A 239867-nucleotide genomic window follows, 5' to 3' on the forward strand; every position below is an offset into this window, starting at 1 on the left:
CTTCCTCTATCACCATCCAGTACTAAAGGGCTTCTCTCACTTCTGTCCCTGGTCCAGGCACCAGAAGTGGCCTCCCCATCTCCCCTCCCTTCCTCTAGGGGCACATGTGACATCCTTAAGATCTCAAGTCTGACTCCCGCCAGGGTGTCTTGATGGCGGAGGCGGCCACTTTAATACATTAATCTACTTTCATCCCATCTTTATCTGAAACCTGCAGACAGATCGTGTTCGCAGATATACTCTGTCAGACTGGAGATCTTCATGAAATCCTCACCCGCTGGGCTGAGGGTAGCAGCTGTTCCTGGGTGTGGACGGTAACACGAGGCAGGTCTGAGATAAAATCAGGAGAAAAGTGACTGAAGGAAGACACCAGGGTCAGTGGCAAACCCTGGCTTTGAGGAGCCCAAAACTTACACAATTTCAAGGATCTGCATTAAATAAAAAACACAAATTTCTTGTATTCTTAAAATAGACAAAAATATGACCTTCTGAACACTTTAAGGAGCCTGTGTGAGTGAGGGAGCTTCATGTAGCACAGGGGCCCCAGACCAGCAGCATCTGGGACCTTGTTAGAAATGCCAGTTCTTGGGCCCCACTCCAAAACTACTTAATCAGAAACCCTAGGGTGGGGCCCAGATACCTAGATGAGCACTTCGCAAGCCTTCCAGGTGATTTTAATGCCCACTCATGTTTGAGAACCACTGACATGGTGATTAAAAGCTTGGATTCTGGGATAAGGCTACCTGAGCCCAATTTGGCTGTTCATTGTCTGGGTGACCTCGCCAAGGTACTCAGTCACTCTAAGCCTCAGTTTCGCCATCTGTAAAATGGTGGAGTAATAGAACAGATCTCAAAAGTTTGTTGTGTGAATTCAGTGAGATGAGGTACGTAGTGCTAAGCAGTGCCTGCCGTGTGATATATTATTATTCTGCGGCGAGTGTCCATGTGTTTGTTGGAGGGAAGGTGAGGAGAAGAGAGACGTGGATGTAAGAGGTCATCTTTGGACATAATCACAAAGAAGTTCAAATGTCACCATGACCCCCTTTCCCCAGGGTCTGCCGTGTGTGGTCCTCCAACTGGTCTGCCCTTCCAGGCAGTCCCTTTCCAGGTTACCTGGCCATTGTCCCTCTTTTTTAGGATTCTGGGCTAGCCTTCTCAAATGGTCAAATGAATACCACAAAGTTATTAAGTCTTACCCTTTGGAGAATCAAGGACCTCCTTGAAAATACAATGGGAGCTGGAGACCTCTCTAGAGGTCTGTGTGCACATAACACGTGCACTAAAGTGACAGACCATGTCAGGCAACCACTGAAGGGCAGGCCTGGAACCTTAGTCCTTAAGGTAATGATGGTCACCCAAAAATATTTAAGAAAGAAGGGGAAGGAGAGCTGGAGAGAGGGCTGTGTGCTAATAGGTCTACCTGTTTTGCGTAATGGAATTGACTTTCAGCAGATGCCTTCAGAATTCAATGTCATGTCCCAAATCAGTGCCTTAAATTGTGGGAATTTCAAGCACTGTGGCGAGGAAGATGGTCTAGGACAGGGGGTGCCTTTAACACCTTTCAAATCACATCTTGAAGCACCTTTAAACTCTTCTGTTACAGGAGGGGAATTCTATGTGGAAATATTCACTTCAAAAGCATTTATAATCCCAAAAGCACCATTTAGTGGCTGAAGATTATCTAGTGCTGATAAGAACATCAATGTGGATAAATCAGAAAACAGACAAGGCAGAGATGTGTGCGTGTGACATACTAATTTTTCAGCCTGTTTTTATCATTCTCGCTGAGCTTGTAAGTTTTGTGACATGTTTGTGTTTTATTTAGCTGTCACCCAGCTGTAATTTACAATGTTCCTTGAAATCACACTTTGGGTTGTTGGGACAAAGAGAGGTTCGCAGTGGCAGCCTGTGTGGCTTTGGGCACTTCAGGTTCCACTGATGATGATGACACTTGGTTTGAAATCAGATTGGAAAGAGAATGACACACCTTGCCCCAAACAGAAAGGCAGTTGGTCAGGACATACGGGCAGGACATATCCTCGGGAACTTGGAAACTTTATCAGGATCTCCTCAATATTCCAACTGTCTACCCCCTCTAGGTGCACCAAGCAAAGATGGGGAATGGAGAGGGGGCCTGGGAGCAGAGGGACCTGGCCTGTCTGACCTCCAGCCCACTGTGCACCGGAGCTGCCCTTGGGCCACTTCCCAGGAGGAGAGGTCAAATGCCAGGTCGTCCTGGGGCCAAGTAGTTGTGAGACAGGTGGAGGTGAGGACTGAAGCTGGGGAGGGGGGCAAACCAGGAGGGTCCGGAAGAGTCCTTGATGGAGTAGGCTGGCCTGGATGTAGGAAGGTTCTAGATGCTGCTGCCACCTCCCTGCCCATCACACACCCACCCACCCCTTAATGGGGCTGGCTTCCATAGCTGAGGCAGTGGAACTCGCCTGAGAAAGCCACTCTGGCCTCCCTGGCCCCACAGTTACCACCCGACCCCTGTCTCCTAATGCAGAGGGTGGGCCTCTGCAAGGCTTCCTGGGCTGAGTCAGTGCCCTCAGGCCAGCCCTGTGCCCTCTGTTCCACGACCTCTTTTTGAACTCGGCCTGCCATGCAGGGCCAGCTCAGGGACGGGCCAGCTCAGGGACAGGCCCACCCTGTACTTGTCCCCTTTGCCTCTTTGGAGTGATCCTGAAGAAGTGTTGTCTTGGGAAGTCCCAACACCCTCTCTAATGGAGGGTGACCCTCAGCCAGCCTTCTGCCAGGCCCCTTCCCAGGAAGAGCCCTTGAACGTCAACCTTGACTCTTGGCTCTGGAAAAAGAGAGAAAGGGAAGGGGGGGGGGGGTCCAAGCTGGGGTGGGGCCGCAGAGGGTGCCTTGGCTTCCTGATACTGGGGGGTCACCAGACCTTTCTGAACCTCAGGTTTCTGCATCTGAGAGGCCTGACGCGGAGGGGTAGGGGAAGACCACGCCAGTCAGCAGGTGTGGCGGCGCCTAGGGATGCCCTGTCATGATTGCAGCCACTTCCCTCTTCTTCCCGTTCCCTGGGGGTGGGAAGGCAGCAACTTAACCGTCAGTGGGCAGTTGATGAGTAGGAAGGAGAGTGGTGGCCGGGGCAGCCCAAGCCACCGTGCAGGCAAACCCAAAGAGTCCCTGCCCACCCCCTTGGCCCTGCCTGTCTGCTCTCCTCCCTGCCTCTTCTTCCTTCTCCTTTTTTTTTTTTTTTTTTTTTTGAGTTATAGTCAGTTTACAATGTTGTGTCAATTTCTGGTGTAGAGCACAGTTTTTCAGTCATACATGAATATACATATATTCGTTTTCATATTCTTTTTCACCATGAGCTACTACAAGATCTTGAATATATTTCCCTGTGCTATACAGTATAAACTTGTTTATCTATTCTATATATACCTGTCAGTATCTATAAATCTCAAACTCCCAGTCTGTCCCTACCCACCCCGCTCCCCCTTGGCAACCACAAGTTTGTATTCTATGTCCCTGAGTCTGTTTCTATTTTATATTTAAGTTCCTTTGTCTTCTTTTGTGTGTGTGTGTGTGTGTGTGTTTTAGAGTCCACATATGAGTAATATCATATGGTATCTTTCTTTTTCTGGCTAACTTCACTTAGAATGGTATTCTCCAGGGACATCGGTGTTGCTGCAATGGCATTATGTTGTCATTTTTATGGCTGAATAGTATTCCATTGTATAAATATACCACAGCTTCTTTATCCAGTCATCTGTTGATAGACATTTAGGTTGTTTCCATGTCTTGGCTATTGTAAATAGTGCTGCTATGAATGTTGGGGTGCAGGTGTCTTTGAATTAGGGTTCCTTCTGGATATATGCCCAGGGGCGGGTTGCTGGGTCATATGGTAAGTCCATTCCTAGTCTTTTGTTCCTTCTCCATTTTTAAATGAGGTAGACGTAGGCAAGGAGTTGCTTACTGCATTCTAGGGGTTGAGATCTATATGTATTATTAACTAATTTAATCCATGTCCAAACACAGTTTTGTAGCTGATGAAACAGATGCAGAGTTTGAATACCTTGCTCCAGATCACAGAGGCAGTGAGGGCGGGACTGGGACATGCACATGGGCAGTCTGGCTCCAAAGTCTATGCTGTTAAACTGACTAGTCTGTCATCCAGTAGTTCCCAAAGTGTGGTTCCTGGAGCATCGGCCTGGGACTTCAATAGATATGCAAATTCTTGGGCCCCACTCACAGAACTACTGAAACTCAGAGTTTGGGGCCCATCTTCAGTGTGTTACCAATCTCTCCAGGGCATCCTGAGCACACAAAAGTTCGAGAACCACTGCCCTCATAACTTCCAGCAAGCCCAGTGTTTAATTTCCTTAACTTGGCTACAGCTGATAACATCTTGTTTTTAAGGGTTTGGAAGGAAATTGATGGAAATTATTGATGTGGAGGTAAGAGTAGGGCTGGCTGGAGAAACACAGGCTTGTGTCCAGGTTCTGGTTGAGAGAAGAGGAACCACCAGTGCCAGGAAGAACCCTGGCTCTCAAATTAGCCTTTTCTGGCTCCTCACCTTTGACCTGCTCATGCAAAATGATGCCTTCCAATCTCTTTTAGTTTGCTGTCTCCCAGGCAAGACCTTGATCATTAGTAATGCAGCTCAGTACAAAGAGCCTGGAGGTACTCATGTTTTAATTGTTTCTTTCATGCTTACTTACACATAAAAGATCCACGTGTATGTATGTGTATGCAGGCATACACACACACACAGACACACACACACAGTCTCTCTTTCTCTCCTTACATTTCCAAAATCTATTTCTAGAAGTTTTTGAGCCAAGCTGGTTCTTCTCAGAGCTGCCGTGTATGGTAGCACAGGCTGTGCACTGCACAATTTAGGAGGTGTCATTTATAGATGCCACCACTTACCTGTCCTAGGAGGGTTGACTCCTGTTGGCTGGCTGCCTCCTCTCCTCCCTTCCTGGTTGGCCTCACCCTTTAGCCTAGGTCTTGCTTTCCTTTTTTTCTTCTGAGGCATTCCTGTTAAATGTTTGCACCAGCCGTGGGGGCTGCCTTCTCTTCCAAGATCCGTCCATATACACAGTGTTGGGTTTGCCTACTCAGAGTTCCACCAGATCCTTGGTTTCTAGGACTGAGAACAAAGTCTCCCTGGGCTCTCCTGTCTTTCACTGTCTATTCCCAAACTATTCTGAACTCCCCAGGGTGACCAGGGAGAGTGACACTGTCCTAGGTAAAGCCACAAGGAGATGGCATTTGGCTGCTACTAAGTACTGCCAGGAAATGCTGAGTTATTAGAAACCAAAGCCTCCAAGTCTCTGTGCTTTAGGCATGAATCAGTACAAGAAGAGCCCATAAGAAGCATCCCTGGTCCTAGACAGCGCGGGGAAGTGATGACTCTGATCGTGGCTGCCTCTGCGCCTCTGATTCTGCGCACAGTGCGCGGTGGGGCCAGACGTGGGAGAGACTCTTACACGAAAAAAGCCATTTGCTGGAAGTTTTCCTCCCTGGCAACACCGGAAGAGTTCCTGATGACTTCCTTCCCCGTGTGTTCCTTTTTCACGTGTGCGTCTTGCATACGTCTGTTTGTAAGGGCTTTGTTTGCTTTTTGAATTGGAAGATAAAAGTTAGTAAAATATCAGCTCTGAATATTGCAGACCCTTTTGGCTGGTGGTTCGATCCCTGCAACCTCAGACTCAAGGCTGGTTCTAAACAGCCATAGGCTGGGTTTTGACTGTCCGATGTGTTATAAAGAGCAGAAACTTGCCTCTCTCTCTCTCTTTTTTTCCCTCCAAGACAACAAAGTCACTTGGCCTGAAAGGCATCCTCAAAGACTCTCCCTCTGGCACCAAGCCTTGCCCACGTCCGGCTCTCTTCAGGGTGAATCCTCACATGGAGGAAAAGCATTTGGCTTTCGGTTCGGCTCTGCCAACCAGTCCTGTGTCCTTAAGAACACATTTCTGAGCCAGTTGGTTTCATTGCAGGTTTTTTTCACCTGTCACTTGGAAATGGTAGTTGTTGCATTTGCCTTCTGGGGCTGTTTAGAGCAGGGCTGGCAGACATTTTCTGCAAAGGGCCCCGCAGTAAGTACTCCAAGCTTTGCAGGCCATCATGGTCTCTGCTGCAACTTCTCAACTGTGTCATTTTGGGGAAAGCCGCCAGAGACAACACACGAAGGAACAGGGCTGGGTGTGTTCCCAGTAACAAAAACACAGCGAGCAGGATTCGGCACACTGGCCATACTTTGCCAACTCCTGATTTAGCAGATGAGGCAAGAAAGGGATGTGAAAGTAAACTGTAAAGTGCCACTGAAAAGTAAGGGATGGTGAGGTATAGAGGCCACACTGTGGGCTCAGTGCACACCAGGAGGCCTCACTGGTACCGACTGGAACCGCCAGTGGAAGGGTTGCCGGGGCCGCGGTGAGCAGGCTTCCTGGCCAACAGAGAAACTGCCCCCATGAACACACTCCCTTTCCAAGGACTAAGCCTGAGAGTGGACTTTGGGAAGCTCAGGACAGAAACAATCTGGGCACCAAATGATCTGACCAGCTCTTGACAGCCCTGGTTGGGAAAGTCAGTTGCCCACATCTAGAGACCTTGGGGGAGCTTGGCTCCATCCATCTGCTGGGGGCAGAGGAGCGTCTAGTACCTGCTGGCTCATTGCAGGCCACATGGGGAGCGTGCTCAGACCCTGCTTGTTTCTACAGATGACGAGGACAATTGTGCCACCTCCAGGGGGGGCAGCGTGGAGTCCTGGAGAGACTAGGAGCCACAGAACCACGTAAAACTGGATTCAAGTCCCATCCCCACCATATAATAGACAGTCAGAATTTGGTGCCACTTAACTGTAAGTAACTTCTCTGAAACTCTTCATCTGTCAGAGTAAAGAGTACTACTTATGGCTGTCATGGTGATTAAATTAGGTAATTATATGTGTGGCACATAGTTATCCTTCAGGAAATCTTTGTGCCCTTCTTGGAGTAAATGCGTTCATCAGATGACTTTCCACTACGAGGAAGGGGCAGTGATTTTGGCTGCACCAGGGGAGGCTGAATGGGGAAGGTGGTCCTACTTTGCTTGAGGTGATTTTGTTATAATTAATCCTAGGGAACTGCTCTCTCACCTCCACTAAGGATTATACATGATTTAATGCGCTTACATTTCAGCATGAATGGTTCAAGGGTACCTGTCAGACCTAAGAATTAGTGACTTTCGGATGAAGGAAGAATGTGAAATTGGGTATCAGTGGGGAGGTAGCATTTTCTCACCTAGAAATGTGAGTCCTGTGATCAGGGCCAGAACCACTGTCCATGTAGTCAGTGAACGGCACTGCCTGGGCTGCACCCTGAGCCCTAGCCCTGGTTCTCAAAGCACTCAGTTTAGTGGGGACACATGGAAATTGTGATGGTTGGTTCTCTGTGTCAACTTGCCTGGGCCTCAGAGTGCCCAGGTACTTGTCAAATGTTATTCTGGGTGGTTCCTGCGAGGGTGTTTTTGGATGGGGTGACCATTTTTTAGTCAACTGATCATTATTATTTTTTTCCTAAAACCATGTTATTGAGGTATGGTTTTGATATCCCCAAAGCTGCACAAATTTAACGTATACAACTTGATGAGTTTGGAGATGAGTGTGTACCCATGAAGCTGTCACACAATCTATGCCATAACTACATCTATCACTCCCAAAACTTTCCTCCCATCCCATGATTATTATTACTATTATTATGGTCATGATTATGTGTGATAAGAACACCTAAGACCACCCTCTTACCAAATATTTGAATATACAGTACATCGTTAGCTATAAGCACTGTAGGTAGAGTAGATCTCTAAGACTTGTTCATCTGGCATAAGTGAAATTTGGTACCCTTTGACTAATACCGCTCCATTTCCCCCTCCCTCCAGCCCCTAGCAACCACCATTTTTCTCTACTTCTGTGAGTTTTAACTATTTAGATTCTTTATACTAGTGGTATCATGTAATATTTATCCTTTGTGTCTGATTTATTTCACTTAGCATATTATCCTCCAGGCTCATCTATGTTGTTGCAAGTGGCGGAATTTTCTTATTCATGGCTGAATAATATTCCATTGTATGTATAGACCATGTTTTCTTTATCCAGTCATCCATCAGTAGACATTTAATTTGCTTATGTGTCTCAAGTATTGTGAATAATGCTTCAGTGAATATGGGAGTGCAGGTATCTCTTTAAGATCTTGATTTCAATTCCTTTGAGTGTATATCCAGAAACGGGATTGCCGGGTCATACGGTAGTTATACAGACAGACCTCGTTTTATTGGGTTTTCCTTTATCGCACTTTGCAGATACTGCATTTTTCCCAAATTGAAGGTTTGTGGTAACCCTGCATGGAGCAAGTCTTATCAGCACCATTTTCCCAACATCATTTGCTCACTTCCTCTCTCTGTGTCACATTTTGGTAATCCTCGCAATATTTCAAACTTTTCTATTATATTTGTATGGTGATCAGTGATCTTTGTTATCATTCCAAAAAGATTATGACTTGCTGAAGACTCAGATGATGGTTAGCTTGTTTTAGCAACAAAGTATTTTTAAATTAAGGTATACTGTATTTTTAGACATAATGCTGTTGTACACTTAATAGACTACAGTATAGTATAAACATAACTTTTATACTTACTGGGAAACAAAAAAAATCTGTGACCCACTTTATTGCAATATCTGCTTTATTAAGGTAGTCTGGAACTGAACTTGCAGTATTTCCAAGGTATCCCTGTATTTCTCATTTTTTGAGGAACCTCATTCTGTTCTACATAAAGGCTCTCTCAGTTTACATTACCACCAACATCGTACAAGAATCCTCTATTTTCCACATCCCCAACAAACTTGTTATCATATATGTTTATATATGTGTGTTTATGTATAGAATCTTCATCCTAACTTGTTGAGAAAATCTCAGTGTGATTTTGATTTACATTTCCCTAGTGATGTTGAGCACCTTTTCATGTACTTGTTGGTCATTTGTATGTCCTCTTTGGAGAAATATCAGTTCAGTTCCCTTGCCCACCTTAAAATCAGATCATTTGTTCTTTTGGCTTTTTGCTGTTGAATCATAGGCATCCCTTACAGGGGGTGGGCAGTGACACTGGGACAATCAGGACTTCTGTTAGAGCCACATCCAGCCTCTGTGAAAGAGTTTTAATAACATTTATTGAGTTCTTACTATTTGTCAGATAGTGATAAGTGCTTTTCAGTTAAGTCCCCCAACAAATGAGGAACGTACCCCTTTTACTACCTCAGGAAGGTCACCAAACCTTCCTAAGATGACCAAGGTAGTAAGGCAGAACTGGGACTCAAATCCAAAGCCCTCTTGGAGCCCACGGTCCAGGGAGGAAGATAATTGCACAGGAGGTACTGTCCATGTGATGAAGGATGGAGTGATGGGAAGAATAGTGCAGGGAGGCCAGAGTGGGTGACATCTTGGCTATTTGGAGGAAGGACCACTGCATCTGAAACCCAAAGGATGAGAAGGTGTTTAAGAGGCCAAGACTAAACTCTCCTGAGTCAGCTGAGGGCATGAATAGGTTTGAGTGCTGGTTTGTAATACTATCAGATACAACATGACATTTTCTATTTGAAGAAAATATTTTTTGAGACCCCTTTTAGTAGTATAATTTACCTATACACATAATTTTTAAAAATCAATATGAAGTCCTAATTGTAACAGAAGAAACCAAGGGAAAGCAGTTTAAATAAAATGAAATGCATTTCCATTTCTAAATACCCAAGCACAACGACACTGGAAGACGGAGTGAAGTAGGCACAAAATTACACCTCTTGAAGGCGTGACAGTGTGTGGAGATGCCCGGTGGTGTTAGGCTGGCAACTCAAACACCGTGAGCAGCACTGCCAACAGCGCTGGGAATTTCTAAAATGATGAACGGCGTTTGGTAATGTTCCAGATAAAACAAAGTACAGTCTTTCTTTGATTTACATAGTAGCTGCGTCCTTGGAAATTTTGTTTTGTGCAAAAAAGAAACACCCCACTGTGTTTATATGTAAAATGGAGTTTGGTCTAGGCTCAGATCATTATAACCAGTGTTTCATCTATCTCCTGTCTGGTGGGACATTCAAAATGATGCGGGTCATGGATAACTCATTTTTTTTGCATCAAACTGCTATGATAACTGGGACTTACCACACCCCTCATCCCAATACTTATGTCAGTCGCGCATCCCCAGTATGACACCAAAGAGCCCTCCCAAGTTTCTAAAAGGCCTCCTGGGGATGATGACAGCCCCCCACCACCCAAAAAACACCAAGCTACAGAAACTCCAGAGCAGTAGTGACTTACAGAAGTGTGTAAGCCACATATGTAATTGTTGTGACTATATTGAAAGAAGTTGAATGAAACAATTGAAATTGACTTTAATACTTTCTTTAACCTCATTTAGCCACAATATTTCACCAACATAGACATTAAAAATTAGGTTTTTTCATACTAAGTCTTTGAAATCCAGTATGTCTTTTACACTTACAGCACATCTCAGTTCAGACTGGTCGCATTGTACATGCTTAACAGCCTTGTGGGACTAGTGGCTGTCTGATTGGCTAGTGCAGCCTGGAAAACGTAAAGTTCCCCTCTTTGGTGGAAGGACTTCTATTTTGAATCCTCTGTTTGCAGAACTCTGACACTTGAGGAAATACAGGCTCGAGTTTTTCAGACGGATGTGTAGAATCCTTACAGCAGGCTGGGACCTGAACTGCAGTGGACATGCTGCTCGGGGCCAGCCACACCGTCCACTCCCAGCTCCTGGACACAGAGCGGTGTGAAGTCACAGGCAACTGCTAACCACATGGCTCAGTGCTGCCTGCAAATTAAAGGCCCCCTTGAAAATGCTGGAAACAGATGTTCAGAAATCTCTGACCTCTCATCGTTAATTTCAGAATTTAAATGCCTGTTAATTTCCCCTTTTTATTGCTGAACTCCACACAGCGGCATGCTCAATGTCAATGCAATCTCCTTGGGAGACGTTCAATATATCAAATCTGAAGGTTGCTGGAAATCCGGACACTTGGAGGAGAGGACTGGGAGAGAAGGGACAGGGCATTGAGGGGACACAGAGCAAGGTTGAGAGGAGGCTTCTCTGGCTGGAATCGTGGCCCAAGCAGAAGATCTAAACGCTAGCTGCCTGCCCTTGGCCTGGGCACACAGCAAGAAGGGCTTCAGGGAGGAACGTACATGAGCCTCATTCCCTCCCTGTGCCTGACGCCAGCCTCTCCCATCTGATGACCTAAAGTGGCTTCGCAGGAGCTGTGTCCCAGCAGTGGACAGCAGGCAGATCTGGAGTCAGGCCAACCCAGGTTCAAGTTCTGTTTCCTTTGCTTTCTAGCTGGGAGATCTTGGGCACGTACCTTCACCTCCATTTGCTTGGCAGAAAATGAGAGTAAGAGCCCGCACTGCAGCTGTGAAATAAAATTCACATTTTATGGCAAGACAAGAAAAATTTAAACATTTCTCCACCCTTCGGCCTCCTCTCTCCCCGACCGTGCATCGTGTATCTGCGTTATGCATCAACCAAACCTCCCCATCGGCGGAAATACCTGCTCAGACATAAAAAGCAGCAGTCTCTTAGCACCAACAAGACAACACCTTAAAAGATAAGCTTTCTTCTTCATCTCGTAATGGGCCACGATGACCCACAACCCACTGCTGGCCAGATTGTATAAACTGTCAATAATACATCATTTAATGTCCAGCCCTTTATCTTCAAAACCTTATGTAACTGTGCTTTGACCTTGAACAGCTGGAACAGTTCTTGGAAATTTCTGAGGGGCTGTTCCCAGGTTGTAATTCTCAATTTGGCTCAAGTAAAAATTTTCCATTCTTGTCTTCGATCGACTGGTTAATTTTTTTTGTCAACACAGCTTTGAGAATTTCACGCTATAAGAGATACAGCACCTGGCCTGGTGCCTGGCACACAGTGAGGGCTTAGCAAGTGTCCACTCCTTCCCCTGTGCATCTCCTAGTCTCAGAGCCTTGGTTGGGGCACTGATGGCATTTACAGTGGCGTGACGATGCCTTCGGAGAGCTGAAGTCTTAACCATCCAGGGCGTCTCCCGGTGCCGTGCTCTGGGACATGAAGGTGTTTTGAGCCAGAACCTCTGGGAGAAGAACCAAGGTGGCTTCCTGCTCAGACCAGAGGCCTTAGAAAAGCGCTGTGGCTGAAGCACCTGACCGTTACCCAGTGTGTCCACATGATAAGCCCCTGAGCCCTTGGCTGACCTGACGCAGACCCCACACTTCCTCAGAGTGAGGGGAGGATGGTCGACAGAGAATGAGAGCGCACCCCATCATTGCCAACGGGAAGACCCCACGAGACCTCCCTGGGCCACCTCATCGCGTCTGCCTGACCAGTGTGTTCGGGATTGGACATGGCCACACCTTAGGATGGGCCCTGGGGGGAGCGGTGACCTTGACCACGCCCGTTCTTCCAAGATCCTTGGTCGTGAGCTCTCCCTTCCCCCATGAAATCTCCTCATCGAAGGCCTCCTGGGCTTTCTTTAAACATTTCTCTGCAGTGCCCTAGCTTTGCCTTGAGTTTTCAGCCAATTTTTGTGAAGGAAAGTGATTACACTTTGTCAGTACTTTGGAGAAAATACAATTTCCTTCACAAAAGAAAGGCCTCTAGGGCTTTTAACGTCCCTTCTGTAAGAAAAGAGGGGAGAAGCCCTCAGCAACCGAAGAACGCCCCAACTTTCACTTCCACATCGTCTTCACCCTTGTAATTCAGCCCACTCCCTGGGGGGACGATGGTGGGGAAAGGATACAGACCCTGACGGGGCCTCCCTAGCGCCCCGAGAGTCCCTTCTGCGCGCAGGCGGGGAGCGGGTGGGCTGACTTCCAGCAGCTCCCTGGTGGTCGCTGTGCCCTCCGGGCGCAGGGCCTGCTGGTGGGACGACCCCATCAGGTGGGCCTGGGCCAGCTTCCCAGCTTTCTCCAGTGTTGGTGCGATCACTTTCCTCTATTGAACAGGAGCCAGAGGAGCAGTAGTTACCAAACTCCCCAAATTGGGACCTTGCTTATAGTGTTTGCACCCCTGTTTTACAGCCACCTGGAGCCCAGACAGGGGCAGGGAGGCCACTGCCTCCCCGTATTTGCAGTATACGCAGACCTCTGCGGTGGCGTTGACTGCGTAGTTGCATAGGAAAACCAGGGGCCTCCTCAGATTCAAGTGACAGTCAGTCCCCAACCTCCTCTTTCTGAGGCTTGAAGTTAGGAAGCCCTGCGGGCGTAACCACAGCAATCCTGACCATGCTCTGTGGATGGCATTGCCTGACTCGGAGGGTGCCAGGCCTGCATGCTAAGAAAGGACAGCCTCCACTGCACCAGAAGCAAAACCTTAAAAACCCAGAAGCTTCCATTGTGTTTTTTAGGCTTATTAATTAGGGTCATAAAAGGTGACTCACTGTCTCCACCTCCAGACATAAAGAGAAGCCAGTTTATCTGAAAATTTCTACCCTAGCAGGCGCCCCAGGAGACTTTTGAGCAGCTTTGGCAGTCTTGGGTTAGAGAGCCCCTCCTGACCCCACCACAGATAGGAAGCCTGGATTCCAGAGTCCCTTCTTCAAACACAATTTAATACATTAACTTACAATTCGGGCTTGGTTTTCACTCTGCAATGGAATTAAATAGCTCTGCTGACTTAGATCAGGCAGGACACATTGCTTTCCAAAGGCTACCTTGTCTCACCTCTTTTTGCCCTCAGCCCACATGGTGTCTCCGCCTTCCTGTCTTCCTTACTTTTGATTCTTTGTTACTCGTAGTCTCCTCACCTCCTAGCCAGTTTCTTCAGTTTCTTCTCTTCCCAGTTCCCCCCAGAAGCCCACACCCACTCCATTTTCTTCTCTCATTTTTCATCTTAGAAAAAGTCAAGCACCCAGGGTTTTCACAGACCTATCTCCCTTGGGTACAAAGACAATGCAAACGGCAATGAAAGACTAGCTCTCCTGAGTCTGCCAGTGGTGCTGGGGGAAGGGCCGGGCCTGGGAAGTCGGAGGAGACGAGGTGTCCCAGGTCTGCCGCACGGCCAATCAGGAGCAGGGTTCTGTTCTGTTGACACTGAAGATGTTCAGGAATGTCGCAAATATGAGGCAGTCCATCAGCCTGAGGGTCAATGCTAAAGAATTCCACGAAGAATTAGGCAAACGCGAGAGATGAAGGAGAATGCCAGAATCACATATCCTGGCCTTTCTGGAGGTGAAGGAGCCTAAGGGCTAACCCGGAGGGAGAGAGTGATGCTGACAGATGTTGCGTCCTCAGGTGCATCCCATTCATGACAAAGTTCCTTTACTGGGGTCACTTGACGTCAGAGACCCCAAGTGACCAGCAAAGAAACCACACATAGAACATCTCTTTAACTTTTAGGTGTGCATGTAAAACACAAGGCAACAGGTGTTTGAAGAAGGAGCAGTAAACCCAGTGGTGCTCCTTGGATAAAGAGGAAGCAAAGTTTTCGTTCATGATAACCAGGTCCGCCCCCATGTATACTGGACTCACATACATACGAGCAGGGCAGATGTGGGTTTATTTATTCCTGTATGAAAAAGGCAATTGGCAGAGTCCGAAACCCCTGTGCCCAGTCAGTGCCCTGCTTGTTTGAAGGATTAGGTCCAGTGAGAACTTCTAAAGGGTCATCTGGGGCGAGCAAGAAAAACGGAGCAAGGGAGAGACTGCCTCATCCGTCCGGGATTAATGATTTCCCTTTCTCCTTTTCCTGCTTTGGCCTCAGGAAAGACCAAAACTGTTCGCCAGGCTGTTTCATGCAGAAGCTCCAAAGCTATGTCAAGCCGTCAGTGACACTATCAGTTCCAAGATGCTTGTCATTTTGTGTCATCCCAAGCAATGCCAGAAACACATTTTGAGATTATGCTTGTTTGGAATGATAGCACTCCATCCTTAGGGACCAGGCAGCAGAGCGCTTTGTTGATTGGAAATTTAGATAACTGCTAAGAAATGGTGGGGGAGAGATAGAATCTAGCAAACGAATTTCTTGTGGCTGCCGGGCTACTCTTCATGCTAACAGGATGTTTTCATTAGTTAATGGGTCAGTCCAAAGAACTGATAAATCTGGTTGAATATTGATCATTTGATCAGCGTTATTTAGAGAACTCAAGGGACTGCACTAATTGAGATGTCTTTCCTGAGTATGGGGAAGAGCAAGAACTGAAAACAGCAACGCCAAAAAAGAAAAGAAAAAAGAAATCCTAGTGAAAAACAGGGACTATTAAAAAGAATTTTTTGTCATTGTTCCTCAGTATTAAACTAGCTGCTCTTGAGTTTCCAGTCACAAAATCATTTTATAAAGTTACTGATGTGAGTCACCATTGACTGTCATTTATCTGTGGCTCTGAAAATTTCAGCCTTAACTTTTTAAACTTCAGAAAAAAAAAAAAAAACACTATTCAAAGGAAACCTGTTGATACAGCTGGCTTCCTGGAAAGACTGGGGTCCTTTACAAACATTACCTAATCCAGTCCTTAGAATCATCTTATTGCCATTTCTCTCCCCACTTTGCAGCTGAGACATAAAAAGACTCAGTGTCTTAGCTGAGGTCACAAGGCTGTAATTCAGAGCAAGAAGGACTTAACCCAGTTCTCAAGCTTGCCAAGACAAAGGGTTATTTTCAAAATTATACATTGACCAGAGACTGGCAGTCAGGTCACTTTTAAAGGACAGAACATAACACTAATATCAGATTTTTGAACTATAATTTTTTATACCAGAAGGTAAGGGGTAGGAAATTTAAAACATCCAAGGAAAGAATATGTAAGCCAAGGACCATATATTGAAACAAACTGACCTTCAAGTATAATAACATCCACAGACAGATTGTCATGAACACAATAAAATTTAAGGAATATTATACCCAGGAGGAATCTTTTGGAGAACCAGCTTGAACCAACCAAAATGATGGGTGAGACCCAGGCATAAGGACTGATGGTTAGTATTAAATATTTGTTTAGAGCTAATAATGTTAAGTGATGGAAATCGGGGAGGTAATATAGGAAGAACTGTGATGTGACAATATTTATGTAGCTCAACCATCGAAGTATAAACAGACAAGATGGAAGGTATGTGGAAAGTAGAAAAGCTAATTGGCAGCTTTATAATGTTTACTGTGAGTAAAAGTAATATTAATTCAAGTTAAATGCTGGATGACACAGAAAGGAGGCAAGAGAAGAGGTCCCTTGCTACTGGCAAGATTGCTTAATGTATAGAATAGATGGTATCCAAAAAGTGGAATAAGAGTATTAAAAGGAAGTGTTCACTTAATGAGCAAACATACAAAACCTTCCTAAACACAAAGATACATCAGAGAGAGTGGCCGTATAACCACAGAATACGAGGCAAAGTATATTAATCATACCAGTAAAAGTGAATGAGCTTAATTTACCTATAAAAATAAAAAGATCTTCAGACTGACTAATAAAGCAAAATAAAAAATACGCTGTATTAAAAAAAAACTCATTTAAAACAGATTCAGATAGGTTAAAAATAAAAGGGTGAAAACTAGAAAACATGGCAAAGCTATTTTAGTTATGTTGTTGGTAGTAATGTTCGCATCATTATTCTGAGGTTATTACGTGAGCTGTTGGGGTCAGAAAATAACTAATTATGCTGATGTGAGTCGTTATGCTGCTGTTGGGAAGCAGAACTTTTTTTAATTGAGATATAATTGACGTTTAACATTGCATTAGTTTCAGGTGTTCAACACCATGATTTGATATATGTATCTATTGTAAAATGATTACTACACTAAGTTTAGTTAACATTCCTCATCACACATAGTTATTTTTTGCATGTGTGATGAGAACTTTCAAGATCTACTCTATAGCAACTTTCAAATACACACAACAGTACTGTTAGTCACCATGCTGTGCATTAGGTCCTCAGGACTTACTCATCTTAAAACTGAAAGTTTATGCTTTTCAACCACCTTCACCCAATTTGCCTCTGGCAAACCACCAGTCTGTTCTCTGTATCTATGAATTTTTGTTTGTTTTAATGAGTTGGGGTTTTTTGATTCCACATATAAGTGAGATCATATAGTATTGTCTTTGTCTGACTTAACTCAGTAGTATAATGGTCCTCAGTGTGCATCCATGTTTTTGCAAATGACAGGATTTCCTTCTTTTTATGGTTGAATAACATTCAGTTGTATTATATATACCACACCTTCTTTGTCCATTTTTCCACTGATGGACACTTTGGTGGTTTCCATGTCTTGGCTGTGGTAAATAATGCTGCAGTGAACATGGAGGGGCAGATATCTTTCCAAGATTGTGATTCCATTTCCTTGGTATAAATACCCAGAACATTGCTGGATCATGTGATATTTATATTTAATATTCTGAGGAACCTCCACCCTGTTTTCTATAGTGGCTGCACCAACTTACATTCCCACCAACAGTGCAAAAGAGTTCCCTTTTCACCACATCCTTGCCCACACTTGTTATTTCTGGTTTTTCTGATCATAGCGATCCTAACAGGTGTGAGGTTTAGCTCATGATTTTGGTTTGCATTTTTCTGATTATTACTGATGTTGAGCACCTTTTCATGTATCTGTTGGCTATTTGCATACCTTCTTTGGAAAAAAAAAGTCTATTCAGATCTTCTGCCCATTTTAAAATCTGATTATTGAGCTCTCTTGCTATTAGGTTATATTTTTTCGGATCTGAATCTCTTATCAGATATGCGATTTGCAAATATTTTCTCCCAATTGGTGGGTTGCCTTTTTGTTTTGTCGATGGTTTCCTTTGCTGCACAGAAGCTTTTTGGTTTGATGTAGCCCCACTTCTTTAATTTTGCTTTTGTTGCCTTTGTTTTTGGTGTCAAATCCAGAAGGTCATTGCCAAGACTGACGTCAAGCAGGTTAGTCTCTATATTTTCTTCTGTGAGTTTTATGGTTTCGGGTTTCACATTCAAGTCTTTAATCCATTTTGAGTTGATTAATTGTGCATGGTGTAGGATAGTGGTCCAGTTTCATTCTTTTAAGGGTGGCTATCCAGTTTTTCCAACACCATTTATTGAAATTACCCTTTTTTCCTTGCATAATCTTGGCTCATTTTCTGTAATTGAAATATATTTGCACAATATATCTGACAAAAATTAATGCATGACATATATATTGCATATATGACCATATGTTTATTTCTGGGCTCTCTGTTCTGTCCCATTGATCTATGGGTCTGTTTTTATGCTAAAACCATACTGTTGTGATTACTATAGCTTTGTGTATGGTTTAAAATCAGAGAATGTGATGCCTCCAGCTTTGTTCTTCTTTCTCAAGATTGCTTTTTATTCAGGGTCTCTTGTAATGTCATACAAATTTTAGGATTGTTTCTTCCATTTCTTCAAAAAATGCAATTGGTATTTTCATAGGAATTGCATTGAATATGTAGATCACTTTGGGTAGCATGGACAGTTTAACAATACTCTTCCAATCCATGAGCATTGAATATCCTTCCATTTATTTGTATCTTCAGTTTCTTTCATTGATATCTTACAGTTTTCAGTGTATATGCCTCTTACTTCCTTGGTCAAATTTATTTGTATGTATCTTATTCTTTTTGATGCATTTATAAGTGGGATTGTTTTTCAAAAATCTCTTTGATAGTTTATTATTAGTGTATAAAAATGCAGCTGACTTCTGTGCATTGATTTTGTATCCTGAAATTTTATTGAATCTATTGGTTGTAGTAGGTCTTGTGTGGCATCTTTAGTGTTTTCTAGATACAATTTCATGTCATCTGCAAATAGCGACAGTTTTACTTTTTCCATTCTGATTTGGATGCCTTCTATTTCTTTTCTTTCCTAATTGTTCTTAGAACTTAAAATACTGTGTTGAATAAAAGTGGCTATAGTGGGAGGAAGCAGAATTTTTAATGTGAAAAAAGGAAGACGATACTGATATAACAGAAAAGATTAAGTGAAAACTTTATAGTTCTGAATTGAATTGTAAGCATCAGTTGTATCAGTATGAACTCATAATTTGTTTTATCTTTCTAAACAAAGATACATATTTCCTAGATCTGTCCATTGAAAGGGCTCAGAGAGAGGATCTTGGTCATTAAATACCATCCCCTACTAAAAGAAACAGGGATATTTGGAGAAATGGCTGATTCCAAGTCTTGACAAGAAATGTACAAAATAATTGAGAAACATACAAGAAAAGAGGGAAACTTTAAAAAAAAAAAAAAAAAGAGTTGTATCAAAAAGAGTTTAAGAGCCAATTCAAAAAGGTTCCTGTTGGCCAGAGATGATTTAACTTCAGCATCAATAAGAATAATAAATGCATTGGATTGAAGCAGATCAAATATGTGTAAATGCATGAGTATTTGATTATATTTGAAAAGCCCTCAGTTACCTTTGTGGGGGTGTCTGGTAAATAGAGGGCAAGAGTAAGTGCTTATCGTGTTTCTTCCTGCATGAATTGTACCTTACAGTAACCAAATAATTGATGAGGAAAGTCTCTCCTTATAAAAGGCTTCCAGTTTATAAATGGAGAAAGAAGGATAGAATCAGACTATTACCATTTTGCAACATATAATGAAGTCATGGATTGAGGCGATAATTGTCTTTGGCTGGTATCATCACAAAAAGAGAGACAGCCAGATAGCACATGCTTCCTATTGGAAGTACACTCCACTACCCATGAAATATTTTTGCCACAGTAACGCAGTCTCATTGTATTCAAGCCTCTGTTCCTCAGAGAGGTTCCCACTTTATCTAAGAATGGCACTCTTGCTCTATACCCAGCTTCAGTTACCATCATAGTACTTATTATGTAAAAATGTATTTGATGATTATTGGATTGACTTGTTCATTGTCAGTTGACACTACTGGATTATAAGCTTTCAGGGACGGGGAGTTCGTCTTTCTCCTTCAACATTCTGTTCTCAGCATCTTGAATACTGCTTGATACTTAATAGGCACTAAGTAAATATTTGGATCAATGACTCCATGACTCCCAAAGGATCAGTCTATCATCAGCTAATACCTTATTGATGATTAGTGGTAAGCAGTTGAGGGTAAAATTCTGCAAGTGTGGAAAAGGGAACACAGCTGGAAGTTTGGAGTCAAGTAGAGAACCTGTAGAGGGTGGGTGAGGAAAAATGGAGGTTTGCGGGGGAAAGAGAAGGAAGACAAGCCTAAGTTCAGAATTTGAATGACAACTTCACAACAACGAATCCTTTTAAAATGTGGATTCCTCTTTGCAACCCTGGTTTTGCTTTGATGGGAGCATGTTTCTTGCATGAAAGCTTCTTGGTGCACTGGTGGAAACTATGCTTTGAAGTCTGGTAGTTGTAGCTGTTTGACCTTGAGCCATCACCTAATTTTTTTGAACCTCCCATTCTTCATAAGAAAACTGGTGTTGATAATATCTTTCTTTCAGGTTTATAAGAATTCGATGAGACGCAGAATGGGGAAGGGCCTGCCACATAGCAGTCACTCAGCCCGTGTTAGTTTCTGTGCCCGTTGCTCTGGGGGAGGAGGGTAGTCGGTGCTCACTGAGGACAACACCACACGCAGTTCATGGAGTGCTTTAGAGAGCAGTTCGCAGTTAGTGAAATTGAATCTTGACTGTTGTGGACACTTGTCATTCTTTTGGCTCAGCATCTTTGAACGTCTGTCCTGTGTCTGGGGAATTCTCTGCCCAGTTAATCTCTGTTTCCCCCCAAAATAGAGGAAAGAAACTCTTCCCCAGCCTCCTGCTGTGGCTGGTGCCAGGCTCCTGACGAGGTTCCAACATGAGACTCGTTCAGAAGCCAGAGAAGGAAGAAGCAGCTGCCACACAGTCTGCATTCTCCTTCTGGGAGTGCCCTGGGCTCCGTATGTGCAGGGCAAGCCATGGGTTCCACACCCAGAGACACAGGCGTGACAGCTGCATGGGAGTGGCCCTGCAGTGTGATTTGGGCTTGACTATTGGTTGTATAAACTTCAAGCTTGTTTGTTGACCCTTCACAGCCTTTCATAAATTCTTTTTAGCTTAAACTGGAAAGAGTAGTATGTTGACCCATATATAAACCTTCTGTATTAGTCAAGATGGGTCCACTGCTGTAACAACCCACATCTCAGCAGACTGACACACTGGTGTCTCTCCTCCAAACAATGACTTGGGGACCTAGGCTCTTCCTTGCTTGTGATGCCGTGGCTCTGTAGTTCTCAGGATCTCCTGCTGGATTCTCTGTTGGGTCTAGACAGCTGCTGAGCAAACAGAGTAGAGGCTCTCATGGGAGTTTGTAGGTTCTAGGTCCATCCAAGTGACAGTGACATCCATCACTTCTGCCTGGTAAGATGGTTGGATAAAGTAGGAGAGCTGTGTGCCCAAGAGAATGTGGCTTCTTCCACCGTTGACCTTGGGCAAGTGAGCATCCCTTTTCTCAGAGCCAGAATGCCTCCCTCATTGGTCACTCCAGTCCATCAGGTGGATGGGAAATGTGATAATGTAGGCAAAGGGGCTGTATAAACTGTAACAGGACTATTGCAATAAGAGGAGAGGGGCTATTGCAGTGGGGAGAACTGCTCAACCGTAAGATCAGCAAACATCTCAATGGTTAGGCAGAAGAGGGCTTCTCTTTTATAGGGAGGAACAAACAGGGCTGGAAAGGACAAGAGTGGGCACTTGGGATGAACAAGGGTGTGACTGGAGAGTTAATTAGGGAATGTTTTTCCCTCCAGCGGGCTGAGCCTCAGGAGGCATGTAAGGAGTGATGGCTCCTTGCTCTTGAAGATGAAGGGTGGGTCAAGATCCAGGGGTTTGTGGAAAGGGGAGAAGAAGCCTGGCCAGATTCAATCAAGTTAAATTAGTGGGTACGTAGTGCAGATTGGCCAGTGGGAGCCAACAGTTCAGCTAATCATTTATGAAATGAAGAATGGGGATTTGGAGGGTCCAGCTCTAGACTAGTCATAGATATCCAGGGGGTCCTCCCTGTGGGGAAGGTGGGTCTTTGCAGTAACGCCATTTCTGGGACATAACAGGGTGAGGCTCCAGTAAAGTCCAACATTGTCAACTGAATACCAAGAATTATCTAAAATGACTATAATAATAGGAATGTGAGAAAGAGTAACAGTTGACACTGGTAGTCAACATTCACTTCTCTGATCTATTTTAATACATCATAAAGCCAAGTACAAGAAAGGGTGTGCATCCAAGACAAACTGCATCGTGTTTAGGAAAATAAAAGCTGAGCTATGAAATAATACTGAGTTACATCTCAAGGTTATCCACAGAGCCCCTGGCATTTGGGATTTTCTCTCAAATAAAAATAGAATTTCAGCCTACTTGTGGTTAAGATTAGGTTGAAGTCTTTTTGATTCAATATAGATGTTTATAGTTCCCAATTTTCAATGTTTTAAAACTGTTTCCAACTGAATGTCTTAAACCCAGCTTAAGTTATTTACAGCTTAAAGTCTGCATGTACTTAGATTTCAGAGAGTTCATTATCTAAACTTGAATTGTACTTTATGAACTCACTGTTAGTCATTAAAGTCAGTTATTACTTATGCTCAGCAAGTTCATTTCAATTCTCAGTATTTTAAGCTGTTCTCACAGTTAAAAATACCAAAAAGTCTTACTCTACATTATGTACCAACAGCAGGAAAAAAAACATTTTCATAATTGAAGTAACTTTCAATTTATGTATACAAAACACGTTCAAGGTCAAGGAAGTGCCTCCCACCCATCCTATGTGTCATGAACAGGAATTTTCTCTTCTCACATAAAGAGGAAAGAAATTTCCACACAGATGGTTTTTGGAGTGTGGGCGGGGGAAAATGAGAACGGTGTCAATGGCCAGCAGTTATCGGCCACTTCAAAAACAGGCATCTCTACCTTACCTGTGCTTATAAATCTCCTTCCTGTCGTGGGATCCGGCGGGCCAGTGCAAGGTAAAAGAATTTACCAAAGACAAAGGGTGAAAATAGAAAAGGAGTTTATTAGGTACGCTATCACAGACACCAGCGGGCCACACGGATGCGAGGTGCCTGTGTGAGCACCGATGGTGAAAGCTTAGAGTCTTTTGTGGGGAAGGGGTTTGTGAACACAGTGGGTTGGGGTCTGTGTGATCAGCTCGTGCACAAGTTTTTAATTGGTTGGGGGCCAGTGAGGAAGTTAGGGTCCGTGAAGGGGCGGTGGAATTTATGACTCCAATAAGGAGGAGACATGGGTTGAAACAAACCAGCCTGAGCTGTTGCGAGAGTAGCCATCTCCTAAGGCTGTTAGTTCTGCTAAGGCAAACGCACGTCAGCAAAGAATGTACTTTATCTTTTGAGAGATTGTAGGCAGACATTTGGGAGCCCAGGAGTGGGGGTCATTGGACTTTGAGGGGCGCCAGTTGGCCTCACTTCCCTGCATATATCTGACCCTAGTATGAAGGGTCCTTCCATGTTTCCATGGATAATTCTATTTCACATTTCCCTGGGAAAGGAAGCCAACGCTGAGGTCCTGGGACACACGCTAGGGAGTAACTTGTTACCAGTGTGCATGGAGTGCCAGTATAAGCCGTGACCCACGTGGTGGCTCCTGCCCACATGTGAACCCCATGTGACAGGCCAGTGCAAACAGGACTCCCCCAATTAAAAAAACCTATCCAATATGATCTTCCTCTGGTTTAATTACATAAAGTTTTGGAAAGAATTTTTTCCAACCTAATGGATCCTTGATTGAACAATGACACCACTGGTGTGTGCAGCTTCCCATCCCTGCCAAAGTCTGCTCGTTAAAGATAAGTGCTCCAGGTTTAATTTATGCCGTATCCTGTGGAGTCTGATTGAAAATAAAACCACTATTCATTTAAGAATTGTAATATGAGATTCTTTTCCAAAGGAACAGGCCAAGATCTTCAGGAGGGATGGTAATAACATCTCTCATGTAGCCACTAGAAATGTCATCGACTTACTATGAAATTATCTACTAGCTCTTTTAATTCTAAATGACTAAAAGAGCTTCTTGGTTGGATGGCTAACTTTAATGGGAAACCTGTCCACATTTGCCCTTTAGGGAATTCACATTCTCTGTGAACCATCAAATTCAAGGATGAACCTATTTAACTTTTTCATTAGCACAATACAAAGATTAATTAAGCAAGAATCTCTTCTTGGCTGCTCACCAGTGGTTGTTACCAGGTTTGCTAGTTAACTTCTGGAAGTTAAATCCATGGTGGTGAACGTTCTAGGCAGCTGGCTAACCACAGTAACAGTTTTGACAAAGCTTATTGCTGCCTTCAATTGCTCTTGATGGTTTGAAGCCGTTGTAATGAATTTATAAATATTACACATGAGACAGCAGTGCAGATGGAAGGAATTGGCATTTATCCATGGGAGGCCTGAGACAGAGCAAGAATGAAGATAATAACTGACAGGAGTACTGCCACAAATGTAAAAACTGTATTCTAGTTTTCATTTTAAAATAATTTTATTGGGTGGGGTAGAGCTCAGTGGTAGAGCATATGCTTAGCATGCACAAAGTCCTGGGTTCAGTCCCCAGTACCTCCACTAAAAAAAAAAAAACAACTCAAAAAACACTTAAAATAATCTTATTGTTATTTTTAATCATTTTGTTCCCCCCACCCCACCCCATCACTCACCAATGAAACTTAATTGACTTGGAAATTTAATGCAGAGAACTGAAATCTGGGAACTAAAGAGTAAAAATTAATGAGGCCTGAGAAATCTCCATGACCCATATTTGCATGTTAATATGAAAAAAAAAAAGCGCTATACTCAAAGGATGAAAATTTAAGTGGACTCAACTAGAACCTGGCCAGTTATAATGGTTCTATCACAGAACTCTTGTCCTTCCTTAAAGGGATAAATCCAAACGAAAAAATGATCAGACTATACTTCAATTTAAAAAAGAAAACAAGAAAAAATATCCACACATTGTATAACAGACAAGTTTTACCTACTACACCACTGGATTCAGTAAATGTTTGGAGGTTCACACTGTTAAAGGATAAATGGAAGCATGTTAAAAATCTTGAGAGATTGACAAAAAAAAAAAAAAAAGTTTCATGTGAGGCGGCGCTAAACGGGCGGTGGTTAGGGGCCCCAGAGGGCTCTGCCAGCAGGAGCTGGGACATGACTTCTATGGGGAAGGCGGAGGCGCAGCAAGGAGATGCTTTGATTGGCTGTAGCCTCGTTTGGGAAAGCTTGGTTGGCTGTTTGTGATTGGTTGTCCTTAGGTTTTGACCTCTTTGGAGCACTTCCGGCTTAGGTGCGGGTTTGCTCCGCCTAACAGCCGCCTTGTTTGATTTAACACTAGGTTCAAGTGAAAAAGCGTTCGCAGCACAGGAACCAAGTGGGAACGGGGACTAAGAAGTTCAGTTAAAAACAGTCGCTCAGTCCAAGTTGTTCATAATCTGGAAAACCACTGGACACCTGTCTGACCAAATAGAATGTAACTGTTGGAGAAGTGACATAATAGGGACACTAATAATTGCAGTAGAGACGTACTGTTGTCACTAAACACAAGTTCATGCGCCGAACACACAGTGAGGCCAAACAAACCAAAACGTTGGAGTTTGGAGCAGAGGAAGGTTTACTGCGGGGCCAAGCAAGAACGGGTGGCTACTGCCCCAAAACCCAAGCTCCCCAGTGGTTTTCTGGGGGTTTTTAATAGGTAAAATTTGGCATGTGGGCTGCTGGGTGTGTGACTTTCTTCTGTTGGTGGGGAGGTCGCAGGGCGGTGCTCCAGGACTCTTGTGATCAGCCTGCAGTTACCGTCCTCCACCTGGGTGGGGGCCTTAGTTCCTGCGGAAGAATTCAAAGAAATTGTTACGTACATCCCTTGAGCAAGAACCAGGACCTTGCTTTAATAGCTGCAGTATTGTTTCTTGATTGCTCCTCCTTTGTTTCTGCATTCCCTCACTTCCCTGATTAGCAACTGTTTGAATCTGCTCTTGGGAACTTGGGGAGGTCAAGGAGGTGAGTGAAGCCTTTATCCTGCAAATAAAAAGTGGGGACACAGAAAGGTTTTGTGCCCAGGAGGGCCCCACTCGATTAAGGATCCTGCTCAGTTTCACTATGATAAACAAAAACAAAGTGCACAGAGGCGGGACTGTTTAACTTGGAAGAGAAAAAGAAAAAAATTCACTGAAAACGTGGCATTTGAACTGTGTTTGAAGGATAAATACAAGTTTAATAAATAATAAAGGTGGCACGGGAGTGATGAAGGGCAGGTGGTATTCTGGGCAGAACAAGTAACTTCCAACATTTATTAAGAAACTACTATTGTTAAGCACCAAACAGCTGTTACCTAATACATTAAAACAATTTTTCGGATCCTTTAAAAAAAAACAAACAAACTACTTATGTGTCTGGCACTGTGCTGTAGGGGAGGAAAAAGTTTTCCTCAACCCTCTTTGGCTCCCTGGCTGGGTCTGAAAATTAAACTGATAGATTAACAGGAGAGAAAAGTATTCCAGTTATTTAATATAAATTTTATGTGACACAGGAGCTTTCATAAGAAAATGAAGACTTGAAGCAGTAGTTAAACTTGAGCGTTTTTATGCTGGCTTTGATGAAGAGTGGAAAGTTGTGGAGAAATAAGAGAGGAAGAAGTGGGGAGGAGATAACTGTAATAAACTGGGGGAAACTTTGCAAGACCTGCTTGTTTGGATGCTTCTTGGCATCCCAACGTCTTGGAGATAAAGGAGGGTGCCTCTCCCATCTGAGGGTCTTGTGACCTCTTTCAAGGGAAAAGGGTTGGGGGAGGTCAGAGATCTTCTTGCGTCTGTTGTTTCTCAGATTCCTTCAGCTTAACATAGTCAGTACACCACAGTGCCACATTTGGGGGTAGCGTGTTCTGAACCCTGTCAGTGTCCTATACTGGCCGCACAAAGGTGGACAAGACACATTATCCAGGATGCTCACAGTCTCACAGAGGAAGAACAAGCACATGGAGCAGTGGAGGTCTATTGGGTGTAAAAGATGAATCGTGATGGGAGGGAGCTGCAGCTAGAAGGAAGACTGGGGCGAGATTGTGAAGAGCCTTCACAGACCAAGCCATGTGTTTGGACTTTGTTCCATGGAGAACAGGCAGTGCTCATGGATTTTTAAGCGGAGTGACAGAGAAAGTTCTGGAAGCTTAAAATTGCCTACAACCCAACTCGCTTACTTTATAGATTGAGAAAGTAACACTCAGAGAGATTAAGTGGTTTCCTTAAGCTTATTACTTGGCTGTGGCAGGACCCCAGCTGGAAACAGGTCAATCACATCTGTATTTTAGGATAACATAGATTATTCTGGTGGCAGTGTGGAGAATGGATTAGGAAGATGGGGCGGAGGTAGGGCGTCTGAATAATAAGCAGCATGGTCCAAATCCAGAAATGGGATCTAGGATTTAGTATTAATTTTTTTTTTTTTGGTGTTCTGATGTTTTTGTTTAGTTTTTAAACTTAATGTGCTATAAAATCAGAATCATTCTTCGTATTCATTTTCACGTAATTCTCCTGATGTTTTTATCACTTGTTACAGATCAGAAACAAGGTGTAATTCCCCATTCCCTGCCTGCATGTGCTAGGCGGCATCTTGTATAAATTAGTGTTTTGCTTTAACCTGTTTGTTCTGCAACAATGAACTACTGTTGGGCTTAATTGTAGATAGTTTGCTGTGTGGTATATTTAAAGGTTATTGAATGCAATTTGCAGTGCTTAATAAGAAAGTTTATTCTTTGAGTATTATAAAAATAGCAAACCTATGCTTGAACTGTGGCTGGAAACGTGTGCAGGATGGAAAAATGACAGCACTGAACGCCAGCTGTATCCATTTGCTAAGGCTGCCGTAATGAGACACCACAGACTGAGTGGCTTAAAAACAGAGATTTACTTTCTCATAGTTCTGGAGGCTGGAAGATCAAGATCAATGTGCCAGCAGGGTTGACTTCCTCTCTCCTTGCTGTGCAGATGGTTGTCCTCCTTGCTGCCTCTTCACACGGTCGTTCGTCGGTACATCACACCCCTGGTGTCTCTTCCTCTTCTTATAAGGGCACCGATCATATTGCATTAGGATCCCATCCTGTTTCATTATAACTTAATCAGCTCTTTGAAGACCTCATCTCCATATATGTTGCATTCTGACGTATTAGGGGTTGGGATTTCAATATATGAATTTGGTGGTGGGGACACAGTTTAGCTCATAACATCACTGGAAAAAACTGGTTAGGTGAAAATTAGATAGCTGTAGGCATCTTGTATTTGTGTAGTAAATTACAGTTTACATAGCAATTTTACATGCTTATCTCATTTAATTTGAATAGGCATTTATTATTTGGTCCAAAGTTTTCCTGGCTCTAGTTGCACCTACAGAAGAATTCTTGCTGCTGATTAGAGTTTATCCAGAATGATTAATGGATGCAGGTTGAAAGATGTGCAAATTATATTCCAGTAATCTTTAAATCCTAGCTCTCTCTAGGTACAGCTTATTCTGAAGATAATACGTAAACAGACAAATGTAAAAAGTGTGATTTGAATGCTATGTCTTTTACCTCTTCTGATAAAGGAACAAATCCAGTTTAAACTAAACTAAATTAGCCTAAAGAGTTAGAAGACTTGAAGGCTTTGCTGGGGCTGGAAGATCTGTTTCCAAGATGGTGCACTCAAATGGCTATTGACAGAAAACGTTGGTTTTTCACCACATTTCGTAGAGTGGTTTGAAATGTTCTCATGACATGGCAGCTGGCTTCCCCAAAGCAAGTCATCCAGGAGAACAAAACACGAAGCCTCTTATGGACGTAGGCTTGGAGTCACTCACCTTCACCCTTCCTGCATTCACACTTCCCCATTCGTTAGAAGTGAGTCATCAAGTCCAGCCCACATTCAAGGAGAGGTCCCTTCATTACTACTTGGAGAGGTAGGTAGGTAGGTAAATAAGTAGGTGGGGAGATAGATAGACAGTTAGATTTAATCTATATTAATGGCAGGAGAAAAATCTGACCCAGAAGCCATCTGAATTAAAGTTTGTGATGTAGGAAGAAGACTGAGAAGCGCTGAAAGATTTTTGTAAACAAAATCCTGTCCTGTTGCTCACTGACGGCTGAGCAGTGAGCCCTTTCCTATCCTGAGCTCTCTGCTTCTGACAAGCAGACTGACATACCTTTGGCATATCTCTGAGTCATCATATAGTACGTTTCTGTCTAACTCTTATAATTCTCTGCCACCTGCTTGTTTGATAGATGAGGAAGCCAAGGACAATGGGGACAGTGGCTTGCTCAAGGTCACACTGCCACAGCAGTGCAAAAAGGCTCCCTTTTCTCCACATCTTCACCAACACTCGTTGTTTCTTGTCTTTTTGAAAATAGCCATTCAAACAAATGTGAGGTGATATTGTGGTTTTGACTTCCATTTCCCTTATAATTAGTCATGTTGAACACCTTTTCATGTACCTGTTGGCCATCTGTGGATCATCTTTAGAAAAATGTCTATTCAAATCCTCTGCCCATTTTTTAATGGGGTTGTTTGGGGTTTTTATTGGGGGGTGGTCTATTGAGTTGTGTGAGTTTTTTTTTTTTTTAACATTTTTTATTGATTTATAATCATTTTACAATGTTGTGTCAAATTCCAGTGTTCAGCACAATTTTTCAGTTATTCATGGACATATACACACTCATTGTCACATTTTTTTCTCTGTGAGTTATCATAACATTTTGTGTATATTTCCCTGTGCTATACAGTGTAGTCTATTCTACAATTGAGTTGTGTGAGTTTTTAAAAAAATATGTTTGAATGTTAATCCCTTTTCAGATATATGATTTGCAAATATTTTCTCAGTTTGGTAGGTTTCCTTTTCATGTTGTTGATGGTTTTCTTTGCTGTGCAGAAACTTTTTGGTTTGATATAGTTCCACTTGTTTATTTTTGCTTTTTTTGTCTTTGCTTTTGAAGTCAGTTCCAGAAAATCACTGCCAACTCATGTCAAGGAGCTTAGTGCCTATGTTTTCCTCTGAGTTTTATGGTTTCATGTTTCGCTTTGAAGTCTTTAATCCATTTTGAGTTAGATTTCTTTATGATGTAAGATAGTGGTCCAGTTTTATTCTTTTGCATGGGGCTGTCTGGTTTTCTCAGCCCCGTTTATTGAGGAGATTGTCCTTTCCCCATTGTAGATTCTTGACTCCTTTGTCATAAATTAATTGACCATATATGCATGGGTCCATTGATCTGTTTTTATACCAATACCATACTGTTTTAATTACTCCAGCTTTGTAATATAGTTTGAAATCAGGGAGTGTGATATCTATAGCTTAATTCTTTTTCTCAATATTGCTTTGGTTATTCAGGGTCATTTGTGGTTCCATACATACTTTAGGATTGTTTGTTCTATTTCTGTGAAAAGTGCCATTGGAATTTGGTAGGGATTGCATCGAATCTGTTTTATTGGTTTGGGTAGTATGGACATTTTTACAACATTAATTTGTCCAATTCATGGATTATCTTTCTATTTATTTATATCTTCAGTTTCTTTTTCTATCTTTATAGTTTTCAGTGTACAGAATTTTCACCTCCGTGATTAAATTTATTCCTAAGTGTTTTATTCTTTTTGATGCAATTATAAATGAGATAGCTTTCTTAATTTCTCTTTCTGATAGTCTGTTGTTAGTGTATATAAACAGCAGATTATTGCATATAGATTTTGTATCTTGTAACTTTACTGAATTCATTTATTAGTTCTAATAGTTTTTGATGGAATTTAGGATTTTCTCTATATAATATCATGCCATCTGCAAATAGTGAGTTTTACTTCTTTACAATTTGGGTGAGTTTTCTTTCTTTTTTTTGACTAATTGATCTAATTGTCTTGTTCCCGATCTTAGAGGAAAAGCTTTCAGCTTTTCACCATTGAGGATGGTAACTGTGGGCTTGTCATATATGGTCTTTAGTATGTTAAGGTATGTTCCTTCTATACCAACTTTAAGAGTTTTTTTTTATCGTGAATGGATGTTTCATTTTGTCAAATGCTTTTTCTGCATCTATTGATAGAATCATGTAATTTTTTATCCTTCATTTGGTTAGTGAGATGTATCACATTGATTAATTTGCTGATGTTGAACCACCCTTGCATCCATAGAATAAATCTGACTTGGTCAAGATGCATGATCCTTTTGATGTATTGTTGAATTTGGTTTCCTAATATTTTGCTGAGGACTTTTGCATCTATCTTCATCAGGGATATTGGCTTGTAGTTTTCTTTTCTGGTAATGTCCTAGTGTGGTTTTGGTATCAGGGTAATGCTGGACTCATAAAATGCATTTGAATGTGTTACGTCCTCTTATATTTTTTTGGAAGAGTTTGAGAAAGATTGGTAGTAATTCTTTAAATGTTTGGTAGAATTTATCAGTGAAGACATCTGGTCCTGGACTTTTGTTCATTGGGAGGGGTTTGATCAATGATTCAGTCTCCTTACTGGTAATCATTCTGTACAGATTTTCTGTTTCTTAATGATTCAGTCTTGGAAAATTGTATGTTTCTAGAACTCTATCCATTTCCTGTAGGTTCTCCAATTTGTTGGTGAATAAACACAGTAGTCTCTTATGATCCTTGGTATTTCTGTGGTATCAGTTGTAAGATCTCCTTTTTCATTTTTTATAATATTTATTAGAGTCTTCTCTTTTTTCTTGGTGTGTCTAGCTAAAGATTTGTTAATTTTGTTTATCTTTTCAAAATAAACAGCTCTTAGTTTTACTTATCTTTTCTGTTGACCTTTAAATTTATTTAGATTCATTTATTTCTGCTATGATTTTTCTTTCTTCTTCTTGTCTGGATGATCTATCCACTGATGAAAGTGGGGTAGTAAAGTCCCCTTCTATTATTGTACTAATGTCAGTTCTCTCTTGTAGGTTTGTTAATATTTGCTTTATTAGGTGCTCCTATGTCAGGTACACAAATATTATAAAGTGTTGTATTTTCTTGTTGGATTGACCCTTTTATCATTATATAATGACCTTCTTTGTTTCTTACTACAGTTTTTATCTTAAAATCTATTTTGTTTGAGATAAGTATAACTATTCCAACTTTCTTTTGGTTTCCATTTGCATGGAATACCATTTGCTGTTCCTTCATTTTCAGTGTGTGTGTCCATACATCTGAAGTGAATCTCTTCTAGGCAGAATATAGATAGGTCTTGTTTTTGTTGTTGTTGTTGTTGTTTTAATCCATTTAGCTCCTCAATGTCTTTGGATTTGAGAATTTAACCTATTTACATTTAAACTAATTATTGATAGGTATGTACTTATTACCATTTTAATTGTTATCTGACTGTTTTGTAATTCCTTTGTTTTTTTTTTTTTTTCCCCCTCTTCCCTTGCTCTCTTCCTTTGTGATTTGATGATTTTCTGTAGTGGTATGCTTAGATTTCTCATTATCTTTTGTGACTCTATTACAGGTTTTTGCTTTGTGGTTACCATAAGGCTTATATAAAACAACTTACTTATCACAGGCCTTTGTTTGTTTGTTTTAAAGGGAGATTAATATTATTGAATTTATCAAATCTTGGATTTTACCTTCAGGAATATTTGTTAGTTATTTGCAAATAAATTTGAAATCAGTCTCTGTGTGTCTTAGTTCAAATCCTCAAGAGACAGTATGATTGGCAGCTGGCAGGTCAAATCTGCTGCAGCAGGAAGGAGGTCCATGTGGTAGAGCCTGGCCGCCCTGCTCAAGGCTGTGAATGGGATGTGAACTAGAAGCACAGCAAATACAGTTGATTGACAGCTCTGCTTTGGGGGCACACCACGTACCACAGGCCATTTTCAGTTGATAACAACTTAAGTATGAACTCAACCTAAAGCTCTACATTTTAATCCCCACCATTTTAGTGTTATAGTGTGTATCTCTCTATCTTGTATATCTATTAACAAATCATTATGGTTATACTATTTTTACTAATTTTGTCTTTTAACCTTTATACTAGCTTTATAAGTAAGTAACCCATCACTGTTACATTAGATTGTTCTGAATTTTACTGTACAGTTACCTTTACCAGGGAGATGTACACTCTCATATGTTTTCCTGTTAGGAATTAACACCCTTTCATTTCAGTTTAAAGAAGTCCTTTTAACATTTCTTGTAAGGCCAGTCCAGTGGTGATTAACAACATTAACTTTTCTTGTTGAGGAAATGCTTTATCTCTCCTTTAATTAAGAGGGACAACTTTGTCAGGCAGAGAATTCTTGGTTGGCAGTTTTTTTTGTTTTTTGTTTTTTCTTTTCAGCACTTTGAGTATATTTATGTCACTCTCTTCTGGCCTGCAAAGTTTCTGTTGACAAAATCTGATATTCATAGGAGGGTTCCCTTATAGTATCAAGTTATGTTTTTTCTTGCTGCTTTTAAGATACTCTCCTGGTCTTTAACTTGAACTTTGTAGTGTGCCTCCGTGTGGGTCTCTTTATGTTCATGTTGTTTGGAACTCTCTAGGCTTTCTGGATTTGGATGTCTGTTTCCTTCTCCAAGTTAGGGAAGTTCAGCCATTTCTTCAAATTAGTTTCCTACTCATTTTTCTCTCTCTTCTCCTTCTGGGATCCCTATAATGTGAGTGTTGGTCTACTTGATGTTGTCTCATTAGTCCCTAAAGCTATCTTCACTCTTTCATTCTTTTTTCTTTTTGCTGCTCTGTTGGGGGAGTTCCATTGCTCCAACTTCCAAGTTCACTAATGCTTCCTTCCGCTTCATCTATTCTGCTGTTAAACCCTTCTATTGGATTTTTCAGTTCCTATTCTATTCTTCAGCGTTGTGATTTCTGTATGGTACTCTTTTACATTATTCATTTCTTTGTTGAGATTCTCACTTTGTTCATGGATTATTCCCCTGACCTCAGAGAGCACTTTGACCACCATTTTTAACTCTTTATCAGATAAATCACTTATCTCCATTTCATTTAAGTCTTTTTTTTTTTTTTTTTGAGGTTTTATCTACTTCTTTCACTTGGAACATATCCCTCTGTTTCTTCATTTTTCTTGACTCTGTCTTGGTTTCCATTAGAAACAACAGCAATCCCTCCTACAGTTGACGGAGCGGCTTTGTGTAGGAGATGAACTTTAATGTTCAAACCCTGCCCTAATTCTTATTTGCCTGTCAAACCTCTGTGATTGTCCAAGTAGCCTACTTTCTTTCTAGTGGCTCCCAGTAGTTATGGGTGGGTGTTCCAAAACCTGTCAGTGTCCCAAATAGGATCTCTTTCAGCAACCTAGACTCAGTGATTGCAAGACAGGCCCTCAGGCAGCAGCTTTTAAAGTATGTAAATATACCTTTATCCGGGCAAGATTGGGAAATGGATGTTGCTGTCTGCTCCTTCTCCACTGGAGCCCTCAAAGAGAACCATTTCTTTCTTTGCTACTGTCCCACTGAATCTGTGGACACAAACCCTGCCATAAGGGGATGTGTCCTCTGGGTGGCAGCCACAAAAGTTGGGGTGCCAGACATACACACAGTTTCTTTCTCAGGGACACCAACAACCTGGAGCTAGGCAGAGGGAGAGCGCATAGATGGCACCTACACCAGTCTCCATCCCTAGAATCGGCCCCTAGAGGTGAGCCAAACCAGAAGCCTGCCCTTCAGGCTGAAACTCCAAGACAAGCAAATAAGCCTTTTTCACAGAAAGACTTGGAGATTGTTTCAGTCTGCTGTCTCTGTGCTGTGCCCTGAAGGTGACAGCCAGCCAAGAACTAGTCTGTGTGTTACAGACCCATTGGGTCCATGAATGCAAGCCCCACAGGCCACCAGAGCCAGTCAGTCAAGGGGTGTCTCCAGGGCAGCAGCCAAAACTGTGGCACCAGACACATGTACAAGCTTCCCTCTGGGAGATACTGGTGGTCTGAGCACAGCAGAAGGGAGTATGTGAAGACGGGGCCTGCCCTCCAATGTCTCTGGAGAGGATTCCAGTTGGCCCTTAGTGTGTGTTTAATTAGAAGCCTGTCCCTCAAGCCACAGCTATGAAGGTAAGCTACTAGGCCTCTTTTGCAAAAAGACTGGGCGCTCAGTCTGTTGCCTCTCTGTGGTGCCCTGGCGGTGGTCCCTGGCTGAGAACTTTCCCCATTTGTTACAGTCCTGTGGGACCCACAGGCACAGGCCCTACTGGCCATCACACCCAGGCAATGTAGAGGTGTTAACTGGGCAGCAGCTGCAAAAATTGGGGCATAGTTAAGTGTACAGGATCCATCTAGAGGGATACCAGTGAGCTGGAGCAAGGCGGAGGGCAAGTGCGAGGCTGGTGCCTGCTGGTCTCGGTCTCTGCAGTGTCAGGACGCTGCTAGACGTGTTTTACATTAGAGACTGCCCCTCAGGCTCATGTGCTAAGCAAATAAGCTGCTTTCACAGGACTGGTGCTGGGCCCTGGGGTAGGTGGATACACAAGCACCCTTTAAGATCTGTTTCTCAGCTCTGGGTCTCATGGACAAAAGCTCCCTTGACTTGCAAAGCTAGTTGTTTTGGGGAGCTTGTCTCAGGGGCAGGTCTTAAAAACAGGCGTGCAAGATGTGGGGTTCCAACCCTTTGCTCCTTAGGGAGAACCTCAGGGTTGTGAGTTCCCTCCTGATTGTGGGTTTCCACACTGAGAGCAGAACTTATGGTGAGATTGTGTCTCAGCCTCTGCTACCAGCTTCAGTGTGGGTTTTTACTTCCAGGAGTCGTTCAGCTAGTTTGGATTTTTTTCCCAGAGGACACTGTTCTGCATGTAGCTATAGGTTCAGTGTGTCTGCGGGGGGAGGTGCTCCTCCTGTGCTGCCATCTTGAACTGGAACCCATACGCCTTTTAAAATAAGTTGAGGTTCAGATGCTGGCTCTTCTTTCTGAGATTTAAAAGCATTATTAACAGTATAGAAACTATATACTTTTATCTTTACCCAATTAAAGAGTAAAGAATAAGGTGGGGTATTCTGATGCCACAAGCTGTCAAGTTAATAAAGGTAAGTCCTAAGTAGTCACGGGGAAGGATGGGGAAGACAACCTGCTGTTACTGATCAGAATAAAGAGAAGTAACAGGTCAGATTCTTCAGCATGTATTAAGTCACTAGCTGAGTATAGTTACAAATTTTTGTGACAGTTACCAGCTATTGTAAGTTACTACAAGACTTTACTGAATAGTGAGGATATCTGTCCCCCCAAAATCAAACTAACTCAACAAAATAAGTATCTGTTAACTCTCCTGCTACTTATTTTGCACTGCAGACATCCTCCTGCCTCCCTTCCATCTAGACCACTCCTTACCACTAGCAGCTGGAGTCCAGCTGTGCAGTGAAGGCAGTGGACAAATGTGATCCATCAATTATGATGACCTTTAACTTTACCAACAAATAATTTATAGATTTGGAAGGTGTTTTCAGGAATGCTGGTTTCATTGAGACTTTTAAGAGCTTTTATGGAAAATTCAACACAAAAATTTGCTTTAGAAGAACTTTATGGGTATATGATTAGCAGTATATAGAATGTTTGAATTTAAAAAAATTATGATTTAACAGTACATTCCATCATAAAGCTCTGAATACTGTGACTAAGCAAAGGAACAGTTTTTAAAATTTCTTTCACTAAAAAACAAAAAGATATTCAAAATTAAAAAGGCAACATATTTTGACTGTACAGCAAATTTACCTAGTTTTCATTCTATAAATAAATAACTTGTGAAATACTCTAAAGTCAGTGGACAAAACAGAAAACCGTTATTTTTTGTTACATCCCACAATTCTTAGAACTAAGACTAGAGGTTCCTGGACTTTGAATCTTTATGCTATATAGCATATACAGTGGGCATTCTCCACTGTATCAGGAAATGGTTTCCTAAAGGGGTATTCATTCTCCAGGCCATTAAATAATTTTATCTTTTTTTCTTTATTCAAAACATTTACCAATTAGAAGAAGAAAGAGACCTGAAAAATCTACTTTTTTGTGGGTTGTTTTTTTTTTTTTTTTTTTTTTTTTTTTTGCTACTTGCAATTTTCTTTTACATGCTTTCATAGTCATTTGAAAATAAGATCATTTCCTTTGGGTATTATGTACAAATTAAATGCACAATGAATGTTTCTTCAAATGAACATAAACTTTCAATCAGTAAGATGTCACCTGTAGCAAAGAGGATACCAAACTATTGTGACAGGTAACAAAGGATTACAGTTTTTAACAAAAACCTGTCAGAGGCAATCATCCAATTACAATTTTGATGGGGTTCCTTCATTATTATTATTGTCTGTCCATAAATCCTGCAGCTTGGAGTCCATTTCAAATCCTTCTAAGAGTCCACTTCATGAGTTAAATATGTACATACAAAATAAAGCAGATATACTGTCATTTTTAAAAAGTAAATTATTTTACATATTCTAGGCTGGAGGCAGGTTAATGTAATCGAAGGTTATCGCTCTGAAAAGTATGATGGTAGGATTTTACAGCTCAGGTTACACAGGTTAACTCTTGGTTTATGTCAAGTATCACTGAGCTATGTGTGAAGGACGTCCTCACTCCTGTCACATTTATTTACAGCTGTCCAATAATAAGCACTTGAGCGGTAAAAATATTTCCAGTATGAAATGTGTGATGTTGAAGACAAATGTTTCAGAGCATCAGGAATTAGATTAACAAAAGAGCAAAGTAAACCTAGAACAAGGAAAGGGAAGTTACATTTATTAAAAATAAAAATAGTAGAATCTCTGATAACAAAACCATTTAGAATCCAAACATCTCCAACGTGCACTTAAGAATGCACATGTATTTAAAAAACCCACAGAGCCGTTAAGTAGTTTTTTTGTTTGTTTGTTTGTTTGTTTTGTTTTTAGAATTTTAGAAGCAAAAAAGAGCTGGGGCCGGCGCCTGCGGGAGGCCGGCCCGCAAACAGCGGGCCCAGCGCCCCTCCCCATGTCCAGTCGGCGCGGAGGGTCATTGAGTGAACGCGCCGCTGCAGGTGGAGACGGCAGTTCTGGAGGGCTGATCCGGTACGTAAGTCAGTGGCTCCATTTCATAAAAAATCTGCAGAGGCTGGAAGAGCAGGGACGACCGTTTTCAAAATCTTCAGCTTTAACAGAAGGTACAGAATAAACTACTAAATCTAGAGGCTTTCACATTATTTTGCCCGAGTATCAAGTACTGTGTAAAAATTCCTGTAAAATCTTAAGTTAGACAAAACTAGTCTCTTTAAGCTTTAGATCAAAGCTCTTCACTCTGTCAGCATGGCTGATCAATCTTTTCTGCCTCTGTCACTAATAATGCTTGTCAAAGCAAGGAACTTTGAGAAAGAATGTGCACGGCTGAAGGAAAACAGTACCAAAAATGCCACTGGACGCCGTCCTAAGACACACACAGCTCCTGCTGGATACCGGGCTGTGAGAGTTTATTGTCTTCAGTCTTTTCCTGTCCTGGGGCTTGGCAATTAGTCTTCCGCTTAAATAATCGAAGGCTCAATCGTAACAATTCATTGTCCACCACAGGAGCATTCGTATAAGCTTGTTTTATGGTGCCCTGTTTGGAGAAAACAAAAACAAAGGAAAAAAACAGTGTACATGTTAGCTGAACAGTAGATAACAGCAGTAGAAAAGACAGGTTACCTGCTAACAAAAGTATCCGTTATAAGAAAAATTAATTTGGGATGGATATTAAATTAGCTGTATTAGATATTTAAAAGCAAAATTAGGAAAAGTTTTAAGACTCAAGGAATCTTAGAAAAGAAAGCAATCTTTAAAGGGTACCCAGTCTAACTTCTTGCTTAAAGTAGGAATCTTCTCAACAATCCCTCATAGGTCATCACGTTTTTACTTCATCATTGCTAATGATAAAACAAAATGACAAAAAACACACTACACATCCTACTGTTGAATGGTACTTTATTTCTTTTCAAAGAGTCCAGCTCTTTGGGATGAAATAAAATCTCTTCCCAGGAGCTACACACTAATTTGATTTTAGTTTCACATGACAACCTTTCAGTTCTCTGAAAAGAAGCACCAAACATTCCACACCTTACTATCTCCTTTGTTCTAAGATGTATGTCTCTCTCTACTGGAACTCAAAGCTACATTAGCATTTTTAAAAGGTATTGTCAGGAAATTTTGTTAAATGTTCTCCAACCATGTGTATGATGAAATAAGGTAAGATTGGATTATTTCCGGCATTCCGTTGTTTCTCTTCTAGACTCCTTAAAAGGAGCAGTAATTCCTTGATCACATCTGCACTACAAAAAATATTTTATAAGTTGTGACACAGTAAAATTGACTTATGTGTAGTTCTGTGAGTTTTTACTGATGTATACATTTAAGTAACCAAGTCCACAATCAGGATAGAGAAGATTCATCATTTTAAAAACTTCATTTATTATCCCTTCATATTCATACTTCTTCCCAACTCTAACCCCTTGTAAACAATGATAACTTTTATAATGTGCTATGCTAATGGTCTGTGCCGTGAATTAGGATTATAAGGTTGCAAACAAGGGTTCTCAACGAGGGGTATATTAGGGTGTCACAATTTTTGAACGGTACTAAATGGCATATCAGAACACTAACCAGGAAATCCTACAAAATATTTTTTATAAAAAGGGGGCATGATTCTCATACCACTGCAAACCACAGTCTTTGCCAACTGGGGTTCCTTACCTGAGATAAACAGAAGTTAATCTGAGTTTCAGTTTCCTTTATTCTTAAGTAAATACTTACATAAATAATCACTGGCTTTTCCTTTCTTTGATTTGCTCTATTCACATAAACACTGTTCTTGCATATATATAAAATTTATATGCACACACACACCTCCTCAGAGATAGAAGGTAGCTAGAGGTCTGTCTGTCTATGAGAAGAGTCAGAGATCTGTCTATGTATGAGGAGAGAGAGGTTTATCTCTCCTCATAGATAGGTAAGTAGACAGACCTCTCTCTCCTCAAAGACAGGTGATAGGTAGACAGATGGACAGACAGACCCCTGTCTCTCCTCAAAGGGAGATATTAAATGGACAGACTACTTTCCTTATACTTAGAGAGATAGATAGACCTCTCTCTCCCCCCTCACAGTAGGTAGATAGATGATATAGATACGGAGACAGACAAAGATAGACAGATCGATAGGCAGACATCTCTCTCTGCTCTCAGAGAGGCTGACCCCTCTCTCTCCTCAGAGATGACAGAAAGAAACAGAGACAGACAGAAGTATAGACAGACCTTTCTCTCTCCTCACAGATAGATCTCTCTCTGCATAACAGGTAGGTAGGTAGACACAGACAGACAGATACAGAGACCTTTCTCATAGACACACAGACAGAAAGAACTCTCCTCAAAGAGAGACGATAGAAAGATAGACTTCTCTCTTTCTTCATACTTTTAGACAGACAAAAAGATAGAACTTTCTCTCTCCTCATAGATGAATAGGCAGAACTCTCAAAGAGAGATGATATAGACAGATCTCTCTCTCTCTCCTCATAGATAGGATAGAGCGATAGACAGACTTCTCTTTGCTCCTAGAGAGATAGGGACGGACAGAAAAATACAGACCTTTCTCTCAAAGACAGATAGACCTTTCTCCTCATACACAGAGAGATAGACCTGTCTCTCCCCTCAAAGATAGACAGACACAAACAGAAAGATAGACCTTTCTCCTCTCCTTATATATATGTATATAGATATATAACATAAGGAGATAGATAACCCTCTCTGTCCTCATAGACATCTCTCTTCCCCCTCATATATTTCTCTCTCCTCTTATCTAGCTGTATGTCTGGCTATCCATCAGTTTTTCTCCGTGTGTGTGTAGATATATATATATTTCTCCTCACCACTCTGGGAATTTTTTCCCATTGATTTTCATTTTAAATAAATTTCTAGCATATTATCTAAAGAAATTTTCTAAATTAAAAATATTTCTCAATAGAGGATTTTAAATTTTCTTTATGTACAAAATTTTGACTAACAATTTGTTATTCAACATTAAATGTCCTTCAATTACTATTAAAAGTAAAGTATTATAAATTCTGATAGAATTCCTTCTTTTGCATGTAAAAGACTGAAAAACCAATCTCAAAAACAGTTAAGACCTTACTTAATCTCACTTCAAGCAAATGAAAAATGTGTCATCCATACTATGCAACAAACACTTAGCAACTTTTCTCAGCAAACGACAGTACCTTCTCATTTTTAACAAGCTGCTTTCGGATTGCAGAATCCCTTCTGAAGCATAATGCTTTACAACATGGGCCAAGATCACTAAGAAGACTCGCTCTTTCCTCTTTTCGTAGTAATGCAGCCATGTTGAGAGCTCCCAATTCATGTTCAAAAAGACTGTCTGCATCTTCAATAAAAAACAAGCATGCATTAATTTTCTGTAAAATAGAAGTGTTAACCGATTGCTTACATGAATATTCCTCAAAGAATACTTTATCAAAGTTAACCAGTATTGGTGGAAATTAAAGTCAATATACTCTCTGCAATGAAACTTCAACATGTAGTTTTGCTGCTAGTCTCAAAAAGAAATACTCTGATAACCACTTGAAGACAGACACTGACTGCTAACTGGGAAGAAAAGTTCAAGCTAAGAATTAAGTCAAATTCAGTACACTACTTACCATTCACTACTAAATTCTAGATTCAGAATTTTATTATAGCAAGATTCAAGTGGGACTATATTCTGTGACCTCTAAAGAACTTAGGAAAGTGATTAGGTATTAATTACCTAATCTGCAAATTTTATCCAATATTTGGTCACTGTAAAAACCTGGGACAATGTATGAAATTAAAATCCAGTTAAGTTACAACATGCAAGGTAGGGAGAAAACACTTACAACTTTATGAAAATAGAATTAAGGAAACGTTTGATTAAAAATAAAGAGACTGAGTTAAAAATAGACAAAAAGGAAGTCACAATAACAGAACAGGGCCAAATAACAGAAAGAGTAGTAACTTCAAAGCTAACATTTTAAGAGCTGGTCCAGTACCAATGGTACCAGGGTACTGTTTCTGTATTAAGCAGATTGTTACTCCTTTCCTTTGTGAGCTCTAGTAACTAACACCTAGGTAGAAGCAAAACAGACACTTTGACTGAGAATTAGTGGCATTACACTACATATTTCATTTCCTAAACTTGCAAAGCATAAATAATGAGATTAGACAATTAACAAGAAACTTGTCTCATGTAATAGATACCTAGTGAATAGGTTTATAACATAAAAGCATAAATGTAAATAAAAACTCAAAATTAGTAAACTGATGTCTAAGAATCATCTGAGGAGCTTTTTAAAATACAGTACAGCAGGGCTCTCGCACCAGAGCCACAGACTTCCCACAGCTGGAACCAGTACACCTGAGGCGGGAGAAGGCTGTTCCTCAGGTGATTCACACATAACGGCATTCGAGCCAACCAATGACACAGTCATATAATGCACACTATTAAAACGGAAAACAATCCCCAACATTACCAGTTTACTACAGATACAAATAAGTCTGCACTGAGTCCATGTACTTCCTTGAAAATTGCTCGACAGGACAAATTTTTTATTTAAATCCTTATCTGCTGCCTTCACAACAGTAGAATATGAAACACACACTTGGCAAACCTCCCTATAAAGCGTAACGTGGCTAAACCTACAGTCTCTCTATGGTTTTGAATTGACCAGTACTAAGTTACTCAACAGACAGGTTAAACACATATGTAAGTACAAGTAAACCAAAGGAACTCAAGTAACTGGGAAAGTTTAGCTCAAAAGAACTTAATCATACTACACTCATGAAAACCCAGACAAAAGCACTTAAAATTTCAGTACACATGCAACTTTTCTGTTTTTAAACCTTAGAATTAAAAAACTACATATGGAGTGGGGATATACTTCAGCACTGTGGCACAGTAATAGACCAGCTGGATTAGAAAAAAAATTACCAGTTATTTCACAAATGTTTATTGAATGCCTACTATGCGTCAGGTACTGTTCTAGGCAGAAGCATAATTAGTAAGAATAGATTGTTTTGTTACTGCTGTATCCAATGTCTAAACAAAAAATGTCTTATTCTTTAGGGAACTTACATTCAATATCATATATTAATTCTCTAATGAAACTATCATAGCACCAAAACACAGGACTACTTGATAAGGAACAATCAAATCCCTCCTTAAAGTGTTTATTTTCATTTAGATTAAAGTGATCATTAGGGACACACTATAGTCTGATTCTGCTAACTATGCAATAGATTTTAACTTGAAATGCCATTAGCAAAAGCCAGAGGAGCAAATAGCTTTAGGGGTAGATAAGATCTTACGGGTTTCATTACATCATTTTATGCCCACAGGAGTTAAGATCACAGGCAAACAAGGTAAAAAGAGTAGGGCAAGAACTCAAGACATTGGTCATTTGTCAGGCTAACACACACTCACTATTATACTTTAAGTTTCTTACACGTACATTCTATGTATATTGGGCCATCTTAAGATCAAGAGTCTTACTGCTTATGCTAACAGTTAAAGTAAGAACATGAATTTATGAAACAAAATTTCTTTCAATTTTTTTCAACTTTATATTAGTAAAAAGTCAATTCATTTAACTAAACTTTTTTATTCCCATGACATAATATGGAATAATCTTATTGCTTTCACCTTTTTACCTCCTTTCCTTCTTTTTACACTCCTCCTCTCCATTAATAAAGCATTAATAGGCTTCCAAAACAGAAAAAAACAATCTATAAATTAAATAAAGTGTTCTGGAATAATGAAAAGCCGTAGTAGTGAGGTATAAAACCCATGTGATAAAATATTTTCAAACTAAATAGTAGCAGTTAATATTTAATGAGCATCATTATATGTCAGAAAGTAAAGTGTTCTACTTGTAATAACTCATTTGCTCCTTCTAACAATCATATGAATTTAGTGATGCAATGATTCTTAGCTTGTAGGTGATGACAGTATCACGTAGATTAAATAGCTAGTGGTATGCCTACTGGAATCCAGGCCATCTGGCCCAGAGACTAAGCTCTTAACTACTTTGTTAAAGGCTCAACCTAAACACCTGCATTTGAGTAGAATCCCCCAGTTCCCAGGGGAAAGGGTTGCCAAGATACCCAATTTGCTTAGATATGAAAAATACCTAGTTCACTTTCCCAGGCTCTGCTTCATTTAGCCCTGGTTAAACTACTGAGCATTCTGACATTAGACCTAACCTGTTAAAAAGTAATTCTGATACAGAAAGATCATTCTGCTGTTTTTACAACTTTTCTGCAGGCTTAAATTTTTCTCAAATTAAACTCTGACCATGAGAATTAAATAATGAATATAAGCGATTCCTCAAAAACAAACAAAATTTTTAAAAAGTTCCTATAGTATAACCGCTATGTGAGGACAGAATAGAATCCTTTTCAAAATCCTTAATAGTTATGTGAGACATTATATAGTTAAAGTGGGATAGAATTACCTTTGGGTTTTTCCAAAAGTCTCTGACACGTTTCTTTGACTTTGGTAAAGAGTTCAGAACCAGCCAACTTTTTAGAAATCCCAACTCTCAGCATAACAGCTCCAGGTGTGAATTTTAGGAGTGCAGCCCCAGGCTCTCGTGGTTCTTTTGGATGCTTTGGCATAAGACCAGACCAATCCACATCTATCACATCTAACGGATCTATAAAAAGTTAAAGAACAGAGTTTTATTACACCAAGAAATACCATTCTTGTTATCTATGGACAAATATATAGATTGCAAGACACCAAAAGCGTTAAGTAACAAGTAATTTAAATTAAAAAAGCATATTCTTAAAAGCTTTTCTATAAAAACTAATATTTAAAAACCTCACCAAAAGAAAATAGACAAAGAGGTGGCAGGTAAGCCATGCCCCTGCCACCCCCTACTCCCCACCATACTGTTGCTGTTTTCCTGACCACCTGCGAGCTCCCATGGCCAGCCCACACAGGGGATGCCCCTTGAAACTGGGCTCCAGTTGCCAGGGGTGATTGTGTTTCTGGGCCCAATGGGTCTAAAACAATCAGAGATAGTCAAGAGGCAAGCAAGAACTTGGGCATGGTTAAACAATAAGTTACATCATCTACAGTCTCTTCAAGACTGAGAGCAATACCTGTTTTGCCTAACACATAGAAACAAACAAACAAGTCAAGCAAAATGAAGAAAGAGGAGTATGTTCTTAATAAAAGAATAACACAAAGATCTTCCTCCCCTCCAAAAAGCTTAATGAAATGGAGATAATTTATCTGATAAAGAATTCAAAGTAATGGTCTTAAAGATGCTCACCAAACTCAGAAGATGGATAAATAGAGAAAGAACTTCAACAAAGAGGTAGAAAATATATAACAGTACCAAACAGAAGCCACAGAGCTAAGGAATACAATAATTGATCTGAAAAATACAACAGAGGAATTCAATAGCAGACTAGATAAAGCAAAAGAGAAGAATTAGTGATCAGGAAGATAGGGCAGTAGAACTTACCCACAAAGAGCAGCAAAAAGAAATAAGAATTTAAAAAACTGAAGACAGCCTATAGGACCATGGGGCATCATCAAGCAAAATAACATGCACATTACAGGGGTCCAAGAGGAGAAAGAGAGAAGGAGAAAGGGACAGAAAAATTATCTGAAGAAATAATGGCTGAAAACTTCCCTAAACTGGGGAAGCAAGGAGACATTCAGACCCAGACTGTTCAAAATAAGATGAATCCAAAAAGACCAATAACAAGGCATAATATAATAAAAATGTAAAGAATAAGAGAATCTTAAAAGCAGCATGAGAAAAACAACTTACTATGTGCAAGGGAATCCCCAATAAGACTAATTTCTCGTGGAAATTTACAAGCCAGAAAGGAGTGGCATGATATATTCAAAGTGCTGAAAAGAAAAAAACCACTAACCAAGAATACTCTACCCAGCAAGGTTATCACTGAGAATTGAAGGAGAGATAAAGGGTTCTCCAGACAAGCAAAAGCTAAAGGAGTTCATCAGCACAAAACTGGCTCTACAAGACTTGTTAAAGGGACATCTTTAAGCTGAAAAGAAAGAGCAACAATTAGTAACAAGAAAACATATGAACTTAAAAATCTCATTGGTAAAGGTGAATATACAGTAAAAGTAGATTAATCACTTATAAAGCTAATATGAAGGTTAAAAGACGTAAGTAGAATAACTATAACTACAATAATTAGTTGAGGGATACACAAAATAAAAAGATGCAAAATGTGACATCAGAACATAAAATGTGAGTGTAAGGGGAAAGTAAAAAGGCAGAGTTTTAGACTATGTTCAAACTTAACCTGTTATCAATGTAAATAGATACAGGCTGCTCTATATGAGCATCCTGGTAACCATAAAGCAAAAACCTAAACAGATACACAAAAGATAATGAGAAAAGAATCCAAGCATAATACTGTAGAAGTCATCAAACCACAAGGGAAGAAAGCAAGAGAAGAAACACAGAGCAACCACAAACCAGCCAGAAAACAATTAACAAAATGGCAATAGTAACTCCATACCTATCAATAATTACTGTAAATGTAAATGAGCTAAATTCACCAAAGACAGAGTGGCTGAATGGATACACTAATAAGACCCAATTATATGCTGCTTACAAGAGACTTACCTCAGATGGAAAGACATACATACATAGAAAGTGAAGCGATGAAAAAAGACATTTCATGCAAACAGAAACCAAAAAAAAAAAGCAAAAAAAAAAGCTAGGGTAGCTATACTTACACTTGTATCACACAAAATAGACTTAAAGAATGTTATAGAACACAAAGATAGGCATTACATAAAGGGGTCAATCCAACAAGAGATAATATTTGTAAATTTGCACTCAACATAGCACCTAAATATATAAAGCAAATATTAACAAACTAAAGTGAGAAATTGACAATAGTACAGTAATAGTAGGGGACTGTAATACCCAACTCAAATCAATGGCTAGATCATCCAGAGAGAAAATCAACAAGCCTTGAATGACACATAACACCAGATAGACTTAAAAGATATCTGTCTATCCACATAACATTCTATTCAAAAGGAGCAAAATACACATTCTTCTCAAGGGCCCAAGGAACATTCTCCAATACAGATCATATGCTAGGCTGTAAAACAAGTTCCAATAAATTTAAGACTGAAATCACTAAGCATCTTTTCTGACAGCAGTGGTATGAAATTAGCAATCAATTACAAAAATAAAACTGGAAAAATCACAAATATGTGGAGATTAAACAACATGCTACAGAACAACCAATGAGTCAAAAGAGAAATCAACGGAGATGTAAAAAAAACCTTCTGATATTTATACTGCAGAAATACAAAGAATCATAAGAGATTACTATGAATAACTATATACCAATAAAATGGAAAACCTAGAAGAAATGGACAAATTCCTAGAAATGTATAATCTCCCAAGACTGAAACAGGAAAAAAATCAAGAATATCAACAGACCAATTACCAGTAATGAAACATCATCAGTAATAAAGACTCTGCAACAGAAGTCCAGGACCAGATAGCTTCACAGGTAAATTCTACCAAACATTTAGAGAAGAGTTAATGCCTATCATTCTCAAACTATTTGAAAAAATTGCAGAGGAAGGAATACCTCTCCAAATTCATTCTATGAGGCCAGGATCACATTGATACCAAAAACCAACAAAGATACCACAAAAAAACTATAGGCTATTATCACTGATGAACATAGATGCAGAAATCCTTAAGAAAATATCAGTAAACTGCATTCAACTATACACTAAAAGGATCAAACACTATGATCAAATGTATTTACTCTAGGGATGCAAGGACAGTTCAATAGCCACAAATCAATCAATGTGATATACTATGTCAACAAACTGAAGAATAAAATCATATGATCGTCTCAATACCAGAAAAAGCTTTTGCCAAAATTCAATATCCATTTATAATGAAAACTCTACAGAAAGTCAATATATAGGGGGCATATATCAACATAATTAGAGACCATATATGACAAATCCACAGCTAACATCACACTCAATGGTGACAAACTGAGAGCATTTCCTCTAAGATTAGGAACAGGACAAGGATGCCCACTCCTGCCACTTTTATTCAACACAGTATTGGAAGGTCTAACCACAGGAATCAGACAAGAAAAAGAAATAAAAGGCATCCAAATTGGAAAGAAAGAAATTTAACTATCATTACTTGTGGACAAAATGATTATATATATAGAAAATCCTAAAGACTCCACCAAAAACTATTAGAACTAATAAATGAATTCAGTAAAGTTGCAGGGTGTAAAATTAATATACAGAAATTGACTGTATTTCTATACACAAACAACAAACTATCAGAAAGAGAAATTAAGAAATTCTCATTTACAATCACATCAAAAAGAATATAAAATACCTAGAAATAAATTTAACCAAGGAAGTGAAAGATCTATACACTGAAAACTGTAAGACATTGACAAAAGAAACTGAAGAGGACTAATAAATGGAAAGATATTTCATGTTCATGAATTGGAACACTTAATATTAGGATCATGCTCCCTGATTCAAACTATACTACAAAGCTATAATAATCAAAGCAGTATAATACTGGCATAAAAACAGACACATAAAATGACTATAACTCAACAAAAAATGTTAAATAAAAAAAAAGAAATGCTGGCATTCTTTAGAGACGTGAAGGGCAGAAAGCACAGTGGATTCAGGATTAGGGAATCCTGCCATGGCATGCCTTCTGAAACACAGCTAAATGGCAAAACCACCAGTTGGATGGAAACAAAAAGAGGAAACTAAGGTGGACAAAAGTCACATTGGCTGTGTCATTTTGGGATACCATTTAGGGCGTGCTATCTCGGGCAGCCAGGTGAACAGGGGCAGAAGCTAGTTGACACCTTGACCATATTTTATGAACCAAAAATCAGAACACATGATCTGACAGATAAAAATTTACTCGTGGGATAGAATATTTTAAACTAAAACTGATCAGAAAACTCCAGAATGTGTGGTGACAAAAGAATAGAGCAACAAGACAAACTAAGTTGTATCTACTCAGCGAACTCCACAAAAAGGCTAACTGAAACTGGCTCACACACTCCAACTCTGTTACATGTTTGTTTACACCCACAAAAAGAGTGAAAAAAAAATGAAATTTAAGATGCTTATTTTAAGATTTCCTTAGTGGGGAGGGTATAGCTCAGTGGTAGAGTGCCCACTTGGCGTGCACAAGGTCCTGGGTTCAATCCCCAGCACCTCCATTAAAATGAATAAACCTAATGACCTCTCCCCCCTAAAAAATAAATAAATAAAAATAATTTAAAAAACAAAAACAAAACAGACACATAGATCAATGGAACAGAATAGAGAGCCCAGAAATAAATCCATACATATATGGTCAATTAATTTATGATAAAGAAGCCAAGAATATACATTGAGGAAAGAAAGCAGTCTCTTCAATAACTGGTCTTGGGAAAAGCAGATAGCCATATGCAAAATAATAAAACTGGACCATTATCTTATACCATACAAATTAACTCAAAATGGATTAAAGATTTGAATGCAAGACCTGAATCCACAAAAATCCTACAAGAAAAAAGAAGCATTAAGCTCTTTGATATCACTCTTGCTGATATTATTTTGGAACTGACTCCAAATACAACAGCAACCAAAGCAAAAATAAAGAAGTGGGACTACATCAAAAAAGCTTCTGCACAGCAAATGAAACCATCAACAAAATAAAAAGGCAACATACTGAATGGGAGAAGATATCTGCAACTAAAATATCCATTAAGGGGTTAATATCTAAAATATATTAAGAACTCATACAGCTCAATACCCAAAAAAAAAAACAAGCAATCTCGTAAAAAATGGGCAGAGGATCTGAATAGACATTTTCCCAAAGAAGGTATATAGATGGCCAATAGGCATATGAAAAGAGGCTCAACATCACTAATCATCAGGAAAATACAAACTGAAACCACAATATTATCATCTCACACCTGTCAGAACAGCTATTATCAAGAAGACCAGAAATAATAAGGATGACAAGGATGAGGAGAAAAGGATACTCTTGTGCACTGCTGATGGAAATGTGAATTGGTACAACCAGTATGGAAAACAATATGGAGGTTCCTTAAAAAACTAAAAATAGAACTACCATATGATTCAACAATTCCACTTCTGGGTATTTATCTAAGGAAAATACGAACACTAATTTGAAGAGACATATGCACCCGTCTGTTCACTGTAGCATTATTTACAATAGCCAAAGTACAGAAACAACCTAAGTGTCCATCAACAGATGAATGGGTAAAGAAGGTACACACACACACACACACACACACACAATGGAATGCTACTCAGCCATAAGAATGAAATCTTGCCATTTGAGGCACATGGATGGACCTCATCCCACTAACTGAAATAAGTCAGAGAAAGGTAAGTATGATTTCACTCATATGTGGAATCTAAAAAAAAACCAAAAGAATCAAACAAAACAAAAAGAAAACCAAACTCACAGATACAGAGAATAGACTGGTGGTTTCCAGAGGGGAATGGATTTGAAGGTTAGATAAAATAGGTGAAGGGTATCAAGAGGTGGAAACTTCCATAAAATAAAATAAACAAACTTCTATAAAGTAAATAAATCACGGGGGTGTAAAGTACAACATGGTAACTATAGTCAATAACACTGTATTTCAACATTAAAAGTTCCTAGAGAGTAAAAGTGGAAAGTTCTCATCACAAGAAAAAAAATTTTGTGACTGCATGGTGGCAGATGGTAACTAGACTTAATGTGATCATTCTGCAATGTATACAAATGTTGAATCATTACACTGCATACCTAAAATTAATATAATGTATGTCAATTATACTTCAATAAAGATCCCCAAAACCAAAAAAACGGGCAAGCAAACAAAAGCCTAAGCAAACCCACTGCTACAAATAAACTGCTTGAGAGATCCTCAATGAAAGAACTCCATTATTTCACTAAGATAAGGTCTGACATTTTGCAACTTGGTACTAGAATTCTTTCAAGGTTTAAATCTAGGAATATATTTACTTTGTATGTGTGCATGCATACACAAACACACACAGGCATACAAATAATTCATTATGAAATTACTTTAAGAAACATGCAGTGGCTATGATTAAAACAGAACAAATGGCCTATCCATTGATAAGGAACAGTTTAGGAAATTAATAAAACAATATTCTATTTAGAAATACCCAATAGCTGATGATAATAAAAATAACACTCACATATGTTATACATTAGTAGAAAAATTATAGAATATAAGAACAAATTTAAGTCAAAATAAAAATTTAATATTCTACATACCCAAAGAAAGCAAAGACCCTCACTATGATAAAAACGAAAAAACCCCCAAAAGAACATTAAAGATTGTTGCTTCTTAGTGTAGTCACTGGAGTACATTCTGGGAATAAATAAAATACTATAAGTCAAAATAATGACTGGATTCAGAATATTGATAGAAAGAAGTATATAAACAGTGTTCAAATATAATTTCAACCTTTGTAAATTTCTGAATGGTTGTTTCAAAAGTTGGTTTGTGGCAGCACAGTTGTGAAGCTCTGTATCATACACCGATCATCTAGAACACTGCTAGACAAGCAGGGTTTGGTTAGATTCCAGGTCATATAAAATGAATCTTAAACTCTGGAAAGGAAATCTTACAATTTTAATATTTTAAATAATGCCCTTTCAAATCTACAGGCAATGTCTACTTAAAAATGAGCAGAGCATATTAATTTTCATTTTATTGGCCTTTCAAAGTTAATTAAAACATAAATGGGAAAATTCTAACTGAAAGGAAACAAAGAATACATCAGTACCATAATTAATTCTTATGTTCAGCTACCTCTACAAATGATTACCTGGCATCTTCTCTTCATCCTGTTGGTCCTCCCTCTTTTCAGCATCACCTGCCAGAATTTCATCTAGTTCATCATCACTGATTGGCTCATATCCTTCTCCAGCACCAGATCCTAATGAATGCACATCATCTAACTTGGATTCATCATCTCCTACTAAATAGAAAAATTAATTTCAGCTCAAAGAGAGTGTTAAGGAAAAGGCACAGCTAAGTGAATCCAAAGAGGAGAGGCTGTGCACACTAAAAAAAATTTGAAAAGCATTTTTTTATTTGAAAACTGTATTTCCTAATTATTCAAAACACTTGCTAATTACAAAAGAAAACTTAAAGATTAGTTTAGTTTTAATGGCAAGAACACAATATGAACAGCAATATCAAACTAGGTTATAAGATTACAATTAAAATATGAGAAATAAAATCTACCACTAACATGTTAATGTTGATTATGTTGTATTAATTTTTTATAATAAATCTTCAAGTAAATCCAGAGAAATCTACTTATTTCAAAAGGATGCATCAATTTCTTTACTGAAATAAACTCATTAAAGAACTTATAAGCGAATTAGTAAAATTTATTTGAAACTTTTAAATCTTAGTTCATTAATACTTCATTCATGATATGAAGAACTCCATAATGAAGTAAAAATGTAGAAATGCCATTTATTTCCCCCATCTCCCAATTTATCTTTCCTATTCCAATGTTTTCTTTTAATTAATGAATGGAAGTTTTAAAAGAATGTTGTCAAAAAAAAAAGTTGTCATACAATTTTAAAGTATTTCTGTTAGTAACCACTAGTGTACCTTCCATTTCTTACTTTACTGGTTTTTCTCAACTACCTCGGCTAAAGCTTTGTTTCCTTGTGAATTAGTTTTGAATCTGAACTATCATAAAACCACATACTACACTATTTCTAATCAGGTGTTATCCACACACTTTTCTGAGTTTGTAACACTAGTTTTCAAAATGCAACATATGCTCTATACATATAAATTGTAGCAAATAAAATACAATAAACTATGAGATATTTTTAGTCATTCAAATAATTTTCTACTCTATTAAATTCTGTAATAATCTCATACCACCAATTCACCTCTAAGGTAAACAATTTTAATAACTTCATTATATAAATATACATCTAAACATAAATACAAACAATAGGATTTTTAATTTTTCAACCTTATCAAACTAATTTTCCTACTTTTATGAATAAGATTTTTCACTTCACAATAGGTAAATTCACCCATAAATTTCTACGCTATGTTATCTGTGATCACAACCAATGAACAGTATGTTTTAGGGATGAAGGGCACAGACTCTAATCATGAGAGAATCATTATAATGATCAGTTCCATTATATTCAACTATACCCCAAGACTGTACTGCCATTAGTACTATGGCTCACAAATTGATGCTATTTAAATTCAAAATTGAGATTAAAATGAATGTGAAGAAATGTTTGGGTAGAAATGTTTTTGTCAAGTAGAAAAAATATGTAACAATTGGCATACTAGAATATATCTAATCAAATAACCAAAAGATACAAAGATGCTTATAGTTTTAAAAGAATGTGAATTTTATTCTGGGACCAGAGCTATAATATATCAAATGAAAAGAATAATTAAATATTACCGCTTATGTACGTAATATCCCAGAAGTTTCTTGGGGGTTATGTCAGAACAACAGTGGTATCAGAATTGGACAGTTTATGGAGGCAGAATTTCCAGGAGAATTCTCAGGGGGGCCATTACTATTGTTAACCTGGGCTATAATTCACCAAAGAATAAGGTATGGTGCACGTATAGACAGGCAGAACATACCTCCTTCCATCAGCCATTACTGTGCCCCTGCTATAGTCTCCATGGTAAAGAAATGAAAAGCTATGATGCCTAACAAAGAAGTACAGTACAGTGGGGAGAAAACCATGGGAAAATAATTACAATACAGTGCAAGGATGCTATTAAAGATGTATAAACAAGCCGCTATGGCAATCTGAGAGTAAGCACCTTTAGCAAAGGCGGCTCATAGAGGAAATAATAACGGCACTCGCAGTTTGAGTAAGAGAAGACAAAGGGAAAAGTCTATCAGGCAATGGGAAGAGAGGGCACGGAGAAGGCTGGAGAACGTAGCCCATTCAGAGAATGCAGGGGCACGAGTCAGTCTGCAGAGCATATCGGGGTGAAGAGTGGAGAGCAGATGTTCCACACAGCTGAGGCTGGCTCTGAGCGGGCAAAAGGGTTGATGTGGAATTCTCAGGATCCCCTTCTAGGAGCAGGGAGTCATTTAATAAGGGACCTGGCACCCTCAGGTTTTAGTATCTGTGGAGGGCTCTGGAATCCATTCCCCACAGATACTGAGGGACCGAGGGATGACTGTAATCTTTTATTCCACTTAGGCACATTTGAACCAAGTCTATCTTAATAGTACCAATGAGGGGAGCACACTTCTAAAGTATCATAGGGCTTTTCCTTATAAAATCTAGTTTCCCTAAAAAACAATAGAGTCAATACGCGTATCAGATGACCTTTCAAACAGAAATACTTGTTACCTGTGAAACCTGAAAAGGAACGGAGTAGTGTAACAGACAAAAAGCATGATACTCACCTTCCACACTCTCAGTTCTTTCAGCTTTATTGGTATCTTCAAATCCCTGCACAGATCCTAAATCTTTATCCATTCTCTCCTTGTCCAAAGCTACAGAGTCTCGGGAAGTGCCTTCTAGGTCTCTTTCATGTTCATTCTCCAGTTTTGCTTCACTGCGTTTTACAGACTCAATTTGAGAACTCTCAAAAGTTCGGTCTCTGTCCCTGTCCCTTTCCATGGAGTCAGAGATCAGTCTCTCTCTTTCCCTGTCCAAGTCTCTTCTTTTGTCTCGTTCTCTCTCGCGTTCCCGTAGTCGGTCTCGGTCCCTGTTCCGTGGCCAGTCTTTATCGGCATCTCGCTCCCACTCCCTCTGCCTTGCATCTCTCCTCTCTCTCTCCCGCTCTCTATCATGCTCATAACGTTCACGCTCCTGAAGCCTATCTCTGCTATCAAACGACCCTGACCTTGAATGGACCTGTCGATCTGACTCAGGAGAACTTCTTCTTGAACTATGGCTTCTTGAATCCTGGCGATCTAAAATAAATATACCATATTTATACTAAAGAGTTAACATGTGATAAAATAAATAAAATGCTTCATTTTAAGGTCCTTTAAAACTTACAATTTATCAATCCCTTTCTCAATTAAAGTGCTAATTAAAACATGTAAAAAGCATGTTTCCTTGTTTATTTCCACTATAACCACAAAATATCTTCAAAGAAATAAGTACATAAAATGGTTAAGCAGTAACAGAAAATTGATCATTTCGTTATCTGATCTCTTCCTGTCCCCCTACCTTATTTTCTGTGGTCAAAAGACAAAGCATCAGCTGCAGGAAGAACAGCTGGAAGGTTAAAATTTCAGGCATCAATAGAGGACTTGAATACATAAATGTTTCCACCAAGCATTCCAAGTGTTTCTACTAAAATCTTGATATTAAACCAATTGACATCAGGGTTTCTACTAAAATCAGCATTTCTACTAAAATCCTAATATTAAACTGACTGACATCATTGAATGTACTTCTACTATAACACTGATATTAATGTAACACGTAACACTTTGGTGGGATGGTTAAGCTTTTACTTCAAGTTCCTTGAAATTTAAGGCAGTGTATAAAGTAACCAATTTAGCATTTACTTTAAAATTATAATTTATATAAAACAGTAAACTATAAAATACACTAACATAGGAAACACTGGTTAGATTATAATTCATTTTATTACCTGAAGAAGTACTTCGACTGGGTTCTCCACGCTTTAGCTGGTCAATCCTAGATTTCCTCTCTCCTGTGACTTCCAGACTTTTCGTTTTTTCTCTGTCTCTTGAGCCACTATGCAGTACTCGCTTTCGACCGCTTTGGTCATCTCCACTCCGATGTGCAGAATCATTGGATGGGGAGCGTAGGCGGCCGGATGTATGGCTACGATTACTCCGATTGCTGCCAAGGCTGCTACTCCTCTTTTGATCCACTGGCTTGCGATGTGGCGCATCGTCTATAGTAACATGAGGTGCCTCTACTTTTTCTACTCGTGTTCTGTGGCATTTCCTATGTGAATCTTCACTGGTTGGATTGGTGGTGTTGGTAGAGGTGGCAGAGCTGGAAATGGTGGTGGCAGAGGTGAAGCTGGTGGAAGCAATAGCAGCAGAAGTCAAAGCAGAAGCTGGAGGAGGAGGAGGAGGAAGCGAAGATGGAGAAGGAGTCCTTCCAGGAGTAGCAGTTGTGGCAGCATGCTCTGGTTCTGTCACCTCTGCACGGTCGGGCACGTCCTCATCAGACCAGTCACTGAATGCTGTGTCTTCCTTTTTCTGAAGATCCTCTAGAGTGCCATCCTTATCATTGGAAATTTCAACCAGTTCCTCTTTGGTTGTTATAGGGGGAGTCCGTGGGCCTCTTTTCTTCTTACTCTGCTGGACTGCTTCTTCATCAGAAATATCAGAATCCCCTCTGGATCTCTTACGCTTTTTTTCAACACTTTTCTTCTTTTGTCCTTTTTTTGGTGAAAATACTTGACCATCTTCAGATGCTGTCTCTGTGTTACCCCTCTCTATTCCAATATCATCCTCTTTCTTTTTCTTAATAGGTTTCTTTTGAATTTTTGCTTTTTTCTTGTTTTCATCGTGGGCTCGATCAGATGTGTCTCGGTCTTCAGACAGGTGGTGTCCGATCATGTCTTGTACACGAGATCTTGAGCTCTCTGGGATTTCTGCCTGGTCTCTCTGCTTGTCTACAGAAGAAACTTTCTCTTTGAACTCCTGCTCTTCATAGCGCCTTGAACTTTCTTTTCTTTCTGGTTTACGATCTTCTTCTTTCCATCTTCCCTGCCTGTCTTCTGTAAGGTGTGATGGACTAAGAGAACGAGATTCGTGAGGTCGAACAACCTGGCTCAAGAGTCTGTGTTTTTCATCTATTCAAAAAGATAAAAGTAATCACACTTTCACCATGCTAACATATTGCATGTTACATATAAATAATAATAAACCAGTCTCTCACTTTTCATTTTAAAACTTTAAAAGTAACAGTAATTTCAGTAAAAATTAAAATATGGCTTTACTACAAATAGCAGGAAATAGTGCCATTATGATAAAATGGCTGTATTTTCAATATACACTTTAGTGACAATGGGAAGTATTCAAAGGCAGTGGAGCAAGAAAAAATTTTAAACCTTAACTCATCATTTCCTACTGATGTCAAAGAATGGTGTCATGGCTACAAATGAGTATGACTATGGAAACACAGAAAACAGATTCTGCTTACTTTTGTCATCTCCACTGTTGTAAGTGTCACTGTCAGGGGAATGTTCCCGCCGGCGCTTAGGTGACTGACGAGGGCTAGGACTCCCTTCATTTCTATAGCGCTTCCTAAATCAGACAAACGTAATTTATAAAATTCCAGGGGATGAAAAATAGATTTCTTTACTACATTTTTACTATTACTTCTTTACTTATAGTAACTAGAATATATAATTGTAGGATAGCAATACTGTCAGCACTATTTATATCATACAAAGGGTATTCAGCATCTTTAATAAAATTCTTCATTTGTTAAGACTAACAGCTGTGGACTTAAAATACATGGCAATAGTTCTTTTTTTCATTATACATGTAGAAATACTCAACTGAGATTTGCCAGATTTAATTACTGCAAAGTGGTAACATACAGCTGAGGAATCAATGCACCCTCTACCGAAACTCACTCATTAGTTTTACCTTTTTATGGTACAGAAATACCTTATGCTGGAAAGCCAAATGAGAAAATCTAGTACTGGCTCTGGAGTCAAAAAAAGACTTGAGCTGAATTTATAGTCATGTTACTTATTACGCAATCTTAGGTAAGTTCCTAGAAGTCACTGAACCTTACCTTTTCCATCTGAAAATAAGGGAAAAAATGAGAGTCCATCACATAAAACTGCAGTGAGGAATAAACTAGTTATGCCATAAGCCCAGGGCCAGTCACGCTGTGGGTACACTGTAAAAACTGGTTCCTTCTTACCTCTTAGAACTAACACACCTGTTTGGTGACAAAATAATTCATACGTTCACTTTATTTCTTGTTCTTCAGTTAAACTTTAAATGACTAACGTATATCTCTAGGTAGTTAAGTTATTCTAGTGTTTTCTTATATATTTTCATTAAATCTTGACCACTTTTTTTTTTTTTAAACTCACGTTGGAGTTTGCTGAATACTACGGCCAAAAGCTGAGAAACACTGCAGCACAGGAGCACAAGAATTTCTTTGACCACTCTTTTATGTAGATGAGCAACCAGGTGGAAAAGAAGGAGGCCCCAGGTGTAGTATGACAACTCACAGGCCCAAGCTTGTGCAATTCCTTATCCAAAGCTCCTGCCATCATTAGGCCATATGTTTCCCCACTCTCTGAATCTGGGTTGGCCCAGTGACTTGACAAGAGGATGTGGTGAAAATGACACTGTCTAAGTCTAGAGATTTAGGACTCAAGAAGCCTTAAAGTTTCTGCTTTTGCCTTCTTGGTGTGTTTCTACTATTATACACAAAAGCAGAATTTATACTACTGGAGGATGTGAAGTCAAGTGGAAGAGAAAATAAGAAGTCCTAAGCAACAGCCAGCACCAATTGCCAGACATGTGAGTGAGGCTATTTTGGGTCATTCAGACCCAGCTGAACTGCCAGATTGACTGGAGGAGCAAAAGTGATGCCAAGTGAGACCAGGAGAAGACCCACTCTGCTGAGCCCAGCCAAAATGCTAACCCACAGAATCATGATCAAATAAATGGTGGTGGTTTTAAATTTCTAACTTCTTGTGCGGTTTGATACACAGCAAGAGATAACTGATAACACAAGAAAATTTAAAACATGCAAAGAAGAAATTTAATTTCAAGGAAGTATCTTCAGAAACAAAATTACAGTAAAATAAATACTATGGCAATTCAGCAAACCTTCTACGTAACAGTGGTTAAAAACAAAAGTACTGTATAAATCCGGCTACTAAGATGACAATACGATTGATAAAAACATCAAGATATTAATCTCATATAATTAATCTCAAACAACTGGTTATTTTATAGAACTGTTGACTTTTAAGTTTCTTGGGCCCTTGTCAATGCTTGGAATGTCTAGCTGTGAAAAAACCAAAAAAACTTTGGCTATGGTAAACTGAGATCAGATGCATAGAAAATATAAAAGCACAGGACTGAATAGTAAATAAATAACAAAGATTTAAGACTTTTAATCTTAGAAGACAGCTAAAGAGGTCACACAAGGAAAGAGAAATAGTATGTATTATGTGCCTATATGTGTTAAAGGTAATATCTGAATTTTATGTTAATGTAAGATTTTTTTTTTTTTTAAACGTGGGGAGAGGGAAGCCAGAGAGTGAACTACAGAAAACCTTGGCTTCAGACTGACGGGAAGGCAAGACCTGATGAAAGAAGCCTCCACTTCTATGCTAGGTTGTTTGTCTATAACCATAATCCATAATAGAAATGATGAAAAAAGCCTAAAGCAGAGAGGCTGTATTCATCATGAGGCAAATGAGCTGGAGGTAAGGGCAAAGAAATTAAAAGATAAATAAATTATTTCCAGTTTGTTTTAATAAACTTAACTATACACTTTATTCCAGTTGGTTTTTTTTTTTTAAAAAAAGCACTTAATTCCAATAAGTTTGGGTTTGTGTCTATAAAACCTCAAGATGACCAGTCAGAGCCCAGAATTCTCATGGCTAAGGTGACTGGCTTTGCTCCCTTGTCTATTTCTCAACAAGAGTGCCAGCACAAGGAGGGATGCTGAGCTGATACGTTTAACTCTGGGGTCATCTTAGCCATCATTTGGAGAAAACCTTCCTGAGTCTAAAACTAATACAGAAGAAAATAGTGGAGAGATATCATTCTTGATGCTTTGTTTGAGAAGCTGGATACAGTCGCATCAGAACAAATAAAAACTAATCATGACTGCGACATTAAGCTGTACACCAGAAGTTGACACATTGTAACTGACTATACTTCAATAAAACAAACAAACAAAAAACTAACCCTGGACTTCACAGATACCTGAACAAATATATTTTGGGGGGTATTTTAAAAAAGGGGAGGTGAGAGAGAAAAGAAAAGAGAAAACACCCTTATATATATCGGATAGTAAAAACACATCTTTTGATTCCAGTAACCTACTACAACTCTACCACCCAAGAGATGCTTCCTCTCTCTCTCATCTTCTTCTGGCTAGGCAGTGGTTACAGGAATTTCCTCAGTTCTAAGACACTGTGAATGCTTCTGCAGCCTGGGGGTAGTCACCTCAGACTTCTAAGTACACAAAACTCATGAAGGATTATCAAGAATAGCACAAGCATTATCTCCTGGTGATAAGCCAACTCTATTAACTAGTTATAAAATGGATATGATGGGATATAAATCCAATGATTCCACCACTTTTAGGTTGGACTCTTGTTAAAAAGAAGTCTATAGTAGGCAAATGAACCAGTGTGCCATCAAAAATGACTGTAATAAAACAATGAACAAGAATTATTAACTTTATCCCTTGGATACAGAAAGTAGAATGAGAAAACTTATTTTTTTTTCCTAGACAATTCAAAAGAGTTTAAACACATAAGACTGAAACACAGGAAACTACAGAGGAACAAGAATTAGCAGGCTATCAGGGGCACGCTGAGAAGCATTAAATGGAACTGTCTGAATTCCTCACTGAAGTATCTGTAAAAACCTGGTTCAGCATCACTCTTACTTTGACTTCCTCTCCTCGTGTCCATCTCTTGGATTCCGGTCTTCTCGGATATCTTCCCGCTTTTCTCTGCGGTCATCTCGTCCCTTGTCTTTGTCTTCCCAGTCCCTCTGGCGCTCGCGTTCTTTATCCCTTTCTCTTGCCCTTTCTCGTTCCCGCTCTCGCTCCCGCTCCCGCTCCCGCTCTTCTCGCTCTCGCTCCCGCTCTTTTTCCCTGTCTCGCTCCCTCTCTCTTTCCCTCTCTCGATCGTGGTCGCGATCTCTCTCCCTCTCCCGGTCTCTCTCTTTCTCTCTCTCCCGCTCTCTCTCCCGCTCCCTGGCGCGCTCTCTCTCCAGCTCTCTCTCCTTCTCTCTCTCCCGCTCGCGTTCCCTCTCTCGCTCTCGCTCCCGTTCCCGCTCCCGATCTCTCTCCCGCGCCCTTTCGTCTCTCCTGTCCTCCACTCTGTCTACTCTTCGTTCCTCTCTTCTTTCATCACGCTCAAGCTCGTCATTCCTCCCCTGATGTCGAATTGGTGAGCTTGGTCTTTGATCTACAATGAAAATCAAGTTTTGTCAGTGATTAATTTGATAGATAACCTATTGGTAAGACAGTATGGCAAATCTTAAATGTTATCTGTGTATAGGGTCACACTAGCAACAAATATAAATCAGGTACTGTATTTACTTTTACTTTATAATCATCCAAATAATCACCACTAGATGTTTAATAGTATTTTTTTCTTAAAGGTAATTTTGATTTGCCCTCTAACTACTATGTTTTCTGCTTCCCATCAACCCCACCTCCCACCTCCCGCTGATCCACCTTTGATCTTTCTCTGCATGCTCCCTACCCTACCTCCAGCCCACTGCTCCAACCCCACTTTCTGCCATCTCTACCCTTCACCTCTGATCTTCTCTGTCCCCCCAGCAGGACCTGAGAACACTGGTGGCAAAGGATAGGGGCAGCAGGAGGTGTAGAACATAGGAGCTGAAGGAAAAAAAAAATTTCCCTCGTAAGTCACACCTCTAGTTTCAGGCCGCAATATATACACATCAAAGTGCAGCTACTATGTGAGGAATATATAGTAGAACAAAACATCTATTAATATTTGTTGCTGCAATATCAATGTATCATAAACTAGAATACTGAGGGTACTGATGATTAGCAATCTTGAAATAATCAAATGTAAAGTGTTTCCTATTAGTGGTATGTATTTATAACTAACAACTAATAAATTAAAATTTTTATGTAATTATATATAGCTGATTATCAGAAGAAGAGCTGTTTTCTTAAAATGTTAAATGATAATCTCATCATATATATGTATATATTTTTTTAAATACATGAATCATATAAACAGAAACTGCATGCTGCCCAATATGCCCAGTTGAGCAAGAAATTAGCCTGGGATCAAAAAATGTCTAAGAAAATGGCATGAACTTTTCCACAGACATAGCCATTTCTAAAAGTAGCTCATGGTGCTAGGATCTAGGCTACTATGATCTTTTTATTTTCATACTACATAGTAATGTTTATTGGTTAGTCATAAAAGTCAGACTACAATATGGCCAACAGGTTTGTAAGTGGAATCTCTAACTTATTCAGCAGAATAATTTTAAGGATATTTCCAGGGAAGGATTCAATACAGCAATTTGAGTTACCTTTCTTATCACAGAAGAAAAAGATAATTATCCACATTTACTCTGTAGAGGTTATAGATCAAGATACAAAAGTTCATAGAATTTTAAAGCTAAAATAAAACTAAACATTGCAAGCCCCATGTCCCCTTTTCTTCTTAAAAACACAGAATTTATGGTCCAGAAGCTGACTTGTCAAAGTCACAGAGTTGGTAGACACATCAGGACATCAGGACTAGAAGTCAGTTCTTGTAAACTCTATTTTACTTTTGCTGAAACCAACCTAAGTTTAAAATGGTTCTATGGTACTATTCTTTGGATTCCTGGAATGCTATAAACTCATGTCTTACACTGTCTGAATTCCTGGCTTGGGGGTCATACTAATGTCATAACAATTACAAAACAACCTGAAGCAAATTCAATACTGCAACCATAGCAATTTATACTTGAAATTTCTGATTACAGCAATGTCCGGGAAGAGACTACTGAGGCACTCTTTCTTTGTGTGTGACAAATAAAAACTACTTTCCCAATGTCAAGGTTGGGACTGGGTTCCTACTTTAAAGAAAATGGAAAGGATATAAGAATACTACCTTAATACATCTAAAATATCTTCCCTTTCTTTCCCTTAAAATGTGTTCTTCAAAGATACGCTTCTTTTCATGTATTTCCTTGTTTTAATGAATGACATACCCATTCATGAAAGCTGGAAATCTGAGTTATCCAAGTCTCATCATATTCAAGTACCATCAATTTCACTCTCAAAGTATTTCATTATTCCATTTCTTCTCTCAATCCCTACTGTTAACATGATTAACTCAGACTTTGATGAGCTCTTCTTAAATGCCCAAATCAACAGTCTGACTGGTTGGTATCCTTGTCTTCAATCTTTACCCAGACTCTCTGCTTTTTTTTTTTTTTTTTTTGATGGAAACTCTATTTTTATCCAGCTGCTTAAAAAAAGCTCATTAAAAGCAGTTATCTTATGGGAAGTGAAAAGGCAATTAAATCCAAAAATTTTAGCCTGACTTCTTAGGCCATTTACAACCTGGCCTTCAGTCTCTTGCCCATGCTTTTCCCTAGCTTCTTTCCTTCCCTACCAATTATAGCATACTCTATTCCAACCTCGTAATTCTTTACTACTCCAAAACATGTTTCTTTCAGTCCTGTGTGTCTGCACATGCTGCACCCTCTCCCTGCAAAGTGTTTCTTCCATGGTTCTTTCTAGCCAACCCCTATTTATCCTTCAGACCCTAATTCAGATGTCTCTTCTTTAAGAAGCTTTTGTTGACTACCTCAGAATTCTGTTTGCTCTTTATCTTCTCACAGAACTTTACCTATTAGTAGTATTTATACCTCAATTGCCTATTTGTACCCTAATTAGCCTGTAAGAACCAAAGGGAAGATTTAAATTCTTGAGTGCAAAAACAAGGTCCTAAGCACATCTCCACCTTCAGTCTCTATTTCCCTATGCTCAGCATACTCTAGTCGTCCTGATCTTCTTTCAAACTCTAGGCTATTTCCCATCTCGTGGAATTGGCACATACTCTTTCTTCTGCATGGAATATTTTTACCCTCAATACTTGCAAACTTCTTCCCCTGCATTTATGCCTCTGCATAGATGAGGTAGGTCCTTTTCTTGTCCTTTATTTCTAGTTGGATCCCTTGTATGTTTACTTGATAGCACCCAATAACCATTTCGTTTTTGAGGGGGTATATCTCCCCCTTTATAAAGTTCTACAAGCACAAGAACAGTCATACTCCAAAAAAACTTACAAAGTGCATGGGTACTCGATAAACATTTTTAGAATACATCATTATCAAAAATGTTTTTCTATTTCAATCATACAACTGATGTTTACTTAAGTAGTTATAGTAAAATAAAATAGAAAGAGAATAGGACTTGTAGTCAGAGGAACTGAGCTTGAATTTTAGCTTTAGAACTTAATTCTCTGTAATATTGGAAAAATCATTACTCTTCTCTTAGCCCAAATCTCTTAAAATATGAAACATGGATTCTTTTATCATATCTATACTCACAGGGATATTGAAAGATAAAAAGATTTAAAAAATACGTATCTTCTGACTTAATATTCTTTACAATATTAACTCCAAGAATATAAAGCAACTATCAAAGTTCTTCTTAGTAACTCAATACCTGGTTGAACTTAAGTAAAACTGAAACCAAATGTTACACTGAATTCAGGCATGAGGTGAGAAAAACCTGAGCTAGGATATGAAACTAAGAAACTAAGTGGAAAAAAATAAATTAAAAAATGCATTACCAGGACAGTGTTAGATTAGAGAGAGTAAAGATTGGTGAATCAGGGTTAGGGAAGAATAATTTCAGATATCATCACAGAACACATCAACTCCAGCATCATTTGTAACTAAGGAAACCATACACATCTTCCAACTCAAATGCATTACACTTACCCTAACAAACTGAACTCAGCCAACTCTTATCTATGTCTCTGATCCCATCTACATGCCCAAAAGCACATCATGTCTTAGAGATTTTGTTCTCCTCTCATTACTACCCGTATTAAGGTAAATTTTACCTCTTTGATTCAATTCAGCCTACTGTGAAGCATCAATATTCAATTCCTTACTCCATTTAAGTTTCATACTGTATTAACCTCAGCATTATAGCAAACCTTACTTTAGTAACTAGCAAAAGTAAGTAAGACTTTTATAAGGTCATGAATATGTACAGACACATAAGCTTGTTAAAGAAAGCTTATAATCCTTCTTAAATGCCTTCTAGTAATCCTGCTTCAAAACTGCTTTAAGAGATCATCTAGTAGAGTAACAAAATTTTTAGCTTAAGATATTCAAGAATATAAAACTAGCAAAACCAAGTGTTACATATTCTCAGGAAGAAGCATGAATAAAATATTTCACCAAACAACCCCCAGCCCTATCATCATCAGTTTTTTCTTGTTCTACCCTGGCAGTCCTTACAAGACTTTATCACAGCTAGCGAGCCAGTGGCCAGGACACTCAAATGAGAAACTTTAAGTATCTCCTGAATCAGAAGTACTTGAAATGTCACCCAAGCATCTATATTCTTTGAAAGGTTGTCAGCTACTTGGTTAAGGTGAGAGACATACCGCAGGCACCTCAATTCTTGGAGTATGCAAGTACCTACTAAATCAGCACCTGCTCTGTTGCTAAGTAGATACCGGTAGCTAGCTATTTACATAATCTCTCCTAAGCTAAGTTGAATAGGAAGATTATATGAATAAACATAATATTTTAAATGGATCAGAAAGTAAAATATTTTAAAAGATATTTTATATTAAAAAGTAAATCGATACTGGTTTAAAAAAAAAAAAACCTCTCCCAATCAATGTTGGTCATTATTTAATAATACTCCATTTGACAAACCTCTCTCTCTGTTGTCACGACGGTCTCTCTCTCCATGTCTTCTCTCAAAAGAAGAATCTCTTGCTTGATCTCTGTTGTCTCTTTCAGGATATCTGTCTCTTTCAGGATAGCTACTTCGAGTTTCCCAGCTGTCATGATAGTTGCCACTACTACCGTGACTATCAATTTGAGAACCTCTTGTGCCTCGACTTCCTAAACAAAGGATATTCACACAAATATTTAACACATACACTTTATTCAGCAAGTTTTGTCAGTCACAATCTTTCCTCCCAAAAAATATATAAAGATGTGTGGGGTTTCTTTGGTTTTGGGTTTTGGTTTTGGTTTTTTTGGTATTTGAAAGTGCAGTAATCACTGTTGAAAAGAGTAAGTACTGGATCCAAACACCCAGTGTTTGATGACTGACTCAGGTAAGTAAGCTAAGTCCCAGTTTCCCTATCTATAAAAAAGGACATATAATGGGATCACAAAGCAAACAGACTCATTTTAATTAATACAAAAAACAAAAAAACAAAAAAATTAAAACTATTGATTCTTATCTAAACCAAAGAAATATAAAAATAATATAACATATGTATATGGATATATTGCATTGACTTCAGTCTATAGTAAAAACATTCCAAAACTGGACTAAGGTACTGTGTTTACATGAGGTGGTACCTGAAAATTTTCATTAGAAAATTGGGAAATGAATGTTTATAGTAGCTTTATTTGTTATAGCTGAAAACTGGAAAGTGCCCAAATGTTCTTCAGTGGGTGAATGGCTAAACAGTTTATCTTGCCCACAGAATAGCACAAGGAACAAAGTACTGAGATGCGACAACTTGGATGAATCTCAAGGAAATTATGCTGAGTGAATCTCAACAGGATACATATAGCAGGATTCCATTTATGTAACATTTATGAGATAACAATTATAAGATGAAGGACATATTAGTGGTCGCCAGGGATCAAGAATGGGGAGAGGATTTAGAGGGAAAAAAAAATGGGGAGAGGATTTAGGAGTGGCCGTAACTTTACACAGGGAGTCCTGTGATGGTAGAACTGAGTATCCTGATTGTGGTGATGGTAACACAAGACTACACAGCCACTATGGAAAACAGCACGGAGGTTCCTCAAAAAATTAAAATTAGAACTACTGTATGATCCAGCAATCTTACTTCTGGGTATATAGCCAGAGGAATTGAAATCAAGATCTGAAAGAGATATCTGCACTCCTATGTTCACTGCAGCATTATTCATAATAGCTAAGACACAGAAGCAACATACTGCCCAATGATAGATGAGTGGGGGAAAAGCGTGATTAAAAAATGTGTGTGTGTGTGTGTGTAATGGATTATTCAGCCTTTAAAAAGAAGGAAATCCTGCCATTTTCAACAACATGTGTGAAACTGGAAGACACTATGCTAAATGAATGAGAAAAGTCAGACACAGAAGACAAATACTACAGGATACCACTTACATGTGCAATCTAAAATAGTCAAACTTATAGAAGCAGAGAGTAGAATGGTGTTGCCAAGGGGTCAAGGAAAGAGGGAAACAGGGAGGTGTTAGTCAAAGAGTACACAGTTTCAGTTGCACAAGATGAGTTCAGTCCTAGAGATCTACTGTACAACACAGTGTCTATACTTAAAAATACTGTATTGGAAACTAAAAAATTTGGTAAGAGGGTAGATCTTATGTTAAAAGCATTCTTATCACCGACAACATAATGCCATTTGCAGCAACATGGATGCTCCTGGAGAATGTCATTCTATGTGAAGTAAGCCAGAAAGAGAAAGAAAAATACAATGTGAGATTGCTCATATGTGGAATCTAAAAAACAAAAACAAACAAACAAACAAAAACAAAGCGTAAATAAAGGACAGAAATAGACTCACAGACAGAGAATACAGACTTGTGGTTACCAGGTGGGTGGAGGGTGGGAAGGGATAGACTGGGATTTCAAAATTGTAGAATAGACTACACTGTATAGCACAGGGAAATATACACAAAATGTTATGATAACTCACAGAGAAAAAAATGTGACAATGAGTGTGTATATGTCCATGAATAACTGAAAAATTGTGCTGAACACTGGAATTTGACACAACATTGTAAAATGATTATAAATCAATGAAAAAGTTAAAAAAAAAGCATTCTTATCACATACACACGGATAAATAATAAAGAGAGTGAGAGGAAACTTTTGCATGTTAATGGCATAGACTGTGGTGGTAGTTTCAAGGGTGTATACTAATCTCTCAGCTCAAGTTAAATACATCAACTGTGTGCAGTTTTGTGTGTCAACCATACCTCAATAAAGTGGTTTAAAAAATGCACAGAGCTACACACATACATATACACATAAATGTGCCTTACACATACTAGACTAAGCCCTGAAAGAATTATAGCATAATTCTAAACTTTAACAGGGGCATTTTAATAATCAAAATGCCTGTAAAGAATTATTTTAATAATTAAAGATCAAAAAGAAGAAATTTAAAACTCTTTTAAAAAGACCACAAATGGGCAACATATTACATCTAGGAATGAAAAGTGTAAATGTCAGAATAGATGCTGCCAAGAGAAAATTAGTAAAAAATTACATCTAAGGCTACAACTCAGGAAATGAAAGAGATGAAGAGAGGAAAATCTGAATGAAAAGTTTAAATGTCAGAATAGATGCTGCCAAGAGAAAATCAGTAAAAAATTACATCTAAGGCTACAACTCAGGAAATGAAAGAGATAAAGAGAGGAAAATCTGAAAGGAAAGTTAAAAATCAAGGAAGATTCAATGAGAAGATTCAACATATGTCTACATATGTCTAACTATATGCTCTTTAGAGTCACATTTAAAACAAAAAGATGTAGAAAGGTTGAAAGGATGGAAAAAGATACATTGTACAATACTAACCAAAAGAAATCTGTGAGTGGGATCATTTTTTTAGTCAAAAAGACACCATTTGGAGGTAAAGAGGCTCATTCTGTAATGACAAAAGGAGTAATTTGTCTTATATGTATCTACTAGAAGAGCCTCAAAATATTCAAAGTAAAAATTTGATCAAATTACACAAAAATCAATAAATTCAAGATGACAGTGGAAGATTTAACTCGCATCTCTGTTATGATAGAAAAAGCAGACCAGAAAAAAAATTAAATGTAGATTTGAAAGCATGGCTAACAGACTTGACCTTAGACATACTATATACATGTTGCAACCATAAAAAGCATAGGCAGAACACATGAAAACTGACTGATGAACCACAAAATAAGTCTTAACAAATACAAATGCCAAAAAACTGACCTCAGTCTTCTCTGACAACAATTAAAATTGGGGGAGGGGAGTTATTTTAAAAAGCATGATTGGAAAATTAAAATCCTATTTCTATACAACTCATGAATCAAAGAAGAAATCATATTAAAATTCAGAAAGTGTTTAGAACAGACAAATATTATCAAATTGTCAAAGAACAGATAACTAATCATATATACATAAATTGTTCCAGAGAAGAGGAAAAAAGAAGCAACACTTTCCAACACATTTTATATGGCTAGTATAACTTAGGTCCCCAAACCAAACAAAGACAATATAAAACAATAAAAGCTACGCAGTGGTATGCTGGACTGACTCACACTGGCTCCAAAGAGCCAACTGTGCCCATCTCTCCCATCTCCACACTGAGTGATGTTGTTTAGTAGCTCAAAATCTGTTATGGCAGGAGGAATTTATACCATGGAAATTGGTATTAGCTACAAGCCGGGGCTTTTTTTTTTTTTTTTTTTTACCCTCTGAAGAGGTAGTTGTTAAATATCTACCATCATACCACTGATTATATGCCAATTACACTTAAAAACAAATGCTTAATTCAAAATTAAATTTTAACAAATCTATTCTAGAACTTAAAAGGTGCATTTATCTTAGAAATGCAAGGATAGTTCTAAATTTTAAAAAGTATTTTAACTTAAGTAGCAAAGTAAAAGAGACTGACTAGATGACTATATGATCTTCTCAAGATACAGACAAACAGGCATGATAGAAGCTGTCAGCTAAGTTTGGAAAATTAAAAGACATCCTTAACATAATAAAAAGCATCTGCTAAAAATCTACAAACACCATGTTCAATGGTGAAATGCCAGCAATAACTCTTTAAAATCTGAAACAAAACAAAGAAGCCCATTACATCACTTGTAGTCAACAGGATACTGAAGAGATGCTCAACAGACTATTGACCAGAAAATAAATTATATTCAGAAAGGAAGAGCCAAATCTGTTTCCAGACATAAATGTTTGAAAGAATCTCATTAGATTTACTAAGAAAATACAGCAACAGCACAGTGTAAGATTAATATAAAAATATCAACTACCATTTCCATACACCAGCACTAGCATCAGAAAATAAAAGGTTTTAAACTATATCATGTAGTGCACCTGTACACAGTTACTCATTTAAGCGCTATTCAAAAGCAAAAAAAAAAAAAAAAAAAAAAAGATTGGAACACTTAAACATTCATCAATGTAGTATATGGTATATCCTATAATAGACACTACATGCGGAAAGAAGGAACTGGCTGTTTACCAAGCTGATTGATACGGAACGATCTCCAAGATACTTTTTAAGTGAAAACAGCAGGGTATAGAGTATACAGTTCTTTTCTTAAATAAAAAATAATTCTAAATTATACTTGTAAAACAGAGGAGAAAATATATAGACATACACATCTGATTGTGTAGAGTATTTTTCAGATGGATATATACAAAATTGGCAAAAGAGAGAACCTGGCCAAGGTAGGGAGGAAGGTTTTCACCATACAAACTTTTGTAGCTTTGAATTTTGAATCATGAGAATGCATTATTAAAGAAAGAGAAATCTTTTTAAAGTACCATTTACAATGGCAACAAAAATAGAGGATACCCAGGAATAAAACATGTATAAGACCTTAGTAGAAAAAATTATAAATCAATAAATTTAATGTATTTGAAATAAAAATCCAACAGTTTTTCATGAAATTAAAAAGAAACACCCTCATTTAAAAAATATATATGAGAAAGGAAAGGGCCAAGAAAAGCCAAGACAATTAGAAGTAGAAGATGAGAGGCCTTCATCTTACTGTGAAAGTGTAATACTGACCAGGATAAACCAAAAGGCCTATGGAAGGAGTAAGAGTGATCAGAATTCTGCAGCAGTGTTTTGGGGGAGGGGAACGAGGTGGGTAGAAGAAAAGAGAGGTCAAAGCCAATTCAGTCCAGGCAGTTTGGAGACAGTCAAGTACATTTAGGCAGGTAGTTATTGATGATGGTGATGGCAAGTGCTCTTTAGGGGAAGAAAAACAGCTCAAGATCCTGATATGTGATGTTTTGAGGTGGTTCTGAAGCAAGCACAAATACTGAAGGATACACAAATCAGTCATTTCTGACACTACCAATTTTGAAAGGCCACCATCTTAACCCCATTTTAATGATAATTTTATCATAGGTATGTATCTGTTTATTAGAAATTACTTCTTTTTGATGCTCCTTTTTTGCCTGATAGCATTTTCTTAGTGTTCCACATTAATCAAGATGGTAGGCATGACTGGACATAATTAAACCAGGGGGTCTACGTCAGGCCCCATTTATCTTCTGCTACTTAAGCTATTAATTCCTATTCAGAATTTATAGGGAAGATCACAAATTCAATTAATTGAAAATTACTTTGACAAAATGATAATGAATGTGAGAAATAATATTTTTGGAAAATAAATCTTAGGAGATTTAATAATTTCTATATGAACATACAAGATGCAGTTCACTGTCAAGTCAAAAACCTTACCCTTTTCAGGCAACTCTGGACCTCTCCCCCTACTTCGGCCCATCCGGTCATTCCTAATTTCACTTCGAGACTCATTTCTGGAATCATTCCTCATTTCAGTGCGAGAACTTTCTTCTCGCAAATGGTTTCTGCCATAACTTCGGGATTCTTCCTGATAGGCATCCTCCTTTCGATGAGCATCTCGGCTCTCACGCTCCCTGTAGTCATGAGCATCACGAGCAGACCGAGAATCTCTGGGATCACGGCTCTCTTTGTTTTCTCTGCTGTAGTCTCTCACCTCCCTGGAGTCCCGAATGTCTCTGGAGTCTCTCAGTTCCCGTCGGTCTCTAGTATCTCTAGCGTCTCTCCGATCCCGCCCATCTCGAGGTTCTCTGTCATCTCTGTGGTCTCTAGAAGAGCTCTGATCCTGTTCATACTCTCGTTCTTCTCTTGTGTCCTTTTCTCTATCCCTTTTGCCTCTAGTCTCTGTAATGCAATTTTAGAAATACACCGAAATTCCTTTCACAAAATTTTAGGAAACTAGGCAATGTATTTAGTACGGAGCTTTAAAATTTTTATTACGATGGTAATTCGTGTTCTTTGCAAAAAATAAAAGGAGAAAACATGAACAAGTAAGAAAATTAAAACCATCCATAAGCTAAAATTCCAAAGGTAATTTTATTAACACCTGGACAACTATGTTCTTGGTTGAATAAACTTCTGAACATGTCTTCCCCACCACAACTTACCCATACTTATAGATCTTAAATAACTGAAACAAGTACATTGATTTCCTATCAATGATGGCTTACTTTTTAGAGATCACTTTTACACCCAGAGGCACACAGTGACTTTAGTCATCTCTACCACGTATCGGCCACCCATGACCACTTCAAATGTACTTAAGCACTTGGGAGTAGCCTACAGTTAGTAAGATGGCTGACAAAGAGATGCTGTTATACACTCTCTTTTTTTTTTTTTTGAGCTGTTTAATAGAATCATACTGACTCTAAAGTTTTTCTCTACGTAATGCATTTTCTAATCTGTCATAGAAAAATAAAATAATTTCAGTTTTTAAAAAGCTGGAATGACCCTCAATGATTATTTAATACAATTCTGTCATTGTATAAATGAAGAAACAGAAACCCAGAGCTTAAATGGTTTAGTCAGCCCCATACATCATGGAAATTTGCAAAGATTACAACTTATTCTTTAGATACACCTAGAAGAGTACAGATTGATTACAGCATAATCTGATATGAAGTCAAAGAATTAACAAGAGACCCTCAAAGAGCAAATCATCTACTTTTTATCAGACTCCTTCATAATTTGCTCTTACACTCTGGAATTGCCCTGAGGTCTGAAGCCATTTTAGCAACTGCATTATAAACTTACCCCCTTTTCTCTTTGTCCCCAGTGGCTAGGTCCACAGACTTTCTCTATATAGTATCCACAAGACCCCCTAGATTCTCATCAATAATTTATCTCCCCTGCCAATAACCTTGCCTATAGCACTAGGCAGGAATGTGACAAGTCTCCATCTCTTTTTGTGCATATCTATCACTTCTAGTCCTCCTCCAATGTCAACTGTGCCTAGAAATTTGTTCACTTAGTGCCAGACTCTTTTTTTATGATGCTCCCTGCTACCTTTACAAATACATCTAGTTACTATACCTTCTTCTTTACCTACCTTCCCATCCTTCCACTAAAATTATTCTTATTTCAAAAAAAAGACATCGAAATAGAGAGGAATAAACACCTACTGCATGTCTTGTATGATTAAAGAAACATCTTCCTTACAAAGAACCTAAACACAGTAAATAAATAATATCCAGGAAGGAAGAGCCAAATCTGTTTATTATTAAAAGGATTCTTCCTATAACATAAGCCCCTCTTACCACAAAAAAGAATTCCTACAAGACTTGACTGCATACTAAATTTCCCCATCATTAATAATTATGTTCTGAAATAGTAAAGAGTATTCATTCAATAAGTAGTCACTAAATGTATACTATAATCCTAGTCAATTCTAGTTAATAAATAGTTGAGAGAATTTTCCCATCTTACCAATGTTCCATAATTACTGCTGTGCTGATCTGATTCCGAAATCATGTACATAAAATAATTCTCTAAAACAGGTGCTCTCTCCAGTCCCTACCTATGCATCCATCATTTCTTGAATAAAATAACTTGATTAATTACTGCTTGCACTATTGATTGGAAGAGAATAACTAAGTTCAACATGTTTCATAAGAGATGGCTGTACTATACCCACAGAGGCTTTAAAAATGCATATTAAACAGAAGTGTTGTTGCAAATAAGTATTTCCTGAGTACTCATTATGTTCAAAAGCTAACTCAGGAGGAGTTAGGAAAAAAACTTGTTAACTTATATAAACAAGAGCAAGAAGCTTAGAGAAGTACAGAAAGAGATGAGAACTATTAGATGGTATCTCCAAGTAATAATAGCATCTCAGGTTGAACAGGGAGTAGCAATTCCAGAGTTCCCTTAATTCTCAGGGAGCTAGGAAGAAACACTGCTTTACTTACTTCTTTACTGAGTTACACCTGGAAAACTGATCACTTAGTTCGTACTGACCTTCTGAAGATTACCCCAGCCCTCACCTCTTGTCGAAACATTTCTGACGCACTCACACTCTGCCCCCATGGTTTGCTGCTCTTCTTTCCTGCATCTCTATTGTTTTCAAAGAATGAGCTAAGCAATTAGCGTGACTCTAAGAATCAGACAGCCCCAAATTTCTAGGACTTGAGAGTACTCAAGTAAAACATCATAACTAAAGAAAGCACCAACATAGTATACAAATACTTACATATATTTAGCAGCTTACATTTCCATGTTAAGCACCTCCTATTGCCCTCAAGAAATCTCATACACATGATACAGAAGACTTAATATAACACAGTTCTCTTCTACCCTTATTCTAACAATAAACCTCAATGTCCAATTTTTTAATAAAGAAAATACCCACTTAAAGAATTCTAAAAAAAGTCACAATAAAGTACAGTACTTACCCTCCCTCCTTTCATGGCGCCGATCATGAGACTGTGAAGTCCGTTCGTGATCGTGCCTCCCTTTCTCTCTCATTGGAGAGCGATGTCTTGGGGGACTTTGCTTTCTCTGAGGAGAAGACAGAGAATGTGAAGGGTAGGGAGAAGCAGAGCGGCGTAAAGGTGGAGTTATCGTCCTTTGGTAAGACGGTGAAGGAGTTCTTTTTCGGCGAGGAGAAGGAGAATGTCTCTGAATGGATGATCCTGATTGTGAGGAAGATGAGTGATGTCTAGAAGATATAGGAGAATGGTGCGGTCCTGCTGGGGAAGTAGACCTATGAAGAAAAACAACAATTTAAACAAAGGTGTTCAAGAACCTTCATTTCTAGCCAAACGAAAACCTCCTTTAAAAACAAAACAAAAAAAATGAATGTAAAAGTTAATGCTAAAAGTGTGAATAATAATTCCAGGATAAGTTTTAATTCGCAATGATGTAAAATCTTTTATACGTTGATTTTTAAGTTAGCTTGACGCACCAGTTCTGGATGAGACATGAGACATACCTTGCCCTTCTCCTGAGCTTTGGCTCCAAGGCACGCTTCCTTTTCCAGGTGACCTTCTCCCTGAGCACAAATGGTCTTACTCTCATATAAAGTCAGGAACTCACTCTTACCAGAGATCATGGCTGACAGTGTGAATAGGTACTTGGGGAAGGGAACACACAAAGAGCTAACAAGAAAGTACTTCCAGTCCACTCTAAATAGAAAGTGGCTATAATGAACCTTGTAAATCAGGGCTGTGGGAGAAGGGAAAAGCAATCACCAGTTAAGCCGAACCTAAAGTCTGCACTGCCTGGGTCGAAATTTAGGATGGGGGAAGAACGCTAGGGCTAAGAAAAGGACATACTGTCTATACTGTGTTTATCTTAAATAAACTGCCTTTACTCTTGCTTGGGCAGCACAAACTGAGATTTAGTTCATAAGCTTTGGTTTCACTAAGGCTTCCTCTACTCTCTTAAAATCACCTTCTTTCACTGCTGCCAAATAACTGACAACCTCATGAAGCACATCTGAATCACTCCTACAATCTGTTATATCCTGGCTCTGTCTATAGTGAACATGCAAAAGGTGTGTGTGATGGAGAGCTAGAATACACACATTTGTGCAATAACTAAAAAGAAACAGGACTATTGTTTAAAAAACATTCCAGACATCACACTCAGGTAAGTATCGTATTTCTCAAAGCAATCATTTCGAGGGCTAGATGTTCAAAAAAAATTCTGAGTTCCTGTCAAAGTATTTTAGAATTGTCTTCAGTGCCTCTGATAAATGTCTTTTAAGATCTGCAATTTTGGCAAAATCATTATTAATCCCAAGCCAGGATTTCTCAGTCTTGGCACTACTGACATTTTGTATTCATGAATCTTTTGTGGTGGGGGCGGCCCTGCACATTGTAGGGTGTTAAGCAGCACTCCTGGCCTCTCCCCACTAGCAGCTAGTACCATCTCCCTCCCGCCCCCATTCATGACAATAAAAAATTACTCTAGGTATTTCCAAATGTCCCCAGGGAGGTGAAATCAAAGCTGGTTGAGAACCACTGCCCTGAACTATGCTGCTTATAAATGATGCCTTAGAACTTCTAACAGTAAAAGTTTTAAATCTATAAAACACATGTTACTATCAGGAAAGGGATCCAACATACTGGAAAGAATTTTGCAAAACAAGAAATTAAGCAAGTAAATGAAAACACCTTTTGGATAACAGTAAAAATAAAAGCCAGCTAACTAGAACACCACATTTACCTAAACATTCTAGTTATCTGTGATTCCACAAAACCTTCATGCTTTTAATAAAAACTGTTATTCCCTTCTCATATTAAAAAAAAAAAAAAAGACATAAACCACTATAACTTGACTCCAAGTTGAAATTTACTGACTTACAGATATGAGCAGAAATGCTCAATGAGTCTTACTTAAATTTGAAAACCATTTATGATCAATGGCTATTCAAATCACTGAACAGAAAAATCATTACAAGATTGAGAAATTCTAATTCTAATCTGACTATTGTTTGGTGATTTCCCATTTTAATTTCACTAGGTTCTAGTCAAGTTGGAATACCTAAATTTATAAAATAAAGAATGTTGCTCTCCACTGAACTGACATGTGGTTAGTTTTGAGTTTATTTCTGGGATATACTCAAAATTGTTTCAAGAATGTTTACAATACCCTTTGGTAATCTGTTCACAAAACTTAAATAAAATAGTTCATAATACTATCTTTAAAAAACACATTACAGTCCAATCACATATCTATTCAAATTTGGTGTCTATAGCATGGAAGAAAAACTTCAGTTCAAGCTTAGATAACCAAATTATCATATTAAAGCCAGAGCTTCAACGTGTTGTCAAGTTGTATTTTCAGCATTTTAACCATATTTTTCTTCCTACCTATCCTTCAAGGAAAAAAATTAAAAGTTTAATTGCTAATTTAATTATCTGTTACTGGATGGATGTTTGTGTCCCCTCAAATTTATATGTTGAGGCGCTGGCTGTCTGAAGGTGGGGCCTATGGGCTCAATTAGGTTTAGGTGAAGTCTTGAGGGTGGGGCTGCCATCATGGGATTAGTGTCCTTACAGGAAGAGGAAGAGACCAGAGCTCTCACCTCTAAGAGGACACAGTGGGAAGACAGCCATCTATGAATCAAGAAGGGAACCCTCACCAGGAACCAAATCTGCTGGCTCCTTGACCCTGGGCTTCCCAGGCACTAGACCTGTGAGAAATAAATGTCTGTTATTTAAACAACCTAGTCTATGATATTCTGTAGTAGCAGTCCAAGTTGACTAAGGAAGACAGCATCTTTACATTTTCTTCTGTTACAATCCTTTTAAAAGTCTAAAGACTGCAGAATAGTGAAAAGAGAAAGAGAATCTGTTACCAAAACAAGACAGATCAAATTACGGACGTAAGCCTAACTGGATCCAGACCTACATTCACTTGCACATATAGAAGGTGTGACTCTAAATAATTAACCTGTCCTGAAATCTGACCCAAATTACTTAGGCTTCTAGACTATTGCAGAGATACATTAAAATGCATTTCTACTTAGAATAGCAGTAATTTCAGATTAACTAGTCTTATGCTCTAAAATTAGCTGGTTTCCTATCTGAGGGGAAAAAAGAGTTGACATTCAGAATTCAAATAAAGAACAAAAAGTCATTTAAAAGTCCACAAATGATAAATTCTGGAGAGGATGTGAAGAAAAGGGAATGTTGGTGGGAATATAGTTTGGTGCAGCCATTATGGAAAACAGTATGGAGATTCCTTAAAAAAAACTAAAAATAGACTTACCATGTGATCCAGCAGTCCCATTCCTGGGCATATATCTGGAGGGAACTTTAATTCAAAAAGATACAAGTATCCCAATGTTCATGGCTACACTATTTACAAGAGCCAAGACATGGAAACAACCTAAATGTCCATCGACAGAAGACTGGATAAAGAAGTTGTGGTGTATTTATACAATGGAATACTACTCAGCCATAAAAAAGAATAAAATAATGCCATTTGCAACAACATGGATGGACCTGGAGACTGTCATTCTGAGTGAAATAAGCCAGAAACAAAAAGAAAAATACCATATGATATCACTTACATGTAAAATCTAAAAAAAACAAGAACAAAAACACAAATGAATTTATTTACAAAACAGAAACAGACTCACAGACATAGAAAACAAACTGACAGTTACCAGGGGGGCGGAGGGGGGGAGTGGGAAGGGATAAATTGGGAGTTCGAAATCTGCAGACATTAACTACTATATATAAAATGGATAAACAACAAGTTTCTACTGTATAGCACAGGAAACTATATTTAATATCTTGTAGTAACCTATAATGAAAAAGAATATGAAAAGGAATATATGTATGTATATGTATGACTGAAACATTATGTTGTACACCAGAAATTGATGCTACATTTTAAACTGACTATACTTCAATAAAAATAAATTTTTTAAAGGAAAACAAATAACAAAGGAAAGCTTATTGCACAAAGAAAAGCCTCAATACCTTAAAACAGAAATCTGTATACTGTCAGCAAGGGCACTGTGATTTATAAAACATAGGGAAAACTGATCTTTAGCCTGACTTGATTCCAATCAAAAGCTTTTTAATGCTGCCATAATTAGGATATGATGTGGAATGAGAATATTCAGAGTATATTTCACTTTGGAAAGAAATATGAAAAGTTAAGAAATTTAAAATCGAAGATCCTTTCATTCAAGATGCAAGTAATTTCACCTGTAAATCATTAAGTTTACCCTGGACTTTCTTAAAATTTGTAACACCAATTTTTCTCTCGATAAACGGTTTCTATTTCTCAAATATGAAAATACGCTTACATAATATAACATTTGTAATTCAACCTTTAAAATCATCACGCAAAAAACATACTTTAAAAAAACTAATCGGGTATGGACACTATCAAAATCAACTCTATTTTCAGTGGTAAAATGTAACACATGATACACACTTCACACTCAGAATATCTGAGACAGAGAGGACTGAAAATCAGTCTGCCTTGATTGCAAGAGTCCTGAAGTAGCCCATCAACAGTAGAGAAAGCCAATTTCAGCTAGTTCATGCAACACAGAAGTCCATAAAACAAGAGTAATGGAATATAAACTGTTAGGCCCAAAATAAAAAAGTACATCAGGGGGACTACAATAGGTTGCTTGGTAAGGAAAGGGTCTTTACTGAGAAGATGATATTTGAGCCAAGAACTGAAAATCCAAGGGAAGAGCTTTCCATGCTGAGGACTCAGTAACCACAAAGGAGGCAGGAGGGAATGGTGATACACAACAAGAACAGAAAGAAGACAAGTGTAACTACAATTTGTGAGAGAATAAAAAGTCTTATGCGAGAGGGTAGGAAAGCAGACAGAGGATATAGAATCTTCTAGGTCATGATATAGTTCATGTTTATTCTAAGTATAAAAGAAATCACTGGAGAGTTTTGGGTAGGGAAGTGTCATTCAAAACCTAGTGATATCTTACTTGCTTAAATAAATATGTAAGATGGAGAAAGAAAATGCTTCTGCATGGTGATTTGTTTTAGAACTAGTAGCTTGCTGTCCCTTTGCAGCAGGTGATAAATACTCCCCAGAAGGGGAATCATTTCTAACTGAACGACCTACGGAAACCAGAATACTTCTTCTGTCTGTGGCAATCTTCTGAAAGGTGTCTCCTCCATAAATAAGTGGTATTTGAAAAAGAGGACTGATTCAAGCAAACTAATAAGAAGTTTCACATAATACAAGTAAATCTAAGCCAAGTGCTAACAACTTTGGTTCAATTTCATTTTTGCATTGATGTAGAAATAAATTAAATTCAAGAATCTCAATTTAAGAACAAAGAATGTTAAGATAACCCTTACATCAGCACATCCTTCAATGGTATTCAAATCCACAATTATTTATCATTTAAATAATACAACTTTTAAGGATCTGGTTCAAGAGCCTTACAAGGACTTACATATTTAATCACATGACTTAGTGAGCTAAAAACTGTACCACTGTGATGAAGCGTCAGAAGAGACAGACACCCAGTACCCCTGGCACACAGAGAGATTGCTTTTAAGCTCTAGGAGTAGGAGGGTCAGTATTCCAAATGCAATAAAGCTCAGAAACAATTCACACCAGCATTAACACAAATGAAGACAACTGGCTCCTATCTGCTACCTGGTAAAGCAAGTTAAAGTTACTACTTTCTCCTGGGATGGGATGGGACAGGATGGTAAGGAGATGTAGGAGAGGTCTAGCCCACACCATGAAACAGCAAGCAATTCAGTCTTGGGAAAAAGCAAGGTGAAGAATGCTTCCCAAGTCCCTAGTCCAATTTCTCAAACACAAAATCTCTTCAGCTTAGGCCGACAAAATAGGTGTCAAATAAGTGAGAGTCTTGAAATCCCTGCCACTGTCCTGGAAGTCCTATCCAGTCACAGGTTATTTAACTGTCACTAAAAATATTACCACCAGATGGCACCAAACCACAGCTAGACAGAGATGGATTTTGACAGGGTAGCTGGGTATGTTATTTCATTAATCTCACTACATACAACACAGCCCCACATTTTTACTGGACTGAATTTTTGATTCTATATGCCTGTTATGCATTTCTTATTGGACCAATTCTTAGAACAGGGCTAAACTTCCCAACCACTTCCTGTAACTGAACACCTCCAAAACTGCTTGAGAACAATTTTCCTCTCAAGTCTCTAATTCCACTAAGCACGTTACACAAAGGGTTAAGAGCACAATTTTTAGGGACATAAATACCACTCTAGATTCTGGCTGCAGAACAGAAGCTTCTCTCCTGAGTTCAACAAATTTTCCCAATATCACACCTACAAAAGAAAGCCAAGCCTTGACCAACTGGACTAAATGTAAAAGCCCTCAGGCTCATGCAATTGAGTTATTTTGATATTTATAAAATGATTTCCTTCTTAATACAAGTCTACCATGAATTTAGTATATTATATAGTTATGTTCAGCTATATTACAAATCTCTTTAGAAGTGCCTTAATTTTACACCCCTAGCATAAATTAGAACTCATATGGAGGGGAGGGTATATATAGCTCAAGTGGTAGAGCACGGCCTAAGCATGCGGGAGGTCCTGGGTTCAATCCTCCTCTAAAAAGTAAATAAGTAACCTAATTACCTCCCCCTCAAAAAACAAAATAAAATTTTAAAAAATTCACATGAAAATACTTTTTAGGTCTATAGATAGGGCTCAATTAAATGCAGAAAAAGACAATGCCTCAGACCAGCAATTCCCAACCTGAATACAAAGGTTCATTTTAATATTAAAAGGTCTGCATATCTTTCACGATATTATTTGTATTACTGTCCACTAACTGGGAAAATACTATAAAAGACACTACAAATTCATCCATGCTTTTAAAGTTTGTATTTAAAAACTACATTATTCTCCTTTTTTCCTTTTAGGTGTGTTATAGGTATAGTAATTATAGATTTTTATAAGTGTTCTTCTCTTTTGGAGATATATACAAAATTATATATGGATGAAATGAAATAAGATGCCTGGGATTTGCTTCAAAATAACATGGAAAGCAGGAGGTAGAGAGGGGTATAGATGGAACAATACAGATATGAGGATCATTCTACTATTTTGTCTATTTTTATATCTGTGAAATGTTCAATAATAATAATAATGTTAATGTAACATTTTTGCATCCTGTATACATAACTGAGCAACACTAGTACACATTTACTCAAGAAACTATCAATTCAGTTACAGAAATGTATGGTGCACATGCGTGGTGCACACACGATTCCCCTCTGCCCTGTCACTAGTGGCACAGAATGAGACTTACCAGTACAGGTTATGGTATTTGAGTATGAGTGACAGATACTGAATGAATCAAAGAATTAATCCAATAGGTAATACTCTTCATCAAAGGTCTGAAAGTCTAATTTTAATTATTTTGAGGTGTGCAATCACATATGAAAGAAAATAAGACTGTCAATTTAGTGGCAATTTACTTACTCTACCAAGTTGATGTCAAAGTCAACGAGTTTTGAATGATCACATCTGTCCTTCAAATCTGGGTAAGACTCAAGCAGGTATTTATACTTCTATCCAGAAGTATTCAGGTAAGTATAATAAAATTATTTTTTAAAAAACAACTTGCTATTCTCTTAATGCTATCTTATTAAACCACAAAATTCTGCAACCTAGTATTCTGATTAAAACATATTACCCATCATAAATTCATATTCAACCAAATGTCCAGCAGAATGAACTATATGCAACTTTTAGCTAACTTGTCTGGTTAACTACCATCCAAACAGTTTTTGTGTTTGCTTAAGCCCTTGTCCCTAAACTACACTAATACACCGGTTCACATTCCTGACTCAGCAAAGAGCACAGAACATAGATTTTCACTGGTAACGAAGATACTACTGGCCTATCGATGAAAATACCCAGTTTAGAATTATCTAGATATAGTCTGTTAGGAATACCAACACAAAATATTTCTTTCACAAGTTATTTTCTGACTAAATATCCAACTTGAATTTAATCTTCCTGTGAGCTATATCTCTTCTACAACAAATTGCAGAATAAAAATGATTTAGTTAAGTTGAGTTCCAAGTAATCAAGATTTTACTGTTTTCAGTACAGAACAGTCATGGAAAATTTATTTTTAAAAGTATCATAAGAAATTGCTAAATTTTCTAAAAGCAGAGTAACAAAATAAATCTATAAGCCTTTGGGGGGGGTAAACAAGTGATATTCAGGTTTTGATCAATGTTGTATAAATAAATCACTACTGAGTAAAGTCTACCAGTCACACTGAAAAACACTGATACAAAATTCCTTTAAGAACTGTGACCTACAAACTGTTCGCTTCAAAAGCAACTATGTGACAGAATTTAGTGTTATTCAAATTAACAAATATTCTGGGAACACAGTATATTCTTAACTAGGTTGACAAGGTCAACAAAGGTCTGGGAGGTAAGTACCCAAATCCTCGATACCAGTTTAGTGGCAGAGGCCCAAAGAATGACTAATAATCCTTAAAAATTTTTAGAGAGTGGGGAAATCATGAATTTTTCTGGGAAGTGATGGACATTCTCCCTCTCATCAAAACATACACAGGTAAAATTTTATTCACAAACCAATAAATCTGTAGACCCCTAAAATCCAGATTAGCAGCCCCTGAGGTAGAAGGCTGAAGAACTGAGACACAGAAGACAAGGAGAAGGACTTAAAAGTCATAGGATCGTGTGGCTTTGCTGCATCAAAGGTCTCACATATATGCATATGCATTTGGGAACTATCCTTTAAGAAATGTAAGCAATCCCCTATATCCAATAGGCCTAGTAAGTCTTTCTTTACTTGGAAGAAAGGGGGGAAAAAACCTATATTTGGAAAAGATATTTTACACACACATGATTATTATATTACTTCCACCTGTAGTAACAAAGCTTTTGACATTTTTGTTCACTGCTGCATCAACTTTTGACAGTGTCTACTACATACTAGGTATTCAGTAACTGTTGAATAAACGAATTAGCATACTTTTACTTAAGCATAGCACATCCTGATAACCAGAATACTCCCAATAAGACCACTGTAACATCTAAATTAATTTTAAAGGGCAATTTTCTCCAAAAAGAATTTAGATACTAACCTTTAATTACATACCCCAGAATCTGAAAGCAGTGACAAAGATTCTTAAATACACTGTTTGGTTTCAGAATAAATTTTTTAACATTTTTTATTGAGTTATAGTCATTTTAAAATGTTGTGTCAAATTCCAGTGTAGAGCACAATTTTTCAGCTATACATGAACATACATATATTCACTGAAGATGAAGATGTGGTATATTTATACAATGGAGTACTATTCAGCCATAAAAATGACAACACCATTTGCAGCAACATGGATGTCCCTGGAGAATGTCATTCTAAGTGAAGTAAGCCAGAAAGAGAAAGAAAAATACCATGAGAGCACTCATATGTGGAATCTAAAAAAAAAAAAAAAAAAAAAAAAAAAAAAAAAAAAAAAAAAAAAAAAAAAAAAAAAAAAAACAAAAATGGAACATAAATACAAAACAGAAACAGACTCACAGACATAGAATACAAACTTGTGGTTGCCAAGGGGGCGGATGGTGGGAAGGGACAGACTGGGATTTCAAAATTTGTAGATACTGACAGACATACACAGAATAGGTAAACAAGATTATACTGTATAGCACAGGGAAATATATACAAGGATCTTGTAACTCACAGCAAAAAAAAATGTGACAAATAAATTCCTTATTCACAGTAATGGAGGTAAATTAACGACCTTGCCTTAAAAAAGAAAAAAAACACCTGGAAATTAAATCAAATCGTCCTAAAGCAAAATGTTCCTTTCAACCTTGTCAAATATGGCTTTAGAATTCTAGTACAAGTCAGGTACCCATGCAGCCCTTCAGTACTCTGCTTCTTCATTTCCTCAGACAAAAGAAATAAACGAAGTTCAGATCTTTCTGTATACTGAGCAACAAGTGAGCCCTAGGCGTATCTTACTGCTCCTGGTAGAGACAGCCAGGGAGAAAAAATAGAAAATGAAGAATCAACTGTAATATTCAATTCCTCATAATACAAAATGTGTTACCGTTTCAATGGTGGACTACCCAGGTGACATTAGTTAAGAATCACCTCTCACAGATTTCGGGTTAAAATAGCAAAACAAGAGTACAAGAACCATTAGAGAAGAATAAAGACTTCTTATAATGTAAATCAGCAAGAACATTTAACTAATTTCTATCTTATTTACATGTCATTTTCAAAAACAAACCCACTGGATTCAATAAGATAAAAGTTTATCTTAGGAAAATATGTTCAAGAATTATGGATGCTCCAGTCAACCATTCTTATTGTTCCAATAAGACACAATGTTGCTAGATCCTAGCAACCACTGATAGAATCATTCTGGTTCTTCTAAGTCACCACAGAGGGGAGAGGGGGAAAAATTAATTCATCTAAATAAGTTACAGAAGATAATTTCTTATCAAGACAAAGAGAGGGCTAAGCTTATCACCAAAATCTTTTTTGGGGAAAAGACCAAGTTTCATTGAATTTATGTATTATAAAGCTATATTAACTCTTAGTAGGTAGATAATTCATCCTGAATGATACTACCAACAGCAGTTCACAGAGTTTTCCACATAAAGTGCCAGATAACACTACTTTCACTCTGATAATCTCATTACTTAATAACGAACAGAAATGGCATCTTGCAAGCATAGCAGAAACTGCAATAACTTATTCCAACACCTGTCCTTCTTCTTGCTCCTTAGTAACCCCAATTTTATTTGGGTCAGTTATATGCCCAGCTAAGAATACATTTCCAAGACTCCCTCATAGCTAAATGTAGCCATGTGACTAAATTCTGGCCAATAAGATGTAACAGGAAATAGTGAGTGCGTGAGACTTTCAGGAAGATTAGGCTTCTTTCCCTTCATTTTTTCTGCTGCCTGGAATATGAATGTAAAGGCTACAGCATCAGCCGTCAGAGTCAACCAGAGATAACCCTGAAAAAGGAAGCACTCACAAGGAAGAAAGAGAATGGCTGGATCTTCAGTGACTTTGTGGAAGAGTGTATCTATCAGTCTTGGATGGCCTCCCACTGAGTTTCTTTAAATGAAAGAATAAATCTCAATTTATGGTTCCCAAACCCTGCTAACACTAGAATCACCCAGTGAGCTTTTAAAAATCTGGACACCAACGTTGCTCCCCATAGTAATTAAATCGGAATATGTGGGGACTAGCATCAGGCATCGATATTTTTTAGAGACTCTCAGGTGATTCCAACGTGCAGAAAAGTATGGGCACTATTGCCTTATGTACTTAAGCCTCCTAAACTGAGTCCTTACTACTAACTGCTATGTAAGTATCAGAGAAGAAAAGTTAGAAAAAACTAAGTATCTTTATGGCTACATTCTACAACTATGCAGCGCAAGTGAAAATCTGCAAATGGAAAGGCATTTTTAAATATCACTATGCTATAATTTATTACTAAAATAGGAAGATAAAGAGTGTATTTACTGAGCACTTTGCTCATTTTTTAAAGCAGTATTTCATTTAATCCTCACCTCAACCCAATGAGGCAGTATCATGTATATTTTACAGCTGAAGAAATACAAGCTCAGAGAAAACAATTTATTCAAGGTCTCACATCAAGTAACTGGCAGAGCCAAAATACAAGTTCCTATTGAGTAACTTCAAGGCTTGTGCATTTTCTATTACACTATAACTCAAAAAGAAAAAAGATTGAGAGCCCTCCAAAAAGTCAGTTTTTTTCTTGAGAAAACATTAATTTTATGAAAGAATATATTTTAAAAACTAATAAAAAAGAACAAGGGAAAAATACCCTATCAAATCTGTAAGAATTTCGTAAATCTTGTGAACTGAAGAAATATTACCTGCATGTTGATTTTTATAAAAAGTTTGTTCTTAAAAAGCATTAAATAAATGCATTTTAAAAATCAAGAGCTCATAATTTGTCAGTTTCAAAAAGAGACCTTTAAGAAACTATCTCTAGAATACAGAAAAACTGGTTTATGAGAAAAAATTAAAACACAGAGACTCTAAGTAGTCAATTGAGTGATCTAAATTCTAAATTTTAAAACAATTACTAAATTTCAAAGTGAATAAATTTTCAAAGGATTCTCTGCACTCTCTCCAGTCAGATCTTTTTTATAATTCCATTTATCTAAAAAAGCTAATGTTTGTTAACAGATAAAAGAACAAGGAAATACAGGACTGAACAACACTACAGGGTAAATGGACCTAACAAACATGTACAGAACACTCCACCCAACCATAGTAGAATATACATTCTTCTCAAGTGCACTCTGAACATTCTCCAGGATCCTCAACAAAGTACTAGCAAATCAAATTCAATATGTTAAAAGGATTATATACATGACCAAGCAGAATATATTCCTGGGATGCAAGGGTGGTTTAAGCACTGGAAAATCAACCAATGTACTACACCATATTAACAGAATGAAGGAGGGGGGGAACCATGTAATTATCTCAACAGATGCAGAAAAAACATTTGACAAAACTCAACACTTTTTCACGATAATACACTCAACAAACTATATGGAATTTCAAAGGATTCCAAATGGCCAAAATAATTTCAAAAAGTACTAACAAAGTTAGAAGACTCACACTTCCTGATTTCAAAACATATTACAAAGCTACAATTACAAAAGCAGTGTGGTATCAGCAGAAAGACAGACAAATAGACCAATGGAGTAAGTGTTTGAGCCCCCAAATAAATCCTTGCATATATGGTCAAATGACCTTCAACAAGGGTGCCAAAAGACCACTCTAGGGGGAGAGTTCCTTCAAAAGATGGTGCTGGGAAAACTAGTGTTCTACATGCAAAAAATGAACTTGGACCCTTATCTTAAAACATATACAAAAAATCAACTAAAAAGGGATTAATTTTTGTGACTATTTTAATTTTATGGCTTGTGGCTACCCTGTTTCGTACATGTATTAACCCATTATTATTATTGTTTGTTTTAAACAGCTAGTAAATATAAGCTCAAAACCATCCTACTGAGAACAAAAAATTATAAAAAAGAAAAAAAAAACTCCGTATTTTCTTGCTCCCCTCTCCCACCCTTAATGATTTAGATGTTCTCTTTTACAATTTCATGTTTATTCTGTTGTAATTCATGGTAGTTATCGCCTTTTCAATTATGGTTTTCTCCTTTCTGTAGCATCCTGCTCCTTTTTTATTTAGGGTAGACCTTTTAATATTTCTTTTAGCATAGGTTTAGTGTTGCAAAATTCTTTCAGTTTTCCTTGTCTGTGAAGTTCTTCATTATCTCACATACATCTCAGCAATGTTCTCCTAGGGTGGTCTACCCAAGAAATAGAAATAAAAGCAAAAATAAACAAATGGGACCTAATTAAACTTAGAAGTTTTTGCATAGCAAAGGAAACCATAAGCAAAACAAAATGACAACCTATGGAATGGGAGAAAATACTTGCAAAAGATGAAACTCACAAGGGCTTGATCTCCAGAATATATAAATAGCTCATATGCCTTAATAAGAAAAAAACAAACAACCTGATCTAAAAGTGGGCAGAAGACCTAAATAAGAAATTTTCCAATAAAGACATATGAATGACCAATAGGCACATGAAAAAATGCTCAACATCACTAATTATCAGAGAAATGAAAATCAAAACTACAATGAGGTATCACCTCACACCAGTCAGAATGGCCATCATTCAAAAGTCCACAAATAAGCAATGCTGGAGAGGGTATGAAGAAAAGGGAACCCTCCAACACTGTTGATGGGAATGCAGTGTGATGGGGTGCAGCCATTGTGGAAAATAGTATGGAGATTCCTCAAAAGACTTACCATATGACCCAGCAATCCCGCTCCTGGACATATATCCAGAAGGAATCCTAATTCAAGAAGACACCCGCACCTCAATGTTCATAGTAGCACTATTTACAATAGCCAAGACATGGAAACAACCTAAATGTCCATTGACAGATGACTGGATAAAGACATTGTGGTATATTTATACAATGAAATACTATTCAGCGACAAAAAATGACAACATAATGCCATTTGCAGCAACATGGATGTCCCTGGAGAATGTCATTCTAAATGAAGTAAGCCAGAAAGAGAAAAAAAAAATACCATATGATATCACTCATATGTGCAATCTAAAAAATAAATAAATAAAAGAAGAAGACAAATGAACTAAATGAACTTAAATATAAAACAGAAAAAGACACACAGACATAGAATACAAACTTGTGGTTGCCAGGGGTGAGAGGAGTGGGAAGGGATAGACTGGGAGTTTGATATTTGTAGATACTGACAGGTATATATAGAATAGGTGAACAAGTTTATACTGTATAGCACAGGGAAATATATTCAAGATCTTGTAGCAGCCCATGGTAAAAATGAATATGAAAATGAATACATGTATATTCATGTATGACTGAAAAATTGTGCTGTACACCAGAAATTGACATAACATTGTAAACTGACTATAACTCAATTAAAAAATGCAAAAAAAATTTTTTAAAGTGATTAAAGACTTAAATTTAAGTTCTAAAACTATAAAACTCTTATAAGAAAACACAGGGGGAAAATCTTCATTAACAGTAGAGTTGGCAATGATTTCTTAGTTATGACACAAAAAGTGCAGGCAACAAAACCAAAATTGATAAATGGGACTACATCATACTTTAAAAACTTTTGTGCATCAAAAAACACCATCAATAGAGTGAAATTCAATGCCACCTACAAAAAGGGAGAAAATATTTGCAAATCTGATAAGGGGTTAACATCCAGAATATACAATGGATTTCTACAATTCAACAACAAAAATCAAATTAAGTCAATATAAACTGTGTAAAGGACTTAAACAGACATCACTTCAAAGATGATATACAAATGGCCACTGCTTTTGCATATGAAAAGATGCTCAAGATCCCCAATCAGTGAAATGTAAATCAAAACCACAGTTATCATCTCACAGCAAAATGCAAATCAAGAACACAGTATCAAAATACAGAAAATAACAAGTGTTGGTGAAGGTACGGAGAAACTGGAAGTCTTGTACACTGTTAGTGGGACTATAAAATGGAGTAGATGATATGGAAAAAAGTATAAAAGATTTGCAAAAAATTAAAAATTAAAATACCATGTGAGCCAGCAATCCCACTTCTGAGTATAATTCCAAAAGAATTGAAAGAAAGGTCTTGAAGAGATATTTGCATATCCATGTTCCTAACAGCACTATTCACAATAGCCAAGAAGTGGAAGCAACCCACATGTTTATTGACAAATGAATGGATAAAAAATGTGGCATACAGACAATGGAGTATCATTCAGCACTAAAAAGGAAAGCAATCCTGTTATATGCTACAACATGGATGAACCTTGAAGACCTTATGCTAAGTGAAATAAGCCAGTCACAAAAAGACAAAATGATTCCATTTATATGAGCTATCTAAAGTAGTCAAATTCATAGAAATAGAAAGTAGAATGGTGGTTATAAGGGGTTGGGGAGCTGGGAGCTAAGTGGGGGAGTGAAAAGGAGTTGTTTAAGAGGTATAGAGTTTCAGATTTGAAAGATGAAAAAGTTCCGGAGATCTGTTTCATTACACTGAATATACATAACACTACTGAATTGTACATTTAAAAATGGTTAAAATTGGGAATTTTTTTTAATCATAATGATTTGTTATGTTTAATAAACATATTAATGTTTATTAAGTAACCATAATTCAACATGGTAGTTGTTAAATGTACATAGTTATAAACACTAAAAAAAAGAATCCATTGTATTAATGCCTAAAAGCTTCTGATAATATTTCAGATTCTAAGAAAGTAAGATGATTAAAAATATACAGTCCTACTTACCTTGGCTTTTCTCTTTTTTCTCTTTGTCTTTCAAAATCTCGTCCTCTGTCTTTTCCGTCTCTTGGTTTCTCTTCTATCCTGTCTTTTACTTTATATTTTTCTTTGTATTTTTTAGCCAGAGCGATATCTTCCTGTATAGGAGGGGGTGGGCTAGGAGTACGAGGTCCTTTCTTCTTAGTTTGGTTGCTTTTTGAATTCCTGAAGGTAATACAAATCATCAGAAGCCCAGGTACTTTTAGAAGGTCAAATGGATTTTTTTTTCATTTTAACAAAGCACTTTTAAAAAATGGTAGCCTCCCTTTCAATAACTTGCCTTTTACTATTCTGTATACTAGTAATCAATATCCAGAAAAAAAAAAAACACAGAAATGAGGAAAGATTTACTTGCTACTCATTTTGTTAACGTTGCTTATTATATAATTTTAAAGGGTAGATTTCTGAGAAAAAAAATGGAGGTGGAGTAGAGATTCTTCCAGAAAAGAAACTATAAAATAAAACAACTACAAGAACTGAACTTTCTTTTTTTTTTAAAGCTTATATAGAAAAGTAGATGGAAAAGTAAAACTCATCTATAATTCCACTATCCAAGGATAGCTTGGATTCCACTACCTTCGATGTATGTCCATACATTTTCCATGCTTCTTTCCTCTTTCCTTTCTCCCCACCCCACATGTACAATCATAATACCAAGTTTTGTAAAATTTTTTGTACGAAGTATAGCATAGGTATCTTTCTATAACAGTGAATTTCAATAAATTATTCTTATGGACTGTACAGAATTTCTTTCAGTAGATATATGCTCCGACACTTCTTTTAAGTAATTTCACATTGATAAGTTTTTTAGGTGACTTCCACGTTTTCAGCATTACAAAGAACAATTACATCATCTATCAATGAAATTCTAAGCATTGTTAGTAAATATTCACTTAAAACTACATAGCTAAATAAATGCAACACTCTAAATTTTTTGTTTGCACATGCCACTTTTCAGTGTCCACAAAAACCCAAGAAAGTAGAGTCACGTTCAGAAGGAGCCTAGTTACTGAATCTTCACATATAGGAGAGCCACCTATTATTAATCAGAAACACCCATTTCTTATTTGAGTGAGAAAAAAACTTCTGCTGTGTTAAATTCACATTCTGGGAGTAAGCTATTATAACAACTAGGATTATGCCAGTATACTCACTAAAGTGCACAATTTCTTCAAATATCTTCAAAAATATATGTGGTTGGAAAACACAATTGTGTTACATACATAGGGTTTGCAAGTGCCTTCCAACTGAATCGCCCGGAATAGGTTTTGTGCATTCTGAAGTCAACAAGGTCTTTCAACTTTAAATCAACTGACTATTCTTTAGTGGCACAGTGCCCACTTCCTATTTGTGGCACAGAGATCAATTATCTACTTCTATCAATTTTAGAGCCTTTTTCTCTCTCACCCCAAAACTATTTCTTTTGAACAGTTTTTGACATACTTCACAAGTCTCTGGACAAAAAAACTATAAAGAAAAATTTATTTAATAAAAACTAAGAAACAATACAGATGAACAGAATCAATAATACATTTGCTGATTCTAAGCCACACTATCTCACAGATCAGCGTAATGCTTACTAATCAGGTTATAGTTATCTCCTACAATGAATGTCAAATAAAATTGCCAACTTTCAGGGAGAAGTGTAAGTTTAATTTGTCTGTGATTATCTCTGCCTCCTCTATATGATAACCACTTAAGACCAAGGAATTTATCTGATTGTCAACTCAGATGATTTACTAGCATTGGTCACAATATTCCACAGAATTTTAACTGAAATTCTAATCATTACTTGTTGAATGTCTTCAGTCTATACTATGATCCACGATGCAACTAAAAGTTGATCTGACACACTCTAGGCAATAAAACCTGCATGACCATAGAAATGCTATATTCAATATTTTCTTTGTACCTTGAAAGTACTGTTTTCCAAGTCTTTCTGTTATTATTAAATTAATGGTTCATCTTAAAGTCAATACTTTATGATACAGGAAATATAGTAGTTAAATCAATGGGAACAATTATTCATGCTCAATATTCATTAAAGCACTAAGAGACAACTACATGAAAAAAGAACAGTATAAAACCAACCATCTAAACAGTTATCAAAACTGTCTATGAAGAGATTAAATTTTGAAGATTTTATAAACAGAAAGGATAAGAAAATGAAAAGGAGTATTTCTCATATGCTGGGTTTTTGGGGGGAAATGAGTGGAACTGAGGGACAGTTATATAATTTGTTAGTCAAAGGATAACAAGGAAGTGAGGTGAATTGCATCACTCTATAGCTTTAATTTCTTTCATATCCTTTTACTCAACCCCAAGAGCAAAGGAGAGAGTCAAGTCTCCTTGCAAAATAGGTGCTGTGAAGAGACAGAACAGTGAACCATCAAGATCCCAATCTTCAAGGAGCTTAAATTTAATAGAGGCTGTAAAATATGTATGCCACAGCTAAAACATAATGCAAACAGCAATTAGTATTAAATGAGAGGTGTAAATAAAATCTGATAGATATACAAAGGGAACAGAAATTAGGTTCAGTAAGGAGAAATGGGAAAACTAGAGCTAGAAACTGAAGGACTGAAGGTGGATGAATATAGGAGGAAGATTGGACAAAAATATGGAGAAGACTGAAAAGACCAAAGTATGAATGTCATTCTTAAGAAAAATCTGAATTTCAGTCAACAGAATGGAAAGCTACTGAGTTTTTCACTGGTGTAATAAATTAATTGGAATTGTTCTGTAAAGTAAAGGGTTAGGGCAGCTGAAAGAAGATCTTTATATGTGTGGGGAAGTGAACACTAGGTAAAGTAAATACAGTCAGTAGGATGATATAATAATCTAGGCAAAAAGCAAATGGAGTCTAGGAGACAAATATGAGTATCATTATGGGTTCAAATAGACAAGTGTTTGCCAACAGGTCAATTACTGGGAAGAGGTTTTCAGTTTAGCCTTTTTCTTAAGTAAAATTAGTGTATGCCCTTTATTAAAATAAAATTTAAGTAGTCCAGAGTGACATTAAATAAAAAGGTGTCTCCTGCCTTATTCTCAATCCCTTGATGTAATTTATTTCTATTTTTAGTCTTTCAATTGGCCACTACAATAATTCTAAATAATATATTCATACTGATTCATATACATCATAAAGAATTTAATCTCTTGATCATGTATACAAGGAGACAAGAAGAATGTTCACTGTACATAACCTGTAACAGATAAAAACTGGAAACAATTTAAATGTTCAAGAACAGCAAAGTAGATGAATATATAATATGAAAGAAATATAGGTACATATGTCAATATAGACAAATGTAAAAAATGTCAAGTGAAAAAATAAGCTATAGAAGGAAAGCTATATCTATATTAAGAGTAAACAGATGAAAATGATACTATACACTGTAAAATAATATATATTATGAAAGTATAAACACACATGCACAAGTATCATAAATACCAAATTCAAGAGGGAAGGACAGGAAATACAGCTGCTGTTTATCTCTTTAAAAATAAAAAGCTCTGAAGCATATATATATGTGACAGAGACCTTTGTTTCATTGTTCTCTTTATTTTCTTTTAAATGGAAACTAATTACACTTTTTCTCTATTAGGAAAAAAAAAGTTTACATTAAATACTTAATGTATTAAAAGTATCTTCATGGGATCTACTAAGTAATTCTTTTGAATATCACTTCATAAAAGCTATTTCGTCCTGGCACTATTTATTACCCTACTAACCTCTGCTGGTCCAACAAGGGAGAGGATATTGCAGTTGCCTTCCTGTCTTTCTTGCTAGTTGAAGATGATGACTTAGGGCTTGATTTTCGCTTTGGAGATTTGCTAGACTTTCTTAGAGAAGGTGATGGAGATAACTTTGATCTAATCACTTCTGGTGAAACCTTCCAAAAGAATTCAATAAGTTAATTCAGAAATACTTTCAATCATGTTTGTTATAATCAGACAACAAAGCATATGTTTTGAAATCATACCAAACTTCAAATGAAATAGTGTTATGATAGCCACCACATATTTATATTAGTCTGACTCCTGAATCTATGCTGTTAACCCATATGCTAATTAACTGCCCTCACATAATACTAATATCAATAAAGCAAACTAAAATTATAAAATTTCAAACTCTCCTCAGAAAAATCATAAATTATATTCCAATAAATTTTATCTCTTTCTACTCTTAAGAAACAAGTGTTCTAGAAATAGCATGGGCCTAAAAACCAGATATACATAGATTCAAGACCCATTTTACATTAACTAGTGACTCTAAGCAACAGAATCTGTTTTATTTACCTGTTGAATAACAAAAATATGTCCTATTTATCTAACAGAGTAACGTGAAGATTAAATGATTAACATATATGAAGTGACTAATATGCAGTAAGTTGACCACGTATCAACATCCTAGCAAGCAGCTCATGAGTTCTCTGCTCAATATCCATGTTGTTAACTACTAAAATATTTCAATAAATAGCATACCTCCTTTTTAATAATAATTTCTTCTCTTTTCTCCATGTTTTCTTGTTCCAGCTTCATTAATTCCCTCTGTATCTTTTGACGCTTCATTTCCAACGACAACTCATGAACATAATCATAATTAATATCTCCATTGTCAGAATCTTTAAAATAAAAACTTAATTACTTTTACTTGTCAGAAACTACCCTAATTATCTATATTAAAAATTAGAGGAAAATTTTTGACTATTTTTATACAAATTAAAATGGCAGATTCTTTAATTAGAATAACATACTTCTAAAAGATAAAAGAAACATATGCTACAAAGAACTAAAATAGATATGGCTAATTTCTTTATGAAAAGCCAAACATTTTTTAGGTTCCTGAGTTTTCTGTGAATATTTCTGGGTTGTTTGGGGATTGAGTTTTCAGTTAGGAACTGGATTTTTTTTTTCCCACAGACGTAAGTTTTAATTTATCTGGGACAAATGCCCAGGAGTGAAACTGCTAGGTCATACAGTAAATGTATGTTTGTTTAAGAAACTGCAAACTATTTTCCAGAGCATTTTTACCATTTGACATTCTTACGAGCAATGTGTAAGAAATCCAGGTTTTTGCATCCTTGCCAGCATTTAGTGCTGTCATTATTTTCTCTTTTTTAAAGTATAATATATATGTAGTTCTTAATCCAGTCATAATTAATCACAAATTCTTTTTTTTGCAGATGAAATTTTTAAAAGATACAATTAAAACACTCAGCTATAAATTCTAAGCATTAAAGATACCAAAGCCTTCAATATTTCATGCTGCATATGATGGATTCATTATCTTCTTGATTTTCTTAGACTCATTAGTATTAAGGTTACATTGGGTGTACAACATTGGTTCCATAGTTTTTTTAATTAATATCATAACTGATCTGTATCTAAAAATAATTTTAATGTTAATGTGTACATAAGCTAATTTCTGAAGGATCTATAACATTTTCACTAGTTCCTTAGATTAGAATTGTTCATCTCTTCAATGGAGCTGATATTATGTATCTATTTTTATTCATCTTTTCTAATGAAAAGAACCTGAACGTTGGTTAAGGGGGAAAAAACAGGAAGAGTGGTGTGCAGAGGTATTTCATTGCAATATGTAGAAGTTTTCAGTGCCTACTGGAACTGTCATTTTATTTGCTATTAATGCCAAGAAACCTGTTGCACTGACTTCTGTCTTAACACATGACCACACTGGGCCTGACTGATTACAAACTGAGGTCCGTTCTCAAGCCATACTTTTAGCATTTAAGATCATCATTTCTTAACTTGGGGAAAAGAAATAAAATGAAGCACAAAAAAAGAAGGAGTTCTACTTGATTGCTTAAAGCACACACATACAAAAGAACATCACTGACTTATAGGTAAAATACATTAGAATGCAAACCATTCATTTTTGGGGACTGAGAGGATAATTATATATCCATTATCTGTGTCCAAATCTTGATTATTCACCTTACTTTGGTGTCTGATGACAATTTCTCAGTAAATATATAATACAGACTAAATCATACTTTTCAGTCAGAAAGCAATTACTAAATATTTATAGGCACACAGTTTTTATCGGATAAAATGCTAAAGATGCTGAATTTAATTAAATGAATAATGGGTATCTCTAGTTGCTATTTTGTACTCCACTGAGACATTTTACATCAGTGAATAAATAATGACCTGGTTTGATTGTGTTCTTAAATCATTAACAGATAATAGCACAGGGAACTATATTCAATAACTTGTAATAACCTAAAATGGAAAAGAAAATATGCTCACACACATATGTATAACTGAATCACTATGCTGTGCACCAGAAACTAATGCAACATAGTATATCAGTAATACTTCAATGAAAAAAATCACTAACATAAAATTTCATTACTAAATACTAAGGTAAGACAAAAGAAAGAGTAATTAATTAAGAAGAATGATTTGCAGTGTTTCTGAAGGTATTATTAATAATGTTCTGCTCATCTAAAAACTGCTATCTGGAAGTATCACCCATACAGAACACATGTGAAAAATGAGAAATTGGCTTTCAATCTTCAATTCCTGACCACCCAACCAAGGAGGGGTGGGGATAGGGGTAGGCCTGAGCAGTTAAAATATATGTCAAAGCCAATGTACTGTAGTTAATATATTTTGCTTACAGGAAAAGCTCTCAAGTCTTTACTCAGAAAGTATTTATTCTAATTTTATCTATTACAATCAAAAGTAAGATGTTTTCCTAGCCTATAAGAGATATACTATGAAGTAGGCACACTGCACCTGATGGTCTGACAAAAGAAGAGAAATTCGAAAGCACAAAATATTAGGATGGAACTCAAAAACAGTCTGAAATCATTTAATAAATTTTGAAAATACTGCTCATATTTTATAGCTTAAGGTTATAATTACAATTAGAACAACTGATTCATATAGATGATTCTAAGTCATCAGGAAAATATTCAATTAGAACAGCACATTTAACTAGGCAGAGATTTTTAAAGAATATATACCAAAAGCATATGTAGTATATAACGTTGACACTCTGTACATAGAAAGAATTCTTACTGATTAAAAGAAAAATGGACAGAAGACATGAACAGGCAATTCACAAAAAGAAAGGAATGCAAATTGTTTATAAATAAGACTTCTTCATGCATTAAAGAGCCATTTCCCCCCTAATTATAATATTTGGTACTGGCAAAGGTACAGAAAAAAGGAATGTTCATTCTCTGGAGGTAGCAACATAAACTGTACATCTAGCCTGGAAAATAATTTGGCAATATGGGTAAAAGCCTTAAGAACATTCATACCCTTTAATACAACAACTTTACTTCTACCAATCTATTGTATGCAAGTAATCATAGACATAAACATAAGCCTTTCTATTTATACTCTTCTACACACACTGCCTTATAGAAAGATTTTTTCCATGTCATACATAAAGGTCAAACACCTTCTTTTAACATCTGCAAAGCATTTCATGATACGAACATATCACAGTTTATTTAATCATTTTCCTTCTGACAAGACATTTAGGTTGTTTTCAATATTTTGCTGTTATAAACAAGATTTCGATTAACATTTTGATACCTACCTTGTTTCACAAGTGCAAGTATTTTTTTAGAACAGATTTCTCAAACTAGATTTGATGGACCTAAGATAAGCATAATTTTTATTTTTAATATTGCCAAACTACACTCCAAAACAGCCTGACCAATGTAAACTTCCTTCAGAATACTAGTTTTTTCATTTCTACCAATCTGATGGGTGAAGAATGCTCTCTATTTTCACTGGCATTCCCCTGTAGTAAGGCTGAGCACTAATTGGCCATTTCTACTTCCTCTATGAATTACGTATCCAATTTTGGGATCTTCTGTCCAGTTTTCAAGTGGATTATCTTTCTCTTATGTATCTGTGAAGTTCTCTGTATGTTAACACAGTGCTTTTACTATATGCTTACACATTACACATGTCAAATATTTTATAGTGATCTATTTAAAAATAGGTCGCTTCTGTATTTTAGTTATACAAAAAATCTAAATCCTTAATCCTTATGTAATCAAATCTTTTATGGCTTCTGGGCTTTATGCCTTATTTTAGGAGGATGTACACACCTCCAAGATTGCCAAAACATGTTCAGACATTTTCTCCTCTACTACAGTAATAGCTTTGCTTTTTATATTACCGCATTGGTCTCCACAGCAAACACTTATAGTAAGTTTAAGGAAATAAATAAAAAACAAAGACTTGGGAGTGGGAGACTAGAAATATAGGAAGCAGTTGGATAATGAAAAGTTTTGTAGGTATGTAAGAATTTGTATTTGATCCTCAAGGCAATGGAAAATCAGAGAATTTTTAATAGGGGAATAAAGTGAACCAATTTATTCTTTTAAAAGCTCACTCTGTAACTGACGGAGTGAGAGAATATACTTGCAATACATATATCTGATAAAGATCTCATTCAGAATATATAAAGAATACTCAACAATTTAAAAACAGCAACACAATAAAAAAAAATAGGGAAACGTCTAGAATAGAGTTTACAAAACAGGCTGTACAACGGCCAATAAATTTGAAAAAGTTCTCGACTTCATTACTCATTAGGGAAATGCACACTAAAACCACAATAAAATACTACCTTACACTTCCAGAATGGCTAAGATGAAAAAGGCAAAAAATACCATCGTAAGGAGAACCACTTATGACTTCACATTATCTACTAAAGGTAAACATATGCAGACTTCATGGACCAGCAATCCTACTCCCAAGCATAAACTCAAGAGAAATGGGTACGTGTTTGCCAAATGATGCAATTAGGAATAGTAACAGAAACTCACTCATGAGAGGCTCAAACTAGAAATTACTCAAAGGGTTACTGTAAGTAGAATGAATAAATTATGGTGTAGTCATACAATGAAATACTATATGCCGGTAAGAATTAATGAACTGTAACTATGTGCAATAATCTCACAAACATATTGTAAGCAAAAGAAGCTAAGCACAAAAACAGTACATGCTATAGATTCCATTTATACAGAGCTCAAATCAGACAAAACTAATTCTCGGTGATAGAAATCAGGACAGTTAGTTACCTTTGTGAGGTGGGGGCTGAGAGGTAGTGACTAGAAAGGGAGTACAACTGGGCTTACGGGATAGTAGTAATTTTCTATTCATTGACCTGGGTCCTGTTCAAGGTTGTCTGTCTGTGAAAACTCAGTAAGTTGCACACATGAATCAGGAACTCCTCTGAATGTATTATTATACTTTAGTAAAAAAAAAAAAATTCTGAAATTATTCTGGCTTTCAGTGGAGAATGACTTAGGAGATAAGACTCACCTCAAGGCAAGAAATTACAAGGTTATTTGGTAAAATATATTTACAGGCAACAAACATCTTAAGAACTACAATATTAGCAGTAACTGAGAGAAATAGATGGTTCTAAAAGACATTCAGTAGATAGAAATGTTCAGAATTCTATAAATGTCTGGGCTGAGGAGAAGAAGGAATATCAACAATGACTCTCAGGCTTTTGGGAAACCAGTAGGAAAGTGGTGCTCTTAAGATATAGAATTTAGATGGAGACACCCGGTTGGTAGATGCCTCTGGTAAGAGCTCCAGGTACTGGAGTCATTAATACATAGATGTTAATGATGCCCTGGGAGCATGATTTCACCTGAACAGAAAACTTGAAAGTGAGAAAAAAAGAAGTCTTGGTAAAGGGGAAACAACCAAAAGTTCTAGAGGCCACTTCTAGAGACAAATGGTTCTCAAAGAGTGGTCTAAGGACTCCTAGGAATTCCCAAGGCAATTTCTGGAGTTTCAAAAGACCAAAAATATTTCTATAATGTTACATTATTTGCCTGGTTTACTCATTGCCTCATAAGTATATAATGGAGTTTTCCAGAAGTCACATGAAATATGATGTCATTAACAAATTGAATGCAGACAGATAAGAAATCTAGATGTCTTCTATTAAGCCAGTTAAGAAATTTACCTTAACTTTAAGAAGTTAAAAAGAAGTTTAAAAGATTTGTAAAAATATGTAAAACACTGCCACCTGTTCACACTTTTTAATTTTGCTTTGCAAAGCTATTTTCCATAAAAGTATATGTTAGATTTACTACTATCACTGTTAAATAAATATTTTAAATTTTTCTTAGTACCAACTACTATTATAGAAACTACTGAAACAGATAATCCACAAAGATAAAAGCTCTTTGGAGTCCTTAAAAAGAGTGAAAAGTGTCCTGGGACTGAAAAGTTTGAGAAATACTCATACAGACCAATTTCTTCCGAGCCTAGCTAAAATTGCTATTTACTTTAGACTGAAAACACAGAAGGTAAATCTATTAAATAAGTTCAATCTCACCATTTGACTAACTCCATGCTTCAATATTCCCTCAAACAGGAAATGTTAAACCACAGGGATATCACAATAATCAGAACCTATGAGTTTTGATCAAGAGAAAGCGTAAGAAACAGCCATGTGGCTATTTCGCATGTAAAATTAGTATAAAAGACATTTACTCATCTTTGAAAAGAATTTTGCATATAAAAGGCTCTTGTGGTAAAAATCACTTTAGCTTTTTAAAGATGATAGTCCAGAGCAAAGCCTTGGGAATCAACATTTAAGGGATAGCTAGCATATAGGGAATCTCTATGTAAGACCAAAGGGCCTGAACAGGAAAACAGAAAACCTGAAGAGTGATAGAGGGAAGCCAAGGGTAAAGTGTTTCAAGAAGATGGAAGCTCTCAGATGTGTCACATGTTGCAGGAAGGTTACAGAAGAAAGAGACAAGTATGTCTCCATTTATTAAAAGAGGTTACTGTGACCTTAATGTAGTTTTAGTGAAGACATGGGTCAGAAGACTAAATAAATACGGTGAAAAAATTGAATTTAGTTGTAAAGTGGGAATAAGCAGGGTGATGGCACAAAAAAATATGAGAAGAGAAAATGTGCCAAGATGGATGTTAAAGATATAAAAGAGGATGTAAAATGAATGAACAAGATTGCAGAAATGGGAGGAAATCAGAGGAACATAACTTTATGCATCAGGAGGAAAGCCTCTTACAAAGAATAAGAGGGAAGTAAAAAGTTTAAACATGAACAAAACACTAGTTTATAGGTGTGGTGGCCGGAAATTGAAATTGTGGATAAAGAATTCCATCATCTCTGTGTTGTAAAGGGCAAGCAGGAGAGAGGAGTTGGAAGGTTGGAGATGTAAGAGGTTGAAGATTTATGGAGAGGGTTTGAAATAGCTACTATGAAGAAAAGGAGCAAACTGACTCAGGCTTTTCTGAACCTTTAAAATGTTCAACAATTAACACACATTATTGTAATGGGAATAGGGAAGTTTCTCTTTTTAAAAATAAGAAGCATCCAATATATTTCAGTATGTTTTTTATCCACAAATAATTAAAATGAAAAGAATGTTAAGTGTGTTGAGTTAATCCCTTAGTATTTAGGAAAAGTTAGCTATTCAACCTTTAACAGTCAAGGCTCGTAATATTTTATTTCAATACATTAACTGATTAATCAACTACAATGGGATATTATAGCTGCCTTTATTGCTAACTTATAGAAGGTATTAGATTTACTTATGAAATTCCTGCGAACTAATCATAGAGAAGTTTCCTATTTGTTCTTAGAAGCAACTTTTTAACAGACAATACTGTACAAAGATGGAATGGATTTCCTTAAAAAGTACTGATGTTCAAATTACTGGAGAGTCATTTCAGGTACTTTTCAAGTATTAGTCTGTAAGTTTTCAGAGATAGTTCTTAAATACAGTAGCAAATATTTTAGGCTTGCAGGCTCTTAGCTGTCACAAGTACTCAACTCATCCATCATAGCTCAAAAGCAGCCACAGAAAATATGTAACCAAATGGGCATGGCTGTTCTCCAAACAAAATTATTGCAAGAACAGATGGCTAGCCCACAAGCTATAATTTTCTAACCCCTGGTCTAAGTTTTCAGCTTACTGATGAGGAAGTGGCTTATATTCTTAAACTCTTGGTTTCTGTCATCTATAAGTAGAGTAACAAAGCTATTGAATTAATCAGGTGATTATATAAATTAAAATGACTATTACACCCAACACATTCAACAAACATGAGTTCTTTCTTTATTCATTAGGATGAGGCTATAAGTGCTCACCTTTCCAAAAGATCACAGAAGTAGAGAAGAGAGAATATTTATGGTGTAGAAAATAAATGCTTATTTGCTAAGGCAATAACTCAAAGATGATTTTGCTTATACTTCATGAACAAATTCCAGGTCTCAAATATCATCTGATTTGGATTTCTTCCAAAAGATGGAAACCAACAATTTCTTGGAAATAATTTTCTTAGGTCCTTAGGTTTAAAAATTTCACTTATAATATTTTATGCAAAAATAGCAAACATAAATTAAGACTTTTTAAGAACTTTGGTGTTGAAGAACTTAAATTTACAAAGGTAATAAAATTCCAAAGGACTGTGATGCTGTACAAGTTCTAGGGGGAAAAAAAGAGTGGGGAAGTTGCAAAATGCAGTATAAATAGCTTCTGCTTTTGTTCTGCTACTATATGTCATTTTCTGCCTTAATAACTCACTAACACAGAAACAAGTCAATTAGATGATACTGAAACAACAGGGAGATCATAATTGAAAAGTGTTCTGAAGCCCACAGAAAGTCTACAAAGTGAATAATCAATAAATTGACTATATAAACAAAGATTTTTTTTTTTTTTTGAAACTCACCATCTCTATTAGTTTCCCATTCTACATTTTCTTCTTCACTTTCTGGAGTTCTCTCCTTAGTGATTTTTATGTCTTCCTTTTCCCTATGTCTCCCTCTTGAAGATTCTTTCTAAAAAGTACATACATACATGCAGGTTATTACATTTATAAAAAGTATTTGAGGTAGTGCTACAATATAGAATACTTTCAACTTCATTATTGTTTCATCAAAGAATCAGTTTTGCAAATAATCACTTATCCGCTAAGTAGAGGAAGTAACAAGTTCTAGAGTAGCATCACAATGAAAAGATTGTACTATATTTTAGTAAAGAATGGCAACTTGGTAAACGTACCAAGTAACTAAGATTTCAAAATACACAATGCAAATCTAATACTTTAATAAGCATTTGATAGTATACTACATACTCAGTTTCTACATGAAAATCAAGGGGTAAAGTTTAAAACAGATAAAAGACAATTGGAGGATTTTTAAGTGACTATATTTAAAAATGACTAGAAAAGGGTTACACTGTTCACAGTGGGTTCTCAAAAATTACTGCTGATGTAAGACTTATATACACTAATGTAAGAGCATTTTCCTACACCTAAAGATAAATTCAAACTGATTTAATAATTTAATAAATGCTTTAAAAAAGAGACTTTCACTATTTTGATCAAATCAAAATGTAACTAAAAGAGTTAGAAAAGTTGTCCTTACATTGCAGCTAAAAAACAAAAACTTGAACATTTTATTCCAGGTATAAAAGTAGGCCACAGATAAAGCAGGACAACAGTAATTCAGCTTGTAAAATTTAATTAAATATCCTATTATGTACAATAAAGACTCCAAACCACATTTTACTAAGTGTAAGAAAATAAAGTAATCAACATCATGGAATTGTTATCTTTCCACCATGGTGTCTCACTTTTATTAACACTCTAAATCCTGACTATGGGGGGGAGGGTATAGTTCAGTGGTAGAGAGCATGTGCTTAGCATGCATGAGGTCCTAGGTTCAATCCCCAGTACCTGTGTTAAAAAATACATAAACCTAATTCCTACTCCTCCCCAACAAAAAAGCAAAATAACAATGAAAAGATTTAAAAAAAAAAAAATCCTGACTATGAAAGACACTAACACACAAGGATATTAAGTGCTGAAAGTTCTTTCTGGGCATTACCAGACATAAAATTAGACTGCTTAAAAACACAAATTAATTTCTCTTTGAAGTCTTCTTTTTAAAGAACTCTAGTATATTAACTGCCCCTAAATTTTACAAATGTAGTATGAAGTCATGTTGTAAGCAGTACCTGCTAAATGACATACATAGTTTCTGATAAGACACTAGAGGCTGACAAAAATCATTAAAAGATTATATAATAGAACCAGCCATTACAAAATGGTTAATGGTCAAAAGAAGATAGAAAAAGGAAAAATTAATTAGCTCCTATTGTACATAAGACAAAAGGAGAAAAAGAAACACAACCTATTTTTATTCTTAAACTATACTTTGTGGAATATCCCATGCAACTTTTGAATGTTCTATGGATTAAACCCACTATAAATATACATTAGCACGTGCTATATCAAAAAAGGTTTATAGAAAGTTACCTCCAAATTACTGCATAATATATTCTGTGCCTTTTGTCTATAAAGTATCATACAACATCCAACTATAAATGTAGTTGAAAAGCAATAGTGCTGGTACTGAAAAATAATCTGCAAATTTGTAACAATATTTTTAACAGATTTAGACCCAGTGATGTAATAATCTCAATGAATTTAATTATTTATGTAAATATTTCTTAATATGTATGGTATATACTGAAATTATGTAATTTTTGCACTGCTTATTGTTTTTCAATATAACTCTGACACTGTTCCGAGATCATCCTGGAACATGTACACGCTGAAATACTTGTTAAAGAATTACAATCACAATATTTTAGCCAATACCCATGGGATGAGATATTTTAAGAATTCAGAACTATTTGGATTTTAAAATATATTACGTGGCAATGCCAACAGAGTCTGGAGCAGTACCTGTGATCAAATATACTAATACTTTTGCAGCAAAGCATGGATTCACCACCTGGGTAAAGACTAAAATAAGCTTTCTGTCAATTAAGATGAGGTTTTGCTGAAAAATCAGTCTATGCCTAAATTGCAAAAAATGCTTGGTTTTAAAAGTCTCTTACATTTCAGAAATGCAATGAATGATTGTAAACTTTAAGTTTCTTTCATTTTATTTCTACTTTAGATTATTCATATTAGTTTCTTAAACATTATATGTATGGATGTATTATTTATTATAAATTTTACTTTTAGCTAGTAAGGAGGCAGCACCAAGGATATGATCTAAAAAGAAGTGTTGACTGTATTTCAATAAAGAAATAAAAAGATTTAAAAAAAAAGAAGCGTTGAGGCTAAAAGAACTGAAAACCAATATAATAACTGGATTAACAACCATAATAATAAAGGTCTTTGAAGGAATATAATCCAACTTCCTACCCCATGTAGGAAAATTTTTCCTAAACTTTGCATAGTTATAGAAGTCCTCTATCAGAAGACTTCAGGGAAAACAAATTTACTCCCAAGGTCTCCACTGACAGCTTTCCACTGTTGCATCCTTTGCTCCCATTTTCAGACAGTTCTGATTATTAGAAGATCATTGCTTATACTGACTACAACTTTCTTATACCTCTGCAGAATTTCTATTAATTAGAACTAGTTTTGATCTCTGGAATTGTGCAAAACAAATCTAGTAATTCTTCCACATGATAGCTCTTTAAGTATTTGAACACTGTTACTATATCTCCTGAATATCTTCTTTTATCAGGCCAAAGACACTCTACACATTGGTGGTACATTAACATTTCATGCTTTTCAAACCCTTCACTACTCTGTCATCTTCTCTGGGCATATTAATTATTCTTGTATTAACAAAATTGTTTTGCAGGGAAGGAGTTTGGGGTGGAATATAAGAAACTATAATCTTACAAGGTACATAAATTTAAACTACCATCTCACACAGAATGAAGTCTAGAAATAGGGTAAACGTCAAGGCTGGGTGATCTAGTAACACACTGAAATCATCAGAGACCAAATTTTCCTGCTGTTTTACTTTCTCACAGCTTTTCTGTTTCTAGTGTTGACTACACATTAAAGTCTATTTCTTTTATTACCATACTGACAAGCAATCTTGGTTCACCCAGTGTGTGCCTCTCTCCAATCAAAAAAATGAATTTTTTCCTTCAGTCTAAGTAAGCCAACTTCAGACACATGGCCAAATCTGAATCAAAACTGATATCAAGATAATAGCCACAGGCTAAATGACTTAGACCTGGTTCCTCAATCAACTGAATTAGCAAGGAGAACTGGATTTTTATGACTAGATTAGACTAATAAGGGCCCAGCAGTGAATCTAGGGTCAAATCTCCAAACCACAATGCAGCTACAAAATGAAAAAGTGAATGGACTCTGGGGAATTCAAAGTAATTTACACTATACCTTTGCTACTATGCTTCACCTCCTCAAAGATGTCACATTTCTGACAACTGCCTAGGCCATAACAAAACACAACCTAGTAAACATTTTCTCTGTTCACCTTTACTAATGCATTTTGGACGCTTCTTCTAAGGTCATTTCCCATCTTCCTGATGTATATATCCTTTTAAACATTCTCTGTGTAGTGAAGGTCTCCTGGAAGTCAACACTCTCAATTTTACCATAGAACCTCTTTATTACATCCTCATTCTTGAAAAACAGTTCTGCGAGGCACAGAACTACAGGCTCACAGATTTATCCCAGCTTTGAAACTATTATACCACTGTCTTTTGGCTTCCACTGTTGTTACTGGTGTTGTCAGTCTATCATTCTTTGTAGGAAGATTTGCCTTTTATCTCTGGGTGTTTCCAGTATTTTCTCTATGCCTCTTGTGCTTTGCACTTACAGTATAATATTCTACTTAAGAAGTATTGTGCTTTCTGTACCTGCAGGCTTATATCAACTATAGAAAATTCTCAGCACTATTTCTTTCAAAACCACCCTTCCCATATTCTATTTTCCTGGGATTCCAAATAGATGTACATTAGATTTTCTAAGTACTTCCCCCACATCTTTGAACGTCGTCAGTATTTTCTATAATCTTGTTTTTATGAGCTGCATTCTGGACAAATTCTTCACTTTCATCTTCCAATTTATCAATTCTCTCTTCACAGGTGGGCCCAAGGCTTAGTCTCTGACCAGCTCTGATATTTGTAAAAGCCTTAAAGTCACTACCAGCTTTCATATATGCTGCTCAATCCTTGGTTTCAACACGTTCTCTGTTTTACTTTCTTTGTTTTGCTGTTCTTTTGCATTCTTGAGAAAGCAATGATGCATTAAAAATGTATTTGTTGTTGCTCATTCAGGATCTAACTGTATTGTAGAGGGAGGACCCTCAGAGTATATAGTCCATAATAATGCTGAAAGGGGAAGCTAAGATTAACACTTCTTTAGCAATCATATCAAACTTTGCCTATTGTTCAAAGTATAGTCAACTATTGCCCCTTGGACTTATCCACAATTATTGACAAATCAAGCCACTTCAATGCCATACTAGTGCAACTGACATTTTGAGCCTAAGATCAAGTCTATATTTACCCCTAAGATAAGTTTCTACATGGTTAATGGCTGGGAAGAGTATAATGTATATAAGATATATTAGATGACACAAAGAAGATGGGCAAGGAAAAAAAACCTACTTCAACTACCTCTTCCATTTATCATCCATATAATCTCACCTCTTACGCTGGATTCCCTGCATCTTTCCAAAATTACTTGAAGAAACTTCCTTTGAAATTAATTGATAAATACTATCTCAGAACATTTAGTCAAAGAATGACTCAATTATTTCTATACCAAAAGTTTTTATTAATATTCCTTTAAAAACATTTATATAATTTGTCCATTACTAGACTAAAGCTGCTGCCATTCATAGTTAATAATTCCCTATTTATTATAGAAAAGAACATCAAATTTTTAGACATTCAATGTTTTATAAAGTTATTTTTCTTTCTTATCTTTTATTTTTAAAAAATGATTCCAAATTCTATTGCTCTGAAAATATTCTTAATTTCACAGAACACTAACATTATCAGTGAATTCCTGAATGTTCTTTCAGCAGCTCTAGAGTTAAAAGTTAATGTTAATCCAAAGTTTTCTTATGTCATTTACTACCATATATCATATCAAAGCTATCAAAAATTCAAAAAGCTATTATTAATTTTAAAAAGATTGTGGTTCTTTCTCACCCTAGTGTTTTCAAATCTTTTCAACTGGACACTTCTGCTCAAGGCTGAAAACTTTAAATAATGAAAAACAATGCTCCACTGCAGTTTTTGGCCTGAACATAAGCCCAACAACAAGCCTATGGCTTTAGGATAGATATAATCGACATTTTGCAATTTTTAAATGATTCACAAAATGTGCAACTTCAGATCCTTTTAATATTATAGACAGACAGTAAAGAAACTTAGATCTGCACTTAGGAAACTATAGTTTATTTTGTTTATTCTATACTGAAGAAAAATCCCATAATAGGGTTATCAGAGATTTTCATTTATGAAGTGGTCACAAAAATTGTATTAGCTTGTCTCAGAATAAGCAAAGCCACAAATAAACAAATAAGATTATAAACTTCAAAAAACACTCAACAGATAACAAAAATCAAGTCATCTACAAACACTGCATTTTAAAAACCACAATGAAGATAGAATAGTTATTAATCTATCTATATATCCAGTAATACAGTACTGAAGAGCACAAACCATAGGAGATGGAGAGAGAACACTAGACAGAAACATACTAGTAAGATACTTTAAAAGACATTCTCAAGCCAAGATAGATCAAGTAGACAAAGACATGAAAAATACAGATCAAAACAACAGATGTTTTAGATACGCTTTAGAACCTGAAAACCAAAAACAAAAAGAAAGAAAGAAAACATACCTTCTGTTCAAGGACAGAGAAAATTCAGAAAGACTGACCACATCTTAGGCCACAAAGAAAATCTCATCAAATTTTAAAAATACATAGAGAAATAAAACAAGTTTTTTTTTAATTAAAAGAACACACATACACACAAAAGGTTCTTCAACCTGAAAAATTTTAAACATGCCATTAAGTAATCATTAAATCACAGGTGAAATACAAACCTAAAGAGAATTCCTTAAAAATAGTGACAATGAAGCATGATACATGAGATCCATGGAATTCAGCTAAAGCAGTTATCAGAAAAATGCTTATAGCATTAAATACTAATGCTTATAGCATTAAATACTAATATAATTAAATACTGATACATGAAAATAAAGAAATAAATGCTCAACAAATTCAAAAAGAAAAGGAATACAGTAAACCAAAGAAGGAATTAATAAAGAAAAGAGAAAGAAATGTGTTAGAAAAGAGAAAGAATAAATATATAAATCCAAAAGCTGATTCTTTGAAAATAAACAAATCACTGACTAACCTAATGAAGAAAAAAGGGAAAAAACACAAGTATTCAAAATCTGGTATGATAAAGTAAAAACAGCTAGTAAACAGAGAAAAATGAAAAACATGAGATTTCTTCATACAACTCTATGCAAACAAGTTTAAAAACCAAGATACATAATTTTCTAGAAGAACAACTTAACTAAGTAACTAAACAGAGTCGAGTCTAATTTCCACTGAAAAAATAAATTACCTAAAGAACTTCTTCATAAAGTAGAACCAGACTCAAGTGGTTTTACATGGGAATTCTACCAAACCTTTCAAGATCAGAAAATCCCAATACCACTTAAAATATTCCAGAGCAAAGAATTAGAAATATTTTGTTATTATAAGGTACTTGGACTATCTGTGAAGTGCTATAGCGTTAGTTGAAAGTAGACTTGAATTAGTTGTAAATGTAATTGCAACTCTAGGGCAACCACTAAAAAAAGGTAAAAAATAACAAGTATAGTTGATATGCTAAGAAAAGAGGGAAAAAGGAATAATACAATCCAAACTATAAAAGGCACAAAAAGATTGGAAGACAAAAACCAGGAACAAAAAACGATGGTATAACAAATAGAAATCAGCAACAATTACAGTAGGTATTAGTACAACTGTATCAATAATTACTTTAAAAATTAATGGGCTAAACACAAATTAAAACAAAGAGATTATCAGAGTGGATCTAACAACAGTGTCAAAATATATGAAGTAAAAACTAGTATCACTGCAAGGAGAAATACATGATCCACTAATACAGCTGGAGACTTTAACATCCCTCTAAGAGAAATATGGAGATCCAGCAGGCAGAAAATTAGCAAGAACACAGCTGAAACCAAAAGCATCATCAATCTACTGAATATAACTCACATCTGTAAACTACCTCATCCAATGATAGTAGAACATACATTCTTCTCAAGCTCACATGGAACATTCACCAAGATAGACCATATTCTGGACCAAAAAACACACTTTTAAAAGAACAGAAATCATATAACGTATGCTCTCAGATCACAATGGAATTATAACTAGAAATCAATAAAAGAAAGATAGCTGGATAATCCCAAAGTATGTGGAGATTAAACAACACACTTATGGTGGGGAGGGTGTAACTCAGTGGTAGAGTGCTTGCTTAGTATGCATGAAGTCCTCAGTTCAATCTCCAGTACCTCCATTAAAAATCATCACCACCACCACCAGCACCACCACCACCACCACCACCATCATCATCATCATCATCATCATCATCACACTTCTAAGTAATACATAGGTCAAAGAAGAAATCTCAAGAGAAATTTCAAAATATTTCAAATGAAATGAAAATAAAATACAATTTATCAAACTTTGTGGGATGTAGTGAAAGCAGAGCTTAGAGAAAACTTTATAGCAATGAATCTATACAGTTGAAAAGAAAACTCTAAAATCAATGATCTAAGTTTCCACTTTAGAAAACTAGAAAAAGAAAAGCAGCTAAAGTCTAAAGTAAGCAAATGAAAAATAACAAAAATTAGAGTAGAAATCAATGGAACTGAAAATAAGAAATCAACAGAGAAAAATCAACAAATACAAAAGCCAGTTCCTTGAAAAGATCAAGCCTCTACTCAGGCTAACTAAGAAAGAAGAGAGAAAATATAAATTATCAATATCAGAAAGAAAAGAGGAGACATCACTACAGAATCCAAGGATGTTTAAAAGACAATAAAGAAATACTATGAACAATGTTATGTCCACAAATATGATAACCTAGATGAAATGGACTAATTACTTGAAAGACACAAAACTCACACATCAGGAATAGACAATCTGAATAGATTTATATCTACTAAGGATATTGAATCAAGAATAATCTTTCAAAACAAAAAGCACCAGGTCCATATGAGTTCACCCATGATTATATCAAACATTTAAGAAAGAAATTACACCAGTTTTCTACAATCTCTTCCAGAAGACAGAAGCCAAGAAAATACTTTCTGACTTATCCTGAGACCAGCATTAATACTTAAGTATCTAATACCAGACCAGATGAAGACACTACAAGAAAAAAAAAGAAACAGATCAATATGTCTCATGAACATAGATGCAAAAATCCTGAACATATTAGCAAAATACTAGCAAATCAAATCCAACAACATATAAAAAGAATTAAACACCAAAAATGAGATTTATACAAGGTACGCAAGGCTGGTTTAATATTCAAAAATCAATTAACATAATCTGTCACATCAACAGACTAAAAAAGAAAAATCACATCATCATATTAATAGAGAAAAAGCATTTGACAAAATCCAACAGCCATTTGTGATAAAAAAAAAAAAAACTCTTAGCAAACTAGAAATAGAGGAAAAGTTCTACTTGATAAAGAACATCTATACAAAACCTATAGTGAACATCGTAACCAAGGAACTGGAAGCTTTCTTACTAACATCAGGAACAAAATAATGATGTCCCTCCCCTCTTACCATTGCTTTTCAACATCATAGTGGAAGTCTTAGCTAATGCAATAAAACAAGAAAATGAAATAGAAGTATACAGATTGAGAAGGAAGAAACAAGCATCTCCATTCACAGATGACATGACTGTTTATGTAGAAATTCTGAAAGAACTGACAAATCTGTATGTTGTTTTGGGTAGTACGGGTATTTTAACAATACTAATTCTTCCAATTCACGAGTATGGTATAGGTCTTTCACCTCCTTGGTTAAATTTATTCCTATGCATTTTATTCTTTGTGATGCAATTGTAAACAGAACTATTTTCTTAATTTCTCTTTCTGGTAGATCATTATTAGTATATAGAAATGCTACAGATTTCTGTATATTAATGTTGTATCCTGCAACATTACTGAATTCATTTTTTAGTTCTAATAGGTTTTTTGGTGGAGTCTTTGGGGTTCTCTATATACAGTATCATGTCATCTGCAAACAATCATGCATACATATTTTAAAGTGGCAGGATAATTCAATAACTTAACTTAGGTTATCTATAGGGAAAAAAGTAGAGCAATCAAGAGATAAAAGGTAGACTTTTCTGAAAGTAACCTGTTATGCAGATTTAACTTTAAAATCATTAAATGCCTTATTAGCACAGTAGGCATAAGCCTCATAACTGAAACCACGGAAATGTTTTACATATCTAAAAAACAAAGTTAAAATTGAAAAATCCTAAAACTAAGATCAAAATGAAATAAATCAATTCAATATATCAATTTTGTGGTTTAACCACATAGACAACTGTTCAAGAGACTCAAAATGCAATAATTTGATGATATATTCCTAACAAACACATTTCACAGATATTTCCCTCACTTAGGATATATCCTAAGAACTACAAAGACATCTTAAACTGTTCTAAGTAATCATATCATTAGTAATACTATTGTTAATTGTTATTCTGGACCTATTAAATATAAGATAATGCAAATGAATGTCAACAGGGATTATTCAGCAAAAGAGAAAACTGATATAACCGTAGAATCAAAGAATTAGGTTAAAGTCCTGCAATTCTATATTTGAATTATTTGAACTCAAGTTTGTTTGCATGTTTTTAAAGAGAAGATACATATATATTTCCTACGTGAAATACAATGAAAAGCCCTAAAAATGACTAATCTAGTGGTTTCCAACAGCAGTGGTCCTGAATACTATCTCCCAATTAAAGAACCAGGGTTGTAGGGGAAAAAGGCTAATTCCAAGTAGAGGGTATAAAAATACACACAATGAGCTGGGAACATCTTATCTTAACAGAAACAAACTATCAAGGACTACTGAGGCTGTGTCAATACAAGGCAAGATATAACTGGACTTCATCAAAATTAAAAATTATTTTTAAATACACCACGAAGAAAATGAAAAGGCAAGTCACATACCAGGAAAACATATTTACAATACATATATCCTACAAATGACTGGTGGTATTCAGAACATGTAAGAACCACAAATCTGTAATAAGATAAATAGTCCAATTTATAAGCAAAAGACATAGACACTCCATGAATGACTGAAAAATTGTGCTGAACACTGGAATTTGACACAACATTGTAAAATGATTATAAATCAATAAAAAATGTTAAGAAAAAAAAAGACATAGACACTTCACAAAAAATATATAAAAGGACGATAAACACATTAAAAAATGCTCAACATCACTAATCATCAAGAAATGCAAATTAAAAATCAGTATACTACCCACTGAAATAATGCCAAATGTTAGCAGGAATGTAGAGCAACTGAAACCCTCATACACTGTGGGCTGAAATGTAAAATGGAATAACTACTGTACAACTATTTGGCAGTTTCTTAAAAGTTACACATACCATATGACTCAGCAATTCCACTTCTAGGTATTTACCCACAGAAAACAAGTATCTACACAAAGACTTGTACACAAATGTTCATAGCAGCTTTATTCATAACAGTCAAAAACCAGAAAACAACTCTAATGTCTATCAACTGGGGGATGGATAAACAAATTTTGATATATCCATATAACAGGACACTAGTTCACAATAAAAGGAACAAATTATTGATACTTACTGCAACATAGCTGCATTTCAAAAGTATTTTGCTAAAAGAACTAAGACACAAGAATATATTTATCTGATTCCATTGTAGTGACAGATCAGAAGTTGTCAGGAGCCTAGTTTGGGAGGGTACTGACTCTAAAAGGACATGAAGATATGTTCTGGGTTGAAGGAAATGTTCTTGTATCTTGATTGTGGTGGTGGTTTTAAAGGTGTGTACATTTGTCAAGACTCAAATGGCACATTTAAAATGAATGTTTTATTGTTTGCAAATTATTTACAATAAAGTAAATTTTTAAAAAATGCTCAGGATCTAACATAAAGACCTCCCATAACCTAAGGGACATTTGAATAACAACAAAAAGAATGGAAGAAAAATAGTGGTACTAGATTAGAGACATCAATAAGAACTCATGGTTAGCTTAACATAGATACAGATGGTTACTAGTAATATTTATAGGTAAGTGTGTGTATGTATATGTGTGTATATATATATATATATATATATATATATACGTGTGTGTACGTGTGTGTGTGTATATATATGTGTGTGTGTATGCATGTGTATATATATATATATAAAGGTTACTATACACACATTTATTTCTTTGCTCTGTCAGCTGAGAGGGCCTAAAACAAACACCACCCCAGTAGGAACAAACACACCCAGCACCCAGATTTTAGATCTCTCTTGCTCCTAGCCATCAGAGAAAAAGCCCATTCTATCCACACGGAGAGAAACAGGTCTCCAGCTGACTGTCAGCATCAACAGTCAAGAGAGTGAAGAAATCTTCAAATGATTCCAGTACTTTAGCCGAGGTCCCAGACATAAAGGAAGATCTAAGCCATGACTACTGTATCCTTTCTGATTTCCTGACAGAATCCATGAACAAAATAAATGGTTGTTTTATGCCAAGGTTTAGAAACTGGAATTTCTTTTAATGCTATCAAAAATACATTTGCAGATCATATCAGGCTAAAAATGTATTAATTTTTTATATGAAATGAACATTTTTATCTACATTTAAAAATCACTATAATCATTCCAGTACTATACACTATCAAATTTCTACCAGGTGGTATATATTATATTTCTATTTATACCCTTACCCTTCTGTCGTAAATCTTTCCCTTTGAAGTAGATAAACAACACTCATCGGTTCTACTTAATCCTACAGAGAATCACTTTTTTAATTTTTAGTTTGGTGACTCTCTGCTCTTCGTGTTTTACATTACTGTGTTTTATTCTTTCCAAAGAATTTTCACAAGTACATCCTCACTTGGTTCTCACCATAACTTGTGACATACTGGTGCAGGTATCTTTATGTTAGAGGTAAAAGGCAAAGCCAAGAGACTTAACTCAGGATAGTCAGTAAATCTGTTAATAAGGCCTGCTAACTTAAAGTCCTCCACTGCATCAGTCAGCTTTGTATAACAGATATAGTCCTATCTCCTCCCTTAGTCAGTATCACTTTTTCCTCATCTAGCCAGAAATATCAAGATAGAGAAAAAGAACAAAGTAGGGGATTGGCTGGGGAGGATGAGGAGGGGGTGCACAGTAGGAGAGACAGGAATTGAACTGTGTAAGTAACTATGAAGCAAAAGTAATCATTATGTGTATAGTCTGGGAGTTAGAGTTCCCAGAGACAGGAAGCTGCATGCTAGAAATTAGTTCTCAATTCAGAACATCAGAGAACCAAGCATTAAGGGTAGGTAAAGATCTGTTTTAGTGTGTAAAATCATAATCAATGATAGACTATAAAATATCTGAAAAAGGCTGGAAGCTGAGTAATCAACTTGAGATTCAGCTAAAGACGGCAATCTGAAAAAGTAATCTGCATAGTAGTCATCTTAAACAGATCCAGAGTGGAGGAGAGGATAAATATCAAGACTAAATAGATTCTCTGAAGATAAGTCATCAGGTTGAGGTAGGGTAGGAAGTAGGAGCAAATGATAAAAATGACCCTTTGAAAAAATACTGGACAAGGAAAAAGGAGTATCATTCTGAAGTCTCAAAAGAAAAACTTCTGAAAATGACTTATTATTGAGACCAGAGAAGGTCATTAAAATGACAGATTAAGAAAAAATATTTTTAAATATATTATACACATCAGTTGAAACATTATTCCAACTGTTTTAATTTCACATATGAGAGAGCAAGCAGATTAACAAAAAAGATAAAATCATGAAAAATACTGGAGATGGATGATGGTAATGACTGCATAACAATGTGAATGTACTTAACATCACTGAACTGTACACTTAAAAATGTTTAAAATGGTAAATTTATATATATGTTTTACAATTTAAAAAAGAAAAAAATTTTGAAGATCAATATATACAAATAAACTTAGACCACTGCCCATCTGCTCTGAGGTAAGATTTTAGGTGAGCAAAGGATGCGCACCTCACATCTCTAAATCCTAAACTAGATATTGTCCCACACTGATGAATTGTTTAATCCTTTCTTGAATGTAGCTGCAAAGCTTCTCCGAAGAGACAGGTATCCCGCATAGCACATGCATGCCCTGATCACCAACAAATGCCTGAATAGTCCTCCTATCTGATTCTATATTCAGAGGTCTAATTTTGCTTTCAAGGCTATTTTCTTTATGCTTGAATTACATAAAATAGCAAGCCTCTGCTATAGAAGAAAAAATTATTACATTTGAAAAGTTCTACAGACTGATTCAAAGTACCTAGTACAATAAAAACACATAAATTGTTTCATAAATGTTTTAAAATACCATTATTGTCTGTGCAAGTAAAACAGTGCCAAAAATTAGTTGTCCATGGTGCCATGAGCCTAGTGTACTACAGGGACCACAAGGCAATTCTCTCTCCTTTCCATCTCAGTTAATGGCATGGGAAGCCTGTATTTAGGCTTAACACCTCCCCTCCACTTCTTTTGGTAATCAAATCCTATTGACTCCACCTCAAAGAAGCCTCTTACTGTTTAAATTCAGTTCCATTATGTTAAGTTTGACTCAGCTCACCTACACCAGCCAGTATGTCCAAAATACTGCCAATGCCACATATGATCAACATAAAAAATTATTAACAAGATATCTGACTTTCTTATTTTCATACTAAGTCTTTGAAATTTAGTATGCATTTTACACTTATAGCACATCTCAATTCAGACTAGCTACACTTTAAGTGCTCAATAGCTACTAGACAGCACAGACCTGAGACTATCAGGAGTTCTGAACACTGGCTGCGTATCAGAATTGTTTTTCATTTATTCAGTAAGTGAACTTACTAGCTCCACGGTCTACAGGTGAACTGGAAGAAGAAGACACATCTTCAGCCCTCATCTCACATACAAATACTATTAATTCTTCCATTCTACGCACACAGCTTCAAAGGTTCTCAAACATACTAGTCCTTTCAAACTCCTTATTGTTACTGCGTTGGTTTTCTTCCTCTTCCTAGACTTTAACCTCTTCCCACCCAGGGCAACTGTCATTTCTCTCTGTGAAGTGTTCTCTGGTTCCCAGGCAGTTACTTATCCCCTCCATTGTGTGCGTGGCTTATCTCTCTGACATACTATCACAGACTAGAACTACAATTTATCTATTTATGAATTTGTCTCTCCACAAAATCAGGGGTTATCAACCTCATAACTCAGACACACTGGAATTGAGGTCAGTGGTAGAGAAGCAGTAGAATTACAGTTAGTTGCAGAAAATCACATATATCCTATTTTAGCTATGCTGTTATCTATGCTATAGTTGCCCCTACCCAAACTAAATCTGTTTTCGCATAGAAATTCATTATGTGAAGATCAAAAGTCACACGTTACAGTAGGTAATGTATCACAAAAATGACCAGCACCTGCTTTTGTGCCAGATCCATCACTCAAAATAATTAACACCTGGTGCCTGAGTTTATTAACAGTTTTCTCTAAGTTTGTATAGTGAATTCCCTAAAACCTGACCATTCTTGAATCTTAGTGTGCATGAAGCTTGGTGCCTTTGAGGGCTTTCTCATCTAGGAAAAGCAAGAATTGGGCTTTAAATTTCTTAACAAAATACCAGTTTTGCTGTCTACAAAATGATATGCTGAACATATAAATCTTTATGATCAACAACCACTTACACTGAGATACCTGTTAAAAACCTAAATTTCCAATGCTTATGTTCATTTCTTATTGAGAGCCTGAAACCAACGTATGTTAGAAAAGGCTAAGAACTATTCTAATCCCAGTACATACTATTAAGCTGTCATCAAGGAATAGCCAGTCATATTATTTGTTTTACATGTATTTTCTTCACAGTAACACAATAATACAGCTATCATATCCATTTTACAGATTAGGAATTTTTATTTAACTCTACTATCAGTTTCCTTAAGTAATGTGTTCAGAATATGAACTCCAGATGTCTGCCCTTTACCTTAACTACAATCCATGTCGTAGTGTGCTGGAGCCAGTTCACAATGACTCATGGAAGACAAGTAAATTTTAAGGAACTGCATAAACTATAATTAAAAATTAAATTATATAAACTAACAATTAAATAAATAATATTAATAACAAAGGTAATACTTATTCAAAATTCACTTCCTAAATATTTTAGTACATTTTATTCTTGTGGCTAATTATATTTATTATATATATGTATGTATGTTTGTGTGTGTATTCCCACACTTCCCAACTCTGTATTCAGTGATACCATTTTGGGAGCTTGAAATTGACCATGATGGGAGTATTTACACCAAAGAAACTGGTAAATCCTGCAAAGTTTTTTTTGTTTGTTTGTTTGTTTTCTGAGTGGTTGTTAAACATCTACCAGCAAACCACAGAGTCCATTCATTATACTGAAGTAATACTCAAAATACGCACACTCAGCTCCTACCTAGAAATTCGAATTCAGCAGATCAAGGGTAGAGTAACAGCATGCATATTTTGAAAAAGACCATCTCTCCTCCAGAAGAATTTTGATACATACCTCCAGCTGAGAACTACCATTTGAGACTTCCAAAATGGTTTTATGTATCATATCAGACATTAGAAAGCTACATACCTAAAATTATATTACTTTAAGTCCCCAAATATGTCTTTACAAACTATGAAACTGGGACACAGCTTTTTTTCAAGGATCAGAATAGTCAAAAGAAGGTTTCTATATATCTTAAATTACAAAAAGGTTGCTGCTTTACATAATTCAATAACTTTCATAAAAAGACTACAATGAGACATCCAGATATCCATATGCAAAAGAATGCAGTTGGACCCTTACCTCACACCATAAAAATTGACTCAAAATAGATAAGTGGTTTAAATGCAAGAGCTAAAGCTCTAAGATTCTTTGAAGAAAATCTGGGCACAAATCTTCATGACTTTGAATTAGATAACAGTTTCTTAAATATGACACCAAAAGCACAAGGAACAATAAAATATAGATAAACTGGATTTCATCAATTAAAAATTATTTGTTTTAAAGGACACCATCAAGAACATGAAAAGACAACCCACAGAATGGGAGAAAAATTTTTGCAAATCATAAGGGGCTTGTATCCAAAATATATAAAGAATCCTTAAAAGTCAACACTAAAAAGACAACTCAATTTGAAAAGGGACAAAGGATCTGAATAGACATTTCTCCAAAGAAAATATACAAATGGCCAATAAGCACATGAGAAGGTGTTCAACACCACTAGCAATCAGGGAAATGCAAGTCAAAACTACAAGGAGATTACCAATAGGATAGCTATATTAAAAAGTTAGATAATAAATGCTGGCAAAGATGCAGAGTATTGGAAACCTTACACACTGCTGGCAAGAATGTAAAATGATGCAGCTGCTTTGAAAAACATTCTAGCAGTTCCCTGAAAGGTTAAACATAGTTACCATATGATTCAACAATCTCACTCCCAGATATAAACCCAAGAAAAATGAAAACATGGTCACACAAAAACTTGTATATGAATGTTCATAGCAGCCTTATTCACAAGAGCCAAAAAGTGGAAACAACCCAAACATTCATCAACTGATGAATGGATAAACAGAATGTGATATATCAATACAATGGAGTATCATTCAACAAAAACAAGGAATGAAATACTGATATATCCTATAATCTTTCATGAACCCTGAAAACATTATGCTAAGTGAAAGAAGCTAGTCACAAAAAACCCTACATATTAATATGATTCCATTTATATGAAATATCCAGAATAGGTAAATCGACATTGACAGTAAGTGGAACAGTGGTTGCCTAGGACTGGTGGTCAATTGTGGGGGTGGGGAGATGACCACTAAAGGGTATGGGTTTTTTTTTCTGGGGTGATGAAATTGTTTTAAAATTGATTATGGTGATGGATGCATGACTGTGAATATAAGAAAAACAAGTGTACACTCTAAATGGGTGAACTTTACCTCAATAATTATGTTGCAAATGTACACACAAGAGCATGATAAATTTCTTTAAAAAAAAAAAAAAATTAGCCCTGGGAAATTTCCATTCCTGACAAACATCTATATTTTCTTTTAATCAATAAACTACATCATAAATTGTGCTTCTCTTTTGGCTTCATTGCCAGGAAGTTCACCAATAAATTTTGTTCTTATCATGTTTTTCTTTTCTTTACCTAAGTTTTCTAGTTCAGTTTCTGTCACCACCATGCCTTGCCTTCATTGTGTTAATTTAAGAGTGTTCTACTGTCAGCCACTTCAATCTTTCTTGGAAGCAGGCAGGAGATGATGGCTGGCTGAATTCTGAAAACTTAAGAATACATTTAGATACTCATAATGTCCACCAAGGTACAGAAGCCCTATGAAGTTCAGCTTGAGATCTGTCAACCAATTCCCTTCACCTTAACTACCACCAAGAACTAAAACAATCAGAATTAAGAATTCTTCCAGAGGACTTTTTCCCTCTAAATTACATTATCCACATAGAACATTATAATCCAACAGTACACATTTACCATGTATTTAGCACACAAGATAGTATTTAAAATAGAATTTAAATAATAAATCACTACTGAAATTTAACTTTGTTTCGGGAAATTCATTCCTACCCTAACAGGTGAGGATGAGTCCTCTGTATTTCGTTTCTGGGACTCAGTGTCCACATCTTGGCGCTTGTTCTTCATTCTTTCTCTAAGATCCCCTGTAGGTCTTTCTGGTGACCTTTGAACCAAAAAACAAAAACAATACGAAAAACAAAACAAAACAACAAAAATCTATATTTATATGACATTTTATAAGAGTTTATTTACAGAAATAACCTCATAAATCTCTATTTTTCTACTTTCCATGACTCCTAAAGTTCAGAAAAAATAAATTTCAGCTTAAATATTAATACATAAAAGATAAGAGCATAACTTACAAGTTTTCTCCCAATGCCAATCAAAATGCATATATTAAAATTCCATGGAGTGGCAGATATTGGTGATATTAATAAGAAACTATGTATGACCTGAGAGAAAGGAATTTGTAATTAACAGCTTAATGTATTTTTCTATTAATCAAAAAGTAGGAAGATAAAGTTTTTAATAATACTGCAAAATTAATGTAGAAGGAACAGAATTATAATCTTCACATGTGTGTGGATATAACATCAACAACTGAAGAAATATTCTATGCACCTCAAGAATCAAAGCAAATATAGGAGTTTGTGTTACTCTCGTAACTCTTCTTAAATTTGAAATTTTTTCAGAACAAAAAGTAGTTAAAGAATTTAAAGCAAGATTTTCGACAGTTATTTTATACTCTGCTGTAGACAGTTTTCAATTAAGGAAAAAAATACATATTTATATTCAACACTGGTAAAGCTTCATAATTTATACTACCAATTTGATAAATGCCTGTTCAATTTTCATACCATCACTAATTGAGAAAAACAAAGCAGAGATAGAAAACACACTGCCTTTAAAGACTATTCCTAGAGCACCTTTAAAAGAGGGCAAGAGATGTTAAGGAATATGCCCCTCTTTGGCCACCAAAAATGCTGTGTGTAATATTTTTTAGAAGATATAAATAAATTACATAAGTATTCACATCTATTTCAGTAGTTGATCAGTCAAAGCAATTCCTTTAATTTATAAATCAATACAAATCACATGGTTAGTGAAAAAAATAATTTCAGTCAATTCACTTTAAAGGATATCATTAACATTTGCATGCATAATTTATAGATCTATATTAAGTGTTTTAACAGTTAAAGCTGAACTTGTAAATGGAACTTCTTATTAAGAATCAGCACTTAAATGCTTTAAATTACAATGTGATGCACATGTAAATTTTATGTGCCCTAATTTCCTTATATAATAAGACAGTTTATTATAAACTTCTTCCCATCCCAAACAGCACCTAATAGAGTGCTCAATGACTTAAATGACTTGCGACTAAAGCATTTCTGAAATACATTGCTTCTCTTTTGGTCTTTGAATCACACTATGAACTATATTTTTATTCCTCACAAAAAAAGGAGAAAATACACAAATATAAAGGAACTTATCAGGGGGAAAAAATACACAAAATAGCAAAATTATAACAAAAAATCCTTTATTCTAAATCTAGTAATGACACCATTTTTTCTATTTTAGACAAATTTCTCTGCCCACTTTCCTCACAACCATCACTTGTATAAAAATTTTGAGTCAGTTAATAATAAATTTCAAAGATGAAGTAAAGCATGTATTAAAAATTCAGTAATAATATAAGCAAAACATTAAAATTACTGAAACAGTTTCCCCAGGTATGTGTTTATACAGGTGTTAAACTTACAAAGACTAATTTTCCCACACTGACAGAAGGGACAGATGACACTCTAAATACAAATAAAACAGAGTATTCAGCATCACAAGTAAACTAAAATGTACAACAGTTAAGTGAACAGAAAGTCAGCTGATGCTAAGGGTGTGAATTTTAAATTCTATGAAACTTCAAACTTTATACACATTGACAAAAATTCACCCACTTAAAAAAAAATATCTCCAAATGCTAATGTTCAGGTTTTATACTGTTGTTGGAGCCAAAGCAATAAGCATACCTAATTCTAGGACTAGGTAAATTATCTGTTTACCAATCAAGTTTAAACTGTTTTTGTGATAATCTGTACATATGTTACATCTTTAAACACCATAACAAAATCATCATGAGGGGACCAAAAGAAAAATAAGATTTTTATTAGGAAAGTCTAATTTGCCTTTTTTAAAGGCAAAATGATGTTCTAAATAGGTAGTACATTTATCCGCATATAAATACATATTTTCATTACATCAAGATATTGTGGTAAGAGATTTGGCAAATGCATTTTAACCTACAGAGCTTGTATCAGATTATCTTTTGTCAGTAAGATTTGAATTTAGAACATCTTAAAAAGCTAAAATTATATCCTATTTAAATTTTAATATTTTAAGAGTTGAAAATAGTCTCTCCTCACGAAAAACAAACCCCTGAAATTCTGCTCTCTTAAACAGCACTTAAATATATGATGGGGGGGAGGGACACAAAAGTAACTCATACATATATTACAAAGAAATTTTTGAGCAAATAAGTTAATTTTAAAGCAAATATTTTATTAGTCTTGAAAGTAACAACTAAAAAGATCTTATTGATCTTTGACTACCACAAAACAGAATATCTGACCAAATACATTGTTGTATTTCAGATTTTTAAACTAGATAAATTACAAAAGCCATCTTCTAATAGTATATGAACGATTCAAAGTTCTCAATTTACCTTCTATAATTGCTGCTATAACCTTTACCACGGGGTGAAGGGCCATGTACGAATCTACATGTGTTTCCATAGAGGCAGTTGCCAGTCTTCAGCCAGTTACGGCACTGTGTCTAAGAGACAGATATTACTATGTAAATTTCATATGTATTCATATTTACTTCTGGAAAAAAGATGCTAGTGGGACAAAATTTAAATAAATGCTATCAAAATTCCAGCTAACTTGAGATATACTACTCCCCAAATAATAAGAACATCAGGAAAAAAAAAAAAAAAAAAAAGAAAAACCCATAAATCCAATTGCTCATCTTACTCCTTTTCATGAAACACATTTTTAAAAATTTACTTTACCAATATTCCTACAACAACCTATGCACTCTTGTGATAGAAATAAGAATTTGATGACAGGAAGCAAGAGAACCCCTGTGACTGTACTAGTGACAACTCACCTCTGCTGTACTGCCAGTGCTGGGTCCAAGCCTCTCAAATACACTGGGTCTTCGGGATGTGCTATCAGATATGGTCTTGGTATTTTCCACTGTGACCTTCCTTCTAATTTTTGACATTTTGTACTACTTTAACCAAAAAAGAGAGAGGCAAAACTGTGAAATTCTTTAGTTTGAAGTAACTGAGCCCATAACTTACAAGTGATAAAGTAATAGATAACTGCAAAATGACAGGGGATTTTCCTCAGAAGAAAAAAAGCCATGAGAGGTCACAAGTAAATACAGGCTACTTCTAAGACACACCTTATTAGTGAATTAGTGAACCACTGTAAAATCTTTTGGCTAGAATTTCACCTCTTCTGCAGAGTGAAGGAACATGATTCTACTCACACAGTTAAGTTTTCATTGTACATTCAGGTTTAGAAAACACACTATAAAATGTTCAGTTTCTAAGTTCCTTATAAAAGTTGTTTCCATTTTTTTAAACTATCTTTTATGAAAGATAGTAGAAACTATGTTATGAAACATAGTAGAAACTATGTTTTATATAGTTTAAATGATGACAATAACTATGTTCCAAAAATCAACCTAGGAGAAAAATTCCATTTAAATATTTTATTTATCTTACAGAGCCCAAAGGAAAACAGTCTAATCAGAGATATTTATTTTCCAATAATACAAAAACCAAAACCAAAACAAAACTCAATGTTGATAAAACGACTTGCTTTCAAAATAGGACAAGTTATAGAACTAGAAAAAGTGAAGACGTTTTGATAATCTACACTGCATTGACACAGAAGTCAAAGGTGCTAAAAGAAATAGAACAGACTATTTTACAATTATTAGTAATAAGAAAAGACAAATTATAAATATATTTTACAAAAGTAAATAAAACATTAAAAATTAAAATATACAATCAGGTGATTCAACTGGAAATGAAAATATCAGACAACAGCACTATGATATATGTTAGAAAACAACAGTAAATTCTAGACCTAGAATAATCTAGAATATACTACCATGGGAAGTGAGTAGGAACTGCCTAAGAGAAAGAAAAAGGAACTGAACTATATCACACGTTATACACTAAATACTAGTTGAAATTCTGTTAGTAGTCAAAAGTTACTATAATGAATGATATCAGCTAAGGAAGTAAAAGCTCCATTTGATAAAGAACTGATCTCTACAAAGTTCACAAATGCTCTTTAACATAGTTTCAAAGTAAAGTCATATCACTTGAAAGGAAATTAAATCATGGTAGTACAGAATCAAAACTTCTAAAAAAAAAAAAAGCATAAACAATGTTTGGTTCAGTTAGATACCTTTTCAGATCACATTTTTAAAAGGTCCAAAAAATAAGGACAACATCTGACAAATGAACAAAGATAATGAAGCAAAAGTAAAATATGATATGATACAACATGGTAGTTTTAAATTGGAAAAATGTATATCCTTATTTTTTAATGTACAATGTAATCATTCATTACAATTACAATTTTTAGTGATTCCAAAAAGTTAGAAAGTAACTTCAAAGTAATCACAAATTTTTAATTATGTAGCGAGTCACATAAGTGAATAAGAATTTGCACAACATTAAATCACTTATGTATCAACTGTTCTTCAAGTAAGGAATGATAGGGTTTGCTTTATATATTAGAGTTAGTATTATAAGGTAATCTTTGATATAAGTTTTCGTAGGCTCATTCCTAGCCCAAATGTGAATTTATAAAGGAAAAGTTGGTATGATTTACTGAACATTAAGAACTAAGGAGCTGAGAAAGATCTAGAAAATGTAGAGCTTTAACTGAGAAAACAACTTTTTCACAATTTATAACTGAGTAAGATTGAATAAGAAGTAAGTATGTAACAAAACATGTGGAAGAAGTTAGAACAAAAACAAATTTTTAAAGTGTCATTATATGTTACTATAAATATTAATATAGAGATGTACATTGAACTTCTCATTCATCAATTCAATTTTAAAAACATTTATTAATAAACTTAAAAATGAATGGGTTCTAAAAGTTCCTTATTAGCTATTATTAGTTATCTAGAACTTGGAAAACAGGCACACCATTCCACCACATTGCCTCAAGATGAATAACCCCAACCTTATATTTTTCCTTCCAATATCAGTGGAAATAGTTAGATCTACCCCACTCCCAAACCCCCATCCCCAACATGCCCCTACTCCCAACACACCCTCTTCCACAAAAATCAACAGTAGTGTCTTCCACAATTGGGGCAACAAGCTGTTTATTATTATACTTGAAACACTGGTCATCTATTACCTCCTTTCTTGTTTTTCTGAGGGCTCCAGGTATTATTCACTCTGTCTCTATTCCCATCTATAACCTGTTGCTTGGATCAGCATTCCTCTCTTTGACCTACTGCTGGAAAGCATGGTCTCACAGCTTCTCTCCAAATCTAGATCCCTAACATAAGCTTTGAAGACTTCAAAGGATTTGAACTACGACAGACAATCAAGTGAGAACTAATGATCCAATCTTACCCCTCTTCTATTCCTGTCACTAAAAAAAGTTACTTCCCACAAAGTTGTTTTACAGGTGAAATAAAAAACTACTCAAGATTCACGTACATAGTGATTATCCCAGGAATTTTACTTCTGCTACTGTTGAATCTCCCAACTTAGGGAAGAACAGCAATGAAGTAAAGATGTATTCTTCTCTTTTCTCAGAGTCCAAGAGTGTCAGACCTTGGCCTAAAATGACACTGAATTTGAGTACCAGGTCTAGGTTACAGGGAGGTCCTAGACAGAAAAAAGAGAAGAAAAAAAAAAAATCTGAGGCAAAAAGGGAAAAAGCAGGAACTGAAGCTTTCTAATTGATAGAGGAATTCTTCTGATCATCTATCTAGGAACTTCTAATAGCAGTCAACAATAGCAAATTATCTAAATATTATTATGAAACATTTATATTTTTGCACAAAATAAAAACTTTTATGCTTGCAAAGAACATAAAATAGAGTATTTTAATTCCTATTTGTCTAAATATTATATACACATAATCTACAATGTACCAGAAAAGCATTTGCTCATATATATTCATTAATTAATTAAAAACTATGTTACTATCTAATGTGACAGAATATTCAATCTACAAATATGGGCCCAAGAAGAAGGACAAACTGCAACAGAATAAAATGTAGATTTGACTTGGGGGCAGGAGGAGCACTTTTTCAACTAATGTCTGAACAGGCTTCAATAAGAAGCAAATGTTTCAAAGTATGTGAGAAAAATTAGAAACAGTAAGACAAAAATGTGTAAGTCTTCCCTAGCTCAGAGACTTGAAGGTTTCCCCTCTAGTTTTCAATTTATTCTTCAGTTTTAAGTTGCCATTGACTTCTACTCACATTATCAGGTCTTTCCCAAACACCAGCATTATCAAAGCCAGAGTGACACTGGTGAGTCTATTGTATTACTTTCCTATTTCTCCTCTCCATTTGCAGAGTAAATAAATAATGGAAGTTTTTATATTTTCAATTGAAAAAGAAATGAAAAACAGGGGATATAAAGTTTGAATACACTAAGATACAACAAAAAGTCTTAATAAATGGGAAATGTCCCCATTTCACCAGAAATTTACAAATATCACAATGTACTCATAGCTTCATACTATAAATACGGCTAAGAAAGGAGAAACATACAAAGATCTCTTTCTCACTCTTCTTTTTAATAATTTAATAACTATTTCTGAAGCCTAATTACTAAAATCTTGCCAATAAAACATTAGTTCTAGTATTCTCACTTCAATTCATAATTAAATCTTTTGAGGTCTCATCTTCCAGTAGCATAAATGAAAGCATAAACTACTTCAATCAGGATAAACAGCACCATTAGATTAGGAAACTGTCAAAGAACTAAGCATTTAAAACTACATAATTACTGGTACTAACTGGTAGAAAAATAAACCCCTATCCACTGACATTCTAAAATTAAAAGAGTTATATTAAAAATAAGACCCCATCATATTTATATTTCTTATTTTTGAAAGAAAAAAGTTTATTTGATATAGTCTGAGAACTTTTTAACAGAACTTCTTTAAAAAAAAAAACTTTCTTGAACAATCTTGCAGATTGCTCATCTGTAGACTAAAACAATTTCAAAAAAAATTGTCAGAGCTAAGATGACTACAGAGGGATGAGGAACGCAATACTGTAGCACTGTGCAAAAAATACATTTTGTTAAAAAGCCTAGGCAGGGAGAACATCGCATGCCAGCAACTACTATAAAGTGAAGTAAGCAGAACTGTAACAAACAAAAGCACCAAAAAGAATAAGTGAAACTTTATATACCAACATCAGTTAACATTTCAACTGCTACTAAGTATCTGCTGAAATAGCTCCAACCCAACTCTATATGAAAAGGAGAGTGAAGGCTGGGGGAGGTAAAAGACTAATACTCACTGAAAACCAATTCTATAAATAAATATGTTAAACAATTTTGCTTTCTAAGTGTAAATGCCAATGCATAGTACAATACAAATTAATACCGATAGCTTGTTAAATTTTTAGTAACTTGTACATAAATTAAAATAGCATCCACCTGTTGGATTTTAGTTTTAATTTACAAATACAAAATTAGATAAACTTTATCTAATTTATCTAGCTTAAACTGGATATAATATGCAATCAACGTTCATTTCGAATCACCAATAATTAGTAAGCCAGTAAGAGGCACGCATTTCATAAAACTAGATCCCCACAGTAAAAGATTTAGTTTCAGGATGCAACTATTTTTACAGACACAAATTGTTACATACCTGCTTCTACAGTCTTAGTCTCTTTGAAATTGTCATATCATAACTATTTCATTAAATTGGAAATTTTCGAAAATCTAAAGATATGTCCACAAAACTGCCCAAAATATTGTCCCTCAGGTACTAAAGTCAGCAATTTCAAACTAGACTCCTACAATTGGCAACATAACGGCATGGATTGTACTGCATAAGCATTTAGATTTACTGAAACCGTATTTTTTTTTAAACTTTGAAAACTTGAGGTATGTAGACTTTTCCAAAAGTCTTAAAAGTATTTCTTCAAAAAATAAAAAACCTGAAGAGATTGCATACACTCATAATTTTCAAAGTAGTTCAAATGATCTGAAAACCTTGAAATAAAACCGAATGGCTCGACACTACGCTCCACAAACAAGAACCTATTGATATCATTCACGTAATATCAACTCTAATTAAAATTTCCAGCCACATCAATTATTTTAACCTATTTGGAGAGAGATACTGCCAAACATCAGATCCTCTCCTTTCATTCTACCTCCCCCGGTTTCTGACAGACAGTTGCCAAAAGTAACAACCAAGGGGCTGGGAAGATAAAGTAACACTCCTCAACTCTGAGGACCTAAGTCATTAAATTATTACCGCCAGGAAATAAGCAAGACCAAATATAACCAAACGTAAGATACCTTTGTGCAAAAGGTCTGCGTAAAGAGGGAGCTTCTAAATCTAAGACCACATTCCGGCACCCTCCCATCGCAGACAAACGCGAATACCGCGCAAGGGTTCCCGAGCCCACAACAAATGGTAGGGATCCAGCACCGCCTTCCGTCTGAATCCATCGATCCCTTGAGGCAAACTCACAAGATCAGAACGAGGGCGAGAAGCGAGGCGTGAGCACGGGAATCTACTACAGAGTTACGGGTGGAATGCTCAAAATCCTGACGTGACCCAAGCAGGGATGGGGAACAAGCGGGACCTCCCCATCCCGGGCCCGCCCAACCCCTTTTCTCCGGTACGCGCACCAATTCACAGAATTCAAGCTTACCTCCTCCCCAAGCTCCCTTCGCAAGCGCAGTCCGGAGGCGGCACCGCCGCCACGGCTCCGAGGAGCGGGGGAGACGACTCTGTCCCCGCGCCTGGCCCCGGGAAGACGACGACGACGAAGAGAAGGAGGTGCGCGCGCGGCTCCCGGGAACCAGTCCTCGGCTAGCGGGGGGCACTCAGGACGGCTGGGAGGCGGAACCCTCCGGCCGCTTCGCCAGGGTCAAGCGAGCCTGGGACGCAGGAAGAAAAGGAACGAAGAGTGACCAGAAAATAAGAAAAGACAACGAAAACACTTCCAGGCCGCTAAGAGGATCCCCTCAAAATTCCGCCGGAAGTCAAAGGTTTGCCCTGTTCCTCTGTAGACCGAGGCTGCTTCCGGCCGCCAGATTAGTCGTCAGCGAGCAGGCACCGCCCCTTCGTGGGCACGCCCCGCCACGGGCGTAACGTGCGGTCGAAATTACCAAACTCTGCTCTGTGAGTGTTCCCTAGAGAAGAAGCCCGCAATCCCGGAGAGCCAGAATTCCCAATTAAAAGTGAATTCGAGGGAGTTTTCTCCTTTAATTACATAATTTCTTAACAATAAACAGCTGTTGTCAATGTGCAAGTCGCCACATTTGTTATCGAAAGTAGCTGTAGCTATTTATACGCTCAACAATGTTTTTATTGAGCAGCTGAACTGGAGCGGCGGGAGGTGTTTGTCCTGTTTTTGAAACTCCGCTTTCTTGGCCATCGCTTGTTGCAGTGGAGTAAACGGAATGCACGATTGTGTTTTTAAAGGCGCAAGCAGAAATTTATTGAAAATTTGGAGCAGAAATCTCTCATGAACTTCTGAAAAACTTTTCCTTTTCTTGTTTAGGATCCAATGATCTGCATAAAATTAGTTGTTAAATTGCTTGAGGTGGCTAATCAAATGTCGCCAATTAAAGAAAAAAATCAGGACTTCTTACAAATTAAAAAAAAAGGAAAAGGAACCCTTGTCTGCCTTAATTTTAAGGTAGCATTTATTTTGTTCTTTGACAAAACCAAGAAATAGGAAAACCTTTTAGCAAAACTAACGATAAAACTTAAAAAGAAACTGGTACAATGACTTGGTATTCCTGGAATCAGTCAATTAAAATATGGGAACAGACTGAAAAAATCAAGGGCATTAAACATTCCTGATGACATGCGAAGCTATCTTAGAGACAGCAGCGAGAGCTTCTGTACAAGTAGGTTTGATGTAACGCTCTGGCAGCAAGAATCCGTATCTGCCTGTATCTCGAAGTTCAATTGTAAATGAATATTTGATGCCCAAGTCATAGATCCAGTCATCCGAACCTCCAGGAGCTAGATCTACAAGAAGAAAAAAAGAAATTACGTTTTTGAAATTCAGATGTTTCAAGTTAACTAACAAAATGGATTTTTTTCCCTAAAAATGAAAAATAGCTTTGCTTTTCTGATTATTAAATAACCTAAGTTTCTGAAGGAAAACAGGTTAAGGAAGAAAATACAAATTACCCATATAACCCTACCAATGAGTGATAATCATCATTTATAGTCTAGAGCTTTTTTTTCAGTGCATGCTTTAACATAATTTTTTCCTATGTAAGATCATTCTATGCATGCTATTAGGTAACATTTCTAAATATAATCTATCATGACTAGCTTTATGTATTAATAAGTTCAAATCTACCTTATCATTTTTAATGATCTCACAGCTTTGCATTATAAAGTTAAATGTAATTAATTTTAATAACTATTTATTTGAAGGGCTTTAGATTTCTTCTAATTAATATAAACAATTCTGCAATGAACACCTTTGTTTATACATAATTGCTTCTTTGTTTCTTTAGAATATTCTTTCTGAGAAGATTTGCTAGTCTAAGGGTATATAACTTTTACAATTGTGCTACATGTTGCCAAATAGCCTTCAAAAGAATTGAACCAATTTATATCTCCATTAGCAGGGCATGAATGTGCCCACTTACACTTCCCACACCATCTCTGGAAATGATGCATTTCTGGCAATTTTATGGGTGAAAAATAATATCAAATTGTCTTACCTTATGTTTGATTATCAGTGAGTTGAACATTTTGTTTGATATATTTATTGTCCATCTTTATGTTTTTGGTCAATTGTCTTTGCTCATTTTTCTTCTTGATTCATTTTATATATTGTTTATTAAAGCAGCATTAGTGTTATTAGCCTGTGTAACATGTGGATTTTTTTTCTTACTTGGTAATTTTGCTTTCAACTTAGTTTATGGAAGGGTTTTTACATTAAAATATTTTATGTATCCGAATTTGTTTTAGAGAAAGACATGTTAGTAATCCAATTTTTAAAAATTTTCTAAGTAACTTTCCAGTGTTTCCAACCCTGTTAATTGAATAATCTAACATTCTTAACTATTTGAAATGCCTTCTTTATGAGATAGTAGATCTTATATATCTGAGTGTCTTTCTATGCTCATTATTCTATTTATCTGTCTCTTCCAGGCTCAGTTCCTTCACAATGAACATCCTTAATTATACATAATTTCTTGTTTCTTTAAAAGTACTATAATTAAAACTAAACAAAAAACTATACTACAGGTTTATAATGTTTTGATACTTGATTGGAGCAAATTCTTTCTTATTAGTCTTATTTTTCAGAATTTTACAAACTCTTCTATCAAATATATTCTTTCAAATGAAGTTCAAAGTCATTTAAGTGTTCACTGGGGTTGCATTAAATTTACAAACAATTTAGAACGACAGACACATTTTTTAATATTGCTTTCCTATTCAAAAAAAAGGTAGGTTTCTTCTTTTATGTACACCAGTAAAATTTTCTAGATTTTTCATAGAAATCACATGGATTTATATGTGTGCACACATACACAATAAATCTATATACATATGTATGTATCTATATGTACATGTCTGCATGTGTATACATGTATATGTAGGGAACCAGTAAGAGCTTTTTTTTTTCATTTTTTCTTCCTGATTATTTTTGATATATAAGAAAGTTATAGATTTGTATATATTTAGTTCATAGTCAACCACCTTACTCAAATCTTTGTTACTAATATTTTTGGTTTTCTATTGTTTTCCAGGTAGACAATCATATAACATGCAAAATGATCATTTTTTCCTCTTTCTAATAACTATACTTGAATTAATTACAAAGATGATTACTGAAGCATTGTTTATAGTATTGAAAAATATCCATCAACAGTGGATTAAAGTTATTCATTCAGCAAATCTTTGATAGCTATTAACAATATTTGTCATTTATTCTTCCAGCTATTTTTCTATACTTAGAGAAAAGGAGAGAGAGAGAAAGAAAGGGAGAGAGATTTGTGCTGAATGAATGAATTCATGGAGATGGAATGATTTCATCAAAACAGGGAGTTAATCTATAAACTCATTCCAGCATTGAGGCACTATGTTCATGCTTTGGGGGAAAACAGAGAAGAGGATGGGAGTCAAGAAAGCTCTAAATTATGAAAGGAAGTTGTGGGGTTCCTCTGTGACAGAGCAATGACCTGCGTCAGCAAAGGCAGTATTAGACCAGTGACATCAAGAGACAAAGAAACCATAGGGACCAATCTGGCCCCAGGTTGTTTTAAGATAATTTGGGGTGATTGAGGAGGAAGAGGAAGATTCTAGGCTTTCTACTAATAGAGCATCTGGTGCTCAGGCAATTTACTGAAAATAATATGAATGTGATTATTAATGTGAATGTGTTTTTACCCCCTTGTAGGTCATACCTGTTAAAGGAAACTCTGGGACTTTGAATATATTGTCTCAAAGCATTTTCACAAGCCATCCCTTCTCCCTGGTTTTCCCACACACCCTTGTTTGGCAGCCACTTACCAGGCAGATCTCCCAGACAGGTCACCTACCGAGAGAGACCTTCCCAGGCCACTTGAGCTAAGTAGCCTCTCTCTCTGGCAGTCATTCACAAACCCATAAACCTATTTTATTTTCTGTACTTATCAGTAAGATTATACTATATTGTACTACTTAATTGTTTACATTAGAGATTGGCAAACATTTTCTATAAAGGACCAGATAGTAAATATTTTAGGCTTTGAGGGCCATGTAGTCTATGCCACAACTACTCAACTCTACCGTTATGAAAGCTGTCACAGACAATATGCAAATGAATGGGTGTGGCTGTTTTTGAATAAAACTTTATTTGTGGACACTGAAATTTGAATTTTATATAATTTTCACATGTCACAGAATCTTATTCTTCAACCATTGAAGACATGGAAAAATTCTTAGCTCACAGCCTATATAAAAGCAAAGAGAGGACTGGATTTGGTCTGCAGGTTATAGTTTGCTGACACCTTGTTACATGCTTCTTTCCATTCCTCTTCTCCCATCTCCTCCTCCAGTTTCAAAAAAAGAAAACCTGTCTGTCATCCCGTTGTGGATACAAAAGAGTCCCTCCATAAATATCTTCCAGCAGAAATTAATTTAAAATATTTTTTAAGAATTTGCCATGTACATTTTCTCATCAGTGTGATACAAACACAAGACATTAAACTATAGCGTGCTATGAGCTATACTCTTGGACACAAGCTGTCACTAAAAAGCATCTAATGTAAATGGTGTTCCTAGGTTTGAATAGTGTTCAACCTGCACAACCATACATGGTAGCCCTAGGCATCTTAAACATTCTTTTGATCCTTTATGACCTTTTATGCTTCACTCAACTAGTGTGATACCAATTCTATAATCCCTCCTCTAGAGCAATGAGCATAATTTCTTAAGTATCATTTTGGTTTCTTGTTAGTATATTTATACGTTAATACAGCCTTGTTCAATGCTGTCATAGCTATTATGCTCCCATTTCTAATTGTTATACTCCAGTTGTTGTATATGTGACCTTGTTTAAAGATTCCACTTAGAAAAATTAAACCCACACAGAAAAACCAAACACACAAATTTCTTTAGTACCTCACAGTTCTCCAAGATCTTAAGAAGAAATACTTACATAAACTTTCTGACCCACTGCCATGTGTATATCTGGTATTTCTATTAGTATTTGCAATAGCATGGACTGCTTCACTGGCCACCAGAGACTGAAATCAATAGTAGATGGAATTTCAGTTAATGTGCAGCTTTAAAATAGGACAGGTAGAAGTTTCTAAATCATACATTAATTGAATCAAACTGTATATATGAAGAAATAGAGAGTAGAATGGTTGTTGCCAGGGGCTGGGGATGTTAGGGAGAAAAGGGAGATGCCAGTCAAAGGATACAGACTTCCAGTTACAAGATGATTAAGTTCTGAGGATCTAAAATACAGCCTGGTGACTATAGTTAGCACTACTGTATAATACACTTGAAAATGGCTAAGGGAGTAGAGCTTAAATGTTCTCACAACAAAAGAAAAACTTGTAATTATGTGAGGTGATGGACTGTTAATTAACCTTATTGCGGTGATCACTTCACACTATATGTGTATCAAATCATCGCATTGTACACTTTAAACTTCTACAGTGTTATAAGTCAATTATATCTCAATAAAGCAGGGAGAAAGGTCTACATGAAAAATCTGCATTTATCCAAGAAGTAAATTGAAAAGAATAAATTAACTGTTAAAAATATTTTTCTCTTAATGGAAAATTACAGTTGGGTGGCTTTAAACATAGACTCTTCCAATATATTGAAATTTTTATTTAATTTGAACAAAAAAGAATTCTCACATGCCCTTTTCAGGAATTCATTTATTTTGTAAAACGTGATATATAAAACAGAGTTATACTGTAAAACAAAGTGTAACTGTATTTCAAAGGCAAACAGCTTGGGGTTATCCCGTTCCTGGGCAAAATGATCACCAAACTTTAAACCCAGCTCCTCTAAACAATATACATACCCGAGGCATGTATGATTCCCTTTCCATCCTTTTCACAAACTCTATTTTCTTTTTGTGTAAAATGTCTAATAACTCCCAAAGACTCATCAGACAAAAAAGATTATGTACCTGGTGTGCAGCAGAATAACAACTCAGTCCCTTGTATTCCACTACATTTGTTTCTAGCTTATGCAGGTCTTTCTGAAGTTGGGTATTTATTGCCACTCTCTTCAATGACCCAAGGACTATCAGTGGATATCATGCTGTGCCATTTCTTTGAACTTCCTGTATCATTCACCACATTTCAAAGAAGAGGGAAGGTCCTGTCTCAATGCTGAAATTAGAGTTGCTTTTAATAGGACCAAACCCTGCAAGTTAGGAAGATCAGAGTGTGAACAATTCTCAACGCTAACATCAAATTGGTAAGTGCTGTGCTGGAACTTGATCTTGGCAGGCTGTTGTAGAAAGCTAGCAGCCACAAACAGACCTACAATGCTAGAGACTCTTGTCTTTGTCCTGGTTCATATGGCTTCATATGCAGAGCAGGTCAAAGTGGAATGGTTCCCTCCTGACGTTCAAGGAGCTTGTCTGACATTTTCCTAGAGAGTCCATCTGCTGGACTGAAGTTCATGTCCTCAAAGTAAGGCACAGGTTTTATAATTTCTCAGTGAACCCTGACCCAGGGTGATTCTGAGTAGAGTTAGATCAAGACATTAAGCAACCTACCCTTTGTCTTCTAGAGAAGAACTTTTCCCCCCAAGTTTTTGATTACTGAACTAGGCTTTTTTAAATATTGTTTTTGAAATGCTAATAAGAAAATGAATCAAGCAGCACTTACCAGTTCCTCGTGGTCTTTGGTTTTGCTTCTATTATAGGAATATGGAAACACTATCTTCTGGGAATATGAATGCATGCTGATGTAAGCTTTAATGTGGTTGATGTTTCTTCTCAAGAAATCAGCCACCGCCTTCACTTCTGGTTCCGACTCTGGGTAAAGTCCACAGTAGGTTTCCGAGCACGAGAGACTTGAGGCACCTTCCTCTGTAGTGAAATTGGTAAGAGTGGAATTATGAGGGGACCCATCACAACCCACTGTCACTTGTGATCCTCCTGACAGTATCTACGGTGTAACGTTTTTAGATAAATGGATTCGCTCAAGCTCTGTAAGGAACATATTCTGATGTCCACTAAATGTTGTTAAGGTTTATTTTGAATTCAAGTATTTATACGCCCTCACAGCCAACAATCCAACAGTTACTGCCTGAGGGCAGCCATCTGGCAGCCTTGAGAAAGTGGCTAAGAGAGTCTCAGAGATGCCGGCCCTGCCTTCAAACTTGTGGTTATGTGAGAAAAATAAACCCCATTTTCTTTAATCACTGTAAGTTTGGGTTTTCAGATGTATATAGTTTGAAACTTACCAATTAATATAGCCCATCGAAGAAAAGTCTCATTTGGGAACTCAGAAAATGCAGTCTGTCTTCAGTGCTACTTCTAATTTGCTAAAGTAGTTTAGTAAATAAAATGGGACGGTGATATTTGGAACCAGAACAATACTTGTTCATTCCTTTGAGAAATTATAGTAAACATCACTTCGGATGGTGGCCTGATCCCCAGCACTTCTCTTTCCCACACTTAATTCACAGAGGTGGAGCCCCCAGAGAGCCACCTCTGACCCAAAAGACTGTTCCTTCTTGGAAGCAGTCTATCAGCTCCAGACTGGGTCCTTTACTTGTGTTCTGCCAATCAGAATCCCTCCACTGACAATTTAAAATTGAAATGCAGAGTCTAGTTTTAGTCCAGCTGCTCTCTTGAACAAATAAGATAATGACAATAACACTGCCGGCTGACATCCAAAGAGCACATGGTATATATGTCAGGAACTCTGCTAAGATTAACAGGCAACATCTCATTTAATCCTCAGCCAACCTATGAAGTAAATGCTGTTATTTTAGGAGATGCAAACTGGGCACTGTTGGTGGTAACCATTCTTTACAATAAGAGGTTATGCAGCATATTGTGAATCACTCAATCACTTGATTCCAATCTTGGCTTTGCCATTTAATAGCTATGTGGCTTGGGTAATTTTTTTTTACCCTATGAGTCCAATGTTGATATGATACAAATTAGTCTTTTATAGGAATGAATAACAGTAATGAAAGATGAGGCCTTAAATGGGACACCACTTTTAGACTTCCATTATGAGGACTGTTTGGAATCCCCATTCTACGTAATATCAACAGAACTTTTGTGGCCCAGCAGGGAATCTGAATTGCCCATATGCTCTTCAGCTTCCCGAAGCAACCAAATCAGACAAATTCTTTTAGTTCAGTAAGTGCTTTACATAATGAAAAACCACTTGTGGCACAAGATGGGCATCTGGCACCATCAACTTCTAACATGCTGGAAATTTTCATTTCAAATATATTTTTATTTTATTTTACTTTAAAGAATGCCATTTACTAATGATGTGTAAGGCACTGATAATTGTTAAGACTCAATGGTGATTTTTTTAAAAAGTTCTAGTCTTATAAGCTGTTTATTTTCTGTCCTCCCAAAATTCCTATGTTGAAGCCCTACCCCACAACATGCTATATTTGGAGACAGAGCCTTTAAGGAGGTAATTAGGATTTAATGAAGTCATAAAGGTGAGACCCCGGTCTAAAATCTTCAAAAGAAGAGAGAAACACCAGGGAGGCTCACAGACAGAGAAAAGGCCATGTGAAGACATAGCAAGAGGGTGGTGTAAGCAATAAATTTCTCTTGTTTGAACCACCCAGTCTGTGGTATTGTATTATGGCAGCCCTCTCAGACTAAGATACCCCTCCCATATTCCCATCTTAACATACACACAAACACACACACACACACACAATTTTAATACAGAGGATGGGTAAAATGAACATAAAATGAATAAGAAGGCTTGATCCATTACTTCCTGTTAATAAGTGAAGTATTCTTTTAGATTCTCTACAAAGTATAAAGGCACATTCTAGTTGCAGGGTCAAGGAAGAGATAAGATTTAATTCTTCTTTCTCATTATCTTGCCCACATAGTACTGAAGAGACACTCAGGCACTTAGCCAAAAAAAAAACAGAGAGAGAGTTCCTTACTGTTACTTTTAGTTTTATTTAAAACTCTCTCTTGTCTATACGCTTGTTTTTGACTCTGGTGATATATATAAGAATACAGCACCAGGCCTGATTGGGGCCTGAAATATTTCTTGATGGCAATAACAGAAGATATTTTGACTACTGGGCTATTCCAATTTGGTAACATTGCTTTCACCATGAAAAACGTTAAGTAATATAGAGCACGAACTCACACCTTCCTCCATCTCCCTGAAAGCAGACAATATTCCTGAGTGCCTAAATCAATATTCACTGAGAACCTTAACTCACTCAAATCAAAGAACAAGGAACTCCCATTGTAGTAGACATAAGTTTCTCTTTATGATATTCATGAAAGAACTGAAGACAGTGAATAGTGAACACAAAAGAAAATGTTTCCAAACACTATAGAAGTAAATATTTTCCTGTGCAATTGAAAAGGAGAGCTACCCACCCAACCTTAGTCTTTGATATCCTAATAATGAATGTTATCTGTTTATGAAAGTAGGAAATTTAGCAGTCACTTCCTTATGATTCTAGGGAATCGATCCTTATGATTCGAATTTTAGAATTTTGAAGCTAGAAGGGAGCTTAAAGAACTGGTCCACCTTAAGAGCGTGTAAGGGTGATTTGCTTATTTTAGTCAACTTTCATAGCATTATGTTTAACCAAAAATTTATTGTATGAATTGTTTCCTGATTCAGGTAGGCCTCCCCTCTAATTAGCTCGAATTAACAGGTATTTATGAATATCACCTTTTAAATGAAGACAAATTGCTCAAAATAAAGCAAACAACCTACCACACCAGTGTTTGGAAGCAAAGTTCCTGTTCAGGTCTGTTCCGATGCAAGAATTATTTTCATGGAAAGAACGGTTCTTTCTCCACATTCGATTCTAAATAAACAAAACACAGGTAACCAGGGCGGTCATGTCTGCAGTTCACAAAAGATGTGACTTATAAAGCCTAAGTGGACAGCATTGTGTTTCTCTCCTGCAGCTCCGTGGCTTCACCCTGTAACTGTCCTCACAGCACCTTTGCACCACCCCTGTTCTGTCCAGGTCTCAGCCGGGTTCACTCAAACTATTTTAGTTTGAACCACATGAAATGGTATTTGATGAGTTTTGACTCAACAAAATTTTTTTCATTTGGTTTTGCTAGGCTGATTGTTGGCCTTCTTGTTTGGTTTTGTTTCCTTTAAATTAGTTTTAGGCATTGTCATTTTGAGTTCCTTCTAAGAAAAGTAAAATAACTTTGTGTTTCAACTCAAATTAAAACTATATCATGAGTTCCTTTTTTTAATTGACATGTACTTGACATATAACATTGTGTAAACTTAAGCTGTTCAACATGTTGATTTGATACATTTATATATTATAATATGATTGCCATTGTATTTTTCAACTCCCTGCTCCAAAAGTCCATTTACTATATTGTCCTTGGATAGAGGATGTATCAGATATTAAAATGATAAGAACAGATACTACACTGGATCTTAGCCAAAAGGCCGAGAAGTGATTGAGATAACTTTTTCATCAATCTCCTTCACCATTCCCATCTCTTCTGCTTAAATTCCCATCTACATAAAATAATTCCTTATGTTTCTCATCACTGCAATTATTCTCATTCCCCTTAGTGTTTGTATGTGCTATTCAAGTAAGTTTTTCTGGACCTTATATGTTCAACTATGTTTTTATGTGCTTCTCATTAAATTTTAAAAATTACTGCACTTCATATTGCTTGAGTAATTTTACATGAATCATGATGAAAGATTACCAACAGTAATGGTTCCCAGTACTATAGATGAGACTGACCATGATACTCATACTATGTTTGTTCATGACTAAGTTAAAGGGTACTAAGTCTTAAATTTGCACATTGGTTAGAATGCAATTTTGTTACAATGCAAGTTCAGTTAGAATGCTGTTCTAATTCTTGCAATTTATGATTTTACAAATCAAAGTGCCATTCAAATAATGCCTAGTAAGAATGAATGGATGTAGGCACTGTGCATCAAATGGTATCTAACATCACAAAGAGAGATACAACTAGATATTATGCACCTTCTGTTGGGAGAACACACTATCACAGTGAAGTAGTCTTGCCAAAAAAGTCAAATCTGCGTCTGATTAAGCTTCTAGAATCCAAATATCAAGTTTTAGAAAATACAGAGGACAAAGGAGCATGTTAAACTGCAACATGGCAATGCAAGAAGGAAACCCAGACAACGAGCAACTCTTTTCTTCAATGAAAAAAACTACAAGGAAATAGAGAAAAAGAGATGGAGAGAGAGTTTATGGATTACAATAGAAATAAAAGGTATCAACCAATCATGACATATTAGTCTTATTTGGATTCTGAACCGAAGAAATAAACTTTTTTAAAAAGTTAGGATACAATTGGAAATTTAAATACTAATTGGAAAGTTTATGATATTTAGTAATTATTCATTTTAAAGTATAATTGTACTGTGATTATTTTTTAAGACCCCTTTTAGAGATGCATCCTGAAATATTTATTGATGAAATGACAAGGTGTCTGAGATTTGCTCCAAAATAATATAGGTAAGGTAGAAGTGGGGCGGGGATATAGATGATAAAAAGATCGGCCATGAGTTGACTGGCTGTATGATAGGTAGAGTTTACCATATAATTTACCATACAATTACCATATAATTATTTACCATGTAATTTACCATATAATTATTCCCACTTATGCATGATTGAACATTTCCATAATGAATTTAAAAAAATTTTTGTAATAAAACTACTATGCCAGGATCCAGGATTCTATAAGTAATTCAGCCTGTGTATACTATATCCCCGAAAGGGGCATGTTTTGTTTTCTTTGCCTTCACCTACCTTTTTCCATGTGTAGTCATAACCGTCCACATTAACCACTGGCATAACATAGAAATCCATATGCCTCAGAAGGTTGGTATACACCTTCTCTTTCCCGTAGGATTGAGTTACCTACAGTTTAAACCAAGTATGTTTAATAATGTATCTTTTAAACTCTTATAAACTTTGTTTCTTTTTATAAGTTGAGATATAATTGACATATAATTTTATATAGTTGACCCTTGAGTAACAGGGGTTTGAACTGTGTGGATCCACTTGTATGGAGATGTTTTTCAATAGTATATACTACAGTACTACACGAACTGTAGTTCATCAAATCCACGCAAGCAGAACCATGGATATGGAGGGCTGACTATAAAGCTATGTGTGGATTTTCAAGTGTATGGAGGGTGGGCTCCCCTAACCCTTGCATTGTTCAAGGGTCAGCTGTGTTAGTTTCAGGTATATAACATAATGATTCAATATTTGTGTATATTGTGAAGTTATAATCTTGTTAACATCCATGTACTTAACTTCCACTAAATTTAGTCTATTTCTTTTCTTTAAAAAAATATTTGGCATGTCTAGATTTTCAGATTTAACTTTCAGGAAAAAAATATTAATTCCTTGAAAAGTCTGAACTTAAGGTAATATGCTGCCAAGTGGTGGTAAATGCCTTGGACATGGGACAGGTGGTAAAGTGCATGCTTAGCTTGCGCAAGGTCCTGGGTTCAATCCCCAGTACTTCCTCTAAAAAATAAACAAACAAACAAACAAACAAACCTAATTACCCCCCCATTAAAAATTTTAAAAATTTTATTGTTTATGCTGACTTGGGCTACAAAAATCAGCCTCACAGTGTTGGGGCAAAATACTCGACTATGAGCTTTTTGAGCTACATTTTGTTTCCCATTGTATTTCCACAGTCTGGAACCTCATAGGCAATTAATAAATATTTGTGAAATCAAAAATTTCATCTTACAAAGATTGAGCAAGTAGGTGTGGGAGGGGGGTAACATGCAATAGGAGGGAAGACGTGTCAGGGTAGGAGGGACAGCAATTAGGGACAACTTGACTGATATGAATTAGAGTCAATATGAATTGGACTTTCTTTCCTGTCCTTTTCAGGTTCAGAACTAGAATGAAAAATGAATGTTCCTTCCCTCTTGCTTTGCATGCTGCTCTCTCCACTAACTGCTGCTCCCTTCATTGTCTAAAATGAATAAAACTACCCAGTTTGGGGAAGGTTCCAGATCATTGAATAACTGGGCTGTGCTTAGGGTCTGGTGGTAGGAACTTTTCAGTAGGCTCACGGATACTGTAGCTCCATTGGTGGGGGAGAGGAGATGGTAAGGCAAACAAAGGTAGGTAGAAATGTATTTTTCTACATACAAAGACATTTGCGTTGATACAGAGACAGCAATAACCATTATCAGAAGGACACATATTTCAAGTTATTTTTCCAGTGGCAATGGCTCTTTGTATAAATCAGTGTAGAGAACATATATGCCCATTTCACAGGATCTGAAGCATAATTTTTTTTACTGTTTTCATTTATTATAGAGGTTTATAGTCATTATAATATTTACTTTTATGACATACTCTTTGTCTTATATATGAATGTTTATATGCCAAGGCCTTCTTCAAGGACAAAATTCCCTATTATACATGGAAAAGTATAATCTGCTTTGTCGTGTTGTACTTTATGGTAAGTCTCCAAGGGCTGAATATGGCAAAGGATATCTGGATAATTCAAACCAAAAGAAAAAGAAATTAATTGGAACTCACCTTAGATAATTGCTTCAGTTCCTCCCTTCACTTTGTAAACATAATACAAGTGCATATGTTTCTTAATTATGTTCCAGTGTTTAGCCTCAGCCAGAAATTTGGAAAGGATAAGGCAGACAATCTTCAGGGTGATCTAAATGCTTAAAGTCATGGTTCTCAAACTTATTATGTGTAAAAGTCAGCTGGGAAGCTTGTGAAAATTGCAGATTCCCAAGACTCACCTCCAGAGATTTTAGGTCGAGAATTCCAGGATGTGAGCTGGGAACACACATATTTACTAAACAGGCCACTTGATTCTGACACAGGTGGTCCTGGATCACATGCAGAGAAACTCTGGCTTAAGAGAATGTGAATACTCACGTAGCCTATGAACCACAAGCAGAAAGCAGGAGAGATCCATTCTCTGGCATGGATTCCACAGTCAATCCACATGGCATTTTTGGTCCTTTGTTCTTTTCTAGAAACCTGCGCACAGAAAACCAAAAAATAAGAAGAAGCTTCACGATAATAACGTGCTATAAATAGTGCTTCTATTTAATCCTTTTAGAAAATCTATTAGACGTGCATTATTCTCTGCGTGTCTTTGAGAATTCTCAAGGGAAATGAAAAGCTGGTGTGATTAAAGGATACTAGCTAAGGTCACAGAGCTGGTGAGAGTCGGTACTGCGGTCTGAAGCCAGGACTCTTGATTTAAACTCGTTTTATTCCCCTACAATTACCTGGTGATACCAGAGCTGCATGAGGAAGTGTAGCGGTAAAGACCAGAGAATTAGGGCTTCGGTCCATGTTGTCACACTCCAGTTAGAACTAAGCGGCTATGTGCTGGATAGGCGGCTTTCTGGGGGAGGTAAGCAACAGAGAAAGGCTTGGGAGAGGAAAGCCAGTGATGCCCGAGATAAGCTTGGATTTCTTCATCATTTCCCCAGGGTGCACACTTTTATTGTGCAGATTATTTCCCTATTTGACACAGAAATAAGCACACATCTAACCTCACACAAATTCGCACCAACAGATCTGGGGACAGAGGCCTCGTTCTGATTTACAATATGGGGGGGGGGGCAGTGTAAGCTGCCAACTTTCTGGAATAAGAACTCCCAGCCTTTCCTCAGTGATAGCCTTTGATGTCTTTAGAAGAGTTCTCTGAACAAAATGAATCACAGTTTTTTCAAAATTAGAGCACAATTTTAGAGCATGGAGAATGGAGAAGAGTGCTGCAAAATCAAACAACTATGTGGGGCTGGAACTCCAAAACAAGAAAAAGAGAGTTAGATTCTGAAATTGCCACCTACACCACTCAGGAAGGTTTCTTCTTAACTAACCTGGAGCTAGTGATATTTCAACGAGAAGGCAAGTGAGAGCATCAAATGGCATTGGCCACAAAGGGTCTAGTTGGACAAAGAGGAGAATTACCTGGCTGATTTAATCTACTCAATTTAAAAGAAAATCCTGAGTTGTCCAGACTAGCTGCCTTACTCAGCCTTCTGTCTAGCTGTGTTCCGCAAACTCTCTTGGTTCCTGTCCTGAGACTGGAAGGATGGAGGAACCCCAGAGACTCACATGATGTGCATATCCTTGACTGAGTAAGATCGGGACTAACGCACACAGGAAGCATGGTTTTCCCACATGTACACCTAGGTCGCAGGAACACAAGTTCCAAAGAATACACACAGCACGGCTGAAGGCAACTGTTGTAGGTGGGTATGCCACGATTACATGGATCCAGTCTGATTAACCATCTCAGCTGCCAAGAGGACCCAGTGTTTCCTATGTCTGCCTTGAGTTTACCCTGCAAATTCTTGTCAGATTGAACAGATTAAAACCCAGAAACCCTGACTCAAAATTTTATCTTTGGATGATCAAAGAGGCTTACCTATCACAATTAAGATAATGTTGGAAAAATATGTGTAATTGTATTATATATACTAAATCAAATGTATTTTTCCAATGATTAAACTTTTCCAGGGCTTCTTTTCATTTTGTTTGAAAAATTTGGGGGAGAAAAGAGTGGTAAAAAAACAGAACTGCAGAATTAGAAATTAACATACAAGAATTAGTTTAGTTTCATGGCTCCCAATATTCTTTCTGTAGCCAAATTCACTGACTTTATTAAAGCCAATTGATTCAACTGAAAATAAATAACCAAACAGATGGTGGTTGAAGAAGCTATCATATTAGTCCTACCACCAAGGATCTCAGCATTGCCCTAGTTCCTATCCTTTCTGGGTTTCATTGTTAAACTCTTCCTTTAGTTCCAAAAATTGTATCAATGTCCATATTCGTCCAATACCAGATTCCTCTCTCTCTTTTTCTTTCATTTCTTTCTTTCATTTCTTTCTTTCTTTCTTTCTTTCTTTCTTTCTTTCTTTCTTTCTTTCTTTCTTTCTTTCTTTCTTTCTTCCTTTCTTCCTTTCTTCCTTTCTTCCTTTCTTCCTTTCTTCCTTTCTTCCTTTCTTTCTTTTTGCTAAGTAAGCCAATCAGAGGTGGTGGTGGCGACGTAAATAAAATAAGAATTTAAAAAGTAAACCAGACCACTGCCCTCATTTTGTGAAGGTAGGCATTGAAGCCCAGGATGGCTAAATGGCTTATCTATGTCACATAAACAGACACAGAGTTGATTCTAAAATGGAGGTAATTACTCTTACACCAACGCTGCACTGGTAAAGGGGAAAAAAATTAAAGGTAATAGCCAATCCCTAAATAGCTGGATATTAAAGTTGAGGAACACTTGTCTCCAGAAGTTAAATTAAAATCAAAAACGAAAACAAAAAAAAAAATCGAATAACAAGGATTGCTGGAGAAATAACATATTCCCCAAAGTTGAAAGATCAACAGCTCTTCCTACAACATACCTTTAAAACATAAAGTGGATACTTCTCATATGAGGATCCAATGTGGATTTTTTCAATCATATCAGGATACCGCTCACTTATAACTTCTATCCAAGAATAGATCTATCAAAACAGAAACCAGCAGTCAGTCTCAGGGCAAATTCAGAGCATCTCTCTGATCAAAGGAAACAGACACTTTCTTTGAGGGAAGGAGATCCCTCTAAAACCTTTGTGTGTGGAAAGAACGAGAAGCTAAAACACTGGGGACAGGGTGTTTCTTCCATTGCTTAGGAAAATCGATGAAATTAAAGTTTTTTTAAAGTATCAAGGTTTAGAGAAAGTGGAAAAGTACTAAGAAACTTACGAAGTAGGAACAGTTAGTCTTTAAAGCATGGCTTCTTAAGTTATTTTCAAAGGCTTGTCACAATGAATCCCTGCTCTGTGTATGAAATCCTCTTTACCATTCATTCAAGAGTTCATTTTTATATGAGTTTTTTTTTTTAATATTCACTTTTCAAGAGTAACCTAAGGAAGCCCTGGGCACTGTCTTTGCACAAGGTAAATGGAGGTGTCATTATTTCACACTTACAGTGAGATCTGTGAAATGATCAGAGACAAAATGGAAGACAATCTGGAGAAAAAAGAATTCTCTTCTACCCTGGGAAGTAGTTTGATTCTGGACCTCTCTTCCAGGTAGGAGTCTAGTGGTTTCTGATCCTATCAAGATTCCAGTGGAAGGAAAAAAACAAATAAAAAATTCTAAGCCTGACTTTAGGCTGGTGTCCACTTCGAAGCCGGTGTTGAGTGATGGAACCTGGTCATGTTTTGATGTAGACCAGCTTCTCAAGGGCCATATTTCAACTCTGACACCTTCTGCAATGGGAGTAACCAATCCTTGGCCTTATTTCTGGGAACTTTTTTAGAGGTAGTTTCAAATAGCAATCCTAGCTGAGGGGAATTGGAGCATCATTTACCTTTGGATCCTCTCAAAGTGCCATAACTAGGGTGAGTGGTATGTGCGAGAACTTGTCCTGTGCTGGGAACTGAGATGCTCCTGGGAGGCCTTTGTGTCCCAAGCACCCCTGAGGTCAGCGTCTGAGGTGCTGGAAATCTTTCCTCATTGGGCCCCTGTTTACTGTCATTCTTCTAAGGCATGAATATATCTGAGAGAACTACTACATCAAACTATTTTATGTTACGGCATTGATGGTTCAGTAGACGTCCTCCAGCAGCAGAGGATGTGCTATATAAAGGCAGCTCTTTATATGACCTTTATTCACAATCTAATCTGAGGTAATGAAGGTCACATCCTTTGAATAACTCTCTTCTTTTGCCATTTGTTTTAAAAGGTGTATTTTGGCTGTTTGTTTTTCTCCCTACAGTGGTTTACTTAAAATTTGAGAATCAATGACAAAAGAAACCCCGCTTGACCCCCAGGTGAACTTGGGGGGAGGGCTGAAGGAGAGATCAGCGGTGGAGGGGAAGAAAGGGCTTGGCAGAATTTCCTGAGAGCAAGACTGTCATGGTTCCCACAAACCTCTTAGAAAGGACTGGGGATGGGAGGGAGGAGAGGTGCAAACTACTTTCTGGAATGTTATTGTTATGAGCTGAATTGTGTCCCTCCCCCATTCATATGCTGAAGCCCTAATCCCCAATACCTTAGAATGTGACTGTATTTGGAGATAGAGCCTTTAAAGAGGGAATTAAGTTAAAATGAGGCTGTTAGTGTGGGCTCTAATCCAACCCAACTGGTGTCTTTATAAGAAATGGAGATAGACTGGGATTTCAAAATTGTAGAATAGATAAACAAGATTATACTGTATAGCACAGGGAAATATACACAAAACGTTATGGTAGCTCACAGAGAAAAAAATGTGACAATGAGTGTGTATATGTCCATGTATGACTGAAAAATTGTGCTGAACATTGGAATTTGACATAACATTGTAAAATGATTATAAATCAATAAAAAATGTTAAAAAAAAAAAAAGAAGTGGAGATTAGGACAGAGAAAGGCCAAGGATGTGCACACACAGAAAAGGCCACGTGAGGACAGAGCGAGGAGGCAGCCATCTACAAGTCAAGGAGGGACACCTCAGAAGAAACCAACCCTGCTCACACCTTGAACTTGGACTTCCAGCCCCCAGAACTGTGAGTGAATAAACTTCTGTTGTTTAAGCCACTCAGTATGTGGCATTTTGTTATGGCAAGCTAATACTTTTTTTCCTCCCATGTCTTTCCAACTCTTTCATGGGAAAGAAAAAAATAACCTTTCAAACAAAATAGTTAAACTATACCAGAAAAATATTTTAAAATACTTCTATTTAAAGCACTCTGCTCTCCCCACCAAACCCAACACAGCAGCGACACAGTTTCCTTTTCCATTTTGCAAGTCGTGCCTACCCACTCAACCCTGGGCCTCAAGTTTGCATATGCAGGACTGCAGGACTGATGAGGGAGGTGGTCCAGGTGGAACAGACTAAGGCAAGACAGGAGAGAGAAAGGAGGGGGCCGCAATTTTAAGATCCCTGCCAACCAGCGAGGCACATTGATTCTAGGAGCAGACTGAATTCTGATTTAACTAACTGGAAAGGAACAGATGCTTTTGAAGATTAAATAGAAAATTGATTCTTATTACTTAAGTCTTAGACGTCTTAAATATGGATGGGGACCTTAATAGTTTCTGGGCACCTAGCCAAAGATGATAAAAATGCTTATATTAAGGAATATAGCAGCATACTCCTATGAAAAAAATAAACGGTATCAGGGGATTTGTACCACTTGGAGTGCATTATATTGAAAAGAAAGTGCTCCGGGGGTTTACCCTCTCAACTAACAAATATGGGGAAACGGCTCCTGCAGTATGATGTGAAAGCTTACTTCATTCAACTAAACAGCAATATCTTGCTTACATTCCTTCTAGACAAACTGGAACCTAGAAGGGTCAATAGAAAAAAATCAATTTCTTAAAAATTAAAACAAGGCATTATTATTTTTTAAGGCATTATTATTATTGTTACCATTTTAAATAGGTTCCTTTTATAAGTGAACTTTATACTACATATAAGTGAATAAATCCCTTTCATTCAGTGAGATAATGTGGTGACTATTCAATAAGGGTACAATCAGGATAATGGTCTGAGGAGACATTATTAATTGGACTATTAATTTATTTGTGGCAGTTTCAATAAAAAGACACCATTTTTAATTTCCTGCTGTTCCTTAGCATGTTACACCTAGCAGTTTGAGATACTCTTAGCTGTGGACAAATATCCTGCTCAGGGGCAATTTACCAAAAATGATGCAGTCTTCCCTGGCAGGATGTCTACAAAAGGATGAATTACCCCTGGTAATCAACCCAATTGTGATTTTGTGATTTTTTTTTCACCCTCTTCCACCCATTAGGATTCTTTAATAATTTCTCATGGCTGAAATGGTAACACTCGTTAAATGAAAATGGTAATTTCGGAGAGAAACGCAACAGCTTACCTCATTTAGTGAGTGATAGTGTTCATAGTAGGAGGAGGAGGCCCGGGGGTTGATCGTGTCCTTGGTCGTCTGCTGCTGGATAAGATCTTCCACATTTTCCAACAAGACACTGGGTGATGAAACAGAGGGTGAGCTGGTTTCCAAACAAGGCTCTGATTTTCCCACATGGCCGATCGCAGGCACGACAGGTGAGCATGGGGGTAAATCACTAAGAAATCTAACAAGGCGAAGTTCATCAGGGTGAAAACACCACCAGCTAGTGTCACGGGAAGCCAAAACTCACAAACCCCACGGGCTGGAAAGAGTGGGTCCTAGTGATATGTTTTTCAGGGCCTCCCAAATCTCATCCTTTCCCCACCATTATCAACATTTCTCAACTGTGACTCGTTAGTGTCTTTTATGTGAACATGTAGGTTAATGAACAACTTTCTTTAATCCAGAGTAACATTGTATTTTTCTGTTTTCAGCTGAGGACGGAGGAGAAGCAGAAAGCTTTTTCTTTTTGTTTTCCCTTGTGACAACCATTGGCCTATATCATATGTTCTGCATGGTCAAATCTCTAGAAAAATAAGAGCACAGGAAAAGGGAAAGAATGGGAAAGTGATCTCATTTAATTTCTCTTGAAAAGTGCCACAGAGTTAACCAGGCAAACATTTTAATTAAGGCAGAGTTGAGCCATTCTGTCACCTGGGGTGAAAGATTTGAAAGTTGGTGGTCATTTTAATAAAGCTTTCTTTATTTTTATTTAGGCCAATAGTAAAAGTCTGATAAAAGTCAAGGCTTTCACATCAGAAAGGTCTGAGTTTGACTCCCAGCTCTGCCTTGTCTGGCCTGTTGAACTTGAGAAATTCCTTTGTAAGTTTGAAAAATGGTTTCATCTGCATCATGAGGTTAGTATCTACCTCACAGGGTTAAATAAAGATTAAATGACACAATGTATGGAAAGGCTCAGCACTGTTCCTGGAAAGCAGTAAACACCAGCAACATGTTATTAATAATAAACATAGTGTATTATCCAAAGGTCTCCCACTGACACACAGAAGAGAGCATGGCCCCCAGGAAATTCTAGGGCGGCAGGAGGACACTGGCCCTTGGGCAATGGATACAGAAAGGAGACGCTGGACAGGAGACCCCAAAAGGAAGAAGGTGTGGACGCTGAACAGAAATCGCCCCGATACAATTTTTAATTTACAGCCAGACATTCCAGAATGTTTACTGACCTTGTGAAGGAAGCAAAATCCCTTGTAGCTGCTGCTTTTTCAAGAGATACCACAAAGCCTACAAAAGGGAATGACAGTTTTGCTCCCCAAGTCCAGGCAGACAGAGCAGAGGAACTCTAAGAAGGAAGGGTCTGGGGTATTGTAAGGGGCTCCACAGTCCTTTTCAGATAAGGGACTGAGGTCATGAGAAGTTAAACCACCTGTCCAAGGTCACAGAACTAGCCACCTGGGCTTCATCGTCAGTGCACTACAGAGATTTCCACGTTGCCATGTTTAACACGTTTATTTTTCCAGGAAGCAATTATACCATCCACTAGCAACCTGCATCATAGTCACTTATAATAGCTACTCGGTGAATAGGGAGTGATGCCTACCTGAATAGAATTCTGCTCTCATTTAAATGGGCTTTCACATTGCTTACATCAGACGCATTCACAAAAAAATGGACTTCTTTCTTCTTCGCAATAAATTCAGCTGTTACTGGCTGCCAGAGAACAATCTGTGGTTGCAAGGGGGAAAATGGATAAAACAAAACAGTTGTTCACGGCATTCTCATCTGCAGCTAAAGCCATAAAAGGGTGTCTATACGGGAAATAAAAAAGACATTTCCAGATCACTGATCCCTCTTCACACATGTGGTAATGTAAATGTTTATTTAGTGTAAACGCTATTCGTTTTAGTCTCCTCTGTAACCCCAGTTGCTGAAGAGCCTGGAACATCGAGGTACTCCACATATTTGGTGAGACAATGAACTAACGAATGAATGTGTGAATGAATATATTAAAGGCCCAACTGTCAAACTAGGAGTGTATGTTGAATGTTTAAAGAAAAATGAAAGTTTATCTAGAAAGAACGTTGATTCAATGTTGTTTTTCTTTAATAAAAATTCCATACCCTTGATACAATGATTATGTTGGTGTTCCTTTTCTTTCAACTAACTAATGGCCTTTCGGTGATGCCTGCCCATAATATTTACATTTTTTTTTTCTAGTTCACGGTACTTTTCCAAAGCACATTCACACTCCTTGCCTTTGATCATTGTAACAACACTTTCACATAGATGAGGCATGTGTGATTATTTTTATGGTGCAGATGGAAATAAAGGCTCGAAGCTACATTGTCTAAAATCACACACCAAGAAGTGGCAGAGGAAGAGCTAGATTCTGACTTTCTGGCAGTAGTTCCTCTGTCCATGGTGTGGTGGCTGTGAGAGTGCACAGGTCAGCTCTTCCGTGGGGAGAGGTTTGTTGACTGACCTTCCCAGCTGCTGCCCGTCTTGATCCACCACCGGCTGAAGCTGTGCTCCTCCAGGGCTGCAGACAGCCAGTGACTGAGCACTGCAGTGCATTCCTGCTAGGTAAGGGTTTCCTCTGACAGGTGACTTTGGCTTAAGGTCGTATCATGGCCTAGTCAAACTGTCATTGGAACTGCCCTGCTGTCTAGAGGTTGTCCACGCACAGCCCTCCTTTCTGCCCAGGTGTCAGAGCTGCCCGATGGCATGAGGATGCTCCCTGCCACCTCCAGCTCCCTCCTCTTCATCCTTCACAAGCATCCCCCTCAACCAGTCTCTCACACCTCTAGTCTGGTTTTGACTTCCGCTTCTCGGAGAACCCTAACCCAGTGAACATGGAGCTGTTAATTTTCTATCATGATATTTTGTTACTCTTAGCAGTTTTCTACATTCTGGGGATTTGGGTCCCAGGCATGAAAATTTGCATATATTTTCTTTTGTGGTTTTGATGCTTACTCCTTGGTTAAGAACTATTAACTTTTAAGCAAAGTTCTATTGGACTTCTGTTATTGTAGTATCTTTGTTAATTCACACTTTCAATCCCAAGATACTATTACGCAATTGACTGAAAAGCCAGTAGCACAAATGAAGAAAGTTTGATTTTGGGAACCAGCAAAATCTTGTGATTATAGAAAGGAGGAGAAGGCTCCAAGAGCAGCGATTTATTCCAGCTATGCATAAGTGAGAGGGTACACGGGAGAGAATGTGACACACCAGACTTGTATAAAATAAAAACAAGATGAAGATAAATGAGGGAGAAATTACCTCATATGTTGTAGTAAGATTCTGCAGAATCTGAATTTGCCTAGAGGTTCTAGGAAGTGCCGATAACACCTGGCCACTGGGGAAAAAATAAAACAGGATATTGATGTTACATAAAAAGTGAAAATGAGATAAATTATACCGGGAGGGGCTTCTAGGTAATTGTAAAAGGGAAACAAAATTTAACTGTTGAAAGGAAAAAGAAGCTCACCACAAAGTGTTACAAAGATTATCTTGTCATTTGTGACAACATGGATGGACCTAGAGGGTGTTATGCTAAGTGAAATAAATCAGATGGAGATAGACAAGACCGTATGATTTCACTCATATGTGGAACATAAGAATCGAACAGGGAGGGTGGGTGTGTGTAGCTCAGTGGTAGAGTGTATTAGCATGCACAAGGTCCTGCGGTCAATTTTTGTACCTCCATTAACAAACAAGCAAACCAATGAACACACCAAACCAAACCAAAACAAACATCTAGATACAAAGAACAAAGTAGTAGTTACCAGAGGGGAGGGGAGGGGAGGGCGAAATGGGTAAAGGAGGTCAACCGTATGATGACAGATGAAAAATAAATTTTTGGTGGTGAGCACGTGGTAGGGTATATGGAAGTAGAAATATAATGTTGTACTCATGAAACTTGCGTGATGTTATAAATCAATGTTACCTCAGAAGAAAAAAAAGAGAACATATACTCCATTATTCTCTCTGCTCCTTAGCAACTGCAAAATCAACAGCTCTCTTAAATCGGAGTCACTTTGCAGAGGGTTTCTTTTCCCGTGTGTGCATGTGTGTGTGTGTTTTAATTTTAAAAAATATTTGACGCATGAGAGAATATTTATGCTAACACTAGTTTATTACATAATCCAATGAATGCCTGTGAACTTATTACCCCACTTTAAAAAGCCCAAGTTCATTCTGTCCTTGAGTTCCTTGGGGTCTCCCCCCAACCCTGCTCTCCTGCCATGTCCCCAAAGGTATCCACCACCCTAAATTTTCACTTTTGCTCATTCCTGTGCTTTTCCTACACACAGGTATGGATTCTTAAACATTATGTTTAGATTTGCTTGATTTGACCTTATGAAAATGGTATCCATACTATATGTACTGTGTGTTTTTTTTTTACTCAACATTGTATTTTCACGATCATCATCTGTGCGGAAGTATCTAGCCTTAGTTCACATGTGCAAGAATTTGTCTACAAGCAGAGTTGCTATTTCATACAGTACATGCAACTTTCATTTCACCAGGATGGTGTCAAATTATTCCTCAAACTTTTTGTATCAATGTATAGTTTCACCAGTGGTAGGAAAGATTTCCTACAGCTCCTCCTTGCTAACAATTAATGCCGTCTACTTTTTAACTTCCCTAATCTAATGACTGTAAATGGAATATTCTTGTGATTTTAATTTAAATTTTCTGACTTACTAAGAAAGTAGAATTATTTCCATTTGATTATTGGCCATTTATATTTTCTCTTATGTGATGCACTTGTGTTGCACAATTCTTATTATATCTATTCTAGTAAGTTTGTTTTTATTTTCTAAATGATAACTTTTTAATATTTCATCTCTTAGTTCTTAATTGCTGACACATAGAAATGAAAGTGATTTTTATATTGCTTTTCTATCCAGTTACCTTCATAATTTTGATCGTTTTTATGTAAATTTTTTTGGTAAATGATCATTACAACTGCACATATTAAGTTTTGCTTTTTTTGTTTAAATAATTACAAAGGTTTCCTTTTTTTCTTTCCTCACTTACTGTATTGGTTAGGACCTTTAGTACAGTATTGGATAAGTGGAAATAAAATGCATGATTCATAATTTTTAAGGAAAACTTTCTAATCGGGTTTTGGTAGATCTCTTTTATGAAGTTAAAGAAATTTCCATCTGCTGTCTGCTATGAGTTTTTAATCACAAATAGGTGTGCATTTTATCATGTTTTTGGGAAATGAGCCTAAGGGTTTTCTGGTTTAATCTCTTTATGTGGTGAATGACATTAATAGAGGTTTGTTTGTTTTTTTTAAGTTGACGCTTGGTTTAATTTGTTTTCTCACCTTGGCTTTGTCATATTTCTTTCTGCCTTGCAATGCTTGCTAGGTTAAAACATCCTGAGCAATTCTTGCAAAACCAAGGCAATAGGATAGTGTGAGTCAACATGTATCTACTTTATGTTCACATACCACTTCATCAGAAAGATTTTCTTAGTAAATTTTCTCATATTTGCAGCTCTCCCTCTTATTTTTCGCAGGTAAGGGAGGTTCGGATAGAGAGAGAATGGAAGCAGTAAGGTGAGCGATTCCAGGCGAAATACGTGGAATCCATGAACTGCAATATCATTCTCAGGTTTCCAGTATCTCTCTGATAACCACACAAGGCTATTTTATTTAAGTTTAAATTAAGCTATGTTGGTGACAATTGCCAGAGGGGAGCCATTTTTTTCACTTAGAAAGACTTTTCTTTTATTTTTGGAGAAATATTGCCCCTGAAATGTGAGGATAAATATTTTTTCAATCAGAAAGAAAATGTTTTGCTCTTCCTTTATTTAAAAGTAACCTTAGATTTTGCTTCCATTCAAGATGGAGAAACAGGGACCAAGTTTACCCTCCTGCCTGAAACAACTAAAACACTGGACAGCATCTATAAAACAATGGCATTCAGGAAACTGAACATCAGCAACATGATGAAAGATCGTCTCCTGGATTGGATCTTGGAACGGAATAGTGGAAAAACCGGTGAAATCTAAATAAAGCCTGGAGTTTAGCGTTGGTTTCTCAGTGTTGACAAATACACCATGGTAATATAAGATGTTAACAAGAAGAGAAACTGGGTGCAGGTATACAGAAACTCTCTGTAACATCTTTGCAACTTATCTGTAAATCTACAAATGTTTCAAATAAAATTTTATTAAGCAAATAAAACAAAAACATGTACCAAGAGCTCTAGAAGCTCAAAAGGTTATGATTTCTTCTACTTACTATTATTAGCAAAGGCTTCATGGAAGAGATAGCTGGGTAAATAAGCAGTGTAAAGGCAGAACAGCAGGAGACAAAGAGGCGTTGTCAGGAAAACAGCAAGATGTTTATTTTTGCCAAGTGTAGGATTTAGGTATTTAGAGCAAGAGAAGAACGGTAGCCAAACAGAAATAAGTTTGGAAACTTATGTTAGTTCTCCCCTAGAGAAGTTTTCCAATGCATGCTGAGAAATTTGGTCTTTATCTTGTAGGCAGTTAGGAGTAAGGAAAGTGATGTCATTTGACTTGTGATTTATAAGGATAACTTGGACGGTAGGGTGCAGCATGGTTTATTTCGGATTCTAAATCCCAGAAATAAGCCTATGACGATTTGATTATCAAAAGCGGGAAAGAGTTGCTCACAGAAACGGTGGATTCAGAAATTTCGAGTCAATCCCTAGTACAGTTTAAGCATAAGCCATTCAACTGGTGATTAAGGATTCAAGGGAGAGGGTATCGCTCAGTGGTAGAGCACATGCTTAGCGTACATGAGATCCTGGGTTCAAGCCTCAGTATCTGCTTTAATAATAAATAAGTAAACCTAACTACCTCCCCACTGCCAAAAAAAAAAAAAAAAAAAAAAGTAATGGGGAAAAGGACAGATGTTCAAGGATATGTATTGCAGGATGATTCCTAGTAACAATGACTAAACCACACGAGTACTTACTGGTAACAGAATCCTTGAGTGTTGGTGGTGTCTCCACATTCTAGAATATTTTGTAGTCATCATAAAGACTCAATTAGACTTTTAATAGTTAATTTGGGGGATATTTATATGATGTATTAAGGGAGAGAAACAGCAACTGTACGAAACAATATTCCATTTTTGTAAAAAAAAATAAGAAAGAAAAAGGAAAACTATGTGTTAAAAGCAGGAGAAAAATTAGGAATAAATAAACAGCCCATTGTTAATATGGATCTGAATGGTGGGGAATGACAGTTGAAGGACTGCATAGGTGAGGGCAGGGAACAAATAAGATTGTTTTCAGAAGAAAGGTTTCTGTACTTCTGATGAAAGATACAACAATCAGCTAATGTAAACTTACACACGGGTGTGTATAAATGTATAGAAAAATGCACGAAAGACTGATTACCAAAATGTTGATGATGTTTTCTAAGGATGATGACATTTCAGTGTTTTTATCCCTGATTTTATGTTTTTCCATATTATTTACTTTTTTTAACCAAAAAAGAACTCATTTTATTTAATCGGGAAAAAAAAACTATTAAAAAAGTTACTCTGTGAAAAAGCCACTTCCCAGCTTCCCAGAACAGTGATGACTCTCGCACAAGCACATTCCTTATTTTTTTTTGAAAGTCCTCTGAGCCTATCAGTGGAGCATGGTTACTGGTGGGTTTTCCAGCCTTTCATAGTATTTTCATTCCAGCATATCCCGCCCGGGGAACTTTTTGTTCCTCTTTTTCACCATCTGCTGCAATAGTTCTGACACTTCTAGTTGAGTTAGTGAAGGCTATTATTTTTCTCCAAGCTTCCAAGAACCATCCTAGCAGCAGTTAGCACCACCCCCCAAGGATCTCACTAGACTGTCAAATCCTGTATCACGGGCAAGTATACCTCTTTACGGATAGAGCCTCTCTTCTTTATTACCATCTTCAGCACTTCCACAGCCAGATTTGGTCATGATTTAACCTTAGCTGTTGGTTTGGAGGCCAGGAGAGGAGGTGGGAGTAGATCCTGAAGGCTGACGGTCAGAGATGATGTTATAGGATGGAGCTCATGGGGATGATGTAACAAAAGCCAGGTGGCAGTGCTTAACCACCGGTAACAAGCTAGCCACTGTCACTGTAATAAGCAGCAAGGTCAGAGTGGTAGCCAGAGGGGCATGACCCTTGGAAAACTATAGAGCTAGTTGAGAGAACACAGAGTTCTTAGGGGCAAGACAGATGGCAGCCAACAAAGATATTGCCCAATCTTTACAGTCAAAATAAGCCAGGGATGGATAATGAGAGTGGCTAAGTACAGCCATCTCAACCAAAACTCACAATCCGTTGCCCAGATCTTACTCAGCCCAGAATCTGTTGCCTGAAGGAGGAGTCAGGTCCCCACAAGAAAGACCCTGTAGCAGTATAGAGAGGGTACATGACCATGACTTCCTCAGTCCTTTTCCAAAGGGGTCTGTGGCAATTTACTCAGGTAACTCCGCCTGTGGAGGTGAGGGGAATACTCAAGCTTGCTGACGTCTTTTATATGTAGGGTCCAAGTTGACACTGAAATCTGGGGATCTGGAGTCCTTGTCTAGCTCATATGGGGTACCCTGGGCCCATGGGTCCTCCCATGATCATTTCTTGGCCCCCAAATTTATAATTGAGATGGGCATACTTGGTAGTTGATAGAACCCCCACACTAGTTCCTGGCCTGCAAGAGCTATCACAGGCCAAAGAGTGAAACTGTCCAGTCCCCAGCCAAGACAACAAAACTAAAAAAAAAAAAAAAAAAAAGCAAGCATACTGAGGGAAAATGGCAGATATTAGGATCACCCTTAAAGACACCACCCTTAAAGATGCAGGGGTGGTGGTTCCTGTCAAATCCACCTTAATTCACAAGTTTGTCTCCCACAAAAACCAGGTGGATCCTAGAGGATGACAGTGGACAATCAAACACAACCATGGAGAAGTCCCCTTTGTAGCTACTGTGCTCAGTGTGGCATCTTTGCTGGGCTGAGCCTCAGGTGTGTGGGATTCAGCTAGTGTACCAGATCAAGAGATCCACTATACAACAAGGAGAGAGCAGAAATGGGCACATAACCACGGGATCCACTGGGCATACCATATATCACACCACCAAGAAGCTGCTAGCCTGATACAGCAATTAGTATGGCTCGTTGAAGCATCAGCTGAGGTGCTAGTTTGGAAATGAACAACATCCTCCAGGATACAGTATACACTTTAAATCAAGAATCATTATATGATGCTGTGTCTCCACTAGACAGAAGACATAGTTCCAGGAAACAAGTTGTAGCGAGCAGCCCCATTTTAATGACTCCAAGTGACCCCACTTTCAATCTACAAATATGAATCTGTAAGTTTAAAAGTTCTGGTTCCCAGAGGAGAAATGCTTCCACAAGGCATAGGAAGAGTCCTTTAAGCTTAAAGCAGTTGTTGCTACCCAGTCAGTTCAGTTTCCTTGTGACAAGAGACCATCCAGAAGGAGAGGCGTTTTTATGCTGGACAGAGTAATTGATCTTAGTCATCAGAGGATACTGGGGGCTGCTTTCAAAATGTGAAGGTGGAGGGGGAAGGGTATAGCTCAAGTGATAGAGCACATGCTTAACATACACAAGGTCCTGGGTTCAATCCCCAGTACCTCCTCTAAAAATAAATAAGTAAACCTAATTACCAACCCCCTCACCAAAACAACAACAACAACACACACACAATTTTTTAAATGCTTCCTGGGGGAAATTAACCCTACAGCAGTAAATCAATGAAGTTAGAATATTCCCTCACACCATACACAAATATAAACTCAAATTGGTTTAAAGACATAAACATAAGACATGATACCATAAAAACTTCCAGAAGAAAACATAAGCAAAACTTTCTCTGACATAAATCGTAGCAATATTTTGTTAGATCAATCTCCCAAGGAAAAGGAAATAAAAGCAAAAATAAACAAATGGGACCTAATTAAATTTAAAAGCTTTTGCACAGCAAAGGAAACCAACAACAAAACAAAGACAGCCTACAAACTGGGAGAAAATATTTGCAAATGGTACAACTCACAAAAACTTAATTTCCAAAATATATAAACAGCTCATACAACTCAGTAACAAAAAAACAAATAACAGAATCAAAGAATGGGCAGAAGATTTAAATAGACATTTCTCCAAAGAACACAAGTAGCCAACATGAAAATATGCTCAACATTGCTAATTATTAGAGAAAAGCAAATCAAAACTACCATGAGGTATCACCTCACAACAGTCAGATGGCCATCATCAAAAAAATCCATAAATAATAAATGCTGGAGAGGGTGTGGAGAAAAGGGAAACCTCCTACACTGTTGGTGGGAATGTAAATTGGTGCAGTTACTATGGAAAATAGTATGGAGGTTCTTTGAAAAACTAAAAATAGAGTCACCACATGATCCAGTAATCACACTCCTGGGCATATATCCAAAAAAGACAAAAACTCTAATTCAAAAAGATACATACACCCCAATGTTCATAGCAGCACTATTTACAAAAGCCAAGACATGTAAGCAACCTAAGTGTCCACAGACAGATGAATGGATAAAGGAGGTGTGGGATACACACACACGCACACACACACACACACACACACACAGATTCAACAGAAGGAGAAAGAAAATGTGACGGTAAAAATTGTCATCCAAATAGTTCTCTTTCTTAAGAAGAAGAAAAAATTAAATAGAAAGAGTAAGTTAGGAAATGTGGAAGAGTAAAATTATGAGGATATAAATTGCCATAAAATATGTTCGACCAAAATGCCAACAGGATAGCCTCAAATAATGAGATGGGGCGCAGTAAGATGCTTTGCGGCCCAGGCCCCAGGCGCAGAAACTGGTCTTAACCACACAGGCTAGCTGTGTTTTATCAACAGGATGCCACGAAGGCCCAGGACAAAACCAGACTGTACTGGCTAAGATCCAAGATAAAGGACAAAAAAGGCTAAAGGTTACTGCTTTCCTTGCCTTGATTTATCTCTGTGTATAGAAAGTACCTGCTTTTGTGCAGAGACGCTTTGCAGCTGGGCTTTGAGAGATCCACGGTGGTCAACTGCCTCTGACGTGACCACAGGAACCTGCCCACACAGATGAAGCCTAGATGTGTCCCAGAGTTATCTTTGCTTCATTTCCCTGAGAAGATCTCTGCCCCAACGGGGGAATTTGTGCTCTGCTAGGCACAATCTGAGCCGTGTGCTAAGGAGCGTGGAAGACTGCGCATGCGCGACTGCCTCCGCAAATCTCCGCCCCTTTTCTCCAGCCCTGTTCACCTTTCTGCCTTCAAACCCTTAAAATTCCCTTACTCCCCACCCTTCCATGAGAAGATGCCTTTAGAGCATGAGCTACCCTTCTCCATTCTCTGACCATTGAATAAAAGCCTGTTTTCCTTGCACCAAACTCAGTTTCATTATTGGCAGCATGAACCTGAGCCGGAAAAAGGTCCCTGGCCCAACCAGGGGGGCTTTGGTTCAGCCAGGGCCCCAAGAAGGAGGGCCTTGCATCCCATTCGGTAACAAGAGCACTTAGGTAGAGTTTACAATTTTTTTTTTCTCTGATTACTATTTTTTAATGGAGATGCTGGGGATTGAACTCAGGACCTCATGCATGCTAAACATGCACTTGACCAGTGAGCTGTACCCCCTCCAGTGATTAGTGTCTGAAGATGAGCTTCCTGGCTCTGTGCGCCCTCACTTGGAGATGGGGGCAGGTCTTCAGAGCAAGTTGTTGCAATTCTGTCAGTTATTGCAAGGGAATGAGGTTTTAGGGTGTTACTTCCTTCAACACAGCCTCCTTGGTAGAGAGGATGATGGGAGAGTCTAAACATGTTCCCTCAAGTTTACAGACACAAAGACTGGTACCTGAGTTGCTCCCGGAGGAAGCTAAACCTGTGTGTGTGTGTGTGTGTGTGTGTGTGTGGTGTGTGTGTGTGTGTGTGTGTGTGTGTGTGTGTGTTTGTGTTTGGAGAGAGCGCTGAGGAGTTGTTTTCCTACAAAGCTTGAGAACTTTGAACAATACCTTGGTTGGATTTGACATTCTAGTGTCTGAGTTGAGGTTTACATTAAAACATGACCTGGGAACTATTACTTAAGAGTGAGCTAAAAAGCCATAGAATTTTCTTTCCATGCAAGGGCAGGGAAAGATTACCCCACCACATAAAATGTATCGAGGCAATGGGAGACAAAAGAATAAATGTGTTTTGACCACACCTCTGAAGGGATACAGTTACAGGATTTAACCAATAACCATTTGAAAAAAAAAAAACAAAACAAGCTTGCACCAAAAATAGAGTGAAAAGCATGATGAAATAACAGGTTACTTTACACAAAAAGTAAACATGGGCTCAGAGAGGACTCAAATTGTTCAAGACCAAATGAGCAGCAGTCCTGAGGTTGCAACTCAACTCTCCAGCTCCTGAGTTTTTAATACCTAGGCAACATTTCCTCTGCTGCTTTCCCCCTACGAATAAGATTATACTCATCAATGTCTGTCCCCTGCTATGATTTACAAGGATGGTTCACACTTACCATAGTACTGAGAGATTATTTTTGAATGTAAAAAGCTTGTGCGATGCCTCTGAACAATGGAATTTAGCCCAAGGCTGCAATTTTGTTCTAAGCATTACAGCATTTTAAAGCCACTAGTGCCCTGTTCTCTAAGATGAAAATAATATATCAGTGGGAGATAAGTGAAAGAGAACAAGCCGGTCTCTAGGTGGCAGATAGTATATGAAGTCAACAGAAGGAACATTTCCTGTGGTCTATTAATAATTCAAAAGCCCTCTATCCTCAACCCTCCTCTGCTCTCCAATTCCTTTTCCTTCTTTTCCTTCCTACTTAGCCTCAGCTGATTGGCTGCACTTGGGTAATCAGAGTACAATGCAATTAATGACTGTTTACCAGATTCTTGCTAGTATTTTATTTTTACCCTTTATAGTGTTTGGCTTTTAAGAGTAAGTGAATATGGAGACTTTTTTTTTTTTTTTTTTGGCTGCCTTTCTCCTTGGCAGATGGTATTTATGCCTTTAAAACTTTTTTTGTTCTTGTTCCAGGGCATTTCACTGATGAGATTTATCAAGATGCACCTACAAATCAGCCACTAAGAGATTGCCTGAACGCAAAGCATTTTTAGGAAAATGATCACGACAAGAAAACGATGACAAAGAACAGCTTTAGGAAAAAGCCAGACCCTTAGCTCTTTCCAAGAGGGGTTATATTTTTGCCCCCAGAAAAGAATTCATCAAAGTCTGTCGCCCTGAATAAAATTAGATTTTTCTTTTAGCTTCAGTCATAGGCAATTCCTGGAAAAGCAGTGCTCAGAAACATTTGGTTAAAAAAAATTATTTTTACTCACGGAAAGAAGCATTTGTAATGTTATTTCTAGTGGAGGGATGGGACCCAGCAATCGGATAAGCATCTGCCCACAAAGCTGCAGCTCCCCCTCCTCCAATGCATGGAAACCATCACGCTATGCACAGAGTATTAAGTATGTTCAATATGATATGATGTCATTAAAATATATGTGAGTCATAGTCTCAACCCTCTCTTCAAGCATGGGTATCAATCAGACTTCAAAATGTATGTTGAAGCAAAAAATAGTAAGAAGAACCATGCATGAGGGAATTTTCTCATTCATTTCTTCACTGTTTTACTTCTATGTATTTCCTTTATTCCGTAAGGCTTAGTCCCGTTGACCTGCTACATGCTGATTCATTTTGCAGCAACACAGTAGAGCTTTGGTGTGTGTTGCTAACGGACGTCTTATGAAGGAGCTTAGTCCACCATAAGGTCCAGATGGCAGTCTGGGGTGAGCCCGCTAAGCCCGGCCGCAGCCGGCTATGACGATGCTCGTGCCGGGCTGGCGCTGAGGCCACCTTTAGACCTGCAGTCGGTGAGGACCTTGAGACTGGACCTCCAGCCCCGGCTTCTCTTCCAGGCTACCTTCCAGACCAACTGTCTTCTCTGCCAACTCGCTGTGACTAAATCACTGTGACCTCCCTTCAAATTGGCTCTCTTCCTAATTTCTATAATTTTTAGAGGCCACACTAGTGCAGTGAGAAGAGTTGAAATGAGGCAAACATGGGGTTTAATCCAAACTCTCCAGTTATTGTTAGATATGGGGGCCAATAATTTAGTCCTCTGAGGCTCATTTTCCTCCTCTGTAAAATATTGGTAAAGATTGCTAGAGAATTGTGGGCATTTAATGAGCTAACATTTCTGAGTTCCCAGCCCAGTGCCTGGAACAACACAGAAGCTAAATAACCAGGCACAGCCTCCGTTTCCCTCTCTAGCAATGATACCTCCACTGTCTCCAGGATCCAGATTGGATGTTTTCATATCAGTTTTTTCTCCTTCTCTCTCTTTTACCCTTAATTAAAGCCAATCGCCAAGTAATGGTATATTAGAACTGGCAAGAACCTTAGAAATCATAGTCATCTGATTTATTGATAATACATAGAGACAGAAGTCACCAATAATCCTAGCAATTTGACCCCCTTTTCAATTTCAGGAACAATCACTTGGTGATGGAATTTGTGGCTTGACACTTGACAATCATTTTGAACAAAAAAGAATCAACCAACTATACCTGGTTTAGTGATGATGGGCAAACACAGCTTCTGGCTCACAAGTCAAGCTCTCTTTTCTTAAATGCTGCCCTATGGCTCCTTGTAACTCAGGAACATTTTTTTGGTAGAATTTTCCTGCCCTTGGTATGTCCCTTCCCTCTTTGCCATTTGCTAACATGGAGAGAGGAATCTGCCTCAGATAATTGGAGAAGAAAAAGATCACAGAAGCAAAACAAAAGGAAGAACAAAATAATTCCAAAGGAAACAATATCAATGTTGAAGAGCCTAAAAATTGACTCGCTAATCAATTAGAATAATACATATAACCCGGGACTATTTACAGCATGTTTTATATAGGCTGGGGTATGAGTTCGTTTGTGTTCTTTCAAGCGGTTTATAGTAGAAATTCCGATGGGAATCATTCTACCAAGCAAAATAAGAATGAGATGTGTTCCTGTGTGTGTTCTTTATAACACAGCTTTTCTTCCTTTCGTATTCCATGCTGAATACCCATGCTCAACCCAGACCTCCTGTTTGATACATTTATCCTCTTCTCCCTCCCATGTTTCATGTACAAGAAAAAAAAATTATCCATAGTTCATACATGGTATCTGTGAAGGCAAGAAAAATATAAAACATGCAATGCAATAGGATGTAACTAAATATATTTTAAAAATCAGAAGATTCTATTCCTCTCATTTTCATAGCCACTGAATATACATATCATCCCAAGTTTTCTCAGTAATAAAACTAGAGCCAGAAAAGAAAAAAAGACCTTAGCTCTAGTGAAATCCTCATTATACTGACATCTACAATTTGGAAGGGCAACACGGGAAGTTGCAGACAGAGCTGACCTTCAAACCTGAACGTTTTGCTCCCTAGTCCAATGCATGGACTGGATTCCGTTGGGGGCAAACAAGTAGAGGAGATGACCCACCACCATCTAGGGTGCTGCCAGGTTACCTCTGAAATGCGAACCCATGCTGCTCACAGAAGAGGATGGTGGCTACAAGGACTCCAAAGCTATAAAGCTTCATCCCAACAGCGATTTGCTATAAAACGAAATTCTCTGAAGAGAAGGGTCCGGATAGCTGATTACAGAAGAGCCTTCTTTACACACTGGTTAAAATATAATGCATGTTCCCTCCCATTTCTGTGATCAATAGACTCAGCTTTCTTTTCCACTCTCAAAAAGAAAGTAGGGTGAGTGTTGTTGTTCTCAGTTTAGACTTCCTAGAAAATATTTAACTCTTCTGAGAAAACGAGGCCAAAAATGAAAAGATAGTAACACAGCGGGAACACGTCTGGTTTACTGAAGAATCAGAGTATTGACCAGTGGATCAGAGCCCATGCTGAGGGAGGCCTCCAGTGGAGGACTAATACGGTCTTCCCTTGCCTTTGTCTTTTTCAGCATTTTCAACTTAGATGAAGCCAGAGAAGGCGAGTTTTTCAAAATTATGGCTGATACAAGGCTGAGAAGGAGAGCTTGTATGGAGGGTGATAAAATCTCCATTCAGAGAGATTTTTTTTTCTTGTCCATGTGGAGTAATGGGTCCACCCATAAAAGAACAGGAACACTAGTTGTGGGGAGCTCTTTTGAGAAGTAAAAAAATCAGGTTGCTTTGAATCATGTTTTTTCAGAGAAGGTCACCCTAATAGTCATCGTCTAAACCAAAGCTTACCACACATCATTCTGCAGGTAGCACCGTGTATAGCAATTTATCAGATAAGGGGCCACATCTAAGTCTCAGGAAGTGGAGGGAGCCCTGGTCCTCTCCCTGCATTCCCACTGGTAAATGCATTTGAATATTCTTGAGGTCAGGGCAGGAAAATTTACAAAATAAATCAATCACCCCACAGTGGACTTCTGAGAAGGAAAGGACTGAGATTTCAAATCTCTCTTTCTGAGATTCAAAGCTATTGAAACACATTTAATAGAGCAAGGTGAACTCCACTAAAACTACCTTTTTTACAAGAAAGGAGAAACAAGAAAATACACGTGTATCTGCTCATTTGTGGAGGAAGAAACACAGGAAGGATGACCAGAAATCAACGAGATGGGTTATCTGCAGTGAGTGAGTGAAAAACGATGGAAAAGTGAGAATAAGAACAGAGTAGAAGAGATGGGGGGCATGGGGCAAGGGGGAAAGGACACTTCTTTGAGTAAAACTTTTTGAATACCTCTGAGTTTTCAAACCAGTTTCAATGTTTCACATACTCAAACAATCCCGTAAATAACATGAATACAAACAAAACCAGATGAACTTAATTTTTTTTCCAAATAAATAACATAACCACACTAAAGGGGAGAAGGGGAAAGAAAAACTAACCCAAGTGAACTTAACCTTATTTTATAAACACAAAAAGAAACCTTAAAATAACAGTCAACAACAGTTAAAATTTACTGACAAATTTTATCAATTTTTATGCTCTCTATTTTTTTTGTATCCTATGTTTTCCCCCTGGGTTTACATTTCTTCTTGAAGCAATCTTGAAAAAATTCCTTTGTTTAGTTAAGATCCCATGGTGGTAAATTCTATTATACTCTGTATGTCTAACAGTAATTTCATTCTGCCCTCGCTTTCAAAGACTAGTTTGGAGGCAATGGTCTAGTGTGGCAGGTCTCCAGTTGTCTTTTGGCATCTACCGTTTTGTGGTTGGAATCTGCCGCCTAGAAGGTGTTCCCCAGCAGGTCAGCTTTCTTCTCAATGACTTTTAAGGGATTATCTTTATTTTTGGTGCTCCTCAGATCCATTACTCTGGTCTAGATGTGGATTTACTTTTTATCATCCTGCTCAGTACACAGAATGTGCTTTTGATCCTAGGATTTAGATAGTTCTTCAATTTTGGAAAATCATTTTATTATTTCTTCAGCTATTGGATCTCTGCTAGTCCCTTTTAGGGGCTCCCTCTGGAGTTCCTTGATCTGCCCTCCAGGTCTTGAAACTGTCCTTTCATGTTTTTAAAAACCATAATCTTTGTCCTTGTAGGCTGAGTTCTGGGTGCATTTCTCAGCATTATCTTCAAACACTCTAATTCATTCTTTGTGTCTTGTTTAGACTACATTATCCATGTTGTCTTTATATTGTATTTAAAAATATCATTTAAATTATTTCATTGTTTGATTTTTTTTATGGTTATCATTTTTTCAGAGCTCTTGCTGAGACCCCAGAACCTTGTCTTACACTGATTTTCGGAGTTTCTATGCTGTGATAACATCGTGGCCTTCAAAGATCCAGCCACCAGTCAGGTGATTTGACTTAGTTACTGGTTTAGTTATTCCTGGTTTACCTATTCCTTGTCTCCTACAGACCAGCAACTATTATAAACCAGTCCTAGGTAACAGTGGGCAATGTCTTTTTAAAATTGAGATACAGGCAGTGGAATACACAGCTATTAAGTATACAGTTAGATTAGTTCCAACAAGCATGCGTACTTGAGTAACCCACACCTCTGTCAAGGTACAGGAAATTTTCATCACTTCAGAAAATTCCTGCCTGTCCTCCCAGTCAATTACCCAACAGACTCACGCAGCAGCTGTTCTGATTTTATCACCGCAGATTAACTTTGCCTGTTCTAGAACTTTGTAGAATCACATGTTGTCCTAGTCAGTTTGGGATGCTAAAACAAATACACTGTAGACTAGGTGGCTTAAATATCAAACTTTTTTTCCCTCACAGTTCTAGAAAGTGGGAAGTCCAAAACCAAGGCACAGGCTCAATACATGGTTATAACCGATCAGGATCCTGTGGTGCCTTCTCAGAACAGATACCGGCCCCACACCTTCCTCCGAAGTACCCAGTTAATAGTATTGTTATGGAAACGACAGGCCAGTCAAGAAACAAGCACCACTCGGAGGGTTGGAGTCCTCAGATGTATTACGCCGGCGGGCTCAGAGGGGCTTCTGCTCCGAAGCTCTGAGCACCTCCAAGACGTGCGCATGAGGTTTTATAGGGTAAAGTACAAGCTTGGGGTATTCGGCCAATAGGCATGGAAGAGCTTTAGCAGCATTATCATCACAAAAGTGGAGGCGGGGAGGCAGCAAACCAACATTCCAAAGCCAGATATGTATTTTTGAAAACCCAGCTGGCTAGCAAAAAACATGAACAGCAAACCAACACTAATTAACCTAGATTTACAAGTTAGTCTAGCAGAACTCAGATCAGTATTCCAATACTTAGACTTGTGAGTTATCTTGTTAGACCAGCCCGGTTTTTCCTTCACAGTATCTTATGTATATTTCCTGAGTTTTTCAGATGCTAAAAAACCCACCGCCAAAGGGAGGAAACTAACTACTTGATGATCGTGAGCACGGGGCCCCCAGACCTTCTGGCGCCTAGGGGTTGATAGTGTTGATCACCCTGTTACCTCAACATCAACCAATCAGGGAATTGTGCACATCTGATCATGTACCCTGTGACCCCACCCCCATTTACCTGGCCTTTAAATATGCTTTGCTGAGACCCTTTAGGGAAGTTCAGCGTTTTCTTGGATATGAACTACCCCGTCTTCCTTGCTCGGCCCTGCAGTAAACCTTTCTCTGCTCCAAACTCTGATGTTTCGGTTTGTTTGGCCTCACTGTGCATCCGGCACAAGAACTTGCGTTTGGTAACATTGTGAAGAGCCCCTTCTTGCTGCATCCTCACGCAGCAGAGAGAAAGCTGGCGCGGTCTCTGGCGTCTCCCTTATAAGGGCACCAGTCCCATTCACGAGGCTGCCACGATCATGACAGTCACCTCCTAAAGGCCCCACCTCCAAATACCATCACACTGGGGATTAGGTTTCAACAAAAAATGAGGGGAAGGTCGGGGGAGGTAACACAAACATTTAGTCTAGAGCATAGAGCATGTAGCTTTGGGTCAGGATTTTTTTTGCTCAGCATGTTTCAGTAATTCTTTCATGTTGTTGCATGTGCCAGCAATTCATTTGCTCTTTATTACTCAGTAATAGGACACTGTTTATCCATTCTCCTGGTAATGGCTATCCGGGATGTTTTCAGTTTGGGGCTGTTATGAATAGAGCTGCTATGAATATGCTTATGCAAGGCTTTTTTGATGGCTTATACATTTTAGTTTGTGTAAATATGTAGGAATGGAATTGCTAAGTCATGGAGATGTTTAGTTTTAGAGGCAACCGTTGTGCCTTTTTTCTTTTTTTTTTTCCCCCTAACAGGGGCACTGGAGATTGAACCCAGGACCACATGCACACCAAGCATGTGCTCTACCAATGAGCTATGCCCCCTGCCCCCAAATGAGTGGATGCTGTGCCTCTTTTCAAGGTGGCCACAGGACCGCATTTTACACTCCCACCAACATATATTAAGAGTTCTGGTTGGTCCACATCCTTGTTATTTGATGCAGTCTTTTTCATTTTAGCCATTCTAGTACATGTGTGGTGGTGTCTAATTTGGGCTTTGATTTAAGTTTTTAAGATGACTAATAAGTTGAGAAACTTTTCTATGCTTATTGGTTATAAATGTGTGTGTGTGTGTTTAAACTGTTTGCTGACTTTGAATCAGATGCTTTGTCTTATCACTGATCTATAGGAGGTATTTATATACTCTGGCCCCATGAAAGGCAAGATGACAGAGACAGGAAATAGGTTAGTTTTTGCCAGGGCTGGGGCTGAGGAGGAAGAGATTAACCTACAAAGAGGTACAGGAGAGTTTTTTGGAGTGGGGGAAATATTCTCTATTTTGATGGTGGTGGTAGTTACACAGTCGTGTACAGCCCAAATTCCTCAAATTTAACTCTTAGGAGTTGACTTTATTATATGAAGAAGGGTGGTGGAGGGAGAGAAAGGGAAGTGAAAAGAACACAAGAGTTTGATCAGATGCTCTCCACCCATAGCTCACAGGCAAATCTCTTAGCTTCTCGGAGGTGCCGTTTCCTCTTCAGGAAAATGAGGTTAATGATAACCCACCTCTGAGGGCTGTTTGGGGACCCAATGGGATAACATCTGCAAGTGACAGGCAGAACAGGTGCTCAGTATATCCCATTCATAAAAAGAAGACAAACTAGGAAGAGAGCTGCCAGGTGCTAACGTGTTCTCTGCTTAGAGCCTTTTCCAGGTCATGGTGACCTTGGGGACAGCTGTCCTCTCCTCTGCTGATCCCAGAGTTAGGTGGTGAGTCACTGCCCGGAAGGCAATCTAGTCCTGGGGGATCTATCTGGCTGACTCATGCTTCCTGGGGCCCAGCTAATTTGCCCATTTGTTCTCCAGTCAATTTGGAACATGAGGTGGCAAAAATCATATAGCAAGTGTTTTTATTCAAGAGCCGTAACCCTCTGCCTTTATTAAGATGGTGCCTAAGAAGGTAACCTGCCCTGTGAGGGGTGGCTGCTTTGCCTTCTTGATTGGAGTGGCCTGAGGATAAGGCAGCGTGTTAACTGTAATCTGGGCTGGCCCCGACTTGGGTGTGCAGCGCAGCTTACCGTTAGGTAAGCACAGAGAGAGTCAATTAATTTCATGGCATTTTAGTATGAGTTCAGGGGCAGCTCAATTTACAAGTTTTCCTTTCAAAATCATTCAGCCATTAAAGCTGCATGATCTTGGGAGGTTTAGAAGACACATCGTTGATAAATGTTTTCCTTTCCTCTACACATTCTCTCTCATGTTTATTCATGCAGAGCGAAGCAGTTTTATAATTTGCACAAAGGTTTGGCATGGCTGGCCCTCTGGGTTTCTGAGAGGGAGGAAAGATGATACCTCAGGAGCTGCTGCAGTGGGGGGTTTGAGGCTTGAAGGCAGAGGACTCCATCCTGGGTTCTGAGGCCCTCGCTTTGGCTAGAAACACTGAGCCTGAGCCTTGTGGCCCCAGGAGTGTTACTTGGCACCCAGAGAGGCAGATGCTTGTTGGCTGGATATGACAAAAGCAAGGTTTGTCCTTGGAACACTTCCACCCCTTCACTCTGCCTTTCTAAACTCCCTTCTATTGGTCTCTCTGCTTTTTAAGATGCTCCACCTGGGCTGGCCCTTTGAAGAGTACGCCAGGCTGTTGACTACTAGTTCCCAAACTTGACTGCCAATTAGAGTCATGTGGGCATCTTTTAAATGTCCAGCTGCCCTACCTGCACATCAGATCAATTATACCAGAACCTCGGAGGGAGGGGCACAGACATCAGCATCTTATAAAGCCCCTGAGGCGAGGCCATTGTGCAGCCAGGGCTGAGAATAGTTGATAAGGACAAGTGCTTCTCCAAGGGTGATCTGCGAATCCCAGAATCTCTGGGTGTATTTGTGGGAAAATGCGGACTCCTGGGCCCACCAGCCCTCTAAAGCACTGAATCTCAAGGTGGGATCTGGAAAATCTGTGTTCTAACAAGCTTCCCCGGGTGATTTTCAAGCACCCTCAAGTCTGAGAACCATCCCTAAACCTCTCACTACTCCATCTGTTTCTCTCCATGTTTCATCCTTTTTTCTGTGATCGGTGGCTGTTTTCACTTTCCTTCAGCCATGCTGACCTTTCAGTTCCTCAAGGACAACCAGCTTCTCCCATCCCCTGGACCTCTGCATGTGTGGTTGTTCATTTGGAAGGCACTTTCCTCTCTCTTTGCCATTAGGGACTCAGCGAAGATAACAATGATGAAGCTATACCCCTAGAAGGGCGTTGTAAAGTGCATGTTTTGGAGGAGAGAAGAGTAGGCACTGAAGGGCCATGATCTGCTCCCTCTGGGACAGCTTGGTTCCCTAAGTCACTTAGCTGTCACTGGAAGTCATAGAGAGATTGCTCTAGAGATGGTGGGAGAAAAGCCAGTAGGTTTGATGTAGGTAGTGAAGGAACAGGAGCAAAGATTTAAGTGATGTGGTACCAACTGGGTCAGATACATTAAAGCGGCAGCCCTGGGCAGCCAGGGAGAGAAGGCTGTGCCAAGAGGCACCTTAAGTGTAGCCAGCAGGACCAGGAAGATGCAACTTTCGGCACCTGTGTCTGGGAGTGGGCGCCACAGGGAGGAGAGGGTCCAAGGAGGAGAGGGACAGCAAAAGGCAAGGCTGGGTGACGAGGGAGACACCCAAATGGAGGGCAGAGTTCCCTGGCTTCCTCAAATGAACAATGATGATGGGAATAGGTTAGTGGAGGGTGATTTTAATCTCTCAAGTCTAGCGTAATTGAGAATGTGTCATTTAATTTAAAGCTGGTTAAAATTTAACTGCCTATCAACTGTAGACCTTTTAAGAAGAATGCTCTTCTTTTAGGACAATGTTTCTCAAACTTTAATGCACACACAAATTTTTAGTAGGTCTGGGGTGGGGTTGAGATTCTGCATTTCTAACCAGCTTCCAGGTGCCCCTGGCCTGAGTACTACGCTTAGAGCAAGGAGGTTTGAAAATTCAGACTCTTACCAGTGGGGCCACGGTATAGCCCAACCCCAAAATGCCTGCCAAATCATTAACTTTTATGTTGGATTGCCCAGGGCTTTAGAATCAAATATTTGCATGCATTCTAATCCTCTAAAAATTGCTATTCCAAAAATTAACATAGGGTAACTTTTTAGTAACCTAAATACTTGCTTAAATGGAACTCCCCAATTTTGACGTGCCAGGTAATACAAAAATCACTGCCATTTTGTGGCCCTGTTGAGCTGTTAAAGGTGCGACAGTGGATATTGACTAGGTTATCTGTACCTAGCATAAGATGGGTGACTAAGTCTACGCAGACTTCAGACGTGAAAAACATTTACACAATTTTCCCCCCCTTTTTTGGTCACCCATGCACAGCCTCAACTGGTAAACTCTGCCTTCCAAAAAATAGAGAGAGAGGACACTGAGTAAAGAGCAGTCCTTGGCAGCTGAGAGTTTGGTTACTGGAATTTTGTTAGGAAACTGTCTGAGTAACTAGATTTCACAAGAGGATCGGTCAGCACTGCTAACTCGTTCTGGGCGTCCATTCTGGCTACTGGATCATGATGCCAGCAGAGACGGGCAGTGGCAAGTTCACTGAGAGCACTGCCGGGATTTAATCCGAGTGCACACTGGGGTGGACAGAGAACAAAGGTCGATTTCTCAGCAGCTGCTGTATGACTACAGCACAGTAACTGCTCGGAAGGTGGGCCTCGAAGCCGCGCAGGGACACTGGGCGCACAGGGGAACGTCTCCCACGCGTTAAGCGTCAGTTTGAAATGGGCTAGTGGAAGGGGGGCTGAGTTTACCTACTTCTTACAATTGAGACTGTAATTGTGCTCCAAGGGACAGACTAGATTGTGTGTGCGTGTGTGTGCGCGTGTTTTTTTAAACATTTTTTTATTGAGTTATAGTCATTTTACAATGTTGTGTTGAATTCCAGTGTAGACCACAATTTTTCAGCCACACATGAACATACATATATTCCTTGCCACATTCCTTTCACTGTGAGCTACCACAAGATCCTGTATATATTTCCCTGTGCTATACAGTGTAATCTTGTTAATCTATTCTACATTTTGAAATCCCAGTCTGTCCCTTCCCACTCACCGCCCCCTTGGCAACCACAAGTTTGTATTCTATGTCTGTAAGTCTGTTTCTGTTCTGTATTTATGTTTTGTTTTGTTCTGTTCTGTTTTAGATTCCACTTATGACTGATCTTATATGGTATTTTTCTTTCTCTTTCTGGCTTACTTCACTTAGAATGACATTCTCCAGGAACATCCACATTGCTGCAAATGTGTTGTCAGTTTTTATGGCTGAATAGTATTCCATGGTATAAATATATCACAGCTTCTTTATCCAGTCATCTGTTGCTGGACATTTAGGCTGTTTCCATGTCTTGGCTATTGTAAATACTGCTGCTGTGAACACTGGGGTGCAGGTTGTGTGCATGTGTTTAGATGGATAAAATCACTAGGTTGGCTAAGACTTTTAAAAGCCTATCTAGTAAAATGCATTGCATCAGTCTGGCTCGAATGCCATAATTCCTAAACATACAGGAATCCTCCTTTTCTAAAAACTCTGCGGGTAGGTCTATTTCACAACTTTTCCCACAGTGACTTCTCTCTGTTTGGCATCTCCCTCAGTCAGGAAACATTTGTTTATGTCTAATACAAATCAATTTTTAAAAAGGTATCCAGTTCTTACTAAAAATCTAGAAAATGCTTGGCTCTGGAGGGACATCAACATGGTGAGGCGTGGTTCCTGATTACTTCTCATTAGTGGGAGGTCAGCTCTTCTGCAAAATTTTGCTAATCCTTCGTTCAGAGTTAATTTTTGCCCTGAGCTCCCATACTTTATTTACACACTTGTTATAGCATTTATCAGTCTGCTTTGTATTACAGTTTGAATGTACATATTATCTCCTTGCTGGATTAACATGCTTCTTCAGACCTGAAATGGAGAAGTTGGGATGAGCTCAGGGGTCCATCCCAGCTCAGGATTCTTTGCCAAATACTTTGAGGAAACCTCAGAGGAGGATTTAGGTGTTACTCTCCAGTGTTCGATGCCTTTGCTAGAGTACCTTTTATATTAAAATGACCATTCTGTGCAGAAGTGGATATAGTATTATTCACTGTGGCTTTATTTGCTGTAGCAAAGGATTGAAACAACCTAAATACCCATTTATAGGCCCCTGGTTAAATATAGGTCGGCACATCCATGCAACAGAATAAAATGCACCTGTTGAAGACTGAGGCAGGTCTATATTTGACAGTATGAACCAATCTCCAAGATAAGATGTGAAGAAAGTGAGATGCAGGGTGAATTGTATGAAGTGCTAATATTTGTAACAAAGGGTGTGTGTAACATGTGCATAGAATTTTTCTAAAAGGATACAAAAGGAATTTGTAACAGTGGTTGCCAACTGGGAGGGGAACTGAGGCATTGGGACAGTAGGGGTGGGTTGCTAAACCAGATCTCAGGGGATAAAAACCCCTATTTGTGGTGTATGAACATTTCTGTGGTGGAAACACGCCCATCATGGCCAATTTCAAGCTAACAGTGGTTTAACACTGGAGCCAATGGGAACCCATATGAGCGGACTCCAGAGCACACCACGAGACACGGGGGTGGGGAGGTGGCCTACCTTCCACTGGAGACCCTTGGGGACAATTTGACTTTCTGATGCCACACTTGGTTGACGAAAATGTAATCAAGACTTTTAAATTTAGAAAAATGATCATGCTTCCACTGCCGCATTCCTTTAGCCTCTCTTCCCCCAGAGTCTTGGTTTTCTTCCCTTGGTAGTGTTTCTTCTGTTTTCCTGTACCCGTTCAGCCTTTCTGTCCAGGAACCCATCAGTGCAGTCTACACACAAAGAACACCACTCACCATTGGCAGCCTCTTGATGTGAAGGGAAGACCGCTACCTCCTGAGTGTAGAAGCTGCAGGAATAGTCCAGCCAGGAAAGAGCCATCTCCCAAAAGCGGCCACTGGTGATGCAGGGGCACATACAAAAGCCCAGCCTCCTAGCAGCTGTGTAGGTGAGCGACACGTCTGCAGGTCAGGATGTGACCATGCCAAACAGAGGCTTTTCTGTCCCAGCAGCCCACCCCCTGGAGCCGGCTGCAGCAGAACCCCGCAGCCGACCCCTCCCTCCCCCACCAGCCCAAGCTAGAGAGGAGCCCCCAGGAGCTGCTGGCCTCAAAGGTTCCTCCTCAAATCACCCTAGAAGCCATTTCACACCAGTCCCCAGGTCTGGCTTTTGTTCATGACTGGGTTCAACGTGTTTCTGAGAATTTGTGTCTTACCTTTAGTTTTCTCCTCTTTTTGGTCTTCTTGGTCTAACTTCAGTTTTCAGCTAAAATACATCTCCTTAGACGGTTTCCTCTCTGCTAAGCCTGTCACGCCCAGCCCTCATTAATCACTCGTTACACCTGTCAGTTAATTGTTTAACAGCTTTCTTTCCTGATCAGCTGAGCGCAATGCCGGCCTCATTTACAGGCATGTTCCCCAAACCCTGCGCAGTGCACAGCACACATCAGGCCCTTGGTGCATGTTGGTTGAATGAATGAACGAGTGAGTTATTGTACACTCTTATGAAACCTTCAGAAGACGTCCAACAGAGGGAGGATTTTATTTGGAGAGGTCTTGAACATTAATTCACCTTCATTTACCCTTAAGGCAGTAACATTCTTCCTGGAGGCAGATGGGGGAGGATCATCGGAGGCTACATTAAATGCAGATTAAGACAAAGCCAACCACTTTGCATTCAGATGCAGCAGAGACACAGGGGATGGGCCCAAAGAAACCACGCACTGGCTTCCTGAGCCCACTACCAGGGAATAGATCCAGCGTGAGGCATTTCAATTGCTTTGGAAAATGGCCAAGTTCCATTACATAGCACCCCTAAAGAGGATACCTCAGTGATGAGCCCTTTCACCACGAGAGAGGGGGGTCGAGTTGTGGGTGCCCAATGCTCTGCTGCAATTTAGCCTTTGGTAGGTTTTCAAGGAAATTGTTTAATCTCTCAGAAGTGCTCAAATTCACACTGTTCCTTTGCTTTTGTTTTGGAATTCTTTAAACATCCAGTAAATTAGCTCTTTGTTAAGCAACTCAGCCAGCTAAGTCTGTGTGTATATAAGTGTGTGTTGGAGGGAGGGGAGTGGGGGCACCGTTTGTTGGCACGTATTGCCCCTGGGAGCTTGGGGGTATCAAAAAAGTAAACACTGATACTATGTCCTGGAAGCAATCAGATACAGGAGGATTTAAATGCAAATGAAGTCAGAGCAGGATGGTTCCCAGGCACCAGAGATTTAGCCATCCCACCATAACTAGACGTAATAGCAGGGCTAAATATCTGGAGAGGCAGCACCAAAGGGCAGATGCTCTATTATGGCTCTACACTGCCCCCCAGTGGCTTTCTGCTCAATGACACCCTCCTTGGATCTAACTTTCCGCGGAGAGAGTTAAGAATCTATCTGAAGGCACAGTATGCAGGATGTTAGATCTAGTCTGAGCCCAGATCCTAGGGCTAAAAACAGAGGGCTTCCTATTGGCTGAACAAACAAAATCTGATGACATTTGGGACCCTCGTCCTGAGAAAAGGCTCTGATGACGAGTCTTCTGCAGGTTACCAGAGACTCTTGGGACCCCAACAGCCCGACTGATTTGTCAGATGAGCCAAGTGGCCCAGGAAGGAGGCTGGTCAGCAGAGCGGGGCCGTGAAGAAGGCATAGCTCTGAGAGGGCGGAGAGCCAAGCCACAGGCAGATAGAGTGTAGGGGAAGGGCGACGCGAAGGAGGCTGCAACAGATCAAACGCTGGCCTCCAGAAGCCGGTTTTAGGACTGGTTTGACGATTCTCCCCTCCTGGTTCTCACCTTGAACAAGAAGGCAGCCACATTAAGCTGGCTGGAAAGATTATGTTAAAATTAACAACACTGCGGCTTCTCTACTTGACTCCAATGGCAAAAGCGGGAAGGGTGCCTCGATAATAAGTTCTTTTTTTCCTCTAGATATTCAAAGAAGCAATCAATTCAATGATTAGAAAAAATTTGTAAGAGACTGGATCTTTTGCAAAGAATAAAGCATTTTCTGTTAAATACACGAAGGCTACTTGGCTGCACAGATATACCCCTTTTGGAATCTCGTATCATGTCACCAACTTGAAATCTTTGGAAATGCTTGACGGGTCCCTGCGTTTCCGGGGAGCACCCAGGGCTGAGCAGTCAAAAACGCGCATGCGCCTCCAGCCCCGCCCGCTGGGTCTTACACCCTCTTCATTCCTCTCCCCATGAGGCAAGCAAACACTGTCATGACCATCTTGGGGTTCACTTCAACCAGATCTTCTGGAAGGGCATACACTCTTGCTCCAATTTTTCGGGCCATGGAGATGGCATACCTAAAAGAGAAACGAGGAAGAATGAGGGGACCCCTCAGGATCAGTTACAGTCGTTCTATATACGCCATCTCTGTGCTATACACTCCAAACCATAGACTACACATAGAGCTCACTCCTCGCGTGGCGGGAGCAGATCACAGGCTCCCTCCCACGTGTGTGGGCCGATCTGGGTTCGACAAAGCTCCTGACTCCATCAGACCTGCGGTCCGGCCTCCTGCTAATTACCAAATTTATTATTTGTCCTCAGAGAGTTTCCTAACTCCCTCCCCTTTTGATGCCGACACCATGCTTATTCTCTTGGGCTGTCCAGTGGCAGAAAAAGTCATAGAACTGAACAAGAACGTGTGCGAGGGAAAGTCTGCAGACTATGTTTCAACTGTAAGAACATTTGTACAAGGAAGAGGAAAGGGGACGTCTGTCTGTAATACCTCAACCTTATACATCAATTCTTTCACTCCTTGTTCCTTTCTAATCCTCGCCTACATGTATGTGTATTTATTTATGTTACTGTAACAGTAGAATAACCGAGTTTTACATGACACATTTTTCACATAAGATTATCATAGCTGCATCGGAATATTTTTGCTCTGTTTATGGTTAGATGAAGATAATTTTTATTAGTTGTAATCTATTTTCAAATGAGCCCCCGCTGTTACCTGGCAGTTCTTTTACTCGCTTCATTTATTATCTGGTAATGGTTACTACAGAGCTTCTCCAATCCACCCGAGTCCCACCCCTCCCTCTGCTCTCCTAAAATACCTTTACTCTTACTCTGGCCATCAATTAAATTAAGAGCATCAGGCAGGAGTAGTTCCCCATTCTTTCTCCTTGTCCATCTCTCAATCACTTCTTCTATATTAATTATTAATAAAATAAAATTTATTTTCCATTAAAAATATAGAGGAAAAATTGTTCAAAAGTTAGAAACTAGAGCTTAAAAAACAAAAACCAACCATGCTTAATCTTGCCACCACAGCCACTTTTTAGCGTTTTATATAATTCCTTGTACTCATTTTTCTAAATAATTTTGTATCTTTTGCCCTTTCAAGCTAGTGCTTAGCAACCTGGGCTCTGGAGTCAGACTTTGAATCTCAGCTGAACAACTTAAGATTTGTTAATCCTCAAGCAAGTTCCTTAAACCTATCACATCCCCCTTGAACATTTAGGCTCAAGGTCTTTTTGTTCTGTTGTTTTTTAAAAAAATGTCTGGGTCTTCATCTATGTCCTTCCTTCCGCTGCAATATTCGTCCTACCTCTCTCACCTGTTGGGCTCCTCCTTACTGGTCCTTTCGATCCACGCCAGCTTAGATGCTACATAGCAGGGCTTCAGTTCCCTTTCCATCCCCTCCGGAGCACCCGGAATCCTCCTTCCACACTATCCATCACACTCTTCTGTAACTGCTGTCTAATTACTTATCTTCTCTCCACTAGATTGTGCATCCGCATACCAGGAACCCACATCCCCCACTGTTCCAAACTGGGAACAGAGAGAAGGGCGCTGCTGGGGTTACGTGCAAATGGCAGCTGCTCTCAAGCTGGTGAAGACTCTGGTCTTGGGCCCCACCTCTGCCCACGCACATCCACGGATACTCACAAACAGGGGGGTTTATATTTGTGGCCACTGTGGACTTTATTTAGGAAGTCTCCCAAAGGTTATGATTAGGAAATTGGTTTTCTGAAACTAGAGAATTGCCTATCAATCGAAAGAGTCAATTGTTTTCCATTTCAATTGTTTTTACTTGTTTTTTGTCTTGTGCCTGTGAACACTTGGGGCCTTAACCTGCTATTGCATGGTATGGAAAATAATGATGGTGGGAACGCATAAGTCATGAGAAGAAAAAGCATCAACAGTGAAACTAAAATGTCTGCACAAAGGCGCAGGCACTAGACCTCACAGCTGCCCAGCGGCCAGTTGGTTCTCCCCCCCGGACCTCAGGTTTAGTTACATACTTTGCATTGTTGAGTTTCTCTTCATCGTTCAGGTTTTCTGTCTTCAGAAGGTCATAGTTAATGGAACCTGGCTGGATGGCGTCGATGAGATCCAGAACAGGCAGACTTGTGCTAATCTTTGGATCCTGCACAGAGAGAAAGCATGGGTTTCATCAATATGCCTCCGAGTTACTTCTATTTGGCTCAAGGGTCATGGGTGGTTCTTTCCTCTTAAAGATGAAACATATACATCCTGTCTGGGAAATGCCACATGTGTGTGGCACATGGTGGTTCCAACCCACTGTCGTTTCTGTAGGGACATCCGTAGCCTCCCGGTGGCTCACTAAGCAGAGGAAACCCATTGTCTGCCAACAGACAGAGGGCCATTCTCAAATAGTGAATGGAAGTTTGCACAACTAGAGGAAAACAGAGGGGCTAAAGTATGTTTTATTTAACTACTGGTTATTGGTAGAGGAAGGGATGATTTGAAAAAAAAAAATCAGAAAGGAAAGACTAAAGATATTAAGAGGAATCTTGCTTCATTTGAGAGAGGAACATCCCAGGGGTAACGGGCAGGGACAGTGACGAGGTCTCAGTTGGACAGGAGATTTCAGTAAATGGTCCTCTCCTAGGGACCTCAGGGAAAGAAAAGAGTCTGGGAGACAGTGACAGCAATTATATTAGATGCAACGACAGTAACTAATATTTGTTTGTATCTCACGGTGTGCTCAGCACTTTCTATAGATTATCTCACTTCTTGCCATAGCCTTGGATGGAGGCAGCTAATCTTAATTTACAGCGAACAAAGGGAGCTTCTGAGGTCAAATGACTTGCTGATAAGTGGTGGGGCTGGGATTTGAACCAGCTATTCTGACTTAAAATCCTGGGCTCTTTCTTTGGCACTTTGTAAGCGGTTTGATGGGCACACCCAGAGCTGTGAATGCTTCTAAGGTGAGAACGCACAAAACTCTGCACCATCTTTTCTCTCTCCCCAGGGACCTGTGAGTACAGACATGGAGAGGCAACTGCGTGTCACCGTCTGAGCAGTCAGGTCCAAACACCTCACACCTTGAGGGTCCATATCAGAACCAATTCTAAGCAAGAAGCAAGACATAGGACCCCTGCTAGAGGCAAGGTCTTTGCACTGGTCCTCTGTAGACACAGAATAACATACTTCTAAAAAGTTTGTTTATGTATTTATTTATGTATGTATGTATTTATTTATTTATAATGGAGGTCCTGGGGATGGAACCTGAGCTTCTATCTCCACAGAATTTTTTGGTGAAGAAGCACAGGGGAAGCCACACGGAAAGACACGAGTTTTGCCTTCATTCTTACTTTCTTCCCGCAGTCTCGGTGGGCTGACAGGCAGAGAAACGGCCAGCAGCTGGCCACGTTCATAGGTGAGGAGGGACAAGGGCTGTTTCCACTGTGGTTGATCAGGAGTGGGCTGTGTTTATTTTTTAAGGGTTTCACTGAAAAGCAGTGTGGGGCTAATTTGACATTTTCCTTTTGTGGTCCTTTTTACCTGATCAGTTCTGTAATGACTCAGTGAGAAGACAGAAGAAAATAAGCCCAGAGCATCACAAGGAACAATAAAACCTGTCAAACATTTCCATGAGTCCTTACAGGACCATCCCAGAAGCTTCAGGGTAACGCAGTGGGCAGCATCACTGCCAAGGGACAGCTGTTTCACAGAGAGATGCACCCGTGGGGCTGTTTAACCGGTCACTGCGTGGCCATGGTCACGTGACCCATCGATACATTCTGCTCTATAGCCTCACCTCGCAGCTAAAAGGTGTTTTCCCCTCTCAGATGGGTCACCACCTGCAGTTACCCGCTGTAACCTCAGGAGTCACCTGAGCTCCAGTTCCCTGACTGTAAAAATGGGGAAGTGGTGAAGCTGTCTTCACTGCATCTGTGACGATGAAATGAGGAGCCCCCGGGACAAACAAGGGGCCCCTGGTACCCAGAGCGCGATCCAGCCTGAGTGCCTTTCCCCACCGCCTTTCCAAATCCCGCTCTCTTTATGGAAGAACTTGCTCACATCTGTCCCGGCCTCCACTCCCACCTCTCCTCAGCTCCCCAGATGCAAGGGATGCTAAGTGGAGGGGGTACCGAGCTGGCTGTTTCGTGTGCTGAGCTCACCAGCCTAGAGACAGCCCTTCTGCCCTTTCTGGGAGGGGAGAGATTTCCACTTTTTTCTTGATTTTGAAGCAGAGGACTGATATCATGATGAACTGCCTCATCGACCCTGTTAACATAACGGAAGGGGCCCCTCCCCCGAGTCTTGACCTTTAAACCAGAAAAATGTAGTTGAGATGCAACACAGACATTCTAATATGGACCAAGGGTGCAGGGCCCTTGAGGAAGGATCCAGCTAATGTATAAAACATGAGCTGAGAAATGTAATAAAATATAATGCTGTGATTAATAAAAAGGGGATTTGGATACAAGTAAACAACTGCTTTTTCTCAAAAAAAACACCGCATGGGAGCTCTTTAAGCATTTTACATTTCACCTTCATTATGTTAATAATCTGAATCATGGAGCTGTACACATTTAAAAAATATTATGTTTCTTACTCCTTCGGAAGAACGATGCCTAAAATCACATATAAAATGGGTTTTTTAAATTGGTTATTATGGGAGAAAATGACAAGAAATTCATCAACGAACTGACCTAGGAACATCAAAACAATGCTTGGGTCATTCAAGCAAAATCAAAATGGGAGGGGAGCCTCAGAGACCTCTCCCTGGAGGTCGCCCTTGAAACCAGAGTGAACACAGTGAAGATGAGCACGAAGCTCTGGTGGCCGTGAGCAGCAGACAGAGCATGTTACCTTGAAACTAGAGATGGATGAACTTTTCTCCGCTTCCTTCAGTGTCTCATTCACCCAGTTGACAATAATGTCATCGTTGACCTTCTGCCCGCCTCCAATGTCTTCAAGAATATTCAGTGTGTACCTGAGCGAAATCAGGAATGATTTCTCTTTTGTAAGTAAGTTCATTTGTGTCTTTTTCTTTTTTTAATACAAAACAGAAACAAACAGACATAGAAAACAAGCTTATGGTTACCAGGGGAAAAAGGAGGTGGGGAGGGATAAACTGGGAGTTCCGGATTTGCAGATACTAATTACTATACACAAAATAGGTAAGTAACAAGTTTCTACTGTGTAGCACAGGGAACTGTATTCAATATCTTGCAGTAATCTATAATGAAAAAGAATATGAAAAGGAATATATGTATGTATATGTATGACTGAAACATTATGCTGTGAACCAGAAATTGACACAACACTGTAAGCTGACTGTACTTCAATAAAAATAAAAAGAATGATTTCTGGAGAAGAGTTGCTAAATAATTCTTTATCACAGAGAGTTGCCAGCATAGAAAAGTTCTTTTTTTCCCCTGGGTCTGTCACAGAAGATGGCCTGGACAACATTACATTTGAGGATAAAAAGAATATATAACAATATTAGTTCCTTTTAGAATAACAAAATGTAAATTTATGGTGAGAGAGAGATGCAGAGGGAATAGCACTGTCATTGTCAGATGAGAAAGCAGAAGACAAGAGAAGGAAAGAGAACGGAGCCAAGGATTTGAAGCAGTGATGCTTTTCTTAAAGGAACCATTACCATCAAGGCACAATTCAATGTTAGAAAAGCCCAAAGGGGTCCTTCTGCCACCTTAAGGGAGATGCGGGGGGGGGGGGTGGTTTAAATGGAATCAGACGCCTGCTTGTGAGGACATCAGAACAACAAAGGGAGGAAGGGTTAGTATCAGGTTGGAGACTTCATTCTAGACAGTCCACTGGGCACCAAGTGCAAATTTGAAATTTAAAAGATCAATTTGGCTTGTGTCTACCTAGGATTTTCCTTGTGAGATAATCACTCCCTATCATCAAACACGTTTGGGGGGAACTGTGCTATTAAACGGAATCTTCCAGGTAAGATCTGGATGTTGCTGGTGTTTGCGCACCCCGCTGGGCTGAAAGGCCCTCTGTCAAAACACAACGGCCCCTGCAGCCAGGGCCTCACCCAGCAGTGGAGGACGGGTCGGATGTGCGGCTGGAGGGGCCGTGATTACAACTTACATGCCTTCCTGGCATCGGACAGTTGTTTTATTCATTTAACATGTGACTCAGAGGGACAAGCCTCGTTCTGTTTTTCCAGGACCTGTCCCAACTTTACTGCCCACAGCCCGCTTGATTTGGGGAGCAGCCTCTCTTTTGCCTGCCTCTGACTCTTGGTTCATTCTTGGTAACATATCACTGCCAGCAGCCTTCTTGCCTCAGGCTTTTGTCTACAAATTTACACACGCAACGTGCCAGCTTTCCATTCTGAGAACGATTTCCAGGCTACTGAAGGGGAGAGGGAGGTTTCAGCTTCCATTTGTACTTAGGGGGAAACAATGACGTGCCATTTATTGTCCAGATAAATGACCAAATTAGCACATCTGTGCAATCTAATGAAATAAATTCCAGCTAGAACTGGCTCTAAATTGATTAGATCTGTTACTGTGTGGCACAGAGAGAAAAAAAATTCCTTTCTGGTGGTATTTACATAATTATCAGTCATTTCATTGCCATCAATAGTAACGTATTTCTCCGTCCATTTTCTCATAAGCACAGTTCTTGTAAACACTCACGAGCAATATGACTTATTAACCAGCTGGAGACACAGCAACAAACTGGACTTTATCATATACATACCAGCCTTAAACAATGACATTGGGTTGCATTTTTAGAAAACTTCCAAAACAAAAATCATATTACAAGGTGATTTTCAGATATTATGAAATGTGAAATAGAATAGAGTTGTCCTGAGTTATTTTTTAATCACAAAAATAGAAAATATCAAAGATTATTTCAACTCCAAACCCATGATTGATTTATCTGCTGCAACTAAAGACTTTTGCTTTTTTTTTTTTTTAAAGCAATCAGTACCCAAAGTCAATCTGTTAAGAATTAAAAGCATGTGTGAAAGAAAATAGAGACTAGCTCAGAAATCATTTCCGAAAATATACTGGTGAGAATGTCCATTAGGAACTTTCAGTGATGTTCTAGATACATGCAATAAATAGAAGCTAGAGGTAAAGTTTCTTTAGCGCTAGAGTTTTCTGTGCCAGAGAAGCCTTATGACGTCTGCCTTCAGTCATTACAGAGATCCCAGTTTAGAAAGGGGGAGTGGAGCACCATACTTGATAAAGCAAATGTAAATCAGGTAGTTAAGTTGGTTATGATCACTTCTGATTATCCTTCCTTACCTGGAGACACTAACGTAATTACTCCAAGGACCATTATAAATATTAGGATCTGCAGACAGTGGCTTGGGAATAAAGCTCAAGTGCTTAGGGACAAGACAAATCCTGTCTCTGCTATTACCTTGTTAGACATAATGTAATGTGACATATGGTTTCCAGGGCTTCCTTCCAGGTAGGAAAATGAATGCAGTCACACTAACATGGGTTCTAATTAAGGAATGGAGGACTTCTGCCTGCCTCATGCTTTCGTACGCAACATGGCTTATTTTTCTCACCATTTATTTTCTATCTGTATACTTTGTTATATTCTACCGTTGTTTAAATAATACAGCCACATAGCTCTCATGTTAATCAAATTTTTATTTGGCTCTAAAAGATATCTAAAGTTCTCTGTTAAAGAACTAGCAGGAAATTCTGCTACTTGTCATGATGCAGTAACAGAGACCAGATTACTCATTGCCTTAAACACGTAAAACACAATGAAAAAATATGAAACAATGCTGTTCAGCCACTGGACAACAGGAAGTGTAAAACAGTGGTCCCCAAGAGAAGGAAAACAATTGTGGTGAGCCCTGACTGTCCCAGCATGTTGCATGGAGAGGGTCCAGGCTGCAGTGGAGGGAGAGGGTCCAGGCTGCAGTGGAGGGAGAGAGAACTCAGACAGAGCATGGCCATCCTCCTGAGTGGAGGAGACAGGGCTGAGAACTAAAGGAAGCCAGGGCACCAAGAATTTGAGTGGCAGAACAGCAGGGAGAAGACTGCTGCCTGGAGAGGACCAGTCACCTAGAAAGAAAGCTCTAGAGATCTTCAGAGGGTTGGCGGCAAGTCTTTAGCTGAGTACTACTCAGTGCACGCATGTGCGGGAACTACTGGAGGCTGGGAAAAGAACTTTCAGAATGAATGGACAGGATAATTCTTGGAGCTCACACAGGCTGGAATAAATTGGGTTCCCACCAGTCAGAATGGAAAAATCTCATGAGACATGGAACATCCAGTAAAATACTCAGAAGAGCGGATCTCAGTATTGAGAGATAAAATTAGCTCAAGACTAATTAAGCTTTTAAGCAAGCCTCGAAAGGATCAAACCGTCTGCATCCCAAGACAAAATTCAGGAACGTTTAAAGGGTTACAGAAATATCCAGCACGCTGTAAGATAAAACTCACAATGCCTCACATACAATGAAAAATTAGTAGACATGCAAAGAAGCAGGAGAATGTGACCCATAATGAGGGGAAAAATCAGTTAACAGAAACAGACCTAGAACTAACAGTTATTGTAATTGTATTGTATATATTCAAAAAGGTTAACGAGATATGGGAGATGTCAGACCTAAATCAAATTTCTATACATGAAAACTATAATGTCTGAGATAAAAAAACATATACACTGAATGGGGTTAACAGTAGACGTTGCAGAAGAAGAGAGTGGTGAATTTAAGACAGGGCAATAGCAATCTCAAATGAAACAGAAAGAGGGAAACGCAAAGGAAAAAGATGATTTGAGCATCAGTGAACTCTGGGCTAACTTCAATGACCAAATATATGTGTACCTGGAGTTCCCAAATAACTAGGGTGGGTGGGTACAGGAGTCATATTGGAAGAAATAAAAGCCCCAAATTTCCCAAATTTGATGAAAACTATAAACCCACAGATTCAAGAAGCTCAACAAACCTCAAGCTCAAGAAAAACCAAAGTATATCATAATCAAATTGCTTAAAATCAGTGATTAAGAGAAAATCTTAAAAGATGCCAGAGGAAAAAAGATGTATTATATACGGAAGGACAAAGATAAGAATGACAACAGAGCAACTAAACTTCAATTTAAAAAAAAAAAGGAATGACAACAGATTTCTCATTGGAAACAATGGAAGCCAGAAGTCAATGAACACGATCTTCAAAATACTGATAGAAAAAACTATCAGCGTAGAATTCTACACTCAGAGAAAATATCTTGCAAACGTGAAAACGAAATAAAGACATTTTCAGACACGAAGGTGAAATAATTCCTCACCCATGATCTGCACTATTAGAAATACTTCTAGTAGAAGGCAAATCATATTAGGTGGAAATCTGTATCTACACTATACAAAGAAGGACACCTGAAATGACAAATATGTAGGCAAATAGGGCATATTTCTCTCCTTAGTTTGAAAGTCCTGTTGAAAGATAAGTGACTATATTTACACAAATCAGTTAAAAGGATGGAAAAAAGATATGTCATGCTAAACTAATCAATAAGCTGGAGTGGCTTTATTAATACCAGGAAAGGGAGGTTTCAGAGAAAATGGTATTACCAGGCATAAAGAGGGTCACTCTGCATTGAAAAAGGGTGTTTCATTGAGAGGACATACTCTAAAACACTGATGACCCTAATAACAGACTTTCAAAGCACCTGAAACAAAACTGATTGAACTGAAAGGAGAAAGAAAAACAAAAAAGCAAAACAGGACACCCCCACAACAGTCCTTTGGTTTTAAGTTTAGCTTAAAATATAGTTTTATTGGATTAAATCACATCCCTGAAATTTGCTAGTATTTTATTTTGCTAGATAATATAACCCATTCAATAAAATACCATTGCCCTGAGTTGCATTACCTTCTCATCAACTGCCAAATCAGGGCCAGCGTTAGGGTGCGGTTTCCTTCATTGAGATCTTGCCCACCGATGCCAACCAGGGAAAACTTAGCTTGATTCTTCCCCAGTTCCACAGCATAGTTACAGTTCTCAAGCTGTTAATGAGCAGGGAGGAAAACAATGAATGTCATCATCTCTATGATGAGAAATACCAGAGAAAGTAAGATAATAAAATAAAGCCACAAAAGGAAATAACTTAAGGGCAGATCGAATGATCTCTCAAGTCTCTCCTGGGTCTGCAATTCTGGATTCTAAACTAGTCAAATAATTTTCCGCCTTTTCTTCAATAGAACCCCTCACTTCCACTAACAAAAATATTCATAGTGTACTTCAAGTGCAGAACCCAAATGAATGACTGTTATAAACATTTTCATGGCTATATCACACTATGTAACTGGAGGGCTATAGTTGGTAACCTGTCTATAATATTCCTAAAATGGTTAAATTCAAAGAGATTGAAATGGCAAATCTGGATTCTTCATCCTGTACGCACACAGTAGACTGAGATGTGGGACAGGTATTCCCGTGGCTACTATGCCTAGATCACTAGGTCACAGAGACAAGAAATGCAGGGGAAGGTTTGCCTCAACCCCGTGACTGCTTTTACAAAACAACATGTCCTCATTGCGTTGAGAGTAGACATACGATTTGTACAAGTCAAACTGTTAGTACGCGGCTTCAATTCTTTAGAAAATTAGAATGAGGATCTTGCTGAGAGAAAAGCAACCCTGTAGCTCTGCTTGCTCTAATTACCTTAATTAGAATTTTTACATCATAACATTTAAAGACATCCAACATGGAATTATAAATAAGTAATCAACTGAAATAATGAACCCACTTTAATCAAACCATTCAGATTCCTGATTGCTGTACTATAATTGAATCCCTGGATAAACATTTCTTATCTAAGTTTGGCCTCCTGATAAAGTATTCACAAGGTGCTCTTGCAGGCTCGAGGCTTCACCTGCCTACTAGAAGGTCAGAAGAGTCGTTGTTTACCTTCTTCATATTACCCCCCAGTTTGGGGTATGGCGGTTTGTTTACTCTGTTCCAATCAACAGGGACTTTAATCTTTTCATAGAGCTGGAAGATGACCAGGGCATCTGACAAGTCACTGAACAAAAACAAACACAAGAGAATTCTCAGATCCCCAGCATTTATGAAGGGCCTGCAGTGGGCTGGGCACTTCCTTACACCTTAGCTCAAGGCACATTCACGGGAACTTGGTGACATCAGTAGCTCTATCTTCAGAGGTGAAGAAACTCTGATTCAGTTTCAGAGAAGGGGAGGAAACTTACTGGAGGTCTCCCCCGTGTGAGGGTGGGGGTGGGGTGCCTATGTCCCTTCAACAGAAACATGCTGCCTCCGGGAAAAGAAATGTGATCTAACAAATGGCACAGGAGACACAACCGTGAACTTAACATTGACTGTCTGGCCTGCATGTGAGCAGATCCTGGGTTTACAACGTGTATCAATTAGTCCTTTTGCTGCTGGGGTATGATTTTGTACTAAGCACACAGCAAAGCTGACGGATGGAAGTGAGTTCCTCAGATGAAGATTCAACATCAGTCGCTCAGCTTGGCATTTCCCCCTGCTTATCCAGGTGCACACATTTTGTGAAGAGCATTGCACAGGGGGTGGTATTTGAAATCTTGGGGATCTTTCCACATCATGGTATCTCACATTAAGGAAGAGTCACCCAATATTCTTACCTGTACAAATGATTGACTCGAGGGTTAACACCCAAGGAATTCATCCAGTTCCTAAATGTCCGCTCTTCTCTTGTCTCACCTAAATGAATGAAGACCGGTTATCTTCCAGGCACCTAGAAACACTCCTTTTTTTCATGATCAAAATTTAATGAAAGAGGCTGTAATAAACACTGAAAATAGAATGAAAAAATATATAAACTCTAATTGATTTGGATGAGGGTTTCTATTCTCTTTGTTTTTTGGGGGGGTAATTAGGTTTATTTATTAAATTTTTAATGGAGGTACTGGGGATTGAACCCAGGACCTATGCATGCTAAGCACGCTCTCTACCACTGACCTATACCCTCCCCCTCACCCAAGAGTTGCTACTCTGTGTTAATTTTTTTCCATTTCAATTCAACAAGTGTTTCTATGACATCTGTTAGTAGCATGCAAGAGCCCGTGTGGGGAAACTGTTCCGAGTTGGCCCTTAAAGGCTTACATTCCTTCTGGAAAAAACAAGACTTTCAGGCATCAAAGAGGGATCATGCAAGCTAGAGGACTAGCATACGAGGTAGATATATTTGCTACTTGAGTTGAAATGAAGGAGAGACTTGTAGGGGCTAAATTCAGAGGGAGTGGAATTTGAGCTTTATCTTGTAGGGCTAGTAAAATCTGGAGAGGAGAGAGGAGAGGATCTGGGCGGATAAACAGGAAATGGCAGTAGGAGACAGTGTAAATGTGAACACAAAGGGAGCGACAGGCAAGGTCTGTATTAAAACCATTAGGGACTGATTTTTCAGGGGTCTGTGTTGTACAGTTCACAGAGATAAGGCTGTCTAGTGGCTGGAACCATAATCAGGGATCTCTGAATGCCAGGTAGCAGATTTTTGGTTGATATATTAGACAATGACAGTCATTATGGGTTCTTTATTTATTACTATAATAAATTCTTGAGCAAGGCAGAGAGATATAATGAAAGCAGTACTGTGATGTGCCTGGCAGCAGTGTGCAGAGTTACTGACAGGCAATATGCATTTAAATTAAACACACCGAGGGGACAGCGTTTGACACTGGCACATGGGCACATTCAAGTGCTTGATGGATGGAGGACCAGGCCCCTCAGACCTATTGAAATGGTTGGTGTATGATTTAATAAGAGTCCAGAAGAGCAGAAAGGAAAAAATAACAATCTCAAAGTCATTCTGTAGGAAGAATTATTAGTACTTGCTGATTCAATAGATTTAGGGGCAAAGGAGAGGAAGATATCAAAGTGGAACCCAGGGTTTTGGTGACTGAAGGGGAAAAAAGGTGGTATGATGAAAGGAAATGGAGAATTTCTATAGGAGGGTGGATGGGATGGGGGTGGGGCAGGTGGAAAGGCAGTGGGGGAGGAGAAATGATCATTCTGTGTTGTACATGCTGAATTTCAAGTGACAGTGCCTTCAAGTAGGAGTGTTCTAGAGGCAGCTGGAAATGGCTGATTAGAGAGCTTGATATATATATTTGGTAGCCAACAGAATGCATGGACCCCCTGACCACAATTTATCAAATGATACAAATGCAGCAATGTTGGAACACGGATTGATTTTGCATTTCCAGCTAAAGCTGAAGAAAAGGATCAACCAATACTGGATTTCCCTTCTTTCGTGATACTCATTTATTACTACTTTGGTATTGATTTTTCTGTCTCAGTGTTGGGACTAATTCATGACGAAAAAAAGAAAAGTAAACATCTCTGGCACTTCTTTCTGTTAGAACTTGACTAAAAGTGTGTGATTTTTGTCCAGTCTTAGGGCATTAACCCCCAAAATATAACTGTCATGGATTTTGCGGCAGAAATATTATTTTGTGGTCCTTATTACCGAAGTCAAACAAGCAAAACAAAAATCTCAGTAAGTACCTCTTAGCGTAAGTTAAATATCATTTTTAGATGATGAGTGGCTGCAATTTCTTGCCTCTAGGAATTAACATTTAGTCCATTAAGTACATAAATTAGGTTTTTGGAGCTCAGGATTTATTTCATCCGATAATTGAATACACTGTCTTCCCTAAAACATTTAATTCTGGTAATGGATGGAGCCTATGTATAATGAATGTGATATAATGGTATTTGATTATTCTTGCTTGGCTGTAATTGACTTGATTAATCTACTTATTCTCTTTGTTATGTTCCAGAGAATTGATGACCAGTTTGCAAATCTTCCGTGTGAGGGGCTTATATTTGCTTAGGAGGTGATTTTGAATGGTCCCTGAATTAGAATTGTGAATGTTTTTCTGAACATTTAAGCAACTGGTCTCCAGTTACCTTCAAGAGCCCCCCAGTCGATGTCCTGGTTCTCTGGTTTGTGCAGGGCAGGGTATCTGTTAAAGAGGTTGGCAATGAAAGCCAAGTTCAACTTGGGGTTCCCTCGGACGACGTCTGTGGCTGTGACAAACTGTCGGCAGCCCAGCCTCTCCGCCTGCTGCAACATGCATTCTGCCCTCTGGATGTCATCCTTCTCCTGCAATGAGAAAGGACAGACGTCTCAAGGCTGGGTCAAGGCTCTCCAGGCACAAAGTAGGCACTGATAACATGAGAAAGAGATGGGAATCTTACTGAAACCCTTAGTATTTAACCTCAGACATACACTTAGTCACAGCAAATTATTACCTGCATTTGCCTGAACCAAAATCAGAAAGTCACAGTAAAAGGAATGGTAAAAGTTAAGTAATCGAGTCCTCCCATCTCTCTACAGAACAGAACCATTTCAGGTGAATGGTTGTTTGTCTTGTTTTCAAAGAGATTTAGTAGATTTTACAATTTTATCATTTAAGTTGATCTTTATTTTCAACCATCAGGTTTCCTTTTTCTTATCTTGCATAGACCTCACGAAAAATGTTTATTTATTAAGTAATAAATTACATTCCTGGGGGGTGGGGGTGTAGCTCGGTGGTAGAGCGCATGTTTAGCATGCACAAGGTCCTGGGTTCAATCCCCAGTACCTCTGTTTAAAAAAAATTACATTCCTATTTTCAGTGCAAAGATATTTCTATCTGCCAGAAAGAACTTCTGATTAGCTTAACCACCTTTCCTACCCTGACTTGCTATACTTGCAACTCAGACAAAATAAACATGATCAGTAAGTTAAGCTACATAGTGACATTGATAAATATATAATATCAATTTAGCTTTTGCAGACTTTAGACTGGGGATCACTCAGTTAACAGATTAAAAGTCTATTCAAATAGTTCTGGAGAATCTCCAGGCATTTGTAAGCAGACTCTTACTAGAAGACTGAAGTTTTGTTGAAATATATTATTCCACTGCCCTTAACAGTCTTAAAAGTCTATGAAATCACCAATTTTCAGAAAACAGAAGTTATTAAAACTGGAATTATTTCTTACTATAGGTTATACATTATACATTTCACAAGCTTTACCTCTTATTCAGGAATGAGTTAACTTTAATATCAACTCACTGGATTTAACCCTAATGATATTAAATGAGGTGCAAGAATGAATAAGGCAACTTCTGTAGATCAACACTGAGGTGTTGGCAAAACTGAAGTTATAATTGTGCCCATTGTTTTTATTAAGTCCTCACCAGACACCAGTAAGAATTCAGACGACCCTGTCCAGTCATTTTCTCCCATGACCCTCAATGGTGGTATGAGGCAGGGCTGTGGAGCGTGAATTCTGGAGCCATCCTTGGCTTAAATCCTTGCCATGCCACATACTGGCTTTGTGGCCAGGAGGTGATTATTAGCTTCACTAACCATCAGTTTTCTCAACTATAAGACAGAGTTATTAACACATACTTCAGTGACATTTGCAAGGATTAGAGGCTGTGTAAGCAACGTGCCCAGCATATATACCTGGCGCATAGCAAGAACTCAGCTATGGGGTTTCTTCTGATTATTATTAATAGAGGAAAGAACCCCAGCTTCCGATCACATAACTTCCAATAATCTGTCATGTGATCTTGGACATATTAAAGAACCTCCCCAAGTCTCAGTTTTTTTCACCACAATAGTGGGAGTTTACCTATTTGTATTAATACCCCACCTATTTCCAGAAACAATATTCAGGTACCAAAAAATGGAAAAAATTATCCTTCTTGGTGTCACAGAGCCCATTAAACGATGGGACTTACGCAGAAGCGCCTCCGATGGTTTACGGCATTTAACTAGCGTTAGTTTCTTTCTTTCCTTAATGTTTATTTCCCGATTCCACTTTCCACAATTACCCCACCCTCACCCCCAAAACTGTTAACAGTTTTTCACAACTGAGCAGGGCTCTAAGCAGAGATGTGCACTCAGGGAACATGGAGTCAGGATCACCAGGGCCATGGCAACCGCCAAGGCAGCGGAAGCACCGCGTTCTCCTAACACGGCTCGGGGCGTGGCCTTACCCTTAGTCCTGACATGTCAATAACAACAGCAGGGACGCCTTCTTCATCCCCTTTAGGAGCCACCTGTTCAAGCAGGTGGTAATAAGCTTTGGAGTCCTGTGAGAAATGAAGAAATTACAATTTCAAAATGGCACAGCTAATTACATACTTAGCACAACAATAATTTCCCCCAAGCAAACACATTTCATTTCTTATTCAACTCTCATTCAAGAATGCAACTTAATTAACAAAGCTGGAAATATTCACTAATTGGAATTTTCTACTTGTCTCTTTACGTATTATAAATATACTTTTAAAATTATATTTCTTTTTAAAAGGAGTATAACAGTTTGTTTTTTTTTTAAAGGACATACATAAAAGGCAACCCAAAGAAAGAAATACTATTCTGTTGTCCTTAGGGGAGAAAAATAATTTATTTACATGTATTAAATTGTATACAGGAAAATATATATACCTTTATATTGCTGTAGAAGTCAGTCAGCTAAGGTTTAATTTAAAAAAAAAAGTGACAGAAAAAGGAAGCAGAAGTTTAAAGCAGAGTTTAAAAGTACATTTACATGGACAATCAGCAAAAGAAAAAGATTTTAAAGACAGAAAATTGAAGCATTCACAAGCAGTCTTTATGTAAAAGGAGAAATGTTAAGTGCATTTAATGTTTATTGAGAAGCTAGAAAAAGTGGCTAAATTTACTTATTGCAGAGTGGATATAGATATTGAATTCTCCTGTTTTCTTAGATTCTGGAAATAAGCTTTTTGACAAAAAATTCTCTGAACCATAGTCTTCAAATTGTGTTTATTCTCACTCAATGAAATCATAAAGATTTTCAGGTAATTTATTTAAATCATTTAAAGACTGAAAAATCAGCTGTTGCTCTGTTTGTTTTTTAAAACTGGGTGGGGCCTGAGGGGAGCAGAGGTAGCTCATGACTTTAGAAAGATGAGAACAGAGCACACCAGCTGTGGATGCTACACCCAGGAAACTGATTTTCATCTCTTTGCTCTACCTCCCCCATCTCTTTCTTTTCACTGTAGCTATTTTGAAGTCAGTGAAAGTTCTGTGCAGGTGTTAGGCATGAATAAAATCTGTCCACTGCACATTACCTCTGTTCAGTTTTGCTAAGAGTCCTCTCATTTCACCTGACCCTAAGAAATTTTTCTCACTCACTCTAGGATGGGAGCTATGCCCACCTTCGCTGACTTTGAATCATTTAAGGGCACCTCCCAAAGCTGCTGTACGCTCAGATTTACAGGTCACAGCACCAACCTTGGATGAGATGCAGCTGCTTCCTGAAAACAGGCACAACCACTGCATAAGTGCTCAGCTGGCCAGCTCCTATCTCATTAAGCCCAAAATGGTAATGCTTCTAAAGAACACAGCCTTTCAGTGAGAGGAAATCAGGTCCATTTAGGGCTCCAATCAAACATCTTAATTTTGTCTGCAAAGTTTGAGAATTTTGGATGAAATAATTGCAGAGCCTAACTGTTGAGCATCAGAGGAGATAATACTGTCCAGCTCACATTACATTCCAGTTTGGCTTGTGGTGCTAGAGGAACGTTCATAACCAATGCAAGTTGCACAGTAAGAAAAAATGATTTCGGCATTATTAGCTTATGTCTCAAGGAATGGGGGACTTTCCATTTAGAAGTTTCACTCTCACTGGCACTGGGCCTGGCAGACCTTGAGTTCTAAACACCATTGAGTCCACAGCAGGGGGAAGCTGTCACTCAAAGAATTACAAGCCTGGATTGACTCTTAGTGAGTCACGTGGCCTTTCCTCTGACTATTGCTTTTCGCAGAAAATGTCTTTTAACTTTTGAGAAAGTGGAGACAAATGTTTTTTCTCACGTTGCATACCTGCAACTCATACCACTGGGGACAGACGTTTCTCCCTACTCCTTAAGCTCTATCTCTGTCCATCTGCCATCAATGCCAACAAGCTGTTCCTTTCACCTTGACATGGAACTCTGCACAGACTTGAAAACCACGGTGCCTGCTTCCCTCAGCCCTTCCCCTTTTGGATCTCTGTGGTAGGACTGATTGTGTCTTCCACATTTTCTGGGGTTAATTCTCATGGCAGAGAGTTTCCAGAATCATTATCTTTTAAAAACCACCCTGGTTTCTACAAACAAAAAGCTTTCAAGAAATTCACGAGTCATTTTAGAGAAGCAGTATGGTGGTCCAGTAATGCGGACCATGGAGGTCAACTGCTCGATTTGAGTCCTGACCCCATTCCCCAGCTATGTGAACTTGAACAAGTTACTTAAATTCTGTTTACCTCTGCAAAATGAGAAAGCAATAATCACTATCTCAAAGATCTGTTGTGAGTATTAAATGAGTCAATCATGTATAAAGCAGTTACAACAGTGCTTGGCATGCGGTACACACTGTTTGCTATGATTAGTATAATTAGAAGAGTAATCCTAGCTTAATTTTTTTTTAAAGGAATCCTCACCTGATGCTTCCATTGATAAAATCAGAATGACAGACAATCCTACTCAGACTCGCTTTACCTGAAAATCAGTCTCATCTCTTGCCCTTCCTCTGTCTCACCCTCATCCCTCTATGTCCTGATATCAAAACTCCAGGGACACCCTTCTGATGCTGTGCAGTCGCCAGGACCCTGGACAGATCTGCACGGGCCCAGCACTGGAGATGCACATGGACCCTTGACAACAGCGAGGGCTCCAAACAGCACCGGCCAGTCTAACCCTAGAACTTCTGAAGAGACGAGGCCCATACCTCTGTCTTTTCTCCATTTATGCCCAAATCCCCTTCACTGTGGTGCTTAGCCACGTTCAAACTACACCCCTCCTACCTTGATGTCGGTGCTGAAGTTGTTGATTTTGTTGCAGCCTGCATTTTCCAGGTGGTAATTAGCCCACCGCAGCAGGAGCTCCTCGGGGGAGAGTTTCATCAAGTCCTCCAGGCTCTCCCCTTCTCTCAAAAGAGCAACCAGAGCTGAAGAAGCACAAAAACCAAAGAAAAATAAGTACAGGGACTATCTGAGGGGATTAGTTATAACAAACTGAACTCTGCCGAAAAGTCAAAGATAACAATGTTATCTCTCTGGGATAAAGGGACTTATAGCCTTTCCCATGGAACAAACACTTTATTATTATTCCCTAAAAAGAGATGCAAGGTATTGTGAGCTCATTTATTATCCCCATTTTTCAGGTGGAGAAGACAAGTCACTAATGAATGTCTGTGCCTTGACTAACAATACAGTGGCAGAGCCCAGAACATTCTGACTCAAGAGTCTTGGTTGGGTCTTTCAGACCATGTTTCATGATACGACAATATTTTACTTTTAAGAGATCAATTTCACAATAATGACAATGTCCCCTGGTCTATTCCCATAGGTGTTTTATATTTCAAGTGCTTACTTGCATAATTATAGCATCTCAAAAAGTGTAAGCAACTCTTTCCTCTATGTTTCTCAGATGAATAAATAATTTTGCTCAGCTGGAAGGTTTAAACTTAGCTGAGATCATTATTTGCAAATCAATATTCTCTCTTGTGGGTTCCAAGTTTCCAATTTGCTCTCTTCTTCTTCTTTATATTCTGTTTAATATATTGGTTTTAAAATGGTATCCCAGGATTCTTTCCTGGTTATTTTGATTAGGAGACATAAATAAAATGGATACAATAACTAAAGGTTAGAATTTGGCTACAGATTTCATATTAGTAAGATCTGTACAGGAAAAATGAAAAGTAACTGTGTTTCACATACTTATCAAGGTCTACTACTACTATCTAAAGGACTGGCTGTAATTTAAATGCTTAAGATGCTGACAGCAAATGGAATAAGATTGACAGCTACACTGCAAATATTAACTACTGTATATAAAATAGATAAACAAAAAGTTTCTTCTATAAAGCACTGGGAACTATATTTAATACTTTGTAATAATCTATAATGAAAAAGAATATATATATGTGTGACTGAAACATTATGTTGTTTCAGTCACACATATATAGAGTTTCAACAACACTAGAAATTGACACAACATTGTAAACTGATTATACTTCAATTAAAAAAAAAGAAAGACTGACAGCTACAACACTTAGCTGAGAACTCTGAAACCCTAAATGTAATTTCCTACCACCTTGGTAAGAAAGAGACCGAGTTTCTCCGAACCGGGTGCTGAAAATGAATTTGAACCGCTTTATAATACACAAGTTTAAAATAGCCTAATTTGTTCACAAAGTGTCTAAAGGAAAAGTGAGCTCAGAAGAGCTATTGAGGTTGGAGTCCCAGACAGCTAGACTGAGCTATGGGTCCTAAACAAGTATTATTATTGGTCTGTGGTCTTAAAAAGCTTTTGCTCTGTCATTTTATAAAGTCTGCTCAGTGTGGACAGAATCAGTGCAATGAACACAAGGGACTGGATATAAGTACAGGTTCCAAAACTGAGGACTCTGAGCCTGACCTTCCTGACGTCCTCCTACCGCCCACACACATGAATTAGTAAAAAGCCGAGCCGTCAACGTCGTCTGAGGCTTTGCTCATACCTTCATTTCTGCTGAGTTCGATGTCGGCAAATAACCCAATCTTGATGACTTGCCACAACAGTCCCAGCACCAGGTAAGGCTTCCCCTCCTTTAGGTCCTCAGCCCCGATATTAACCACGTGGCACCCGATGGCTGAGGCCGAGTTCAGGGCCAGGTTCAAATTCTCCTGAAGGAGAAACAGGAGGCAAGTTTTGTTTTGGACTTTGCTGATGTCAGATGATCAGGACTGATTGGAGGCAGCAACAATGCTTTGCTTCTGGAAAGTTCATAGGTCTAGAGGCATTGGTATTCACTCGATTTTTAACACAGAAAAAAGACAGTGAGTGACACTTGGAAGAGAAAATCCGGTCACCCAGACACTGGGCTCATGCAGGGCCTGGTCAGTTAAGCCAGAACCTGGAGTTGGAGGCTCATTCTGGTCAGGATGAAAGTAATGAATCTGACTTTTCCACACTGTTCTGTGATGGAGTCTCCATACTCAGTATCTTTACCAGCCATTAGTAAAGGGGCACTTTTTTTTTTTTTTTCTTAATGGAGGTACTGGGGATTGAACCCAGGACCTCATGCATGCTAAGCACGTGCTCTATCACTGAGCTATGTCCTTCCCCCAAAGGGACACTTTTGAGGGCAGTCATTGTCTTGTCACTGGCTATCATTAGTCACACAATTGTTGATGTAAATCAAGTTCATAAAAGAGAGGAACAAAATAGCCCTTTGACTTTCAGATTGGATATTGAAGGAATGAAAAAACACAAACCAAATTCCTGGAAAAGACAGAGTGGTTTTTACTAGGACAATTTACTGGGTATCCATAATATCTAGGGACCTTGAGTTCACACACACACACACACACACACACACACACACACACACACATGCACACGCACGTACAGATTATATGTTCTTACAACTATTAATAATGTATGTAAGGTAACATATATGATTGGAATAGGGTTAATGAAATTTTCTGTCTCGCGTCTTTATAGAGTTGACCTTTGAACAACACGGGTTTGAACTGCTTGGATCCACTTACATGCAGGTTTTTTAAAATACTACAGTACTACATGAGCCACGGATGGTTGAATTTGAGGATGCAGAACCGTGGTGATGGAGGAACCAAGTATAGAGGGGCCAGACTATAAATTATATTTGGATTGTTGACTGAGTGGAGGTTGACACCCCAAACCCCACTGTTCAAGGGGCAACTGTACCATTATTTTTGGGTCCACAAAGGAGGAGATATCAGAGTCAAAGATGTACAAAACCTGTTTTAATGATAAATTAAAAACAAAACAAAATACAGGCCACTAATGAATTGGGAAGGGGACTATCAGAAGAAAAGTGGGTTTTGCCTTAGCGTAGAGCTCAAATGACCAGTGAAAAAGATCATGTCTACTTACGGCTGAGATTAAAATTTCACATCAAGATGAAATTTATCATTAACTGCCCTCACACACACTTAATTGTGGTTCCCACCTCGGTTACGGCTGCCATTTTTTAAGAACTTAGGGTTGCTTAAATCCAAACAGGACAAAATATATTGTTCATGATTTAAGTAGTGAGACATGGTATCTGAGCAGGGAGATTACAGTGACGTTAAAACACTGAAACGTAGCACAGAAACACAGCTTACTTACCACCAGTCACTGTTGCAGTTAATCAACAAATTGAAGGCATAAAAGCAAGTTACATTTATCACACTGGTGGCTGTAGCCAATACTGCTGTGAAGGCTGCCAGGGCACTTCCCGTTCTGTACCCCCCCACTTCTTAGAAAGGCTAATATTTTCAGATAAAATGCTGTGTATCTGGCATCAGCTCAAAGACAAATTACTAGGGAAAGTTTCAGTTAAAACTTTTTTAGCCAGTGTGATTTTTATTCGTGAGTGGCCCAAACAAAGGAAGACTGCCCCAATTACTAACACTCTCTAACCTTCCCCTCTCCGCTATATTAATAAAAGACAAAATAGAAGTTTGCCCCCTGTTCCCACTAGTCATGACAAATCACCAGCCCAAAGCCTGGGTTTTTGGGAGTAACGTCTGAGCGCCTGGAAAAGGCTGACTCAGCAGTGATGAGCACGGTCCTACCTTCAGGTCACACCGGAAGACGTACCTGGATGGTGAAAGGGGTGAGTTTCCTTTTGTTGATTGTTCTTTCGTCAATTGTATCCGGCACTGATAGGTTGATCATTTTACTGAAAGACAAAGAAAGCAGGCTTCTAAATGAAAGAGTCTAGTGACAATGAATTAAATTCTAGCAATGCCATAAGGAAACAAGACGGCCACATAATCTGTGCTACCCAGGGTTCAGGTATAAGATCAGTTGTGCAATTTTGACTGGATTCAAGCCATCTGTGGGAAAGGTCAGTGTTCCTTGAAGTCATGCCAATATACTGAGGCAAGAAATACGGATCTTACTTCATTCATTCACTTAAAAAGCTGGAAGATTATTCTGGTTCCCTTAGCACGTCAGGAAATTCTGGCTGGAGAACCAAAGCAGATTCTCCATGAGTCCTTTACTTCCGCAGTCTTGAAAATTGTCCCCACTATATGAAAGATTATTCTGTACTCTTTTGCGCTATTTATATAATGTCTAAATTGCTACTTGACACCTGGTCAAACTCTACTTCAACTAATTATATGATAAAATGTTTCATTTCCGCCTGTAGTCATTATAGTACCAGTACTTTAGGAACTTCTCCCACTTAAGTATCAACCTCCCACACTGACCAGACATCCAAAATAAGCAGTAATTATTTATGAAAAACTGATTTGACCCGGTTATCATTGGTTTAACATATAATGGGGCATTAAAAATAAATTTCCTTACAAACTACTATTATAAAATTGATAAACAACAAGGTCCTAACGTATAGCATAGGAAACTACGTTCAATATCTTGTAATGACCTATAATGAAAAAGAACATATATATGTACAACTGAATCATTAATGCTGTACACCAGAAACTAACACAACATTGTAAATCAAGTATTCTTCAATTTAAAAATAAATAAATAATTTTCCCTGGGTCACTTCCATCTTATTTAAAGAAAAGAAGTTAGGGGAAAAAAATCCAAAGGAAAAACAACAAAATCAAAGAATAGTAAACTTGAATTGACTATTTCTTTTTTTTAATAAGAGACATCAGCATTAACATTTTTTTCCCTAACAATCTTTAAGCAACTACCTTTTCTTTTGGTTGTTCTTTAAAGATTTATTTCCATAACTTTGTCATGTGTGTGTGTGTATCATATATTTAAATAAAAGGCACTTTACTGCAATTTAGGGAAAACAAACCCCTAAATCATTATTTGAAAAATATAAAACGATAGTGAACTAAAAGCTCTGGGAGATGGCAGTGGGGAGGGGTGGCTTAAAAAAAGTATAGGATAGCCCTGCCCTTGAAAGGCTTATAGTCAAATGACAGAGACCAAATGCACTGATACAAAAGTTACGTAACAGCTCAAAGCAGAACATTATAATGGCTCCCAAAGTATTATAAACAATATATGCTTTAAGAATTCAGTGGAGGGAGTGATCCCCCGGGGCTGGGCTAGACCGGAAATGGTAATGGATTTGTGTAGGAGGAGAGGATGTGGAAGGGAACTCTTAAAAAGGAAAATAAAAGTCAAAGCCAGAGTTGCAAGTTGTAAGCAGAGGTGTGTGGGGGAGAGTGAGGCCAGCTGCTGACGCGTCCGGTCATTCACACGCCCCTTCACTAGCACCTGGCCGGGTACTTGAGTCCTGGGGGTCTTGGGAAGTAAAACTGGAAAGAGATTGAGGGAAGACCAGGGGGTGTGTTGGGTGTCGACTGGAAGAGTCAGGACTTGATCTGAGAGGCTAGGTTTTAAATGTCTCTTTTAAGCAGTGGGACTTTCTAAAAATGAAATCTCTTGGTGAACTCTAATAAATAAAATACCCAAAGTGAATTCTGCAGAGTAGAGGAGAGGGGGCTCAAAGTCTTGACCACACACCCTTCCCTCCAACTCCAGAGCCCACCCGAGATGGGGCATTTCAAGCTTCCTCACTCACACCGCTTCTTACAGTGACAGAGAGGCTGCCAAAGACAGCACCCTGAGAGACCAACCGTGCTGAGAGGCCAGTCCTCCCGCAGAGAGAATACACCCCTCCTTCTCCAGGTGCCCTTAGCATCTGTGCACCACCCAGTGGTCCCCGTGCTTAAGGACTTGCACTGCCCTGTTTCAGTCATCGTGCTGCTATGACCCATTCAACTCCATCTACTCTCATGGCGGGCCAGGCTCAGATGAAGCAAAATGACATGTATTCCAAAACAATTGCTTTGGACCTCGTGTTACTACGTCTCTGTGTTCACGCTTGTCTCTGTGCTGTATATCCCTCTCCTCCACCCACGTGGTAACAGTCTTACATTTCTCATTATGAGTTGCTTTCGAAACCAGTTTGCTCTCCTTGACCTGCCACGTGAAAGTCCAGAAAAGCATTTCAGATTTGGCTCAGCACCAAAGGAAGTGGGCCCAGGATAAATACAGAGAGTTGTGGATATTCCAGATATGTTTAGGGAAACCTCTGGAAGCCAAGAAGGTAGTGTTATTTACCAAAGGACAATGCCATCTCCAACAGCGCTGAAGAGATCATTGGTGTTTGGATTCATGGGGATGACGTGCCGGCAATCAGGGTCATTTTCCAGGGCTTTGTTTATCCAGTTGACAAAGGCATACTTCTCTTCCTCTGTAAGTAAATGAGGCAGACGACTTATTCGCAAAGTGAAAATCTGATACAAACAAAACCACACACATGGATCTTAGATTCTCATGCCCAGGAGAGACATTGTGAGGCTAATCTTGGTCTGTTAGCCTAGCATCTCACATTTACTGACATTTAAAAATCTCAAAGGACTTGGCAAATAGGCACAGAATCTCTGTTCACTCCAAGTCATAAAACATACATATAGCAAGCAGATTTAGAAGCTACGTACATGCAAATATATTTAGAAGCAAATATATACAGATCTTATTTTCTATATGTAAATATGTACATAATTAAAATTTTAAATTAATATTTATGTACACTTTATGTATGTGGCATAATGCTTACAGGATAAAACTCAGGGTTCTGCCTTTAGCCCTGCTGATTTAGATGTGGGATGATCACAGATGATCTTTGCAACGTCTGAGCTTCTTCATGCAATTACAGGTATCCCCCACCTTTTGAAAGTTTGCTCTGTGCCACCTTGCCTTTACGAAAGACCTACCTTAGTACCTGTTTGTGCTAACCAAAAGAAATCCGAAGAGGATTTTTACTTTTGCAAAAAAAGGTGAAAAGCAAAAATAGCGCTGAGTGCTTGCTTTGCAGTGAGCTCTTAGAGAAGCAGTGGGCACCCCTCGTAGCAAGACTAGTCCCATCCAGCTCCACCCCGAGGAACTCCAGGCAGCATCTCAGCATCGAGCTGCCATAGCTTTGAACTGTATCTGTGAGCATCTGTCTAACCTCCATTTATTCTGTTCGTCAGCAAGATACGCCCTAAGGTAACTGCTGCTTCGCTTCACATCATTTTGGTTTATGAAAGGTTTCATAGGAACTCTCTACTTTCAGAGAACAGGGGTAAAATGTAAAATGATATTGCTATGAAATGACATCACTTGTGATATGATCTTTCTTTCCTGTCAGTAAAGCTTCCAGAAGTTGATTTTAGAAATTTTAATAAAGCCTCAAGTGATGCCTTACAGCCCAGCACTGTGTTTTCCAAGTTGCGTGTCACTGAAAACTACGGTGTCCCTCAGAAGAATCCTGAGTCACAAAAACACTGCACAGCAGAACATTTTCTTGAAGATTTCTACTGCACATTTGCATAGCAAAAGGCTGTGAAATTTTCTATATTTAAAAATAAAGGGCTGAACTTAATCTTCAAAATTCCAGATGTCACGGAACCATGAACCGATCTTTAAGATCAACTAATGTTTTGAAGGTCTCAGGTTGGGAATTCTTGCATCACTGAACTGTTTGGGCTGTTAGAAGTTTCCAGTGGCTGTTGGATGGCAGCCTTCAGAATAAATAAACAGTTTTCCTCCAAATCAATGAAAACACAATTTTTTTTTGGCCCACTCAGCCAGCATTTAGAATAATCATGAATGTTTGAGGAAGAAGCCTGGGTAGCTCATTTTGTCCAGAAGATTTACAAAGGAATTTTGGCAGCCTTTGATGTATTTTTTTTCAATGCTGATGAGATTATCCAGTATTGGACCTGACCTAGAGCCAGAACTGCTGGCCCACTTGTGCATCAGAAAACAGGCAGGCAGTAGTCAATAAACATGTTAACTTCTGTCTTTCTTTGCACCCCTTAGGTTTGAACACTGAGTTTGGACTCTGTAACCCCAGAAGACAAGGCTCCCATCGAGCTGGTTCCCTCTCCCCTCAGCTCACCCCCACACTCTCTCCACCTCCCCTCCCCCACTGGTTGGTGCACCCACCTGAATAGGAGTGTTGGGTACCAACACTGGACTGCTCTGAAGTGCCTCCGATTGCACAAATCCCTTCCTTCTTATTGATTGCTTTTCTAAAGGTCTTGGCAACATCTGTGCTTTTTAGGCCATGAAAAACCTGCAAAAACATAATGTATCTTTAGAAGCCTGATCTGTGATTGAGAAAAACCACAAAGGAAAGAATAAGTAACGTTGAAGCCAGGAGGGTGGGAATGCATTTCTGGTTATTTTTTAAACTGAACTTGCAAGGTTCAAAGGCAGCTCCTTGGATTCTGTGTCATACTCACCTTGATAAACTCATCAAAGCTGATCTTCCCGTCCTGGTTCAGGTCACCTGTAGCCATCAGGTTTTCTGTAATTTCTCTCACTCTGTACCCAGGCAGAGGCAAGCAGGCAGCCTTGAACAAGTCATTCAGCTCATTGCAGCTGATGTACCCATTGCCATCGGTATCTGTAAGGCAAATGAGGAGCTGAAGGTTCGGGGCAGTTCGGGTCACAGTACGAAGAGAGATGAGAAGGCTGGATGGGAGGGGATGGGCAGGAGAGGGGTCATGGATGGCCTGACCCCATGCAAAGTCAGAATCTCACAAGAGGCCTGTTCTATTGGAGACAGGCATTAGCATCACTAGCAACATCCAAGAGTCATAATTTCAGCAGAGGTTCTGGCAACAGACCTGAAGAGACGCTTACAGAAACAGATGGGAAAATAAATCACAGGCTGAGAGCCACAGAGTAAGAAAAAGCATGGAATAGTAGAAACACAAAGGAAACCAAAGAAAGCAGATGAGCTATAAAAGAACAGACTTAGAGGCCATTTGCAGGAAAAGCTACAGGTGAGAAAGGGTCCATATTCTATGTTTTGATAGAAAAAGAAGTAATTTCTTGAAGCATAGCTTTCAAAAAGAAGTCTCCCCAGCTCCTCTAACCAATACCACTGTATTCCAGTTCTTTCTGCTATTTGCTTATGTCACCATTTCATTGACTGTCCTGAAGCTACTAAAAGAGAATTGTGTGACTTGAGGTATCAGATCTACTCACCAACTTTGGCAAAAGCTTCTCTGAGCTCCATCATTTCTTCATCGGATACTGATCCTCTGGCCATTTTTTATTGCTTTAGGCAACAGATCTGCAGAGAGGGGAGAACACAGGAGTGACTGCTGCGAATCTTACTTCTCAAAGCATCACACTGAGAAGCAATTCCCATTTCTTAAGTGAAGAAATAGTCCTCTGCATCCCTCATGACTTACAACCATCTTTCCAACATGTGGGAAGTAGCCTTTTTCTTAACCCTCCATGGTGGTCTCCAAAGATGGTCCTCAGCCACTTCTCTCCTCCCCGTGTGCACAGATGGCTCCTTACACTGAGAGACGGAGCTTATTTCCCTCTCCTTGAATCTGAGCTGATCCTGTGACTGCTCTGACCATTTAGAAGCCTGGAGAAGCCATGTCTGCGGCTGGAAGCTTCTGCTTCCTGACTTTTAGAATGCTCATCCTGGGGATGTTCCTCTTGGAACCCAGCCGCTGTGCTGTGAGGGGTCTAAGCCACATTAAGAATGAGAACTGGATGCTCTGGGTAACAGTCTGTGCTCCCAGCTAACATTGAACATTCCAGCCCCTCTGAGCCCCCAGATGAACACAGTCCCAGCTGACATCACATAAGCAGAATTGCCCAGCCACCCAACAGAATCAAGAGATGATCAAATGGTAGTTGTTTTAAATCACGACCTTTTGGAGTAGTTTGAAACACAGAAATATACAACTAAAACACAACTTATATATACATGTCTTTTTTAGGGATATCTTCCTGTTCATATTTAAAATGAATGTTTGACTAAGCCAAGAGATGAATTTTATAACTTCAAAGGGAGTTATGAAAGTTCTCTAAATACTTAAGAGGAAGGGAATCTAACCCTCTAATAATTCATATATGGGAATTTGAGGGACTTTTTAATGTGTTCTCAGAAAGGCAAGCGTTGGCAAAGAAACTCAAAATGCTAGTGCTGGAGAAATTTCCCTTTTCCTGTGCATTATTTCTGCCCTCTAGTGGGCAGAAAGAGAATGCAACAGAAAGTGGATTATATTCTTGTCTCTAGCTAATCCACTACCCGATGTTTCAAATAGGAGCTTCATTAAAGCTTTCCGGATTTCCTGGTGGGGAGGGGCTATGTGGGGTGGGAGTGTGAAAGATGGGGTATTCCTATGTATGAATATATTTTGGGCACTTTAGTGAAGTTACTGATTTAAAAAATATTTAAAATTTGTGACAGGATGTTGTTTCAAATGGATTTCCCTTTCTGTATTTTCACATCATTTTATAGTGTTGTTCTTGTTCTTAGTGACAATGAACAACCACACAAAAAAGGGAAGAGTTTTAACCCTTAGACCTGTAGGCCAAAAATGCATTACACTCAATTTTGCAAATCCACATCCATTGTCCACCAACTCACTATCCTGTCACACACATACACCAGTGGTTCCAAACTTGTGTTTTCCCAAGCAACTCTCTGTGAAGAGAAACCTTACTTGTAAATAACAGTGAACAAATAAAAAAAATCACAACTCTTGGGAGGGATAAATTAGGAGTTTGGGATTAACAGATATACATCACAATATATAAAATAGATAAACAACAAGGATTTACTGTATAGCACAGAGAACTATATTCAATATCTTGCAACAACTTACAATGGAAAAGAATCTGAAAAAGAACATATATATGTATATGTATAATTGAATCACCTTGCTGTACACCTGAAACTAACACAACATTGTAAATCAACTATACTTCAATCAAAAAAAAAAAAAAACAAAAAAAAAAACCAACTCTCAGAGCCTTTGGTTGAAAAAACCCAAATATCCATCCATACCTCCACTATCCCTCCTCCTTGTTACCTTACGCACTGGTGGGAACTCCAGGGGGCTTGATTTAAAAATTGTGGAACTACATATATTATTATTTCAAATCATCATGTTGTACCCCTTAAACTTATCCAGGGTTAAAACCATCTTTTATTATCAATAAAAATGTATTGCATTATTATTTACCTTATATCTAACAAGATATTGGTCCACTGAGTTCTCTGATGGAAGGCGGAAACTGTTGAGGGCTTAACGGTATAAGGAAACGCAATCTCACTTACCCATCACAACACCCCTCAGAGGCAGGTACTGGCTACCTGATTTTCTTGCTCTCATCCCCTTCCTTCCTCTTCTATTTGTCTGTTTCTCTCTCTGTCTCTCTCCTTCCTTCCTTCCTCGCTCCCTCCCTTCCTTCCGTTTCTTCAGTTTGTTTCTTTTTTTTAACCAAGCCTTGTTCCAAAAACATTTTGAGCCCACCTACAAAGATATATCCAAACCTAAGACCTAAACCAATAAAAGCATGTGATCAGTGAGAAGGAGTAATTAGCATAGATGAAATAAGAAAGCAGGGAAGAGCTTTAAGATTTCAAACACATGGTTAGGTCTGCACATTTTGCTAGAAGTAGGCTGAAAATCTAGCTCCGAGTCCTCTAGATGCTAAATGCAAAAAAGGAAACACATCAGTTACCTAACCCCGCTGTCTACATGAGACAAACCAGTTTTCTTAGGGCAGCAGGACTGAGGTCTGACAGCAGTATCTCCACTCTGGAGAAGAGGACGCTTGTAGGATGTAGTAGATACAAGCGTTGTGTTTCTTATAATGTCTCTCATTGAAGGCTGATGGCTTAGGCACCTGTATTCCTACTTTAGAGAGCAGGAACCAGAAGCTCAGAGAAGTTAAGGTTCATCTCTGAGATCACACAGCTGGACAGAGGAGCAGCAGGATTCCAATGCTCCAGTCTTTTCTCATCTCCCGCGCGGTCTACTCATAGTGCCTTCGCATTGCCATTAGGCACTCATTTCATTCATCCATCCATCCATCCCTCCATCCATTCATCCAGCAATTATTCATTAAGTATAAAATATGTCTAGCCCCATGGGTGCTATAAAGAAATCAAACTCTTTTGGCATGCCCCCTTCCCCCCACATATGATATTATATACCTGGAAGGGGCCAAGAGAGTAGATGTTAAACATCTTACCACACACATACACACACATACACACACAAGGTAACTATGTGAGGTGATGGATGTGTTAACTAACCTTATTGTGGTGACCATTTCACAATATATACATGTATCAAATCATCATGTTGTACCCCTTAAACTTATCCAGTGCTATATGTCAATCCTATTTCAATAAAGGTGGGGAAATTTTTTGTAAAAAAAGAAAAAAAAAGAAATCGAGGCTTCTGTTGTAAGAAAGTAGTATATAACTTTCTATAATACTTCACTAAATTCTCAGCTCTCCTTTATACCAATACTCCATAGATGCACTAAGAGAAGGCTCTCTCCCATCATATTTTAGCAAGGCCTTTGATGAAATCTAGTCTAAAGCCCTAGACCTGTCCTGTCCTTCTTGTTGTGGAGTGTCTTTTTTTTTTTTTTTAAATGGAGTTATTGGGGATTGAACCCAGGACCTTGTGCAGGCCAGGCATGCACTCTACCACTGAGCTATAGCCTCCTGGCTTGGGGTGTCTTATTTCTTGGCTCATGGATGTTCATGGGATTATGCGATAAATTCCTTCATTTACAAATATTTATGGCTGACTACTGCAAGCCAGGCATCGTTCTTCCTTTCAGGTGAGGTATATCTGTGCTGCCCTACACTCTGAAAACATGAAATAATGTTAAAGGTAAAGAGAATAAACAAGGTCTCTGAATGTAGACTCGGCTTTTCCTCTGACAGGACTTTTCGATTTTACAGCACAGTGAGAAACTGGAGAGAAATACTCATAGAGGCAGAAAATAAGACTGGATTTTAAGGATCAAGGGCAGGGATGAGGAATAAAGGAGAGAATTACAGTGTTGGGTGAGAAAGAAAATTAAAGATCACAGTACAGTGAAAAAACAGAGGAAATATTTTAGCATAAAAATTGCAGGACCCGTTCAAATAAAAGAAGGGGAAACAGAGTTAGTTTAAAACCATGTGATTTTTTAAACCATGGCAGGTAGGACAAGATGGAAAACCTTGAGCATCTGGAAAACCACAGTTTTCTAAGACATTTATAAATGAAGAGGATCAACTTGGAGAAGCCAAACAGTGAGACAGCCTTCAAACTAAAAAAATCCAAAACCCTTCCGTGATTTAATAGCTAAAGGAAAAGAGAACAGATTGAATTAGTTTACAAGGTGAATTGGAGATGGAATAGCCAACAGCCTAAATTACTGTAATACAGTTCGTTGTTTGTTGGGCTCGGACATGAATTGATATCTGGAGAGAAATCTCTTTTACCATCAGAATGAGCTGTAAGTCCTGGAAACACAGCTCCAACATATAGAGACAGAAGGCACCTTAGAAATAATTTTTAGTACAACTCTCTCATTTTATAGATAAGGAGACTGAAGTTACGACAAGATGAAATGCTTCGTCTAAGCACAAGTCCTCAAAGCCATGCCAGGCTAGAGTTTGTAAACGCAGTTGCTCAAAGAGCAGAACAGGAAGAGGGACCATTAACAGAGCCGTTAACATCCAGAACTGAGAAGAGGCCCTTTACCTAATTGAACTGAGTGAGCAAACGACTGCAGTTTCACAAAGCAGCGAGGCAGGAAGAGGGCGGGGAGTAATTAATGCAAAAACAAGCAGATCAGACCATTTCTAAGAAGGATGTTGCTGGGGTTAGAATCAAATATTAGGTACGTTACACTGTATTAATAGGTTTACCTAAAAAAAAAACGCATCTGTTTTAATTCTTCCATATTTGATGGTTTGGGTTATAATAATATTAGTAAGATTCATGAGGATAATTGACAAGGGTTTGTTTGCAAATTACTGGCACCTTGTTGGTAGCTGACCCTAGAGGGGTCCCTGCCCTCACAGGATGGGCTGTGGCATTTGGACCAAAAACTAAGTGGCTGAGGAGGACAGGCGTGTCCCTTCCGGAGTGTGAACAAACAAGCAGTTTCTTGGACTCTGTTTTACCACTCCTGCAGTATGGAGGCCCTTTTAAATGACCACATTCACTGTATTTTGCCAGGAACCGTTTTAAGGTCTTTTACAAATCAGTGCTCAATTTTGGAACCCCATTTCAGAATCACTGCACAAATCATAAATTTAAGAAGACAAATCCTAAATCATTCATCTAAGTCGCATCTTGCTGCTAGTTTTTCTGTGAGCACTTATCTTTATTAAATCAATAATGATAAACTCCCAGGACATTTGGCCAAAGAAAGTACCAGTTATTCTTTTTTATAAGATTATTTTTACAGTCATAAAAAAATTAAAAACTGCCCTCCCCCCACCCCAAACTGCAAAAGCCACAAAACCTGTTCATTCCTTTAAGTCAGCGAATTTTGAGTCTCTGTTTAAAGGAGGCTAGTATTTTCCAGATCGGTAGTGAAAAGAGACTTTCTGAGAATGACTTCTTATAAGAAAAGCACCTGACTCAAATTCCCTGAAGTCTGAATGGAGAAACTATTTGTAGGCGTTTACTATAGAACCCAGGGCTGCAGAATTTACAGAAGGAAGGGCATTCTCTAAAAGTAAAAATGGAAGCTGAATTTTCTCTGAGGCGTTTCATAACTGACAATGAAAAGCAGCAGAAAGGTTAATAAAAGGTGACAGAGTGCTGGCAGATGTGGAACAAAATGGCTCATGGGCTCATCATTTCTGAAAGGAGGTGATGCTATACTGGTCAGTATTTTGATTCAATGGATTGATACCCAATTATATAACTGCCAGGATCAGAGCAGCATCTGTAACCCGGCATCACATTGCCAAGGGACTCTTTTGAATGTGCCCTACTTTTCCTGCAACTTGACACAGTGGGTAAAGTAAAACTGGAAACTCAGGACCCAAATTCCAACCTTTACCTCAACAAGTTCAGTCCGTATCCAGGGGGATATTGCAGAACTTCCGAACACCTCATTGAGCAGTAAGTAACCCCAAACAACACGTCACCCAGAACGCATTAATACTGCAACTCTTAACGTTAGACTATGACGGTTAAAGAAGTGAAACATAAAATACCTGGGACTCCAAAGCCAAATAAAATCCCCATAAATTTTTTTAAAAGCCACCATGCTGAAGTTACATCAGATAAGGAAGGAGTTTGCCTTCCACCTAATCCTGTTCCCTTCCTTTTACAAAGCAGAACACTGTAGGGGGTCTAGCCGTCAGTACCTTACTGTGTGTGCTTGGGAAACTATTTCTCTGTGGACACAGACGTTCCAGACTTTCACATAAAGGTTGATTCTGAAAATGTATTTTTAAAATGCCTTTGTTTTTAAGAAACCAACTAATTATTAATGGCCTCAAATACAGATGGCCACTTAAAAGAGGCTCTTATGAATTCTTTTGTCTAAAATCTCTTTTAGATTGTCTTTTCTCTCCCTGCAGATACACTGATTCTCCCAAGGCGGCTGCAGAGGGCGGAATCCTCTCTGCAGTCTTGGAGGTAAATGTGGCAGGAACGAGGATCGGGAAGGCTACCCCAGCACAGACCTGGCAGATCTCCTCTCTACTGTGGGTGTAGACACTCCTAGGAAGCCAGCAGCCCAGATTGCTCCAAACAGGCCGAACCTGATGTTGCTCTGTGAGTCTCTGTGGTTTGAACATTCAGTTGAGGGGCCCCTGAAGCTGTATTAGCCCCGCACCCAGAGCCCAGCTCTGTCCCCAGCTGAGGCACACCCAACTCCCCGCCTCCTCCATGGCACACCCTGATGCCTCTTCTTTACCAAGTGGCCCAACCCTATTAAGGATGTGACACAGAGCAAACCTCTTTCAAGCAAAGGGGATATCCCAGGCTGGGGTTGGGGAGCCCCTCACTGCCTTGGCTTCTCCTTCCCTGGGTGTAGACAACAATACTCCTGGTGTTTACATCTAGAAAAGCCACAGCCTCCCTTCATTTCACACTCACCATAAGGACTTAAGATCTGGCCTTTCCCTGACTGAAAGCTCAGGGGACCCCAAATATATCTTTTCAAAAAGCTGGATATTATCACGGGCTAGTTGATGATCCACCATGACACTGTTATCTCAATGTCAGACATCACTGATTCATTCATTCATTCACTCCACCTACAAGTCTGCGTGCAAAGCACTGCCCTGGCTGCCGGGTTACAAGCACAGGGGCCACAAAGACTGAGGCTTCATAACGCCCACGGGTAAATGTCAAGTTTCAAAGGCAACACAGAGACTGCAGCTCGTTACTGCGAAATAGCACAGTAAAAAGAGTTCTGAAGATCAACAATGAACAAGTGAAAAGGCTAAACACAGGGCTGCGAGGGGATAAAAAAAAGATTAGATAAGAGTAAGAAATCACAGAAGCTTATAAAAAAATATTGAACATCTCAATCAGCCCATGCAATACAGGTAGTCAGATCATTTATACCCGTGGACATCTCCAGAATGAAATAACTGGCAGGGAGTGGAAGAGAGAGCGTGGGGTCCAGGAGACCTAGGCTGCTACCTGTCTGTGTAATGCCAGGCTCTGTTTTGCCTCCTGGGACCAAAGTTTCCTCATATGTAAATTGAGAGATGAAGTCCTTTCCATGCTAAAATTTCCAAAAGTTCCCGAGCCGACAAGTGCGTGCACAAGTTAGAGCCAAGGTAAGGTGTATTTCAAATGAGCCTAGAAATAGGGCCAGGAGCCATCTGGAGCTGTGGCCATGGTCCTAAGGCCTCTTCTGGGGAGGTCCCTCCTCTCAGGGGGACCCAGCGTCTCCCAGCCCCGCCTGGCTCCTGCTCTTACCTCAGCTGCAAGTAAAGCTCTGTCCTCACGCATTCTCCTCACTGACCAAGGCAGATGCCCACTGCTCAGCCGCTCGACTGCTCAGCACAGAACAGGGAAGTTACCAGAATGGCACGTGAGGTCTGCTTTCTGGGCTGCCACCGCGTCCATCTTAAGTCACTCTGACCCAGTTCACTCTGAGTGTCTAGGCAAACCTGTATACAAACTGCCCCAGAAAGAGAACCATCTGCTATTTTCTAAAAAATATCCAAATAAGGAAACCCTACAACGTCTCAGGTGTCTCACATCCCTACCCTGTAACCTAAGTCTTTCCTGATACGATTAAAGCTCCCTTTTCTTGGGCTGTTCTCAGAGGGAGTTACAGAAGCTGCTCGATCCATAAAAATTCCGTCACATGCCTTGGTGATTGCCATGGGGCCTTTAAAAAAAAATTCTTTTAACCTGTTTTGGAGTGGCTTTTTCCCCTCCAAATCTTTAATAGTTTTCTTTGCTATCTTCTAGGTCTATTCCAAGCCCCTTAAATGACAGAAGAATAACAGAGTCATAGGATGTAGAGGTAAAGGGACCTTAGGGACTTTCTATCTGGCCACCCTCCTCCTGTCACAGAGAGTGAAATGACACCCAGGTGAAAGGGTGTACCCAGCGTCACAGACCCCGCTGGGACTGGAGTCCCGGCCCCTTATCTCTCCTCTTGCCTTTATAATAAGTTTTCAAACCTAGAAGGGCATGCTCTTCTTTAAGTAAGACCCACTCAACATATAGTAAAGTATAATTCCCCTGTGATTTCGAATATCTCATGAATATAATTTCATGTACGTTTCCCGCACACGAGGAACTTAATCTAGGCATTGAGAAGGCAGCGTCCACATCTGGGCTACAAACAACGTGTGTCAAATACCACGTACACAGCCTACTGGCACCTCCTGGGTGACAATGACCGAGGCAAAGTGAATGCTCCCTGTATTCACCTGTACATCCATTCTTGACTTTGCAGGAAGGACTACACTAAAATAACTCACCCCGAGGCAGTGTTCTAAAGAGAAAATGCCAGATTCAAAGATGAATACTAACATGATCCCTTTAAGACTTCTGAAATCAGCAAGGTTCAGATGCTCTGTTCTTTTGGCTGCTGAGTGGGGCTCAGTGAGCCTTTTCTCCTCTGAGCCCCGGCTCAGACCTCTGCACCCTGGCCCCCATGGCCACATCCATTCCTTCCAGCAGATTATGAGATCACAAATGATAAGATGTCTCACAGTAACGCCACGTGTCTGGCATCTGGCAGGTACCCAGGAAATTAGCTGTAGCCAGGAGCAAACCAACCCATAAACTAATGGTACCCAAGGCTTCAGAAGGCTACTATCACATTCTTGGAGGAGTTTAACAAAAAATATTCTTGTGTATATTCTTATCAGATCCCTCCCGCTGAAAGATACAAACATCAGAACAAAGCAAGTGGATGCGTCAAGTTTACAGGAAACCACTTTGCGGGACAAACGACTTTGAGGAGTTAATATGGGGACCAAAGAGTTGATATAGGGCTAGGGTCCCTAGGTAGTCTTTAACTAGCCTGGGAATGCTTCCTGGCCCCACCCAGCCAGCCACCCCCAGCCAGCCACCGGAGGGTTCTGTCTTGGGTAGCGGAGCCCCAGGCTGGGCTTCTTTAGGCAGTTTCTATAAACCCTGCTGGCCGCCGCAGATGCTCTCATCTCTACCTGCCTACACAGTGTCTGACTTGGAGCTAAGTCCTGCCAAGGTGGGAGGAAGGGGACTGCGGTGTGGAGGCAGAGCAGGACTGAAAGGAGGGTAAAAACCAGCCAGGATGCACAAACTCCACACAGGAACACACAGGAAATAATTAGGATTGGCTGTTAGAGTTCATCTGAATGTAATCTGCACATCACTATCTGGACTATGAAATCCATCCTCTGGTCATTCTAAGTGTCTGCCACTCGGTGGATTCATACATTTATTTGTACATTTCTTCTTTCCACAAATATCTGCCAACTACCTACTCTATGCCAGGTCGTGGGTTAGATACTGGCAACCAAAAGATAAGGTGGGGCTGACCTGTTTATTAGGGGAGAGAGGCACCAGTCACTAGAATTCGGGGAGACTTTTTAGATCCACAGGAAGGGGCAAAATAGCTCTTCCCTGGGGAGCCAAGCATGGCGCCCGGGAAGAAGTGACATGTGACCTGGTTTCCACAGACAAGGAGGAGATTGCGCAAAGATCAGTCAGCCTTTTCCTTACTCATGTAGAATGATGCATCTGTATTCTCTCCGTAGAAAGGTTATCTCTGCTAGAATCAGAGAAAACAAGAGCTAAAGGAAGAATGAGAAGACCAGTTAGTCGACGCTAAACGTTTCACGTGCGTTATCACATTTAACTCCACCATAGCCCTACGGAGCACTATCATGATTTCCTCTTCATAGATGAGGGAACTGAGATTTAAGTAACTGTCCCAGGGTTACGCTGCCCTGAACTGGGGGAGCCTCACACTTGTGCTAGGTGGGGACAGCACCCGACACTGGCCTCCAGGCTACTGGCGACATGGACGTGGGCCTTGCTGGAAGCACCTTTCCTAGCGCCTCTGGCCCTTGAATTTCTGTGTCTCAAGGTTCTCTTCTCTCCTCTGGGGTTACTCAGCTCTGAGCTCATGTAAATCGGGCACACACTCACACTTCTGCAAGATGACTTATGACAGGGGCTATTCCTGGGTTCTTTTAAGAAGTTCTAAGTTCTCTCCAGCTCCTCAGCATCTCAAGGAAAGAGCTAAGAAGAGTAAGAACCCACCAGGCTTGATCTTGCCCACTCCTGCCTGGCTCCCCTGCCTCCAGTGGACAGAGGGATCCTCTCCGTGAGCAGCCTCTGCACCTGTCAACCCCTCACTTTTAATAACGCACTGGCCTTGTCCCAGGCACTGGAGATCAAAGATGACTAGCAAATAGTCCTTGCTCTTGAGGGAACACACAGTCCCGTGAAGGAAAATGTGCCACTTAAAAACCACAATCATCTTAACACTTTAAAGGTATTATTATCGTGGTGTTAGGGGAGCCCAGAGCAGGAAGCACTTAACTCTGCCCTAGAAGAGAGGGGAAAGCTTTCCAAAGAAGGTGATGTTGACTCTTGAGCTACATCTTAGAGAACCAATAGAAGTTTTCCAAAGAGACAAAATGGGAAAGGGCACTTCACTTCATGTAAGAGAAAACAGCCCTACAGAGTGAGGAGACAGGCAGCAGCCCATGGAGGAGACTGCTGGGGGTTGAGTCTGACTGGCGAGGGATGTGGGAGGCAGAACCCCAGGAGGGGAGCTGGGGGACATGCCACCGTGGTTCCTTTCCTCACTAGCTCATTTCCAGAAGGAAAACCTTGGTGATCTAGGCTCTCTCCCCTGGCTTTCTTCAGTTACAACGCTTACTGGAATACAAATACTCCTCCACCTTCTCAAATGGCAAAATGATTCTGCCCAGAAACCATTTCGGTGCACGTGTATACACACAGCTGCCTCCCTGTGGCACCATCTCCCGTTAGACAGAGTGGCTCTGCAAAGTGAGGAGGGAACTGGACATGATAGAAAATGGGAAAATGGGGGCCCTGAAAAGTGAAGTTGCTCCCCAAAGCCTCAAAGTGAGTCAGTGACTAATCAGAAAGGAGAAGTAGCACCTCTGGAATTTTAGTTTGGTCTAACCAAAGGGTGGGAAAAACACAAGTCAATTTCCATTTAAAGGAACCTAGGGGTTTAAAAAAAAATCCTTAAGACGTACAGTCCATGAAATGTACTTTACATCTTCCCCACGGGGATGGAGAGGAGAATAAAGGGAGGAGCCTCTTCCCTGTGTTTCAAGAACAGCAGAGTCTGAGTTTACAGCTTCACCTGTGCTAGAACATGACTCACCCTCTCCCAGGCTAAATGAGTGTGGAGGCAGTTCACGTGTCCCACAAACCTCATCCAGATGCGAACGATTTTATCTTCCTTTATGAAATTAAGCTTGCTACATACATAAGAAGAATTAACTAGGAAGCAACATGGTGTGCCGAAAAGATGTCTGATTTTCTGATGCAACAGCTTCTTGCTGTGGACTTGTGTTCACGTTACTTAAATTTTCTGAGCCTCAGTTTCTTCATATGTAAAAAGGTTTAATAGAAATCCTCAAAAAAGTAAGCCAACCAACAGAAAAGAAAACAACAGTTAAATCCAACAGAAGAAAAGTGAGGGACTCTGATGAAGACGACGATTATTGAATTTAGAGACTGGAACTTAATGGAACAATTCTAGGATTTAATACTTGGCAGAAGTTAAGATCTGATTGAATGTTTACTTTGTTTATTGTCTATATGCCTTATATGCCTTTTGAAAATAAACTTCTTATGCAAACTTTAAAAAGAGGAAATATTAATAGTGCAACCACAGTGTTCACTCCATACAGTTGCGTTAGAATTAAATGAGGTAAAGTGTTTAAATTGTATACAACAGTGCTTGAGAAGGAAAGAAGGAAGGAAGGAGGGAGGGAGGGAAGGAAAAAATAAATAAGAACCAGAACTTCTACAAAATCAACTTGGGGAACAAGGCCAATTTCCACTATATATTGTATGAAATAGTATGTAGAGTCACGGACTAAAATTCACACCTAACTGGATGTATGCAATGTGTGTGGGTGGGTGGAAATTTAGATTTCACACCAATGCTTTTATCTCCAAATGTTCTTAGCGTGGCTTCCTCTGGCGCTTGTACCACATTTCTCCTCCAGAGTCCTTGAAGTCATTTTCAAAAGGTCTTGCGGAACTAGTAGGTGACACCAACTAGAAGCCAACAGCATTGGTGTTGGCTGATCTCATGTTGAGTGGTCAAGGGACTCCGGGCTTAGTCTTGTCTGAATACTTATTGTGGAAAGTACCTTTTAACAGTTGAGGAAGTGTGGCCAGAGTGGGAAAATATAGAGCAATCTCAAGAAAAGCATGACCACATCCACTGTGAGTCATGAAGAGAAAAGAGATCTTTGGGTATCTGTGATGAAGACCATTGGGCTACATCTCCTTACGCTCAGGTCCTCCAGTGCTTGGGGACCGAACCTGTTAGCCTCTTCTCTGCCTCTGTGTGTTATCCACTCCCTAACTCTCTAGGCATTTTCTCTGTTGTAGTTCGAGCTGGAAAAACACTAAGACGATGTGCAGCTGACACTTGTATACTGGCAATGACAACAGAAGCTTCTATTCATTCTCAATAATGTGACCTCATTTTCTATGGGCTCCTTGGGGGAGTTCTTTTAGAATTTCTAAAAACAAGTTCGTTCTCACAAAAAATGAGAAGCTACAGATAAACTGAGACAGGATTTTGTATTAGTTGAATGGGCTACACTTATCTTCACTTTGTTGGAAGCCACAGTTTGGTTGGCAAAGATTTACCAATGCCAATTTACAGAGGGACATGCTATAACATTTCTGTTAAATTTTAAAACAACCAAACAGCCTAGTTGAATCCCTTCATTATTCTTATTTTGAGGACTTTGTAAAATAAAATCCTCAAGCATTTATTTGTTTGTTTTTTCAAATATGTTTGGTATACTAGCAGACCCATCAAAAGTAGAGCATTCTACCTGATGGAAAATTAGGAATAATCATCGAATATTCAATCACAGAAAAGGATATTCAGACCTATTACAAAGTAGACGGTGGATCATGTTAGAAAATGCAGTGCAATTTAAACAGATATGGTTTACACATTTAAGAAACTGTGAATATTAAAATGGAAAAGAGACAAAGTGTGAATCTTGGCTTTGGCACTTAACTGGCTCTGTGAGCTTGGACTTAATCCTCCCTGAACCTCAGTTTGGTCATCTGGTATAAGAAGATGGTAACATCAAACTTATGCAGCTTTTGTGTGGAAATATGAGAACAAATATATGTCAAGTGCTTAGCATAATCTAGCCAATAGCAAGGGCTCAATACTTAGCAGTGAGGATGCGTGCAGCAGAGCGAAACACGCACACAGATGGATGAAACAGGGAAATGGGCCCAAGAGCAGACCCAGGGAACAGGCAGGACTTTTCCTGATTTTGTAGATGAGGAAACCAAGCTGCAGGAGGCTTCAGAGACTTGCTCAGGCACCACATTTCATAAAAGGCTGGAAAAGGAATCCAAATTTGCCTCCAAATTTGCTCTCTTCTTTATTCCACACCTGTTGTCTCGTGCACAGAAACTGTACTCAGACTCACAAGCCTTAAAAAATTGACATTATCTATGATATTTAATACGTTATATATTATACACATTATATTCAATCAGCAGACAGATTGTGTCCCAATTGTCCTTCCCTGTGGTCATAGGAAAGAAACAGAATCAGGGATATTTTGATGAAAAAAAACTCAACTTGAAAGACAATGAGGGAAGGGAAAAATCTGAAAAAGTCCTCAAAGGTGTCTGCGATATTTCCAAAGGGAAAAACTGTAATGTTATAAAGCATTGGAAATGACAGGGTAAGTGCATCCACGTCTTTGAGATGAAGAAAGGGGGCTCGATAATGCAAAGCTGCATTCCTGCTCCTCATGTTCTCTTCACATCTACTATGTAACTTTCTCCATAAGGGATGCATATTCCAATCTTCTTTCTTGGTCTCGCTCTCCTGGTAACAGTCATGTGGGCTGATGGCATCAGGGAGGTGCAAGGATCCACATTTTAAAATGTTACACCTGAGGTTAACAAAGATGCAGTTCGAAGTCTAAATTTTGCCTGAGGAACAGCAAAAAGGAAGAGGATGCAAATTTTACACAAATGCACTTGTGCACCTCTTTACTTCATACATTTGGATACACCGTTTGGACCAATTTCGGTGACAATGACTAGACTGAGGGATCAAAATGCAGGGTATTATTTAATTGTAAAGCAATTATTCCATCTATTCACTTCCCTCTTGAAAACGCAACCAGAGAAAAAAGGAAAACAAATTATCCGGGAGAGTGCAATTCACATGCAGCATTCATTTGCCTGCCAAATTTGGTGTCTTGGCTTTTCTGTCTGTGGAGACAATAATCTCTTTTCCATTTTAGTTCAGTCAGTCAAGATGGTGTGTGTGTGTGTTTGAGAGAGAGAGAGAGGGGTTGGGGGAGAGAGAGAGGGACAGGTAGACACAGAGAGAGGGTGTGTAAGCGTGTCCATCCGTCCATGTAGCTGGTGCTAGACTAAAGCAAGAATCAATGCCACAACCACAAACTGTGGCTTTCTTGGCAAGTTCCTCAATTTAACATTTTAGCTTTTCCTTCCGCCAGAAAAAACAACTGACCATATTTGAGAAACAAGCCTCCTTAGAACTTAAAGTGGGGCTGAGGCAGGCATGGCTCTGAAGTTGAGCAAAACTTATTTTAACTCAGCAAGTGGGTCGCTTTTTACCTCTTTTTACCTCTATTCTTCAACTCACAATTAAAACCATCTTCCATTCTTTCACAGTTTTTAGAACACCTCTATTTGGCCACTACCATGTAATTATACATATGTGTGCTTAGGTATAAATACTAAATTGTTTATTTGTGCCTATCAGTCACAACAGTTAGAAAATGTGAGTGCCACTTGACTAAAGTGTTGTAACCCTTTTTGACTGAAAACTTTTCAAAGCTTTTGAGGGCAGAGAGCATGTTCTGTGACCCACGCAGAGGCATCTAAGTTGGTAAAAACCAGTCAAATGCAAAGAGGGGCTGAATAAATACTGATAATGATGATTTTGATGAAGGATAGTCTTTAATAAAAGCAATTTATTTGGGATAAATTACGATTATTTGAGCTCAACTCAAGAGTTTAGGTAGAAATAAGCATGGTCTGCTGCTTGTTTACTCCAGGAGGTTCCCCCTGGAATTCGGCAGTTAATACAAAATTGATTCAGTTGTAGAAAATTAAAGTAATAAAATATTTGAATGAATTAACTTGCCTTCAGAAATGAAGGTAACACCAGTAACTACCTCTCAAAATTGTTGTGATGACTATATGCGTCAGTATAGTCAAAACACTTAGAAAAACACTCAATTCAAAATGAGTAGCAGACAAATCTTTGGCATTATTATTTGGGTGATAAATTCAAATTCTTTGTTCCCCCTCTGCTGCTTGCAGTATCTTACAAGATGGAGCGATTATGAAATTACTGGGAAGACTGATGTAATGACTGAAACTGACAAAGCAAAACAACGAGAACAGTCAATAGCATAAGGAAGTTGAATCAGGAGGGAACTGAGGAAACGGGGACCTGCCATTCGGGGAGCCTGGTGGTCACAGCAGCTGTAGGGAGATGCCCCTAGAAGATGCGTATCTGATGGGGTGGTAACTTCTTAGAACTTCAACATGAAAACAATGTGAAACATGAACTCTGTTGACTTAAGGAGTGCACTGCCATCTGGCAAAATAGGGAACCTTGAAACCCTTGGATCCTGCTGGCACTGATTAGTGTTTTATTTTGGTGGACTCCAATTCTCATTTGTATTTCTGTAGGGTTCACTATGCAGATGGGATAGCATCATTTCATTTGATGATATCTGTGAGCTGGGAAACTAGCAGACAAAAAAAAAATCCTTAAACAATTAGAGTAAATAGTGTCATTCTCCTGCAAAATGTAACAGTCATAAAGTCCAAAGCCTTCATAATCTTACCTTATAAAATTTTGACTCTTCATAAATATAATCTTATGAGCAAATTTCTTATTTTTTTTTTTAACCTAACCTGATTTAAAAATTCATTTGGCATCTCTCCTGTATACACAGAGTGGCCTTTACTCTTTAGGTAACAAGAAGAAGTTGCCTTGAGAATAATCCAAAGTGAATAAGTTAAAAGTTAATGATATCTGTTCCCTGTGTTCTTGGTCATCAAAGAAGCCCATTACAGGTACCTAGTTTTGGTAAGGGTAGCTAAGTTTTAACTCAATTAATGTATTTAGACTAAAATAATGAGATTATAATTTTGCCTGTTTGCTATGGTCATTGGACAATTTCTTACATTTCTTGAAGTCAATGTCTATCTAGTGCTTTGGGGCTAAAATGAAGAATAGTGCTTTGGCAAAAAGGAAGCATGATAGAAGGCAAAATATTATATTATCATTGTATCCTCTCTCATCACAGTCACTGGGGGAACTCAGTAAATATCAACAAATGAAATCAAAGAAAAGAGTTCCATGCATATCCAAGGAACTGAGAAAAGACACTTGTGACAAATTTTCAACTCGGTAAATACCTTGAGCACTTGCTATGTGCCAGGAGAGACAGAGAAGGAGCTCAGGTTGTCGGCAAATAGTGATTACTGCTCTACTTACTCTAAAATCAAAGCATTAAGCAAACACACACAGAAAAAACAGTAGGGCCAAGAAAGGTGGGGGCAGGGACCAGGAGGTAAGACCTACAAAAGGACATATTTCTTGAAGTGAGCCTTGAAAAAGAATCAGACGTTTTACAAATGAAGAAGAAAGCAATTGGAGAAAGAACTGGAGTGAAAAGAAGTGAAAGAACATGGAACTTTCTCATGGCTTGTGGTCTTGTGCACCCAGAACATGGGCAAGTGAAGGGGGAGAGAAGGAGGGGGAGCTAGAGCAGAAGGAAACGACAAGAAATAAGGTTGGGGAAGTGGTTAAGGCAAGTTTGTGAAGGCACACAATTCTTGAGTAAAATGATGCATTAATTAAAAGAAAATGCTTCTATTATATGAAACCCACAATGATATCTCTTATTTATGAAAATAAAAATGTTTCTGGGTTTTCTGCAATTTTTTTTCTGCTCTCTCTCTCCAAATCATGAATGCCAAGACTCCTTTAGTCAGCTTCAGACCTAAAAGCCTGTAATTATCGACACCTGTAATTATCGGAAAAGTATGCTGGTGTAAAAGGGAGGATCTGGAATAGACAATGCTTACAGGGAGGCAGAATGGAGCCTGAAATCCTGGCTCCCTACTGCCTCTCGCCCCCTCCAGCTGCCCAAGGACCTTGGGCCACTTCCTTCAATGATCTAAGCCCACTCCTCATCTCTATAGGTGGTGGAGGATTAAATGAGGTCATGCATAACGAGTGGTTTACACAGTAAGTGCTCATAAATACACAGTGTTATTACCACTTGTCCTGTCCTCTCTAATTTAAATAGATACATTTGAATGAGGAATTTACTTGTTGGCCTCCCACTCCCCAAAGGGTTCGGCAAAAGAATTAGAAATGGAGTTAAAACACCGAAATTGTTTCCCAAATCACCGATCATCAAGGCATAATTTATGAAGGAGACAAAATTTAAAATGTGACAAAGGAAAGCACCCCTAGGGTAATAGCTAATGAAGTGTCCCACCTCAGCTGTGCTTGTTCAAGGACAAGACCCCGAAGATTCTTCCCTGATGTCACTGGGAGTGAACAAGAGTGAAGAGGGATGGATATTTTACAACATACCAGGTTGATGTGCTAACAGTCTAAACTTGACTTAAATCAAGAGACTTTTTTCTGCTTTGAATTAATTGTTTCATACTGTTTTAGTCCCTCCCAATGTAAGAAAAATGCTGACATACTTTTGCTTCCTAATTCATTTTATTCTCATTAATATTTTCACTTAAAAGAAGACAGCACATTTTTAACCTGTTCTTTTTTGGGGGTTCAAGTCCTCTTGCCCCAGTTCCACATTTTTGCTAATTTAAAACTATTTGGGTGAGATGCGTAACACAATATTGATGCTCACGCTTTGCAACGTCCATAAATTCGCATTTATAGGTAAATGGTCAGTTCCATTCAAATCTGCCTGTGCGGATGCTCTTTAAACCACTTTAGTTACTAGAAACCAATTATGACACATTTATGTAAATTCAAAATCCACCAAAAACAAAGGATACACCACCTTCGTTTAATGATTTTTTTTAAATTGTCCTAAGGAAGTAATTTTAGGAAAAAAAGTTGCTATAGTTGATTAAGAAAAATTAGGTTTTGATAAGTATGCTGATAAATGAATCCATTTCCAGTCCTAACGGCTTCTATGTTTATTGTCTGTCAATGGTTCTTATAATATTGTTGAATAATAATTAAATAAAGGCTGATGAGACAAGAGCATGCTACAAAGTCTATGTTTCAACAACGTTTCTGGAGTAAATATCCCATATCAACTTTATACAAATGAAGACGGAATTGTAGACGGAAGGCTTTCCTCCACAACTTAGTGATCATTTGTATGGTCATAAGGATAACAAATAGTTCAGACAATTCTATGAAAGAGCACAATTAAGCAACATAAATTGCTTTTATTTTTAGAGATGAAATGGAGAAGAGGCAGCTTCTAATTCCATGTGGTTACTAAGCACACCCGTTAAAAACCGTTGGCGCCAAAAATCACTCAAATAACCAGTATCACACTCAGTAATATATGACTCAAGATGTTAATATAGCCACCAAAGTACTGTGCAGAAGGTTTTTAGAAAAACAGAACCAAAGGAGCTAAAATTAAACCATCCCCATTAGGCCAATGAGCAGCACAATCTAAATGATCGATACCTGCTTTCCTGACAACATTTGAAAGTAGCTAAAATCACAGCAAATAGCCTTCCTGAAATGAAGCCATAGACATAAATCCGAACATAGTTTGGTTTAAAAAGGAAAAAAAATAATCAGATTTTTTTCTGGGGGTGATAACTGTGGATCACTGGAGAAGAAGCTGCTCTAGAGAGCACAGGGGAGGTGTCCCACCCTGCCTGGCCACATGAGGTGACTGCAGCTTTGCTGGCCAGTTAAACGGTGGCGGTGGCGGGGCTCACACAGGGCAAGGGTGACTGACAGGTGCTCAGACCTCTAGTCCCCTGGAGGCAAAATCCACAATCCACAGAAACAGCCGCCCAACAAGCCAAGCATCATAAGCACTTAAACAAAGAGACATAAAGAAGATTTACCTCGGAGAAAAACTGTCCTCAGTGGTACTGGTGTGTGACCAGAAGCCCCTTCTTTCTGATCTGCAGAACAACTCTGTCAACCCCGGGTGTGTGGTCACAAGGCAGGAAGTGACTAGAATGACAAATCATCAGCCAGGGAAGAAACAGATCTTGTCTTTATAAGGACATTTTACTTAACTTTTTTTTTTATGTCCCCTCCCCCGCAAAAAAATCACCTGACAGGTCACATTGAAATTCAGAAGCCTCTTACCACTTCCTCTTTATAAGCATTTTTCTCTCTCCTTCCCTCTTTCTCCTCTAACTGGTCTCACAGGCCTTGGGCTACTTAAACCTGTCTGATTTCAGATAACAAGGCAAGGTGCTCTGACCCTAGTTGTGAATGCAATGCTCTGGTGCCTAGCTCCTTACGGCAAAGATAAACAAATTGTTCATTTTTAATGAAAGAGCCAAGGAGAAAGGTGGCAGTCCACCTGAAACAAGCTAAAAGGGATTTCCCTGGGAAAGTTCCGCCCCAGGCAAAACCAGACGCCTCTTAAGAGTCCTGGAACAATGATCTTATTGGTGCAAACAAAACAAAATGATCTCTTTAAGGGGAAGGGCCCGAAACGGAAGGTCACCATATTATTTACTCATTCTTTTATTTATAGAATATCGATGTACTAGGGATCTCTTTAACCCAATTAAAGATTTCAATTATTTAGATGCTTCTTACAAAGAGCACCAGCAGATCACGTGGGCAGCTGCTCTAGTTAAATTCCTTCCTACAGACCAGCTTTATTTTTTGAGTGCATATTTTATAAAATTAGCAAACGAATTTTAAAAGTTCTATGCTATGCCCAAACCCTGAATACTTGTCTTGAGGGCTGATTCTCTCTTCAAATGGAAGTCCTCAAGTCTAACAGCAGTGAAGGTTGTACAGCATCCTGAGTGATGCTGACCAACCATTATGCACAATGTGTCTCCACGTTGCCTGGAGCCTGTGCTCGGCTCCAGCAGCCAGCCTGCTGTTGAGGAATGAGAATATGAGGCTGTGTCCCAGGTCTGATGGAGAGTTGAAGATGCTCTTATAGTTTAATAGGCGTCTGTATTTGCCAGGGGCTTGGGACCCAGCCAGGGGGTGTTCTGGCTGGGGCACAGGGGTTGGGGGCGGAATGCTGCTCTCGTATGTCTTTGGCTTTTTTGACTTCTCCTCTAGAAAGTTCCTGCTTCTGACCTCAAATGTCAGGCCCAGATGTTCTGGTCTCTCTACTTCATTAGCTAGTGGTGTGGCAACGTCTTGGTCAGAACCCTACAGGAGAGGGAGGGCAGAAGAACAGGAAGAGAGGGTGGATATTTGGTCCGTTCTAGAAGTGGTTCAGCTCACAGAGAATGGTCAGGCCTCTTGTGACTCCGCAGGGAAGACTGAGGGAATAAGTCGGACCCTATTTGCTCCAGCGCATAATCACTCCCAAGTAATACATTGTGGGGCAGAGCCAGGGGTAGGGTTGAGGCAGGGGGAAGGGGTCAGGGCACAGCCATTCAAGGAATGACACAACAATTAACACCAAAATTGTGGAAGATTCAACCCCCAGTAGAGCTTGAGGCCCAAGATAGTGGGAGATTTGACTTCCAGTAGACCTTGAGCTTCATTATACATGCATTGTAATATATTAACATGATAAATAACATGCCCACAGGTGCCATGACAGTTCCAGGACTCACCATAAAAGGTCAAAGAGTGAGTGGTGGCCCAATTCCTGGGAATCCCAGCTCCTTCCCCAGGGTAGTTGGAATAATACTTCCACTTGGTGTGTGTGAAGCTACCAAGCCCATAAAAACTGGCACCACTGTGCCTCATGGCCTCTCTCGCTCCCTTGTCTTCAAAGATAGTGTGCACTCTGCCTATGGAGTGTGTATCTACTTTTACTTTAACCTGAGCACCCAACCCCTACACCTCGTGGCCTTTCTCTTGCCTTCTGAAACAGCCTATACTCTATGTAGTATGTATCTCTCTAAATAAATGTATCTTCACTCAACTGTGGCTCACTCTTAAATTCTTTCCTGTGCAAAGCCAAGGAACCACACTTGGCAGGGCATGTCCCAGGGACTCAGCTGAGACCTGGGACACAGCCCTCCTCTTGCCCCACATTCGTTTTGCCTGCATCAGGGGCGGTTCAAGAGGCACCTAAATTCTTTCAGGACACCAGAGACATATCCATGTATCATTGTGGCAGGACTGATTATGCTACAAAGCAGCCAAATGCTGGTGTTTTTCATCCTGGCAGGAATAATCATCAGTCAAGACCCTGCAGCAGCACAGATAATATCTTGATGGTTTTGAGGATGAAAAAAATGTGAGATTGAAGGAGAATTTATAAAATGGCCTCATTTAGGCTAACAGATTGCTTATTCTTATGCTTGCCCTTAAAATGGTCAACTAACCTGACTGACCGGTTGCTACTCACAGCTCCAGGCCTGTTGTTAAAATCAAGCTATTAATTTTACTGTTTCTGCTTTATTCCAGTAATTGAAAGTAATAATCATACTTGGTTTCTGAGTTGCTCTCCAGGGAGGTCATGGAACTGTAACCTTACAAAATAGCCTGAATTACCAAGAAGACCATGCCTTGGGCGCTTATGAGATAAACAGATCGACAAAGTGACAACCACTAGCCTCTACAGGATTGGTCGCCTGGAGACATCATGATGCCACTCTAAGTCTTATGACAAGAAAATGATTCTGTTGATTGTTATCAATGTTTTATTGTTTGAGCTATGGCTATATAATCACCCTGCTCCATCCCCAAGGTGGGCTCACAGTTTTGAAGGCACCAGCCTGCTGTGAGTCCCCTTTGCCCAGTAAAGGAATAAAGCTGTCTCTTTTCTTCTATGCTCTAAGATCCTGTCTCTGAGTTTCAGTTTGGCTTGTCAGGGACAGGAGCCAATCTTTTGGCAACAAATTTGTGGCGCCCAACATGAGTTGCAAGACCACCCTCTCTCCTAAGAGGGGCTTCAGGTTCCACCCCACTGCCTGGTCAAAAATGCTCAAACGACTGACCCTCCGTGCCAACAGGAGGGACAACGGAGGATGCAGCCCAGCAGCTGCCAGAGCCTATTTTTTTCTGGGGATCCTTTTGTCCCTTGCCCTTCTGCCTGTCAATGGACCGCAGTCGGCTGAACTAACCCCTTGGAGGGAGAAAAGATGGCTCTGTTTCTTCTGAAGCATTGCATCTGATTAGCAAGCCTAGGGTAAGTTCCCGGTGATGACCGAGGACCCTTGATCTCCCATTGGGAGTTCTAATTAGACAGGTGGGGAACTCCCATCTGAATCTGAATAATGGGTACCCATCTGTAATGGAGATCTCAGGTTAAGAGAATTTGGAATTGAAAGTAGAATTTGAATTATTTGTAAGTTTGGAATTTGAATTTGCTTTAGCCTGTCATTTGTAATTTTGTGTTTCCATCTACTGACAAAGGCCTGATATTATAATCTGAAATCTGCATTTGTATTTTGTATTTGGAATAAGTTACTATGGTGGGGGGGGGGGGGTGCGCCGTCTATTCCATCCAATAGCCCATTAGGTAAGATCTTGAATGATTGGTCTAATTATAGTTATCCACCTATGACTAAGAAAATGAATGGTTTTAGGAGCCACTTAGAAGGAGGCCCAATGTCTAAATCAAGGGAATCTACAAATGCCTGTGGTAGACGTGGCCGTTCACGCTGCCAAGCCAAACTGGGACCCCAATACCACCGAAGGTCTGATGATGCTAAATCATTACAGACAATGTGTTCTAACTGGCCTCAGAAAGGGCTTCCAGAAACAGACTAGCTTACCAAGGTACAAGCCCTAAAACAAGAGCCAGCAGAAAACCCATCCACTTTTCCAGAACGGATCCGTCAGGCTTATGAAAAGTACACCAACCACCCTAAATCCTGACGATCCAAAAAATGTGCACATGGTGAATATGACTCTCCTAAGCCAAAGCTCAGATGACCCAGGGTGCAAATTAAACAAGCCTGAAGGAGCCATAGGCAAGAACCCCGGGGAATTACTGGAAATTGCCTTTGAAGTCAGTGAACGTTCTGATAGCAACTCACCCGGGGGCCTTTAGTAAACAGAAGCCCAAAGGGCAAAAGGGAGATAAGAAAAAGCCAACTGTGACTATTAATCAGTCTGTCTGTTGCAAAGAGGAGGGACACTGGAGAAAGGATTGCCCAAAACTAAAATCAAAGAAAGAAAGCAGGAAGAACAAGCACCTTCCAATGTAACGGTCACCTAAGGAACCACAGACGAGGAAGGTGATGACTGATGGGGCCCAGGGCTCTTGGCCATCTTAAGGACTCCCATAACAACTGCCACACAAGAGCCCCGGGTACAACCGACAGTGGGCTCTCAACTAGCGGACTTCCTAGTGGATACTGGAGTGGCATACTTAGTTCTGAACTGTAAATTGGGAATACTGCTAGAAACTTCTGTCCCACTACCAATGACTCAACCACTGTTACGACCTCTGGAATGCAAATTTTGAGAAAGTGGGTAAGTAATTTGGAACTTGGCTTGTCAAGAACAAATAGAAATCTTAAATGTCTTTCATAGAAGTTACTAAAAATGTTTAGCTATTTAGCCAGGAAACTTTGATTTGTTCCATCTGCCAGAAACCCAATTTGAATCTAACCTCTTGTAACTGATGAATCTTACATTGTTGTACCTGATTCATGGCTAGAATCTTGGAATGGGAACCATGAGGTTTGTGTGTCATAGATGTATGCTATAGCCAAAATTAATTTGTAAAAGAGCTCTATTTAATTAGCTTAAAGAGAATTAAAATGATTATATAAATACTCAGGAATGTAAACAAAACTGGCGAGAATGAAAATCAGGTTCACGTGATCTAGAAAATATTCAATATGGAATTGATACCAGGTATTTGAAGCTAGCTTAAGCTTATTGGTTTGATTAATATAGACATGTCTTTAGATTCATTAATGTTAAGCATAAAAATTTTATTGTACTTAGGTTTAATAGAAGTCCAATAAGACCTTGCCATACCTGCTACAAATTAGTCAGCAAGAAAAATAACTTCGTATAATATTCTTATCAATAACTTAAATGCAAATAAGAAAGAGCCTTTGGGTAAACTCTTTAGGAATGATTATTTCAGGAATGTCTACTCAAATGATCTCCCCAGATAGTTGATAATTTAGCACAATTTTAAAATTCCAAGTTAAGTTAAAGGATGGAAGTTTATTAAACAGGTAGGTCACTTCCAGATAAAATACGATACTGAAACATTAATTACTGAGTATTAACTTCCTCCTACAGAGAAACTAAAGGTATTTAGAAATATTAGTAACTGTTTGGTGCCTGAAATATTCTCTATTATTAAGGGAAACATCTCAATATGCTAGGAAAGTAAGATGAGTGTTTTCAGTAAAAGAAGGTATGAGGAATGGAATTGTATTTTCTTAATGGAAAAAGAGTGATTTTGTCCTAGAGCTGGTTGCTTCTAAACGGAAAAGAAATAAGGGACAAAATAATATGGATACAGAAAGTTGTGGAAGGTTTATGGAAGAGGAACCCTGAGAAAAGAGTTTTGTACATGGTTGGGATTAGCTAAGCGTAGAATAAATTTAGTTGAGTACATAAATCTTTGAAGTAAGCTGGTACGAGACTAGATTTGGTTTTCTCTGTTAAGAGGACAAAATTTTCTTAAAATGTTAATCTGCCTTTAGTAATAGATTGTGAAGTTTCTTTTACCCCTAAGTGATTTGTTCTGTATCTGCCTTTAAAATATTTTATTGCTATCTTGGGAATAAGTATTGCTTCATAGTGACCTATGCTTTTATCTGATCATGTGTTTTGAAACTTTTTAACAAGCTTCCCAAATATCAAATTTTAATCAGAGTTCTTTTGACCTCTAGCTAACCTTGGGATGCTTCAGAGGGCCCTTGAAGCATCCCAAAGAGCGATTTTAAACTAGTAAGTTTCATTCGGTATGTTAAATTACATGGGAAGTATTGTCAAACGAACAAAAAATCTTCTTAGGTTATATTGTATGGGAAAATGTTAGTAATATAGATATTCTAAAAATTATATAGAACTTGGTTAGTTGCTTTCTGAGTTGTTATCCAGGGAGGTCATGGAACCCGTAACCTTACAAAATAGCCTGAATTACCAAGAAGACCATGCCTTGGGTGCTTATGAGATAAAGAGATCGACAAAGTGACAACCACTAGCCTCTATAGAATTGGTCGTCTGGAGACATCATGACACCACTCTAAGTCTTCTGACAAGAAAATGATTCTGTTGATTGTTATTGATGTTTTACTGTTTGAGCTATGGCTATATAATCACCCTGCCCCATCCCCAAGGTGGGCTCACAGTTTTGAAGGCACCAGCCTGCTGTGAGTCCCTTTTGTCTGGCAAAGTAATAAAGCTGTCTCTTTTCTTCTATGCTCTAAGATCCTGTCTCTGAGTTTCAATTTGGCTCATCAGGGATCGGGGCTGATCTTTCGGCAATAAGATCACCATGGTCTCCCTAACTGTGAAGCATCCCTGTGGCTTCAGGATGGAATGGAGGTGTAGAAGTAACACTTCATAAAGAGGAACAGAGACTCATTTTATTTACCTGGGAGGAGAGCAGCAGCATTCTGCATCTACTGGTATCTGGTCATCCGAGATCTGAGGAATCTAAAAGAGGAGCAAAATATACTTGTGCTTGGGTTCGACAAGTGTTGGAGTGCCTGTCTGGAGGCATCAGTGATTCAGAAATGAATAAGATGTAATTGCTGCTCTCAAGCAGAATGTAGTCTGTAGAGGAGTAAAAACATGTGAGTAAATAAATGCCGTTGACTAGAAAAGAGGTGAAAAAGGCAGTGGGACGTTAAGGCAGGTGCAGATGTGAGCAGAGCTGATGTTTCAAGAGGGTGAAACACGTGTGGTTATGCCTAACAGCTGGTTCAAGTCAAAAAAAGGACATTGGATTCCAGGCAACACCTAGATTCTGGGACATGAAAGCCGCTGAGTTGTGCTGCTTGCAACCACCCTCTTGCAGGAACCCTCTCCCCCAGCACCAGCTTTGGCTCCACCTCAGCCACCCCACCACCTCACCCACATCCTGAACCAATACTTCAATCTTAATCTCTTTATCTGCCTCATGGTGGCATAAGTCTACCCAGTGGCAGGCAATTGTTTAGGTCTTAGACCAAGGTTTTTTGGGGGAGGAATATTTTATCACTGTTGATGTTTAGAATTGCCTGTGCATCATGATCATAAACAGCAGGCTGATTTTGGTTTTATTATTTTTACGTTCTCTGCAGACCTTGCGCCCAGAGAGGATCTCTCCCACCTCCTACCCCACCATCCACATGCCTCTCCTGCCACCTCTGCCACCTCACCAGCCTGTGCTTTGCCTTCCCTCTCTCTCTGCTGCCCTCCTTGCTCTGTCACTCCCCAGGCTGCCCTGGAGCCCACTGCCTCCGTCCCCAAAACCGCCTCAGCTGCTCCTCTCCGGCCACTACATGCTGCTGAAGACAGTCACAGAAACAGACTTGAAATGCTATCAAGCTGCTGGCCTTCAGAGCACCATTTAGAAATACTTTTGCTCAATTTTATTCATTCCTGAGGGCAGGCCTTCTCAGCCTGGGGTCCATGGGCTCCTAAGATTGTACGCGTAATTGTGTGTGTGTGTGTGTGTGTGTGTGTGTGTGTGTATATATATATGCTTTTTTTCCGGGTCCACCCATCATACTATTCATCACAGTATTCAAGAGATCACAGAACCCAGAAGTTAAGATATTTATTCCAAATTCTCTCCTCTTGCCTCAATCTCCCATTCTCCCCTTCTGCATCTTTCCTGACCTCAGATTCCTCCCCTTTGTTTACTAAGATGATCTGAGTCATCCAGTATGAGCTTCTATCTCTCACCTCCTCAATTCTCACAAGATCCACTTCTCCCTTTCTTTCATTCTTAAAGGAGGAGATGTTTTCCTGTCTACCCAAAGTCAATAGTTCCTCATTTTAATCTTTATCTTTTATTTTCTACTTAGATATCTTGCCCCATCAATTATCTCATGTTTTCCCAGTATCTTTAATCTCTTATACTCTCTCCACTTCCCTCTTCCTGAACTGTGGGGTTTGGACAAAGGGAAAGACATCTCTACTTCACTCTGCTGCCCATCCCCTCCCCCTGATATTTGATGGGCAGGGAATAAGAGGGATTAAGATGAGCACAATCTCCGCCTTTGTAGACTCTCCACTGAGGTCAAGGATGCAGACAAGTGATAAGCCAGTGGTCCTCAGAACCATGACAGAAGAAGAGCTGAGTGACTGCAGGAATACACAGCATCCAAACCCCTGGCCACTACTGTATTTTCTGTCCCTAGAGATTTTGCTGTTATGGACAGTTCACATAAATGGAATCATGCAACATGTGGTCTTTACTGACTAGCTTCTTTGACTTAGCAGAATGTGTTTAAGGTGTCTCCATGTTGGGACCTGTATCAGTACCTCATTCCTTCCCATAGGAGAACAGCCACTGAATGAGTGTACCTACCACATTTAATTTATCCAGTCATTAAAGGACAGACATTGAATTGTTTCTACCTTTTGGGTAATGTTGCTATGGACATTTGTGTACATGTCTTTCTGTGGATATATGTTTTAATTTTTAATAAAGTAATACATATATACAATTTTAGAAGTCAAGTGTTACTCAGGGTTTATAAGAAAACACCAGTCTGTGGACACATGGCTTCTTCATCACCAATTCCAATTCTCCAGAAACTACTATTTTCAACAGTTTTAGCTATTTCTTCTGCTGCTCCATATTTCTAGATGCTTATACTATGTCTTGACTGTTCAGATTCAACTTTTTTTTTAACTTCTTACTGGGGGAGGTGAAGATTTGACCCTCTCACTTCCCTCAGAGAGATCATACCAGCCCTCCCACCATCCTCTAAAACAGGTTATAACACCTTTAAACCAACGTTCAGTTTTGACAATGATTATGCAAATATTCATAGCTGAGTTATGTAGAGCAAGATGTTTATATTTCCTTTTTGCATTTTTTTTCATTTGTTAGGTTTCTATTTGCATATTACTAATTCTGTACCAAATTCTCCAATAGGGCTAAAATGCAATTCAAAACACCAGGAAATGAATCCATTCCTCCTTTCTTTCCCCTGGAGAGGTCCTTCCTAGAGTCCTCTGTCCTGTGTCTGGTCCTGCCGCCTAGCTTCCATCGAGAAGCTTCCCTTCCCCACCACCCTGGGAATCCCCGTCTCCCTCGGGGTTGGATTTTCTGTTTCTGGACCACATACCTTCCACTTTCGTGGTCTACTTCCTTGTTTTAATAAGCACATCCTCTAGTAGATTCCTGAGAAAGATTGTGTGGGACATAAACTTCTCAAGACATTTTATAGCTGAAAACACGTAGGGTCTACCCTTATTCTTAGAAGTCCACACATTTTCTTTCAAAATGCTGAAGGAATCGTTCCAGTGTTCTTGAGAGGTCTGCTCACTTGTGGTCCTGACTTATGGTCCCTTGCATGTCATTCTTTTCTTTTTCATTTCTGGAAGTATTTAGGGTTTTAACTGTATGCCTGACATTCTGAAATTTTATGGTCTGTCTTAGAGTGGGCCTGTTTCCATCCACTGTGCAAGGGACTCAGTGGGTCTCCTAATTCAGAAATTAAAATATTTCAGTTCTGGGACTTTCTCTCTCTCTCTTTTTCTCTCTTATTTCCTTTCCTCTGTCTTCTATGTTCTCTTTCCTTAGGATTAGATTTATTTGGATGTGGGACTTCCTGAATTGAGCCTCTAATTTTCTGCCTCTTGGCCTTCTTGTTCTACTGTCAGGGAAGTTTTTAACCCTTTCTTCAAAACTTCTATTGAACATTTTATTTCCTCTATCATTTTTTTAAACAGTCAAAAGCTCTTTTTCTCTGAATCTTCCCTTTTTTAGAGCAAGATAGGGCTCAGGATGGGGTGAAGAATGTCTTGCTGCTTCTTATATAAGCTTTCTACCAACGCTCCTGTCTTTCAGCTCCATCCTGTACCCCTGCCTTCAAAGGTACGTGGTGCCTCAGACTTCTGAGCTTTGCTGAGAGTCTGTGGTGGGATTTCGTTGCTTCTTGTTGTCTCCTTACAGGCTTTGGGTTCAGCTTTGCTGTGTGTGCTCAGGCACTTCCCACACTCCATCGATTCTATAGCCTCCAACATCCTGCTGACATTGTTTGTCCACTGCTGCCCCATTTGACAGTTTCTCCTACTAGACTGAGAATCCCGTGAGGCCAAGGGCTGTGTTTGTTTTCTCAGCTTCTAAACACTATACCTGGCATTTCAAAAGTACCTGTTGAATAAATAAATGAAGAGGACTAAGCTGAGACTCAAAGGAGGAGATGGAAAGAAAGGCAGAAATACACTCTCACCACAAGGGCATGGCATGTGCAGAAGATCGCAGGTGATGGAAAGCAAGGAGCATCTAGAACCTGACAAAGCAGAGCACCCCTGCAGGGAAGAGTGCAAGGCAGCAAGGTGGGAGTGGTGGAGAGCGCAAAGCCAGAGGAAAGGCTGGAGAAGGGAGCAGAGACCAGATGGCAGTGGGTCTTTTAGCTGTGTTAAGGTGTTTGGGCTTCACCCAGCAAGCAGTGGGGAGATCTTTTAGGGTCTGTATTCATGTGCTAGGGCTGCTGTGACAAAGGGCCACAAATTGGGTTGTTTAAAATAACAGAAATGCATTGTCTCATGGTCCTGGAGACTAGAAGTCTGAAACCAAGATGGCAGCTGGGTTGGTTCCTTCTGAGGCTGTGAGGGTGAATCTGCCCATGCCCCTTCCCCAGCTTCTGGTGATTGCTGGAAACCTTTGGTGTCCATGGTTTGTAGAGGCATCAGATCTCAGCTGTGTCTAAATTTCCCCTTTTTATAAGGAGACAGTCATATTGGATCAGGGCCCACCCTAATGACCTCATCTTAATGTGATCATCTGCAAATAGCCTGTTTCTAAGGAAGGTCACATTCACAGGCACTGGGGGTTAGGACAGGACTTCATATCTTTTCTGTGTGTGTGTGTGTGGTGGGAGGCACAACTCATAACAGGATCTTAAGCAGAAAGGGACACAATCAGACCTGTATTTTAGAAAAATCTCCCTACATCCAGTGAGAAGAATGAGATGGTGGGGGCTAGGGTTGGGGAGGGGAGGATAAAGATCAGACCATTCCAGAGGCCCTTGCCTTCAACGTGGTATAAGGTGGTGACGAGTGGTGGCGGGACAGATAGAGGTGGGTAGATTCAAGGGACACTTGGTCAACAGAAAGGACAAGAAAGGACCAGATTCAGAGGAAGAAAGAGACTGAAAGGGGGAAAGAAGGAGTTAAAGATGACCCCGTTTCTGGATGGGAAGCTGGGTAGAGGGTGAATGGTACCATTCAAAGAGACAGGGAGCCGGGGAGGAGCGGGTTTGCAAAAGAGGATTATGAATTTAGTAAATGCTACCTTATTCCCTCAATTCCCTCACAGTTGTTTTTTTTTTTTTTCAATCAGGCTGCTCCTTTAAAACTGTGATCTGAAGGACTTTACTTAGTCTTAAGGTCTTCGACCTAATGCAACATTTAACCGCCCTTTGTCCAGACTGTCTTCTCCATGAACAATTATTTATATTTCATTGCAAAATGAACAATTCTACTCTGAAATCCTGCTATGACCTCAAATACCTAAAACTGACATCATCATTCTTCTGACAAACAAGCCACTCCCTACCCTATTCCGTACTTCCTTAGTCCAGCCAGAAGTGCATCACTGGTCCAGGATAGTCTGGAGTACTCCTTGACTCCTACTTTTTCTCTCATTCCCACATGAGGTCAAAGTTGCATCTGTTTGACCACTCAGAGTCTTTCCCAGTTTTGTGCATCTGTGTCTCTTCCATCTTACTCAAGCCCTTGTTACCATACCCTTGGGCTTGTGATCAGCTTCCTGATTCACTGTTTCCTGCCTTGCCACTCCTTACCCTCTCCTGCATCTCACCATGTTACTCTTTATAAAGCTACACCCTCCTCCCGCCGCTCTCCCTCTCATCCACCATCTGAGAGTACTCATCACTTCCAGGAGTGTCCAAATGTTGCCTTGATCCATCTTTTAAGCCTGATACTAACAACACAAGCTCTCTGGTGCTCGAGTGGGTCTGTTAACCCTGCGACACGTCTGGCACAATTCACTAAGCCTGTGAGATTCCTGTCTCTCTTCCCGCCTGCCCTCCCCATTCCCCATTCCAATCAATCTCAATCATTCTGGAACCAAGAACAAGACTGGCTACATAATTTGTGAACCCTAGTGCTAAAGAAAAACAAGGGGCTCTTTGTTCAAAAATGATTAAGAATTTTCAGACATTGACAACAGAGCATAAAACCAAGTGTGGAGGCCTTCTGAGCACAGGGCCCCATGTAGCATGGTCTGCATGCCCATAGAGTGGCCCCGGATCAAGAATCCTTCCTTGACCACCAATCTATTCTTCTTCTCCTAAATCTAAAGTGCTTGTTTATATGCCATTCTTGACATTGACTGCATGCTACCTTTCTTTGTCAATTAATGTCTGTGACTACATCTCTGTGTTTGCAGCATCTCTGTTCATTCATCAAGCTCTTATTAGGAATATACTGCATGCCCGGCCCTCAGAAAACAAAACCAAAAGACTCAGTCTCCTACACTCAAGGAGTTCGAAATTTAGAAGGTTACCAAATATACTAACAATTATAATACTCTGTGATAAACATTGTAATAGAGAAGCCCAGGGTACCAACGATATGGGGAGGAATGAGAATGCAGGCAGGAAGGCATCTAGAAGACGTATAGCTGAGTCTCCAAAAGTGTGTAGAAGCTGGTCAGGCAAAGAAGGGGAAAGAGAGCAATAAAGACAGAGGGACTAGTTTATGCAACCAGCGTGGGCATGTTCTGTGCAGCTCCCACCCAAAATGTCAGCTTCCAGAGGACAGGAAGTGCACCCTCTCCTGGCACCTAACACGAGTCATTGCTCATAGGACAAATTCAATAAATATTTGGTTAGTTGAGAAGGCAAATTGATTCTATAAATAATATGGCATTTAAAAGTTAAACCAAAGAGCAAATGTAATTAGATATTTTAAGTATACGTCTAAAATTCACTCTCTAAGCATGATAGTATGTCTAGAGAATTTATATATACAGATGCCATATAAAGACTGACTTTCACAGCTGTTTAATGCTTTCTGATAACAAGGCAATGAAAGCTGATGATAACTATTATTATCAGGTAGATTATAGAAGGATGAGGGCTGTTTACAGCTGCAAATTTTATGTTCACAAAATGTCAAGTACATAAAAATGTTATCTCTGCAATATTTCTAAGTATTGGAAAGTTGAATGCAGCACACTATTAGGGCTTTGACCATCTCAAGAGTAGAGACTTTGCATACCTTTAATTTATCACAACACCCTAGATATTCACTGATATTTATAACCCATCGGCACTAACAGAGTCATTAAAACAGATGCAGGCTGAACCGAATGTCTGCTACTTACATTCAACTTCCCACACTGGAAATACAGTATTTTACCAACTTTTGTAAACAGATATGCTGCCGCTGTGGCTGAGACCACGTTTGAGACGTTCCCAACTACCAAGAATGCAAATACAAGGACAAAGGTTTTAAAATAAGCACTGGAAAACAACAAAAGAAAAAGAGTGCGGATCAAGTATTAAAATGGAAAGCCATGAGCCCTTCAACAATGCAAACCTAAAAATAACAAACATTTTAAAAACTAGTGAGAAAAACATTTGAGGGCGGTACACAGGAAAAGCTAAAGACTTGAAATTAGAAATCTTAGGGACAAATCCTGATGTCAGCATATGCTGACAGAGCCTGAGTAAGGCATTGCCCCCTTCCTTGGCTAAACTTACGTGTACACTGGAGAAAACACCACCTATATCACAGGGTTAATCTGAAAAATAAGTGAGATAATATATGCTAACACACCCAACACAGTGGTCCTAAATAGTGCTGGATTTTAGCTGAATCTGAATTTCTCAACTGTGATTTATTTAACATACTTACATATTTCACTATATC

The 239867-nt window shown here is 38.5% G+C and overlaps 3 protein-coding genes, 1 non-coding gene and 1 pseudogene across 13 annotated transcripts; all 5 read right to left on the reverse strand.

The window, feature by feature from the left end:
- Positions 1 to 36391: 36391 nt before the first annotated feature.
- Positions 36392 to 130421, reverse strand: ZC3H13 (zinc finger CCCH-type containing 13). 8 transcript variants are annotated; one of them, XM_064493149.1, is made up of 21 exons: positions 130072 to 130421; positions 126872 to 127042; positions 124276 to 124401; positions 123830 to 123939; positions 121162 to 121273; positions 103122 to 103230; positions 94881 to 95020; positions 94128 to 94288; positions 90360 to 90557; positions 74398 to 74708; positions 71387 to 71851; positions 65595 to 65786; positions 61471 to 61554; positions 60592 to 61117; positions 57133 to 57236; positions 55601 to 56782; positions 54396 to 54908; positions 51795 to 51944; positions 44365 to 44565; positions 41098 to 41261; positions 36392 to 38454 (listed from the first exon to the last, which is right to left on the reverse strand). In XM_064493149.1, the coding sequence occupies exons 3-21, from the start codon at positions 124390 to 124392 to the stop codon at positions 38284 to 38286; spliced, it is 5010 nt and encodes a 1669-aa protein (XP_064349219.1). In that variant the 5' UTR covers positions 124393 to 124401; positions 126872 to 127042; positions 130072 to 130421; the 3' UTR covers positions 36392 to 38283. The 8 variants fall into 8 exon arrangements, with proteins under 8 accessions (XP_064349219.1, XP_031321862.1, XP_031321861.1 ...); XM_031466002.2 differs by having other exon boundaries at positions 51795 to 51947; positions 124276 to 124398; positions 130072 to 130420; XM_031466001.2 differs by having other exon boundaries at positions 51795 to 51947; positions 130072 to 130420.
- Positions 130422 to 131053: 632 nt separating this feature from the next.
- On the reverse strand, positions 131054 to 165682 carry CPB2 (carboxypeptidase B2). Of its 3 annotated transcripts, none has more exons than XM_010980844.3 (11): positions 165478 to 165682; positions 153230 to 153305; positions 151548 to 151672; positions 149954 to 150062; positions 146486 to 146587; positions 143997 to 144101; positions 141870 to 141980; positions 139811 to 139904; positions 136742 to 136944; positions 135040 to 135127; positions 131054 to 131402 (listed from the first exon to the last, which is right to left on the reverse strand). In XM_010980844.3, exons 1-11 carry the CDS (start codon positions 165549 to 165551, stop codon positions 131218 to 131220), a joined length of 1272 nt encoding a protein of 423 aa, XP_010979146.1. In that variant the 5' UTR covers positions 165552 to 165682; the 3' UTR covers positions 131054 to 131217. The 3 variants fall into 3 exon arrangements, with proteins under 3 accessions (XP_010979146.1, XP_064349223.1, XP_064349222.1); XM_064493153.1 differs by lacking the exon at positions 165478 to 165682 and adding an exon at positions 151174 to 151231 and having other exon boundaries at positions 153230 to 153304; XM_064493152.1 differs by lacking the exon at positions 141870 to 141980 and having other exon boundaries at positions 165478 to 165638.
- On the reverse strand, positions 140365 to 140527 carry LOC116157287 (U2 spliceosomal RNA; annotated as a pseudogene).
- A 4001-nt stretch (positions 165683 to 169683) lies between the features above and the next one.
- On the reverse strand, positions 169684 to 169755 carry TRNAT-GGU (transfer RNA threonine (anticodon GGU)). The gene has a single exon. It is a non-coding gene; the product is annotated as a tRNA-Thr (tRNA).
- A 6720-nt stretch (positions 169756 to 176475) lies between these two features.
- Positions 176476 to 225911, reverse strand: LCP1 (lymphocyte cytosolic protein 1). The gene is made up of 16 exons (XM_010980843.3): positions 225785 to 225911; positions 206181 to 206268; positions 205430 to 205593; positions 205131 to 205260; positions 203259 to 203391; positions 200796 to 200877; positions 198685 to 198850; positions 196988 to 197130; positions 194172 to 194267; positions 192087 to 192282; positions 189800 to 189878; positions 189087 to 189201; positions 188049 to 188182; positions 183031 to 183154; positions 180210 to 180334; positions 176476 to 178259 (listed from the first exon to the last, which is right to left on the reverse strand). Exons 2-16 carry the CDS (start codon positions 206242 to 206244, stop codon positions 178127 to 178129), a joined length of 1884 nt encoding a protein of 627 aa, XP_010979145.1. The 5' UTR covers positions 206245 to 206268; positions 225785 to 225911; the 3' UTR covers positions 176476 to 178126.
- Positions 225912 to 239867: the final 13956 nt, after the last annotated feature.

The sequence above is a fragment of the Camelus dromedarius genome, chromosome 13 (assembly GCF_036321535.1).
Source record: "Camelus dromedarius isolate mCamDro1 chromosome 13, mCamDro1.pat, whole genome shotgun sequence".
NCBI classification, from domain to species: Eukaryota; Metazoa; Chordata; class Mammalia; order Artiodactyla; family Camelidae; genus Camelus; species Camelus dromedarius.

Bases quoted from the DNA above. Each gene is read 5' to 3' on its own strand.
- ZC3H13 (XM_031466003.2), bottom strand. From the start codon at position 124,392: ATGTCAAAAATTAGAAGGAAGGTCACAGTGGAAAATACCAAGACCATA. The intron at 57,237-60,591 runs GTAAGAGTGATG...TGTCTGATTTAG, and splicing joins CACGAGGAGAGGAAGTCAAA to GAAGCGCTATAGAAATGAAG. The intron at 44,566-51,794 runs GTAATCATTTGT...AACTTTTTATAG, and splicing joins GGATGAAGAGAAGATGCCAG to ATCCGTTAGATGTGATAGAT.
- CPB2 (XM_010980844.3), bottom strand. From the start codon at position 165,551: ATGAAGCTTTATAGCTTTGGAGTCCTTGTAGCCACCATCCTCTTCTGT. The intron at 141,981-143,996 runs GTGAGTATTCAC...TTTAAACTGTAG, and splicing joins GCTTGTGGTTCATAGGCTAC to GTAACTCAATCCTACGGGAA. The intron at 139,905-141,869 runs GTAGGTGAAGGC...TTGTTTATTTAG, and splicing joins ATGACTACACATGGAAAAAG to AATCGAATGTGGAGAAAGAA.
- LCP1 (XM_010980843.3), bottom strand. From the start codon at position 206,244: ATGGCCAGAGGATCAGTATCCGATGAAGAAATGATGGAGCTCAGAGAA. The intron at 205,594-206,180 runs GTGAGTAGATCT...TTTGCCTTACAG, and splicing joins AGAAGCTTTTGCCAAAGTTG to ATACCGATGGCAATGGGTAC. The intron at 205,261-205,429 runs GTGAGTATGACA...ATGTTTTTGCAG, and splicing joins GCTTTGATGAGTTTATCAAG to GTTTTTCATGGCCTAAAAAG.